Source organism: Xenopus laevis, chromosome 3S, assembly GCF_017654675.1.
Source record: "Xenopus laevis strain J_2021 chromosome 3S, Xenopus_laevis_v10.1, whole genome shotgun sequence".
Lineage (NCBI taxonomy): Eukaryota > Metazoa > Chordata > Amphibia > Anura > Pipidae > Xenopus > Xenopus laevis.
In genome coordinates this window covers 7823881-8112238 of record NC_054376.1, presented here as the reverse complement: position 1 = coordinate 8112238, position 288358 = coordinate 7823881, and the positions used below count along the sequence as shown (strand labels likewise).

The 288358-nt window shown below is 40.5% G+C and overlaps 4 protein-coding genes and 1 long non-coding RNA gene across 12 annotated transcripts; 2 read left to right on the top strand and 3 right to left on the bottom strand.

Moving 5' to 3' along the window:
- The first annotated feature begins 46702 nt into the window (after positions 1–46702).
- LOC443642 (non-muscle caldesmon) lies at positions 46703–133915 on the top strand. Of its 5 annotated transcripts, XM_041587975.1 has the most exons (16): positions 46703–47151; positions 77015–77282; positions 78724–78825; positions 108136–108267; positions 109239–110400; positions 112513–112596; positions 116797–116942; positions 119703–119958; positions 122735–122875; positions 124256–124299; positions 126239–126314; positions 127064–127201; positions 127555–127650; positions 129611–129688; positions 131644–131677; positions 132910–133915. In XM_041587975.1, exons 3-16 carry the CDS (start codon positions 78755–78757, stop codon positions 132933–132935), a joined length of 2484 nt encoding a protein of 827 aa, XP_041443909.1. In that variant the 5' UTR covers positions 46703–47151; positions 77015–77282; positions 78724–78754; the 3' UTR covers positions 132936–133915. The 5 variants fall into 5 exon arrangements, with proteins under 5 accessions (XP_041443909.1, XP_018110356.1, XP_041443907.1 ...); XM_018254867.2 differs by lacking the exon at positions 77015–77282 and having other exon boundaries at positions 46704–47151; XM_041587973.1 differs by lacking the exons at positions 46703–47151; positions 77015–77282; positions 78724–78825; positions 131644–131677 and adding an exon at positions 97745–97956.
- Positions 129046–190168, bottom strand: LOC121402099. 2 transcript variants are annotated; one of them, XR_005966540.1, is made up of 4 exons: positions 189844–190168; positions 180351–180406; positions 179953–180065; positions 129046–129446 (listed from the first exon to the last, which is right to left on the bottom strand). It is a non-coding gene; the product is annotated as an uncharacterized LOC121402099 (long non-coding RNA). The 2 variants fall into 2 exon arrangements; XR_005966541.1 differs by lacking the exon at positions 179953–180065 and having other exon boundaries at positions 189844–190166.
- On the top strand, positions 151116–187692 carry LOC108712262 (hepatitis A virus cellular receptor 1 homolog). Of its 3 annotated transcripts, none has more exons than XM_041587977.1 (9): positions 151116–151359; positions 163638–163982; positions 166468–166617; positions 174040–174207; positions 176456–176614; positions 179649–179692; positions 179979–180072; positions 187396–187435; positions 187517–187692. In XM_041587977.1, the coding sequence occupies exons 1-9, from the start codon at positions 151302–151304 to the stop codon at positions 187533–187535; spliced, it is 1077 nt and encodes a 358-aa protein (XP_041443911.1). In that variant the 5' UTR covers positions 151116–151301; the 3' UTR covers positions 187536–187692. The 3 variants fall into 3 exon arrangements, with proteins under 3 accessions (XP_041443911.1, XP_041443910.1, XP_041443912.1); XM_041587976.1 differs by having other exon boundaries at positions 187512–187692; XM_041587978.1 differs by lacking the exon at positions 174040–174207 and having other exon boundaries at positions 187512–187692.
- An 8493-nt stretch (positions 190169–198661) lies between the features above and the next one.
- Positions 198662–231143, bottom strand: sgcd.S (sarcoglycan delta S homeolog). Its single transcript, XM_041587971.1, has 6 exons — positions 231016–231143; positions 221172–221259; positions 218887–219006; positions 206386–206458; positions 202464–202587; positions 198662–199407 (listed from the first exon to the last, which is right to left on the bottom strand). Exons 1-6 carry the CDS (start codon positions 231109–231111, stop codon positions 199234–199236), a joined length of 675 nt encoding a protein of 224 aa, XP_041443905.1. The 5' UTR covers positions 231112–231143; the 3' UTR covers positions 198662–199233.
- Positions 231144–242205: 11062 nt separating this feature from the next.
- LOC121402098 lies at positions 242206–246062 on the bottom strand. The gene is made up of 3 exons (XM_041587972.1): positions 245177–246062; positions 242835–242865; positions 242206–242603 (listed from the first exon to the last, which is right to left on the bottom strand). The coding sequence occupies exons 1-2, from the start codon at positions 245779–245781 to the stop codon at positions 242859–242861; spliced, it is 612 nt and encodes a 203-aa protein (XP_041443906.1). The 5' UTR covers positions 245782–246062; the 3' UTR covers positions 242206–242603; positions 242835–242858.
- Positions 246063–288358: the final 42296 nt, after the last annotated feature.

Sequence of the window (288358 nt, the reverse complement as noted above, 5' to 3'; positions counted from 1 at the left end):
TGTTCTTAGATCTACCAGGGAGCTGTTATCTTGTGTTAAGGCCCCCATACACGGGCCGATATACGGGCCGATATAAGCTGCCGACAGACAGAGTCGCCAGTTTTTTGACCCGTGTATGGGGCCATCCGATGGGCGTCCCCGATCGATATCTGCCCGAAAGTTTGCCAGATGCTGATTGAGCAGGTTAAAAAATCAAATCACGGCCGCATCTTTTCATTGATGCGTTCCCACGATCCGACCACCAGTTTGGTCTCTATTCTGATCCAATCGTTGGGACCCACTTCAATGTGGGCATATCGGGGAGAGATCCGCTCATTTGGCAACGTCATCAAACGAACTGATCTCCCAGTGTATGGCCACCTTTAGGGTAAGGTCACACTGGGAGATTCTGGGATATTTAGTCGCCCATCGACTAATCGCCTCTTCTTTGGGGCGACTAATCACGCAGCGAGTGCCATGCTGCAGGAGATTTTTCATTCTAGCAGGCAGAAGATGGGAGTAAGCAGATCGGGGAGATTAGTCGCCCCAAATTAGAGGTCGATTAGTCGCCAACTAAATTTCCCCAAATCTCCCAGTGTGACCTTACCCTTAGGGAGCTGTTATCTGGTTACCTTCCCATTGTTCTGTTGTTAGGCTGCTGGGAGGGGGAGGGAGGGGGTGATATCATTCCAACTTGCAGTACAGCATTAAGTGATTGAAGTTTATTAGAGCACATGACTGGGGACACCTGGGAAACTGACAATATGTCTAGCCCCATGTCAGATTTCAAAGTTAAATATAAAAAAAATCTGTTTGCTCTTTTGAGAAACGGATTTCAGTGCAGAATTCTGCTGGAGCAGCACTATTAACTGATTCATTTTGAAAAAAAATAATATTTTTCCCATGACAGTATCCATTTAATGATAGCCACATTGTAATCCCAGCGGTCCTCTCTGTCACTTCCTAAACATATGTCTCTCTTAATTTTAGCCACTCCTTAATACACTGTATTTCCCAGTGCCCTGTATTGGAGAAAGGATTGTGGAGTTCATTAGGGAGGTGTCAGTAATAGGACTATGTTTTAAACCTTTAAAGCCTATTTTTATGTTGCTTTACATATATGGCTCCATATATTAGTCTCCAGCCTGAGCTCCCATTCAGAGAAACAAGTTCCGCAATGTTCGGGTTTGGAGTGAGACGCTCAAGTCGCAATTTCTCAGCTAACGTGGGATTTTAAAAGTGGAAAATGAGTAATTGAAACATTTTATTCGACTTGGATTGGAACTGACTCATTTTGCTGTAAACGTGAGGTCATTCTATTTCATTTTACTGGTAGCTGGAAAAAAACAGACACAGTCATTAAACAATATACATATGGCATGAGGGGATAATACAAGCTGACGAATCAAATCTTATTTCTTACACAGAGCTGTGTAACAGGGATACCATTTAATATGTTTTATAATTAGGGTGGGCCCTAGGAGGCCCCGTCCGATGCTGGTCAGTCCCAAGATCTGGAAATAATCATATTGGGGTACCAAAACAAAGTGCAAACAACAGGAGCACCTTGTCAGGTTCCAAAGCTCAGTACAAAATGTTGCACCTCTCTCATTGTGTAATGTTCCTTGAGTCTGGTAGCAATGAATTCTTGAGGGACATCAATTAGACTGGACAACTTTGCATGCGTAGGGACTCATGGCATGGACACATTGCAGCTCTGTATTTATTGCCTGCCCAATGCAGTGCATGTGCTAAAATGGATTGGATTCGGCCAAATCCCTGACTCCTTTGTGATTTGGCCGAATACCAAACTGAATCCAAATTCTAATTTTCATATGCAAATGGATCCTGTCTGAACACCCAAGATTGCACCCAAATTAACATATGCAAATTAGGGCCAGGAAAGGAAACAGTGGGGATTTTATTTTTACTTCCTTGTTTTGGGACGGAAAATCACCGGATTTCCCTTCCTGCCCCTAATTTGTATACGCAAATTAGGATTTGGATTCGGTGTGGCCAGGCGCAAGGATTTGGCTGAATCCGAATCCTGTTGAAAAAGCCAGAATCCTGAATTGAATTCTGGAGAGTATGGGGTCTAAGAGGGACAACTTTACCACCCCTTGGTACTTCAGCTCTTGTTCCCTATAGTCAGGGTCGGACTGGGCCGGTGGGACACCGGGAGAAAACCTGGTGGTCCCTGGCCCTCTTGGGCCCCTGCCAGCCCAGACCTGCTCCCCCAGAAAACATTTGTTCTTAATGGTGCGGAGCATCTTCTTCATGTGCATGCGCGTCTTCTATGTACAAACACCGCGTTCACGGAGGCAGGCAGGGGGCTGGAGGTGAGGAGGCCTCATGGGGCGGGCCATACCTGCTCCCCCAGAAAACAAAGTTAATGCTGCGGAGCATCTTCTTCACGTGAATGCGCATTGCGTCTTCTTCGCACGCATTTGCGTTTTCTGCGTGCACACAGCCCGTTCGTGGAGGCAGGCAGGGGTCTGGAGGTCAGGAGGGGCTTCAGAGACTGTTGGGAGGGGGGCCCTGTGACAGCAGCCCTGGGGGCCCCGGGCCCCCCAGTCCGACCCTGCCCATAATATCCATACCACCCAACATTTTGTAAATAAAAAGAGAGACAAAAAGAGTTGCCGTGAATAGAGAGGCGATTTTTGTGACCATGCCCATTTTGTGGCCACACCCCCTTAATACCATGTTCATTTTACAAAATTTGGCAGGTTATGAAAGTTTGAACACATTTCTGTGTTTTTTTTTCCGGTTATTACAGTTTTGCTAATGAAGGTGAATTGCCCTGTAAGCTGTGAGTCTTAGTTCTCCCAAGAGAACTTGGGAGAACGTGACTACTTGGTTGTCAGGAGAAAGAAAGGCTTGTCTGATGTTCTTCTGCTTAGGAAAGATTTGAGAAAGGTTTCTAATTGTTTTCCTAAGCAGAAGAACATCAGAGCAGCCTCTTTCTTTCTACTGACAACTTCCTTGACTACTTGGTGGTCAGACTGGTGGGAAACTGACCAGCAGGTGGCGCTGTTGGAACAAAATTCATTCATATTAACAGCACATGTATCCCTTAATATCTTGGAATAAAAAGAAAATAAATAATGAATGTAAATGACAAAAGTGCTTAGAATAACACTCTCATTAATTTTATATTCACTTATTTTAAAGGTTTACTTATCCTTCAACTATAAATACCCATCAATAAAATATAATATGATTGTAGTTCCCACCCGTTGTTAACCCTGTCAACCCTCCTTATTAAATGTCATCGTCCTGAAATACATTTGTGACAGATTTAGAAAAGAAAATGTATAGGATAAAATCTTCATTCCAGTATAAGCGAGGGGGTTTGTTTTTGCAGCGATGGCCGCCTTCAGTTCATGGTTAAGGAAAGCTTTATTTGTTTAGGTCTGTGAGAAGGCGATGCTATGGAAAGTCCCAGGGCTTAGCATTCAGCTTCATCTCTCCCACTGGTAGCGATGGGCTGGTAAAGTTCAGTCCGACAGTATGAAACGTCTCACTCTGGATGCGGTGCATGGAGCCCAGCCAACTTCCCATCATTATTTCTCTTTGAATTTGAGTCATACGGAACAACATTTAAGACTTTAAAAGCACCAGACTGAGGCTCCTTTTATAACCCATTTTAGAAAAAGGTCAGGGCAGTGGTGTCAAACTTGTAGAAGAAAACACGCGAATTTCAGGCATTTTGCCTTTCGCTTTTTTTTTAGAAGTCTGAAATCACCCCTGCCCCCTACCATTGGGTTAAATGACAATTGCCTGAAAGCGCAGGAGCACTAGAGCGTTTGTTGGAGACATCAGGTAGACAAACATCAGTGCTGGCCCTTGCAGACATTTAAATGTATAGGAGGAAAAGGGGAAATTTCAGGCATATTTCCACGTGCCGAGAAACAAAATGGACATGTAAAATAAACAGGCCAATCACTGATCGCCAAATCATAGCCCCGCCCCTGATGTCATGGCCCACCCCGCCATGTCATGGACCCGCCCCCATTACATTGCAGCTCCACCCCATTATGTCATGGCTCTGCCCCCTGCCATGTTCCATTGGACAGGAGGCGGCAGCCCTAGTTTCAAAGTAATAAAAATATAATGTAGTGTTGCCCTGCACTGGTAAAACTGTTGTGTTTGCTTCAGAATCTCTACTATAGTTTATATAAATAAGCTGCTGTGTAGCAATGGCAGCCACTCAAAGGAGAAAAGGCTCAGGTTACACAGCAGATAGCAGATAAGTTCTGTAGGACATAATGGTGTTATCTGTTATCTACTATTTAACCTGTGCCATATAGACTTTTTTGAACTTCCGCCATGGCTACACAGCAGCTTGTTTATATAAACTATAGTAGTACTTATCTGTTATCTACTATGTATCCTGTGCTTGAATGGCTGCCCCATGGCTACACAGCAGCTTGTTTATATAAACTATAGTAGTACTTATCTGTTATCTACTGTGTATTCTGTGCTTGAATGGCTGCCCCCATGGCTACAAAGCAGCTTGTTTATATAAACTATAGTAGTATTTATCTGTTATCTACTGTGTATCCTGTGCTTGAATGGCTGCCCCCATGGCTACACAGCAGCTTGTTTATATAAACTATAGTAGTACTTATCTGTTATCTACTGTGTATCCTGTGCTTGAATGGCTGCCCCCATGGCTACACAGCAGCTTGTTTATATAAACTATAGTAGTACTTATCTGTTATCTACTGTGTATCCTGTGCTTGAATGGCTGCCCCCATGGCTACACAGCAGCTTGTTTATATAAACTATAGTAGTACTTATCTGTTATCTACTGTGTATCCTGTGCTTGAATGGCTGCCCTCATGGCTACACAGCAGCTTGTTTATATAAACTATAGTAGTACTTATCTGTTATCTACTGTGTATCCTGTGCTTGAATGGCTGCCACCATGGCTACACAGCAGCTTGTTTATATAAACTATAGTAGTGTTTCTAAAGCAAACACATCAGTTTAACCAGTACAGGGCACAAGTACCATGATATTTTTATTACTTTAAAACACTTTCATTTTTTGTTGTTATTGTTCCTTTAAGTGAATGCCTTTTTTATGCAAGACAGTACTTTATTTAATAAAGCCACTGATGGATACTGCCTAGTGTTGCACAGTCCATAAAAAAATCTCCAAATCCTTCTCAGTTAAAGAGGTTGGTCACACTACAGTAACAGTCATATTTGCTATTGCTACACTTTATTAGAAGGGCCTTTAGATTTAGATTACAAATTGGGCTCTTAAACGCCTTCACTACAACCCATTATAAAAATTCCCATACAAAGACTCTATGGGACAGATTTATTAAGGGTCCAATTGAAAATTTGAATTAGAATTTTGGAATTTTGGTCAAATTCAACTAGGTAATTATCCAAACTCGATTCGAGTTTCTTTAAAAATTCGTTTTTTGAGATTTATCATACTCCGGCCCTTAAAGAATTTGAATTTGACTCTTCACCACCTAAAAACTGCCGATTTGCTGTTTAAGTCAATGGGAAAGGTCCAGGGATCAATTTGGAATTGTTTGCAGCCTTCCTGACATTCGAATCGAATTTGAATCAAAATCGATTCGAGTTTTCTGGTCGTTTAAATTCGTTCGAGTTTTAATAATTTGATTTTATTAATACATTTTGTCATTTTGAGTTTAGAATTTATTTGAATATCGACCTTTGATAAATGTGCCTCCCCATGTCAACTTCTATCCCATCTCCATTACATATTTGCTACAGTATTTCTATACTTTATTAAAAGGGACTTTAGTTTTAGATTATAAATTGGGCTCTTAAACGTCTTCGCTACAACCCAATATAAAGTTCCCATACAAAGATTTTATGGGGCAGATATATTAAGGGTCGGAATCAAAATTTTTGATCTTTTTTTATGGTCAAAACTGTCAAATTCGGTTAGGGAATTATCCAAACTCACTTCTAGTTTTTTTAAAAAATTATAATTCGTTTTTCGAGATTTATCGTACTCTGGCCCTTAAAGAATTTGAATTTGACTATTCGCCACCTAAAAACTGCAAAATTGCTGTTTAAGTCTATGGGAGAGGTCCATGGATTAACTTGGAGATGTTTGCAGCCTTCCTGACATTCGTATAAAACCGAGTTTGATCAAATTTGAATCGAATTCAAGTTTAAAGGGTCGTTTAAATTTGTTCGAGTTTTAATAATTTGATTTTATCAATACATTTCGTCAGGTTGAATTTTGAATTTATTTGAATTTCGACCCTTGATAAATGTGCCTCCCCGTGTCACCTTCTATCCCATCTCCATTACATTTTCCCTTCATAATAACATTGGCATCAAGCGTCATTTTCAAATTCTTGAAATTCCATCTTTAATCACTTACCTGCAACAGAACACGTAATCTGTACTGCTCGTGTCAAAGACCTGACTGTCACCCTCGGTAGATTCCTCATTTCTTCATTCCATTATACTTGTTTTAACTAAATACATGTTTTAACTAAATACACATGTTTGCAGATCATTTATGTTTTCAGCCCTAGAATAACCAACATTAAAGAAAATAAATCAATCATGAAATGTAACAACCTACCCTGGTGGTCTAGTGGGAGGGGGTCGGCAGGGACGGCCGATTGTTAGGGCGCGCACGGCGCGTCTTCTCTGGTTTTATTGGCGCCAGCGCGCAATGGTGCGAACTTTGAAATATTTAAACGCCCATCATACAGGTTTTCATTGCCCGTTTAAGGTTTTGTTCCTGGTGCCGTTAGCTTTTGCTATTCTGATTTTGAGCTTGATTCTGACTACCTGTTGTGACACCTGCCTGTTCCTGACAATTCTGACCTCTGTATCCTGATCCATTGCCTGAATTTCGACTATCTCTTCTGCTTAATCCTTCTGATTGATCTCCCGGTTTTGACCCTTGCCTGCATGACCACGCATCGAACTCTGCCTGCCCAGACCTGGCCTGATTTGTTTACTTTTTCACTTTTCACTTCCTGTCGAACACCTTGCACCACAACCTTCTGCCCAAAGACTTTGCTAACAGTCTTGCCCCTCTGTCTATCCAGAACCTCTTGCCTTGCACCTCTCGTGTAAGTCCTGGTGGCATCCAAGTAGCTGAAGCTCCTCCCGAGGCCAAAGGCGGTTACACTACATGTGAAGCACGAGCCGAGACCAGGGTGCTTGGCATTTGTTCTGGTGTTGGGTGCCAACCGTGACATGAAATATGTAAGAAATATGTACCAGCCTAGACTGTCTCTCGAACAAGAATTCAGCAATGTTTTGTATTAAGACCTTCATCTAAACATCCCACCCTCTATTTAATCTGCTATTGAATTGCATTAAAATAAAAAAAATTTTTTTTGCTTTTTGTTTATTTATACTATTGTTTCATTTCAGTTGGGCGGCCGTCTAGACCTGACGGAATATATTTTGTTCTTCCAATGATTAATTTGTTTCTTATGGAGAAACCACACGACACAGTGATCAAAGAGCATTAGTTCCAACCTTGCTTTACTTTCTAGGTTTGATTTACTAAAAGATAAAAAAAAAATCACCTGGGGAATTAATAAAGGAGGTCTATGATCTACTGATGTGTGTAAATGTTGTTTTACCATATCAATGTTTACATCTAACTAAATGCATTTAACTAAAACCTCAAGTTTGCATCTGTGTGTATTTATTTTATGCATTTCTGTTTCATACGGGGGCCTCCATGACACCAGGAGATGCCTAAACAATTCAGTAAGTGGGCAGGCACTCTGCATTCAGTCAAAAATTAACAAAATCTTACAAATATTCTCATATATATATATATTGTATTATGCTCTAGGAAAGCACATAGTGTAGAAATAAATCTAAGATCAAAGGAAACATGGGAAGCAGTGAAACACATAGTAAAAACTTATTTAACTTCAGCTTCCAGCATCCAGAAATCTTGATAATATGTTGGAGAATGCTGTCCACTACCATTTGGATAACCAGGGGGAGGAGCATAAGGTTTTGGGATGCCAGTGATAGCAGGGCCAGGAATATGAGTAGGAAGTAGAGGCACATGCCTAGTGGGGATGCCAAGCACATACCTCTTATTTTGCTTACCCCAGGTCCAGATCCTGTCGGTGCGAATTCACTGCGTCGTGTCAGAAAAGTTGCTCGCATCAAAACCGTTGCGCGTCAACACTATTCGGACGCCCATTGACTTTAACGCAGGCGTCAAAATTGACGCATTTTCACGAATTTTGAGGGAAATTCATACATTTTTCGGTGAATCGAAATGGGACAAATTCGCCCGTCGCTATTTCTGGGCTGTCTGAGTTACCACTGCTTTAGCAGACAACTATGACCCTGGTTCACTCCCATTGCTATACTAGTAATTGCAACTAGGCATGGCTTAGTTCGCCAGTTATCAATCTGGCCCCAGGTGATCAGGGTAGGCAATTAGGCTGCCTATAAAGACCCCTGCTCTGTACTGAATCATTGCCCAATATAGGTCTATGTTCCATAGTTCCTGAGTGTCATAATCCTATCTGTTTTTGGCTTTGACCATTACTACATTACTGTAGTGACCCTAGCCTGTTCTTGACCACTCTACGGATCCTGATTGTGTACCACATTCCTGTTTGGTTTTGACCCCGGCCTGTGACTTCAACTAAGCTTCTGCTCCTGATTTGGTACCGTATTGTCTGTTTGGTATTGACCCGGCCTGTCCCTTGTACACTCTCCTTGTTCCCCGTCCTTCCTGTATACATTACAGTTCCCTTGCCTGCCCAGAACTTTTCCCATGGTCCTGTCACGTTAAGTCATGTTGGCATCTGAGTAGCGGAGGGCTCCTCCCGAAGCCAAAGGCGGCTGCTATAGGCAGAAGTATGAGCCTAGACCTGGACCTTGGGGTTTACTCTGGGTTTTGGAATACCATACGTTACACTGCCAGTTGTTAGATCGTTAAGCTCCCCTGCTTTAGTCTCAACTGCTGAAGTGCCTGATCCCCTTGCATTGGTTCATCTTAGATCCTAATAACCGACCTCTGCTTGCCACCTTGCCCAACCTCTTCTATATGCTTGATTCCTCCATTGCCTGCTGCTTGCTCTGACATCTTTAATGCTTACTAGACTTAGCCTCCATGTGTATTCATTTATCGTAAAGGATTTCTGCCCTCTACATTTTCAACAGACAGACATGGTCCCATTTATTGGTGTTATCCAGCATATGGGCTCCAACCTGTGTAGATAATGAAGACACACACCGGCACACGAGACTTGTATTTGCAGGGCAAAGCCCTTGCAAAAGTTTTTTACTGCGGAAGTGCAACGTTTCGGGGCTCTGCCCCTTTGTCAAGCATGCTTGCCCTTCGCTTGCCCTGCAAATACAAGTCTCGTGTGCCGGTGTGTTTCTTCATTATCTGTATCGGGAGGTTGCCTTATCCTCTAATCACTGGGCACCGAGCTAATCTTACTATCTACATAACGGGTGTGCGAGTGTCTTTTCTAATAGAAGCTCCAACCGGTGTATACACAGCTTATAGTTCCTGACTTTCTACTTATAAATAACAATTGGTCTCTTATTAGGAGGGATAATCCACCTTAAATCTTGAGTATTTTCCACCTATGAAAGAAAACCATGACCGAAAAATACTGCATTGGGTGTTACTTTTAAAGAGATGCCAAAAAAGGCCACAACAATGAAGTGATAGTTAACTTGCATCTTTTCATTCGTTATTATTGCTGCAGTAATTCATTACTCCAAATAAAATGCTCTAAAGATAAGATAGCCTAGAAAAAAATATTGTAAACTCTTTAAATGAACTAAAAGACCAGACTATATTTTGTTTTGTTTCTAGGCACTGTTTTAGTAAATCAATGCTCTATGCAGCTTACAGAAAGCCAAGAATAGAACCCATAATTACTTGAGACTCTTTTTATCAAAAAGCTTTAGGGCAGAGACATACAGTATACGCTCAGATTTGGGGAGATTAGTTGCCCAGCGACAGAACTTCTCTTCTTTGAGGCGACTAATCTCCCTGAACTGCCTCCTGCCAACTAGAATATAAATCGCCAGCGGGATGGCAATCTGCGCGCTTTGTTTTCTGAAGTCGCCCGAAATTGCCTCATGAGGAAACTTCGGGCAACTTCAGAAAATGAAGCGCTCCAAGTGCCATCCCTCCGGCGATTTAGATTCTAGCCAGCGATAGGCAGTTCGGGAAGATTAGTCACCGAGCTACTAAATCTCCCCAAATCTGAGTGTGTCTCTGCCCTTTGTGGTACTCTCTAAATCTCTCCAAGGCCTAAATTCTATAACATTTATATTTATAATGTGATTAAAAGTTCCCCAATGCATTTTAACCTTGTGTGGGATGATATGTCATCAACGTACCCCATACAGCAGGTAAGAGAGTAAAGTTTTTAGAATGACACATTTACAAACCAAGGAGACCATCAATTGAAACCTAAACAGTTTAACTCATGTTTAAACTGAATTGACTAAAGGAATATTTTGTAGCCATATTTGTCAGGTCTGATGAAGGGGCGTGCGACTGAAATCTTACTTTTCACTAAATAAATCACCCAGGGGTTCCACCCACAGTCACACTCCCTTCCCAGAGACTATTATCCACTGTTACTATAGACACCATCTCTCCCTACTATACCTGCTATCCCACAGTCACACTCCCTTCCCAGAGACTATTATCCCACTGTTACTATAGGCACCATCTCTCCCTACTATACCTGCTATCCCACAGTCACACTCCCTTCCCAGAGACTATTATCCCACTGTTACTATAGGCACCATCTCTCTCTACTATACCTGCTATCCCACAGTCACACTCCCTTCCCAGAGACTATTATCCCACTGTTACTATAGACACCATCTCTCCCTACTATACCTGTTATCCCACAGTCACACTCCCTTCCCAGAGACTATTATCCACTGTTACTATAGGCACCATCTCTCCCTACTATATCTGCTATCCCACAGTCACACTCCCTTCCCAGAGACTATTATCCACTGTTACTATAGGCACCATCTCTCCCTACTATACCTGCTATCCCACAGTCACACTCCCTTCCCAGAGACTATTATCCACTGTTACTATAGGCACCATCTCTCCCTACTATACCTGCTATCCCACAGTCACACTCCCTTCCCAGAGACTATTATCCACTGTTACTATAGACACCATCTCTCCCTACTATACCTGCTATCCCACAGTCACACTCCCTTCCCAGAGACTATTATCCCACTGTTACTATAGACACCATCTCTCCCTACTATACCTGCTATCCCACAGTCACACTCCCTTCCCAGAGACTATTATCCACTGTTACTATAGACACCATCTCTCCCTACTATACCTGCTATCCCACAGTCACACTCCCTTCCCAGAGACTATTATTCATACTGTTACTATAGGTTTTTCTATGTGTGCTATCCCACAACAAGAGCTGCTGAACACCACATATAAAAACCACAAAGTTGAATTGGAGATGATAGTGAATCCGTGTCTGTGTGTGTGTCTATATTAATCATAAAATTACATTTGTTGCCCCCATTGTATAAATCACAAAATAAATGCGTCAAACCTTTTGGAACAAGATCACAATTATTTTAGGATTTGCTTTTCATGCATTAAACAGTCTTTTTAGTCCAAGCTGTTCCATTTATAAAAAGCAGAGCTAAAATGCCATTTCAATTCTAATGTATCTCATTTCTAACCAAAGTCCAGAGTGGTTTGTCAATCCCTAACCTCTAATATTTTCCAGATCTGCTCTGCCAGGCTTGTGGTATTGGCTTAATGGGGATGAGGAAAGACATGAATTTTGTATATTTAGAACATTTTTAGTGTTTGCCGTTTTTCATGTTTTTTCACGTCTATTTAAATGGCAGAAATGCTTTGGACGCACTATATAACACAACTGCCACATCAGCATTAATGTGACCATTTGCACTGGAGCACTTATCTGACATTCGGCAATGTTATTACCATATGCTACCATGGAGAAGGTCCATCTTTGTCTGAATGCAATAGCTGCAGAAAATAAATAATACACTTCTCAATATTGTACAGTAAAAAGTATTTTGCCTAAAATTTTATATTACTTGTTTGCCATCAAGTCTTGAAAGGTGGAGCTTTTTAAGGGGACTGAAGCCCCACATACATTTAGAGGTTAATATAAAATGGATATAATTTTTGCTCCAGGTCTAGTAACCCACAGCAACCAACCAGGTGATTCCTTTCATATAACAAACCAGGAACTGACTAATATGTTGCACCCTAGCCATCCAGATTCTGTATCAATTGACAGGTCCAACGGCCTTACAGCATTAAAGAAATTGTTTTCTGAATTTTGGCATCAGTCGCCCTTTGAGAACTACTTCTATGCCAAAAATCTGCCTTCCCACAGCTGTGTAAAATGGGCCAGAGAGATGTAGGGAGCATTAGATGAAGAGTTTATAGTTGATTTATTGATAAATAAGGTAAATATGTTGATGGGAGCTTGGTCAAGTGGTTTTTATTAAATAATGACATATTTTCAGAGTAGTATTATTGTAGTATTTCTTATTTCTGCTTGATACAAGAGTCTCCACCTGTTCAGCACCAGTAGTCAACTGAGCTTTGTGTGAATAGTGTTGGACTGGGCTGGCGGGACACCACTCAAGTTAAAAACCATAGTACCTTCCCAGAGGCTATTATTACCACTGTTACTATAGGCACCATCTCTCCCTACTATACCTGCTATCCCACAGTCACACTCCCTTCCCAGAGACTCTTATCCACTGTTACTATAGGCACCATCTCTCCCTACTATACCTGCTATCCCACAGTCACACTCCCTTCCCAGAGACTATTATCCTACTGTTACTATAGACACCATCTCTCCCTACTATACCTGCTATCCCACCGTCACACTCCCTTCCCAGAGACTATTATCCACTGTTACTATAGGCACCATCTCTCCCTACTATACCTGCTATCCCACAGTCACACTCCCTTCCCAGAAACTATTATCCACTGTTACTATAGACACCATCTCTCCCTACTATACCTGCTATCCCACAGTCACACTCCCTTCCCAGAGACTATTATCCACTGTTGCTATAGACACCATCTCTCCCTACTATACCTGCTATCACACAGTCACACTCCCTTCCCAGAGACTATTATCCACTGTTGCTATAGACACCTCTCTCCTACTATACCTGCTATCCACAAGTCACACTCCTTCCCAGAGACTATTATCCATGTTATATAGGCACCATCTCTCCCTACTATACCTGCTATCCACAGTCACACTCCCTTCCCAGAGACTATCCACTGTTATCTCTCCCTACTATACCTGCTAGAGACTATTATCCACTGTTACTATAGAACCCTGCAGTCACCTCCCTTCCCAGAGACTATTATCCACTGTTACTATAGGCACCATCTCTCCCCTACTCTATCCACAGTCACATCTATCCCACTCGTTCCCATCCACTGTTAGACACCATCTCTCCCTATATACTGCTATCCCACAGTCACACTCCCTTTATTACTGTTACTATAGCACCGAATCTCTCCTATTACCTGCTATCCACAGTCACACTCCTTCCCAGAGACTATTAATCCACTGTTACTATAGCAACCATCTTCCTACATACTGCCTATCCCAAGTCACACTCCCTTCAGAGACTCTTATCCACTGTTATATAGGCACCATCTCTCCCTCTATACCTGCATCCCACAGTCAACACTCCTTCCCAGAGACTATTATCACTGTTACTATAAGGCACCATCTCTCCCTACTATACCTGCTATCCCACAGTCACACTCCCTTTCCCAGAGACTCTTATCCACTGTTACTATAGGCACCATCTCTCCCTACCTATAGCCTTCTATCCACAGTCACACCCCTTCCAGAGACTATTATCCCTACTGTTTACTATAGACACCATCTCTCCCTACTAATTATCTGCCTATCCCACCGTCACACTCCCTTCCGGAGACATATCCACTGTTCTATAGGCATCCACCATCTCTCCTACTAATACCTGCTATCCGCACAGTCACCACTCCTTCCCAGAAACTATTATCACTGTTACTATAGACACCAAATCTCTCCCTACTATATCCTGCTATCCCACAGTCACACTCCCTTCCCAGAGACTATTATCCCACTGTTACTTATAGGCACCATCTCTCCTACTATAGCCTGCTATCCCACAGTCACACCTTCCTTCCCAGAGACTATTAATCCCACTGTTACTATAGGCACCATCTCTCCTACATACCTGCTATCCCACAGTCACACTCCCTTCCCAGAGACTATTATCCACTGTTTACTATAGGCAGCCATCTCTCCTACTATACCTGCTATCCCGCACAGTCACACTCCCTTCCCAGAGACTATTATCCACTGGTACTATAGGCACCATCTCTCCCTACTATAGCCTGCTATCCACAGTCACACTCCCTTCCCAGAGACTATTATCCCACTGTTACTATAGGCACCATCTCTCCCTACTATACCTGCTATCCCACAGTCACACTCCCTTCCCAGAGACTATTTATCCACTGGTACTATAGGCAACCATCTCTCCTACTATACCTGCTATCCCACAGTCACACTCCTTCCCAGAGACTATTATCCCACTGTTACTATAGGCACCATCTCTCCCTACTATACCTGCTATCCCACAGTCACACTTCCTTCCCAGAGACTATTATCCACTGTTACTATAGACACCATCTCTCCCTACTATACCTGCTATCCCACAGTCACACTCCCTTCCCAGAGACTATTATCCACTGTTGCTATAGACACCATCTCTCCCTACTATACCTGCTATCACACAGTCACACTCCCTTCCCAGAGACTATTATCCACTGTTGCTATAGACACCATCTCTCCCTACTATACCTGCTATCCCACAGTCACACTCCCTTCCCAGAGACTATTATCCACTGTTACTATAGGCACCATCTCTCCCTACTATACCTGCTATCCCACAGTCACACTCCCTTCCCAGAGACTATTATCCCACTGTTACTATAGGCACCATCTCTCCCTACTATACCTGCTATCCCACAGTCACACTCCCTTCCCAGAGACTATTATCCCACTGTTACTATAGGCACCATCTCTCCTACTATACCTGCTATCCCACAGTCACACTCCCTTCCCAGAGACTATTATCCACTGTTACTATAGGCACCATCTCTCCCTACTATACCTGCTATCCCACAGTCACACTCCCTTCCCAGAGACTATTATCCACTGGTACTATAGGCACCATCTCTCCCTACTATACCTGCTATCCCACAGTCACACTCCCTTCCCAGAGACTATTATCCCACTGTTACTATAGGCACCATCTCTCCCTACTATACCTGCTATCCCACAGTCACACTTCCTTCCCAGAGACTATTATCCACTGTTACTATAGACACCATCTCTCCCTACTATACCTGCTATCCCACAGTCACACTCCCTTCCCAGAGACTATTATCCACTGTTGCTATAGACACCATCTCTCCCTACTATACCTGCTATCCCACAGTCACACTCCCTTCCCAGAGACTATTATCCACTGTTACTATAGGCACCATCTCTCCCTACTATACCTGCTATCCCACAGTCACACTCCCTTCCCAGAGACTATTATCCCACTGTTACTATAGGCACCATCTCTCCCTACTATACCTGCTATCCCACAGTCACACTCCCTTCCCAGAGACTATTATCCCACTGTTACTATAGGCACCATCTCTCCCTACTATACCTGCTATCCCACAGTCACACTCCCTTCCCAGAGACTATTATCCACTGTTACTATAGGCACCATCTCTCCCTACTATACCTGCTATCCCACAGCCATAGTTACAAATCTTTCATGATTTATGAAACCCTGATGCTGTTGAAAGTCTGAATAAAAAAGTACTCCATCTCCGAGGTCATGTAGAAGTCAATGGCAAATGTCCATATCATGATCTGCCCTGGGTTTTGTTCAATAATCCGATTCATTTGTGCCTTTTTTGGGCGATCATCAGAGTTTTCGAGGGTCAAATCCAAAAAAATCGTAAGCCTTTTTTCTTTTCCTGCACCAGAAGTTTTTTTTTCGAGTTGATTTAATTGATAAATAAGGTAAAAAATGTTGATGGGAGTTTGGTCGAAGTGTTTTTTTATTAAATAACAAATATTTTCAGATTTTAATAAATAACCCCCTTAAGGTTTAGTATTTCTGATTTCTTCTTGGTGCAAGAGTCTCCACCAGTTTAGCACCAGTAGTCAACTGAGCTTTGTGTGAACAGTGTCGGGTTAAGCTGGCGGGACACCGGGAAAAAACCTGGTGGGCACCGGACTTTTGGGCACCCTCAAGTTAAAAGACCTTTCCTTCTCCTTTAGGTATGGATCAATCCGCGTGGAATTTAAAATCTAACATTTCTGAAATTAGTTTCACCTCCGAAGTAAAATTATCCATCTTGTTTTCTCTTTGTATCCCAACATTTTTCAAATTTGCTTAATGCTCTAGATGTCTCAACCAACCAAAAAGTCAGATTTGGTTCTAGCTAGCAGAAACATTTGACCAAAAATATTTCCTATGTCCAAAAAAACAAAAAAGAATATTTGTAAAAGCTGAAATTAATAAATATGATTGAGCGAGCCTAGAAAGGAAAACAGTTACAGTAGTTCCTTGGTGCGTACAAGACCCATTTTTGGCCAGACATCACTAGTTTTACTTATTTTTCACATCTGTTTCGAAATTCTTCTTCTGACCAGCAACATTCTTTGATATCAAGCCCCAGATTATACTTTAGAATGTCTGATATTCTGCACTCTGGGGATACGTCGCAGCTCTGTTAGATGTGGGATTTTGGTTCATACCAGCTATTAGATACACTACCTTAGGTAACCAATATGTAGACTTAAAGGATAAGCCTGCTTTGTCTTGCATTTGACAGTAAAGTTTTGAGATTTTTAATTTATGCTGTTAAAAAGTAGGAAACAGCAATCTATAACATTCCTGAAGGGATTCCAACTCCTGGCCTCAATTTAAACAATTTTTTATCTCAAGTTGCATTGTATTAGAAATAGCTCATGGTAGTGAAATGTGTAAATGTTCAGCAATGAATTGAAAAGAAAATATTTTTCAAGAGAAAATAAAAATATGCCATTTGTTAAAAAAAAAAAAATCTGTTACCCTCAGCAAATAGTGAATAGGTTTAGTTCCTCTGGAACATTTATATTACATTAAGGGGCAGATTTGTCAAGGGTCGAAGTTGTTTAAAACTCCCATAAACTCGAAATTCGGCCAATCGAAACTTATTAAAAAATCAATTTCAATGGCAATTTTAAAAACCTGATTCGAGTTTTAGATGTCCAAAAAAAAAAAAAAAAAGAATATTTGCTTTGTTTGCAAAAAGCTGAAATTAATAAATTGGGCCAGTGTATGATAATTCTCGAAAATCGATATAAAATTTTTACAAAAAAAATAATTCCCTAGTCGAATTTGAAGGCCAGATTTATCAAGGGTCAAAGTCAAAATTAGAATTTTCTAATTCAAATTTCGAATTTGAATTTTCACGTTTTTTTTAAACTGTGAAATTCCGCCAGGGAATGGTTAAAATTCGAATCAAGTTTTCTTCTAATTTGATTTCCGAGATTAATCATACACTGGCACTTTAAGAACTCTAATTCAACTATTCGCCACCTTAAACCTGACAAATTGATGTTTTAGCCTATGAAAGACGTCCTGGGATCAATTTGGAGTTGTTTTCAGCCTTCCCGACATTCATATTCACCCGAGTTTCAAAAATTAAATTTATTCAACAAATTGCAATTGTTCGAATTTCAAGTTCATGGGAGTTTTAAATAATTCCCATGAACTCGAAATTCGACCCTTGATAAATCTGCCCCTGACATTTATGGCCATAAAAAAAACCTCGACAATTCAAATTTGAAAATTAGTTTTTTTTACTTTGAACCTTGATAAATCTGCCCTTAATTATTTGGGTAGGTGACTATAAACACTCAGCAATGATACAATTTAGTAACTGTATGTGTTTTGTATAGAAACAATTAAAGATAAAAATATATACACTACATGGCCAAAAGTATTAAGACACCCCTTTGTTATTTACTTCACAGCCATGATTGTCAATACAGGTGACCTCACACCTGGCTGGGACAGGGCATCAGTAGAGTTCAAGGAGGTAGAACTTAGTTGCACTCCATCGCTTTAGGGGCACCAAACATTAACATGAATTATAATTTAAACAGTGACAGTTCTGTGCCCAGTTCTATTGCTCCTGAAAGGGTTGCCATGTCTACATTAGGATGAAGACACAAAGCTACTAGTAGCAGCTACTTCTCATGGCTACAAAAATAGACGATGCTGATTTACTCATTTCCTCATAACTTTCAACTACATGTGTTTCAGCAAACGCAATTTTCAGCATTGTCTGGTGTTTTGTAGTCTCGACAAGTAGCTGCTACTAGTAGCTCCCTGTATCTTCACCCTTAAGTGACTGTTAGAGGTCAAATTATTTCAACTTTTAACATCAGAAGGCGAAGGAAAGGTTAAAACTAAGTAAACTTTATCAGAAAGGTCTATATAAATACACCAGTAAACCCTCAAAGTAATTCTGCTCTGAGTCCTCTGTCAAAAGAAACACCACATTTCTTTCCTTCTATTGTGTACTCATGGGCTTCTGTATCAGACTTCCTGTTTTCAGCTTAAACCTCCAGGGCTTGGGCTTGAGCATGCTCAGTTTGCTCCTCTCTCCCTCCCTCCTCCCCTCCCTGCTGTAATCTGAGCCCAGAGCAGGAAGAGACTCAGGCAGGAAGTGATGTCACAGCAAACTAATATGGCAGCTGCTATCCTAAACAAACAGAGAGAGCCTCTTGTGTCAAAATTGCAGTGCGTCAACACTATTTGGACACCCATTGACTTTAACGGCAGCATCAAAATTGACGCAAGCGACTTTTTGAATGCGTGTCCAAAATTGGACACGGGTGACAATTTTGATTTTCACTACTCTTTCGTGAATTTTTCACCATTTAGCGAATTATTATACTATAATGAATGTAAATGCTTAGAATAGCATTCTCATCAATTTTACATTCCTTTAAGCGGGGGTGCAATGAGGCCGTGACCACAAAATTTATATTGAAAAAACATGAGGTCCTCTGCACTCAATCCATTATCAATATGTTATGACATTGAGACATTTTGTGCCTTAAGCTACCAAATAATGCCTTTTGCTTTAAACTAAACAGGGATTGTTTGTCCATATATTGCAATATATTTAAGGCATTGAGCTCCATCTACAGTATACGCGAAGCCCCTTATTCAAAACGATTAGAAACCTTTCTCATATCTTTCCTAAGCAGAAGAACATCAGAGCAGCCTCTTTCTTTCTCCTGACAACTTCCTTGACTACTTGGTGGTCAGACTGGTCAGAAACTGACCAGCAGGTGGCGCTGTTGGAACAAAATTCATTCGTATTAACTAAATAAATAAATAAATAAATCAATAATGAATGTAAATGACAAAAGAGCTTAGAATAGCACTCTGATCAATTTTACATTCACTTATTTTAAAGGTTTACTTTTCCTTTAAAGCAGAGCATGATGAACGTCTCCAGTGGCAAAGTCTTAACTCTTACCAGCTGTGCTTCCTTTTTCATTGCTTTAGCAACACCGAGTAAATATTAAGAAAATAGCCCGTGATCATGAAAAAGCCACAGTGGGGAATCGCTATCCCATAGCCGCCAACCACGGCAGGGAATGACACATATAAGTAGCCCTCTGCTTTAGAAACACATACTCATGAAACGGGGCGCGTTGTTCCTTCTTTCTACTAGAGGAGAATTCTATTACAATGTGGCTTGGAACCCTGGCAAATTAAGGGAATTAAATGTAAATTTAGCTTTAGCTATGCCTCTCCGCAGCGAGGATTGTGCCCCTTCTCTTTGTGTGGTTTGGATTTAGATTTCGGACATTTTTGAATGTGAATCTGATGCATTTGGCCTGGTGGTTATTGGTTCTGAAATTCCAGAGGAATTCGGTTGGATTATGAAAAGGCTGGACGCCCTATGGTAGATTTACCCAATGTCTGTTTAGTAATGAAATGGTTGGGTAATTTCTAGGGTTGCGTAAATGGGCAGGGGGCGGGCCGGTGACATAGGGGGATGGGCCAGTGATGTTGGGGGTGGGACGGGTGATAATTGGAGGCAGGGCAGGTGACATCGGGAGGCCAGGTGGGTGACATCAGGGTAGGGTTGCCCCTTTATAAACAGTGGAGACTGTGTGACAGGGAGCAGGCAGTGATGTAGAGGGTTGAGGCAGTGATGTCAGTGGGCGGGACTATGCCATCAGGGGCAGGGCTATGACACAGCGATCGGCAATTGGACGATCGTTGTGTCAATCATGGGGAGTCCTGCCCGATTTAACTTATTTGGAAAACCAGGCAGGAAGTTTTGATCCAGGCAGCCCTTCAAAATACCAGGCTGTCCAGGACAAAACCGGGCAGGTGGCAACCCTACATCAGGGGCGGGACTGGTGATGTGCGATCAGCGATTGGCTGATCTCCTTGTCATTTACTTCATTGTGCTGTCCGATTTTCCTAATTTGAAAATCCGGACAAGAACTTTTCACCCGGGCAGTCCTTCCAAAAACCGCACTGTCCGGGAGAAATACGGACAGGTGGCAACCCTAGTATTTTCACATATATATAATAATAGTAATAATAATAACAGGTGTGCTATGTTATTATATATGTTAAATATAAGAGCAGGTTGGCACAACTGATAATATAACCCCAGGTGCAGAGGATTCTGGATAATAGGTCCCATACCTGTATAGCCAAATCCGTGAAGGCAAAACATACCTACATAGAAGAAACACCTAGGGGGTTATTTACTAAAACTCAACGTTTGCCCCAGAATTCTGTCCCCTCTTGAAATAGTGACCGAACATGCAGAGTGAGCGGGCGCCATCTTCTCTTCGATAATCTCTGTGTTTTCTTCCTCCCCTTCGCCAATTTCCGCCTCTTTTGGTGCACAGTTGTCGTCAGGATTGGATTTACATAGTGGGTGCCCCTAGGGCAGATTTACTAAAGGGCGAAGTGAGTAACGCTGGCGACAATTCGCCAGCATTACCGCTTTCAGGCACTTCGCTGATTTACTAACAGGTGTAACTTCACTAGCGAAAGAGACAGACGCTATCTGTCATTCACACTCTATGTGGCGAATGGACGTTATTCCGCATATTCACTAAGATGCGGATTTTACGGTACGTTACCTCTTTCGCCAGACTTGCCTTCTCCATGCTCAGACCAGGCGAAGTGCATTGGAGTGCAAAAACCGCAGGCGTCTTATCCTTATTTCAGAGTGATAGGCGGCAAAAGTCCTTAAACTTTTTTGGGGTAACCGGGTTCCCCCATACATTTTCTAACATATGGCACATAAACTATACAGTGGGCTCATGTGTAGGGCATTATAACAACTTTATTTTATTTTATTAAGGTTCCCTGGACTTGTGTAATGTAATGTATTTGCTGCAACATATACGTCCATTCAATTTTATCATTTCCTGCCGTATGCAAATTAGCCTGAGCGAAGACCTCTAACAAAGTTGCGCTAGGCTTAATTAAACGCTAGTGCATCTTCGCTTTGAGTGCCGAAGTAACGCTAGCGAAAATTCTACAGCATTTGGCACCCTGGACGCAACTTTGCATCTTAGAAAATTGAGTGAATTTTCGGCTGGTGAAGTGTTTTGCTGCTTAGTAAATTTACCCCTTGGACTTTCTATTATTCCCTCAATAAACCAACCATTCTTTTTTTACCCAATTGTGGTGTTGACAATACATGAAAATGAAATGTATTAATTCTTACAAATATCGTCTTTTGTGCTCTGTCCTCAAATGACATCAGCCGGCTCAGTTGTAGAGTTGGTGAGTCCATCTCTGACTCGGTCTTTCGACTGCTACGAGAGTTGAGAGTTGATTTTGTTTACATAGCAGGGTCAGTTATTAAAATTCACTCCTAAGGCAGAATGAAGTTATTTGATCATGTTTTCTGCACACAGAAGAAAGCAGAGCGACATAGAAGTAATCAACCATTTGCTACTAGAGATTTTGGCATATACTGACTATGCCTTGGGGACCAGGATCTGGTGATTGTGCCTCCTACTTTATGGCAACAATTTGGGGAGAACTTTTACCTATTTCAGCTGAAAAAAAAACCCCTATGCACAAAATGAGGTGCATACAGAATTGGTTTCCTGAGATGGGAGTAAGAAGAACTTGAAGTAGAACTAAACCCTCCTTTAGCCAAAAGTCCCCACTGGCACGGAAACGCCACTCTTGCGCGCATGCACTGAAATGCAGCAAAAGAGGTACTTGCCCTGCACCCCCCAATCGTTTGCATCCTAGGCAACTGCCTCTTCTGCCCACCCCTAGTTCCGGCCCTGGCTCACGGGCGCAATCTTCCGGCACTTCGGCATTCTTCGTAACTTCTTCCTTCCTTTCGCCAATTTCCATTACTTTTGGTGCATGCACAATTGTAATGAACCAAAAAAACTGGTCCGCATGCGCCAATACAACGTTCACTTCACAAAGAATACCGAATCGACAAAGATGGAGCCCGTGAGCTTCGCTGCGATGACTTTGCATGTGCGGTCAGTATTTCAAGAGGGGACAGAATTCAGGAGTAACACTGAGCAGGGGGAGGCAGGGAGGGGGTCAATGGAGGGGGGGACTTTTGCCTACAGGGGGTTTAGTTCTCCTTTAAATAGCCTGACCTCAACCCAACTGAACATCTCTGGTATGATTTGAAACATAGATGCTAGCTATGGCTGAATGGCAGACATCGTGCCTAACCTCTTACCTATGACTGGGATCCAATCCTATGAACAATGTTCCAACATCTAGTGGAAACTAGTGATGGGCGAATAAATTCGGCAGGCGTGAATTCGCAGGCGAATTTCCGAGTTTTTCCACTGGCGAATAAATTAGGGAAACTGCTGCGGAAAATTCACCGGCATAAAAATTTTTGGACGTGCGTTGGAAAAGTCGATTGCATCAAAACCATTGAGTATTTGGATGCCCATTGACTTTAATGCTGCCATCAAAATTGACGTGAGCATCAGAATTGACTGGGGCGTCAAAATTCGGGACAAATTTGCCCTTCCCAGAAGAGCAGATGCTGTTTAATCAGCAAACAGAGGACCTTCTTGTTATTAATACCTTCGTCTTTGGAATGAGATGTTGGACGGGCAGGTGTCCTCATCCTTTTGCGTATTATTGTGTATTATTGTGTATTATTGTGTATTATTGTGTATTATTGTGTATTATTGTGTATTATTGTGTATTATTGTGTATTATTGTGTATTATTGTGTATTATGATAAACTTGCACATCAGAGTTTGTATAGTGATATTGTCATTGTGGGACTATTGTATAATGATGAAATAGATTTGAAAGGCTTAAGGGAGTTCTCTCTCTATGTTGCCAGTCATTATAGGAGACATAAACCTCCCACTATAGGTTGCTCCACTCGAATATATGGAACAATGGTAATCGTCTTCAGAATCCTTATCTGTATAATTTCCCTTTAATTGACAGTGAATGTGACCTTAGGTTTCAGCTGTGCCAGAATAGCAACATTGATAACAGATACGCCCTCAGCTCACTTTCTATAAATGGTGTATTAATATTAGTGCTGATGTATTTAACCACAATAAAGAGCAAGAATTCTGCAAAGGGGAAAATGGCATCACAAAAGCAAATACACACACAGATATTCACTAGCCAAGAACCGATTAGTCCAGTGACCTTATCTCAACTGGCTGCAAGTTCCAAGCAAACTAGGAAATGGCTCACGCAACTGTATATCTGCAACATCAGGTTTGTATTCTTAAAGGGATACTGTCATGGGAATTTTTTTTTTTCCAAAATGAATCAGTTAATAGCTAAATTCTGCACTGCAATCCATTTCTCAAAAGAGCAAACAGATTTTTTTATATTCAATTTTGAAATCTGACAATTTGTCAATTCTGCTTATGAAAGATTTGAGAAAGGTTTCTAATTGTTTTCCTAAGCAGAAGAACATCAGAGCAGCCTCTTTCTTTCTCCTGACAACTTCCTTGACTACTTGGTGGTCAGACTGATCAGAAACTGACCAGCAGGTGGCGCTGTTGGAACAAAATTAATTCATATTAACAGCACATGTATCCCTTAATATCTTGGAATAAAAAGAAAATAAATAATGAATGTAAATGACAAAAGTGCTTAGAATAGCACTCTCATCAATTTTACATTTAGTTATTTTAAAGGTTTACTTATCCTTTAAGGTATGAAGATCCAATTCCATTATCCGGAAAGCCCCAGGCCCCAAGCATTATGGATAACAGGTCCCATACATGTATAATGAAGCCAAAATGACACAATAATCTCTGTAAATAAGTACAAGATGGCTGACATAATACTTGGAAACAACATTCCCAGGGCCGATTTACATAGTGGGCGCCCCTAGGCCCGCTGTCGTTCGTTAAGCCCCCACCCTTTTATTCACTCAAATTTTCATCATCGGGACCGGAGTAATGGGGATTGGTGCATGGGAAATTTAAAAAATTATTGTATCCCCAGTGTTTTTGAACAAATGTGGGTGTGGTTGGGCAGCATGCCGCCCCCTAAAATCCTTACGCCCTAAACCCGGGCCTTGGTGGCATTTCCACATATCCAGGCCTGAACATTCCGCTTCTTGCATTCATAATCAAGTTGTTGGTCAGTAGATACTCTGTAGCCATTTTTGCATTTTGCACCGTTCAGTAAATGAGGCACATGGTATCTATTTCGGACCTGCTGCCTTTTGCCTTTGAGCTGATCTTTAAAACATCTGAACATTCTGTTTCCCTATTACTTCCTCTCTCTGTGCAAAAAGGAAGAGACACACAAAATAAATAATTACAGGTCTTCATGAAGCCACTTTCATTTCCTGTGGGAGGATTGTACAGCCTTTATTTATTAGCTGCCTAACGAGTTCCTTGGGAATTAATTGTGCAACTCATGAATGCCACCATGTAACAGGATCCATTATTTTTTTATTATACATGGGTAATAAACATGTATGTATAGATACACTTGTTGGATTATTATAGCAACCGATGCAGCTCCTCCCACCCATTATTTTTTAATTAAAGTAGAACTTTTTCCCTTTATTTTGCTTCAACACAAGGAAATACATTATTTACAGTTACAGTTAATTGTGTTCATGGTATCCCCTACCATGGGGCCGTGTTCTTTTAATTGCATTATATATATATTTATATATATATATATATATATAATAGTAAATGGACCCGCACTCCAATGTTTTTGTAAAAAAACATTGGAGTGCGGGTCGATTTACTATTATGTACTAGAAACTTTGACCAACGTACCCACCTTGAAAGAAATCCGGTAAGAGTGGGCTCACCAAACTGACTTATTTAATATCTATCTATCTATCTATCTATCTATCTATCATCTATCTATCTATCTATCTATCTATCTATCTATCTATCTATCTATCTATCTATCTATCTATCTATCATCTATCTATCTATCTATCTATCTATCATCTATCTATCTATCTATCTATCTATCTATCTATCTATCTATCTATCATCTATCTATATATATATATATATATACAATGAGGCAAGTAAAAAATATGAATACATCAATACAACTATGTACAATTTCTATTACAATTAATAGACTATTTAGGAGAACTTTGGCTTTATCTTTTTTTTTAAGCTAATGATGGATTAGAATATAATACATATAATATATCCAGAACGCTCCGAATTATGGAAAGGCCGTCTCCCATAGGGGCAGATTCACTAAACGGGCGAAGTGGCCATCGCTAGCGAAAATTAGGCAGAAATCCAATCTGCAGGGACATCGCCAATTTACTAACAGTCGCTAGTGAACGGGACCATCGCTAGCGGTCATTCGAACTCTATCGCTAGGCAACTTTTCGCTCTGGCGAAAGTCAGTAAAGTGCGAATTTTACTGAACGTTACCTCTTTCGCCACAATTGACTTCACCACCTCAGACCAGGCCAACTGCTAAAATGAATCTCCATCTTCCTCAATATTATGTCATTTACCTTATCTTTTCCTGTGTGCCGGAAATGCATTAAAGTTGTAAAAACGCTGGCGACTTTTCCTTTTTTTAAGCGGGATTGCCTGCAAATGTCCTAACTTTTAAAGATTTTTGGCTTAACATTTTCCCCAGACATTTAAGGGCCATGGAATATTCATTTTAGGGTGGGCTCATGTGTTGGGCGTTAGAGGATCTCATTTGTCTTTATTTTGCTTCCTTTTGTAAAAAAAAAAGTGGCCACTTCAAACATTTGCACCAATATCTAATAAAGACGTCCATAGGACTATAATGTACTACTCAAATTCACCTAAGCATAAGATTACTAGCGAATTTTCGCTAGGCACAAACGAACGATAGCGCATTTTTTGCCATTTAATGCTTGCACTGAAGACGTATCGCTAGCGTTTGGCGCCTATAACCAGCCTAATTGGGTTTATTTAATGTTTACATGATTTTCTAGTAGACTTAAGGTATGAAGATCCAATTTACAGAAAGATCTCTTATCCGGAAAGCCCCAGGTCCTGAGCATTCTGGATAACAGTAATAGGTCGCATACCTGTACTAGGTAAAGCAATAGCGCTACCACTTGTTATAATAAGTTAGCCAAAGGAAGGCTCTGTTTAATTACAGTCTTTGGATAAGGTTCCTCGCCAGAGATAAGAGTGTTGCTTGCACCTTCAAAATTCAAATATTTAAAGGGATACTGTCATGGGAAAACGTTTTTTTTCCAAAACACATCAGTTAATAGTGCTGCTCCAGCAGAATTCTGCACTGAAATCCATTTCTCAAAAGAGCAAACAGATTTTTTTATATTCAATTTTGAAATCTGACATGGGACTAGACAAATTGTCAGTTTCCCAGCTGCCCCCAGTCATGTGACGTGTGCCAGCACTTTAGGATGGAACTACTTTCTGGCAGGCTGTTCTTTCTCCTACTCAATGTCCCGGAATCAGTTTCAGTGGGACTTGGCTTTTACTATTGAGTGTTGTTCTTAGATCTACCAGGCAGCTGTTATCTTGTGTTAAGGAGCTGTTATCTGGTTACCTTCCCATTGTTCTTTTGTTTGGCTGCTGGGGAGGGAGGGAAGGGAGGGATTGATATCACTTCAACTTGCAGTACAGCAGTAAAGAGTGACTGAAGTTTATCAGAGCACAAGTCACATGACTGGGGGCAGCTGGGAAACTGACAATATGTCTTGCCCCATGTCAGATTTCAAAATTGAATATAAAAAAATCTGTGGTCTTTAGGCCACATTCCCTGCTATTTTATTGTAACAAAGCAGTAAGGCTATTGGTGGAAATGGAAATAAGGGAGGTTGCCACCAACCAGCCAGTCAATGGCAACTTAAGGCAAGTCTGAAACTGCCAGTTAAGGGTCAGGGCACACGCTTAGATTCGGGGAGATTCATCGTTTTCCAAAGTCGCCCAAAGTTGTGAGGCAACTTCGGGCCACTCCGGAAAATGAAGTGCTCCAAGTGCCATCCCCAAATCTGAGCTTGTGCCCTAAACCAGTAACACCTTCACAGGAACTAAGGAAAATTATTAACCAATCCATTAGCCATTACAAAAGGAAAAATACAAATGGAAGATATATAGTGGCCCTTTAAAAACATACAGCAAGTTTCCTTAGAAGTTACCTCTTCATCTGGTGACTTCACTAAACTTTATTATTTGTATATACAAAGGAACTGAGGTCGTTGATGGATGGTTCCACTCCTTGCTATATATATATATATGTGTATACCTTGAGATCTATGGTGTGCGGCTGTCTAGAGAACTCTTTTTGGGTTCTTGATTTACACTGGTAGAACGGAAGCAGGGGAAGATGACACCTAACAGCCCTACAGCATCACTAAGAATTCCTCCCCCAGCTTCCATAGTAATGTGACATTTTACATACAACATGAATATTATCGGAGACAGTGTGTACATTAGGGTGTCATACTTCCAACATAACAAGAAGAAGAAACTTTTATTTAAACAGAAGGTATTTTTAACCAAGATGTTTATGGAAGGATTCATCCTCTGGTGCACAGTGAGACACATCTGTCTGACCTTTATTGGTAAAGAATAACGGAGCCATCATTTTCATCCAATTATTCCATAGCCATTTAAAGTCAAAGGTAATCATTCTCACCAGTGCCTCTTACAATCTCTACCTCACAACATTCAGGAAAATACATAGTAATAAAGTAACATAGTCATTAAGTCTTTATATAACCTGCCTAACTGCCAGTTGATCCAGAGGAAGGCAAAAAACCCCATCTGAAGTCTCTCCAATTTGCCTCAGAGGGAGAAAGAAATCCTTCCTGACTCCATAATGGCAATGGGACTAGTCCCTGGATCAACTTGTACTATGAGCTATCTCCCATATCCCTGTATTCCCTCACTTGCTAAACACCATCCAACCCCTTCTTATACCTATAAGGACTGGTTAATATGCAGGAAAGATCTATAGTACTTAGCCCTTCCTTCCCCCCTCCATTCCTTCCTTAAACACAACCAGAGGTACATACTCCAAATCATACCTTGCATTGATATGTATTTGATGTTTCAGTTTTTAGACCGGACAGATGAAAAGGGGCACAAAATCCAGGGGTAGGCAGAAACGGCACTTGCCTAGGGTGCAACTCTGGGGGGCCCAGGGAAGTACCTCTTTTGTTGCATACCCCCTAGGCAAGTCCCATGTCCCCTCAATGGTCATTGGTGTTCAGATGGGCTCCCCTGTGTGCACCTTGTTCACATGCCCATGCACTGGGAGTGGGCAATGAGGCCGGCAGGGTTGCCTAGGGCTCTTAGATAGGATTGCCACCTTTTCTGGAAAAAAATACTGGCCTTCCTATATATTTAGCTTTTTTCCCTAATAATAACATTGGGATCATATCACTGACCTTCCTATATATTTATCTTTATTCCCTATTAATAACATTGGGATCACTGGCCTTCCTATATATTTATCTTTATTCCCTATTAATAACATTGGGATCATATCAGTGGCCTTCCTATATATTTATCTTTATTCCCTATTAATAACATTGGGATCACTGACCTTCCTATATATTTATCTTTATTCCCTATTAATAACATTGGGATCACTGACCTTCCTATATATTTATCTTTATTCCCTATTAATAACATTGGGATCACTGACCTTCCTATATAATTATCTATATTCCCTATTAATAACATTGGGATCACTGGCCTTCCTATATATTTATCTTTATTCCCTATTAATAACATTGGGATCACTGACCTTCCTATATATTTATCTTTATTCCCTATTAATAACATTGGGATCACTGACCTTCCTATATATTTATCTTTATTCCCTATTAATAACATTGGGATCACTGACCTTCCTATATATTTATCTTTATTCCCTATTAATAACATTGGGATCACTGACCTTCCTATATATTTATCTTTATTCCCTATTAATAACATTGGGATCACTGGCCTTCCTATATATTTATCTTTTTTCCCTATTAATAACATTGGGATCAACCATCATTTTTACCGGCCAGGCCAGGTGGGAAGCCTACTCTTAGATGGTCTTGCCTGGCACTGGTGAAATTACTTCCATATGTCATATTTTTCACATTGTATAGTGTAGGCATGCCACAGACATACAGAATTATCTTCATCCTCACAGTTCCTTCAGCATGGTCATGGGAAATGCCTGCACAGTCAGATCCGTACGTAAATTTGCTGGTTTAAGGAGATCCCTATGAAGTAAAAGATTGGTAATCACTCCTCTTTATTCTCTTTATTTAATTTCATACAAAAAAAAACCATATATATCAATAAACATGTGTACAGCTAAAACATGTGTCACTGGTATTGGATTATTTGCTTTCAAAGTTTTAAACTTATATTGAGGTTGAATTAACCTTGGAATTCATTACGGGTACAAAGTAAAACAGATGTATTATCCGGTTGCATGATGATTTCATGGTTGAACGCCCAGGCCCATTTCCCACCAAGGACTCCATATCTTCTGAAATGTATCTGCTGTGCCTCTCACTTCATGGGTAAGCTTTATTTTGGGTATCGTTGAATCAACTAGGTTTATCCAGGAGTCCTTTGTGGGAGGGGTGGGTCCCATCCAGTGCATAATCACACACTTTTTAGCATAGAATAATAACGCTCTAAACCTTAATCTTGCACAGACCCAGGAGACACACTGTGGTGGAGAGTATACGTGGGAACTCTAGGGTTCTAGATCATGTGTAGAAAGTTGGCTTTTGGCGTCCCACATCTGGGGCAGATATCGTTGTCCTTCTTACCCATTGCCTTTAGTTTAAGTGGGGTGGTGTAGAGGACCCACTTAAGGGGAGCATTGGGGGGGAGGTCATGGGGGGGTCCTGGTTATCTATGGGTAAAAGGATGGATTTATCCGTTTATTTTGAGGCCAGAGAAATCTCCGAATTGCTCCACTACTTTAAGTAGTGCTGCTAGTGAGTTCTGGGTGTCTGCCAAGTAGATCAAAAGATCATCTGCGTACAGGGAGATTTTTTAAGTAAGCGGGCCAATTGTGAGGCCTACAATTTGTTCAGATTCGCGTATGGCTATGGCTAGAGGCTCTATGGCTAGGACAAAAAGATATCGGGCATCCCTGTGGCGTACCTCTACCCAGTTGGAATGGATCTGATATTATGTCGTTGACCCTGACGCCTTGGTCACCTAAGTTAAATCTACAGAGAGTCTCCCAGAGGTAGGGCCATTCTATTGAGTCAAAGGCCTTTGCTGAGTCAAGGGAGGCTACCGTTCTAGTCCCCACATTGTCACTTTATTTAATTTCTTATTAGCATTAAGGCAGCCATACAACATACACAGGTCGGGTACACTCTCATACTGATTATCCCATGACGGGGGACACACTGTATGGCTACCTCGTCTCTATTGTCCAATTGTGCAAAGACCACAAACCATTGGGACAGGAGGAAGTGAAGAGAATCTGCTTTTTCTCTTCATTTCCTCTTCATTTCCTCTTCTGCTGATGTGTCACGTTCGGTATCCCACAACCCAGAGTTAACCCCTATGTCCCGGGCTCGGCTCACGCTTCAGCCTCAAACCGCCGCCTTTCACTTCGGGATGAGCCCTCCGCTACTCGGATGCCGCCAGGTCTTAAAGTGAGGGGACTAAGAGGACTACAACTCTGAGCGAGCAAGGGAACCTTACGTAAACGTATATCAAAGTCCAGAAACAGGCCAAGTCAAAAACCAATCGGAACAAGGTACAGAATCGGTAAGAAGCAGAGTAGTCGAGGTCACAGGCCGGGTCAGTAACAATCTTGGTCGAAGTACAAAATCGGGATCCAGAAAGCGTAGTCAGAGGATAAGCCAAAGGGTCAGGGCAGGCAGAGATCAATTACAGGAGTCAGGACTAGCCGGAAGGACAGGAATAATCAAGCAGAATCGCACCCAGGAACAGAAAAACTAGAACCTACGTTGGGCAATGCACACACTGTGCATTGCCTTTTTATTTTAAATTTTGGCGCCATTGCGTCCGTCGCAATGACGCCAGCGCGTCTGCGCCGTGACGTCAGCGCGCCTGCGCGAACGCGCCTGCGCCTTAAGACCGGCGCATGCGCGCCGCGCGTTCCCTAAGGAGCCGGCGCCTGAGGCCTAGAAGCGGCGGCTGCCGCTCGGCGCGGCGGGCCTCCCCGCCGTGGGGGCAGTAAGTTTGTTACATTACCCCCCCCTCCAGAGGGGGCCACTGGACCCCTAGGTTTGTTGGGAAACCTAGAGTGGAACTGCCTCACCAAGCGATCAGCCCTAACATCCGAGGCAGGAACCCAAGACCTTTCCTTGGGACCATAACCCTTCCAGTGAACCAGATATTGTAGTTTACCTCTAGAGATACGAGAATCAACCAACTTGTGAACTAAATATTCAGATTGCCCCTCAACAGAAACAGGAGGAGGAGGAGAAGTCTGACGTACCACTCTAGCAGGTTTTAAAAGGGAGACATGAAAGGAATTAAAAATCTTGAGTTCGGGAGGAAGATTTAACCTGAAAGTACAAGGGTTAATAATCTTAGATACAGAAAATGGACCAATAAATTTGGGACCCAGTTTGGCCGAAGGGACTTTCAAAGAAATATTCTTAGAGGACAGCCAAACTTGATCACCAACCTGATATTCGGGAGACTCTCTTCGCTGTTTATCAGAAGCCCTCTTCTGAGCAGTAGGGATGTAGCGAACGTCGGAAAAAAAGTTCGCGAACATATTCGCGAACTTGCGCAAAAACGCGAGCGGTTCGCGAACGGTTCGCGAACCCCATAGACTTCAATGGGAAGGCGAACTTTAACATCTAGAAAAGACATTTCTGGCCAGAAAAATGATTTTAAAGTTGTTTAAAGGGTGCAACGACCTGGACAGTGGCATGCCAGAGGGGGATCAAGGGCAAAAATGTATCTGAAAAATCTGCCTGTGTGTGCTTGGAAGAGATAGTGTAGGGGGAGAGCTGTTAGTGATTTCAGGGACAGATGATAGTAAGTTTGCTGGCTAGTAATCTGCTTGATACTGCTCTGTATTGGAGGGACAGAAGTCTGCAGGGATTTGAGGGACATTTTAGCTTAGGTAGCTTTGCTGGCTAGTAATCTACTGTTCTCTTTAAACAACTGCCATACGTTGACCTTGTAGGCATTGTTTGCCCAGTTTTTTTGGACGCAGCCACTGAAGCACAGTTGCCAGAAAAAATATGCCATATAAATGCTGAAAATAGTCATTTTTCGCCATTACGTAAAATATATTATGGCTGCTTGAAAAAAGTGACTCCGGTGTTTTTTCTGGAGACGGTAATATTATGGATATTTAGACAGAATGGGAACAAGGTCACACAGCTCGATGGCGGGTTGAAGAAAACAGTGTGCAAATAATGCCTACAAGGCCAACGTATACACTACTACAGCGGTGGATACGGATTACGTAAAATATATGAATGCTGCTTGAAAAAAGTGACTCCGGTGTTTTTTCTGGAGACGGTAATATTATGGATATTTAGACAGAATGGGAACAAGGTCACACAGCTCGATGGCGGGTTGAAGAAAACAGTGTGCAAATAATGCCTACAAGGCCAACGTATACACTACTACAGCGGTGGATACGGATTACGTAAAATATATTATGGCTGCTTGAAAAAAGTGACTCCGGTGTTTTTTCTGGAGACGGTAATATTATGGATATTTAGACAGAATGTGAACAAGGTCACACAGCTCGATGGCGGGTTGAAGAAAACAGTGTGCAAATAATGCCTACAGGGCAAATAATGCCTAAAAGGTCAACTTATACACTACTACAGCGGTAGTAAAATAAAAAAAAGTAAAATAAAAAAAAAATGAATATTAAAAAAAAAAAATTAAAGTTGGTGCTGCTGAACTACTAGGAGCAGCAGATTAGCACACCAGTCCCACTCCCCAACACTGCTAGACTAATAGCACTGGGCTCTTATAGTAGTAGTAGTAGTAGTAGTAGTAAAACAACAAAAAAATAAATAAAAGCAGTCCTTACAAGGACTACTGTTATTGCAGCAGTCAGCAGATGAGATCAGAAGCAGGACAGCTGCCCACTGCAGCTACATACAGAGCACTGCAGTAGAAGGTAGATTACTAGCCAGCAAAGCTACCTAAGCTTAAATGTCCCTCAAACCCCTGCAGACTTCTGTCCCTCCAATAACAGAGCAGTATCAAAACGATTACTAGCCAGCAAACTTTCAACTGTCCCTGAAATCACTAACAGGCAGCAGCTCTCTCCCTACACTATCTCTTCAGCACACACAGGCAGAGTGAAAAAACGCTGCAGGGCTTCGGTTTTTATAGGGAAGGGGAGTGGTCCAGGGGAGAGCTTCCTGATTGGCTGCCATGTACCTGCTGGTCTGGGGTGAGAGGGCAAAAAAAGCGCCAACAATGGCGAACCCAAAATGGCGAACGTCGCGCGACGTTCGCGAACTTCCGGCGAGCGCGAACACCCGATGTTCGCGCGAACAAGTTCGCCGGCGAACAGTTCGCGACATCTCTACTGAGCAGCTACTGCAGAAGATAAAGACTTCTGAACCTCCTGCCAAACCTTAGAAAAGTCCTCAGTAATAGAATTGACGGCAGGAAGGTCACAAGAATCAGAAAACGAAAAAACCCTGGGATGGAGACCAAAAACAGTGAAAAAAGGAGACCTGCCAGTGGAGGAGTGAATGGCATTATTATAGGCAAATTCGGCCCACGGAAGAAAATTAACCCAAAGTGACTGATTGCAGGAGACGTAACATCTCAGATACTGTTCCAGGGTCTGATTTGTCCTCTCAGTCTGACCGTTAGTCTGTGGATGGTATGCGGAAGAGAAAGACAAATCAGTACCCATTAAAGAACAAAAGGCCCGCCAGAATTTGGACACAAATTGAACCCCCCTATCAGACACAATATTAAGAGGAGCCCCGTGAAACTTGAAAATATGGACAATGAAAAGTTCAGCAAGGGTCTTGGCAGATGGAAGGGTGGGGAGAGGGATAAAATGGGACATTTTACTAAAACGATCCACTACTACCCAGATGACCGTATGACCCTTAGAAGAAGTAATTCCACAATGAAATCCATGGATATATGAGTCCAAGGTTTCTCGGGAATAGGAAGTGACTGCAGCAAACCCTGAGGTAAAGATCTAGAAGGCTTAGAACGTTGGCAAATTGGACATGAATCAATATATTTGGCAACGTCTTGTCTTAGGGTCGGCCACCAGAGAGTACGAGACAATAATTCACAAGTCTTCGCACAACCCAGATGACCAGCCACTTTGGAATCATGGGACTCGTGAAAGACAGCTTCACGTAAATTACTCGGAACAAATAACTTGCCCACAGGAATATTAGGAGGAGAATCTACCTGAGCATTAGACAAAGAAGTAAAGAGATCCGGACTCAGGGCTGCCACAATCACCTCCTTCGGAACAATAGGGACTGGCCCCAAATCCTCCCTAGGTTTGGAGACAAAACTTCTAGAAAGGGCATCTGCTTTTACATTCTTATCTGCTGGCCTGTAGGAGATGAGAAAATTAAACCGTGAGAAAAATAATGACCACCTGGCTTGCCGAGGATTTAACCGTCTAGCAGATTCAATGTATAATAGGTTTTTATGGTCAGTGAACACAGAAACAGTATGTTTGGCACCCTCAAGGAGATGTCTCCATTCCTCGAACGCTAATTTAATGGCCAATAATTCCCTGTTGCCAATATCATAATTGACCTCTGCTGAAGAGAATTTCTTAGAAAAAAAAGCACAAGGATGCATCTTACCGGAGACAGGATGTCGCTGAGACAACACAGCACCAGCACCAATCTCGGATGCATCAACCTCAACAATAAAAGGTAAGGAAGAGTCAGGGTGCCGGAGAACTGGGGCAGAAATAAAGGCTTCTTTCAAAAGATGAAAAGCCTCAACCGCTTCAGCAGGCCAAATACTTGGGTCAACCCCTTTCTTAGTTAAGGCAGTAATCGGAGCCACCAACTTAGAAAAATTTAAAATAAATTGTCTGTAGTAATTAGCGAATCCTAAAAACCTCTGGACTGCTTTCAATGAAAGAGGTTGTGCCCACTGCTGAATTGCTTGGACCTTAGCGGGCTCCATCTCAAGACCTGTTTGAGAAATAATGTATCCAAGGAAAGGTACAGCAGAAACCTCAAATAAACATTTTTCAAGTTTTGCATACAAATGATTTTGCCTTAACCTAGATAAAACCTCACGAACATGGGCCCGATGAGAAAATAAATTTGAAGAAAAAATGAGAATGTCGTCTAGATATACCACGACAAAACGGCCCAAAAGATCACGGAAGATATCATTGACTAGTTCTTGAAAGACAGCGGGGGCATTGCATAAGCCAAAGGGCATAACCAGGTATTCATAATGCCCATCCCGGGTATTAAAAGCTGTCTTCCACTCATCCCCCTCCCTTATCCTGATTAGATTATAGGCGCCCCTTAAATCTAACTTGGAAAAAATAACAGCTCCCTTTACTCGATCAAACAGTTCGGAGATTAAAGGGAGGGGATAACGATTCTTGACCGTGATCTTGTTTAACCCTCTATAATCGATACAGGGTCTAAGGCTCCCATCCTTCTTTTTGACAAAGAAAAAACCCGCCCCCGCAGGAGAGGAAGAAGGTCTAATGAACCCCCGCTCCAAATTCTCTTTAATATATTCCTCCATGGCCAAGGACTCGGGAAGAGAAAGTGGATATGTCCTACCCTTGGGGGGAGAAGACCCAGACAATAATTCAATGGCACAGTCGTAAGGTCTATGGGGGGGTAGAGACTCAGCTGCTTTTTTACAAAAAACATCAGAAAAGGCAGCATAACAGGAAGGGAGACCTTTTAAAGAAGTTGCAGCCAGAGTTTGACCAAGCTTAATACAAGAATGTTCACAAGCAGGGCTCCAATTCAAAATTTTACCAGAGGGCCAATCAACCTGGGGATTGTGACTTTGTAACCAGGGAAGGCCTAAAATGATTGGAGTCTGAGGGCACTCGGTAACGAAAAAAGAAAGGGATTCGAAATGATCAGACATGGACATACGGATGACCTTAGATTTGGTAGAAACTAACCCAGAACCCAAAGATCTACCATCAATGGCAGACAACCTGAATGATGGAACCTGTGGTTCGCAAGGGACACCATGTTCTTTAATAAACCCAAGATCCAAAAAATTACCCGCAGCCCCCGAATCCAAAAAAGCAGAGCTCTGCACACAACCACTGTCCCAATTCAAACGGACCGGAATTAAAATTTGAGAAGATTGGGGAGTAGAAACGACATCACCCAAGCAAGACTCCCCAGACCTGCTTAGGCTCTGTCGTTTCCCGGCCTTTTGGGACAGGTGTTGCGAAAATGCCCTTTATCCCCACAATACAGACATAACCCATTACTCCTCCTACGGGCCCTCTCAGCAGAAGAAAGACGAGTAGAACCAATCTGCATAGGTTCTTCAAAGGGTTGAGGAAAAACTTGCGGGATATTGGAAACATTTACAGAAAGAGGTGAGATATTGGCAACCTGTTCCTCCTGAAGTCTCTCTCTATGCCTACGATCAATCTGAACAGCCAAATGCATAAGAGAATCCAGGGAGGACTGTGTAGGAAAATTGACAAGACTATCTTTGATAGCTGCGGCCAGACCAACCCTAAATTGGCTCATGAGAGCAGTATCATTCCAGCCCGTCTCTATAGCCCACCGCCGAAACTCAGTACAATAATCCTCTGCCCGCCTCTTGCCTTGTTTAAGAGCACGTATGGCTGCGTCGGCAGAGGCGGCACGATCAGGATCATCGTAAATTACGGCCATGGCTTTAAAGAAAGCTTCAAGAGAGTGACGGGCTGGATCCCTCTGGGACAGACTAAATGCCCAAAGCTGAGCATCGCCCTGTAACAAGGTAACTACAAAATTTACCCTTGATTCCTCGGTGGGGAAAGAATAAGGTAAAAAACTGAAATGTAGCTTACAGGCTTCTTGAAACGTAAAAAACTTAGTACGATCCCCGGTAAACTTCTCAGGAAAAGGAACCTTGGGCTCATGGAAGGAACTACCTGTAGGTGAAGGTAGAGAAGAGCTTGCCTGAGGAGTTGCAGTACTCGGACCAGGAACAGGCTGTTGCTGCATCATATCAAGCCTGGAAGAAAGACCGTGAAGACATTGGACAATATAATCTTGCTTGTCTTCTTGTTCTCCAAGCCTCTGCAGAAGATTTGCCAGGATTGCGTCCGAAGGAGTGGTGGAAGCAGTAACGTCAGCTGGCTCCATCTTCTTAGTTCTTTTTTAGTGCCCAACGTAATGTCACGTTCGGTATCTCACAACCCAGAGTTAACCCCTATGTCCCGGGCTCGGCTCACGCTTCAGCCTCAAACCGCCGCCTTTCACTTCGGGATGAGCCCTCCGCTACTCGGATGCCGCCAGGTCTTAAAGTGAGGGGACTAAGAGGACTACAACTCTGAGCGAGCAAGGGAACCTTACGTAAACGTATATCAAAGTCCAGAAACAGGCCAAGTCAAAAACCAATCGGAACAAGGTACAGAATCGGTAAGAAGCAGAGTAGTCGAGGTCACAGGCCGGGTCAGTAACAATCTTGGTCGAAGTACAAAATCGGGATCCAGAAAGCGTAGTCAGAGGATAAGCCAAAGGGTCAGGGCAGGCAGAGATCAATTACAGGAGTCAGGACTAGCCGGAAGGACAGGAATAATCAAGCAGAATCGCACCCAGGAACAGAAAAACTAGAACCTACGTTGGGCAATGCACACACTGTGCATTGCCTTTTTATTTTAAATTTTGGCGCCATTGCGTCCGTCGCAATGACGCCAGCGCGTCTGCGCCGTGACGTCAGCGCGCCTGCGCGAACGCGCCTGCGCCTTAAGACCGGCGCATGCGCGCCGCGCGTTCCCTAAGGAGCCGGCGCCTGAGGCCTAGAAGCGGCGGCTGCCGCTCGGCGCGGCGGGCCTCCCCGCCGTGGGGGCAGTAAGTTTGTTACATGATGCCCCATTCTCTTGGCAGATTACATTTTTAAACCTGCCCAATTCGTCAACCAACCAATATGCAGAGTTCATAGATATTGGTCAGGATTTGTGAGCTATCATAGGCATACCAATTAGGGTAGAGGCACACGATGCTATTTGGGGGAGATTAGTCGCCCAGCGACAAATCGCTTCTTCTTCGGGTGACTAATCTCCCTGCAGTGGCTTCCTGATGGCTAGAATCTAAATCGCCGGCTGGATGGCACTCGGAGCGCTTCATTTTCCACAAATTTTTCTTGTGAGGCAACTTCGGAAAACAAAACGCTCCAAGTGCCATCCCACCGGCGATTTAGATTCTAGCCAGCGGGAAGGCAGTTAGGGGAGAAGAAGAAGAGTTGATTTGTCGCCGGGCGACTAATCTCCCCGTATCTCCACGTGTGTCTCTGCCCTTAGGGTTAAGACAATATAGAAGCTGACTGGGTATGGTCTCCAACTGATTAGAATTCTTAGCCACTTTTTTCTAATAAATACATTTATAAATATAACTTGTGGCTTTTGGGCTAGAATGCAACTGTTGGTTTAGCAAGAATGTGTGTGTGTCCATTTACCATAGCCACTAAGTGTGCCTCGGGAGTAGAGGTATCATGGAATTACCTTTACTAATCTGGATCTTCAATAGGTTATGGTTGGTGTATTTTATCTGAGTTTGTATGATTAATTGTCTTTTCTTTTTCATTGCCTTTTATGTAAACAGGCTTCTGTATTTTATATTCAAAGATCTATGGAAAGTCACTAACAGTTTGTTCTTCCACTAATCCATGCCATTTGTTACACACACTAATATTCTTCTCAGACTTGCACCATAAATTAATCCATGACCAATGTTCCCTTTAACCTGGGAGCTTGTGGATGTTTAGGCAAGTTATGACTCCAGCTCACATAAGAAATTGTTGAGTGCTCATAAAATTATTTAAACATGCATGTTATACAATACATGAGCTACCCGAGCTGTGGGCACATAGTGGGCACAAAAGATCATTTTCATGCATGAGGCCTACAAAAAACATAGCAGATGTAAGTGCCCATTTGCATGACCACAACTGTTTCTCAAAGCAGAAGACAACTTCCTTGACTACTTGGTGATCAGACTGGGCATAAACTGACCAGCAGATGGCGGTGTTGTAAGCACTTTTGTAATTTACATTTATTATTTTATTTTATTAAAAGATATTAAGGGATACATATGCTGTTAATATGAATGAATTTTGTTCCAACAGCGCCACCTGCTGGTCAGTTTCTGACCAGTCTGACCACCAAGTAGTCAAGGAAGTTGTCCGGAGAAAGAAAGAGGCTGCTCTGATGTTATTCTGCTTAGGAAAACAAATTAGAAACCTTTCTCAAATCTTTCCTAAGCAGAAGAACATCAGAGCAGCCTCTTTCTTTCTCCTGACAACTTCCTTGACTACTTGGTGGTCAGACTGGTCAGAAACTTACCAGCAGGTGGCGCTGTTGGAACAAAATTCATTCATAGTAACAGTACATGTATCTCTTAATATCTTTGAATAAAAAGATAATAAATAATAAATGTAAATTACAAAAGTGCTTAGAATAGCACTCTGGCCAATTCTACATTCAATTATTTTAAAGGTTTACTCATCCTTTAAGAAAGCCATTAAATTAATTAACATATGTCCCAATCCTTTTTTGAGAACTGCTTGAAACAATGTTTTGCATCCCATAAAATTCAGGATTGTGCATACATCGAAACTGTTACACAGGGGAGCGAAGGAAAACCTGTGGCCAATGGATGGGTAGTGGTGTAGGATAAGGGCCAAGGGGCCTTAACAGCTGTTCATTAAACTCTTAAATAGTCATGCAACTCAAAGGCTCAGGGGGAGAATGTGCACCTGGATGGAATCTTATGTAACCGTTCTTACATAATTCATTTAAGAATCATTGCCGGCCTGCACCTGTATTCATAAATTCAAAAGCACACGCTCTGGTTACATTAATTCTACAAGAAAGTCAAGTCAAAACAGTTACTGAAGGCTATCTCTGCTCATTCATGAAAGGCTTTCTTTGCTTTGATTTTCCTTTTGCTCTGGTAAAATACAAATGGGCCAAAGAAGAAGCTACAAGTGACAAAGCAATACATGATCCATAGCTTTATAGTATCTGAGGTTGAAAATACACACGTGTCCAGTAAGTTGATCTCCCTATTGCCCCTGAATGGATAACGATTCCTTCCTGACTCACAGACAGCAGCCAGACCTTGGGAACTAAATCCCACAAAGGGTTGTTGCAGGTGGACAATAGTAATGTTGACTTTGTTACTTGCAGTTGCAGTACAGGTATGGATCCAGTATCCGGAAACCCATTATCCAGAAAGTTCTGAATTACGGAAAGGCCGTCTCCCAACGACTCCGTTTTATCGGAATAATCCAATTTTTTTTTAAATTATATCCTTTTTATCTGTAATAATAAGAGCTGTTTACTCAGGTATGGTAAAGCATTCTGTAGAATAAATATAGTGTTATAGCTTGCACTATTGTGGCTAATCTATTGGCAATAAACTGCTTCGGTAGCTTTCCTTCTCCTTTAAATTCCTTTTTAAACTATATGCACAAGTGTCACTGAGAGATGCTTAAAGGGATCCTGTCATCAGAAAACATGTTTTTTCAAAACACATCAGTTAATAGTGCTACTCCAGCAGAATTCTGCACTGAAATCCATTTCTCAAAAGAGCAAACAGATTTTTTTATATTCAATTTTGAAATCTGACATGGGGCTAGACATTTTGTCAATTTCCCAGCTGCCCCTGGTCATGTGACTTGTGCCTGCACTTCAGGAGAGAAATGCTTTCTGGCAGGCTGCTGTTTTTCCTTCTCAATGTAACTGAATGTGTCTCAGTGGGACATGGGTTTTTACTATTGAGTGTTGTTCTTAGATCTACCAGGCAGCTGTTATCTTGTGTTAGGGAGCTGCTATCTGGTTACCTTCCCATTGTTCTTTTGTTTGGCTGCTGGGGGGGAAAGGGAGGGGGTGATATCACTCCAACTTGCAGTACAGCAGTAAAGAGTGATTGAAGTTTATCAGAACACAAGTCACATGACTTGGGGCAGCTGGGAAATTGACAATATGTCTAGCCCCATGTCAGATTTCAAAAGTGAATATAAAAAAATCTGTTTGCTCTTTTGAGAAATGGATTTCAGTGCAGAATTCTGCTGAAGCAGCACTATTAACTGATTCATTTTGAAAATTTTTTTTTTCCCATGACAGTATCCCTTTAAGCTCAAGTCTATGGGGCAGATTTATCAGTGAATTCGAGGGAATTTCCGAAGTAAAAAAATTTGAAATTTAAAGTCATTTTTTGGATTCTTCGACCATCAAATAGGATACTACGGCTTCGAATTTTCTACGACTTCGATTCGAAGTAAAATAGTTCGAATATTCGACCATTCGATAATCGAATGTAATCGTATGATTTTACTTTGATCGTTCGATTGCCAAATTCTGTGAAAAATCCTTCTGTAATGGGAGGCACCCTAAATCTAGAACCGATGCCAAGCACCCTGGTCTCGGCTTGTGCTTCTGCCTGTAGCAGCCGCCTTTGGCCTCGGGAGGAGCTCTCAGCTACTCAGATGCCGCCAGGTCTTAAAACAAGAGGTGCAAGGCGAGGGGTTCTAGACAAACAGAGGGGCACAACTGCAAAGCCAAGTTTTTGGGAAAAGGTCGTAGTACAAGGCGTTAGGCAATAGAGTAGTCAGATCAGGCCGGGTCGGGGCAGGCAGAGAATAAACGTAGTCAGGCAGGCAGGGGTCAAACCAATAAGTCAATCAGAGGGGTTAAGCAGAATCAAAGTCGGTAATCAGGCAAGGGTCAGGATTCAAAGTCAGGATCGTCAAATAGCCAGGCAGGGGTCACAACAGGAATCAAGCAGGTTCAAACAGAGTAGCACAAAGCTCAAAATAGCACCAGGAACAAACTCCTAAAACGGGCAATGCAAAACGAATGAAGTCCCTTTAAATACTCTTTGAATTTCGCGCCATTTAGCGTCATCAACCCAGCGCGTCTGCGTCCATAAAGGGGATGAGACGTGGGCACGCGCACCCTAAGGAATAATCATGGCGCAAGAAGAAGAGCAGCACAGCGGGCGTCCCCGCCGCAATACTAGACCAATACTAGACCACCAGGGTAAGCTGACTTTGTTACACCTTTGATATTCGAAGTCGATGTATTTTAATTCAATGGTTGAATTTCGAAGTATTTTTTACTTTGAAATTGGACCCTTGATAAATCTGCCCCTATGTATGACTTCCCTACAGCAGTGCAGAAGTGCCGGGAGATGTATTACAATATCTACGGGACTATAAAGTGACGACCCCCAAAATCTTAATTACAATAAGCGAGATATTCCAGCCAGCTGCCATCACTACAAACTAAAGTGTGTTTTTGACTAAAAGCTATAAAGAATCTATCATCAGTCTAAAGCTGCAGACAAAACAAATGGTATCTGCGGGGAACCAGTTTAGCATTTGCCAATTAATTAATAAGCCGGATTGTACTTATCTGACCTCAGGCAAATTCTTCCCTGCGCTGAAGTTCCCCCCCTGACAAAATCCTGTTTCGTACAAGTTGTTAAAAACTCTCCAAACCCGGGAAGCAAATGTTTTTTGCCGTCCAATGCATTCCTTACATACAGACCCCATGCGTTCAACCCAGGGTCGGACTGGGGGGACCGGGGCCCACCGGGACTGTTGCCGAGGCCCCCCTCCGGCCACCCGTCCTCCCACTGTGACGCGCCGGGGACGAGCAAGGAAGCCGCTCGGTGCGCATGCGCAACAGCGCCGCTTGGCGCGCATGCGCAGGCGGCGCTGCTCAGCGCCGATAATTTTTTTTTTTTTTTAAATATAAATATTTAGAGAGGGGTTCTGGCCCGGCGGGGGCCCATGAGGGTCGGGGCCCACCGGGTATTTTCCCGGTGTCCCGCCGGGCCAGTCCGACACTGGTTCAACCGTTGATAAAATGACAGTTTGAGAGATAAAAGGCCTGTTTCCTGTTTATTGACAAATTCCTGTAAGAGGTGTCTATGAAAAGACATTGATTTTGTGTGTATTGCACCAGTATTAGCCTGTGTATTTCTGCTGCAAGCAAGGCTGTAGTTGTGTTCCAGCTGCGGAAAAGCGGGATAGTGGGTCCCTGGAGTAAATGGAAGCGAGCAGGGTGGGCTTCCATTCCTTGCTCCATTAAAGTGGAAGTAAAGTCTGAAATAGAATAAGGCTAGAAATGCTGTATTTTGTATGCTAAACATAAACATGAACTTACTGCACCACAAGCCTAATCAAACAAATGATTTATACTTTCAAAGTTGGCCACAGGGAGTCACCATCTTGTAACTTTGTTATACATCTTTGCAAGACTAAGACTGTGCACATGCTCAGTGTGGTCTGGGCTGCTTAGGGATCGTCATAAATGATCAAAACAGCACAAGTCAAATAATATCTGCCAGAAGCCGATACAGCAAGACTGATTAATAATCAGAATATACAGACTGCACTGGTGTAAGGCCCAAAGGCTTCAGGAGTAGTGAGGACCAGAGGAGGAGGTAGCAATGTCCAAGTTCGCAGTACAGATTAGGATGAGACGAGAGAATGGTCAAACAGGCAACAAGATCAGTCCAGGCAGAAGAGGTTCAAGGTCGAGGAATTCAGGCAAAAGGTCGGTACACAATAGCAAAGTTTCACAAGATCACACCCAGGAGTAGCAAGCTAAAACCTATAATTGGGCACTGATGAATCTCCAGAGCTCCTTAATGTAGGCCTAGATTTGGCGCCAATTTTGGACGCATCGGCGTCATGACGTGTGCGCGGACACGCGACCGACGCGCTGGCATCAGCAACCGACGCCGGCGCACATTATTGACGCCGACGTCCGTTCCGTCGCCGGCGACCAATCAGAGTGCGAGAAGAGGCAGGCATCATCCGGCTGCGTCCGTGAGGAACCAGGGAGCCACCATCTTGGACGCCATCTTGGCCACCATTTTGGGAACTAATCTCGGATTCCATTACAACTGGGTCCATGTAATCTAATGTGGATTTTATAGTTTTTGTATTGTTTAATACTAACTTTCTCCAACTCTGCAGAACCAGTGGCTGCGGCAAAATAATCCTCCAAATAGAATCCCAGTTTATCTGTTTAAATCTGGCTCCATGATCTTTGTCCCTGCAGCTGGAGTTGGAAACAGTAAAGGGGATGTAAAGGCAAAAATAAAATCCAATACAAATCTCTACACAGTCGCCTGCTGCTCTACAGGGAAACAAACAAAGCTGCTTGAGTTCTTCTTAAACATCTTTGCAAGACTAAGACTGTGCACATGCTCAGTGTGGTCTGGGCTGCTTAGGGATCGTCATAAATGATCAAAACAGCACAAGTCAAATAATATCTGCCAGAAGCCGATACAGCCGACTGCACTGGGTCCTGTGTTGTTCACTTTCCAAACACTTGTTTTAGTTCAGTTGTTTTCAGATTGTTCCCAGAAATCACTTGCCATTGTTTATTTTTTTTTACTGTTTTTCCAAAATCTAAGTTTAAAATTGAATATTCCTTTCTCTGATAGCTCAGTAATTCAGGTGCAGATTCTGAACTGTTAAGGTGGCCATAGACGCACAAATCCTCGATTCATAGGATTTTCGGATCTTGTGTGGTGAGTGGCGACATCTTTCGACCGGCGGAGATCGGTCGTTTGGTCGATCGGACAGGTTTGATTTTGACCCGAATTTTGCAACATTGAGTTGATCCATTTCTCAGCAGCATCTCTGGAGTATCAGCAACTATTGTATCAAGTCTAACAGCTGCCTGTAATGAAACCCAGGGATTCTGCTCAGCAGGGACAAAGATAAGAAATGTATCAACTAAATGTATCAATTTAAAACAGTTTACAGGGTCGGTGACCCCCCTTTCCAAAGCTGCTTAAGGGCGGGGGGGGGGGTTCCTGCCGCAGGGGAGCGCAGGAGTAGACCCACTCAATTATTGTGAAGGGGCAGTACTCACACAGACGCATGTAAGCGGCAAACGCAGGGTGGGACGCAGCTGTTACATTTCACCTGCCTTCGGCGCATACGTGCGTCTGTGTGAGTACAGCCCCCTTCAGAATAATTGAGTGCGTCTACTCCTGCGCTCCCCTGCGGCTGAATGGAAGAAAGTGAAACGCAGGGGAGTGCAGGTAAAACCTAAATGTATAGCCTAATGGTCAGGGAACACGCTCAGATTCAGATGCTCAAATTGCCGGCGGGATGGCACTTGGAGCACTCATTTTCCGAAGTTGCCTCACGAGGAAACTTCGGGCGACTTCCAAGCGACATTCCACCAGCGATTTACATTCTAGCCGGCGGGAGGCAATCGGGGAGATTAGTCGCCGAATCTGAGCGTGTGCCCTGACCCTTACAGAGCATTTGTTTTAGATGGGGGTCAGTGACCCTAATTTAAAAACTGGAAAGAGTCAGAAGAAGAAGAAGGCAAATAATTCAAAAACAATAAAAAATGAAGACCAATTAAAAAGTTGCTTCGAATTTGCCATTCTATTACATACTAAAAGTTAGCTTAAAGGTGAACCACCCCTTTTGTTAGCTGGCTTTACTTTTCTGTGACCAGTTTTGGCTAAGGATCCTGGGATTTGTAGTCCAGCAGCCGCAGGATCGTGCCTTCGATAAACACTGAAAAAGGCACCTACATTCTTGATGGGATTCAGTCCAAAGAATGTTATTTACACTGGAACTACATCTCCCAGCATGCCCCAACAGCCTAGGGCTCTAAATTCCATTCCTACTGCAGGGCTGTGCAATGGAGGGGGGTGAGCGACTACCCAGTCTCACATTATTCCTTCCAGCAGCAGCAGCAGTGGAGGAAGTGGATCCCTTTACAGCGAACATTTGGTTTTACTTTAAAACAGGACTTCACCAAACCCAGAATATTTTTCCCTCTTTATTTATTTTTTGATATTTTTACAGGTTTTCTATTGTTTTAACTTCCTCATTTATATATATATTTGGAAGAAGAAGAAAAAGCAAAAAAGTCAAATGTTCCCTTAAGTGTCTACCAAGACTCTCCCCTCCTCTTCCTTAAGATGAACAATTCTTCTGATCATTCCTGACAGAGGATTTGCTTACAGGGGCCCTGCAGAGGATAACCTAAAAAGGACATACAGCTAGATTTGGCAGGGAGCATGAATTTGGGTTTTTTTTTTAATGAGAAGCCTTCTGAGCATGCCTGAGGAATGACCGGCATTTCTGCAACTTGGATAAACCCACCAGCTCGCTCCGAGCCCACTCATTGGCTGCCTGGGAAAATAACTGAGGGACAATGGTTGCCAATTGTAAACATAGGCGATAAGTATTCATTTGGCTTAGGTGGCCGGGGAGTGGCTAAGTACAGACTGGAGCTGGATTCAGTAGTGCTGGGCTAGTTGCACACTGCTTGTGGCTTCACTTTGGTGTTGAACTTACTCAGCCGCCCCTTATTCATTGCGCTGCTTCTTCATTCTGCAGTCTCCTCCAGCTCAAAGGTAAGCATGATATTTATAAGGATTTCAGATTGTGATCGGGAATGGGACCTGTTATCCAGAAACCGGAGGTTTTCCAGATAACGGATCTTTCCCTAATTTGGATCTTCATACCGTCAGTCATGTAAATATTAAATAAACCCAATAGGCTGGTTTTGCTTCCAATAAGGATTAATTATATCTTAGTTGGGATCAAGTACAAGCGACTGTTTTATTATTAAAGGTATTGGACCTTTTATCCAGAATGCTCGTGACCTGGGGCTTTCTGGATAACGTATCTTTCCGTAATTTGGATCTTCATACCTTGAGTCTACTAGAAAATCATGTAAACATTAAATAAACCCAATAGGCTGGTTTTGCTTGAAATAAGGATTGAGTTAGTTTGGATCAAGTACAAGCGTTTTATTTTCACAAAGAAAATCATCTTTAAAAATATGGATTATTTGGATAAAATAGGCTTTATGGGAGACGGCCGTTTCTGGATAATGGGTTTCCGGAAAACGGATCCCATAGTGCCGCTAGGGAAAACATGTATCGCTTTATACAACTTTTTAAATTCCAGATAATGAATTTGTTGCGCGTTAATATTCTTATATTCATGGTCTGCTATAGAAATATTCTATATGTGCGTCTACGTATATACACACATAGATTTTCTTTCTATAGTGCTATTTGTAGTGCTGTGCATTTACATTTGTGAGTAGATGTTACATTAAGATCAGAGACAGACGAGAAGATTCGGGGAGATTCATCTCTTTTTCGGGCGACTAATCGACGACAGGATGGCACTCGGAGCAATTCGGATTCCAAAGTCGCTCGAAGTTTCCTTGTCTTCACGGAAAACTGCCTCTTCTTCGGGCGACTAATCTCCCCAAAAAGTGTTCCCACCGGCTAGAATGTAAATCGCTGGCGGGATGGCACTTGGAGCGATTGAGATTCCGAAGTCGCCTGAAGTTTCTTCATCTTCGGAAAATGAAGTGCCATCCCGCTGGCGATTTAAATTCTAGCCGGGGTCGGGAAGGCTTTTCGGGGAGATTAGTTGCCGGGCAACTAATCGTCTCTTCTTAGGCGACTAATCTCCCCAAAAAGTGTTCCAGTCGGCTAGAATCTAAATCGCCGGTGGGATGGCACTCTGAGGTTTTCCAAAGTCGCCCGATGTTTCCTCGTCTTCGGAAAACGAAGCGCTCTGAATGCCATTCCGGCGGCAATTTACATTCTAGCGGACATGGGAAGGCTTTTTGGGGAGATTAGTCACCCTCGTCTCTCTTCTTAGGCAACTAATCTCTCCGAAAAGTGTTCCCACCGGCTAGAATCTAAATCGCCGGTGGGATGGCACTCTGAGGGATTCCAAAGTCCCCCGAAGTTTCCTCGTCTTCAGAAAACGAAGCGCTCCGAATGCCATTCCGGCGGCAATTTACATTCTAGCTGACATGGGGAAGGCTTTTTGGAGAGATTAGGCACTCGCGACTAATCGCCTCTTCTTCGGACGACTAATCTCCCCGAAAAGTGTTCCCGCCGGCGGGATGGCACTCTGAGCGCTTTGGTTTCCGAAGTTGCCTGAAGTTTCCTCGACTTTGGAAAACGAAGGCTCCATGTGCCATCTAGCCGGCATCGGGAAGGCTTTTCGGGGAAGAGGCGATTAGTCACCGGGCGACTAAAACTCCCCGAATCTTCGCGTCTGTCTCTGCTCTAAAGGGTCTAGTTGGTCATATTCTTCCAGGGAATTTCTATACCCCATTCAGACTGTAAGCCTTGAGGGTTTTGTTTGGATATTTACACCACCCTACTTTATTGTAATGGATGCCAGACAGTTCACTGCAATCTGATCTGATCTGAGGTCCCATATCTGCACCTATTGCAAAAATTCCATTCTGAGCTGAATTCATTCTGAAAGCCTCCAAATCAAACAGACCCGGTTATTATTTATCTTGTTGTGTCTTTTGTGTGATGTTTTGTTTGCACGGCTGTCTGAACTCCATTCAAGGCTGCAACAATGCAAGATAAAGAAAATAACTGGTTTGCATTCTTTTTTGCCAGAAAGCGGAATATTCGGGTGGGTCGGAGCTTGTGAATGTGACTCTCCTTACAGTATGTCATGCAGACAAATATGCCGGAGACAGGAAGCTATAGGGACGTGCTGGGGCAGCCCATACTGAAATGGTTACGAGAGATAATGTTTTGGCTTGGAATTCCTAAGAAACTCTTATTCTGGACAGATTTTAAGGTTTTAAACTGAATAGCAGATTAAAGGGGAAGCAAACACATCAATTTTACCAGTGCAGGGCAGCAATACATGATATTTTCATTACTTTTAAAACACTTTAATTTTTTGGTGTTACTGTTCCTTTAAAGAGGGATATTCTGAGACAATTTGCAATTGGTTTTCATGTTTTATTATTTGGGGCTTTGCAGTCATTTAGCTTTTTACTCAGCAGCTCTCCAGTTTTCAATTTCAGCAATGTGGTTGCTAGGGTCCAAATTACCCTAGCAACCATGCATTCATTTGAATAAGAGATTGGAATATGAGGGGGGGTCATTGACCCACATTTGAAAGCAGGAAAGAATCAGGAGAAGAAGGCAAATATTTAAAAAACGATAGAAAATAAATAATGAAGACCAATGGAAACGTTTCTTAGAATTATAATATACTAAGGGGCAGATTTACCAAAGGGCCAAAGTGAAAATTCAAATGAAAGAAATTTGGATTTCGAGCTATTTTTTGTGTAATTCGACTACATAATAGTCCACATTAGATTTGAATTTGTACTCTCTCTTTAAAAATTCAGCTTCGACCATTCGTCATTTAAAACCTGCCGAATTGCTGTTTTAGCCTATGGTGGACCTCCTAGAACCTATTGGAATTCAATTGGTGGACTTTGAAAAATCGACTTTTTTTTTTTTTTTTATTTTTTTTTTTTAGAAAAAACTTCTAATCGAATACAATGTTACTTTGATTCGTACGATTCGAATTTGAAGGAAAACGGCCTATTCATCCGGAAAAAAAAAACTTCGATTTTTTTTAAAAAATACATTTCGGTTGTTAACTGTTAACGTAATGGTGAACCACCCCTTTAAAATAAACTTGCAATATAACGTAAAATATTCTATCAAATGGCTTTCGTTGTTATGGGCATAGAACGCAGCTTTGGTATTTAAACTATCTCTTGGACGATTGTGTGGTTATCTGGTTGCTAGGGTCCAATATCTGGTTATCTGGTTGCTAGGGTCCAATATCTAGTTGCTAGGGTCCAATATCTGCTTATCTGGTTACTAGGGTCCAAATCATGTAAACATTAGTGATGGGCGAATAAATTCACCAGGCAGGAATGCGCAGTGAATTTTCATGTTTCCCCGCCAGCGAATAAATTTGTGAAACTGCGGCGAAAATTCGCCAACTAAAAATACATTGCAACAAAAAAAAACTTGTCACACATCAGAATAGTCGCGCACATAAGATTGTCGTGCGTCAAAATTATTCGGACGCCCATAGACTTTATTGCATTTGGACAAAATAGTCGCGAGTATAAAAATTGTCAAAATTGTCTGACGCCCATTGTCTTCAATGCATTTCACAAATTTTTGGCACGCCCGTGGCGCTGCATCTGCATCCGACAATGCATTCACTTACCTTATTTGTTGCATGCATTTTTGCGAATCGCTTCGGATCGCACAGAAAACGCTCATGTAGTCCTACCCTAATGCATTTGGAGAAAAAAATCACCATAAGAAAAAACACCCATTGACTGTAAGGATGGTGGCAGATGGGGAGATTAGTCGCCCGGCGACAAATCTCCTCTACTGCAGGCAACTAATCTCCCGTACTGCCTTCCCGTCGGCAAGAAAACAAATCGCCAGTGGGATTGCTTTGGATTTCCGAAGTCGCCCAAAGTTGCTTCGCTGGCCTACTAATCTTCCCATCTGCCACCACCCTAATGCCATAGGACAAAAAAGTCGCCGTAAGAAAAATTGCATTTGGAGTGAGAAATTGTTTCGTGTGTAAAAATGTCCATTGACTTCTATTCGTTTCGTGAAACTTTTGCTGCTTCAAGAAATTCGCAGTTTTGCTAATTTTTCGGTGAAGTGAAATGGGACAGATTCGCTCATCACTACTTCCAATAAGGATTAATTGTATTTTAGTTGGGATCAAGTACAAGTTACTGTTGTATTATTACACAGAAAATGGAATTTTTTTTAAAATTTTGGATTATTTGGATAAAATTGAGTCTATTTGGCAAATTTACTAAAGGGCGAAGTGACTAAATGACGTCATTTCGGTACTTCGCAGATTTACTAAAGGCTGCTGGTGTAACTTCGCTAGCGAAGGAGATAGACTCTAACGGTACTTCGCTCCATATGCCTGGTGAATTTGCGCTCTGGCGAATGGACGTAACTACGCAAATTCACTAAGATGCGGATTTTACTGAACGTTACCTCTTGCGCCAGACTTGCCTTCTCCACCTCAAACCAGGCGAAGTGCAATAGAGTAGACTACTTTGCTGATCTGTCTGACTACTGTTACTTTGTATCAACAACCATCTGTCCTCAGCCTGCATCCTCCAAACCCTACAATTCCCTGCACATGTGATTTCAATAAGGAACGGAACATCATAGTGCAATGCATTGTGGGTTATGTAGTTCCTGCATGCTGTCTGTAAGTTGTGGAGTAGTTGTTACAATTTGTAACATCAGTGTTTAGTCCCTCCTTCCCTGCCAGGATTTCAAATGATGCAGAAAGAGAAGAACTGTTAAACAGCTGAATTTCAGCATAGAAAATGGCATTTATTCATACTTTTTGAAGAAACAGGTAACTGTGATGGGCATATTAGTGATTTCTGTGTTATGTGGCCTCTTTATCAAAAAGCCAGAGTTCACCTTCAAACAACTAGTTATTTTAAGATTGATCACCGGTGATAACAACTTTTTTTTCCAATTACTTTCTATTTTCTATGTGTGACCATTTTTCTAATTTTGAAGTGTAAAGTGTCATTTTTCTCCTTCTGCAGCAGCAGCTCTGGGAGGGGGGGTCACCGACCCTGTAAACTGTTCTAAATGGATACATTTAGATTTATCAAAGGTCAAAGATTTTCGAATTCAAAAAATTACAATTTCGAGCTATATTAGGGGATAATCTAATCTGATATTCAAATTAGAATTTGAATATCGAAATTTATCATGCACTTTAAAAATTCAACTTCGACCATTTGCCATTAGGGATTTGACCCGTTTCCAGGGCGATCCTGGCCCCTCCGCCGCCTGAGGCAGCAGCAGTTGCTGCTGCCCCCTCCTCCCCCAGAAATTCGCTCTTAAAGTACCAGGAGCCGCATTTTTGCTGCCCCTGGTACCTAGTGGGGCGCTGCCGCCTGAGGCGACGGTCTCAACTTGCTTCCTTGGCAAGCAACCCTGCCCGTTTCGTTTCGCCAAAAATCACCGCCAGTGAAATGTCACCGACGCCCATTAAAGTCTATGGGCGTCAAAATTTTGTTTGTTGCACGTCTCTCTCTTTTTTTTTTTTAACGCACACCGCCATACAAGTCTATGGGCGTCATTTCCGTGGCGAAAAAATTCACCCATCCCTATTTGCCATCTAAAATTGCTGTTTAAGCCTATGGGGGACCTCCTAGAACCTATTTGAAGTCAATTGGTGGACTTTGAAAAAAAATCCAAGTCTTTTTGGGGGAAAAACTTTGATTTAAATTCGATCGAATGTGCTATTACTTCGATTCCAATTTGGCCAAATATGGACCTATTCGATCAAAAACTGACCTATTGGGCCAAAAAAACCTTTTTTTTGCTGATCTGTTGTGCTCTTTGGAAATGCTATGCCTTCTAGCAAAACAGGCAAGTGATGAAGGCACTGCAAGTATTTTCCAAGTTTCAGGTTCAGTCTGTAAGATGTAGGACTCCTGAAGCCCATGATAAACCCGGACTTCGCACAAACACAATTCACTGACATGTCAGTATTGATAAACAAATAACTGTACAAGTATTTCACTGCAAATAATTCACCCTACAATATAAAATGTCATTCTGAACCAACAAGTGTATTTAGTTGTAATATTGGTGTGTAGGTGCATCTCAGGTCATTTTGCCTGGTCATGTGCTTTCAGAAAGAGCCAGCACTTTAGGATGCAACTGCTTTCTGGCAGGCTGTTGTTTCTACTACTCAATGTAACTGAATGTGTCTCAGTGGGACCTGGATTTTACTATTGAGTGTTGTTCTTAGATCTACCAGGCAGCTGTTATCTTGTGTTAGGGAGCTGCTATCTGGTTACCTTCCCATTGTTCTGTTGTTAGGCTGCTGGGGGGAAAGGGAGGGGGGTGATATCACTCCAACTTGCAGTACAGCGTAAAGAGTGACTGAAGTTTATCAGAGTACAAGTCACATGACTAGGGGCAGCTGTGAAACTGACAATATGTCTAGCCCCATGTCAGATTTCAAAATTAAATATAAACAAATCTGTTTGCTCTTTTGAAAAATTGAATTCTGCTGGAGCAGCACTATTAACTGATGCGTTTTTTCCCATGACCGTATCCCTATAAGTCAGTATCAGATTGGTGTCTGAGGCCCACTGGGGGTGCTGCGCCAGGGGCCCCCCACATCCTCTATCAGTGCAGGAGCCCATTTAGGCCCCAGGCCCTCCAGTCCAACTTGTGTCAGTGGGGCCACTAAAAATGGAAAATGAATAGGTAAAATGAGAAAAACTAAAGTTTGAGTTTCAATTGCCTTTAATTATAACTATTGATAGGTGAATAAATTCGCCTGGCACAAATTTGTGGCAAATTTCCGCGTTTCACCGCCAGCGAATAAATTCGTGAAAATTTGCCAGCCTCAATTTCCGATTTTACTGATTTTGTGTGAAAATGTCCGATCTTCGCGATTTTTTCGTGAAAATGATAGATTCTCATGATTTTTTCTTGAAAATGTTCGAATTTCACAAATCTTTAGTGAACTTTTTGATTTCACGATTTTTCCTCTAATTTTTCACAATTTCACGAATTTCGTGAATTTTTCGGCGAAACGGGAGAAATTCCCCTATCAGTAATTATAACTTCACAGGAAGAACATAGTCATGTGACAACCAGGAAATCAAATTCAGCTTTTCTCTAATTCTAGTGATGGGCGAATTTGGGCTGTTTAGATTCGCCGCAAAATTTGCACAAAAAAAAAAAAGACGTCTCGTTTTTGGACGCAGGTGCACAGTCACCAGCGAAAATGCGCAGGCGTCCATTTATTTTTGCAAATTTATTCGCTGCTGGCGAATCGTGGGAATTCACTGCGAATTCGCGCCTGCCGAATAAATTCGCCCATCACTATCCAATTCTTCTTCTCCTTTACACTGCATTTCGTTTTGTTTTCAGCCACCTCCTTCTAGTAATTCTCAAGTTGATGACAGCGCCCCAAACATTATTCTAACCATTTCATCGGCTCCAGTTTCCAAATGCCCTTAGCGAAGTCCCGAAAATAACAGTTACCGTTTTATTCTCCCTCCCCATCGGAGCTCATCGAGACAGCAGCTGTGTATAGGAGATCTATCCAATCTAAAACAATAGCTGCGCTAAACATTTTTTACCATAGAGAACCTTTCTGAAAGCTTAACTTAAAACAAAAGCCATATGTTTTTGGTTTCGCCCGTGCAGCGAGACGAGGTCCTTAAATACACTGGTGATATTGTCTGCGCTTTATGGAAACTTACTTTAGGTATTTGTTTTCCTAAAGGGGAGTGAAGGCTTTAACGGGACAAAAAAAATGATGATAAAAAGGCACTGAAAGAATGTTCTGCTCACGTTATTCTGCCAGATTTCTCTCTAGTATCCCGCCAATAAATCATTTCATGGACTAGAATCATTTACAGGGAATCAAGGGGAAGCAAAGAACCTGGTCATCTGAGACTTTAATCTTAAATGTAAATTTATTGACCGCTTTCACAGCTCAATAAAACAAGGGTTCTCCTGTTCTGCAAGATGTTTAGTTATAAAGCACATCACCTGTTTTTTCCCTGCCCCATTGGAGCAACCGTAGGGCTCTACCAGGAGCCAGTATTATCAGGAGACGCTTACTTTTAGGGTTTTGGGAGAGGACCTCAGAGTAACCCACACAAGCATGGGGAGAACATAAATTTTTTTTTGAAAATAATGCCCTGGCTGGTATTGAACTTAGTATATGAAAGACCACAGGAATAAAATATTTTAGTTAAAAGATATATCTTAATTAGCCAAATTTAAAAAAGTGTTCTTGCATCTCCATCTGCCCTACGCGTTTCGCACCCACAAGGGCACTTAATCCTGATAGCACATGATTAAGTGCCCTTGTGGGTGCATGAGGCAAAGGGCAGATGGAGATGCAAATATATATAAAGATATATATTTTTTAACTAAAATATTTTGGTCCTGTGGATCCGTTTGAGTGCCGGACAGCCCTGCTCTTCTTTCGAATACTCTGGTTTGCCGCTCCCTAAAGCTGGGGGTCTGGGACTGGTGCGCCCGGACCACATCTACTACTTGATGAGCTATCTACTTTATTTTCTGGGGCACCTTGTTTCTCCTACCATTGTGATTGAACTTACTAAGTTAGGAAGTTGTCAGGAGAAAGTAAGAGGCTGCTCTGATGTTCTTCTGCTTAGGAAAACAATTAGAAACCTTCTCAAATTTTTCCTAAGCAGAAGAACATCAGAGCAGCCTCTTTCTCCTGACAACTTCCTTGACTACTTGGTGGTCAGACTGGTCAGAAACTGCTTAGGAAAGATGTGAGAAAGGTTTCTTATTGTTTTCCTAAGCAGAAGAACATCCGAGCTGCCTCTTTCTTTCTCCTGACAACTTCCTTGACTACTTGGTGGTCAGACTGGTCAGAAACTGAGAAACTGACCATCAGGTGGCGCTGTTGGAACAAAATGCATTCATATTAACAGCACATGTATCCCTTAATTTCTTGGGGGGGGGGAAATAAAATAAATAGTGAATGTAAATTACAAAAGAGCTTAGAATAGCACCCTCATCAATTTTACATTCACTTATTTTAAAGGTTTACTTATCCTTTAATTCCGTGACTCTGCGGCCACCGTTTCAAGGCAGCCTTAGGTGAATAATTGATTTTACCCCCAGACAGATTAGAACCCGAAGGGAGTTTATTGGAGACGGCAAGGTTCTGCTCACTAAATTGCTCTATCCTGTTACCCATGAAGAAGTATTTATAACGTACATAAAGGAATTTCTCCAGAGAAGCAGAAAGAACAGATTTATGAACCAGATGTTCCCTCACATTTATACAGGTGTGGCTGACTCCACAAGAAGGAACCTTCCTTTATTTATGCAATTTTAAGTTACCTTATTTGGCTTTTTCTGTTCCACGTGTGGCGTAAAACATAGGATTTGGAAAAAAGTTTTTATAGTGCTTATAAAAAAGTTTTTTTTTTTAAATGTTGTGTAAAAGCAGTGAATATAATGAGGCTATTCAGTCCTTACCTCCCAACATTCAGGAAACGGAGAGTGGGACAAAAAAAATGACGCGCAGTGATTTTTTGACCACGCCCTTTTTGTGGCCACACCCCCTAATTACCATGTCCATTTTATAAAATTTGCCAGGTTATGAAAGTTTGAACACATTTCTGTAGTTTTGATGTTTTATTACACTTTTACTAATGAAGGTAAATTGCCCTTAATGCTGTGAGTCTTACTTCTCCCATAGGACAAAACTGTTACAAATGTAACTTAAGTTTCTATTCTGGGCTCTCTGCCAAGAGCCAATTAAGTTAGAAACATTAGATCTTTTTTGGCTGTTTGGTGCAAAGAAATCGGGACTTTCCAGTACAAACGAGGGACTGTGGGTTGAGCTGTCAAAATGCTACAAAGCGAATAACTTTCTTTAAAGGAGAACTAAAGCCTAAGATTCAAAGCTGTACAGGTATTGGATCCATTATTCGGAAACCCATAATCCAGAAAGATCAGAATTACAGAAAGGCTGGCTCCATTATAATCAAACTTTTACAAATGATTTCCCCTTTCTGTGTAATAATAAAACAGTCGCTTGTACTTGATCCCAACTAAGATCTAATTAATCCTTATTCAAGGCACAAGGATATGTATACTTGTATGTGCCCTTATGTGCAGAGGTGACTGGTTGGTTATCTCAATCATTTCTATGAAATTGTAATTTTATGTTACTCCCCTTCTGTAGATTTTGGCAGATTTTTATTCCCACCCTCCTTTGGCATTTCACAACTCTCCAATATTTATACTATTGGACGAAGCTTATTATTTTTGGAGGGATGACCAGGAACATAAAGTACACAGCACTTGCACCTTGGATTTGAGAAGTAGGAAATACAGGTATGGAATACGTTACCCAGAATGCTCAGGGCCTGGGGTAGAGTACTGCAGTGGGTCCGGTACCCGTGGGTTACCCGCAGAAACTTGCGGTACCCTGCGGGTTGTGGATAGATGTTCCGGATTTGGGTATAGACGCAGGTTGGTGGTTTTGCGGGTCGGGCCGCGGGTCTTCTCAATAGCGATATTTACTTCTTTTTTCTGGTCACGTCTACTTCCGATTAGGGATGCACCGAATCCACTTTTTTGGATTCGGCCGAACCCCCGAATCCTTTGCAAAAGATTCGGCCGAATACCGAACCGAATCCAAACCCTAATTTGCATATGCAAATTAGGGGTGGGAAGGGGAAAACATTTTTTACTTCCTTGTCACGTGATTTCCCTCCACGCCCCTAATTTACATATGCAAATTAGGATTTGGTTCGGCCAGGCAGAAGGATTCTGCCGAATCCGAATCCTGCTTAAAAAGGTAGAATCCTGGATCTGGTGCATCCCTACTTCCGATGACGTCACTTCCGGTTTACAATGACAGCACTTCCTAATTCTTGATGGTCAGCGGGTCGCGGGTCCGGGTTGCGGATAAGGTACTTGCGGGTTGGGTAGCGAGTCCAACCGGGTAAGAATGCGGGTTGCGGGTCCGGGTTGCGGATTGCAGGTTGCGGGTACAGGTCCTAAAAAATGGACCCGCGCAGGACTCTAGCCTGGGGTTTTCCGGATAATGGATGTTTCCGTAATTTAGATCTTGTTACCTTAAAGGTGGCCATAGACACACAGATCCTATCGTACGAATTGAGGATTTGTACGATTTTCGGAACGTGTGTGGCGTGTGCCGACATCTTTCGTCCGGCGGAGATCGGTCGTTTGGTCGATCTAACGGGTTTGATTTTGACCCGACCGATCCCACTGGAGCCCATTGCGCATCGTAATCTGATTGTTCGGCCATACGGCCAAACGTTCAGATTGCCCCCGATATAGCCATGTTTGTTAATGGCATATCGGGGGAAAGATCCGCTTGTTTGGCGATGTTGCCAAATGAGCGGATCTTTGCGTCTATGGCCACCTTAAGTCTACCAGAAAATCATGGTATGAAGATCCAAATTACGGAAAGATCCATTATCTGGAAAACCCCAGGTCCCGAGTGTTCTGGATAATAGGTCTGTATTAGTAAATGTGTGTGTATACATTAATGCATGTGATTATTAAATGCTAAGGCTCCGAAGATTGTTCTTGAAATGGTTTTGAAACTCGCCGTACTAAAAGGAGATATTTTTAAAAGCGGAATATGACTTAATATACAATGGAGGCAAAGCGGTTTTCTTTTGTTCAAGTCCAACATTAACTTAATCTCATAGTCACACACTTCCTGGGGAGAAGGAGTTTCCTCTGCTCCAGAGAAAAAGGGAGCGCCGCAAAGGCAGTTCGGGGAGAATTTCGCCCAGAAGAAGAGGCGATTTAGTCGCCAGGCGACAAAATCTCCCCCCGAATCCCCTAAATCTCTTTCATTAGACTCCTCAGCTCTCCAAAAATCCCCAGGCCAAGCTTCACTTCAAGCATATTTCCCATACAACTTTGCATTGCAGGATGTACAGCAACTGACAGCTGGATAAACTGACAGATAGACATATGTAAAATGACATCATTGCTTTTCAGCTTCCCGGAGGATACGCGTTACATAATACACAGTAGTTTCCGTACCCTGACATAATACCTTGTAGCTGAATGGTTACAAGATGATCTTAGAGATAATTGCCAGGTTTATGCTGTAACATCTGACATTGGTTTAGAAGCAGCATGTTTTAGGGGGCATATTTATCAAGGGTCGAATTTCGAATTGAAAAAACTTCCGAATTCGAATTCAAAAAGACCAACCGAAATTAAGTCTATGTTTTTTTTTTTTGGTCGAATAGGTCCGTATTCGGCCGACTGCGAATCGAATTAATATCGCATTCAACCAAATTCGATTCGAAATTTTCCCCCAAAAAAAAGAAGTCATTATTCAAAGTCCACCAATTGACTCCAAGTAGGTTCTAGGAGGTCCCCATAGGCTTAAACAGCAATTCGGCAGGTTTTAGATGGCGAATGGTCGAATTCTAATTTTTAAAGAGACCGTACATAATAAATTTCAGAATTCTAATTTTTGAATTCAAATCGAATTTGGAATATGCCCTAGTTGAGGTACACTAAAAAAAAAATTCACCTCGACCTTTGATAAGTTTGCCCCTAAATGTTTTTTAACTTAACAGAAACAATTAAATATTGGATAATGTGGTTTACTATGAACAATACCATTGAATTTCTCCCATTTCACTTTGCCATAAAATTAGCGAAATGGCGAAAAATTCACAAAACGCGAAGACAAGACAATTCTGACCAGCATTAAAGTCAATAGGCGCCTATTAATTGTCGCCGGTGTCAGACTTGTCACCGTAGAATTTTCGCGGGAATTTCCCAAATTTTTTGCCCACGGCGAAATGCAGAGATTCAGCGCGAATTCACCCATCAATACACAATACACTTGAAATACTAATCCTGTCCGTCATAAGGACTAGAGCCCGTCAACCCTATATTTAAAGTGGCGGTAAAGGAACAGTAACAACAAGAAATTAAAGTGTTTTAAAGGAATGACAATGTAATGTACTGCTGTGCTGCACTGGGAAAACTAATGTATTTGCATCAGAAACACTACTATAGTTTATATAAACAAGTTGCTGTGTAGCCATGGGGGCAGCCATTCAAGCACAGGATACACAGTAGAGAACAGATAAGTACTACTATAGTTTATATAAACAAGCTGCTGTGTAGCCATGGGGGCAGCCATTCAAGCACAGGATACACAGTAGATAACAGATAAGTACTACTATAGTTTATATAAACAAGCTGCTGTGTAGCCATGGGGGCAGCCATTCAAGCACAGGATACACAGTAGATAACAGATAAGTACTACTATAGTTTATATAAACAAGCTGCTGTGTAGCAATGGGGGCAGCCATTCAAGCGCAGGATACACAGTAGATAACAGATAAGTACTACTATAGTTTATATAAACAAGCTGCTGTGTAGCTATGGGGTCAGCCATTCAAGCACAGGATACACAGTAGATAACAGATAAGTACTACTATAGTTTATATAAACAAGCTTCTGTGTAGCCATGGGGGCAACCATTCAAGCACAGGATACACAGTAGATAACAGATAAGTACTACTATAGTTTATATAAACAAGCTGCTGTGTAGCCGTGGGGGCAACCATTCAAGCACAGGATACACAGTAGATAACAGATAAGTACTACTATAGTTTATATAAACAAGCTGCTGTGTAGCTATGGGGTCAGCCATTCAAGCACAGGATACACAGTAGATAACAGATAAGTACTACTATAGTTTATATAAATAAGCTGCTGTGTAGCCATGGGGGCAGCCATTCAAGCACAGGATACACAGTAGATAACAGATAAGTACTACTATAGTTTATATAAACAAGCTGCTGTGTAGCCGTGGGGGCAGCCATTCAAGCACAGGATACACAGTAGATAACAGATAAGTACTACTATAGTTTATATAAACAAGCTGCTGTGTAGCTATGGGGTCAGCCATTCAAGCACAGGATACACAGTAGATAACAGATAAGTACTACTATAGTTTATATAAACAAGCTTCTGTGTAGCCATGGGGGCAACCATTCAAGCACAGGATACACAGTAGATAACAGATAAGTACTACTATAGTTTATATAAACAAGCTGCTGTGTAGCCGTGGGGGCAGCCATTCAAGCACAGGATACACAGTAGATAACAGATACGTACTACTATAGTTTATATATATATACTGTATACAGTTTTATATCCCCTTATAGCTTTAGTTTCAGAACCACCCCTTTGCTGTGAGACATATGGTATAGAAACATTAATCCTGGAGTGGGGGCAAATGATTGCTTCATACATAAACTTTATATACTTTATGATTTAATCTGTACCTCCCTTTGTTTCCACTGTGAACGTTTCTTCATTCCACTTAGCGCCATTGGATCCCTACTTTAGCTCAGTAGCAGAGTTTATCTTTCTAATCCCAAATCTTTTCAAGCTACTGACTGGAATTTCATCCTGGCCCATAACTCAGTGTTACATTAAACCGATGGAATTTTAAATATGCATTTAATTGGGTGTTTTAAAGCTACGGCACCCGTTCAACTCGATTGCCACTCTTTAAAGGCTCTCAGGCTGATAACGCTGTGAAATGGTTTTTAGGCATTTTTCTCTATAAACCCTGAGGATCCAGAGAAGCAACATTCAGAAAGGCAATTTTGGCCACTTCTCATGGGCAAACAAACTGAACCTGAATCATGTTTTAGAGAGGAATCTTTCGTGCCTTGATAATGTGCCGATGTCTGATACGCATGGATGTTTATCAATGGTTCTGTGGAAGCAATTTTCCTTTTCCCTTCTTGTTTGATGGGCTCTCACAATAGTGTTTTGTTTTACTGGAGCCTTGCAATAAGTGTTAGGGCAGAGACACACGTGGAGATTTGCGGAAATTATTCACCAGGCGTAGAGTCCTGCAGCGGGTCGGGTTACCCGCAAAAACCTGCGGGACCCTGCTGGTTACGGGTAGAAGTTGCGGGTGTGGGTATAGACGCGGGTCGGCGGGTTTGTGGGTTTTCTCAATATCAATTTTTACTCCTTTTTTCTGATCACGTCTACTTCCGATGATGTCACTTCCGGTTTACAATGACCGCACTTCCTGATTCTTGATGGTCGCGGGTCCGGGTTGCAGATAAGGTACTTGCGGGTCGGGTAGCGGGTCCAAGCGGGTAAGAATACAGTTTGCGCATTGCAGCTTGCGGGTACGGGTTCCAAAAAATGGACCAGTGCAGGTCTCTAACCTGGTGACAAATCGCCTCTTCTTGGGGCGACTAATCTCCCCGAACTGCCGTCCCGCTGGCTAGAATCTAAGTCGTGTCGTCAGGGGCGTAACTATAGAGGAAGCAGACCCTGCGGTTGCAGGGGGGCCCAGGAGTGTAGGGGGCCCAGTGAGACCCTAATTAATGAGCAATTTTAATATATAAAATAGGCCAACTTATAAATATTTTGGGGCCCTAAATTGAATTTGCTATGGGGCCCAGTAACAACTAGTTATGCCACTGCGTATCGTATTTGCTTCCAGGTGTGTTTTCCTTTCTGTTTTGGGAAAATTATTCACCGTGACACCATTAATTCAGAAGCACAACATATTTCAACACCCGGCAGACCCTCCATTGAAAGGACTGTCTAACGTGCAGTTAATGGGGGTCTCTCTGCAGATGAAAAAACATGTTTAACCTTCTCGCTGTCAAAAGAACAGGCTCTGAAAATCATTACGGGCCCTCGGGGGACAAGTGAGACATCCGCTCTCTTATTTGAGTATCATTTGTCTTAATCAAACAGCTCTGTGTATAAGAAATGTGCCGTACAAAGACACAATGGATGTATTATCAGTGGCCCTTTACACTTTTGCTTAAGAGACGCAAAGAAAGAATAATACTTTTCCTGCAATTATTTTGCAATTACAGTAGATTCCGACACTAAGCAAAAGTATAGAATATCTGTGTAAGTACTTGTTTGCGTAAAGGATAAGTAAACCTTTAAAATAAGTGGATGTAAAATTGATGAGAGTGCTATTCTAAGCACTTTTGCCATTTACATTCATTATTTGTTTTCTTTTTATTCCAAGATATTAAGGGATACATGTGCTGTTAATATGAATGAATTTTGTTCCAACAGCACCACCTGCTGGTCAGTTTCTGACCAGTCTGACCACCAAGTAGTCAAGGAAGTTGTCAGGAGAAAGAAAGAGGCTGCTCTGATGTTCTTCTGCTTAGGAAAGATTTGAGAAAGGTTTCTAATTGTTTTTCTACTAATAATATTATCAAATAAACCACTGCCTCACCTTTTTGACCTGCTTGAACCTACCTCTTTCTCTCCAAACCATACAACCAACTTACAAAAGGAAATAATCCTTCCATATCAAGGTTATTCCACCTAAATATTGGTGGACTACCAAGACCAGATTTACATAGCAGGTGCCCTTCATCGCCCCTGTCCCCGCCCCTTTTTTATCATTGTGACCAGAGCAATGGGGATTGGCGCACGAGAAATTTAAAAATAATTGTATTTCCCGTGCATATCCGGTGTCTTTTAACCAATGTGGGTGTGGTTGGGCAGCAAGCTGCCCCATAAAACTGTCCCATCCTAGCCTTGGTGGCCTTTCCACAAATCTGGGCGTGTGGACTACAACTTCCACCATATTATTAATTTTAAAAGCACAATAGGAGGCAATACAGGTGGTGGTTAGTACTTAGTGCTCTGCCTCTTTCTTTCTCCTGACAACTTTCTTGACTACTTGGTGGTCAGACTGGTAAGAAAATGACCAGCAGGTGGCGCTGTTGGAACAAAATTCATTCATATTAACAGCACATGTATCCCATAATATCTTGGAATAAAAGGAAAATAAATAATGAATGTAAATGACAAAAGTGCTTAGAATAGCACTCGCATTCATTTTACATTCACTTATTTTAAAGGTTTACTTATCCTTTAATGGAAAGGCTAAAACTAAGTAAGCTTAATCAGATTGGTCTAAATAAATACAACAGTAAACCCTCAAAGTAATGCTGCTCTGAGTCCTCTGTCAAAAGAAACACCACATTTCTTTCCTTCTATTGTGTACTCATGGGCTTCTGTATCAGACTTCCTGTTTTCAGCTTAAACCTCCAGGGCTAGGGCTTGAGCATGCTCAGTTTGCTCCTCTCCCCCTCCCTCCTCCCCTCCCTGCTGTAATCTGAGCCCAGAGCTATGAGTGAGCAGGGAGAGACTCAGGCAGGAAGTGTTGTCACACTAAGCTAATATGGCAGCTGCTATCCTAAACAAACAGAGAGAGCTTCCACAGCTGTTATAGTAATAGTAGTTGACCAATGGGTTTCGGGACAAATTCGCCCAATACTAGGAACTACAGTGTTAAATAAAGCCAATATGCTGGTTTTGCTTCCATAAGGATTAATTATGTCTTAGTTTGGATCAATTACAAGGTTCTGTTGTATTATTACTGAGAAAAAGGAAATCATTTTTAAAAATTTGGATTATTTGGATAAAATGGTCCCTATGGGAGACGACCTTTCCTTAATTTGGAGCTTTCTGGATAACTGGGTTCCAGATAATGGATCCCATACCCGTATCTGATTTTTTTTTTTCGGACCCAAGACTACCCGTGAAAATTATGGTTTACTAGGGTTACTAGACCTTTTAATCTGTCTCCCCCTTAGAGTGCAAAGTAAGACAGAGGTTGCCAGTAACATACACCGGTGCCTAAAATAAGTTAAATTTACACGAGGGCCTGTATTCTGTTAAGAGGGGAAAAGTCCAGCTATGCACTGCTTAATGTAAACTATCTGACATTTAAATTATTCTAAACAGTATCCCGTGGCACCAAACTCAATGAACGGATACACTGGGCATAAATATACTTTACCATATTAGGCTACAGGGACAAGAGCCAAAACTCCATGGATGGAGCTACTGGGCCACTCGTGTTGCTTTCCAAGAAAAAAACACTGCGCCCGTTTGGTTGCTAATGATACATTACTAAATAAGCACAAGGGCCATCTGCAGGTGGATCTCTTGTTCTCATGAAATGTTTGTTATGCTATATGCAGACTTACAATTAATTATTTGGGTTGGCCTTGCCTATGTCTCTGACATGAGACTAAAACTGGAATTTTTCATGTGACATTGGTGTATGTATCATAGGGAAGCCAAGGCTGCCTAAGCACAAAGCATCATTTTTACCCATTTAATTGAATCCAATAGCTGCTACCTGCAAAATTTGTCCACGGCAGCTTGTATTCAGTCCTCCAAAAGGGGAGCAAATTAGGGCTTTTTGTGCAGGTTGCATTGCGTGGTGGCAACGGCATCACTTCCACACTAGCCCTCAACAATGGCATTAGCATGAGATTTGCAGCAAATCAATTGTCCCATAAGAGGAAACCTGGAATTATCCGTAGGCCTAGACTCTCAGTAATACATAGTAACATAGAAGTTAGGTTGAAAAATGAAACACACCCATCAAGTTATATACCTTATATACCTTATATATAAACTGCCTAACTGCCAGTTGATCCAGAGAAAGGTGAAAAACCACAAGCCTCTCCAATTTGCCTCAGAGGGAGAAAAAAATCCTTCCTGACTATAAGATGCAATGGGACCATCCACCCCATTTCTAGAGTTGAAAAAAGACAAAGTCCATCAAGTTCAACCCCTCTAAATGAACCCCAGCAATACACACACCCCTCAATACCTCTTTCTCTTCCCTAATCTATCCAGAATCTGCGAATGGTTGGCCCATTATGTCACCACCCTGCCCTTTTACACTGAGCATAAGTTGTAGTAACAGAGTACTTACCTGTACTTACCTCCGTGCCCTCCGTGCCCTATAGCAGGCAATAAGTCAAGGGTTGCTTTTCTATTGACAGCTTTGCAATTTGTACCCTGAGTAGGATTTTTTTATACAGGACAAGGTGCAGACCTCCGATTCATGTGCATTTTGAATAGGCATTAAGGGGCACACTTTTGCACTCTTTCACTTTGCGTATATTGTCCCTGTTCATATCCTATTGGGTATTAGATCAACAGCAGCACTGGGCACTAACACCCAATCCCTAATATAAATAACGTTCATAGTCGACATTCATTTCCTATTGGGTATTCGATCAACTGCAGCACTGGGCACTAACACCCAATCCCTAATATAAATAACTTTCATGGTCCCCATTCTTTTCCTATTGGGTATTTGATCAACAGCAGCACAGGGCACTAACACCCAATCCCAATATAAATAACGTTCATAGCCAACATTCATTTCCTATTGGGTATTCGATCAACTGCAGCACTGGGCACTAACACCAAATCCCTAATATAAATAACGTTCATGGTCCCCATTCATTTCCTATTGGGTATTCGATCAACAGCAGCACTGGGCACTAACACCCAATTCCTAATATAAATAACATTCATGGTCCCCATTCATTTCCTATTGGGTATTCCATCAACAGCAGCACAGGGCACTAACACCCAATTCCTAATATAAATAACGCTCATGGTCCCCATTCATTTCCTTTTGGGTATTAGAGCAACAGCAGCACAGGGCACTAACACCCAATCCCAATATAAATAACGTTCATGGTCCCCATTAATTTCCTATTGGGTATTCGATTAAATCCAAGACTCCCTGTACCACCTGTAAAAGGATAATGGGAGTTAATAAGTCCGACTCAAAGCAGTTCGGAGAATCAAGAACGCAGATACTCTTTATAAAGACAGGCTGCAAATGGCTGGAGGGCATCTTCTTTCATTGTAAAAAGGAATCTCAAAGTGCTTCGATGTGATTTATGTGTGCAGGAAAAAAAAATTATAATCTACTGAACATATATCATAACGCTGACAGCTGAGATTGATTTACTTTCCATATTGGCGAAGGCATTTGCTTAAAGTGTTTGTAGAGGAAAGAAGGGAAGACAATTTAGTACATTGCACACATGCATGGGAAAAAATAAGAAGTAATAATTTGTTGCAATATCTTTATGAAGCTAATATTATAGGGGGTTTCCTTCCATACTCCAAAAACTTTGCAGACCGTTGCTCCTGACCCTGGTGGTTGCATCAGTATGATGCAAAGATTTTTTTTTTTTTGCCAAACCCAATAACTTCTGTCTGGGACCCTCCATAGAAACGTTCTCTGTCTGTAAGTCATTCCGGCAGAGCTTCCAGGAATAATGTTTATACACGCACATTCATTACAGACATGCTTACTTTGTAAATGAGGCTTCAGTCACAGAAACGCAACTTTTGAAACCTGCCCAAAAAAAAATGAAAATGATGTCTAAAGGTTGCCATACACCGGGTCTCTCCCCGATATGCCCACATTGAGGTGGTCGATATCGGGCTGATCTGATCGTGGGTCCTAGTGCCCAATGATCAGATCAGAATGGAGGCCAAATGGATGGTTGGATCGCGTGACCGCATCAACAAAAAGATGTGTCCGCAATCCGACGGGATGTGTCTCCTCACTCAACCTCTATTCTCCTAGTCTCTTTTCTTTACATACTATAATCTATTATTCCATCTATTTAGTCTCTTTGTTCTCAAAGAAATAGGTAATGACCATGAAATAGGCCAAATGTTTAGCAGCATGAGGGGCCACTGACACCTGGGCCCACTGGGAGTTTTCCTGGTATCCCAGTGGGCCAGTCCGACACTTTTTCCTTTTTTCAGAGTGATAGGCTGCAAAAAATTTTTTTTTTTGGGGTAACCGGGTTCCCCCATACATTTTCTAATATATGGAACATAAACTATACAGTGGGCTCATGTGTAGGGCATTATAACAACTCTATTGTCTTTATTAAGGTTCCCTGGACTTGTGTAATGTAATGTATTTGCTGCAACATATACGTCCATTCAACTTTAAATTTCCCGGCGTATGCAAATTAGCCTGAGCGAAGACCTCTAACAAAGTTGCGCTAGGCAGAAATGAATGCTAGCGCATCTTCACTTTGATTTGCTTGCATTGCCCAAGAACGCTAGCGAAAATTCGCCAGCGCTTGGCGCCCTGGATGTTTAGTAAATTAGCGTTGTCTGAGCGAATTTTCACTCAGGCTGTGAAGCCGTCACTGGTGAATTTTCACCGCTTAGTAAATTTACCCCTTGGAGTTTTCGCCTTTCTCTGGATCAACTGGCAGGTTAAAATAGAGCAAAAGGTTGAACTTGATGGACGTGTGTCTTTTTTTTAAGCTAACTTACTATGTAAGGTAGGTGGTATATCCAGACTAAGTAACCACAGATGTACCTGTACCCACAGTGGGAAAGATGGGTGGAATAAAAAGCAGGTGGAACACACGAAAAGTGTAACATCTGATTCTTTGCCTAAGCAGATTAGGTGGGAGAAATTGTTTAAAAACATAGCTCATACCATTTGGATTCTACCATTAATAACCTTTTACTTTATTAACAAGAAAATAACTAAAAGGTGAAAAATGATTCAATAGAATATTTGTCTTTGAGGATAAGTAAACCTTTAAAATAAGTAAATTTAAAATTGCTATTCTAAGTCCTTTTTGTGATTTACATTCATTATTTATTTTCTTTTTATTCCAAGATATTAAGGGATACATGTGCTGTTAATATGAATTAATTTTGTTCCAACAGCGCCACCTGCTGGTCAGTTTCTGACCAGTCTGACCACCAAGTAGTCAAGGAAGTTGTCAGGAGAAAGAAAGAGGCTGCTCTGATGTTCTTCTGCTTAGGAAAGATTTGAGAAAGGTTTCTAATTGTTTTCCTAAGCAGAAGAACATCAGAGCAGCCTCTTTCTTTCTCCTGACAACTTCCTTGACTACTTGGTGATCAGACTGGTCAGAAACTGACCAGCAGGTGGCGCTGTTGGAACAAAATTAATTCATATTAACAGCACATATGTCCCTTAATATCTTGGGATAAAAACAAAACAAATAATGAATGTAAATGACAAAAGTGATTCGAATAGCACTCTCATCAATTTTACATTCACTTATTTTTAAGGTTTACTTATCCTTTAATAAAGAATCCTATGCCTGGGCAGGGATTATATCCATTCTATAGTTTGGCCCAGTATTTGCAAGGCTGGCAGCTAGTGACAATATAATATGAATTATCGTTGACTGTTATCAAACATCTGCTCTTGTGTGACATAACCTTTCACTAACTGCAACGGAACATCTTATTTTATTTTACCAATCCCTACAGGGTATACAATTTTTAATCTCAAGTGCTTATCTTGGAAAACCGCACATGGCTCATTCATTGTTCATTGCTGTTGTGCTAAAATAGTAATAGATCTAGTCTCAAAATGTTAAGTCATCTGGATAGTGTTCATGTTCTGTTAACTCAACAAATGTAACACCATTCATCCTTCCAAGAAATCCAACAGGGTCAAACTGAGTTTCTGGTCTGTTTTTTATTTGGGATAAAAAAAAATTAAAAAATGTTCCTTTTTTTAGGAACCAAACCTGGAAAACAAGATCAAAATTTGCCAAAAAATACACAAACGTGTTTGCTGGATGTGCCTGTTTGTTGAAAAATTATAACATTTTTCCCAGAGTCTATACTAAGGGTAAAATTTAGCCTCTTAAAGAACAAAATAAAACACTTTTTACAGTGCTGCAATATTAGGTTTTCAGACACAATAGAATTGTTTGGTCATAGTAACTCTTCTATCTAATGCCTCATATAAAAACCAAGAAGCCAAGCTGGCATGAGAGAGACAACTAAAACAAATTTTATTGAAAACCAGTTGCCTCAAGCTAAAGTCCTGCAGCAGGTCGGGTAACCGCGGGTTATCGGCAAAAAAAAGCGGGCACCCTGCTTTTAATATCGTCTATATTTAACTACTTTTTACAAAACTTGTTTCTTTCTCCGCTCACTTTTGATGAGATCATTTGGTTGGTGTAATGTTAAATATGATGAGAGTGCTATTCTAAGCACTTTTGTAATTTACATTCATAATTTATTTTCTTTTTATCCCAAGATATTAAGGGATACATGTGCCATTAATATGAATGAATTTTATTCCTACAGCGCCACCTGCTGGTCAGTTTCTGACCAGTCTGACCACCAAGTAGTCAAGGAAGTTGTCAGGACAAAGAAAGAAGCTGCTCTGATGTTCTTCTGCTTAGGAAAACAATTAGAAACCTTTCTCAAATCTTTCCTAAACAGAAGAACATCAGAGCAGCCTCTTTCTTTCTCCTGACAACTTCCTTGACTACTTGGTGGTCAGACTGGTCAGAAAATGACCAGCAGGTGGCGCTGTTGGAACAAAATTCATTCATATTAACAGCACATGTATCCCTTAATTTTTTTGGAATAAAAAGTAAAAAATAAATAATACATTTTAATGACAAAAGTGCTTAGAATAGCACTCTCATCAATTTTACATTCACTTATTTTAAAGGTTTACTCATCCTTTAATAAAGCATCCTATGCCTGGGCAGGGATTATATCCATTCTATAGCCAACTTTTTAGTACAAATTTTATTGAAAACCAGTTGCCTCAAGCTAGAATCCTGCAGTGGGGCGGGTACCCACGGGTTACCCACAAAAAAAGTGGGCATCCTGTGGAATGAGGGGAGGATTTTCAGGTGCGGGTATAGCCGTGGGTCTGCTGGTTGCGGGTCTCATCTAAATTTCTTATCTTATGTAATTTTGTCTATATTTTACGCCCTTAAAAATTTTTACAAAACTTGTTTCTGTCCCCGCCCACTTTTGATGACGTTTGATGGAGGTCGGCGGGTTGCGGATAAGGCAGTTGCTGGTTCAGGTCGGGTAGCAGATCATAGTGGGTAAATATGCGGGTTACGGTTCGTGTCGTGGGTTTGGGTCGGGTCCGGGTCTTAGAAATTGGTTCCACGCAAGCGATATAATGCAGAGATTTAACTTTGGCCTTTACAAGTGAATGCTTTTCTGTTGCTATAAGAATTGATGATACAAGTCCACAGCTTCAATCAAAGTCCATCCTTTTTGGTCAGAATGAGGATATTTCAAAGCAGAATACTTTATCCCATCCCCAGTCTGTTTATGAACCACACCTGGATGTATTTACAGCTCGGTACAGAAGTTCTAACACAGGGACAGGCAATGTTCGTTCTTCCAGCTGTCCTTGCATCTGGGACTTGTAGCTCTTCAACAGTGACCAGTTTCCGTTTTCAGACCTGTGTCGATGAATCTTAGAGAATGCACCGAACCAACATCTTGACATTAATGGTTACTGCTCCCCGGTGTTTGGAGCTTCTTCTGAGGAAGCTTCTTCCACCTGTCAGGTTTTCTCCCTGAACAACTGGGCTTCTGGGATCTGGTTGGGATTTTCATGTTCTCTGGTTCTAGGAAAACCAGAAGCCGTCCAGATGCAGCATTTCCTGAATCTTGGGCCCAACAATGTCCAAGTCCATTTAATTAGAAAATGTTTGCTAGGGTCAACCATAGGTTCCATGCAGGATGCTGCCACTTTGCACAGTGATTTGTCTAAGTTGGGAAACTGGGCAGCAAACTGGAAAATGAGGTTCAATGTTGATAAATGCAGGTTATGCACTTTGGCAAAAATAATATAAATGCAAGTTATACACGAAATGGCAATGTGTTGGGAGTTTCCTTAAATGAGAAGGATCTGGGGTCTTTGTAGATAACAAGTTGTCTAATTCTGGGCAGTGTCATTCTGTGGCTACTAAAGCAAATAAAGTTCTGTCTTGTATAAAAAAGGGCATTAACTCAAGGGATGAAAACATAATTTTGCCTCTTTATAGGTCCCTGGTGAGGCCTCATCTGGAGTATGGGGGCAGTTTTGGACTCCAGTCCTTAAGAGGGATATAAATGAGCTGGAGAGAGTGCAGAGACTAAGTGCAACTAAACTGGTTAGAGGGAGGGAAGAGTTAAATTATGAGGGGAGACTGACAAGGTTGGGGTTGTTTTCTCTGGAAAAAAGGTGCTTGCGAGGGGACATGATTAGACTTTACAAGTACATTAGAGGACATTATAGACAAATAGCAGGGGACCTTTTTACCCATAAAGTGGATCACCGTACCAGAGGCCACCCCTTCAGACTAGAATAAAAGAAGTTTCATTTAAAGGAACAGAGTAAGGGGGTTCTTCACAGTGAGGACAGTGAGGTTGGGGAATGCACTGCCGGGTGATGTTGTGATGCTGATTCAGTTAATGACTATAAGAGGGACTTGGATGATTTCTTGGACAGACATAAAATCAAAGGCTATTGTGATACTAAACTCTATAGTTAGTATAGATATGGGTATATAGAATTTATGTGAAAGTAGGGAGGGGTGTGTGTATGGATGCTGGGTTTTCATTTGGAGGGGTTGAACTTGATGGACTTTTTCTTTTTTCAACTCAATTTAACTATGTAACTATGTAACTACGTTGCAGTACAGCAATAAAGAATGACTGAAGTTTATCAGAGCACAAGTCACATGACTGGGGGCAGCTGGGAAACTGTCAATATGTCTAGCCCCCATGTCAGATTTCAAAATTAAATTTAAAAAAATCTGTTTGCTGTTTTGAGAAACAGATTACAGTGCAGAATTCTGGTGGAGCAGCACTAATAACTGATGTGTTTTGAATTTTTTTCCCATGACAGTATCCCTTTAAGAACACAAGATAAAAAACATTCCTGATAATATAGCTCATGCTTGTACTCGTTGCCCTTTCATCATATCACTGCTTTTGGAAATGCGCTGTGAATAACCCAAGGCATGGTGTCCCAAAGGTTGGAATTGCTGCCTTGCAATGGTGGGATCGCTTGCATCAAAACCGTTGCGCGTCAAAACCGTTGTGCGTCAACATTATTCGGACGTCCAATGACTTTAACGCCGGCATCAAAATTGACGTGAGCATCATAATTTACATGAATTGACGCGAGTGTCAAAATTTGAGTTTCGCAAATTTTGCGGTAAATTCGCAAATTTCGCGGCGAAGCAAAATGGGAGAAATTCGCCCATCACTAGCAGCCAGTGCACCATCTGCAAGGAGTTTTCTATGTCCCCTGTGGTTTCTTCTCACTCCTCAAAAACACACAGGCAACTAAATAGGCGACCGAAAAAACAAGTGTGTGTGAATGTGATGGGGACTTGTAAGCACCACTGGGGCAGGATCATATGTGAAATGTGTAAAATCTCTGTAAAGAACTATATAAATAAAGAAGAAGAATAAAAGCTTCTCTTATAGATAATTAAGATGATCCTAATAATTTGGAGAATCTGTATCCAGAATGCTCAGGACCTGGGGGGTTTCCAGATAGCGGATCTCTACGTAATTTGGATCTTCATACCTTAAGTCTACTAGAAAATCATGTAAACATTAAATAGACCTAATAACCTGGTTTTGCTTCCAATAAGGATTAGTTAAATCTTAGTTGGGATTCCGCTCCAAATTACAAAAAAGGTTGTCTCCCATAGACTGCATTATAATCAAATTATTTTTAAAATTGGTTTCCTTTTTCTCTGTAATAATAAAACAGTAGCGTGTACTTGATCCCAACTAAGATTTAATTATTTGAGACAAAACCATCTATTTAATGTTTATATGATTTTCTAGTAGACTTAAGGTATGAAGATCCAAATTATGGAAAGATCCGTTATCCGGAAAACCCCAGGTTTGGAACATTCTGGATAACAGGTCCCATACCTGTAGTTTTTAATTATTACAGAGAAAAAAGGAAATCTTTTTTTAAAAATGTGGATTATTTAATTATAATGGAGTGTATGGGAGATGACCTTTCTGGATAATGGATCCCAAACCTGTATAATGTTTTGCTATAACATATAGGATCAGATTTATCATGAGTCGAAGTGAAAATTCGAAGTAAAAAAATTTCGAGCTATTTCTGTGTACTTCGATTATTGAATTGGCCAGAATTTGACTATTCGAATATCGAAATCTATCATGTACTGTCTCTTTAAAACGTTGACTTTGACTGTTCGCCATCTAAAACCTGCCGAATTGCTGTTTTAGCCTATGGGGGACCTCCTAGAACCTGTTTGGAGTCAATTGGTGGACTTTGAAAAATCCAAGTTTTTTTGGGGAAAATCCTTCCATTCGAATTTGATCGAATGCGCTAAAACTTCGATTCGAGGGATTCGAATACAGCCTATTCACCCAAAGTTAAAAACTTCGATTTTTTTTAAAATAAATTTCGATTGGTCTTTTTTTTATTCAAATTTCGAAGTTATGGGACTTCAAAAAAACTCCCATTATTTTGAAATTCGACCTTTGATAAATCTGCCCCATAGTATTTAGTATACTATTTATACAGCCGGCATATAGTGATGGGCGAATTTATTCGCAAATTTGCCGGTGGCAATGTTTTTTAGGCTCTGCCAACAATTTTGATGCCAGCGTCAATTAAACAGACACCCATAGACTGTAATGTGCGTCAAATGTCGCCAGCGTCGTTACTGTCGCCGGCGTAAGTTTTGACGCTCACAAATTGATGCAGGTGTTAGAAATCGGGTTTTGCTAATTTTTTGCCCGTTTTGGGAATTTTGCAGGAAATTCAGGAATTTCGCCCATCACTACCAGCATGTATTTGTCATACATTCATATTCAAAGACCAATGGGATTGTCAGTGTCACTGTAATAAAAATATGGAGTTCAGCAGAAAAATAATAAAAGCCTATTGTATCAGACATTTCCCAACCGCCAGCAAAGAGCTAATATAAAGCATGATTTTATGTTCACATGAGCTAATATGTTTGTTTTATCCCAAGTCTCCACTTCTCCAATGAGACATTCTCAGAGGAACAGAGTTGTTGGATAAATATAAAATATTGGCTGTGTACAAGGGTTTTTTTTTTATTTTTTTCACACTGAAACAAGTAGACTTTACCAAGTTCGCTAAAACGACGACAGATGTGGTTACATGAAAACAATCAGTAAGATGCAATATTTACAGCATATATTCTAATGTAAAAAAAGCATCTAAAGTCTCTATAAACCATACACTTAGGGGCAGATTTATCAAAGGTCGAAGCGAAAATTCGAATTTAAAAAATTTGAATTTCCAGCTAATTTTTGTGTACTTCGACCAGGGAATAGTCAAAAAAATTTGACTTCGACCATTCGCCATCTAAAACCTGCCGAATTGCGGTTTTAGCCTATGGGGGACCCCCAAGAACCGGTTTGGAGCCAATTGGTGGACTTTGAAGTATTTTTAAAAAAACTTTGAATCGAATTCAATCGAATGCGCTGTTACTTCGATTCATACACACCTATTCGTTCGAAAACTGACCTATTTGGCCAAAAAAAAACCTTCAATCTCATTTTGGTTGGTCTTTTTGAATTAGAATTTCGAAGTTTTTCAAATGTTTTGTACAGAAAAAGAACTTTGTAATAAATTATTCCCTACTTGTGGGGCATGAGTACATCTGCTAGAGACGGCAATCCTATCCTGTGTACGTAATTTCATTGTCGGAATATGATACTGAGACTCTGCAACGTTCATCCTTTATCTTTGCCAGGTTTCAGTGGCATAAATGTACTTGCATTTTAATGTTTAAAGGATAAGTAAACCTTTAAAATTAGTGAATTTGAATTGATGAGAGAGCTATTCTAAGCACTTTTGTAACATTTATTATTTATTTTCTTTTTATTCCAAGATATTAAGGGATACATGAGCTGTTAATATGAATGAATTTTATTCCAACAGCGCCACCTGCTGGTCAGTTTCTGACCAGTCTGACCACCAAGTAGTCAAGGAAGTTGTCAGGAGAAAGAAAGAGGCTGCTCTGATGTTCTTCTGCTTAGGAAAACAATTAGAAACCTTTCTCAAATCTTTCCTAAGCAGAAGAACATCAGAGCAGCCTCTTTCTTTCTCCTGACAACTTCCTTGACTACTTGGTGGTCAGACTGGTCAGAAACTGACCAGCAGGTGGCGCTGTTGGAACAAAATTAATTCGACTAGGTGACAACTTTGCCTTGGCGTCTTCTTTGTCGCAAAAAAATTTGCAGGTGGTGAAGTGTGGAATTTCACTGCGAATCCATTCCTGACGAAAAAAATCATCACTACTTTTTACTAGTTACTAGTTTCACTTTGCTGAAAAATACACGATTTTCCTCACGAATAGGCGAAAAATTCACAAAAAATTCCTGAAACTCCTGAAATTCCTGCCCGAAAAGTCGCTTGCATCAATTTTGATGCCGGCGTTAAAGTCAATGGGTGTCTGAATAGTGTTGACGAGCTGCGGTTTTGACGCAATCGACTTTTCGAAAAACACGTGTCCGAAGTTTTTGGATGCCGACGAAATTTAGTGGGAGTCTCACGGAAATTCGCCGCAAAATCGCGCCAGCCGAATTTATTCGCCCATCACTACTTGTTACCATAACCATAACTTGTTTGCATCAAGTACAAGTGACTGTTTTATTATTGCAGAGAAAAGGGAAATCATTTGTCATAATTTGGATTATTTGATCGTTATGGGAGTCTATGGGAGACGGCCTTTACTTGTGATTACTTTATATTTTTTATATATTATATATATTAAATTATATATTCTTCTGTATTTCAAAATACAGAAGAGACGGCCATACAGAATGGGAGACGGCCATTACTTGTGATTACTTTATATTTTTTATATATTATATATATTAAATTATATATTCTTCTGTATTTCAAAAGATTTCTTTTCTTTCAATCCAAAATAAATACATTTCTTTTATTCCTTAGGACATATGTATTCTTTTTTTTTTTTTTTTACCCTATTCCCTATGTCTATACATGTTTCAGATTAAAATAATAATGGTACTTGAATACTATTTTTATTATTATACCAGTACTGTGATTGGACAGGGGGGAAATGCTGTCCTGGGAGATCATCTTTCAGCCTTTTGTATGGCCTTTTTGTTATCGTTATAACGCCAAGTATTCCTGGAATGCACTGCAGCCTTCTCTTGCAGCAAAGGGTTAAGCCTGGCAATATTTTTTTTGGAATTTCAGGCCAAGGAAGCAGAGGCTGGAGACTCAGCACAGGAAATAAAATTAAATGCAGCCAATGCATTCAACATCCCAGCTTTAAAGGAACCACTGACAGGACAGTTTAAACTAAACACTGGCAGGACACAAACGCTTTCCCTTTTGTGGTAGCGACTTCCATTTGGATTTTGGAGAAGTTGCGTGACTCTCCTTTTTTTTCTGGATGAAGAACAGATTTTAGGTTAATGCAGAGTGATTGGTTAAAAAAGGAATCGACAGATTAACATCACAGGTAGGACTGGAGAAATCTACCAGAATTCCAGAATATTCGCATAGAAAAAGAGGGTTTTAGAGGATTGTTTTAATTTACTGTTTGGACTTGGATTGCAGCAGCCGTGGTGTAGATGGTATAAAGCTACCGTGGAAGCATTTTGGGAATCCTACATATGAATCCCCACCGTGGGTCTTTGTTAGGAAGGCGCAAATTGGTTTCATGCGTCGGAGTTAGGGTTGCCGGTAAAAATAATGCTTGATGCCAATGTTATTAATAGGAAAAAAAGGCAAGAATATAGGAAGGCCGGTATTTTTTTCCAGAAAAGGTGGTAACCTTAGTCGGAGGACCTTATATTTCTGCTGTGTTTTTGTTTGAGAGCTTCTGTATCTGTAGTCTTACAGAGAGGCTGATATTCATTGCAGATTGTTTCTTTTTTTTTTTTTTTTATATATAAGATTATTTGCTTTGGCATTTAAGGGTTTCTCCACCTAAAAATGGCTCTTGCCGATCGAAGCAACTTTTAAAAATACATTTCAGTGGTTTTGACGTTATCTGTAAATGTCATTACAATTGGAAAGGATTATTGGGCTGACTGCTACTAGTCTCTGCACTCTTGGTTCTAATTCCTGAATCATTGTAGCAGAAGCAAACAGGGTCCGACTGGGCCATCGGGACACTGGGGAAAAACCCGGTGGGCCCCACAGGCCCAGACTTGATCATTGCCAGCTCTCCCCCAGGCTGTAGATCTCCCTCCCCTGATGCACTAATGGTACTTTAAATTTACATGTGCTCAGGCAAGGGGTGGGGCGGGTGCCGGCAGCCCTATAGGGGTGTGCGGGCGGCAAGGCGGGGTCCCCATGGGAGATGCGGGAGGCACAGCAGGGGCCCCATGGGGGATGTAGAGAATCATTTTAAAAATTTGGATTATTAGGGTAAAATAGAGGCTATGAGAGATGGCCATTCCGTAATTCAGAGCTTTCTGGATAATGGGTTTTAGTTAACCACACTTCAAGTATACTAGCTGCATTGTCATTGCACCCAGTCCACCAGGGTCAGATTGGAGCCTTGTGGGCCCCCAGGCAGTCGTCGGGGGCCCCCTTCTGACCTCCAAAGTCTAGCCCTGGCAGGCATGCATGATCTTAGCTGCAGCGCAGGTGTGGGTGTTTATGGGGCAGCCAGGGGAGCAAGTCTGGGCCAGCAGGGGCCCATTAGGGCTAGGGTTGCCACCTTTTAGTTCTGGCCCTACCGGTAGAGATACCTCCCTACTACTTCTAGTTGGCCTGTAGGATGTAGATATAGAAATATTACATAGAGAAAGGATTAGGTATATTAAAGTTTTTAGCTATAGCACTTGTCTTGGATACCCTGAATTGTTGCACTTAGCTGACTTTAAATAGCCAACTTTCATTTCTGGTTATAGTAAAGCATAGATCTAATGATCTGCAAATCTTCATTTCAGACCCAACTGTTGAAACACTCTATCATTTAACATGGATGATTTTGAGCGTCGCCGGGAGCTCAGGAGACAGAAGCGGGAGGAAATGCGTCAGGAAACGGAGAGGTAAAATGATGGATGACTTGGGGAAGGGTTGTCATGACTGAATAATTCCACGGCTGTTTCATTTGGAGGATTCCCATGTTTGGGAGCCAGGTCTTGCTATCTTCATTATCACACTCTGATGTTTTCAGCCATGTTGTATTTCCAAAAAAGGTTATAAATAATAGTTAGCTCTGGCTTTTGTATGTTGGTCCAAATAAGGCATGTAAAGAATGCAGCCAGGGCGAAAGAGAAAATACTATTTATAAACTGGTTGGTCCTAGTACGGCCACTTTCCTTCATATTTTCCTCGGAGGGAACAAAAAAAGGTGTTTGGAGTTTATATTTCTTTTTATATCACCGCAAATAAACTAGAGGTTGAGTGCTTAGGCCAATAATGTGTTTTTGATTTGCATTTTATAATTATGTGAATATAACAAAGGTGTCAATCCTGGAAGTGGAATTAAAGGAGGCGCAGGGAACACGTATTGGAAGATTAAATGTGTGTGAGCTCTGCAAAGCCATCACGTCCTAGGTGTGTTGCAGTTAACTCTTTGTATATGTGCTGGGGCCAATATAAAACTGTGTTCACTCGGGCACTCATTTTGTGATGATCTGGGTGTGACTTCCTGATCACCTGACAGGAAATAATGCTGTTCTGTAACAGGAAGCAGTGTGGGAGAAAAGTCATGCCTGTGTACATTTGTTGTGGGGGTGACCCCTGCACGTTTATTACGTCAGATATAACGTTTCAGGGGCGTGCCCCTTCATCTGACGAAGGGGCATGCCCCCGAAAAATTACATCTGACGTAATAAACGTGCAGGGGTCACCCCCGCTACACTTGCTATCGTGTGTCTCGTATCTTCCATGGATCTTCAAGTAGGAGAGGCGCCGACCTCAACTGGCTTAAGCTAAAGGAGAGGTGGGGAAAAGAGTACCAGTGGGAATTGTGTCCATTTGTTGGCTTACTGAACCTATCATATATGGGTGCCCTTGGTTTGTGTAAGAAAGATAAATATATAGGAAGGTTTTGACCCAGACAGCCCAGTATTTTAAAGGGCTGCCCGGGTCAAAACTTCCTGCCGGTTTTCCAAATAAGGAAACCGGGCAGGAATCCCCATGATTGGCACGGCGATTGGACAATCGATGATCACTGAATCATAGCCCCGCCCCTGTCATCATGTCCACTCCCATCTATGCCACGGCCCCGCCCCTCCATGTCACGGCTCTGCTCTGCCTGGTCTCCACCAGTTGGAAAGGTGGCAACCCTGAGGAAGGCTGGAATTTTCTTTCTAGAAAAGGTGTCAATCCTTACCTGAGGGACAAACTTTAGTTCTTAAAAGAGAACCATGTATTCAATACATTAAAGGAGAAGGAAGGGCTAAAAATAAGTAAGCTTTATCAGAAACCTCTGTCAAAATAAACACCACATTTCTTTCCTCCTATTGTGTATTTATGGGCTTCTGTATCAGACTTCCTGTTTTCAGCTTAAACCTCCAGGGCTAGGGCTTGAGCATGCTCAGTTTGCTCCTCTCTCCCTCTCCCCCTCCTTGCTCCCTTCTCTGCTGTAATCTGAGCCCAGAGCTATGATTGAGCAGGGAGAGACTCAGGCAGGAAGTGATGTCACACCAAGCTAAAATGGTAGCTGCTATCCTATTCAAACAGAGAAAGTTTCTAGAGCTGTTTACTCAGGTATGGTAAAGCATTTTGCAGAATAAATATAGTCTTATCGCTAGCACTATTGTGGCAAATTTATTGACAATAAACTGCTTTGGTAGCTTTCCTTCTCCTTTAAACGAGACATTTTGTGTTAAAACCAGGAAAGTTCCAGTGTATTTTAAATATAGAAGGAAAGTGCTTAAAAAAGTAATGTTTCAGGCTAATTTATTGAAAATTTCTGTAAAACCCTTACTAGTCCCACCCATCTGTTCCATTTCCCACTGCCTCCTTTCCCAGGCCGTGCAGTAGAGCTGGAGGCACTCGGGATGAACCAATCAGCAGCTAGGCTGATCTGATAGGGAACTGAAGCCTGTCTTTGCTTGTGTGACTGGAAGGCTATGATTGGCTGTCCCCCTCCTACTGTGCTTCTGGCAGGGACCGTTAGGACACGCCCACCTCTCATTTGAAACAGGGACTAGAGAACATCGAGCTCCAATAAAGGGGCTATTTTTAAAGATATTAATTTGTAGCACAATGTGAGACCAACACCAGATATTCTTCATAATTGCCTAAATTAGACTTTTTGTGTTTATCCTATATGTCTCCTTTAACAAAAACTAAACAGACATAAAATTTATGTCCTAATAACAGGCCTTTTCGGGGGAATTTGATCAAATTGGCATAAACTGTAATAGGCGTAAAGTAATTATTGCTCTTTTACATCTGTGTGAGTAAAATGCCCAGCCCTGTCCTATTGTCTGATGTAAACGATCAAGTAGAAGTGCCCTTAGTGTGTGCCTCATAAAGGATAAGTAAACCTTTAAAATAAGTGAATGTAAAATTGATGAGCGTGCTATTCTAAGCACTTTTGTCATTTACATTCATTATTTATTTTCTTTTGATTCCAAGATATTAAGGGATACATGTGCTGTTATTATGAATGAATTTTGTTCCAACAGCGCCACCTGCTGGTCAGTTTCTGACCAGTCTGACCACTAAATAGTCAAGGAATTTGTCAGGAGAAAGAAAGGGGCTGCTCTGATGTTCTTCTAATTAGGAAAACAATTAGAAACCTTTCTCAAATCTTTACTAAGCAGAAGAACATCAGCGCAGCCTCTTTCTTTCTCCTGACAACTTCCTTGACTACTTGGTGGTCAGACTGGTCAGAAACTGACCAGCAGGTGGCGCTGTTGCAACAAAATTCATTCATAATTACAGCACATGTATCCCTTAATATCTTGGAATAAAAAGAAAATAAATAATGAATGTAAATGACAAAAGTGCTTAGAATAGCACTCTCATCAATTTTACATTTATTTATTTTAAAGGTTTACTTATCCTATAAGAGCCAGAGGGTGGACTTTTTCAGTTTCCAGTACTAGGAAAATGACCCTCCAGTCTGATCTGTAAATCCACAAATCCCACTTAAAAACGTTCCTGGCATGTGCGTTGTGTTCTTCTGCATAGCCATCCAAATTCCTTTGCAGCTGTGGACAGAAATGCTTTTGTAAAAAAAATTCATTCTCTCTTTGGGGACATATTAAATAGAGCTCCGTGAAACCATTTGCAACATATGGACTGGAAGCTCAATGGCTGTTAACGTGCGTGCACTCTCGGTTTATGCTGAAAACGCATGTTCTTGGATGACGATGTTGATCGCATAAATCATTTTTATTTTAGGGCGAATAAAGCAGAAGCAGGGCAGTAGGCAGCCTATGGTAAACTCATGCATTTGTTAAAGAGAACAGAGATGTAAGCCAATGATAAGGCTTCAGAGGAAGCTGGATTGTTAAAAGGGAATTTTCACCTTTAAAGGATAAGTGAATGTAAAATTGATGAGAGTGCTATTCTAAGCACTTTTGAAGTTTACATTCATTATTTATTTTCTTTTTATTCCAAGATATTAAGGGATACATGTGCTGTTGATATAAATGAATTTTGTTCCAACAGCGCCACCTGCTGGTCAGTTTCTGAACAGTCTGACCACCAAGTAGTCAAGGAAGTTGTCAGGAGAAAGAAAGAGGCTGCTCTGATGTTCTTCTGTTTAGGAAAACAATTAGAAACCTTTCTCAAATCTTTCCTAAGCAGAAGAACATCAGAGCAGCCTCTTTCTTTCTCCTGACAACTTCCTTGACTACTTGGTGGTCAGACTGGTCAGAAACTGACCAGCAGGTGGCGCTATTGTGATTGTAAATTACAAAAGTGCTTAAGCTGGCCATAGATGCAAAGATCCGGTCATACGAATCATCTCCCGACCCGCCACTAACCATTCAGATCAAAGTGTTACCAGTCAGATTAGTTAAAGAACAGATCAGCCGATGTTCTACCCCTGACAGCAATCGTACGATATCTATATCCAACCAAAGCTAGTGACAGTCTCCCACTGAAAATCGTCCGATCGGCAATACACGCAGAGATATTATCGGCAGCCGACAGAAATTTTCTACCCTGTCCGATCGACCAAAGACTGATCTCCGTCGGACGAAAAATGCCGGGACTCTCCACACACGGTCCGTAAATCATACGAATCCTCGATTCATACGATCAGATCTTTGCGTCTATGGCCAGCTTTAGAAAAGCACTCTCATCAATTTTACATTCACTAATTTTAAAGCTTTATTTATCCTTTAAAAGGGTAATTTACCTTTTTAAAGCAACTTGCCCTTTTCTAAACCATATTCAAATGGGGTTTCCTTTTCATAATTTTAATTCATTGTTTTCTTCCTCTGCCTTTTTTTCACTTTTCAAATGAGACTTGCTGACCCCTCTGTGATTTTTTTTTTTTATTACTTGGAGTGATAATTTGGAGCATGTCAATGTCAGGTTAAGGAGCCTGTGCCATAGAACATCCCTTTGTAATCCTAACAAGCTATTACTCATATGTCTTAATAAGGAACTCCAGCGTTTGGTATCTGCTGTAAACATTAAGTATACAAGTTTCCCTTATATGGTTAAGCATGCAAGCTTGGGTTTCCTTTGTAGGCCACTCGTGCAGACAACAGACTCTTTCCCCTCAGCCTTTAAAATAAATGTTTGCCCATAAAACTGATGCTGGCTGCCTTTATTATGCCACAGAATTGCTTTAAGCGCTCTTCTGGATCTGCGTTACATAACAGATAAAAATAGGGCCCGGATAGGATGACTTTAGTTGGACGGCTCACTGGGATCAAGCTTGTCAGCAAAGCTCCCAACGGCACTTCATTCACTCTGTATCCCTAGAAATGATTGGGCTGGGAGACAAAGGATTTGCTTATATCATCTTGCACTGAACTGCTCATCTTTCTGCTGATATATTCTCTTAGTGAGCTGGAGGCACTAGAACTTGCCTGGAGTTGAACCAGGGACTTGCTGTTACTGTGCTTTCTGCGTTACTGTTACTCTATGCGAGCGGTTGCCAATCTGGCCACAGGGGATTTGTGTAAACCATTAGTCTGGCTATAAAACCCCATACTCTGCTCTTACTCATTGCCCAAGATAGGTCTATGTTCCATAGTTCCTTGGTGCTTTATCTTGTCTGATCCTGTTCATTGACCACTGCCTGAACTTGACTCTTGCTGTTCTGCTGCCTGTACCGACCTCTGCCTGTTCGTCGGCTATTCTATTGGATCTTGTTACTGTACCGCAAATCTTTTTGGTTTGATCTTGGCCTGTGACCTTGACTACGCTTCAGCTTCCTGATTTTGTCTGTCTGATATTGACCCGGCCCTTGACCATGCTCCTTGTTCCCCGTCCTTCCTATATACGTGGTGTTTCCCTTGCCTGCCCAGAGCTTCCCCCATGGTCCTCTCTAGGGATGGGCGAATTTGACCTGTTTCGTTTTGCCAAAAATTTGCCATCGGCGAAATGACGCCAAGCCCATTAAAGTCTATGGATTTTTTTCAATGTCATTTTTTTGCCATACAAGTCTATGGGTGTCATTTCCACGGCGAAACAAAGCGAAAAAATTTGCCCATCCCTACTCCTCGCACGTTAGGTCATGTTGGCATCTGAGTAGTGGAAGGCTCCTCCTGAAGCCAAAGGCGGCTGCTATAGGCAAGGGTTTGCTCTGGGTTTTAGGATACCATACGTTACAAGAATCCTACTTTAGTATCATCACATAAAGGCAGATTCTGAAATATGTTTTGTTTTCTAGTGTAAGCATTGTATTCTTAAAGGACAAGGAAAGTCTAAAATAGAATAAGGCTAGAAATGCTGTATTTTGTATACTAAACATAAACATGAACTTACTGCACCACAAGCCTAATCAAACAAATAATTTATGCTTTCAAAGTTGGCCACAGGGGGCTGTCATCTTGTAACTTTGTTAAACATCTTTGCCTGACCCTGACCCTGCACATGCTCAGTGTGGTCTGGGCTGCTTAGGGATTGTCATAAACAAAGCTGCTTGAGTTCTGCATGGCTGGTAAGTAAGGCAGGGGCTCCCCCTGCTGTTCATAAGTATGATTGTTTCCCTGCTCAGCAGTTAGGGACCGTCTGACAATTCCTATCCACAGCAGTAAAAGAAGGGAGAATATCACTGCATCAGTCAGTTTTCTTATAAAAACAGTACGCATTTTTTAATTAAATTATATTGGAAATAGGTTTCTTTTTCATTAAAGAAAGTAAAAATGGGTTTTTATTTTTTTGCCTTTCCTTGTCCTTTAAGGTAGTTGCATGGCAGTTGGTCCTATATCACTGAAGTGTGAGCCCAATGCTTTCCAATCTTACCTTCTGGAATCCGACTGTAAAGCAATGTCTTCATGGAGGAGCTTCTGGGTTTAGGAGGCCATTTGGTTTTTTCAGCCCTTTTTTTTGGGGGGGGAGGGGTTTCAAGTCCCAGCACTGTGGTTGAATATTTATCATAGAAAGATATAACACTGGCTATCAGTTGTCTTGCTAAGGTTCAAGCTACAGCAGAGATAATATTTACCCCGACTGGTCTTGACGTTGGGCACTAAGAAATTTTGTCGCGTGTCGAAATTTTTTTGACGCACGTCTTTTTTTTTTTTGACGCACACCGCCATACAAGTCTATGGGCGTCATTTCCGCGGCGAAACAAGGTGAAAAAATTTGCCCATCCCTAATAACTATTGGTACTGTATGAATAATTTTGCTCTAATCTTCAGAATGGGGCCCCTAACAGCTTATCTGACCTCCCTGGGGGGCAACGTTTGGGCACCCTTACTCTATTTCTATTGAAATAACATTAAATTGGCACTTTATCTGCAAGCAAATCCCTGATGATGCATTTGTATTAATCCTTCGTAGAGGGCTACATTTTGCTTGGAGCAGTACTGCTGTGCTGACCCAGTTTGTTTGACAACAGTCTCTTGGGGTCTGGATGTGTAGAAGGGTAAATGTTTTTACATGAAGAGCTTACTCTACATTAGGGTTAGTTCACACTAGGACTAGGCCTAAATCATAGTTGGGAGACAGAGCTATTTCTCTTTCCAGTTTATAATGCCCTGACAGTTTTGCAATTGGTCAGGGGTGTCAGATATGTGTAGTCACTATGTGCTCTTTCTCTTTGGATTCCACTTGCTGGAGGGGTTTTGGTACTGGAAAACCCAAAATGGAGTTAGGCCTCAGTAGGTGTAGAAAGCACAAGGACAGTCTAGGAGTGAGTGTCGGGTTATGGGTAATTAGCAAAGCATCCAGAGGCTCCAAAGAGGAGACCAGCATGAATAGTACCCTGCTAGTAGTAAGGCTAAGGGATCCAGCAAATTATTAGAACCATGGGCTCCCAAATTATCAAGAGGCCAAGCAGTGGCCAATTTTGTAAATAGCATTACAAGTGCAATGTCACACGCTTATGGATTGTACTGGGTATCAATATGAATATAGCTTTTTTCAGTTCTTTATATGCCCTTTAATATAAACATTTTTTATTTTGAGTTAACACTCCTATGTTAGAGATGACTGCCAGCTTTCCTTACCTGATCAACTCTGAAATGACACAGACCTTACCTTATCCAAATACAGATTTAAGTTTATTATAGGGATTAAAAAGAAAACAGTTATTTGATTTATCCAGGGTGACATATTGACATTTTTATGACATCATAATACTCCCATATGCCATCGAGCGCAGACACGGCCCGGTTGATTCAGGTTGGAATTTAGGAACTGTTCATATACCATTCGTTAAAGCCTTTTAGCGAACAATCCCCAGTGCCATTTACATTGTATCCATGAGCATTTCATCTCTTATTTAAATAGATTTTCTTATGGAGCGCAGTAGTCGCTGCATTTTTGGCCCGATTTCCTTCAATACTGTTATAGTTGGCTTCTGTGAAATAAAAGCATCATCGGCTTGTCTCCGCACGTATTTTAAAATCACCGCCTGGCTACAAATCAAAGCTAGCCTTGGGTGTTTATAGACAGGCAAAAGTACAGCATGTGCATTATCTTCTTTACTGGCCGCCACAATAGGCGATAATGAGCGTAACCCTTCCATTCTGGGCTGGAGGAGTGTGTTATTCTCTTCTCTCTTCTTTCTCTGCAGGGGCACAACTATAGAGGAAGCAGACCCTACGGCTGCAGGGGGGCCCCATAAAGCTCTACTTAAAGGATAAGTAAACCTTTAAAATAAGTGAATGCAAAATTGATGAGTGCTATTCTAAGCACTTTTGTCATTTGCATTTATTTTTTACTTTTTATTCCAAGATATTAAGGGATACATGTGCTGTAAATATGAATGAATTTTGTTCCAACAGCGCCACCTGCTGGTCAGTTTCTGACCAGTCTGACCACCAAGTAGTCAAGGAAGTTGTCAGGAGAAAGAAAGAGGCTGCTCTGATGTTCTTCTGCTTAGGAAAGATTTGAGAAAGGTCTCTAATTGTTTTCCTAAGCAGAAGAACATCAGAGCAGCCTCTTTCTTTCTCCTGACAACTTCCTTGACTACTTGGTGGTCAGACTGGTCAGAAACTGACCAGCAGGTGGCGCTGTTGGAACAAAATTAATTTATATGAACAGTAAATGTATCCCTTAATATCTTGGAATAAAAAGAAAATAAATAATAAATGTAAATTACAAAAGGGCTTACAATAACAGTCTCATCAATTCTACATTCACTTATTTTAATGGTTTACTCATCCTTTAATAATGTAGTATAATTACTGAATATCTCACTTTTTATATAATGTGTACAATTGAACACCATTGTCTTAGTACTTGCTCTCCTTTTTTTGCAGCCCACAGTCCTATTTTGACTACAATGCCACCCAAAACCCCTTGAAACTGTTCATCCCCTGTGTAAATGGAATTATATCATGGTTGACAACTCTGTACAGGAAATATACCGGTTGGAACATAAAATGGCCAGGGAGACTAAAATAAAGGGGCAGATTAGTGACCAGGGATAGAGACTGGACAGACCTGGGTGAAGACATGTTAAACTTGTGTTCAAGGGATTTGGGTGGGTTTGGTGAGAAACTGGATAGACCCTGGGAAATAACAAATATATTGGGCAAATGTTGCCATCCCTGGCATTAGTTGCTGCATTCAGATAGGTCACGCACAGACCAGACCAATAGGTAAAATATTAAAAAAATGTATTTAGATAAACATCTCATGTCTAACGCGTTTCGTGTTACTAGGACACTTAGTCATAGGCTTCCATAGGCATAAGCAGCCTATGACTAAGTGTCCTAGTGACACGAAATGTGTTAGGCGTGAGATGTTTATCTAAATAAAAAAATTTAATATTTTTACCTATTGGTCTGATCTTTGCGTGACCTATCCGAGTGTCTTGCTCCAACTTTGTTTACTTGTTCACCGTGACTTTGGTGAGTTGCTCCATTGGTGAAGCTTTACGCTTATACATGTATATTAGTGGCTGCATTACTGGCCAGGTGGCAGCCCTCGGTTATATGCTAATTAGCAGTCGAACGACTAATTTTATATCTGAATTACAACCGTAGGCACTGGAATTAAAAATTAGGTTACATTACGGAGATGTAAACCCTCAAAACAGATCAATGTACAATTGCTCGGAGCTCTCTTCTGAGCTCATAATTTTTTTTTCTAGTTTTCAAGATATTCGCTGTCTTTTCACCCTGCTGATATCATGAATTTCAAACAACAGCGCCACCTGCTGTTCATATCGACCAAATGGACTTAATCACAGTGCCACTAACCTAAAAGATTCAAAAGTCCCTAATTATACCCAGTGAAGTTGTTTCATTGTCTTTGTGGGTTTTTTCAATGACTCTTTCACTTTGAAACAAAGTAAATATTAGATTAAAATGGAATCCAGTTAAAGAGCGAAAACTTTTTTTTTTTTTTTTTTTAATACTCAGTCTATGATATACATAACATGATTTTGCGTGAGTACAGATTGGATATCTGGCCACAATCAGGCAATGAATAGCTGCTTTATGTGAAGGTACTGTGCCCTTTACAATAACAGTGGCCAAATTATTCTGCGCTCCCAGTGGAAACTTCATCGCCGATATTTAACTGTTTTTCTTGGGCAAAATCCTTCACAAAATGTGTTTAAAAAAAATGTTCCTAAGAGTGATTAGCTGTCACAAAATGTGAATTAATTGAAATTATGTGCAGTTTTGGAATCGGTTTAATTCCCAGCCTTTCTCTGTACACAATGAACACCATTGTCTTAGCACTTGCTGTCCTGTACCCCCTATTGTAATATATTAGGATTTAATAAATACCAAGGAGTTCCGGCCGAGTGCTTTTATACAGGTCGTGGAACTCTGAGGTTACTTCTAATATCTTCATATTTTCCAACAAGGAGTACTTTATTTATTATAATACACAAGTTTTAGTAAATCACTTAGAGCCATTTATAAGGATATCATTTACAGGATATATATATATATATATATCTAATAAATATAGATGTATAGATATATAGTTTTTAGCCAGTGGGGTCAGCTGTGTGGGGGATTTATTAACCTTTAAGTTCTCCACAGTTTAGCTCAGATTTAGTGTGAGCTGTGGAGTATAATATCTCATTTTTCTCCTTAAAGGGATACTGTCATGGGAAAACATGTTTTTTTCCCCAAAACGCATCATTTAACAGTGTTGCTCCAACAGACTTTTGCACTGAAATCTGCTTCTCAAAAGAGCAAACTTTTTATATATTTCATTTTGAAATGTGACATGGGGCTAGACATATTGTCAGTTGCCAGCTGCCCCCAGTCATGTGACTTGTGTTTTTGTAAACATCAGTCACTCTTTACTGCTGTACTGCAAGAGTGATATCACCCCCCAGCAGCCCATCAGCAGAACAATGTGAAGGTAACCAGACGACAACTCCCTGGTAGATATAAGAACAGCACTCAATATTAAAAATCCAGGTCCCACTGAGACACATTCAGTTACATTGAGTAGGAGAAACAACGGCCTGTCAGAAAGCAGTTCCATCCTAAAGTGCTGGCTCTTTCTGAAATCACATGACCAGGCAAAATTACCTGAGATGCACCTACACACCAATATTACATCTAAAAAAATACACTTGTTTTATATTGTAGAATTAATTATATGCAGTGTAAACAGTATAATAAAAATGAAGAATAAAATGTTATTTTTGGGTTTGCATGCCCTTTAAAGGGATCCTGTCATCGGAAAACATGTTTTTTTCAAAACGCATCAGTTAAAAGTTCAAAATGAATCAGTTAATAGTGCTGCTCCAGCAGAATTCTGCACTGAAATCCATTTCTCAAAAGAGCAAACAGATTTTTTTATATTCAATTTTGAAATCTGACATGGGGCTAGACATATTGTCAGTTTCCCAGCTGCCCCTGGTCATGTGACTTGTGCCTGCACTTTAGGATGGAACTGCTTTCTGGCAGGCTGCTGTTTTTCCTTCTCAATGTAACTGAATGTGTCTCAGTGGGACATGGGTCTTTACTATTGAGTGTTGTTCTTAGATCTACCAGGCAGCTGTTATCTTGTGTTAGGGAGCTGCTATCTGGTTACCTTCCCATTGTTCTTTTGGGGGGGAAAAGGGAGGGGGGTGATATCACTCCAACTTGCAGTACAGCAGTAAAGAGTGATTGAAGTTTATCAGAGCACAAGTCACATGACTTGGGGCAGCTGGGAAATTGACAATATGTCTAGCCCCATGTCAGATTTCAAAATTGAATATAAAAAAGTCTGTTTGCTCTTTTGAGAAACAGATTTCAGTGCAGAATTCTGCTGGAACAGCACTATTAACTGATTCATTTTGAAACAAAATTTTTTTTCCATGACAGTATCCCTTTAAGGAGCAGTGTTTATATCTCCTTTAAGGAGCATGACCTCGTTATCCATTTCATTCATTGTTCCAATAATGTTTTATGTCTCTTAGACAAGCATACATGCAGCTGTTTTTCATTTGTCTTTTTTTTCTTTATTGGTCTCCTCTCGTGCTCCCCTGCAGGGATTTGATGAGAATTTTATTGTTCAGATTTATAAAAATTAAAAATTGGTCCCTTGTCGTAAAAAAACCCGAGAATAATGGCAAAATATGTACAGCGTGCTTCAAAGAACATATGTCAGTTTCTGGAAAGTTGAGTTAAAAATGGCAAATTATGTTTTAAAGAATTTCTGTATGAGGTACGCTAGAAAGGTCAGACAACAGGCAGTTCAAGCTGGAGTTGACTGTGGGATTCTGTGCTTTGAGGAAACTTCCCAGGGTCCCTGGCCTTCACTCTTGACCATATTGATCGGATGCTTGAGTTGGAATCACAGGGACATCAGTTGAGTCCTGCCCTGGACAGATATTCCTGTATTTGAGACAAAATGAAAACAACCACCCAACCCACCAACACCATTGTTCTGAAGCTGAGATAGAGCAGTAGGGTCCACCCCAAGTCCTGCCACCAACCACACTCAGCGTTTCTGATGCCTGTTTTAGACTGTCAGGGACAATATTGTGACCTACTGTCTGTCACTTTCAACCATTCTGATGCCTGAGATGGAATGACCAGGACCATCCCAAGCATTTGCCTGAGACAGAATGGCAGGGACCACCATGAGTCCTGTTAATCACGGTTACTCTGATAAGATGATAGCTTCAGGGAAGCAAGGTTAAAATACATTCACCAATGTACAGTCTATAAGTCTGACATATTCTGCAACATTTTCCAGAAATTATACATTACATCAGCCAGTGGTGGGCAATGCCAACCGAGCGCCCCAGGCAACCCCAACGTCGCGTTCCACCCCTTGCGCACAAATGAGAACACCTATGCGCTAACAAGGACACATGTGCACAAATGAGCATGGACTGGCCATTTTGATCTCAGAGAGCAGCACCCGCTTAACCTTTTTTAGTGGCGGACTAGGGGTTGGTTGCTTAAGAGGTACATGCCTGGCACCCCCCCCCCAAGCTTTGCCCCCTAGGAACGTGCCTTTTCTGCCTATCCCTAGTTTCAGCCCTGACATCAGCCCCTGCCCAGTTGGAGCTTACAATCTAACTAAGATCCAAAAAATCCCATCCGCGACATTGCCAATTTACTAACAGATGTAGAAGACAATTTGCTAGCGAAAGAGACCGTAACTAGTGCAGGCGAATTTTCGCTCAGATGAATGATCGTCACTAAAGCGCAAATTTTACAGAACGTTCCCTCTTTCGCCAGAGTTTCCTTCACCACCTTAGACCTGGTGAACTGATAAGATGAAGCTACATCCTCCTCAATCTTGTGTCAGTGACATCATATCCTGTATGCCGGAAAGTCATAAAAGTTCTAAAAAAACACTGGTGCTTCTTAAAGCGAGATTGACTTCAAAAGTTCTGAATATTAAAGATTTTTGTGTTAAAAATTTTTTCAGAATCATTTGAGGGGCATGGCACATTTGTTTTAGGGTGGGCTCATGTCTAGGGCATTAGAGGATCTCTTTTTGTCTTTATTTTCCTTGGACATGTGTAATAATAAGTGGCCACTTCAAGCATTTGCACCAACATCTCTAATAAAGACGTCTATGTGACCTATATGTACTTGCCCTATACTAATTGACCTAAGCGTAAGAGTACTAACGAAGTTTTGCTAGGCAGAATTGAATGCTAGCAAATGTTCGCTAAGAAATGTTCATGTTCATTAGTGAATTAGTGTAGTGGTAACGAAGTGACGCAAAGTGTGGCGATGCGTTTGCTGTCGAAAATTCGCCCTTTAGTGAATTTGCCTCTATGTTTGATCAGGAACCCATTTACCTTCCTGAATGTTATGGGAATATCCAAGCCAAAGACATTCAAGCACAGGGAGAAATAATAATTCCCTGCAGATAGTGTTGTGGCTGGAAAGGAACCTAGCACAAAAATACACACAGACACACAATTTACCACTTGTGCATAACCAACCACCCATGTGTTTATACAGCTTTTGAATAGGTCACACATAATATAATTTACATACTATACCACCCAATGTTTGAGCCATACTCTGTTGCCAAATAAAAACCATACACACCCCATATCCACCTGAAACTCTACTAATTTTCTGGTTAGCCTAATTCTTTTTGGATTAAACCCACTTATTCCCAAACAGAATTTTTTTTATTTTCAACAATTTATTATTATTTTTTTTTACATTCAACAAATCTCTCTCGGAACCCTCAGCGATTGTACAGTCTCCTGGTAATACATTGCTTCTTCACACTCCGCAACAGTTCCGACTTCCTACTATATAGTGTTACATCTTCACATGAACGCTGTGTTCTTGGCCGGCACAAAGATGTTTAACCGCTCTACGCCAAGAGGTGGAGTCATTGCGGCTGCTGCGAGAGAAGGAAAACACCACTTATCTCGATTACTCACACAGCTTATTATTTGGTTCGGGTTTCTGTCAATGGGATTGTTTAATGGTTTTTTCCATTTTGTAGATGAGAAGGGTACTGTGACATTTTCAGCTCCTGTTGCATAAAAACCAGTGGAGCCTCTGAGACCTGGAGCTGAAAATGACACTATAAAAGGCAACAAAAATGAGCACGCACTCCTGAAGCCAACCGGTCTGGATAAAACTTGATTTTACTCCATATAGCTAAAACAACGTGTCCTGCCGCGTTTCTAGATGCCTATGATTACGTATCTCTAGATATGAAAAGCTTCAAGACACGTTGTTTCAGCTATATGGAGTAAAATCAAGTTTTATCCAGACCGGTTGGCTTCAGGAGTGGGTGCTCATTTTTGATGCTGTCTGTACCTCACCTTAAGCTACAGATTTGGGGCGCTGCACCCGAGCCACCGGAGTATATGTCTTACATATTCACTGCTGATGTATGTAGGTTGATAGGATGTGATAGACCTAGTGTTGCCACCCGGCCGGTAAAACACCAGCCAAGGCCGGGGCCGGTATTACAAATTTATCGGCAATGTAGCTGCCGGTAAATTTGAAATACACTTAAAGAAAGCCCGTGGCCTGCCCCCAGCCTGCTCCAAACTCACCTTTTTTCCTGGGCTTCTTGCCAAATGCGCGTGTTTGGCTCCACCCCCTTTGACGGCACAACCCGGCCAACCAATAGAGTGTCACGTCCCCACCCCCTTTAGCGTCACGGCCCGCCCTTTTAACCCCACCCCCTCCACCTGCCGGTGAAGATTATTTTAAAAGGTGGCAACCCTAGATAGACCTTGAGTTTTTACACCCCGGTCATTTTCTCACATCGGGTGAGCCTCATTTTGAAAATTTAGCCTTACGATTGGGATTGAGCCGCATTTCCAATTTTCTTGTATATAGTATAAAAGGGCCAATATCAATGCTCGTGCCCTGGTCTGGACTGAGAATCAAAATATGCTCTGACTTTTCAAGAACACAGAGGCCCAAACAGCCCACATAGAGGCCCAAAAAGCCTTCCACCAGCCCAATAAATAGTGACTGCCTATGGCATCTTACAGCAGCCGCTCTGGCATTTGCCAGAACCCACAGATTGCCAGTCCGGGTCTGCTCGTGCCTCCTCACCAATCCATCCCCCCAAAAAACAAAGTGTGATTACCCTATAAGGGAATGTTTTAGTGTTGCAATCAGGCAATCAAAATTTAAACTTACCCTGACCCTACAAGATTGCAATCATCTCCATTTACCTTTCCAAAGTGGTGTAGGCACATTATACTTGCAAACAGCCACTCTAATTTCAGAGCATAAGCACAAAGAGGAATAAATGATATAAAAGCACAGTTAGTTCAAATTATTCTTCCTAAGTTTTGAAATTAGCATAAAAATGCCACTTTGGCACATATAATACTAATTTGAATTGTATGTTTTGGCATGGCTAACCGTAGAAAGCTTTCCAATGGAGAACTAGTTGTTGGTCTGTATTTGAGGATGCTATGCCTTCCTAAATTTTAATTTTTCATTTATTGTTGTTTTTTACTTGCCTGCACTATAACTTCATCATTAAACAAGGTGCACAGGGTGCGGAGTGGTACAAGGGCTTTATGTACAAAACCCACCCATTAATTTATGTTTAGGCATCTGCTCAAGAGCAATAGGGAGAAAGCTTTGAAACAGCTTTGTCATATTATTGATTGTTTTGCAGTTTCATGTGACTTAAATAGCCCTTTGTTCTAAATGTCCTCAAAGCCTGGCACAGTGTTGGTTTTGTCATACTCAGCCTGAGGGGATCTATTAGAAAATAATGTTTTTAGAAGCCCAGAGTGTTGGCACTCAAACACAAGGCTGCTAAATGTTACCTGCAGAGAGGTTGCCTTGTTTTACCTGTAGCAAAGTCCCCTATATTGCTAAATTCCAGTGTGAAAAAATGTCAAGGCTAAAGGTGGCCATACGCAGGGAGATCTCTCCCCGATCTGCCCATATTGAGGTGGGCGACATTGGGCTGATCCTATCGTGGGCCCAACGATCAGATCAGAATGGAGACAATATGTGTGGTAGGATTGCTGGACCGCATCAATGAACAGATGCGTCCGCGATCCGACGGGATTTTTTACCCTGCCCGATCAACATCTGGCCCACTTTCAGCTAGATATCGATCGTGGAAGCCCGTCAGATGACTTGGTCTGTCTTCAGTTTTATCGCCCTGTGTATAGGGGCCTTTATGGCCACAGAGTACTCCATACTGTAGGTCGTCTTTCTCCACCATTCCTTCCTCAACACACTGCCTTGTTTATCACTGTCTACTCTAGTAAAGTAATATCTGGGGCGTTTGGCCTCATCACCTCCACAAACTACCTAAAGTCAGTGTCGGACTGGCCCGGTGGGCCCCGACCCTCGTGGGCCCCCGCCGGGCCAGACCACCTCAACCGCCGCATGCGCATGGCGGCGGTTGAGCGGCCGAACTCGGTGCGGCGCAGTAGGGGGGCGGGGGGCCCTGGACCAGCAGTCCCGGTGGGCCCCGGGCCCCCCAGTCCGACCCTGCCTAAAGTGAAGTTCAGAAATGACCACCCAACATCAACAACTCTGGACTGGGTAACCCATTGGAGAACCTGACCCCAAGTATATACCACACCAACCACAGCCGACCTGACCCACACCCTCTGGTGTGATATGCTTCACACAATTATAACCTAGAGGGATTGTTATGATTTTTATGGTGTAGTTTTTATTTCTAAATGACACTGTTTACACTGCAAATAAGTCACTCTACAATATAAAAATTCATTCCTGAACCAACAAGTGTATTTTTTTAGTTGTAATATTGGTGTGTAGGTGCATCTCAGGTCATTTTGCCTGGTCATGTGCTTTCAGAAAGAGCCAGCACTTTAGGATGGAACTGCTTTCTGGCAGGCTGTTGTTTCTCCTACTCAATGTAACTGAATGTGTCGCAGTGGGACCTGGATTTTACTATTGAGTGTTGTTCTTAGATCTACCAGGCAGCTGTTATCTTGTGTTAGGGAACTGCTATCTGGTTACCTTCCCATTGTTCTGTTGTTAGGCTGCTGGGGGGAAAGGGATGGGGGTGAGATCACTCCATCGTCCAGTACAGCAGTAAAGAGTGACCGAAGTTTATCAGAGCACAAGTCACATGACTTGGGGCAGCTGGAAAACTGACAATATATCTAGCCCCATGTCAGATTTCAAAATGAAATATAAAAATATCCGTTTGCTGTTTCAAGAAACGGATTTCAGTGCAGCATTCTGCTTGAGCAGCACTATTAACTGATGCATTGATGCAAAATAGTTTTTTCCCATAGCATTATCCCTTTAACTTGCATAGAAGCAGCCAGCAGCAATGGGATTAGACTAATCTCAGGCAACTAATCTCCCCGAATCTTTGCATGTGTCTCTGCCCTTAACATATGAAGATCCAAATTACCGAAAGATCCATTATCCAGAAAACCCCAGGTCCTGAGATTCTGGATAACAGGTCCCATACCTGTATATACTGAACAAAAACTATTATTGATTGGAAATACAAGCAGTTACAAAGAACTGGGCAAGGCTCTGTAGCAAGAGGACCACCAATTTATCATTTTAATATAATACACAAAAGCCATGAATATCTTGTAAATTATATCCTTATAAACGGTGAGTAGTGATGTCATCAGTTATAAACGGTGAGTAGTGATGTCATCAGTTATAAACGGTGAGTAGTGATGTCATTTCTGTCACATGACTCCCTGAAACTTGTGTATTATAATAAATAAAGTACCCCCTGTTGCAAAATATGAGGCTATTTGAAGTTACCTTGGAGTTCCATGACCTGTATAAAAGCTCTCGGCCTTTGGCCTCGTGTTTTCATATGGTCATGAAACTCCTCTGTAACTTATAAAATCCTTATATTTTACAAGAGGTGGTACTTTATTCACTATATAATACACAAAAGCCATGAATATCCTGTAAATTATATCCTTATAAATGGTGAGTTCTGATGTCATCAGTTATCAATGGTGAGTTCTGAAGTCATCAGTTATAAACGGTGAGTAGTGATGTCATCATTTATAAATGGTGAGTAGTGATGTCATTTCTGTCACATGACTCACTGAAACTTGTGTATTATAATAAATAAAGTCCCCCTTGTTGCAAATTATGAGAATATTAGAAGAGTTCCTTCGGCCTCGTGTTTTTATATGGCCATGAAACAATTATATCCTTATAATTTACAAGAGGGGGTACTTTATTCTCTATATATTTTTAGAAGTCCTAATGGTTCAATTCTCACATGCTGTGATATAAATAGCCCTGAGAACTTTTTTTTTTTTAAAAGATAATAGAACCTCCACTATCTGACTCAATAATTCACAGCTGAAGTCAGCTTAGAGTACACACATTCCTGCAATAGGAGGGCATTTCATGGAGCTTTTCTGAGACAAAGAACAAAGAGGCCTCTACTCCAGTGATTACGGTAAAGAGGGGAGACAAAAAAAAAAAAAACACACGCTTGAGATCATGTGATAAAAAGTGGTGGGTCATTTTGACAGGCAGTAGTTTGGGGCAGTCGTCATGGCTGATGGTCAGCTGCATGTATAGTTGTGTGGAGTATCATGCACCATTTTTAGGTTCCTACAAGGATTATGTCTCATTCCCTTCTTCTCCTCTGAGCCGAACACTTGGCAAGAGAATCACATACACAGAAGCAGCAGACATGCTCAGCAGATCTCAATACCTCGTCAACCTTTCCAAGTGAGTTTTTCTTTACTGCTGGAAGCTGTAGGCTTGGCTCTATAGAGTCTGTCTATACTAAGGGGGATTATAGAGGGTTAGTCTAGAGTGATGGTTATTCAGCAGCTTGATTAGTCCGTAAATATCCGCGATTTTAGCTGTATGCCGTGTGTTTTTATGTTTGCAGAGGGCATACCTCCAGCTACACCTAGGAGTAAAGCTTCTATATGTCTATAAATGTATCAGTCCATAACTATATACACATTTAACTACTGTCTTACTTACTGGAGAGAAATTTGGGTTATCACGGAGGAGTGGTGAAAAGGCAGTACATGTCCCAGAATGCTCGGGACCTGGGGTTTTCCGAATAACGGATCTTTCCGTAATTTGGATCGTCAAAAAAAAAAAAAATCATGTAAAACTTTAAATAAAGCCAATAGGCTGGTTTTGCTTCCAATAAGGATTAATTATATCTTAGTTGGGATCTAGTACAAGCGACTGTTTTATTATTACAGAGAAAAAGGAAATACTTTTTGTATTAAAAAAAAAAAATTGGATTGTTTGATTATAATGGAATCTATGGGAGACTTTCCGTAATTCGGAGCTTTCTGGATAACGGGTTTCCGGATAACGGATCCCAAATTTTTAAACCTACTGTTTTCTAGATGCACAAAGAGTTGGGGGATATTTTGGGTTGCTTGAAAGTTATGGGGGGAGCCATGGGTAAATACTATGAGTCTGAAATGGGTTGTAGTAGGCATTATATGTTAAAGGAGAACTAAACCATAAAGTTGAATATGAGTAAAAATGGCATATTTTATATAGTGAACTTATTGCACGAGGCTAAAGTTTGAGCTTGTCAATAGGAGCAATGATCCAGGACTTCAAACTTGTCACAGGGGGTCACCATCTTGGAAAGTGTCTGTGACACTCACATGCTCAGTGGGCTCTGATTGGCTGTTGAGAAGCTAAGCTTAGGGCTCGTCACTAATTATCCAGCAGAAAATGATCTTCCCTGGCTGTAATATAAGCTGATGCTACAGGTTTGCTGATTATTCAATTCTGATGCTAATTGCACTGGTTTCTGTGCTGCCATGTAGTAATTATGTGTATTAATTACTAATCAGCCTTATATTGTGACATTTCTATTCTATGTGTACTGTATATTGTGAGTGGGTCCCTAAGCTCAGTAAGTGACAGCAGCACAGAGCATGTGCAGTGAATCAGCAGAAAAGAAGATGGGGAGCTACTGGGGCATCTTTGGAGACACAGATCTTTACTGCTAAAGGGCTGTGGTTGCCTTGGGCTGGTACAGAAGCACAAAACATCATGTACAACATTTTTAGCTACTTCTTTAGTTAGGGTTTAGTTCTCCTTAAGAGCATGCCATGGGCTACCAATGGAGAATATCACTGGCTGTGACATGTGGGATTAGGCTTTAGGTCAGTAATTTGGTGCCCATGCCCCACTTCATAGCCAACACTTTTTCAAGGCCACCCTTAGCAAGGTTACAGATATATGAAATTCACACTGATCATCCCAAGAAAATTTACAAGAGCAAAGAACAGTCCTGCAGTTTGTCAACCTCTGTCTTAGGCTGTGACAATAGAATGCTCTGTTCCAGCTGGGGCGTTAACATCGGTTTATAGTGAGATTCTGCCAAAAATGGCAGACGTGTAAAGCGCAGTGCCATTGTCCCATATCTGTTCCATTGTTGGGATCATGACATCACTTAAGCTGTTATGACATCACCACGGTTATTAAGCAGCTGTAGTTGGTGCAGGTCTTCTATACGCAGCTGCGCTTCCATGCTGCTACAATTGCTACCCTTTCTATGTGCTTTCTCCTTGCCCTCTGTATTTGTGATTTACTTATCAGATACTGTTTAATTATTAGCCCGTGTGTGAGGCCACAGCGAGATAGCTGAGGTCAGAGCTAACATACCGTTCATTTGCTCACACTCTGGATTCCTCTCCTTTACAGATTGAGCCTTCTGTTTGCTGGCGCTAAGGCAGAAAGGAATTCTAAAACATAAAAAGAATTAATGTTGAAAACTAGGGAGGCACCGAATCCACTTTTTTGGATTCGGCCGAACCCCCGAATCCTTGGCGAAAGATTCGGCCGAATACGGAACCGATTCCTAATTTGCATATGCAAATTAGGGGTGGGAAGGGGAAAACATTTTTTACTTCCTTGTTTTGAGACAAAAAGTAACACAATTTACCTCCTCGCCCCTAATTTGCATATGCAAATTAGGATTCGGATTCTGTTCGGCCGAATCCTGCTGAAAAAGGCTGAATCCCGAACCGAATCCTTGATTTCGTGCATCCCTATTGAAAACAGGGCTGTAGGTATGGGAACTGTTATCCTGATTGCTTGGGACCTGGGTTTTTTTTTTTTTTTGGATAAGGGGTCTTTCTGTAATTGGGATCTCCATACTTTTAAGTCTTCTAAAAACAATATAATCATTAAATAAACCGAATAGGATTGTTTTGCTTTCAATATGGATCAAGTACAAGGTGCTGTTTTATTATTACAGAGAAAATAGCAATCATTTTTAAAATTCTGGATTATTTGATTATAATGGAGTCTATGGGAGACGGCCTTCCCGTAATTTGGAGCTTTCTGGATAATGGGTTTCTGGTAGGGATGCACCGAATCCAAGATTCGGTTAGGGATTCAGCCAGGATTTAGCCTTTTTCAGCAGGATTTGGATTCGGTTCATCCCTACCGGAAGTAACTTTATACAGGCATGGGATCCATTATCCGGAAACTAGGGATGTACTGAATCTATTATTTTGGATTCAGCCCAACCCCCGAATCCTTTGCGAGAGATTCGCCCAAATTCCGAACCGGTTCCTAATTTGAATATGCAAATTATGGGCGGAGGGAAATCGTGTGACTTTTTGTCACAAAACAAGGAACAAGTTTTCCCTTTCCCACCCCTAATTTGCATATGCAAATTAGGATTTGGTTCTGTATTTGGGCGGATCTCTCGCGAAGGATTCGGGGGTTGGGCCGAATCCAAAATAATTGATTCGGTGCATCCCTAGTTTCCGGATAATGGATCCCATGCCTGTATAAAGTTACTTCCGGTAGGGACAATAGAAATAATCTGGATTATTTGATTATAATGGAGTCTATGGGAGATTTCTGGATAATGGGTTTCCGGTAGGGATGCACCGAATCTGGGATTCGGTTTGGGATTCAGGCAGGATTTGGCCTTTTTCAGCAGGATTCGGCCGAATCCTTCCACCGGGCCGAACCAAATCTGAATTTGCATATGAAAATTATGGGTGGGAGGAAAATCACGTGACTTTTTGTCACAAAACAAGGAAGTAAAAAAAGTTTTCACCCTTCCCACCCCTAATTTGCATATGCAAATTAGGGTTAGTAATTTCCATTAGAAAACCACTCCTTATATACAAGTATGGGACCTGTTATCTGGACCTGCCTAAGGTTGTACATACGTCAATGGGAGAAGTCCCAAAGATATCCTGATCTGCGATGGATTTCGTGCAATAATCTGAAGATTTTGTGGTTTTCAGGCAAAAATCCAAAAAAATTGGCGTTTTCCAAAAATCTGTACGATCTGAATATTTCACAAGTTTTTTCCAGAAATTTTCTGCATAATGTATTGATAAATAAGGAGAAACAACAGGTGCGGATATGGTCGGAGTATATTTCAGAAAATAATGAGATCAGTTCGGATTTTGATAAATAACCCCGCCCTTAGTGCTTTTGCATTTGTGTTTAGGGCTGTAATAAATGAGCCATACATAGTAGTTAAGGGAAATGAGTGGATAGAATGTTTGGGATTAAATCATAGAAGACACCTGGCAGCAAAAAGGAGTAGTTGAACTTGGCACCTCTCTCACTGAACAGCTCTAAAACAGGAAAGCTCCAGTGAGCTTTGCCTCCTGTCCCAAGGCGAGGGTCAGAGATTGATGCCACTTTTCTAACCATTAGGGCAGAGACACACGGTCAGACTAATCTCCCCGAATTGCTGGCGGGATGGCAATCAGAGAGCTTAGTTTTACGAAGTCGCCCCAAGTTTCAGGAAATTCGCTGCGACACTATGCCTGCCATATTTATTCGCCCATCGCTAATTATTTTATATTGAAAGAAGATGTTTGTATCAGAGGACATGGGTGCAGTGGAGGCCCTGTTGATTAATATCACTTTAATGCCATATATAATATGACCACCAAATCCTTACAAAACTGTCAGTAGGAGTCACATTCTTAGCTGAAATCCATTGTGCTGTAGTTCTCTCTGCCACAGGGTTACCATCACTCAAATAATTGTGATAGCAATTTTACTACCATTCTCTTTATTCTCCTAAAAAGGAAATAAATTTGCTCGTCTGGTGATGTCCGTCGAATTGACCTTGGACAGTAGATAGGGTTGTTGATTGAAGAGGAGAAGGTGTGGTTTGGCAGGTAGCGCGCTGGTTTGCCTTTCTATTCCTATAACCATGACTGTTTTATGAGGAGAAAAACAAGAGATTTAAGAGGGCTGTTTATTAAAAGAGTGTTGCACAGTCAAGGGAGCTCAGCTGAATGAAAACATTTTATTCCCACAGGGTGCAATTTTATGGAATGCTGTAATTTCCAGTGGAACAAAGTGACTTGCAGTGGAAGAACTCTAGTTCTATTTAGAAAAGCAGCTCTCGCTCTCTCACTTCTCTCTCTTCTCTCTCTCTCTCCACTCAGCCTCTTTCTTTCTCCTGACAACTTCCTTGACTACTTGATGGTCAGACTGATCAGAAACTGACCAGCAGGTGGCGCTGTTGGAACAAAATTCATTCATATTAACAGCACATGTATCCCTTAATATCTTGGGATAAAAAGAAAATAAATAATGAATGTAAATTACAAAAGGGCTGAGACTAACACTCTCATCAGTTTTATATTCACTTATTTTACTTATCCTTTATAGCCAGTGATACCCAACTAATGTCTCATGAGTAACATGTTGCTCGCCAACCCCCTTGGATGTTGCTCTCAGTGGTCTTAAAGCAGGTGCTTATTTTTTAATTCCAGGCTTGGAGGTTGCCTAAATACCAGATATACTGCCAAACAGAGTCTCCTGTAGGCTGCTAGTCCATATAGGGGCTACCAAAAACCAATCATAGCTCTTATTTGGCACCCCAGGAAATTTTTCATGTATGTGTGACTCCCCAACATTTGAAAGTGGCTCACGGGTAAAAAAAAGGTTGGGGACCCCTGCTTAAAGCAATATTGCTCACAAAAATTTTGCAGGTGGTGAAGGATGGTAATTTTGCCGTGAATCCATGCCTGGCGAACTAATTGGCTCATTACTAGTTACAAGAGGCGGCTTTTTGCTTTTTGCGGCTAGCTTCTCACCGTGCCTCATGGCAGGAGCCGCACTGTTTTTGTAAAAAAATCTGTGATCCTTTCTACACAAAATGCTCCTGGAATACCTTCTAAATAAGATGTGTTATTGGTTAAGCTGAAAATTCCGGACGCTGGACTTTAATGCGCGTCAAATGTTGCCGGCATCAGAATTGTGGCCAGTGTAGTGAAGTTTTCCGTTTTACCAGTCAATGGGTGTCCGTTTACTTGTCGCTGGTGTTGGAATTGTAGCTGGCGTCAAAATTTAGGTTTCACGAATTTTCCGCCCGTTTTGCAAATTTCTCGGGAAATTCGCAAATGGGACAAATTCGCCCATCACTATTGGCCAAGTAACACATTCTTTTATAGCTATGTACACTTGAAACCTGCTACTTACATGACGCATTGGTGTTTGGCCCCCATATTTTTCCAGAGCAAAAAAAAAAAACTTTTTTTTTTCTGCTGAAATAATTCCAATAATGCCATTGGCGTTTCTTTCAGTGTTTTTGTCCCTAAGTTTTCACCTGTGCAAACAAACAAACAAACAATCAAAAAAAAAAAGAAAGGCAAAATTCTAGTGTGACATAGGGGAAATCAGTGGCGTAACTAAATATTAAAGGGATTCTGTCATAATTTTTATGATGTAGTTTTATTTGTAAATGACACTGTTTACTCTGCAAATAATTCATTCTACAATATAAAATTTCATTCCTGAACCAGCAAGTGTATTTAGTGGTAACATTGGTGTGTAGGTGCATCTCAGGTCATTTTGCCTGGTCATGTGATTTCAGAAAGAGCCAGCACTTTAGGATAGAACTGCTTTCTGGCAGGCTGTTGTTTCTCCTACTCAATGTAACTGAATGTGTCTCAGTGGGACCTGGATTTTACTATTGAGTGTTGTTCTTAGATCTACCAGGCAGCTGTTATTTTGTGTTAGGGAGCTGCTATCTGGTTACCTTCCCATTGTTCTGCTGGGGGGGAAAGGGAGGGGTTGATATCACTCCAACTTGCAGTACAGCAGTAAAGAATGACTGAAGTTTATCAGAGCACAAGCATACCTCCCAACATTTTGGAAGTAAAAAGAGGGACAAAAAAATTTTTTCCGCACATAGCGCAGCAATTTTTTTGACCACATCCCTTTCTGTGGCCACACCCCCTAATTACCATGTATGTTTTACAAAATTTGGCAGGTTATGAAAGTTTGAAAATATTTCTCCTTATCTAATCCGTGTTTTGGTGTCTCAAAATTGTTACAAAGTATCTTATTTGCACCTGTTACCTGTTCTGGGCTCTCTGCTAAAAGCCAATTAAGTGAGAAACTTTGTTTCTTTTTCTGGCTGTTCAGTGCAGAGAAAAGAGGGACGTTCCAGTACAAATGAGGAACTGCGGGTTGAGCTGTCAAAAGAGGGACTGTCCCTCCGAAAAAGGGACAGTTGGGAGGTATGCACAAGTCACATGACTGGGGGCACCTGGGAAACTGACAATATGTCTAGCCCCATGTCTGATTTCAAAATTAAAGTGGACCTGTCACCCAGACACACAAATCTGTATAATAAAAGTCCTTTTCAAATTAAACATGAAATCCAATTTCTATTTTTTATTAAAGCATTTGTGGCTGTTGTAAGCTCATTTAAAAATCTCAGCTGTCAATCAAATATTGTCTGCCCCGCCTCTATGCCTTAGGCATAGAAGCAGGGCAGACGGTTACTTTCACTTTCCATTCAGCACTTCCTAGATGTCACTGCTCTCCCCACATTCCCCCGTTCTCTTCACCATTTAATTGTGTAGCCAGTACAATCGGGTCCCCCATTCTGGTGCACAAACACGATTCTGAGATGATACAAGGCTTGCCTTAATAACAGTGTCCTCAAAATGGCTGCTGCCTGCTTGTTATAATTATGAATTCCCAGACGGAAGGAAACAAGATTCAAATAATTTATATAGTGTAATTAAAGTTCATTTTGCTTGACTAATGTGATAAAATAGGATTTTGAATAATTTTTTTGGGTGACGAGTCCCCTTTAAATCTGTTTGCTCTTTTGAGAACTGGATTTCAGTGCAGAATTCTGCTGGAGCAGCACTATTAACTGATGCGTTTTCAAATAAAAACATTTTTCCCATAACAGTATCCCTTTAATGGACCCCACAGCAAATAATTTTTCAGGCCGCCAAAATGAACAGTTTTACCAATATTTATTTAAATTCTATACGAATTGGGGCCTCGTGGTGCCCCTATACCACCTGGGCCCCCCTGATTGAAATATTTTGAATTTGCACCAGGCAATTAGCTCATCCCTAGTGCTAACTTATTTTTACATGAGTCTGTTGTACACATGACGGTGTATACAGTATCAGCCCCATGCAGTGACTTTGTTATCATCAGTGGGACACCACAGATTTAAATTGTTTACAAAAGCAATAAATTCACTTAAAGCCATTGTCAGGTTAATAATATTTATAAAAAAACTGACATTTATGACTAAATATTTATTACAGAGCCACTCAGGCACCAATAATGACTACAGCTGCTATTTTTAGTAGTTCATGATCTATTTAAAGTACAAGCTCCTATGGAATTTTTAGCGTTTATACTGTGGAAAAGCCACCCAAAGGGATGTCCCTGCTATCTCCTTGCACCTCTGTGTATATTTAATGCTACAGATTATAAAGCAGTGCATATAAACCATATGCATTTATTTGAGCAACGGCAGCAATGAGCAGGGAAAGAAATGGATTACAGGTTAGTTTGTTGATTGTGGGGTGCAGAATCCTGTCTTGCAGGATGTTTGGGTCAAGGAAAAATAACTCGCATGGGAGCGCAATGTGTTATTTCCTCTGTTTATAGAGGCGAGAGATAATCTGCATTCCAGTGATGGATCTGCTGCTCCAGTGTGCTAATTGGCACATTTACTCTTTAAAGGAGAAGGAAAGGCTAAAATTAAATAAACTTCATCAGAGAGGTCTATATAAAGACACCAGTAAACCCTCTGCTGCTCTGAGTCCTCTGTCAAAAAGAAACACCACATTTCTTTCCTTCTATTGTGTACTCATGGGATTCTGTATCAGATTTCCTGTTTTCATCTTAAACCTCCAGGGCTTGGGCTTGAGCATGCTCAGTTTGCTCCTCTCCCTATCCCCCAACTCCTCACCTCCCTGCTGTAATCCCAGAGCTATAAGTGAGCAGGGAGAGACTCAGGCAGGAAGTGATGTCACACCAAGCTAATATGGCAGCTGCTATCCTAAACAAACGGAGAGCTTCTAGAGCTGTTTATTCAGGTATGGCAAAGCATTCTGCAGAATAAATATAGTGATATAGCTTGCACTATTGTGGCTGATCTATTGACAATGAACTGCTTCGGTAGCTTTCCTTCTCCTTTAATAAAGCAAAATGCTTATTTAAATGAATTATGATGATGGATTTGGAAAACCTTTTTTTTCCTTCAGGCAAAATGATGTACAAATTATAATTCTGTCTGGGGTTAAAGGATTATAAAATTGCCCATAATGACTCGCCTCCTCCCTTTCATATGTCCTTTGTATTATATAATAATTAGCAAGCCTATTTAAACAACATAAAGGGTAAAACGTAAATAAATACTTTCATATTTTATAAAATAAAAACTTTCACTTTCCTTTTTTTTGATAAATACCACTGGGGACATAACTTTTCTATCTCTGTGCGTGGAAACTGCCTTATTGCTTGCTATCGCTGGAGAATTCTCTTTAACGATCTACAGACTAGCACCGCCAAGTAGAGTCCTGCGCGGGTCCATTTTTTGGGACCCGACCCGTACCCGCAAGCTTCAATCCGCAACTCGGACCCACAACCCGCATTCTTACCCGCTACCCGACCCTACCCGCAAGTACCTTATCCGCAACCCGGACCCGCAAACTGCTGACCATCAAGAATCAGGAAGTGCTGTAAACCGGAAGTGACGTCATCTGAAGTAGACTTGATCAGAAAAAAAGGAGTAAAACAGGAAGTGCTGTCATTGTAAACCGGAAGTGACGTCATCGGAAGTAGACATGACCAGAAGAAAGGAGTGAATATCGATATTGAGAAGACCCGCGGCCCGACCCGCAACCCGCAGAACCGCGGGTTTACCCGCACCTAGAACTTCTAAACACAACCTGCAGGGTACCGCAGGTTTTTGCGGGTAACCCGCGGGTACCCGACCCGCTGCAGGACTCTACCTCCAAGTAACTATATGAAATGTTCCTATTTCATCTGTATATCCACTAGTGATGTGCGGGCCGGCCCGATACCGCACATCACTAATATCCACCCCTTTTCTTCCTAAACTGTGGGACTGCCCACCCTAGGAGGAGTAGGGATGGGTGGGGGTCTAGAGCTGTGGTAGGGGCAGGCAGCTCAAACTGAAGGCTATGTAGGGTGAAATTTAGGGAGAATGGCAAATAGTTTTTCAAGAGACTCCTGAAAGCACTGCTTAAAGATTAGCTGGGGTGATATTTGGGGTGAAAATGTATTTGCTGTCCTAGATATTCTTGGACACTTGACTGAAATGCCTATATCTAGGGATGGGCAAATTTGGCCGTTTCGCCAAGAAATTCGCATCCGGTGAAATGTCGCAGACGCCCATTAAAGTCTATGGGCGTCAAAATAATTTTTGGACGAAACGAGGCCCATCCCTACCTATATCTGTCCCCTTGTTATGAGCTAATGGTGGTTTTAATGTCAAATGATGGACCTCCAAAAGGAGCTTCAGTTTATTCAGAGTCTGGCACTGGTTTATTTTGTAGACCTGTTCTTTTATCCTTTGAATGGCTTTCTGCCCCTCTCTATATTAATATATTAAAAACTTTAAAACTTTTCGTCAACCAGGTTGACCTATCAGAGAAACGATGACGATGATGAAGAAGCTGCAAGGGAACGCCGTCGCCGTGCTCGCCAAGAGAGACAAAGCTTGCAAAAGGATTATGTCGGAGATGGGACAGAAGTCAACTCTCAAAATAGGTATCAACCCCTAGCCGTATTCACTTATTTGACTGCAGAAAATAGGTAACTGTCGGGTTTTTGGAAGGGCAAAACTGTGTTTCTAAACTAGAATTTCCAGAAAGCTCAAAGCATGCCAGAAATTGTAGTCCATTAAGGAAAGCTTCTCAAAGCCACATGGGAAAAAAAATATGCAATTGTTTAGTTCTTCTACAGATAAGACATAGTGTGTTTATTGTTGTTTCCAAGACAATATGTTTTTTTTTTTTTTCAAATGTTTTGACGTGAACAAAAACAAGTTCCAGATATCGTGTTTGAGAGATTGTGTGTTTACTGGAGTAGAAAGCACTGGACACGCTTATTCCAAACATGCTTAGATATTTCCCTAAAGAACTTAAGTATTGCAACGATGGCTTCTGGCCAATGTCACACCTAGGGAAATTCTGTTTATAAGTTGAAGTATGTAAGAGACAAAGCAAATTTAAAGAAATTGCATATTTGTGTAATGCCCGGACAGGATCCAAAGAGCAATTATGGTGCATGAGACATTTTGGTCATCTTTACTGGAATCCCCATCATAGATCCAACTGTATTTCAAGAAGATGTTGAAATTAGGCATGATTGAATGACTTCTTGGCAAATGACCTGTATACCTTCATTGTTTGACCACACAGGACAATCAGTTCAAACAAATGGAGGTTTGCTCTTATAGACAACTTAAGTCAATGGGTGAACAAAATGTATTTGCATTTCTTGTTTTTCTTATATCAATATTGGTGTATTTTGGAATGAACATTGCCAAACAACCACAGGGGCTATCAAATAAATTATAGTTGCCCAGTAGAATTTAGTATTATAGCACAAAAATTACCATGATATAGTTCTTCCTTCTTTTTTGTCTACCGTCTTAATATTTCTATATTTTATTACATGGAAACAGCTTGAAGGCACTCGTGCACTAACATTATCTGAAATTGCTACTCTCTCAACAGTGTCACAACTGAGACCACTAGGACATCAACAAATACAAGCACTGATATTTCATTGGACGATGAAGCCGCTCTCTTGGAAAGACTGGCAAAGAGAGAAGAGAGGCGCCAGCAACGCCTGAAAGAAGCCTTGGAACGGCAGAAAGAGTTTGATCCAACAATAACAGATGAAACATTGTCCTCATCAAAGTACAACAGAAATGGACAACATGAAGTGGAGGAAAACCACATCTCCGCAAAAGAGGACGACTCTGTAACCCATCGATCCCAGTATGAAGTTGAGGAAACTGAAATAGTGACAACGTCCTACCAAAAGAATGACAGCAGGAAGGAAGTACAAGAGGAAGTGCAAACTGAAAAAACGGAGGAAAAGGAAGAAGAGCCAGTCGAGACACAACAAGAAAATCTCATTAAGAACAATCAGGTAGAAGTTACTTTTGAACTGAAAAGTTCAGACCATGAAGCTAGAGTAATAAATTTAGAAATAAGTGTGGACAGAGGTGAGTCAGAACTTAGGGAAGATGATGAGAGGAAAGCTGAAGAGAAAAGGATTGAGGAAGAAGCTAGAAGAGAAGCAGTGGAAAGGGAAAGGGCTGAGGCAGAGAGAAAATCAGCAGAAGAAAGGGAAAGGCTTGAGGCAGAGAGGTTAGCTACTGAGGAAAAGGAAAGACTTGAAGCAGAGAGAAAAGCTGCAGAAGAAGAAAGAGAAAGGTGTGAAGCAGAGGCAAAACGGGAAGCAGAACAAAGAGAAAAAGAGCAAGCTGAAGCAGAAGAGAGGGAAAGGCAGAGGCAGCAGGAAGAGAGTAAATTAGCAGAGGAAAGTGCAGAAGCTGAGAGGAAAGCACAAGAAGAAAGGGAAAGGGTATTGGCAGAGAAGAAAAAAGCAGAGGAAGAAAAATTAAGGCTGGAGGCAGAGCAAAGCAAAGCAGCAGAGGAGAAGAAAAAGGCAGAGGAGAAAAGGTTAGAGGAAGCAAGGGAAAGAAAAAAGGCAGAGGAGAAAAAGGCAGCAGAAGAAAGGGAACGGAAAAAGGCAGAGGAGAAAAAAGCTGCAGAGGAGAAAGACAGGAAAAAGGCAGAAGAAGAGAAGGCAAGGTTAGAGGCCAAAAAGAAAGAGGAAAAGCAAGACAAGAAGGACAAGACCCAACCTGCCTTCTTAAGGAAACAGGTACATTTTTACTGCACGCATCGCACCTGTGTTTTTGGGAAATGGAATGCAAGACAAAGTTTGCACATCACTTGGTTTTGTGTCTTGGTCTATCCCTGCTTCCTTCTTTTCATTCGATTATATATATATATTGGTTTCTGCTTGCAGGCTAAATTCACTGCTAACACTACACTCTGATTTCTATCTTCTAACTAGCCCTTGTAAATTAAAACTCTATCTGTATAATAGTGATGAGCGAATCTGTCCCGTTTCGTTTTGCTGAAAAATCTGAGAAACACGTTGAAGTCAATAGGTGGCAACATTTTATTACGCGCAAACAATTTTTTACGTGCGCAACCATTTTTCTCCCACTCCAAAAGCATTAAAATCAATGGGCGTTTTTGTTGTGGTGACTGTTTTGTCTCTGTGACTTTTTTGTGTAGGCGACAATTTTTTTTTTTGTCTTTTCGCGAAAAAAATTTGCAGATGAAAAATGTTGCCGCAAATCCATGCGTCCCAAAACATTCACTCATCACTACTGTATAGTAATAGTTGGAGTCAATCCTATAAGGAGCTTCCATGTTTTATAATGGAGGGATTATGCTACACTTGAATTGCTCCACCACCACTTTTGTACACTGCAGCCTATTCAGTGATTTCATTTAGTAGTAGCTGCCATATTTACTGCTTTATCAGAAGTTTCCATAATGCTATTAAGAAACATTTTTATTTAGATGTCAAGCGAAGTAATTATTCTATGGATCGTTAAGGGAAAACAAGGGGCACAATTTAGCAGCCAGCACTCATCAGTGTTGATGGAATGATCCTTGGCCAGTGCACTTACACTTTATGGGGCAAATTTACTTATGGTCGAATATCGAGGGTTAATTAACCCTCAATATTCGACTGCCGAATTGAAATCCTTCGAATATCGAAGTCGAAGGATTTAGCGCTATTCCTACGATCAAAGGAATAGTCGTTCGATCAAACGATTAAATCCTTCGAATTGAACGATTCGAAGGATTTTAATCCATCGATCAAAGGATTTTCCTTCGATCAGAAAATTATTAGGAAGCCTATGGGGACCTTCCCTAACATTGGTATCGGTAGGTTTTAGGTGGCGAACTAGGGGGTCGATGTATTTTTTAAAGAGACAGTACTTCGACTATCGAATAGTCGAACGATTTTTAGTTGGAATCGTTCGAATCGAAGGTCGAAGTAGCCCATTCGATGGCCGAAGTAGCCAGAAAAGTTTTTTTCCTCTATTCCTTCACTCGAGCTAAGTAAATGGACCCCTTTATATTTAAGAATGAAGAATTAAGAAATAACCTTTAATTTTAAAATATTTTCCTTAAAAATTGTAACCCCTTGAGCTGCCAAGAACAAATCGTTCTTAGTGTAGTCAGGGTCAGACTGGTGGGCCCGGGGCATACGCTCCCATATGTTCGTCAGTGGTCGCGGCAGGAAGAAAACCAGGCTGCCGATCTGGGCCGGCAGGGGGCACCGGGTTTTTTCCCGGTGTCCCGCCACCCCAGTCCGACCCGCGGTATAGCACTGGGTCTCCTAGAACCCAACAGAGTACTTGAAATTCATAGGCTTACTCTCAAAGCAATGAGATATAGACAGCGCCAATATTCTTTTATAGGCCCACTTTGGAGATATGGATAGACTGATAAGAATTCCCCTAGACTGGGATCCACTAGGTCCTTTGCCCACCTGTAGATCGTTTAGTATTTTGGTAGTCCAGTCCAACCCTTGTTCAACTTCTATTAATGTTCAACCCCTTAATGGCAATGGTATACTGAGTTTGTATGTTTTGCACCTAAGCATTTAGCAGCTTCACTAGCGGGAAAGAAGAACCACTTCCCACACTTGCCATTCAAAAATGCTGACCACTGCAAAAGAAAAGATGACTGAAGGCTTGCTGCTATGGCCTGCATTATATATTGGCAAACATAAGGCTTTGTTGTATTTGCTGTGTAGCATTGTGTGTAACAAATGGCACCCGTGAATGTGCTCATGTTCACTGTAAGGTGGGAGCTGCTGTGTGGTTGATCACATGATCACATACGTGTTGCACGCTTCCCTGTAGCCCGTCTACTAGAATCACATTTCAGCTTTAAACATGGAAAGGGAGAAGACAAAGAAGCAAAAGTGGATTCTAAAATGGACAAAATCACAGATGAGAAACCACGAGCAGGCTTCCGAAAAGAGGAGGTAAATGGAATGGAAGAGAGAGACGTAGATATATATATACCCAACAGTCATGCCATGTATGTGGATTCTGTGTCACTGAATCATTCATTGAGGCTTGTTCCAAATAATAGCAGTGTTCCTCATAATAATAGCTTGTTCCAAATAATAGCAGTGTTCCACATAATAATAGCTTGTTCCAAATAATAGCAGTGTTCCACATAATAATAGCTTGTTCCAAATAATAGCAGTGTTCCACATAATAATAGCTTGTTCCAAATAATAGCAGTGTTCCCCATAATAATAGCTTGTTCCAAATAATAGCAGTGTTCCACATAATAATAGCTTGTTCCAAATAATAGCAGTGTTCCCCATAATAATAGCTTGTTCCAAATAATAGCAGTGTTCCACATAATAATAGCTTGTTCCACATAATAGCAGTGTTCCCCATAATAATAGCTTGTTCCAAATAATAGCAGTGTTCCACATAATAATAGCTTGTTCCAAATAATAGCAGTGTTCCTCATAATAATAGCTTGTTCCAAATAATAGCAGTGTTCCCCATAATAATAGCTTGTTCCAAATAATAGCAGTGTTCCATATAATAATAGCTTGTTCCAAATAATAGCAGTGTTCCACATAATAATAGCTTGTTCCAAATAATAGCAGTGTTCCACATAATAATAGCTTGTTCCAAATAATAGCAGTGTTCCACATAATAATAGCTTGTTCCACATAATAGCAGTGTTCCCCATAATAATAGCTTGTTCCAAATAATAGCAGTGTTCCACATAATAATAGCTTGTTCCAAATAATAGCAGTGTTCCACATAATAATAGCTTGTTCCAAATAATAGCAGTGTTCCACATAATAATAGCTTGTTCCAAATAATAGCAGTGTTCCCCATAATAATAGCTTGTTCCTAATAATAGCAGTGTTCCATATAATAATAGCTTGTTCCAAATAATAGCAGTGTTCCACATAATAATAGCTTGTTCCAAATAATAGCAGTGTTCCACATAATAATAGCTTGTTCCAAATAATAGCAGTGTTCCACATAATAATAGCTTGTTCCAAATAATAGCAGTGTTCCACATAATAATAGCTTGTTCCAAATAATAGCAGTGTTCCTCATAATAATAGCTTGTTCCAAATAATAGCAGTGTTCCCCATAATACTATGCGAATTTCCAGCGAAACGGCGAAAAATTCACGAAACGGCACCGGCGTCTCTTTTTTGACGCCGCCGTCTGTTTTTTACACCAGCGTCGGTTTTTTTGGACGCCGGCGTAAATTCAAATTATTGGGGCGGTTTTGCAAATTTATTCGCCAGCAGCAAATCGTGCGAATTCGCAAGTGGTGAATAAATTCACCCATCACTATTAGTTTAATGATTCAAAGGAAAGCAAACATTTTTTTTTGCGTTTATACAGTGAATGTTTGAGCTTGTAAAGAATGCAGGGACTGCTATTTTTTGGAACAGCATAATATTCCCTTTTCTTCACTTTCTGTAAAGGAATAACACAAATGTTTTGATTTGGAAAAGAATGATTTGTAGCTTTATTCGCTTTTTTAAACACACCAATATTATTCTGAACACAGCTGAAGAGTCTGAAGAGCAGCGCACTCACCCCTAGAAAAAGGCAGAAAAGCCCAGGTTCTGCCACAAGAAGTAATATCAGCATAAAGAACACAGAGCACTCATCGGACTTAATTTATGCAGGGCCGGATTTACAAAACGGGCACCCCTAGGCCTGCTGTCAATCATCAGCCCGTCACCTCCCTTTTATTCGCTCAAATTTTCATCATTGGTACTGGAGCTATGAGGATTGGCGCACAGTTAATTTAAAAAACTATCGTATCTCCCGCGCATCCCCAGTATTTCTGAACCAATGTGGGTGTGGTTGGGCATCATGCCAATCCCTGAAATCCTGCTGCCCTAGGCCTGGGCCTTGGTGGCCTCTCCACAAATCCGGGCCTGAATTTATGTGCAAAACTTTTAAAGTCGACTTGCACCATTAACATTTTTCCACATAAATGAAGTCCCATGAGTGCTCTGTGTTCTTTGTGCTGATGCTTGATATATAATGTTTGCATGGAAAGGTGAAATTATTAACCAGAAAGCCTAAAACTTTGTTTATTTCTGAGAAGAGGGTTATTCAATAATATGGAGTATCGTAGCTTAAGTTCTTGCCTCTTAACATTTTAGTCCCAAAAACAGGATAAATTCTAACACATCCCAATCTGGCCATAACTCCACCCTTTTTCTGGACGAACCCCCATTCCTTTTATGATAAGTAAACCTTTAAAATAAGTGAATGTAAAATTGATGAGAGTGCTATTCTAAGAACTTTTGTAATGTACATTTATTATTTATTTTCTATTTATTCCAGGATATTAAGGGATACATGTGCTGTTAATATGAATGAATTTTGTTCCAACAGCGCCACCTGCTGGTCAGTTTCTGACCAGTCTGACCACCAAGTAGTCAAGGAAGTTGTCAGGAGAAAGAAAGAGGCTGCTCTGATGTTCTTCTGCTTATGAAAGATGAGAGAAACCTTTCTAATTGTTTGTTGGAACAAAATTCATTCATATTAACAGCACATATATCCCATAATATCTTGGAATAAAAAGAAAATAAATAATGAATGTAAATGACAAACGTGCTTAGAATAGCACTCTCATCACTTTTACATTCACTTATTTAATAGCTTACGTCTCATGAAAAAGGGGGCCGTAGAACTCCTTTGCCTTCATTTATGCTATTTTAGTTACCATGACCCAAAAAGATTGTGTCTTCTCTGTGGGCATTTCTGTCTGTTGTGAAACAACCTCCATTTCCAGCAGGCTTCTTTTGTGATGGTGGGGTAACATGGTGAAGAACAGTAAAGTAGCTCATATTACCAAAATGTTTATTGCATTTTATTAGGGATACACTGAATCCAGGTTTCCGTTCGGGATTCTGATTTTTCAGCAGGATTCAGGCAAATCTTTTTGCCCGGCCGAACCAAATCCAAATTCTAATTTGCATATGTAAATTAGGGGCAGGGAGGGAAATCACGTGGCTTTTTGTCACAAAACAAGGAATTAAAAAATGTTTTCCCCCTTCCCACCTTCGGGGGTTTGGCCGAATCCAAAATAGTGGATCCCTACATTTTATTATGTATAATTTAATAATAGTTCCTTGGTTAGTAATTATCTCTATATTCTAACTTTCTAATTACTCTCTTCCCCTTGCAATTGCTAACTTACATTTCAGTCCCTCCGATTCAATACTCTGTATTAACCAGAGATGTCCTGTAGAAATCATCTGCCTTAAAATCAACTTCCAACTAACATTATTGTTCTTTTCATACCAATAAACCTTAATATCTCTAGATACAAATTTTATCCATGTCTGCATTACATTTTATTAGAAACACAGAAAATGCTGCAATTGAGGTCTTATTTTAAGGGTAAGTATTCATCCTGGCAGAGCTTTTTTGACACTTGAAAAATAAATTCTCCAGCACTTGTACTGTTCGGTAGGAACATTAGTTTCTTAGCGTAGAGCACTGTGCTTAGTTCCTAGGCTGGCATACATAGCTGATATAAAAAGTATGTCGGTGGAGGGCACTCCAATGCAGTTGGTCAAAATGTAGTATTAATATATACAAAGTGCACAAACGGCCCAAAAGTATGCCCACGCAGAGTATCAAAATAGATACTATTTCGATATGCTGGGCTTGCATACTCAAAGAAAATAAAATATTCAAACACAAGGTTTGTGTCGTAAGCTTGGAATGCCCTTTGGAAAGTTAGACAGGTCCTAGGCCATTGGGCTGGAGATGGCCCTCCAAGCACTAAGACTTTTCCACAACTCTCTCTTGACCGTGTTCCTTTAAATGCAAGATAATGCTCCAGTATATACATGTATACTATATAGTTTTGTTAGATAATAGCACGATGACTAATGTAGCATCAGTAGGGATTATTCTCATCAGACAACCCTCTTGCATCTCTGATATGTTTCCTCTGCCATAATAACTATTCGTAGAAATGGCCACATAGTAAAATCTCAACAAGGAGGGTTATTTGGAGAAACATAGATCTCCACGACCAGCAAACAGGGATTTTTTTTTTGGCTGTCCCATCTCAGTCCCAACTACAATAATAGTTGGTAGCAATCTTCCTTCCCATTCTGTAGGTGACTTAGTGTCTTGTGTTTTTCCTAAAACTCTTGTAGGTTAAGGAAGAGAAAGCCAAAGGTCAAAAGGAAGATCTGAAGGCAAGCTGGGAACGGAAGAAAGACATTCCAGAGACCAAGGCACACAATGGAGAAAGTGGACATGAGCGTGCTCCCCAGAAGCTTAAACAGCTTGAGAAATTTGGGTAATAGACAATTATACAGCCAGGAAGATAAAAGGGTGCAGAACATAAAGCCTGTAGGACAGGGGTTTTCAGACTTTCCCAGCTCAAGCCTCTATTAGGTGTCCAAAATGTGGACATGACAAGGTTGCACATATGCTGTATGTAAATGTTTGGCACACCAGAGCAACCATAGTTTCAAAAATATTTAAGCCCAGGCCCGGATTTGTGGAAAGGCCACCTAGGCCGGCAGGATTTTAGGGGGGCGGCATGCTGCCCAACCACACCCACATTGGTTCAAAAACACTGGGTATCGTTTTTTACATTTCTGTTGCGCCAATCCCCATTGCTCCAGTCCAGATGATAAAAATTTGCACTAATAAAGGGGAGGGGACAGGGGCGTCGAACGGCAGTGGGCCTAGGGGTGCCCAATATGTAAATCCGGCCCTGTTTAAGCCACTAAATGTTCACCCAGGAACTTAGTCTATTTAAGTTTCTATTCCCTCTAATTCTAACCATAGGGGGGGCCTCTGCTCTAAGCCCCAGAGTTTGAGAACCTCTGCAGTAGGGAGTACCAGCATGGCTAAGGCTGTTCTGTGACTTATTCAACATAAAGTATTCACAATGGTTTACACTAGGTATACAGTATACTCTACATACAGGGAAATGACCATCCATAGCAAGACCCAGCTGGGGTAAAATGTGAAAAAGGAGAACTGACCTGACTCACATTGCTTTACATACAAGAAGAAATAACAGGTACAATACCCTTACATAAATTGCACCTAGTCATGTCATCCCAGCTATTTAACAGTAGACCCTGTGGCTGTTGGATCTAAGTGTATAGACGGCAAAGTAGTAGTCTTGACCAGTGCTCAGCTTCAGTAGATGTATGCCAAAGAAATAATCTTTCATGTGACATAGAGGCCCTATAAATATTAGGCATTTTTTACCTAGAGGCCAATGGGTACTGGTTCTAGATTTTCATGGAGGATTTCCTAATCTACCTCCCTTTATCCACCAATGTCTCTCTACCTCTGCAAGTGGCATTGTGAGATGCTCCCTCCTATTTTGTGGTGATTTGGCATTTTTTTGGCCATGATGGTTCCCATAAAAACCCAGTTGCACTTTCCAATTTCTGTAGTTACACCCTTGGCTCAGCCTTACATCTATTAATGTCTAGCTTAGCCACTTGCAAGTCAGTATAGTCATTACTATTGATTCTCAGTCCGACTCCCCACAGCTCTTCTAAAGATTTAGTCTACTGACTTCATCCTTCTCATTGGATCTGCCATATTTCATAATAAAAATAGAGTAAAAAAATAGTGGAACTTTTAATGCCACATTTAGTTTTGAAAGTTAAGCAAAGCAGCTGTTTGGTGAATATCTATCCTTAGAATTGAAGAAGAGTCTGGAAGTAACTTGTCATCTTTGACCCAAGAAAAGCTTGGGAAAAAATGTTTTCCTGTTTAGTCAGTAGGACATCCATTCTCTTGTCCGTAGAGCTTTTTTTCAGTCATTTTAAAGAATCCACTTGTTCCCATGTCATAAATATCCTAAATCTAATATCAGTTTACTTGATTGTTGCCAGCAGTCTCTGGTTTGAAAGTAGAAGTAGGCTATTTCTCACTTATTGATTGAAGGTTGGATATAGCGCTCTTCAAAATGTTGAACTGAGGCAGCGGAGTGACCTAAAGCAAACCTACTGTAGTTGTAAAGTAGGGAGAAGGGAAGAAATGGAAAATTGTTACTGAAAAACACATATATTGAGATTATTTTAAAGAAATCTGATGCTGATATTTCTAAACCAATGGCAGCATAACAATGGAGACCTACACAAATCCTGAGTAAGGTTACCAGATGCTGAAGGTGAAATCCAGTGACCGTGAAAGAGGTTTGCATGGCAGCGGAAAATTGGGTTTCAAACCACTCCCTCATTGGCCACTCCCTCTTCGGCCACACCCATGCACTGTCTCAGCCACAGGCCTTATTCCACGGTTATCTTTAAATATGTTATTTCCAAAAATGCTGCGATGTAATGTAATACAATGTTATAAATAGTAACCCACATGAAACAGTAATACAATGCAATTTAAGCAATATTTCCAAGGTTTGTTTCATCGTAACCACTAATTAAAAAATGTTCCACTGAAGCTTTTTGTGGAGCATTTTTTTTTTTTAAAAAAAGCAAATCTTAAAGGATATGTAAACCTTTAAAATAAGTGAATGTAAAATTGATGAAGGCGCTAATTCCTAAGCACTTTTGCAATGTACATTCATTATATATTTTTTCTTTTTATTCCAACATATTAAGGGATACGTGTGTTTTTAATATGAATGAATTTTGTTCCAACAGCACCACCTGCTGGTCAGTTTCTGATCAGTCTGACCAGCAAGTAGGAAAGATTTGTTAAAGGTTTCTAATTGTTTTCCTAAGCAGAAGAACATCAGAGCAGCCTCTTTCTTTCTCCTGACAACTTCCTTGACTACTTGGTGGTCAGACTGGTCAGAAACTGACCAGCAGGTGGCGCTGTTGGAACAAAATTCATTCATATTAACAGCACATGTATCCCTTAATATCTTGGAATAAAAAGAAAATTAAATTATGAATGTAATTACAAAAGAGTTAAGAATAGGACTTTCATCAATTTTATATTCACTTATTTTAAATGTTTACTGATCCTTTAATGCAAAAGCAATGAAACACTACTCAATAATAAGATCTATAAGCTGCAAATTGAACATAATTTCAATTCATGAAGATTCTCTGACTATTATCCTTAGTGGCACAAAATCTCATCCAACTCCTGACGAAACTGATTCAGTATCCAAAATTGAAGCGGATAAGAGACTGGATGATCTTCGTCGGCGCCGGGGGGAAACCGAGAGTGGAGAGTTTGATAAATTAAAACAGAAGCAACAGGAAGCCGCGGTGGAACTAGAAGAGTTGAAAAAAAAGCGTGAGGAACGCCGGAAGATAATGGAGGAAGAGGAGCAGAGAAAGAAACAGGAAGAGGCAGAGAGAAAAACTAAGGAAGAGGTATGTTTGCAAATGGGGTATAAAAAGATGTTTATTGGTTATTGATGGGTATCCTGAAGAACTTGCATTCTAAATGTACGGTGCTATTGATAAACTGCAGGGGAATACATTATTTTGGCTATGAAATGGGTCAAATGGTCAAGGTTCTCCCCATGGGGAGGTGGTATCAGTTTGGGAAGTTTACCAAATACCAAAGAATGCATGTGAGATTGCAGATCCAGAATTAGGAGGATCTGCTGCAAAGTTATCAGAATCTAACTATACTGCTGGTTATAGCAATTAGCGGAGGATATTGTATATGTGTGCTCGGGATGTTGAAGTTTTCACATCTTCTGTACAATGTCTTGGTGTTTGGCAGGCATCAGTCAAGAAGTTAAAGTTGGAAACAATCACAATCTGGCTTTTGACAGGGTTACAGAAACATTGTACTGCGTTCTGATATTCTTTGAAGATCAGGGTTCATTTTGTCCAACTTTGTTGAAATGTTGCTCAGATATGAATGACTTTGTAGCTAGACCCAACTGTCTGCAGTCTATAGGATGTTGGCAGATGCCACTCAACACTCTTCAGACAAAAATAGTGAATATATATTAATATACAATATAATATGCACATATAGAAGCTGTCCCTTTATTGAGGACATATGTGAAGCTGGAGGTCCAAGGAAATGTCCTGCATGACACCAAAATTCCCTAAAAATATAATCTTATAATATATAAGAAAATATGAGGGGCAATACATCTATTTAAAATACAAGGGAATGTGTGTATGATAATCAATAATGTATCTCCTGTTGTAAAAAATGATATTGCAAGTCACCTTGGAGTTCCATGACCTGTATTAAAGCTCTTGGTCGTCTGCCTTTTGCTTTTATATGGTTATGGAACTTCTCATGGACTTAAAATATCTTTATACACATATGGGACCTGTTATCCAGAATGCTTGGGACCTGGGGTTTCTGGATAATGAATATTTCTGTAATCAGGTTTCCAAATAACGGATCCCATACTTCATAATATATTTCAGTGTTCATTAATTCACTTTCCAGGTACCTTTTCTGCATGTACCCTACTGACACATACAGGGTCCTGAAAAAAATTTATGTTTTGGACCCCCAGATGCATGTCCCCCCCCCATTAGTACAAGATTTGTTGCATTTCTCTGTAAAATGAGCACTAAAGTGCATGGTTTTTGCATTGGGGTTAACATAAATAATCCTGTACTTTTCCCCCCATCATAGAGTCCTGCAGCGGGTTGGCTACCTGTAGGTTACCTGCAAAAAAAGTGGGTACCCTGCGGAATAGGGATGCACCGAATCCAGGATTCGGTTCGGGATTCGGCCTTTTTCAGTAGGATTCGGATTCGGCCGAATCCTTCTGCCCGGCCGATCCGAACCCTAATTTGCATATGCAAATTAGGGGCGGGGAGGGAAATTAAAACGTGACTTTTTGTCAGAAAACAAGGAAGTAAATGTTTTTCCCCTTCCCCAGGGCCGGCCAAGATGACGGGGTGCCCTAGGCACCCAGCCAGCTACCCCCGCCCTCCCCCATGCGAGCGTGTGAGCTTGTTACCGCACGCATGCACAAGTGCACATTCGCTATAGGGGGAGACACATGCGCGAGTGCGCATGCGATATGCGGGGAGATTAAAGAAAGGAAAGGGCAGGTTAGTGACAGAGGGAGGAGCGTGACAGAGGGGCGTGACGGACAGAGGGAGGGAAGTGACGATGACAGAGGGAGTAAGGGGAGCGACGGAGAGAAAAAGGAAGGGGAGTGACAAACAGAGAGAGGGGAGGAGGAAATCGAGCAGGGGAGCAAACAAGCCGGACTAGGGGTAAGCAGAAAACTTTTGAACAGGTACCTGCCCAGCGCCCCCACATCTTTGCGCCCTAGGCAGATGCCTCTTCTGCCTACCCCTAGTTCCGGCCCTGCCCTTCCTAACCCTAATTTGCATATGCAAATTAGGGTTTCCGATTCGGTATTCGGCTGAATCTTTCACAAAGGATTCGGGGGATCGGCCGAATCCAAAATAGTGGATTCGGTGCATCCCTACTGCGGAACGAGGGTAGGCTTTTCAGGTTCGGGTATAGATGCGGGACGTGAGTCGGGTTGCGGGTCCTGCTGCAACTCTCTTCCTGCAGCTTTCCCTAGACTCATCTCCCCCTCCCATCTGACTTCTGGCACAGCTCTCTTACATCACATGGCGAGCTTCTGTCCTTCTCCCTCGCGGCTATCGGGCACGTTTGATGATGCCACTTCCGGTTTGCGGAAACATCACTTCCGGTTTGATGGTGGTCGGCGGGTTGCGGATAAGGCAGTTGCGGGTCCGGTAGCGGTTCAAAGTGGGATAAATATGAGGGTCAGGTCCGGGTCTTAGAAATTGGTTCCGCGCAGGATTCTATCCCAGCTAATGTCCTGCGCGGGTCAATTTTTTGGAACCCGCAATCGGCAACCTGGACCCGCTTGGACCTGCTACCGGACCCGCAAGTACCTTATCCGCAACCCGGATAAGTTCTGTCATTGTAAACTGGAAGTTTTAAAAAAAAGGAGTAAAACAGGAAGTGCTGTAATTATAAACTGGAAGTGACATCATCAGAAGTAGGCATGATCCGAAAAAAGGAGTAAAACTCGCTATTGAGAAGGCCCTACCGGTGACCCGCAAACCCGCACCCGGAACTTCTACCTGCAATCCACAGGGTACCGCAGGTAGATAATGTCTGGTTCAGGAATTCCTTGGGGACTTGGATTATAAATAGCCCTAACCTCCCTTTTTTCAGGAAGAAAAGAAGAGATTGAAAGAAGAGATTGAAAAGAGAAGAGCTGAGGCTGCTGAGAAACGAAAAAATATGCCGGAAGATGGTTTATCAGAGGAGAAGAAACCCTTTAAGTGCTTCACACCAAAGGGTTCATCTTTTAAGGTAACTGTTTCTCTGTCATTGCTTTTCTGGAAATGTAATTATACAGTAGCTTCTGTATACCCAGGGTGCACGTATGACATTGCACTGGTTGTCGTTTAAAAGAAGATTTGGGCTAAAATACACTTTTTTTCTTTTTCTTTGTTATAGATTAGAGATTAGTGTAGAACTTGAAACACTTCTGTTCTGCAGAGCAGCGTCCTTCCAGCTTCCTAATTGCACCACATATATATCAACAATATGCACTAACACAGCTGATAAACAATATCAGAATGTAATCGATTGTAGAATTGATGAGAGTGCTATTCTAAGCACTTTTGTAATTTACATTCATTATTTATTTTCTTTTTATTCCAAGATATTAAGGGATACATGTGCTGTTAATATGAATAAATTTTGTTCCAACAGCGCCACCTGCTGGTCAGTTTCTGATCAGTCTGACCACCAAGTAGTCAAGGAAGTTGTCAGGAGAAAGAAAGAGGCTGCTCTGATGTTCTTCTGCTTAGGAAAGATTTGAGAAAGTTTCTAATTTTTGTATTTTCAAATAATATATCTCACACCAGGATTATTCTAGTTAAATGGATTCTGTCACAGGAAAACATGTTTTTTCCCCAAAACACATCAGTTAATAGTGCTGCTTGGTCTACAAAAGAACAAACAGATTTTTTTTAATATTTAATTTTGGAATCTGACATGGGGCAGTTTCCCAGGCTCCCTGAATCATGTGACTTGTGCTATGATAAACGTAGTCACTCTTTACTGCAAATTGGAGTCATATGAACCTTCTCCCTTTCAACCCCACCAGCCTAGATAGAACAATGGAGAAATAACCAGATAACTGCCTGACCCAAGCTCCTTGGTAGATATTATTAACAGCACTCAATAGTAAAAATTCAAGGATAATCCTGGTGTGAGATATATTTTCTGAAAATACGAAAATTAGAAACTTTCTCAAATATTTCCTAAGCAGAAGAACATCAGAGCAGCCAACTTCCTTGACTACTTGGTGGTCAGACTGATCAGAAACTGACCAGCAGGTGGAGCTGTTGGAACAAAATTCATTCATATTAACAGCACATGTATCCCTTAATATCTTGGAATAAAAGGAAAATAAATAATGAATGTAAATTACAAAAAGGCTTAGAATAGCACTCTCATCAATTCTACATTCACTTGTTTTAAAGGTTTATTTATCCTTTAAAGGTTTACTTATCCCTTTAAGGCAAATGTGTAATTTGTGGGTTGAAAAAAATGAACTGTGGTGGAGCATGTTTTGCTGATGGACTTTTTATTTTTGCATGTGAGAGATTTGTTGCATAAGACCAATCTGGATGTATTTCTCCACTTTACTGAAATTGTTTTTCAATCATGGCTTTGTTCTAGATTGAAGAACGAGCAGAGTTCCTCAACAAGTCTGCACAAAAAAGGTAAGAGTTCAAACCTTATCTACATTGTTTGGTGATAGAGGAAGTAGGAACTTTGTACACTACGCTGCTGCTTATTGTAGGGCTGAGTTATTAGAATTCAGCATTACTATAGGACAGAGACAGGAGCAGGATATTGACAAGTGGAGCCTTTTGACCTAAATGCTTAAATTCTGGCTAGAGCTGCCATCTTTTTTTTAGAGAAAATGCTGGCCCAGGTGAAAAGAGGGTGAAGATGTGATATAAATGGAAGGACAGACTGTCAAACGACTCTTTTGTGCCCCCTAGATCCCCAAAGCTGGCATCCTATACTTAAAGGGATTCTGTCATGATTTTTAATGACTCTGTTTACACTGCAAATAATTCACTCTACAATATAAAATTTAATTTTCTGAACCAGCAAGTGTATTTAGTTGTGATATTGGTGTGTAGGTGCATCTCAGGTCATTTTGTCTGGTCATGTGCTTTCAGAAAGAGCCAGCACTTTAGGATTGAACTGCTTTCTGGCAGGCTGTTGTTTCTTCTACTCAATGTAACTGAATGTGTCTCAGTGGGACCTGGATTTTACTATTGAGTGCTGTTCTTAGATCTACCAGGGAGCTGTTATCTAGTGTTAGGGAGCTGCTCAGGACTGGACTGGGATTCAAAATAGGCCCTGCCATTCCTAGTACACAGAGGCCCAAACAGCCTACACCAGCCCACTTAGTAGTCACTTTCTAAGGCATCTTACAGCAGCCCCTCTGTACAGCAGTAAAGAGTCACTGAAGTTAATCAGAGAACAAGTCACATGACTGGGGGCTCCTGGGAAACTGACAATATGTCTACCCCATGTCAGATTTCAAAATTTAATATAAAAATATCAGTTTGCTCTTTTGAAAATTTGGATTTCAGTGCAGAATTCTGCTGGAGCAGCACTACTGTTTTCAAATGACAGCATCCCTTTAATTACAGATGCAAAAGGGACTCTTCAATGACAACCATCCATACAGGTGCTATCTTAGTCATCTTGCTATGTTATACATTACGACTACCCTTCAATTTATTTTAGCTTGCCAATAATATATTGTAAGAAGTGAGAATATATTGCAGTTTGTGTCATTTTCAAAGATCTCCTTGCATTTATCTCCTTGCATGTGTCAGTGGCCCTTGAGAAGTTTTACTGGGCCAAACTGTTTAAATAATCGGTTTCTGTGGTTCCTGGACCACAACTCACCAACTACTCCATTAAAAAAATGTATTGTAAGGGATAATGTACCCCCTACTATAAATGATAAGGATATTAGAAGTCACTGAGGGGTTGTTCTGTGACCATATAAAGACACAAGGCTGCAGGCTGAGTTATACAGGGAACTCTGAGTATCACTCATGTATTATAAGGGATAATGTACCCCCTACTATAAATGATAAGGATATTAGAAGTCACTTAGGGGTTGTTCTGTCACCATATAAAGGCACAAGGCTGCAGGCTGAGTTATACAGGGAACTCTGAGTATCACTCATGTATTATAAGGGATAATGTACCCCCTACTGTAAATGATAAGGATATTAGAAGTCACTGAGGGGTTGTTCTGTGACCATATAAAGGCACAAGGCTGCAGGCTGAGTTATACAGGGAACTCTGAGTATCACTCATGTATTATAAGGGATAATGTACCCCCTACTGTAAATGATAAGGATATTAGAAGTCACTGAGGGATTGTTCTGTGACCATATAAAGACACAAGGCTGCAGTCTGAGTTATACAGGGAACTCTGAGTATCACTCATGTATTATAAGGGATAATGTACCCCCTACTGTAAATGATAAGGATATTAGAAGTCACTAAGGGTTCTGGTACATGTGTACAGATATATTTGTAACCTTTGTATAGAATTTTTGTATAATTTGTAAATAATATAAAACTATATTAACAACTTAACGGTTTTTTTTTTGTCTATCGTAGTTCCAAATCAACGCAGTCCGCAGCAGCTGTATCTAAGATTGACAGCAGACTTGAGCAATACACCAGTGCAATTGGGGTACGTGTAATATTGCTTTATGGATTCAGTACATATCTGCAGTGACTTGGTTTTAAAATAATCCCTATGCCCAGTGGGTAACCTGATAAACTACTTGAATATTGGGTGCTGTGATAGGGCAGCTAATCAGTCACTGGTGCCAAATACAACACCCCTATGGCTGGTGTAAAACATACTACAGGTATGGAATCCGTTATCCAGAAAGCTCCAAATTATGGATAGGCCATCTCCCATAGACTCCACTTTATCCAAATAATTCAAATTTTTAAAAATGATTTATTTTTTTCTGTGTAATAATAAAACAGTAGCTTGTACTTGATCCCAACTAAGATATAATTAATCCTTATTGGAAGCAAAACCAGCCCATTGGGTTTATTTAATGTTTCAATGATTTTCTAATAGACTTAAGGCATGAAGACCCAAATTACGGAAAGATCCTTTATCCAGAAGACCCAGGTCCCGAGCATTCTGGATAGTAGGTCCCATAACTGTATCACCTTTCCAGACCTGTGAAAGCCTTAGACGTAAAGGTTCACCTCCTTCATAAATGAACCGCTCCCTCATGTAACAGCAAGTCTTTTTATTAAGTTAAATATGGTTCTTAATTATCATATTTATTATAATATATTTACTGCATTTGCTTTTAAAAGAGGACTAGTATATCTGTAACAAAGGACAAGGGGTATTTTGCGTCTAGATGTTGGGGAGAAATGTATTTCAGAGCAAGTGATTGGAGGTTTTGCTTACAGAGTAACAAGAGTGCCAAGCCTTCCAAAACTGCGCCCTCTGACCTGCCCTTGCCAGCGGATGGTATTCGTAATATAAAGAGCATGTGGGAGAAAGGGAATGTCTTCTCATCGCCAAGTGGAGCTTTGTCGCCAAACAAGGTAACCGTGCTTTCTAGGGGAGATTAAACAGTTTCTGGGTAGTGATGGGCCGAATAATTAGCGAATTTCCCGCAAAATGGCGATAAATTTGCGAAACGGAGCTGGCATCAAGTTTCTTGTGGACGCCGGCAAATTTTTGCCGGTTTCGGGAATTTATTCGCCGACGGCGGATCGCGGGGATTTGCAGCGAATTTGCGACTAACTAATAAATTTGCCCATCGCTATTTCTAGGATATATTCAATTTGCATAAGGGCATACATTTCCTAATCGTGTATATGCTGTCTGACTATTATTATATTCCCCCCCCCAATGTGTAACGTGTGTGCTAATACATGGATATTTCTGTTTGTAGGAAACGGCAAACATAAAAGTTGGTGTTTCAAGTCGCATTAATGAGTGGCTCACAAAAACACCGGAGACCAACAAGGCAACCCCCTCTAAACCTTCCGTAAGTTTCATACGCTGCCCAGCACTACTACATACAGTACAATATATATATATAATTTTTAAATAAGGATATTATAAGGGATAATGTACCCCCTAATGTAAATGATAAGGATATTAGAAGTCACTGAGGGGTCTGTGACCATATAAAGGCACAAGGCTGCAGGCTGAGTTATACAGGGAACTCTGAGTATCACTCATGTATTATAAGGGCTAGTGTACCCCCTACTGTAAATGATAAGGATATTAGAAGTCACTGAGGGGTTGTTCTGTGACCATATAAAGACACAAGGCTGCAGGCTGAGTTATACAGGGAACTCTGAGTATCACTCATGTATTATAAGGGATAATGTACCCCCTACTATAAATGATAAGGATATTAGAAGTCACTTAGGGGTTGTTCTGTCACCATATAAAGGCACAAGGCTGCAGGCTGAGTTATACAGGGAACTCTGAGTATCACTCATGTATTATAAGGGCTAGTGTACCCCCTACTGTAAATGATAAGGATATTAGAAGTCACTGAGGGGTTGTTCTGTGACCATATAAAGGCACAAGGCTGCAGGCTGAGTTATACAGGGAACTCAGAGTATCACTCATGTATTATAAGGGCTAGTGTACCCCCTACTGTAAATAAGGATATTAGAAGTCACTGAGGGGGTTCTGTGATTAGAGGGAACTTTATGTATCTGGTATATGTTATAATGGATAAACCGTATGTCCTCACAAACTGCCCAAAACACCTTCAGTTAAACATTTACATTAGGCAGAAAAGAAACTGTGACTGTAGCACCATCTTGTGTTTGTGTGAAGAACAACCAGATTGGGAAAGGACTTATCAAATGGTTCCTGATATAACTTACCCAAGAAGTATTTGGACCTGTGATTGCAAGCTCCATGTACAATCACTCTTAAACTGGACCCGTCACTCAGACACAAAAATCTGTATAATAAAAGTCCTTTTCAAATTAAACATGAAATCCAATTTCTATTTTTTATTAAAGCATTCATAGCTGTTGTAAACTCATATAAAAATCTCAGCTGTCAATCAAATATTGTCTGCCCCGCCTCTATGCCTAGGCATAGAGGCGGGGCAGACAATTCCTTTCACTTTCCATTCAGCACTTCCTACATGTCACTGCTCTCCCCACATTCCCCCAGTTCTCTTAACTATTTAATTGTGTAACCAGGACATGGGGATGGACATCAGGTCCCCCATTCTGGTGCACAAACAAGATTCTGAGATGATACAAGACTTGTCTTAATAACAGTGGCCACAAAATGGCTGCTGCATGCTTGCTATCATTTTGAATTCCCAGACTGAAGGAAACAAGATTAAAATAATTTATATAGTGTAATTAAATTTCATTTTGCTTGACTAATGTGATAAAATAGGATTTGGATAATTTTTTTGGGTGATGGGTCCACTTTAAGTACAGAAAGGATGGGTAGTGCACAGATGTTGGAGATAACAAATTCTTTATTATATAACAGTGATTAAAATTGTATTTAATATTGTAATGATGGTACACTTGTGCTTTTTGTTATACAAATGTAAATTATTTTCTTGAGGGGGGGCAGCTTTCATATTGCACAAAATAATATAGCCCCCCCCCTAATATTTTCCTTCTATATGACTTTACACCTGTCACTATTTTAGATCTTTATCCTTCTACGTTTCTGCTTTTGCTGAATCTCTTCCTTCCTTTTTCTGATCTTCTGTTCATCTGCTCCTGAAGAATCCTCCTCTTAGACGCTTGGCTCTCCTAACTCTCTCCCTCTGGGGATAGGAGATTTTCACTAGTCAAAGGTAATAAATAAAAACATAAATAATTAAAAAAAACACAGGGTAAAGATAAGAGAATATTCTGGTCCAATCAGTCAGACCTTCTCTTGCTGGAATATATTATTTTAAACCCATGATACTGAGCATGTTTTTATTATCTTATTCTTCCCTTATGTAGGATCTAAAACCTGGAGATGTATCTGGAAAACGCAATATTTGGGAGAAACCAGAGGAGAAACCTGGATCTCCAACTAAGGTAAGAGCATCTCTGCTGATTGGCTTTTGTTGGCCAATAAATTGAATGCAAGTCTTCTATAATGCTGGTAAGAGAACTGACAGCTAGTGCCTTCATGAGTATGGGATGTCCCAAATATATTCCGTATACAGTACACAGAATGAATGTCTCTCAGGGTATATACTGTAAAGATTCGTGACCAAATACACTGGAAAAAATAAACAAAATACCTATTTCTATTAAAGGATAAGTGAACCTTTAAAATAAGTGAATGTAAAATTGATGAGAGTGCTATTCTAAGCACTTTTGTAATTTACATTCATTATTGTACAGTATATTAAGGGATATTAAGGGATTTCTGACCAGTCTGACCACCAAGTAGTCAAGGAAGTTGGCTGCTCTGATGTTCATCTGCTTAGAAAAGATTTGAGAAAGGTTTCTAATTGTTTTCCTAAGCAGAAGAACATCAGAGCAGCCTCTCTTTTTCTGGACAACTTCCTTGACTACTTGGTGGTCAGACTGATCAGAAACTGACCAGCAGGCGGCGCTGTTGGAACAAAATTCATTCATATTAACAGCACATGTATCCCTTATTTTCTTTTTATTCCAAGATATTAAGGGATACATGTGCTGTTAATATGAATGAATTTGTTCCAACAGCATCACCTGCTGGTCAGTTTCTGACCAGTCTGACCACCAAGTAGTCAAGGAAGTTGTCAGGAGAAAGAAAGAGGCTGCTCTGATGTTCTTCTGCTTAGGAAAGGTTTCTAATTGTTTTCCTAAGCAGAAGAACATCAGAGCAGCCTCTTTCTTTCTCCTGACAACTTCCTTGACTACTTGGTGGTCAGACTGATCAGAAACTGACCAGCAGGTGGTGCTGTTGGAACAAAATTCATTCATATTAACAGCACATGTATCCCTTATTTTCTTTTTATTCCAAGATATTAAGGGATACATGTGCTGCTAATATGAATGAATTTGTTCCAACAGCGTCACCTGCTGGTCAGTTTCTGACCAGTCTGACCACCAAGTAGTCAAGGAAGTTGTCAGGAGAAAGAAAGAGGCTGCTCTGATGTGCTTCTGCTGAATCCTTTTGCGTCACTAATGACGTTTGGGCTAGATCATGTGTAGAGTTGGGAGAATAATGTCTTAGGTGATTACACTGATTTTCGGTGCTCGTCTATCCGTTCTGACGCGAGGAAGCGCAGGCGTCATGTTGGATGCACCGAATCTAATGTAAATAATACAAATATCGCATGTACAAGCGGATTTCATCCGTCATGACACGACACGTCAGATGTGAACGCGGCATGTTGCATCTTCATCTGACAGTCGTGTCGGATGCAATCAGCTTGTACGTGCGACATTTGTATTACTTACATTCGATTCGGCACATCTGATGTGACGCCTGCAGTTCCTCTCGTCGCCTCAGAACGGATGGTAGCACACCAAAAATACGCGCCCTTATAGAAAGTTTGTATTTCCTTTAAGAAAATGTATACCTTTCCCATAATTTACACAATATTCTTCGGTTTGTTGCTTTATGTAAAACAGCCTGTTTAGGTATTACTTACTTTCAGAAAAAAGGAATTATTTTTAAGATACAGGTATAGGATCCGTTATCCGGAAACCCGTTATCCAGATTATGGAAAGGCCGTCTCCCATAAACTCCATTTTATCCAAATAATTCAAAATTTCTAAATTTTTCTGTGTAATAATAAAACAGTAGCTTGTACTTGATCCCAACTAAGATATAATTAATCCTTATTGGAAGCAAAACCAGCCTATTGGGTTTATTTAATGTTTATATGATTTTATAGTAGATTTAAGGTATGAAGATCCAAATTATGGAAAGATCAGTTATTTGAAAAACTCCAGGTCCCGAGCATTCTGGATAACAGGTCACATACCTGTACTATACCCTGTATGTGATATGTGGAGCACAGAGAAATATCTAATAAATTTTATACTTGCAGGTGACAGTTGGAGGAAAGAAACCTGATAGAAACGGTATGTAAATGCTGCATTGGCCCTTGAATTCGATGGGTTATTTTCAATAATAAGATACTTATTCCGAAACAAATTTGCCCTAAATAGAAGAATAAAATGAAAGGAATAACAAATGTACAGGATAAAGCATTAGCACGGTTAAATTTAAACCTATTGTGCGTTTGTCTTATGCTAAGCAGAGCTCTCTTCCTAGAGTCAGAAATGAACCCCAATGCCGTGTCTTAAGAGTTCCACCGACAGACAGATTTTTTGGTGGCAGATTGAATTAAGGGAGTAATGTACAACTATAGGCAAGAGTTGTCTAATAACTGCTTTTATTTATAACTTTGCACATTTATTATAACTAAAACCCTATTTTTTAATTTATAAATTGCTCAGCGATCTTTTCTTTATAATTCTCGCTTCCAATTCTTTTCTTTTTTTTGGAATTGGCGGAGTTATTTTAAAGATCGATAAAAACAGGGTTGGATTGGACATTGGGGGGCCCAGTGGGTTCCAAACCCCTGGGGGCCCCCGCGCACATACAAGCACATCCAGGCCTCCCACACACATGCGATAATGGCGGCACGCATGTAAAGAGAACCAGCACGCATGCGCAAAGCCTGCTAAGCAGAGGTACTGTATGGCACAATGATGTTGCTTTTCTCAGAAATTAAATTTTCCGCTGTCTGGTTACAGTCCAGATTTAGGGAAATTAGTCACCCGGCGACAAATCTCCTCTTCGTAGGGTCAACAAATCTCCCTAAACTACCTTCCTGCTGGCTACAATGTAAATCGCCGGCAGGATGGCACTCGGAACGCTTCGTTTTCTGAAGTTGCCTCACTGGGAAACTTTGGGCGACTTTTGGAAAACCCCATCCCTCCGGCGATTTACATTCTATACGGGGGGAAGGCAGTTCGGGGAGATTAGTTGACCCTGCGAAGAGGAGATTTGTAGCCGGGTGACTAATCTCCCTAAATCTGGACTGTAACCAGACAGCGGAAAATTTAATTTCTGAGAAAAGCAACATCATTGGGACATACCTCTGCTTAGAAAATGTAGTTAGTGAGCAGAAAAGTGTCACCTTGATCATTTTGAAGCAGATCTCAAGATGTTCCTCTCCTCACTAAATTAATTTTTTGTAGACGGTAGCGAAAATAACCATCGGGTGGACTTGTGTTTCAAATTTAAGGCAGAAAAAAAATGATGGCGCCAGAAAACTAATGACCATATTCTTTTTTTATCCCTGCAGGTCTGAGATTTGAAAAAGAGCCATAGGAGCATAAACCCGCTGATCCAACAATGTGCTAATTCGTCTTTTTTTGTTTTCTGTATTTATGTTTACTTACCAAAAATGTGTTTTTGTCATTATACCGAACGAAACCATGTATATTAGCACCGTATTTAATAGCCCTCCCCCAAACGAGACGATCCGAGACAATTACTGCATTTGCACAAGACCCGCATTTCTTCTGAGGATCAGGCTGTGAAACGAAAATATTTCTACTGATGTATTAAATGTTTTGTTGTGGAGTCGCGAATGCTGCAAATTTAAGGCGAGAAGTAAGGGCAGGTCGGCATTGCGTCAAGAGAAATATACTGCACTTTAGAGAACATTTAATCCAACATAAACATTAGCACCATCAATTCATTTTATAATTTAAGAAAAAAAATGTTGATCCTTCTTTGACTTGCCCAAATTCTCTTTAACCAACGTGGTACTATGTGGGTTTTCTTAAAACGGAAATAAACCTGCACTGACCCATAGGTTGCCTTACTACGACTCTCAACATTTCCCCGCATTAGTCATGGGCGAATTTGTCCCGTGGAAAATTCACGGAAGGCATTGAAGTCAATTGGCGTCAAAATTATCTTGACGCACTTCAATTTCGACGCCCGCGACAATTGTTATATGTGCGCCTATTTTGGCCAAATGCATTAAAGTCAACGGGTGTCCGAATAAATTTTGTCTATTCCCAAATTTTTTTCGTTGCAACAGATTTTTCGGCTCTGAATTTTCACTGCAGTTTTGTGAATTTGTTCACCAGCGGCGAAATGTGTAAATTCCCCGCAAATTTGCGTCTGTTGAATTTATTCGCCCATCACTACCCAGCATTTTATTAAAGGTCAAATCATGGTGGAAACGGTCGTCCATTAACAAAAGGGGTAGATTCTTAAAGCAACACTGCACAACTTAGCCCTCCCTAATCAATGCAAAAAGGTTCTCCAATAAGAATTCTACCTGCTCTGTTTACACTTGACTCTGTTTTTAGTTTAAAGGAAAACTATACCCCCAAACAGTGTAGGTCTCTATAAAAAGATATTAAAACAGCTCATATGTAAAACTCTGCTTCATGTAAATAAAACATTTTCATAATTATATACTTTTCTAGTAGTATGTGCCATTGGGTAATCATAAATAGAAAATTGCCATTTTAAAAAATAAGGGCCGCCCCCTGGAATCGTATGATTCACTGTGCACACCAACACACCAAACAAACCATACATGTTCGGTCACGAGCCAATTAACAGACCGAGTTGCGTCTTTAGCTTCCACACTTCTTCCTGTTCCGGTTAGAGCTGCAGTATTTCTGGTCAGGTGATCTCTTCCTGTTACAGTTAGAGCTGCAGTATTTCTGGTCAGGTGATCTCTTCCTGATACATTTAGAGCTGCAGTATTTCTGGTCAGGTGATCTCTTCCTGTTACAGTTAGAGCTGCAGTATTTCTGGTCAGATGATCTCTTCCTGTTACAGTTAGAGCTGCAGTATTTCTGGTCAGGTGATCTCTTCCTGTTACAGTTAGAGCTGCAGTATTTCTGGTCAGGTGATCTCTTCCTGATACATTTAGAGCTGCAGTATTTCTGGTCAGGTGATCTCTTCCTGTTACAGTTAGAGCTGCAGTATTTCTGGTCAGGTGATCTCTGAGGCAGCACACAGACCATCACAAAATGGTGGTTCAAGGCAAGAGATGTAAAAAGGCAATATTTATTTAAATATATATTCCAGTTTGGTAAGATTCTTTAATATGCCACTTAATATGATGTAAACTGTTGATTAAGTATTCATTTTGGGGGTATAGTTTTCCTTTAATAGGATTTATCTGTTTTGTAGCTCTCATCTGTCCATCTGAAGTTTGATAACAGTGTAATTTTGGCAGGCAAACAATTGCATTGTAATCTCCCTATGTTATATAAGGGCAGAGACACACAAGAAGATTCAGGGAGATTAGTTGCCTGGGGACAAATCGCCTTTTCTTCGGGCGACTAATCTCCCTGAACTGCCTTCCTGCCGGCTAGAATCTAAATCGTCGATGGAATGGCACTCGGAGCTCTTCTTTTTCTGAAGTTTCCTTTTGAAGCAAATTCGGGCGACTTTGGAAAGCAAAGCGCTCCGAGTGCCATGCCGCTGGCAATTTAGATTCTAGCCGGCGGGGAGGCAGTTCGGGCGACTAAATCTCCCCGAATCTTCTCGTCTGTCTCTGCACTGAAGAGATGACTGATGTATCACTGGTAGGGATGATTCTAATTGGTTAATCTTCTTGCATCCGTAATTACGTTTTAGAAGTCTACTTGGAGCTCAAGGGGAGCAAAATAAAAGTCAGTTTTAGGAAAAGTCTGCATCCCCCTGTTCAACAATTGAGGTTTATACACAGGTCGCTTTACCGCATTTATTTCTAAGGCACGATTAAATGCAGAATGCTCTTCTATGTGCTGGAATGTATGTAGATTTTTTTTTTTACCGTAAGAGCAAATATCACGGTTAATTTTTTTTTTTAAAGTTTTAACAGTTTCTCATTACTTGTTACATAATATAGTTATTCAAAATTTAAGCCCAAGGGGAAAAAAATAAATATATATAGTAAAAATAATGAGGCTTTCTTAATTGGTAATTAATTTATAAACAGAAATGTATTTTCTCCACGGAATCACTAATTCTAAAAGTAGATATTGTTCATTATATTGTCAGCGACAAGTGAATGTGACAGTAACTGGTGGCACCTTCAGCCGAATGTAACGTAGGGACAAATAAATATCTGCCAGTCACTGTCGCATCTTCTTGTAGTTCCAATTAATTGTGTTTTATTGAATGCACCCCCCTGGCACATGCGCCTGACACTAGTGATGGGCGAATTTGTCCTGTTTCGCTTTGCCGAAAAATTTGCGACTTTCCCTCAAAATGATAAAAAACGTGAATTCTGATTTCAATTTTGACGCCGGTGTTAGTCAATAGGCGTTTGAATGTTGACGTGTGATGGTTTTGACGCAAGCAACTTTTCCGACGCGCGTCGGAATTTTCGCCAGCATATTTTTGCGCCAGTTTCGCAAATTAATTTCAAAACATGGAAATTCACCACAAATTTGCGCCTGGTGATTTTATTCGCCCATCACTACCCGACACTTGTTTCTTTAAACACTGCTTTACTTACAAGCGGCAAATGCACCCAAACGTGTAGTTTTTCCACCTATGCGAGATACGCTTTGTTCTGTCTGTTCTGTGACCACTTTGAACGTTTCAAATGCATTGAAAAAATTGTTTCAAAATGACGTATTATGAAACTGCAACCACAATAAACGAAAAAGGAAATCTCCTGTTTGTCTTTATTTCTAACATATAGTATAAATGGGATTGTTACTCGGGTAATACAAAGTAACATAGTAAGTTAGGCTGAAAAAAGACACACGTCCATCAAGTTCAACCTTTTAACTCTATTTTATCCTGCCTAACTGCCAGTTGATCCAGAGGAAGGCAAAAAAAACCATTTGAAGCCTCTCCAATTTGCCTCAGGGGGGAAAAAATTCCTTCCTGACTCCAAAATAACAATGGGACCAGTCCCTGGATGAACTTGTACTATGAGCTATCTCCCATATCCCTGTATTCCCTCACTTGCTAAACACCATCCAACCCCTTCTTATACCTATCTAATGTATCAGCCTGTACCACTGATTCAGGGAGACAATTCCACATCTTCACAGCTCTCACTGTAACAAACCCCTTCCCAATATTTAGCCGGAACCTCAGGGGCCCACCAAAAAACAGACCAGGTCCCACCGAAACCTTAGACCAGAGGCCCACCAAAAAACCTTAGACCAGATGCCCACCAAAAAAACCTTAGACCAGGTGACCATCCAAAAACCTTAGACACGGGGCCCACCCAAAAACCTTAGACACGGGGCCCACCCAAAAACAGACCAGAGGCCCACCAAAAAAACTTTAGACCAGGGTCCACCAAAAAACAGACCAGGTCCCACCCAAAAACCTAAGACCAGGGGCCCATTCAAAAAAACATAGATCAGGGGCCCCTTCTATTATGCTTCTCCTGAATCAACCTGTAATCTGTTTTCTCTTTTCTTTACATACTATAATGTATTATTCCATCTATTTAGACTCTTTATTCTCATAGAAATAGGGAATGGCCATGAAATAGGCCAAATGAGGGCCCACTGACACCTGGTATCCCGGTGGGCCAGTCCGATAGCCTATAGCTATCCCTTTCACTAGTTACAGAAGCAATAATGCAGAAGACTCCAGTTCCCAAAATGCCTTGCATACCTCTCTTCTTCTTCTTCAAGAGATACTGACACCAGATAACCCTTTTTTTATATCTATCATAACATTGTCTTTGCATACTATTTATAATTTTGCCATAAAAATATTTGCCAGATGCTTTTAGATTACCCATCTGACCCCCCCCCCCATGTTCCTCTATGAGGAGGCGGTTCTGCTTAGGAAACCTTTCTCAAATCTTTCCTAAGCAGAAGAACATCAGAGCAGCCTCTTTCTTTCTCCTGACAACTTCCTTGACTACTTGGTGGTCAGACTGATCAGAAACTGACCAGCAGGTGGCGCTGTTGGAACAAAATTCATTCATATTAACAGCACATGTATCCCTTAATATCTTGGAATAAAAAGAAAATAAATAATAAATGTAAATGACTTAGAAGAGCACTCTCATCAATTCTACATTCACTTATTTTAAAGGCTTACTTATCCTTTAAGGAACTTCAAGTAGGAGTTACTTACACAAGCAGCACTATCCGTTAAAAACGATCAACATGACCTATAGGTAACCTTTAATGTAGATTAATATTTTGAAAATAAAATTTTTAGTGTCCGTATCACTTTAATCAGAGAACATGCAAGGCATTGTGGGATCTGGAGTCTTTGCCGCAGGTGAATTGACTACTCTAACAATGTTGCAATGTTTCCAGAGGGGGGAGGAGGGAATTTTTATTTATATATACCTTTTTTTTTTATATATAGCAATTACATTTTACAGACAACTGTAATATCATTGAAAAAATGTGAACTGGTGAATGTTGGAAAGTTGCTTAGCATTATTATTTTTTTATATTATGTACATCCTCTTTGGCGTAAGGACCGTTTTATGAGGATGATAATTTCCAGTAGTGCCTCACGGTGACCAGCAGATGGAGCCACCACGCCTAATGAAAAATGAAGCCAATTGCTTGTTCTAGAGAATAGCAGAGACTGGACCTGAAACAACGAAGTCAGAGCAACTAGCACAGGGATCCCCAACTTTTTTTTTTTACCCGTGAGCTACATTAAAATTAATGAAAATAAAAAAGAAATGGGGAGTTAACGCAAACAATGAAAAAATCCCTGAGGATGCCAAATAAGGCCTGTGATTGGCTATTAGTAGCCTCTATGTGGACTCGCAGCCTACAGGAGACTCTGTTTGGCAGCACAACTGGTTTTTATTCAACCAAAACTTGTCTCCGAGCCAAAAATTCAAAAATAAGCTCCTGCTTTGAAGCCAATGGGAGCAACATCCACGGTGAGTAACATGTTGCTCAGGAGCCACTGCCCTAATTAATGTGCCATTTCAGTATATATTGGTAAAACAAGAAACCTAGATATTTAGGGGGTGTGAAATGTGCCAAAAAATGTCACTAATATTGTTTATATAAACAAGCTGCTGTGTAGCCATGGGGGCAGCCATTCAAGCACAGGATACACAGTAGATAACAGATAAGTACTACTATAGTTTATATAAACAAGCTGCTGTGTAGCCATGGGGGCAGCCATTCAAGCCCAGGATACACAGTAGATAACAGATAAGTACTACTATAGTTTATATAAACAAGCTGCTGTGTAGCCATGGGGGCTGCCATTCAAGCACAGGATACACAGTAGATAACAGATAAGTACTACTATAGTTTACATAAACAAGCTGCTGTGTAGCCATGGGGGCAGCCATTCAAGCACAGGATACACAGTAGATAACAGATAAGTACTACTATAGTTTATATAAACAAGCTGCTGTGTAGCCATGGGGGCAGCCATTCAAGCACAGGATACACAGTAGATAACAGATAAGTACTACTATAGTTTACATAAACAAGCTGCTGTGTAGCCATGTTGGCAGCCATTCAAGCACAGGATACACAGTAGATAACAGATAAGTACTACTATAGTTTATATAAACTAGCTGCTGTGTAGCCATGGGGGCAGCCATTCAAGCACAAGAAACACAGTAGATAACAGATAAGTACTACTATAGTTTATATAAACAAGCTGCTGTGTAGCCATGGGGGCAGCCATTCAAGCACAGGATACACAGTAGATAACAGATAAGTACTACTATAGTTTATATAAACTAGCTGCTGTGTAGCCATGGGGCAGCCATTCAAGCACAGGATACACAGTAGATAACAGATAAGTACTACTATAGTTTATATAAACAAGCTGCTGTGTAGCCATGGGGGCAGCCATTCAAGCACAAGAAACACAGTAGATAACAGATAAGTACTACTATAGTTTATATAAACAAGCTGCTGTGTAGCCATGGAGGCAGCCATTCAAGCACAGGATACACAGTAGATAACAGATAAGTACTACTATAGTTTATATAAACTAGCTGCTGTGTAGCCATGGGGCAGCCATTCAAGCACAGGATACACAGTAGATAACAGATAAGTACTACTATAGTTTATATAAACAAGCTGCTGTGTAGCCATGGGGGCTGCCATTCAAGCACAGGATACACAGTAGATAACAGATAAGTACTACTATAGTTTATATAAACAAGCTGCTGTGTAGCCATGGAGGCAGCCATTCAAGCACAGGGTACACAGTAGATAACAGATAAGTACTACTATAGTTTATATAAACAAGCTGCTGTGTAGCCATGGGGGCTGCCATTCAAGCACAGGATACACAGTAGATAACAGATAAGTACTACTATAGTTTATATAAACAAGCTGCTGTGTAGCCATGGGGGCAGCCATTCAAGCACAGGATACACAGTAGATAACAGATAAGTACTACTATAGTTTATATAAACTAGCTGCTGTGTAGCCATGGGGCAGCCATTCAAGCACAGGATACACAGTAGATAACAGATAAGTACTACTATAGTTTATATAAACAAGCTGCTGTGTAGCCATGGGGGCAGCCATTCAAGCACAAGAAACACAGTAGATAACAGATAAGTACTACTATAGTTTATATAAACAAGCTGCTGTGTAGCCATGGAGGCAGCCATTCAAGCACAGGATACACAGTAGATAACAGATAAGTACTACTATAGTTTATATAAACTAGCTGCTGTGTAGTCATGGGGCAGCCATTCAAGCACAGGATACACAGTAGATAACAGATAAGTACTACTATAGTTTATATAAACAAGCTGCTGTGTAGCCATGGGGGCTGCCATTCAAGCACAGGATACACAGTAGATAACAGATAAGTACTACTATAGTTTATATAAACAAGCTGCTGTGTAGCCATGGAGGCAGCCATTCAAGCACAGGGTACACAGTAGATAACAGATAAGTACTACTATAGTTTATATAAACAAGCTGCTGTGTAGCCATGGGGGCAGCCATTCAAGCCCAGGATACACAGTAGATAACAGATAAGTACTACTATAGTTTATATAAACAAGCTGCTGTGTAGCCATGGAGGCAGCCATTCAAGCACAGGGTACACAGTAGATAACAGATAAGTACTATATTTATCTATATATCTATATCTATATCTATATCTATAGATAGATAGGGATGTAGCGAACTGTTCGCCGGCGAACTAGTTTGCGCGAACTTCGACTGTTCGCGTCCGCCGCAAGTTCGCGAACGTCACGCGACGTTCGCCAATAGGCGTTCGCGTCAAAATCATTCGACCATTCGATCGCTAAAATCGAACGATTTTCGTTCGATCGAACGATTAAAATCCTTCGATCGTTCGAATCGAACGATTTTCGGATGTTCGAAGTTCGCGAACAGTTCGCGAACTGTTCGCATTTTTTGCCGGTGTTCGCGAACGGCGTTCGCGAACACATACTCGGCGGTTCGCTACATCCCTATAGATAGATAGATAGATAGATAGATAGAACATTGCACCAGTCTAAAGTTTCAGCTTGTCAATAGCAGCAATGATCCAAGACTAGTGATGGGGGAATTTGTGGAGAAACAATTCAGGGACTTTCTCTTCATGTTCTTCCATAGGAGGAATTTATAACAGGTTTAGCCATGACTGACATGGTCCCAGCCCAACCCACTGATCCTTTAGATAAAGCACGAGACATGTAATTGGGATGAACCAAGGTAAACCTTTATTTTGCAGCTTCACAGGGGCAGACTGGAGTCACAACTGACTAGGAACTTACAAGTTAATGAGTTATTCACATACACTTCTCAGGAAACATATACACGTATGAGGGAATGTAAGTCGCAAAGAGCAAAACAATTAGCACAAATAAGAGTCGTTTCGCAATGTAATTCTCTTCCTCAAACTGTTATTACATTACGAATTTTAATTCTGCACGGTCCACTTTTAAGAAGAGTTAAAGATGTCGTAATCTTTTGGAGCAAACATAAAGGGGCTCATTTATAAACTTCGCACTGGGCAGATTGGTTCGCAAAGTGAATATATTTGCCCTGCACCTAGTTATATTGGATATATGTGGATCTGGCCTAACGGGGCCCACTGGGTTTTTTCCCTGTGTCCCACCGGCCCAGTCCGACACTGCCCTTGTTAAATGGCAAACAAGTGTAAAAGAGTCAAGAGAGTCAAGAGTGAGTTTATTGTCATTTCATCCATATACGTTTGTACAGTACACAGTGAAACTAAACAACGTTCCTCTAGGACCATGTTGCTACACACAACATAGATGTACCGGACAACAGACAAAAAGTGCAAGTGCAAAAATAGTGCAGGTACAGGACTCAGCAGATGTAATATGTTAAGTAAATAATGCTAAACATCAGACAGAATGGGTGTATCATTGTGACATGACAGTAGTAAGAACATGATAAAGAACATGATAAAGTGCAGATGTGCTCATAGAGAACAATTGTATCCAATGGCTATTCATCCATACAATGGCGTACAGTTGCTGTGTAACGTTGTGGTATATAGTAAGGTCAGATGGAGTGTGAGTGTGAGAGAGATCTGTCCGGTCCCTGAGTATTCAGGAGCCTTATGGCTTGGGGAAAAAAACTTTTTCACAGTCTGGTAGTGGGGCCCTAATGTTTTGGTACCTTTTTCCAGGTGGTAGAAGTGTGAACAGTGAGTGTGAAGGGTGTGTTGGATCAGCCACAATGCTGGTGGCTTTACGGATGCAGCGAGTGGTGTAAATGTCCGTGATGGAAGGAAGAGAGACACCTATGATCTTCTCTGCTGTCTTCACTGTCCTATGTAGGGTCTTGCACTCCATGACAGTGCAGTTCCCAGCCCAGACAGTGATACAGCTGCTCAGGATGGTCTCGATAGTCCCTCTGTAGAAGGTTTTGAGTATGGATGGTGGGAGATGGGATTTCCTCAACTTGCGCAGGAAGTAGAGGCGCTGTTGGGCTTTCTTGGCTAAGTAGCTGGTGTTGTGGGGCCAGGTGAGATGCTCCGCCAGGTGGACACCATGGAATTTGGTGCTTTTGACAATCTCCACATTAGAGCCGTCGATGTACAGTGGCAGGTGGTCACTCCTAGTCTTCCTAAAGTCAACAACCATCTCCTTTGTTTTGTCTACATTGAGAGACAGGTTGTTGGCTCTGCACCAGTCTGTTAACCGCTGCACCTCCTCTCTGTATTGTGACTCGTCATTATTGCTGATGAGACCCATCACGGTTGTGTCATCAGCAAACTTTATGATTTGATTTGTGCGGTGCATGGCTGCTCAGTCATGCGTCAGCAGAGGGAACAGTAGAGGACTAAGCACACAGCCTTGAGGGGCTCTGGTGCATCATTATGGTGATTCTGGAGATGATGTTTCTAATCCTGAATGACTGAGGTCTGTAGGTCAGGGTGTCCAGAACCCAACTGCAGAGGGAGGTGTTCAGTCCAAGCAGGCTCAGCTTTTCTATCAGATGCTGAGGAATGATAGTGTTGAATGCTGAACTGAAGTCTATGAACAACATTCGAACATAGGTGTCTTTTTTGTCCAGATGAGAGAGGGTCAGATGGAGGGTGGTGGCTATTGCATTGTCTGTTGAGCTATTATTGGTTAGATTTTGTAATAACAAAACCTGCCAAATTTAACTAAAAAGAGAGGAGAGAGTAGTCTATAAAATATGGAGAGGGCTTAAGAATAATGTGTTTTATTATTCCTTGGAGCCATTTGTACAGACAGGAGTATGACAACTGATCAGGTGACAAATAATTGAGGGATAAGTAATAATAAAGACTATTGTACAGGTAAATGAATGCACATTAAATCAGTACAATGGGCATTCCCTACAGTATATACCTTTACTGTAACAACAATATGACTTTACACACATCCTTCAAGATGTCAAAACCATTTAAATCCTGTAAGCTTTCAAAACACAGAAAAAAAACTGAATTAAGATGATGGGTTTTCTAATTATTTGTCCCATTTGCTATGGAAATTTATATTTTGGCCCTTGACATCAATATACAATTTATGCCATTAATTATGTATATTGGTGAGGTACAAGGTACTCAAGTTTAGAACCAGTTTCTATTCAATCGATGGTCTCCTTATTCTAACTGTAATGTTTCTTAGAAGCGTTTGCATAAAAGACGGGAAAAGCTTGTGGTAATTTTATGAAGTTCCACATTTGCGTTCCTCATTTAGGATCCAGAAAGATAAATACGTATGCTAGAGCAAACCTCACTTGTGTAAAGTGGTTAGAAGCCCACCACAAGATCCAACATACTGGTGATTATGGGCAATCAAGCAATCTATTTGTAGCCTTGAAGGAGGAACATGACATCTGGAGGATTTGAGGAAAGAGACGATCTGAGCAAGGAAAATGCCTTAAGCCTTTAATTTTAAGTGCTTTAAGGTGATTTTGATGAGACTATAAAAAATGACACATACTTCCAATTGGAATTCAAAATGCAAATTAAATACAGGAACTAAAAAAAGATCAGTCCTGTTGCGGTCAAGTCAGTGGTTCTGCAAACTGTGGAGCTGGTTCCGCTTTTTGGCACTTGGAGTTCAGTGCTTTAAGGTGATTTTGATGAGATTATAAAAATGACACGTATTTCCAATTGGAATACATACTTCAAATTAAATACAGGAACTAAGAAAAAAATCAGTCTTGTTGTGGTTCTGCAAACTTTGGAGCAGGTTCCCCTTTTTGGCACTTGGAGTCAGGAGGAATCAGTCTGAAAGATAACTTCACTAAAGATTTAGGTTGAATGATTATTTCCATTTCTAGATAAAAATGGAGGCAACTGGGACAATTAGGTGCGCCCCTAGATATTTTTTGGAACCATGACTGAATGGCAGGTGCAGCAATCGTTTTCTCTATTTGTCACCTTGTTATAAACTCAAGGTACAAAGGCTGGCCTCCTATTCTGCTCCTATACTGCAACCTGCACAGGAACTAAAAAAAAAGATCAGTTCTGTTGGGGTTCGGACAATGGTTCTCCAAACTGTGGAGCTGGTTCCCCTTATTGGCGATTGGAGTCAGGAGGGCCCAATCTGAAAGGTACGTTCACTAAAGATTTAGGGTGACTGCTTATTTGCTCTCCTGGATACACATGGAGGCAACTGGGACAATTAGGTGCTCTGCTAGAAATTTTTGGAACCATGACTGAATGGCAGGGGCAGCAACATTTTTCTATATTTGTAACCTTGTTAAGGACTCAAGGTACAAAGGCTGGCCTCCTATTCTGTTCCTGTACAGCAACCTTTAGGTTAAATCGATATGAAATCCATTTTAAAAATTAATAAAATAACATAATCTGAAACAAGCAAACAACAAAGTCAGTACTATGCTTTAATAGTAGACCTTCCATACTCTTTTTGCCATCGTTTTTACTCTACTCCCATTGAATTCCCTAGCTCCCCAAAAGTAATGAACTAGTATTTAATAGACCTAAAAGGCTGGGAGAAATAATACTGCATTGAGATTTTTTAAAATTAAAAATTTTAATTTTTTTTACCTGAACAGGTCCAGAATGCCTGTAGTCATTCCCTGTCCAATGGTATATACTGAACATGAGAATGCATGGCTTTCGCATTCTCTTTCGCGATGCACACACTGAGTGACTGAAGTTTATCAGAGCACATGACTGGGGGCACCTGGGAAACTGTCAATATGTCTAGCCCCATGTCAGATTTAAAAATTAAATAAAAAAAAATCTGTTTGCTCTTTTGAAAAATGGATTTCAGTGCAGAATTCTGCTGGAGTAGCACTATTAACTGATGCATTTTGAAATTTTTCCCTTGACAAAATTCCATTTAAGTTCTCTAATGCTTATGTATGTTGGAAGAAATGTGTATATGCATTTATATAGGTGAGCCTTTGGCTCTGGAAAAGGGTTTTTTAGAATGTCAGTAGCAACATTGCTTCAAGTAATTGGTGATGGACTTTTTTTTCCATTATTCCCAGGTTATTAGCAAATGTTGGAACAACAAAGGTAAGCTTCAGTGGGCAATAGCACCAGAATTAGCCCTGAGTTACTGATATATAAATATCTTGGGCTTAAAGCAATTGTTTACATCCCTAGAGAAGAGGCAAGCACTATTTAAAAGGTGAGTTTTCGATTAATTTCAGTTTGTCCAACAGGCCCCTGGTATTCTACTTTGACACTGCCTGTTTCTCCCAGATCTTGCAAGGTAGGTCATATTAATTCATTCATTCTTTGTTGTGACTGTTTTGTTAGCAAAAGGATTATCTACTCACTGGAAATCTACCTCCCAAGCACCAAATAACAAACACCATAGATTGTTCAAGCTTAAAACAACAAGCAAAAGGTATCTTCTGGAAAGCCCCATTCAATGCACTTTTGTTAAAGGACAAGTAAACCATTAAAATAAGTCAATGTAAAATTGATGAGAGTGCTATTCTAAGAAATTAAGCAATTTACATTCAATATTTATTACTTTTTATTCTAAGATAGTAGAATGTATTTTGTTCCATCTGGTTAGTTTCTGACCAGTCTGACCACCAAGTAGTCAAGAAAGTTATCAGGAGAAAGAAAGAGCCTACTCTGATGTTCTTCTGCTGAGGAAGACAATTAGAAACCTTTTTCACATTGCTTTCCTAAGCAGAAGAACATCAGAGCAGGCTCTTTCTTTCTCCTGACAACTTCCTTGACTACTTGGTGGTCAGACTGGTCAGGAACTGACCAGCAGGTGGCGCTGTTGGAACAAAATTCATTCATATGAATAGCACATGTATCCCTTAATATCTTGGAATAAAAAAATAAATAATTAATGAATGTAAATGACAAGAGCTTAGAAAAGCACTCTCATCAATTTTACATTCACTTATTTTAAAGGTTTACTTATCCTTTAAACCAGAAGACTCGTGCCCCTTTAATTTGTAGGAGGAGGGAAATTTTACTGCCCCGAGCAGCAAGTTTATATACATTATGTCATTTTAAAATCATTTCTGCTTTGGAGTTATTTAAAGAATTTCAGTACGACTGATTTGCTGTATTTGGTTACACGGATCTACGAGGAGCAAATTGTGGATAAAATAATGTCGGTTTGAGAGCTCGGAGAGAGAGTGCACTTGAATTCCATTAACAGCCACATTCCTGCTGTAGTTAAACATGTATTCAAGGAACGTAATGATGTTAAATTGTTTTGCCCATTCCCACTCTAAATAAAATAACCCATTTTACTTATCGACGCAAGACGAGCATGCAGAACACGAGAGACAGTTTTATGTGCGTTTTGAATTGAATGTAAGATGTGATTGACATAATGTATACATTTCTGGAAAAAACTACAGTATCCTGCTTCAGTTTGGGAAAGAAAAGCAGTGCTGGGTCAGATTAGAAGAGTGTCCAAGGTCAGTGTCGGACTGGGACACCGGGGGCCCACCCACCTCAGACCAGGGGCCCACCAAAAAAAACCTGAGACCAGGGGTCCACCCAAAAACCATAGACCAGAGGCCTACGAATAAACCTTAGACCAGTTGCCCACTGTCAGTACTATTATTCCGCCTCTCCTCACTCAACCTCTATTCTCCTAGTCTCTTTTCTTTACATACTATAATCTATTATTCCATCTATTTAGCCTCTTTGTTCTCATAGAAATAGGGAATGACCATGAAATAGGGAATGACCATGAAATAGGCCAAATGTTGAGTAATTGTAGTTGAGCTGTGCAGTGCAGCAGTGTTTAGTTTCCCTTTAATTACATCTACAAACCCTCCTTGTAATCCATCATATTGCCCTTTTCTCTCTTTCAGGTATCAGTAGTAAAATGACAGTATGTTTTCTTTGTATTGAAATACAAGTATGGGACCCGTTATCTAGAATGCTCGGGACCTGGCGTTTAGGGATGTAGCGAACTGTTCGCTGGCTTCGATCCGAACGAAAATCCTTCGATCGAACGATTTCAATCCTTCGATCGTTCGAATCGAACGATTTTCGGATGTTCGAAGTTCGCGAACAGTTCGCGAACTGTTCGCAAATTTTGCCGGTGTTCGCGAACGGCGTTCGCGAACACATCGGCGGCGGTTCGCTACATCCCTACTGGCGTTTTCCAGATCTTCATACCTTAAGTCTACTAGAAAATCATGTAAACATTAAATAAACCCAATAGGCTGGTTCTGCTTCCAATAAGGATTAATTATATCTTATTGTGGCCATACACAGGCCGATAAAAGCTGCCGACAGACCGAGTTTATGGGGTCCTCTGACGGGCTTCCCCGATCTATATCTGGCTGGAAGTTGGCCACATGTTGATCGGACAAGACTAAAAATCCAGTCGGATCGCAGCTGCATCTGTTCGTTGATGCAGTCCCGTGATCCGACTCCCCGTTAGCCTTCGTTATGATCCGATCGTTGGGCCCTAGGGACCATGATCGGATCAGCCCGATATCGCCCACCTCAAGGTGGGATCAAGAACATGGTACTGTTTTATTATTACAGAGAAAAAGGAAATCATTTTTAAAAATTTGGATTATTTGAATAAAATTAAATCAATGGGAGACAGTTTTTCCGCAATTTGGAGCTTTTCGGATAACGGCTTTCCGGATAATGGATCCCATACCTGTATTAGACTTAACACAACAATTCGAGACATCGATTCCCCTTTAAATTCCTTACTTGTTTGGTTCTTATCATTCTTGGCCAAGGGACGCTTATCTGATGGCTGTAACTGATTTGCACTTATAGATGGGACTGTACAAAGCAATGTCTGCACAACCTGATTTCAGTTATCTGAAACCAAAAGGTAAACATTTCATTTTTTAAGGGAAAAATACACCCGTTTAATGCTCAAACTACAGATATGGGACCTGCTATCCAAAATGATTGGGACCTGGGCTTTTCCAGATAATGGATCTTTCTGTAATTTGGATCTTCATACCTTAAGACTACTAGAATATCATGTAAACATTAAATAAACCCAATAGGCTGGTTTTGCTTCCAATAAGGATTAATTATATTTTAGTTTGGATCAAGTTCAAGGTATTGTTTTATTATTACAGAGAAAAAGGAAATTTTTTTGAAAAATTTGGATTATTTGGATAAAATGGAGTCTATGGGAGCCCATTGACTTTAATGGTCACCAACGACAAAATCTGCGTTTCGCGAATTATTTGCGAATTTCATGGCAAAGCGAAACGGGACAAATTTGCCCATCACTGTCACTGAATCTTACAGCTTTGCCTAGTCAGTTGTCATATTCCAAGCTCGGAATAAGAATCCGCTCCTATGATTTTGGATGTGCCTGCACCGAGATACGTTGTGATGGCCCGGGTGCCGGAAAATGCAGCAAATATCTGCCCAAATTCGCCCAAGCCTATATTCGAGTTATGAGGTCATTCGAGGTAAAAAAAAAAACTCTAACATTCGACCTCTGATAAATCATCCCTATAATGTAACTTTCCCAAGCTCTCCAGGGTCGGCAGCGGTATTAAAATGCTAAAGATTCCTCCTATGAGAATTCCATTGATCTGTGTAAATCTGGCTCCATGTTCTTTATTCCTGCATTTGCACTTGGAAGTTTTCAGCCCAGTTTCCTAGTCTGTCCTTCCTCCCCAAGTTTGATTCCAGTGTAATATCATGATGCCAAAAATATTACAAAATTCTCTGTAACATAAGAGCAAGATGGCCGACAGTCATAATCAGCATTCTGATTTAGCCAATTCTCATGCGTCTAAAATTATGTTTTTGGGGAGAAGGATTCTCATTGGTACATTGTTTTCTGTCTGTACAGTAATTCATTGTCAGCTATAGGCACAGTGGGAGAGCTTTACGGTTAGGTTTATTGTCCTTTTAAGAAGTCATATGATGTGATGGGCAAATCTTTCCGCCTGCCATGGATTAGTGGCGAAATTCTGTATTTTGGCATCTGCAAATTTTTTTTTTGCTGCAGAAAAATTTGCAGCAACAAAAAAGTTGCAGAGAGAAACACCCATAAGAAAAACGCCCATTGACTTTAAGGGTAAGGGCACACGCTAAGATTCGGGGAGATTTAGTCGCCCAGCGACAAATCGCCTCTTATTTGGTGACTTATATCCCTGAAATGCCTTTCCGCCGGCTAGAATCGAAATTGCCGGCGTGATGGCACACGGAGCTCTTCATTTTCCAAAGTCACCTGAAGCTGCCTCATGGGGAAACTTTAGGCGACTTTGGAAAAAGAAACGCTCTAGCCATCAGGGAGGCATTGCGGGGAGATTAGTCGCCCAATGAAAAAGCGATTTGTAGCTGGGCGACTAATCTCCTCCAAATAGCATCATGTGCCACTATCCTAATGCAGTTGGACAAAAAAGTCGCCATAAGAAAAAATGCCCATTGACTTTACTGCAGTTGGACAAAAAGTCGCAATCAGGAAAAAATGCCCATTGATTTTAATGCATTAGGACAAAAAAGTCGCCATAAGAAAAAACGGCCATTGACTTTACTGCAGTTGGACAAAAAGTCGCCATCGGAAAAAAATGGCCATTGACTTTAATGCCATTTGCCGTAAATTTGCAAATGTATTCGCCGGCGGCGAAACAGGCACATTCGCCTTGAGAATAAATTCGCCCATCACTACCAAAAGGTAATTTAATATAATATTTAAAAATGATTTGTTATCTCCGCACTGTTTGTAATTGGAATACTTTTAATGGCTGCCTTCTACTGAACAACTATTTGGCTGCGACTTTATCCTTATCCAGGGACTGGTCCGATTGCATCTTGGAGTCAGGAAGGAATTATTTCCCTCTCTGAGGCAAAATGGAGAGGCTTCAGATGGAGTTTTTCACCTTCCTCTGGATCAACTGGCAGTTAGGCAGGTTATATATAGACTTAAAAGGTTGAACTTGATGGATGTGTGTCTTTTTTCCACCTAACTTACTATATTACTATGTTATTACAAAATTTTGCTGAAATTTAGATAAATTCATTGGATTTCAACATATTTCTTTTTCATGGAGAAAAAACAGCATGGCAAAATTCTAATAATGTAGATGATTTTTCCTTCATTTTTTCCCCCAGTTCAAAATAGAGGGAGAGAGGAGCAAACTGAGCATGCTCAAGCCCTAGCGCTGGAGGTTTAAGCTGAAAACAGGAAGTCTGATACAGAAGCCCATGAGTACACAATAGAAGGAAAGAAATGTGCTGTTTCTTTTGACAGAGGACTCAGAGCAGCATTACTTTGAGGGTTTACTGGTGTATTTATATAGACCTTTCTGATAAAGCTTACTTAGTTTAAGCCTTTCCTTCTCCTTTAAAAAAATCCTGTGATCACTGAATAGACAGAATTCTCACTGGACAATTGGGCTGCTGGTTCCGGAGAGCTTGCGGGGAAAGTTTAATCAGGGTCAATATTTATTAAAAGCGGAACTTCACTGAAATACTTTAAAGGAAAAGGAAAGTCGTTTTGCATTTGGGGGTGCCAAATTTTAGGCTGCCCCACTGATGCCGGAGTCGGAACCAACAGTGCAGAGGCAGATATTGCTCGAAACAGTAATGACATAAAAATAAAAACTTTAAAACTACTGAAAATGCATGTTAAAAAGTTAGTTTTTTTTTAGAATTACACTTTCTTTTATTATGTTTTTGGATTGTTCCTTTAAGTAGTAATGTCTCTGTGCAAGTATATCTTATACTAACTGTGCTAATAACGTGTGTATGTCCTCTGAGTGTGTGTGTGTGTGAGAGTGTGTGTGTGTGTGTGTGGGAGTGACTAAATAAGTCATGCATTTAGAAACAATAAATGTCTCCTGGTGTTGCTCACTCTCTGCATGACATTTCTCCGGCACAATGTTGCACAGCGCAGCCACCAAGCAACTCATCACTGCAGTTCTGCTGCTCTGCTCAGGTCAGATTCCCTCTCGATCATCTCTTCTCCTTCTGATTCTGCATTTATTTGGTCCCTGGATTCTCTAACCAGAAAGATTCTATTCATCAGCCACGGTGCCACAATGAACCCCTTTCCTCCGCTTTTTTCTTTCTCCGTAGTTATATTTTTGTGCTTTTACCATATTTGTTTTTATTTTCAGTGAAATTCAAAATCCTATTTTTTTTTTAGTTTATTCTTTTAAGGGGTGTTCACTTTTAGTATGTTATAGAATGGCCAATTCTAAGCAACTTTTCAATTGATCTTCATTATTTATTTTTTTAAAGTTTATGAATTATTTGCCTTCTGCTTCTGACTCTTTCCGGCTTTCAAAAGGGGGTCACTGACCGCATCTAAAAAGAAATGCTCTGCAAAGCTACAAATTTATTGTTATTGCTACTTTTCATTACTCATCTTTCTGTTTCGGCCCTCCCCTATAGCGATGGGCAAATTTCTCCCGAATTTCTTACCAATTTCATGATTTTCCCGAAATTTTTTCGCTGTTTCGTGAATTTTGCAGGAAATTCGCAAATTTTTCGGCAAAGCGGCAAAAATTTGTGGGAAAATCATGAAATTGGAAAGTTCACAAAAAAATCTTGAAATTTTAACATTTTCACGCAAAAATCTTGAAATTTGGACATTTTCACAAAAAAATCGTGAAAACCGGGCATTTTCAGGATAAATCATGAAAATCGGAAATTGACACTAGTGTCCAAGCAGACGCCAGTGTTAAAGTCAATGGGCGTCTGAATAGTGTTGACGCACGACGATTTAGATGCAAGCGACTTTTCGGACGCGCGTCCAAAAAAATTTGACCCTGGCGAAATTTTGCCTGACTAATTTATTCGCCCATCACTACTCCCCTATTAATATTTCATATTCTCATTCAAATCAATGCCTGGTTGTTAGGGTAATTTGGACCTTAGCAACCAGAGTGCTGACACTGCAAACTGGAGAGCTGCTGAATAAAAAGCTAAATAACTTATAAACAACAAATAATAAAAAATGAAAACAAATTGCAAATTGTCTCAGAATATCGCTCCCTACATCATTCTAACACTTTACTTAAAGGTGAACAACCCCTTTAAAAGAAAATAATTCATTCAGTTTCTGAAAAGCATGGAGTTTGATTTAAGGGGCAGTTGAATTTTCGAATGAATAAAATTCGAATTTCAAGCTACTTTTTGTGTACTTCAACTAGGGAATAGTACAAATTCAATTCGAATTTGAAAAAAAATGTAAAAAAATGTGAATATCTCTTTAAAAATTCAACTTCGACCATTCGCCATCTAAAACCTGCCGAATTGCTGTTTTAGCCTATGGGGGACCTCCTAGAACCTATATGGAGTCAATTGGTGGACTTGGAAAAATCTACATTTTTTTGGGAAAAACTTCAAATCAAATCCGATCGAATGCGCTATTCCTTTGATTAGTATTCGGCCGAAGACGGACCTATTTGATCGAAAACGGACCTATCCGACCAAAAAAAAAAAAAACGACTTAATTACGGTTGGTCTTTTTGAATTCGAATTTCGAAATTTTTTTCAATTCCAAATTCGACCCTTGATAAATATGCCCCTAAATGTTGCTTTGTAGATTTTATAATCAGAGTATTTTATTATAGAATGGATCTATTACTGGAATGATTCTAGACAAGTGTACCCAGTCCTAGAACTATAATAACGCTTTGGCCAATCACATAAGCAAATCAAGATCCTAATACCTTCCGCTAAAATTTTCAGACTGCCGGCTGAAACATTTCAAGGATTATGGGATATTTTGGGATGATGGAAACCTTCCTAAACTACATTTCTGCCCCAATGTCCCAAGACATATCCCTGTAACTCCATGCTGTGATTTATCTTATCCAGATGCAGGCGGCTGTTGTCTGTCCTTTTTGTGAAGCTGCTCTTGTTTAAAGGGATACTGTCATGGGAAAAAAATTTTTTTTCAAAATGAATCAGTTAATAGTGCTGCTCCAGCAGAATTCTGCACTGGAATCCATTTCTCAAAAGAGCAAACAGATTTTTTTATATTCAATTTTGAAATCTGACATGGGCCTAGACATATTGTCAATTTCCCAGCTGCCGCAAGTCATGTGACTTGTGCTCTGATAAACTTCAATCACTCTTTACTGCAAGTTGGAGTGATATCACCCCCCTCCCTTCCCCCCCCCCCCAGCAGCCAAACAAAAGAACAATGGGAAGGTAACCAGATAGCAGCTCCCTAACACAAGATAACAGCTGCCTGGTAGAAGATCTAAGAACAACACTCAATATTAAAAACCCATGAATGTGTCATGAGACACATTCAGTTACATTGAGAAGGAAAAACAGCAGCCTACCAGAAAGCATTTCTCTCCTAAAGTGCAGGCACAAGTCACATGACCAGGGGCAGCTGGGAAATTGACAAAATGTCTAGCCCCATGTCAATTTCAAAATTGAATATAAAAAAATCTGTTTGCTCTTTTGAGAAATGGATTTCAGTGCAGAATTCTGCTGGAGTAGCACAATTAACTGATGCGTTTTGAAAAAAACATGTTTTCCGATGACAGGATCCCTTTAACTTGCCACGGAGCCTGTAAGTCTGACACTGCAGCTCCCTATGGGAGTTTCCTGGATCCCATAGGCTATAAAGTCATGTTAGGGGGCTGCCTGTCTGGGGAAATGTAATAACAGCATTCATATAACATGCACATAGCAATGCATGGGAGTGAGCCAGCTCCAATCATCATCAAAGAGAAGGGTTTAAACCAAACCAAACAATTCCATATTTAACTGTCCAAACAAGCAAAAAATATTCACTCTGGGGCCCTCCAGCTCTTGCTCTATTTCACCTCCCAGCATCTAAACCCTGCTTAGAGCTCAGGGGCATCACTACCCCCCTAGGCCTCAGCTATTTATAATCAAACATGCCAGTGGTGACCTGTTGGTAAACTACAACTCCCTACACCAGTACACAGCAGTTATAAAATACTACACTGGCTTGAGGACGTTCTTGGGAGCCCAAAGTTCGTGTTCTGTAGATTCAGGGGGAAGAAATACCGGTTTTCAAATAATGACTGCATTTTGGAAGATTATGAAACTACATTATGGGCCTGATTTATTTAAAGGATAAGTAAACCATTAAAATAAGTGAATATAAAATCGATGAGGGTGTTATTCTATGCCATTTTCATCCATTATTTATTTTCTTTTTACTCCAAGATAAGGGATACATGTGCTGTTAATATGAATGAAATTTGTTCCAACAGTGCCACCTGCTGGCCAGTTTCTGACCAGTCTGACCACCAAGTAGTCAAGGAAGTTGTCAGGAGAAAGAAAGAGGCTGCTCTGATGTTCTTCTGCTTAGGAAAACAATTAGAAACCTTTCTCAAATCTTTCCTAAGCAGAAGAACATTCACTGATGAAACCCATCCCACTCACTGCAATGGTACCTAATGGAAAGTCCCAATGATGATGACAATCTTCTTGGGCCTAAGTGCAGTTCCCCTACCCTGTAATAATAGCATTATACCTTTTTATTCAGAATTATTATATAAAAGGAAATAACAGCATAAAGAGCCTAACTGAAGAGAATACAACTGTACATTGGCAAATTAAACTTGTACTTATTGCTGAAAAGAACAATTAGAGTGCAAAAAGTTTAGTCCGATCAATATACATTATATTTCTTGAGAAATAAATGTAATATTGAAAAATTTCAATTAAGAGGATCCATTATGTGAAAATGCCTGTTCTCTTTTTACAAGAGCCACTTAACTCCGAGTGGTGTTTTTTCAAATCTCATAGACATTTTATTGGAAAGTCACAATTGGTACTGAAAAAAAATTATTTTTCAATATGTTCTTAATAAATTGTGTAAATATGATGTTTTTGGACATAGGCACTTTTTTTAAAATTGTGCTTTGTGACAGTGGCGTAACTAAATATTACTGAACCCTGCGGCAATTATTTTTCAGGCCACCAAATTGAAAATTGTACAATGAAATTGTTTGGGAATTAGGGCCTCATTGGCCCCTCCTAAGTAGTTACGCCCCTGCTTTGTGAGGTTCTGGACATACCATAACTGTATGGTACTTGTCTCTCCAGACCTGGAGCAAACTTAGGAACCGAGGGGTTGGTCTCTGGCCTTTGTCAAAAACAATGGGAGGAAGGTCTGGAACAATGGCTTTTTATTTCAACGTTGAATCGGCAGGTTACTAAGAGACACGTTAGGAAAAGTCTGCTTTGGGTGATATGGATTGTATGAATCTGGATACTATGCGGTAGATTCTATGTAATTTCATTCTGGATGCTTGGTTATGTGGACTGTATATCACTGGGTGGACTATATTGGTGGGCTATATATATATCATTAAAGGAGAAGGAAAAGATGAATTTACTTGGGGGGTGCCAAAAGTTAGGCAGCCCCAAGTGATTGCATATACTTACCTAACCTAACTTTTGGCACCCCCAAGTAAATAGGCCTTTCCTTCTCCTTTAATGGATCGGTTACATCAAATTGTCTTTTTTAAAAATTCATTTGTATATAACAAAAAAAGACAGCAAGACATATGTAACGTTAAAAACAGGAAAGGCGACAGGGCGACAATCCATTGTGTGGCGCTCTAATTCTCCTCCCTGGCTATCTCCTATAAAAGGCAGGGAGAAGAAATTGAGCGCCGCACGATGGATTGTCGCCCTGTCGCCTTTTCTGTTTTTAAAGTTAAATATGTCTTGCTGTCTTTTTTTGTTATATACAAACGAATTTTTAAAAAAAGACAATTTGATGTAACTGATCCATTAAAGGAGAAGGAAAGGCCTATTTACTTGGGGGTGCCAAAAGTTAGGTTAGGTAAGTATATGCAATCACTTGGAGTTCCAGGAGTTCCAGTAAGTTATTTCTTAATAAAGACTTTGCAACTTTAAAAAGTTGAATATGTCTTGGTGTTTTTTTTGATGTTACTGGTCCTTTAAGGTGGATTTCTAGTTTGGTTTTGTTTGATTTTCTCTTATCCACGAAAGAAGCCAAAGCACAACATGTAAAAAAGGAAATAAATGCACCGATCTGCTAAATTCCGTCTCATAGAAAGTCAAAGAAAGTAGAAGTGAAGTAAGGAAAGTAAAAGGCACCAACTTTCTGCAATCACTATGTTTTTATTTTCGTTTCCTGTTTATTGCTAAATGCCATTGAGTAACAGCAATGACTATCTCTTATTTCTGCTGTGCCAATAAGCTTATAGTCTCTCTATTAATAATACCAGGGTTCCTTTATCAATGCTACAGCTATGAAAGCTGGAGAGGCAAGAGATGTCCATGGAGGGAGGTCTTGCAGTCATGACATTTGTCAAAGTAATCTGCTCCTTGCACCATTTTAAAAAGGTGATGCAGGGGGATGCAGAGGAGCACAACAGTAGCCACCGGACCCATTCATAATTCCATGGTTCCCTGCATTTGTTAAGTGAGTATGCCTCATCAGATGCAACTCTATGGGGCAGATTTATCAAGGGTCGAATTTCGATGTAAAAAATACTTTGAAATTCGACCATCGAATTGAAATACTTCAAATTCGAATAACGAAGTCAAAGTATTTTTCACCGACTTCGGCCATGGAACGATCGAAGTAAAATCATTCGATCGAACGATTAAATTGTTCGAATCGAACGATTTTAGCGTACGATCGAACGATTTTACTTCGATGTGTGAAGACTTAGAAAAATGGTCTAGAAGGTCCCCATAGGCTAACATAGCAATTCGGCAGGTTTAATTTGGCAAAGTATTGAAGTCGAAGTTTTTTAAAAAGACAGTACTTCGATTATCGAATATTCGAATATTCGAACGATTTTACATCGAATTCGAAGTAAATTCAAAGTTGTAGTATCCTATTCGATGGTCGAAGTATCCAAAAAATTACTTCGAATTTTTTTACTTAGAAAATTCCCTCTAATTCACTTCGACCCTTGATAAATCTGCCCCTATGTCTACTCCATAGCTACATAGTAAAATTGGGTTGAAAAAAGACCTGGAGGCAGATTTACTAAAGGACGAATTGTCGCCAGCGACCGCTTTGCACACATCGCACCACTTCGCCAATCGCAAATTCGCTACCACTACGCTAATTCACTGACATGCGAAGTTGCGCCCTGGGCGCCGAACGCTGGGGACTTTTCACTATCATTACTTCTGCAGTGCGAGCACTTTATAGCGAAGATGCGCAAGCGTTCGTTTAGGCCTAGCGAAAATTCGGTAGTGATCTTGCACTTAGGTCAATTTGCATACGGCGGGTAATTTAAAGTTGTATGGACGTCTTTATTATGTTTTATTTATGTTGATGCAAATGCTTGAAGTTACCACTTTTTATTACACATGTCCAGGGAACCTTAATAAAGACAAGAGAGTTAATATAATGCCCTACACATGAGCCCACTGTAAAATTAATGTTCCATATGTTTGAAAATGTATAGGGAAAACCGGTTACCCATAAAAAGTTTGTCAGCCAAAAAAAGTCAGGACTTTTGCAGGCTCTTCCGCTTCAAAAAAGGAAAAGCGTATTTTGAACTTTGATGCATTTTCGGCTCACAGGATATGACCGAAGATTTAGGAAGATTGAGCGGCTTTATAGCACTTCACCTGGTCTGAGGTTCAGTAAAATCTGCATTTCAGTGAATTTGCGGAGTAACGTCCATTCCCCAGAGTGAAAAGTCGCCTGACGATAGAGTGCGAATGACCGCTAGCGATGGTCCCGTTCGCTAGCGAATTGGCGCCTGCGTCTGATAGTGAATTGTAGATGTCCCTGCAGGTGGCAATGCTGGCGAAAAGTCGCTAGCGTTAGCCACTTCGTTCTTTAGTAAATCTGCCCCATGTGTTTTTGGTTGTCAGGTTTGGTGACCCTGGAAACCAAATAACTTTTTAAGATGCAGCCTGGAAATAGTCAGACCAGGGCTGCACATCATTCAAAAAAAACATACTAAATAAGCAATAAAACCAGCTGAAACACTGCTCGTATAAGGGTTAGTTTTTAGGTGAACTTCTCTTTTTACATTTTTGTTGATGTTGTTAATATTCCCAATTCCGACTATTTGCTTCCTGTGGATATATTAAGATATACATGTGCTATTTATAGTTCCACAGCCAGAGCTAAACACTGACTTGTTATTCCAAATTGAAACCAATAGTCCTATTACTGTAGTTGGAGTAATTCATCCCTTTCTTTGATGATAGTGAGAGTCAATAACACTTATACAGAGCTACCTATTTCCTGCCTTATCGGGTTTAAGTCTAATTAGCAGTATTTACAATCTTCATGCAATCAGTCTTATCAATTCTCCTCCCTCGCTCCTACAAAGCATTGCCACATGGGATGCTCTTTGATCAAAGAAACTGCCCACGTTTCACAAATGGGTTCAATTTATTAGCAACATCATTGCTCGCTCTGTGCTAAGAGCAGAGACACACGGTCAGATTGGGGGAGATTAGTCGCCTGGCTACAAATCTCCTCTTCTTCGGGGCGACTAAGCTCCCGAACTGCCTTCCCGCCGGCTAGAATGAAAATTGCAGGCAGGATGGCACTTGGAGCGATTTGTTTTCCGAAGTTGCCCAAAGTTCCCTTGTGAAGCAACTTCAGAAAACGAAGCTCTCCGAGTGCCATCCCACCTTCGATTTTCATTCTAGCCGGCGGGAAGGCAGTTCGGGAGCTTAGTCGCCCCGAAGAAGAGGAGATTTGTAGCCTGGCAACTAATCTCCCTGAATCTGACCGTGTGTCTCTGCCATTAAGGTATTTTGTTTAGAAAATTATTAAATACATTATAGCCTTCATATCTATCTATATTGCTCTCTATTTTTTAATATTAAGATAAGTAGAACCCATTTTAATTTACTGTATATGAGGCATGCTTTGATTGAGTGTTTGTTCATTATAGATCTATATATATAGGTTCAGTTGTTCTGTTTCTTGTGCCATAATTATGCCAAGTAAGTTAATCTCACATAACAACTTTTTCGTTAATGTAGATGTTGTCAGTGGTGTAACTAGAGGGGCCCAGCGCACTATGATCCCCATCCTCCCACCCACTTCCTGCCTCCACCCACTTCCCTCCCGGACTTTGCCCACTCCCCTACCCAGACTCCGCCCATTCAATACCCAGACTCTGCCCACTCCCTGTCCTGTGCCAACAAGCTCTGCTTCCCCACCGCAGGTAAGACAGCAGCTGGGGAAGGGGGGAGTTCTTGTTGGCTATAGAAGAAGCAGACCCAACAGTCTGGGCACCCCTTTTCCCCAGGCTCCCCTGCCACTGGATATTGTCCTTCTCTCCAATCACATTTAAAAACAGATCTCCAAGATAGATTAGGAACAAGGCTACCTATGTATCTGCATCGGTCCCACCAGTACTTGGAGTCCCACTCACAGGAAAAGTAGACATGCTCCTGGTTGGTAATTACCGCCATAGAGCAAAAGCCCAGAAGTCAAGTGGTCAGTCATGGTGGTTATTTGACTGGATTTCCTTTCTGTGGTTAGGGAGACGTAAGGGGGACCTCATATAACCCAGTTCTGTCTCAAAATACATTTCTTCACACTCTCAATGCTCTTGATCAACACCTGTCTGCTTCTTTCATAAACTCACCCCTTACTAACTCCAAGCTTTTTCTCAAGCGTTGGCCTATCTCTGGAATTTCCAAAATAGACAGCAGCACTCCCATATCACAGTAAAACCGCCTTTATTTCAGAATTACATCTGGCACAGCAACGTTTCGGACCACCTGTTTTTTTTCAAGCTGACAATCAAAATGCTATCTCTGGAATTACCTAGTACAATGTCTAGCTCTCGTCACTCAAACCCTTCAAACACTCCCTAAAAACCCACCTATTGGTGGAAACCTATATCGTATCATAAAAAGTATCATTGATTCTTTCCAACAATCTTTTGTAAAGTGTTCCACATCCCTTTAGACCAGTGATCCCCAACCAGTGGCTCACGGGCAACATGTTGCTCATCAACCCCTTGGATGTTGCTCTCAGTGACCTCAATGCAGGTGATTATTTTTGATTTCCTGGCTTGGAGGCAAGTTTTAATTGCATAAAAACCAGGTATACTGCCAAACAGAGCCTTGTGTAGGCTGCCAGTTCACAATAGGCAATTATTAGCTCTTATTTAGCACCCAGGAACTTTTTTATGCTTTTTCATGCTTGCATTGTTCCCAAACTCTTTTTACATCTGAATGTGGCTCATGGGTAAAAAAGGTTGGGGACCCCTGCTTTAGACTGTAAGCTTTTGCTTTCAATCTTCTTCATTCTATAACCCTTGTTTCATAATTTGCATTATTTATTGTCAGTGGCTTGCTATAATATTATTGTAAAGTGCAAATGCAACTAGTTGGCACGTTGTACATAAATAAACAAAGATGAATCTTAATTCTGGAATGACTGACTATAACCAATGGCATCACATGACTTTGGCTGAGGTCCCAACACGTGGACCAATCGTCAGTTGCGGTGTATGGTATATCCTGATCAGATTGTGGTATGAATGTCAAGCTACGAGGCAAGAAGAAGAATTGGCAGACGAGCTAGATAAAAACAGGCACACTCATATTTCAGATAAAGACCAATTGTAAAGTTAGTGGAAATAACCACAGACGTCTTTCACTTCTGAGGATCTCCTATAAAAGTGGTCTTCAAATTTTAATTAATTCAAACAAACATCCATTGATGAAAAAAATGTTTACATCTGTATAACACATACACAAGACGCATTGTATGAACCTTTCAAAGAAACAAAGGAAGACTTAACCTAGATCCAAAAAAAAAATTTGGCTAGGGCAATGGGATCATTATTACTGGCCAGCCATCCACTATATTTATAAAAATGTCCTGCGTTTTATATTTAATTGCCAGTAAAAATAAATAGATGCAAGTAGCTATTACAGATAGAGAAAGTATGTGGCATTTATTCAACCTGAACTTCCCCCCCTTTTTTTTAAATGTCTCATTAAAAAGTCGATTTCCCTATAAGGATAAGGATTCCCATTGGCTTTTCCAGGAGGGGGTTTATTTAGGCATCATACATGGCTCAGTAGAATGAAAGTAGAGTAAAGTCAGCAAATATCTTTTAGCTTTTAATTTAATAAAGTGTAGCATATTTTCTACTATATAAAGTCAAGTATACAATGCTGATACAGATGTGATATCAATGAGGGTGTATTCAGCCATCAGAGAGGACAATGTGTGACATTCATAAATCTGACACAAGATGGAGCTGTGGAAAAGAAAATGAATGAATATATTTAAAGCCGTCCCTTATTTCACCATGACAACGTAGTCTACATATTACCTTTTTTTTTAGCTATTTGTATTCTATATTCTTTAAAGTGATACTGTCATCAGAAAACATGTTTTTTTCAAAACGCATCAGTTAATAGGGCTACTCCAGCAGAATTCTGCACTGAAATCCATTTCTCAAAAGAGCAAACAGATTTTTTTATATTCAATTTTGAAATCTGACATGGGGATAGATATTTTGTCAATTTCCCAGCTGCCCCAAGTCATGTGACTTGTGCCTGCACTTTAGGAGAGAAATGCTTTCTGGCAGGCAGCTGTTTTTCTTTCTCAATATAACTGAAGGAGTCTCAGTGGGACATGGGTTTTTACTATTGAGTATTGTTCTTATATCTACCAGGGAGCTGTTATCGTGTGTTAGGGAGCTGTTATCTGGTTACCTTGTTCTGTTGTTAGGCTGCTGGGGTGGGGGGTGATATCACTCCAACTTGCAGTACAGCAATAAAGAGTGATTTAAGTTTATCAGAGCACAAGTCATATGACTTGGGGCAGCTGGGAAATTAACAATATGTCTAGCCCCATGTCAGATTTCAAAATTGAATATAAAAAAATCTGCTTGCTCTTTTGAGAAATGGATTTCAGCGCAGAATTCTGCTGGAGCAGCACTATTAACTGATTCTTTTTGGAACATTTTTTTTCCCATGACAGTATCCCTTTAAGGTTTTAAAATGTAACATGTTGTAAATGTCCCCTGAAGATACCCAACAGCAACCAAGGAAGAAGAATTATCTTTTTTCCCCATGAGCCACATTATAAATATAAAAAGGAGTTGGGGAGCATATGAAAAATAAGGGATATGATTGGCTAGTGGTGGCCCCTATGTAGACTGGCAGCCTACAGGATCCTCTGTTTGGTAGTACACCTGGTTTTTCTGCAACCAAAACATGCCTCAAAGCCAAAAACTAAAAAATAACCTCCTGTTTTTAGGTCAATGGGAGCAACATCCAAGGGGTTGATTGAGCGACATGTTGCTCATGATTCACTGGTTGGGGATCACTGGTTTAACATTGTTCAGCAGCTTCAGTCCCAACTGAGCTTGCTCCACGCTAATATATCCGATTGTAACAGTTTAGAATTGAAGATAAATGAGTTTAAATGAGGAGGAAAATGAAAGTAAACATACATTTTTTTAAAACATACATTTTTAGAAAATGAACCAATATATAATAATATATAATATTTCCAGTCTGTAGGTGCCGCTGATTTGTTCAGCTAAGGAGAAGAGCAAACATTTTATGCGCCTCACTAAGTCTAAAACATACTTCAGTTGTAATAGTTCTCTCCTTATGTTAACGTGGTTCAGAATGCAGACTATAATAGACATATGTGTAGTATAATATGTATACACTATATAGGCATCGGTACATCTGCCGTCTAACATCACAATACAATCTAAATGTAAACAGTTTATCCTGTCTTTGCTGCAGAAACCACCCTTGACTTCTACACTTCTGGCAAGTAGTTATGGGCGAATTGGGGGTGTTTTGCTTCGCTGAAAAATTTGCAAATTTCCCGCAAAATTCGTGAAACTGAGGAAAAATCGCGAAACGGTGCCGGCGTCTCGTTTTTGACGCCAGCCTCTGTTTTTGTAGCCGGCGTCCGTTTTTTTGGACCCTGGCGCACATTCGCTGGCAAAAATGCGCCGGTGTCCATTTTTTTGGACGCCGGCGAATTTTCACAGTGGTTACGCGAATTTATTCGCCAGCGGAAATTTTTCCTCTGTTGCTTAGTACAGGTGGAATTATGGTGTTTAAAGAGGAAAGTGCCTTTTCCCAAACTGTTGCCACAAAGTAGGATGCACTGAAAATGGAAACGTCACAAACTAAAATAACTAGGGGAGGTGTTAATGAGCAACACAAGAGTTCAGGGCTGAACAAGTAAGTTGTCTGCTTCAATGTAATATCTTACAATTAACTGTAAAATAACCTTATATTTATGTTTTACAGTCACTCTCACATGTGGAGACGAAGTGTTCGGAACGGAAGGTCAACCCGTTATTTTGCCATGTACCTACAAAGTGAGCAGCACAAGTGATATCACTACCATGTGCTGGGGCAAGAATACCTGTCCTAGCTCAAAGTGCAATCAACCTCTCGTTTGGACTGATGGATATAAAGTGACTTTTACATCGTCTAATCGCTATGAGCTAAATGGTCCCATTCCAAAAGGAACAGTGTCTCTTACCATTAAGAGCGTAACCCTCGAAGATCAAGGGACTTACTGCTGTCGCGTGGAGCATCATGGCTGGTTTAATGACATGAAACTCAACATCAGACTAGTGGTGAAAAAAGGTGAGAAAAATATTAATGATCAGTTCGCCCAGTTTACCCGTTAGTAGTATGGTAGTAGTATCTATATTCATGCTGTTTAGAAAATAAAATGTATTGTATCATATTAAATTATATGACCCTACATGGAGCCTAACGCGTTTCATGCTTACTTGGCACAATCATAGGCAAATTCCAAAAAAAACAAAACACATGTCCACATACACATATATATATATATATATATATATATATATATATATATATATATATATATATATATATATATATATATATATATATATATATATATATATATATACACACTTTCAAATAAACCCTCCCATTAGTAAAACCAATCACAATCGGGCGAGGTCATTCTTGTATCAACAGCTCATTAAGGTATCCCAGACCTGCCCTTCAGCTATAAGATCATTATACCTATTTAATTTGAAAAATCCATGTTCAAGGGTAAAACTGGAGCAATATAAAACCATGACAATAATAAATATCAAGTACAAATATATTCATAATACAAAACAAGTCACATGGAATATAAAATTCATTCTCTAAATCAAAAAATCCAGTATAAAGTAAAAGTATCTCCTCCTCTAATACCAGTTCAATCGCCTGGACTGGAAAGTATTTTAAAGGATAAGTAGACCTTTAAAATAAGTGAATGTAAAATTGATGAGAGTGCTATTCTAAGTATTTTTCTAATTGACATTCATTATTTATTTTCTTTTTATTCCAAGATATTAAGGGATACATGTGCTGTTAATATGAATTAATTTTGTTCCAACGGCGCCACCTGCTGGTCAGTTTCTGACCAGTCTGACCACCAAGTAGTCAAGGAAGAAAGAGGCTTAGAATAACACGCTCATCAATTACATTACATTTACTTATTTTAAAGGTTTACTTATCCTTTAAGTCTCTATTATTAAATTCCATGGCGTGCCTGGTGACATTGGTCTTGTTGCAGTGCTTAATATTATTAATTTGGTTTATATGTTCTCTAATTCGTTCTTTCAAAGACCGCATATTTGACAGGTTACAAATGAAAGACAAATTTTTGACTCACGTTAATTTTTCAGGGTGAAACTTGGCGAAAAATTTCACTCATTACTACCCATTAATTTACCCATGATCACGTCCTCATCCATAACCCTGAGACACTGTAGCACTGTGGGCAATGGATGCCCCAATTATAAAGTGGTCATTATCGCTCCATAAACCATATTGGGAAAGAGGTGTTTAGATGTTGAAGTTATAGTATGATTCCGGTTATTCTCAGGACATGGGAATTTCCTATGAAAATTGAGAATAGGTTTGCTCTTAAATTGACCCATAATTTTTGACCGCAAGATCATTGATCCTTCTCTTACCCGTCTCTACAACCCTTCCACATTATTGGCCATGATGTAAGTTATCCAGTAGTGATAAGTCTAAAACAACATGATTTGTTGAGCCAATCTGAAAACCTTTCAGGGTAAAGTCGCACCTGGAGATTCGGGGGACATTCAGTCGCCTGGAGACTAATCGCCTCTTCTTTGGGGTGACTAATCTCCCCGAAAAGCTTCCCCCTGTCTTCCGCCTGCTAGAATAAGAAAACACCTGCGGCATGGCACTCGCGGCGATTCATTTTCCGAAGTCGCCCTAAGTTTCCTTGTAAAAACAAAGCGCCGCGAGTGCCATGCCGCAGGTGATTTCTCAGAAGAGATCTCCCCGAATCTACAGGTGTGACCTTACCCTTTAGAGGTCATCCTAGTGGCTTCTTTGGATGAGCAGTAAAACATTTTCAAGATAACAACAAGTTGAATTACTTTACACTTATCACCAGGATCGCCATCAGAAATCGCAGGGCCCCATACGAAAAAATTTCCTGGGCCCCTGGGCTGCGTCCACCGCAAGCCCCACCTACATTTCCGCCCTCCCCACCCCACAGGTCTGCCCCCACCACACAGTAAAAAAACAAAAAAAAATATTGGTGGCTATGGTTCCCACATGTTAATAAAAAATAAAAAGATATTGGTGGTCAGGGCCCCCCATAAACAAACATTTGTGCCCAGGGACCCCCATTAAAAAAAATTGGTGACCAAAATTGGTGGCCAGCCCCCCCCCCCCCCATTATAAGAAAATTGGTGGCCAGGACACCTTAAACATACATGCCTTCCCGAAGTCAGCAGCTCTCACAAAGATGGGGGGCCCGGCTAATCAAGTAAGTGTGGCGTGGCAGGGCCCCCATTACCCTCAGGGCCCCCTACAACTCTCCCTCCTGTCCCCCCCCTGATGGCGGCCCTGCTTATCACCACCAGATACCTTATATCATGACCTAAATCAATGAAAGTGGGTGAGGCCAAGGCAATGAAAAGGATTTAGAGCTTGGTGAGGATGGAAACCTGCATAGACTCAAAAAATTCTTGTATATTGTTTTTAAAGTGTTTAACAACAAAAACGCTCATGCACGTTGCCAATTTCAGAGACTGATGACTTTCTTTTTCAACATTAGCTCCTGTAACTACTAAATCAACAATAACTACATTAAGGACCACTACTGAAACCATAAAGCCATCAGCTAAGCCAACAACGATACCAACTACCACATATGTTCCAACCACTGGTAATTTCATAACTGAACATGAAGATCATCACACCACAGGTAATATTTACTCTCAAATGGAGACTACATATAAAACTGACTAACGATTAGAAGTACGATCGTACGAAATCCTTTGACTTCGAATGTCGGACTACCGTGTTCGATGGTCGAATTTCTAAATTGTTTTCACTTTGAAATTCGACCCTTGATAAATCTGCCCCTACATTATATTTTTATTACTTTAATACCCTTTTATTTTTTGGTGCTACTGTTCCTATAATAAACAAGTTGAAAAGCAAATGACTAAGTACAGAGCTACTCCACTTATGGCCTTGTTGTTTTTAGATTACAGATACAGTATTTCCCATCAAGACCCAGAGGAGAATATTTATTTCTAAACATACCAATGACGGCTTTCTCTTGCAAATTAATCATGGCAACATTTAATTACCCAAATGGCAATAATAAGCAGATGCTTTGCTAAAAGCTTGCTTTTACATTTTTTTCTTGAAGGGTCTTTTAATATACTTTTTTTTGTATTTGTGTTTGATCTTCTACTTTATCACAAGGTGTTGAGCAGAGAACAGATTCCAGCACTTACACTTCCCCTGGCATTGCTCTGCTTACCACTTTATCTGCTCTTGCCAGCCAAATCACTGGCCTTGAGTACAGAGCTTAAGTCAACTACCTCATTGAGTTCAGGTAATATATTGGCTATTTCTTCTACCGCCTGCGTGCGATGATTCGGTTTTTATCAGTGTCGGACTGGATTCCAGGATACCAGAAAAACTCCCTGTGGGCCAGATGTCAGTGGCCCCTCTTGCTTCTAACCATTTAGTCTATTTCATGGTCATTCCCTATTTCTTTATGGGAAAAAATAATAATGGAATAATATAGTAAGTAGATATAAAGGACTATGAGAATAAAGAGGTTGAATGAGGAGAGGAGGGATAATAGTTTGGAAAGTGGGCCCATGGTCTAAAGTTTTCTGGTGGGTCCATGGTCTAAGGGTTTCTGGTGAGCCTAATGTTTTCTGGTGGGCCCATGGTCTAAGGGTTTCTGGTGGGCCTAAGGGTTTCTGGTGGGCCTAAGGGTTTCTGGGGGCCCACAGTCTAAGGTTTGCTGGTGGGCCTAAGGTTTTCAGTTGGGTCTAAGGTTTTCTGGTGGGCCTAAGGTTTTCTGGTGGGCCTAAGGTTTTCTGGTGGGCCCATGTCTAAGGTTTTCTGGTGGGCCTAAGGTTTTCTGGTGGGCCTAAGGTTTTCTGGTGGGCCTAAGGTTTTCTGGTGGGCCCACGGTCTAAGGTTTTATGGTGGGCCTAAGGTTTTCTGGTGAGCCCATGGTCTAAAGGTTTTCTGGTGGGCCCTTGACACTGGTTTTAATGATAGTAAAGGATATTGCTTTATTATCAGGTGGGCCTAAGGTTTTCTGGTGGGCCCACTGTCTAAGGTTTTCTGGGGGGCCCACGGTCTAAGGTTTTATGGTGGGCCTAAGGTTTTCTGGTGGGCCCATGGTCTAAGGTTTTCTGGTGGGCCTAAGGTTTTCTGGTGGGCCCTAAGGTTTTCTGGTGGGCCCTAAGGTTTTCTGGTGGGCCCATAGTCTAAGGTTTTCTGGTGGGCCCATAGTCTAAGGTTTTCTGGTGGGCCCACAGTCTAAGGTTTTCTGGTGGGCCCAAGGTTTTCTGGTGGGCCTAAGGTTTTATGGTGGGCCTAAGGTTTTCTGGTGGACCCACGGTCTAAGGTTTTATGGTGGGCTTAAGGTTTTCTGGTGAGCCCACGATCTAAAGGTTTTCTGGTGGGCTCTTGACACTGGTTTTAATGATAGTAAAGGATATTGCTTTATTATCCTTACTTTCAGGATTCACAGTTAGCCATTAGATATTGCCACTAGTTACACAGTACAGAGTAGCACAATGGAAGGTTTATTTCCTTGTTCATTTTCATCTTATACCTCATCTGAACCAATGTTTTCCTATCACATATAATACCTTTTCCAAGAACTGTCCATTAGCCAATATGAAATGTTATGAAATTACTTACCCTTTATGAGAATATTTCTATTTTCGTTATTCTGCCCAAAATATTAGGCTGCAAACTAGTATGGTACTAATAAATGCTCCTATCGAGTGATGTTACATACTTTATAGATAATGGATCTTTCCATTATTTGGATCTTAATACCTTAAGTCTACAAGAGAATCATTTAAAAATTAAATAAACCCAATAGGCTGGTTTTACTTCCAATGAGGATTAATTATATATCTTAGTTGAGATCAAGTACAATGTATTGTTTTATTATTACAGAGAAAAAGGGAAATCATTTTTAACAATTTGCATTATTTGGATAAAAAGGAGTGTATGGGAGACAGGTATTCTGTAATTCGGAGCTTTCTGGATAATGGGTTTCCGAATAACGTATCTGGAAAAAAAATTGGAAACAACAGCACCACCTGCTTTTTTCTATGGTCATTGGTTGAAAATGAAGTTGGCGAAAAGTCTTGTGATGGTGCTCTGCTTGATGGACGTGTGTCTTTTTCAACCAAACTTACTCATGTCACTATGTAGAAAATGTTATGATCAGCGTGTCATCTGACATTTCTCTGATCAGTGTGAAAACTGATAATATCTTAAAAACCTAGAAAAAACATAATTCATGTAAATTGTACAAGAAGAGCACTCTGGCCAATGGTACATTAATCAAGGTTTCCTTTAACTACTTTGTGTAATAAAAACTCACCCTGGTGGTCTAGTGGGGGGATGGCAGGGAACGCGGCATGCCTCCTTGTGATTTAAAGGCGCAGGCGACCTGACGTATGATGTCGGCGCACAATGGCACGAAATTTAAAAGTATTTAAAGGTACATTTTCTTTTTACACACTGCTTGTTATAGGTTTTCGTTACTTCGTTGTGTTTGAAGCTCTGTGCTTCTTGTATCCTGATCTGAATCCTGTTTTTGACCCCTGCCTGGATATTGACTATCCTGAATTCTGTAACCTGACCCTTGCCTGTTATCTGACTCAGATTCTGCTAAATCCCTTCTGATTGATTACCCGGTTTGACCCTTGCCTGCCTGACTTCTTTTGCACTCTGCCTGCCTTGACCCAGCCTGATTTGACTACGACTGTCTTACGTTTTGTACCGTGACCTTCTGCCCAAAGACTTTGCACACCGTTGTGCCCCTTTTGCCTGGTCAGATCCTTTCGCCTTGCACCTCTCTTTATAAGAGCTGATGGCATCTGAGTAGCTGAGGGCTCCTCCCGAGGCCAAAGGCGGCTGCTACAGGCGGAAGCACGAGCCAAGACCAGGGTGCTTGGCATCTGTTCTAACTTTAGGGTGCCAACCGTTACATTTTGTCTATTAGGGTGTTCTGCTAATGTCCCAATGGCCCTGCTCCGAAATTAACAATAACAAAAAGGAGTTATAAAAGGCCTATAAAGGAGTCATTCAGAAACCAGACAATTAGACATTGTAGTGAAATGTTACAGTACAAACATTACGACGTGTATCTTGGATTGGATTAATGAACAAGCATTGCACCATTGAAACAATGAGTTATACCAAACATCTACCCTTTGTAACAACAGCTAAAAAGGTCTAAGACCTTGAGTAAACATTGCAACAGAGAGCAAACAGTTAAATGAATCATTTAGAACATGTGGCAATTTAACTCCCCCTGGATGGTTAATAGGGGACTAGGAGCCTCTTCGTCATCAAGGGTCCTTACTTAGGGAAGACATTTATACTTAACGGCATTTAGTACAAGTAATACTATAATTGCTTTACACAATCTAGTTCATATGTGAATCAAGTGAGGGCTGAAATTCACAACTAGGGAAGTCTGGATTTATACAAAAGGTTTAGGTCCTCGCACACCCTGCCTTCTTGGCTAAACAAAGATGCCTGATGCTCACCGGTGGAGCTCCGGCCACCTCCCAATAGTACTGCAAACGAAAAAATTCCAGTGGCACACGGGACTTATGCAACACCTTAAGTGTTTACTGCGGAGTGCGTTGCAACGTTTCGGACGGACCCCTTTGTCAAGCGTACAGAACATACATGCGGTGCATATAAATAGATAAATAGTGATTAGTTCATTAAACAACACATATTTCATTCTCCAACCCGTGAAAAGCAGAGGGTCACATGGGAAGCATCCCCAGTTGTAGTGCTTAATTAGTCAATAAAAAAGTCCTTATGATGGACTTTTTTTATTGACTTTTAATTCAATTAAGCACTACAACTGGGGATGCTTCCCATATGACCCTCTGCTTTTCACGGGTTGGAGAATGAAATATGGGTTGTTTAATTAACTAATCACTATTTATCTATTTATATGCACCACAAGTCTGGCTTCATGCCATTGCCCATTGGAATGCGATAAATAAAGTGTTTCCCTGGTACTGGGGCACAGACTTGTTCTCCTAGGCCTTGTGCCATATACACCATTATTGGCACCACGTGGCTAGAGTGCAGCACCCATAGGCACAAGACAACCAGTTCCCACAGGAATACATTGGACTTTTCTCATTGTTTTGAAGGGGTTTGCGAGAGAACACACAATTCCTAACTATGTTCCAGCCCTTCTGTTGAGCATGTTGGCAAACATAAGCAATGGTCATACAAACACTAGCAAAACTTGTGGTCCATTTTGGACAGACAATCGTTTGTGCAAAGAGCATTGGCAGATGACATGTTAAAACTTGTTCAATTCCCTAACTGAATGATATAGTACAAGGTTATCAGTTGGGACTCATCACGTTGGCCATCACGTCTTAAGGTGGCCATATACGGAGAGACAAAGAGCGGATCTCTCTCCGATATGCCCACCTTGAGGTGGGCAATATCAGGCTGATCCTAACGAATGGGAACGGGCGGATCGCGGGACCGCATCAACAAACAGATGTGGTCGCGATTCAATGGGATTTTTAGTCCCATCCGATCGAGAACTGGCCGACTTTCGGCCAGATCTCGATCAGGGAAGCCCTTCGGGGGGCCCCATACACTGGCCAATAAGCTGCCGACTCGGTCTGTTGGCAGCTTTTATCGGCCCATGTATGGCCAACCTTTAGAGCTGAGCAAACATGGGTCAATGTTGTATGATTTTTCATTCTCGGCTTGAACTTGCAGCTGAATTGTCCTTATATGTTGCCAAAAATGGGATACCAGGAAAACTCCAGTTGGGCCCAGGTGTCAGTGGTCCCTCTTTCTTCTAACCATTTAGCCTATTTTATGGTCAATACCTATTTCTTTATGGAAACAAAGAGGCTTAATAATGGAATAATAGAGTATATTATGTAGAGAAAAGAGACTAGGAGAATAAAGAGGTTGAGTCAGGAGAGGAGGAATAATAGTTTGGTAACTGGGCCCATGGTCTAAGGTCTTCTGGTGGGCCCCTGGCATCCCAGTCCGACCCTGACTGAATCAGAAATGATAGAATAAATACAGAATAATTCTATTTTATATCTGACAGAGGTATAAATGGTAAGAGAAATAAAGGAGGGAGATAGATGGAGACTTTCTACAGAGTGGGTGAGGTATCACCAAAAAGCTGTCAACGTTCTTTGATTGATCAGCAGAAACATGGCCTGCTGCTTCTTTTGTTTTATCGAATTTTGCATTAAACATTCTTTCTTAAAGGAGAAGGAAAGCTACCAAGGCAGTTTATTGCCAATAGATTAGCCACAACAGTGCAAGCTAGAACACCATTTTTATTCTTTAGAATGCTTTTCCATGCTTAAGTAAATAGCTCTATACACTTTCTCTGTTTGTTTAGGATAGCAGCTGCCATATTAGCTTGATGTGACATCACTTTCTGCCTTAGTCTCTCCCTGCTCATTCATAGCTCTGGGCTCAGATTACATCAGGGAGCAAAGGGAGGGAGAGAGGAGCAAACTGAGCATGCTCAAGCCCTAGCCCTGGAGGTTTAAGCTGAAAACAGGAAGTCTGATACAGAATGATGATTACACAATAGAAGGAACGAAATGTGGTGTTTCTTTTGACAGAGGACTCAGAGCAACATTACTTTGAGGGTTTACTGGTGTATTTATATAGACCTTTCTGATAAAGCTTACTTAGTTTTAACCTTTCCTTCTCCTTTAAAAGGTAATTGCATTGCGAATTTTAATTGCACACTTGTAAGAAGTGCTTGAAGGTGTCGTAATCTTTTGGAGCAAACATTCACCGCGCACTGGCGCAAACGACAACATTCGCAAACCTTCGTCCACTTCGTTGGAAATGGTCTCTAAAGTTTCCTGCTTTGCAAAAGCGATCTTAAAGTCACTCAATGGAAAATGTGTTAGCTCAAAGGAATAACTTTTTGCATTGCGAATATTTAAATTACGTTTTTTTAATTGATGCAACAACTGGGGGCAGATTTCTCAAAATGTGAGATCAGAACTCACCACATTTCTATGGGATTTTAAAAAGCATATTTATGAAATGGTGAACTCCATTGAAAAATCCCATAGGAATGAATAAAACATGGATGAGTTTTTCTGTGTTCTAAGGGCAGATTTATAAAAGGTTGAATTATAAGGTTTTTTTTTTTACCTGAAATTAACTCGAATGGCTTTGAAACTCGAACAGTATCTTATTTAAGAAAAAACTCGAACGTCTAAAACTCGAAAGAATATTACCGACCCGAGAATTAGAATCGAATTTAACTAAACATGATTCAAGATTTTTCTCAGAAGAAACTTGTATTTCAGGAAGGCTATTAACATCTTCAAATGGGTCACTGGACCTCTACATGAACTCGGCAGGTTTTAGGTGGCGTACTATAGAATTCGAGTTGTTCCCAGGGTCAAGGTTAATGATAAATCTCGAATTTCAGTTTGGATTTTCCCCAATTCGAATTTGTGAGTTTTGACCAAAAATCCAATTCGAACCTTAGAAACTCTGCCCCTTAATCTCACATTTTGATAAATCTGCCCCTTGATGTAATTTTGCTCAAACTGTGATGTTTTGCCTAATTTGATTAGGGATTGGGTAAAATTTTACTATTCTTAACATTTGGTACTAGACCAAAGCCACGTTAAAGAATCACATTAATAAAGTTTAGACTTTTTATAGCTATAATCTGCACTTATTTTTAGTGATGAGCGAACAAATTCGCCTGTCACGAATTTGCGGCGAATTTCCAAATAAATTCACAAATGTCCAGCGAAAATTCACCGGCGAAAATTCTCCTGCATCAAAAAATTTTGGACGCATCTGAAGAGTCGCTCACGTCAAAATCTTCGTGCATCCGCACTATTGACTTTAATTCAAGCGTCAAAACTGATGCGAAACACTTTTCGGAGGCACATCCAAAACTGGGCAATTTCGATTTTCACTATTTTTTTTGCTAATTTTTCGCCTTTTCACGAATTTTGCGGGAAATTCGCAAATTTTTCATTGAAGCAAAATGGGAGAAATTCGCCCATCTCTGCTTATTTTTCTTGTTATTTGGTATCATTTATCTTTCACATGTATTTCTTTTTTTAAGAGTCTCCTCCCTCCTCCCCTACCTGGGTTCCACATTGTAATGAGGCCACTCTACCTACACAGTCCACTGAGCCAAAAACTGCCAATGAGATGAGCACCAAGACTTATGGAGAGTTTAGCACAGAGGCTCCAACTTACATTCCAGAAGAGAGTCATTTGCCGACCACAGGTACAATTATAAACAGGGTTAAAGGGGAAGTTCACCTTTAAAGGAGAAGGAAAGCTACCGAAGCAGTTTATTGCCAAAAGATTAGCTACAATAATGCAAGCTACAACCCTATATTTATTCTGCAAAATTCTTTACCATACCTGAGTAAACAGCTCTAGAATCTCTCTGTTTGTTTAGGATAGCAGCTGCCATATTATCATGGTGTGACATCGCTTTCTGCCCGAGTCTCTCTCTGCTCACTCATAGCTCTGGGCTCAGATTACAGCAGGGAGGGGAGGATGAAGGAGGAGAGGAACAAACTGAGCATGCTCAAGCCCTAGCCCTGGAAGTTTAAGCTGAAAACAGGAAGTCTGATACAGAAGCCCATGAGTACACAATAGAAGGAAATAAATATGGTGTTTCTTTTGACACAGGACTCAGAGCAGCATTACTTTGAGGGTTTACTGGTATATTTATATAGACCTTTCTGATAAAGCTTACTTAATTTAATCCTTTCCTTCTCCTTTAAATTAACCTAGCATATTATAGATTGTCTTTTTCTTAGCCACTTTTTGACTGGTCTTTATTTTTAATGTCTTCTTATTTTCCTTCCTATTCTGTCTCTTTCCAGAAATGGAAATGGTAAAACCCCTGTGCCTCTGTAAGGTTAATTACGGATGTCACTTATTCCTTACGTTTCTATCATTTTCAATCTGACTTTGAAGTGACAGCCTAGTAACCAGACGGCCACTCCACTGATAATACAAACTAGGCAACAGTAGAACAAAAAACGGAGTAATTGAAAAACAAAATGATGACCCACTGCAAATTATCTTTGAATATGTTTTATAATATAATTAATACATTTTATGGTAAACAAACCCTTTAAAGGATAAGTAAACTTTAAAAAAAAAAGGGGCAGATTTATCAAGGGTCGAATTTCGAAGTTAAAAATACTTTGAAATTTGACCATCGAATTGAAATACTTCGACTATCGAAGTTGAAGTTTTTTTCAGCGAATTTGGGTACCTGCGGTTGAAGTAAAATCGTTCGATTCAAAGGATTTCAGCGATCGATTTAACGAAAGAAAGAGGCTGCTCTGATGTTCTTCTGCTTAGGAAAGATTTGAGAAAGGTTTCTAATTGTTTTCCTAAGCAGAAGAACATCAGAGCAGCCTCTCTACTGACAACTTCCTTGACTACTTGGTGGTCAGACTGGTCAGAAACTGACCAGCAGGTGGCGCTGTTGGAACAAAATTCATTCATATTAACAGCACATGTATCCCTTAATATCTTGGAATAAAAAGAAAATAAATAATGAATGCAAATGACAAAAGTGCTTGGAATAGCACTCTCATCAATTTTACGTTCACTTATTTTCTAGGTTTACTTATCCTTAAAAGGATCTGGCCAGCAAGGTCAAGTTTCTGCTCATGTAAAATCTAGTAGTAGAAGATATCTGTAGTAGCTACAATTAGTCTCAGTATGCAGACCAATTGCAGTGTGGACGGCCCTTCCACCCCCCATATTGGCAAATGATGCAGAGGGGAAGAAGAATGTATTTGAATTATTATATACCATATAATGAAACACATACACTACATTATCTTCCAGTGCCCAAAAACCTCAGCTGTCCATCTCTGTTGTAAACTTATAAATTTCCAGCGAAATTCGCGAAAGGCGAAAAATTCACGAAACTGCATTTTTGATGCCGGCGTCCATCTCTTCGTCGCCGGCGACATTTTTTTTTACGCCGGCGAATCTTCGTGGCGTTTTGTGAATTTATTCACCGACAGCGAATCGCACAACTTCGATGTGAATTCGCGCCTGGCGAATAAATTCGCCCATCACTAATCCCTACAGCAGCAGAATTGTATAACGATACTCTCCAATCAACCTGCCGGGTATTTTTTGGATTGTGGGACAAAAGCCATGCAAGAAAATGTAGAACATGATCACCACTTGCTCTGGAATCCAGTCCAAGACCCACAAACGGCTAACCTATGTGCAATCATGCAGCCTGATTTAAAATCTAAATCTAAAGTCTAGTCCTGCATGTTGGAAAACAAATGTATAGTCCCATTCATTTATATAGATCATATATTCAAAAAAAATACTTCTAGAAAATCTAGAAAACCTTATCAGAGGGCTGCAGTATGGCTCTTAAATTCATATTTGCTTTTTCAGGGTTTATGTTTGTAAAGCATCTACGGTGTAAAACTCAAGCTGTGTCATCCATTGTGATCTGTGTATTATTCTTAATTATACAGAATTTACCACCTCATTTGGAAATGAGAACAGAAGTCCAAGAGAAACTACACAAGTCAATCCCATCCCTACAACAGAATCATCATCATCCTCTCCCTCTGCAACAACACAGGTAGATGAGATACACCCAGAGCAGGGACCCCTGGACAACTCACAACCAGGTACTATCATCTATCTACTGGATCCATCCGGCTTATGGTAAACTTGTGTATTGTATGTGAATAAGGAGTATATGTATGTGCATTATAGGTGTGGTGCACTCATCGTTATAACACAGAATCCGGCGCCTCAAATGAATAATATTCTTAATCAAGTCAAGTGCCACTGTGAGGCTTGAAGAGCCACTTGTCATACAATTACTTATTACTTTGTACTTAACTAACACTTGGTGTAAACTCAGTACAGTAGCAGTGTCCCTTCCTTGGCCAAGCAATTCTCTATATGGAAAGTTCTTCCACTCTATGAGGACTTGTTTCTGTAGAGTGCAAGCCCTACTGAGTTCATTATCTCTTAATGACCCTATCAGCACATAACGGGTTTCAGTCTGATCTATCACAGATGGCTTTATAATGCTATATTAGCACACATTAGCAGTGTATACAAGAACAGCTATAAAGGAAATTGGGATATAATGATGCATTTTCTACTTGTGACAATTCCTATCAATATTTCATCTGAAAATGGATTAATCTAACTTAAACTGGTGGATGAGACGGAGCCTGAGACTCGCCTTAATAACACAGGGCTGGATGTATGATCTGCCCGATACTGTAATTAGATGCTGTGGTGCATTTTAATGGACTCATATTTTATCAATATGGAAAAGGATAGTTAAGAATCTTTTACTGAGAATTGCCAGTATATTGTTTTCTTTTCATTTGAAAATGGCTCATGCCAATGAGTTGTGTACACTCAACTCACATCATATAATATAAAATTTATACTTACATACATACGGATGTGTATTAAATCATAAAACCACTAGTGCCAGTGGCATAACTTGCCAGGCCTGCAATTATTTTTTCTGAGCCCCAAACTTGAGGGTTACGGGTGACACTGACTCCGCTTGTAGAGAGAGCAGACCAGGACCCCACCAAGCTGCTTCCTCTATGCCACTGACTAGTGCTTGTTTTAGGGTAGGACACAGATGGGCTCATTTATGAACAAAAGTGCTAGGGTATTAGCACATGTCACACTTAGGGGCATATTTATCAAGGATCAAAGTGAAAATTTGAATTTTAAATTCGAATTTTGAAATTTAGATTTTTTGGGGTTTTTTTTAGTGAAATTCGACTAGGGAAAATTTGATTCAAGTTTTTCAAAAAATGTGAATTTGATTTTCGATATTTTTCATGTACTGGCCCTTCAAGAACTCAAATTCGACTATTCACCACCTTAAACCTGCTGAATTGTTGTTTTAGCCTATGGGAGACGTCCTGGGATCAATTTGGAGTTGTTTGCATCCCTCGTGAAAATCAAAGTTTTTTTGGAGAAAATTTTGATTCCTGAAAATCAAGATTCGATTCTAATTTGATTCGACTTTGCAGGTCGATCCACTCACATGAGTTTGAAAAATTAAAATGTTTTCATAAATTGTAGTTGGTCGAGTTTTGGTTGAATTTCGGGTTCATGGGAGTTTATGAGAGTTTAAAAAACTCTAAATTCGAACCCTTGATAAATCTGCTTCTTAGTTTCCAATCAGTGACGAGCAAAATGTTTCATTAGGCATGGATACTGGGCAAAATTGCAGGTTTTACCATCTGCATTTGTTTTTTCATGAAGCCACGGCAACATTTTGCTTGCCAAACTTTTTGCAGTGGAAATCCAACGGCACCCAATAGTTCAATGTATTTTGTGTGAAAAAAAAATATAGTTTCGCCCATTGATTCCAATGTATTTTGCACAAAAAAGGCCATGCATTAACTGCGATGCATTTTTCAAATTTTTGGGACAAATTCACGCATCATTCTTTCTCATTCCTATAGTGGGTATTCAAAGACAATGAAAATATTGGTGAGCTTATTCTTACTATTGCAAACCAGTGCATTATCTTTATAAAGTAGAAATATATTATATTTCAAAACTTCAAATTTTACCCAACAATGTACATTGGATTTGTCAGTTATAGATGTTTACACTTAAAGGGATACTGTCATGGGAAAAAAAAACATTTTTTCAAAATGAATCAGTTAATAGTGCTGCTCCAGTAGAATTCTGCACTGAAATCCATTTCTCAAAAGAGCAAACAGATTTTTTTATATTCAATTTTGAATTCTGACATGGGGCTAGACATTTTGTCAATTTCCCAGCTGTCCCAAGTCATGTGACTTGTGCTCTGATAAACTTCAATCATTCTTTACTGCTGTACTGCAAGTTGGAGTGATATCACCCCCTTCCTCCCCCCCCCCCAGCAGCCAAACAAAGGAACAATGGGAAGGTAACCAGATAGCAGCTCCCTAACACAAGATAACAGCTGCCTGGTAGATCTAAGAACAACACTCAATAGTAAAAACCCATGTCCCACTGAGACACATTCAGTTACATTGAGAAGGAAAAACAGCAGCCTGCCAGAAAGCATTTCTCTCCTAAAGTGCAGGCACAGGTCACATGACCAGGGGCAGCTGGGATATTGACAAAATGTCTAGCCCCATGTCAGATTTCAAAATTGAATATAAAAAAATCTGTTTGCTCTTTTGAGAAATGGATTTCAGTGCAGAATTCTGCCGGAATAGCACTATTAACTGATGCCTTTTGAAAAAAAACATGTTTTCTGATGACAGGATCCCTTTAAAATAAATCAATCAAGTCAAGTCACAAGAATATGGCTCAGTAGTCTTCCTCTAATTTCTACACAGATATAAAAGTCCTGCGTTTTGTGGGGTTTTATTTATTCCAAACCATATTTTCTCCTTCCTTTGATACAAATGCTTTTCAAAAACAGTTTCCTTAATTCTAGTATATATTCAAATAAGAGGCTTTTGTTTTACGTCAGAACTTAATTTATAGGTAGATCTTATAGTCAAAATATAAATTATGTTCTAAATTATGTTATAAAAAAGACTTCTACAGGAATGTTCCATTTTAGATTAATATTAATAATGTTATTTTTTTTAGATAAATATTAATTTTAGATTTTTAGATTAATAGCTTCAGTACTAACTGTCCATTTATTCTTTTGATTTGTTTGATTTGAAGGATCCTCGCCATTTTCCGGGAACGTCACCATAGTTGAGACACAGGTAAGATGTTCTGCATTCCATATGTTGTCACTAAAACACTCCCATAGGCTACTTTGCTTTCTCATCTCATCTCCAAAATATATAAAGATTGACATACACACAGAAGAACATTCTTTGGGTTGTTTGTTAACTATACCGCACTGAAGGTCTCCCTTGAAGAAACCCAACTGACTCCATGGCTCAAAGCAGTGGAAATGTGGAATGGGCCTATTTTGAACTAACTTGATCAGCTTACATTCAAGCGATGTGAGTACATATACCTTCATTTTCCTTTCCTCTGTTCCAGAAAGCAGGAATTCCTCTGTATGTTCTCATCACCGTTATCAGTGTCTCAGTCATACTCATAACTATGGTCACACTCCTGGTGTTGAAACTGAGAGGTGAGTGACTTAAGTCAATATAGAAATGGCTAAGGAGATGATTATTGTACAAAATGGAACTATTTTAATAAGGTAAACATCAAGGGAATGATAGAAAAACACAAACAAATAGGTGAACAGGTTGATATATAGATATATAAGTAGATACTCAGTGATCGAAGGGCAGATAAAACGATCAACAGATGAATAGATAAATGAAAAACTGATGTGTTTCTTACCCTTACTGGTGCGTACTTCGAAACCTGATAAGAACAGAAGAAATATCTTGATTCTCTTACCTCTTCACAAACAACAGAACGTGGAGCACCAGTCTCTTCTTCGTTTTACTGAAACCCTAGGCGTTGGATAGATAGATTTAGAATAATACATTTACATATATAAATTGATAGGAATTTTTACTTTATTAAAATAAAAACAAAAGCAGAAAACTTCCAAAATTTCAAGGCAACAATCACCTTATCAATGAACAATTATAATATAAAGCAAATTAGAGGACATCGAAAGAATTGACCCATGCAAAATCAACCCCCTCCACAACATCATATTCCCTTTATTAATACCAAGTTCTTTAAATCTTATAAAACCATCCACAAATAATACCTACCGACTGAAATTATAATAAAAAAGGGTCTCTTTCTCAATCGGATGCATCCTACTTGCTATACCATAAGCCTATTCTTCATCAGAACCTCTGCAGAACCTATCAATGCCCAACGTCTGTATAAATAGAACCCCTGGCACTCCAGTGAGTCTGTTTGAATCAGGCTGCTGACAGGTTTAAAGCAACTTAAAGCAAACAAATCATCTGAAAAGGATAAGTATTTCTTAACTGCTTTTTTATATTAAGGTTTATATTTAACTACTGTGGTTTAATTTTTTTTTTAAAAGGTTTTTTTTTTCTGTCTTGGGTGCTAAACAGCAAAGTTTGGTGTGCTAGTGTGCTTACAGCAAGTTTGTCACAACCTGCTTTACTTTGCAGTTTTCCCTCCGTTTGAGGGGGTGGGGTTTGATTAGTTGCACCTGAACAGACTGTATAAATAGAACCCCTGGGACTCCAGTGGAGCTTGCTCTAGTGTTAGCTTCTCTTAAGTGTTTGCTCGTTAAGTGGGGGTTCTGTAAGTGGAGTTACAAACACCGGAGTTCTGTAAGTGGAGTTACAAACACCGGAGTTCTGTAAGTGGAGTTACAAACACCGGAGTTCTGTAAGTGGAGTTACAAACACCGGAGTTCTGTAAGTGGAGTTACAAACACCGGAGTTCTGTAAGTGGAGTTACAAACACCGGAGTTGAAAACTAAAGGAGGTTCAAACTAGGTCAAAAGTTTTGTTCTAAACCCTCATTTTTATTTTATATATTTATTTATATTTTTTCCTGTTTTGATCTGTAACTGGGATAATGAGTGCTAGCAAGATTGAAGGTCTGACTCAGTGCACAGTCTGCCATATGTATGCAGATTTGGAACAAGAGATCCAAAATGCTTACCTCTGTGGTGGTTGTGAGCAAATTGCCACTTTGGAGGCTCAAGTTAGAGCACTAGAGCAACAAATTGCAACACTGCGGTCGATTGACAATCTTGAAAGGAGTCTTTTGCTCACTGAGCGGGGTCAGATAGTTTGGGGGGAACAGAACAGCAGCAGGATGTTGAGGCAGCTAGCTGGGTGACAGTTAGAAAATCTAAGGTGGGCAAAAGGAAAATGGAGGCTGATCCGGAGATTATACATCGCAACAAATTTGCCAGATTGTGTGAAGATGATGGGAGTATGAACTCTGGATTGGCAATTCTAGATGGGGCTGATCTCTCTAACAGCCGGGAGACCAGTTTCTCTAGTAGTGGTGGGGGGGAGAGTAGAGTCAGGCCTAAGCAGATTGTGGTTGTAGGGGACTCAATTATTAGGAAAGTGGATAGGGTAATTTGTCGTCCGGATCGCTACAACCGAACAGTTTGCTGTCTACCTGGTGCCAGGGTTCGGCATGTGGTTGATCGGATAGACAAATTATTGGGTGGGGCTGGGCACGACCCAGCTGTCTTAGTGCATATCGGTACTAATGACAAAATAAATGGTAGATGGAAGACCTTAAAGAATGATTTCAGGGATCTAGGCTCTAAGATCAAGGAAAGGTCTTCCAATGTAATCTTTTCTGAAATTTTGCCTGTGCCACGTGCAAGTTTAGGAAAACAGCGGGAGCTTAGGGAGCTTAATGCGTGGCTAAAGTCTTGGTGCAGGAAGGAAGGGTTTGGGTTCCTAGAGCACTGGGCTGACTTTTCGTTGGGGTACAACTTATACAGCCGTGACGGTTTGCACCTCAATGGAAGGGGGTCCGCGGTGCTAGGGGAAAGAATGGCTAAGAGGTTGGAGGAGTGTTTAAACTAGGCAAGGGGGGGGTGGGTGAGAGAAAGGATTATGGGGAAGCTAGTGTAGACGGGGCAGTGGGGTTAGTAAGGGGTCATGGGGGAGGAGTGAGGGGGGCATACAGTTTACCAGCTAAGGAGGTCCCTCTGTTACAAGGAAAACAGAATAATACTAACTTAACGTATAATTCTTTACCAAGTAATGCACATTTCAAAAGTAAAAGTAATAACCTCCGCTGTATGCTGGCAAATGCACGGAGTTTGTCAGGTAAAATGGGAGACCTAGAATTAATTGCATGCTCTAAAAATTATGATATAATTGGTATCACTGAGACCTGGTGGGATGAAACATGTGACTGGATTGTGAATTTAAATGGTTACACCCTTTTTAGGAGGGACAGAGGGATTAAAAAGGGTGGAGGAGTGGGTTTGTATGTAAAGCCTGAATTAAAGCCATGCGCTAAAGAAATAAAAATAGCTGGCACTGGTGAGGGTGTAGAATCACTCTGGGTAGAGATTTCGACTGGGCAAAAGGTATCAAAAAGAATTATCATTGGTGTATGCTATAAACCACCTCGTATAAGTGTCGAGTATGAAGCCCAGCTACTCTTGCAGATACAAGCGGCTTCACAGCTGGGTCAAGTTGTTGCTATGGGTGACTTCAATTATCCAGACATTGACTGGGGTAATGGGGTTGCTAAGACAGAAAAAGCTAGTAGGTTTGTAAATATGCTGAATGACAACTTTTTATTCCAGCTCGTTCAAGAACCTACTAGGAATAACTCTCTTTTGGACCTTGTAATAACTAACAATACTGAACTCATCTCTAACATTTGTGTGGGTGAGCATTTAGGGAATAGTGATCATAACATGGTCTCCTTTGAGATTCTGTTGCAGAAGCAATTCTATAAGGGAGTAACTAAAACACTAAATTTCAGACGTGCAAACTTTGACAGTATAAGGGCATCTCTGCAACATATTAAGTGGGAAATGCTTTTCACAGGGTTAAACACAGAACAAAAATGGGAAGTCTTTAAAATGCTGCTTAATAAATATACTTGTCAGTATATTCCACTTGTAAGCAAGGAACGTCGTTGCAAAGCAAAACCTTTTTGGTTCAATAGAAGCGTTGGTGTTGAGGTGGGTAAGAAAAGACGTGCTTTTAAGGCTTTCAAGTTAGCTGGTACAGCCGAAACATTTATAAGGTACAAGGAGGCCAATAAATCATGCAAAGAAGCTATAAGGCAAGCTAAAATTGCTATAGAAAAGGATATTGCAGCAAGCAGTAAAAAAAATCCAAAATTATTTTTTAAATATGTCAATAGTAAAAAAATGAAGCAGGAAGGGGTGGGACCCTTACTATCAGAGGGGGGTCAGCTGGTTGATGAAAACAAAATAAAAGCGCAGATTCTGAACTCGTATTTTTCATCTGTGTACACAAATGAAGAACCAGTAAGTGAAGGTTTCCTTCTTAACACTCCCAATTCTAGTAATACAACTAATGATGCATGGTTCACACATGAAGAAATTCAAAAGAGACTTGAACATGTTAAGATTAACAAAGGTCCAGGGCCAGATGGTATTCATCCCAGGGTAATTAGCGAGCTTAGCTCTGTGATTGCCAAACCTCTTTACTTAATTTTTCAGGATTCATTGAGAGCTGGCATTGTGCCGAGAGACTGGCGAATTGCTAATGTGGTGCCTCTATTCAAAAAAGGATCCCGTTCTCAGCCTCAAAACTATAGGCCAGTTAGTCTGACGTCAGTATTAGGAAAGCTTTTCGAAGGGTTAATAAAGGATAAGATACTGGACTTCATAGCAAATCATAATACTATGAGTTTGTGCCAGCATGGTTTTATGCGTAATAGATCTTGCCAGACTAACTTAATTTCTTTTTACGAGAATGTAAGTAGAGACCTCGATTCTGGGATGGCAGTGGATGTGATTTACTTAGACTTTGCTAAAGCATTTGATACAGTGCCACACAAAAGGTTACTGGTTAAATTAAGGAATGTTGGCCTGGAACATAGTATTTGTACCTGGATAGAGAACTGGCTAAAAGATAGACTACAAAGAGTGGTGGTAAATGGAACATTTTCTAATTGGACCAGTGTTGTTAGTGGAGTACTGCAGGGCTCTGTACTAGGTCCCTTGCTTTTCAACTTGTTTATTAATGACCTGGAGGTGGGCATTGAAAGTACTGTTTCTATTTTTGCAGATGATACTAAATTGTGCAGAACTATAGGTTCCATGCAGGATGCTGCCACTATGCAAAGTGATCTGTCTAAACTGGAAAACTGGGCAGCAAACTGGAAAATGAGGTTCAATGTTGATAAATGCAAGGTTATGCACTTTGGCAAAAATAATATAAATGCAAGTTATACACTAAATGGCAGTGTGTTGGGAGTTTCCTTAAATGAAAAGGATCTAGGGGTCTTTGTAGATAACACGTTGTCTAATTCTGGGCAGTGTCATTCTGTGACTACTAAAGCAAATAAAGTTCTGTCTTGCATAAAAAAGGGCATTAACTCAAGGGATGAAAACATAATTATGCCTCTTTATAGGTCCTTGGTGAGGCCTCATCTGGAGTATGCAGTTCAGTTTTGGACTCCAGTCCTTAAGAGGGATATAAATGAGCTGGAGAGAGTGCAGAGACGTGCAACTAAATTGGTTAGAGGGACGGAAGACTTAAATTATGAGGGTAGACTGTCAAGGTTGGGGTTGTTTTCTCTGGAAAAAAGGCGCTTGCGAGGGGACATGATTACACTTTACAAGTACATTAGAGGACATTATAGACAAATGGCAGGGGACCTTTTTACCCATAAAGTGGATCACCGTACCAGAGGCCACCCCTTTAGACTAGAAGAAAAGAACTTTCATTTGAAGCAACGTAGGGGGTTCTTCACAGTCAGGACAGTGAGGTTGTGGAATGCACTGCCGGGTGATGTTGTGATGGCTGATTCAGTTAATGCCTTTAAGAATGGCTTGGATGATTTTTTGGACAGACATAATATCCAAGGCTATTGTGATACTAAACTCTATAGTTAGTATAGGTATGGGTATATAGAATTTTAATTAAAAGTAGGGAGGGGTGTGTGTATGGATGATGGGTTTTCATTTGGAGGGGTTGAACTTGATGGACTTTGTCTTTTTTCAACCCAATTTAACTATGTAACTATGTAACTATGTAACGTCGACAAAACATAAATAGTCCATTGTTTCTTCTTCCCCGCAAACCCAAGGACATGATCTATTTACAATAAACAAATAACTCACATCTCCCCTTATAAAAAGTTTTCCCAGCCGCGCATTGTCAAAGAATTCCACTGGGAGCGTTAGGGCATTCAAAACTTATATACAGTCCCTCATATTCATCATAGGACAATCCCTTAGACTTGATACAGAAATAAAAAATACAAGTACCAATCCATACAACTATGTGTTGGCTAGATTTACAATTTCCCTAATACTCAAATTCCACTTCCTTTTAAACCAAAACAAATGTTCTGCAGAAAGCCATCTGTCCCAATCCAGACAATCACTCTACCACTCTCCACCATCTCCGATAAAGGTGAAACCCAGGACCTGACAGTTTTCAAACAAAAACATGCTTTTTGACCCAGATTCCCAAAATTAAGCTTCAAGAAAATGGTGCCAAAGCAGGTGCTTGGATAAACCATCCCTACACCACACTCTTTCCTCTACAGGAATGCTCCCCAGCATCTGGAAGAACAGATTATAGACCCGAGAGACTCTGGCAAGGGAAACACATAAGCAACAAAAAGAAACAGTGGGATCAGATAGGTCTTGATCAAATGTATCCCCTTCTCTATAGATCAGCTTCCAAGATTTACAGCACTGAACTTTTCCAAACCCGATTTAACAGAACCAGGGTTGGGCCAAAGCTCCAGTGCACCCAAGGCAAACTGCTCCAAGTGCTAGAAGCTAAATCGCATGGCTTTTCGGGGAGAGTAGAGCCTGAAGAAGAGGCAATTTGTCGATGGGCGACTAAATCTCCCCGAATCTTAGCATGTGCCCTTACCCTTAAGAAGGGGCTCCGCCTTCATTATAATTGTTTCACAGATGAGGACATTTTATTACTAATATTAGACTGTAAAGAACCCAACTGTTTATGACTAATACCATTGACCATTGATACTTTATTGACTTATAATATAATAATAGCTATATATTATAATAATATAATAGCCAGCTTTTTTTAATTAAAACTAAAGAACCTCAAGGTATTACATTGAAATATGAATACAAGTATGGAACCGGTTATCTAGAATGCTTGGGACCTGGACCCCCATACCGTAATCTTTTAAAAAATCATTTATCAACATGAATTAAATCCAAGAGGATTGTTTTGCCTCCAATAAGGATTATTTAGATCTTAATAAAGTATAATAAACTGTTTTATTATAAGAGAAAAAGAAACTGATGTTTTTTAAAATTATTTTATTAAAATGGAGTCCATGGGAGATGGCCTTCCCATGACTTAGAAGTGTCTGGGTAATGGATTTCCAGATAACGTATCCCATACTGTATAATGATCAATAGTGATTGGCGAATAAATTCACCTAGAGCAAATATGTGGTGAATTTCAGTGTTTTGCCGCTGGCGAATACAATCGCGAAACTCTATCAAAAATTCACAGGTGGTCAAAAATCTTTGGACGTGCGTCCAAAAAGTTGCTCACGTCAACACTATTCGGACGCCCATTGACTTTAACACCGGCGTCAAAATTAATGTGGGCGTAAATTTTTGAGTTTCGGCGAATCGGGAGAAATTCGCCCATCACTAATGATCAATACTAATCTTTACTAATGCTTGACTTGACCTCCTGTCCTACAGTTGAAGGAAGTTGTTTAATCTTTTCAAAGCCGGGCAGATCTTTGCAGAGCTAATGGTAGATTCTAAAATGATGTTCTCATCAGTCTTATATTATTTTCTCCCCTCCTGCACTGCTAGGAAAGGGAAGCGGAGCTTATTTTTTCCATCAAAATCCCAGGTAAGGCATATTGTCCATTAATACTGGCTCAATATTTGAATTCCTTTTTGCTTATTAACCCTGCTCATTGTCCCAGTTTAGAGCTTGTTACGCACGCTGATTACCTGGCTGAGGGTGCACAAACAGGAGAACCAGAACTACACAAAGCAGACTGGCAAGTCAAAGCTGAAACAAATACAGATAAAGAGAATAATAAGCCATAACTCATTGCATTTGATGTTTCACATGTAATTTCCCATTTAGAATGACACATTTTTTTGTTTTTAAAATGGCTTCTGAAATTTGGGTGTCATTTTGCTGTAAATAATATGTTTTTTGACTACTATGCCAGTATAAAAATGATGTATTATATGCACTTATTTCATTCTTTGTAAAGCTGCAGCCGTGGGATGAAAGGTCTGTGGCTTCATAGGAGCTACCAACTTATGACTTCAATGTTCTACTTCAGGTTCTACGAGTGGAGGCTCAATGTCAGGATAAAATATTTTTTTTTATGAGTTGTGGAAAGAACTGCCGGTGTGTTGCTTTAAACACAAGTTTATAGAACAAAGTAATTTTCCTTTTGCATTGTCTATGATTTCATTAAAGAATAAGTAAACCTTTAAAATAAGTGAATGTAAAATTGATGAGAGTGCTATTCTAAGCACTTTTGTCATTTCCATTCATTATTTATTTTCTTTTTATTCCAAGATATTAAGGGATACATGTGCTGTTAATATGAATGAATTTTGTTCCAACAGCGCCACCTGCTGGTCAGTTTCCAACCAGTCTGACCACCAAGTAGTCAAGGAAGTTGTCAGGAGAAAGAAAGAGGCTGCTCTGATGTTCTTCTGCTTAGGAAAACAATTAGAAACCTTTCTCAAATCTTTCCTAAGCAGAAGAACATCAGATCAGCCTCTTTCTTTCTCCTGACAACTTCCTTGACTACTTGCTGGTCAGACTGGTCAGAAACTGACCAGCAGGTGGTGCTTTTGGAACAAAATTCATTCATATTAACAGTACCTGTTTCTCTAAATATCTTGGAATTAAAAGAAAATAAATAATGAATGTAAATGACAAAAGGGCTTAGAATAACACTCTCATCCATTTGACATTCACTTATTTTAAAAGTTTACTTATCCTTTAATATCTTGGAATAAAAAGAAAATAAATAATGAATGTTTTTACATTGACTTATTTTAAAGATTTACTTGTCCTTTAAAGGAGGGCAACTTCTAATAAACAGTTAAAAACAGAACATACTTCCCAAGCCTCTGATGCTATACATACACATAAATATATATATATATATATATAAATATAAATCCCCTCTAGTGGATTACATTCAGCATAAGCTGCTCAGGTGTGCTCCAATAAGCCTAGAAGTTTACTACTACAGTCTCCATGTTGCATAATAAATCTGTACAGCCAGGTACATGAACAATTTCAAGCCTTAGGGCTCTTACACACGTGTGTTTTTTCCTGCGCTCCCCTGCGTTGCGCTTTCTTCCGTTCAGCCACAGGGGAGCGCAGGAGTAGATGCAATCAATTATTGTGAATGGGGCTGTACTCACACAGACGCATGTATGCACCAAACGCAGCATGTTGCATTTCACCTGCGTTCAGCGCATACATGCGTCTGCGTGAGTACAGCGCCATTCACAATAATTGATTGCGTCTACTCCTGCGCTCCCCTGCGGCTAAACGGAAGAGAGTGCAACACAGGGGATTGCAGAAATAAACGGTTGCATGTAAGAGCAATTATGCAGCAAATACACTCAGGCTGCAATAGCCTTGACCCTATAGTGGTGCCATTCCATGAGATCACCAGGTAGAAAGTATACGCATATGTAATGATGTACACATTCATTTATTCACTGAGCTGCTCAGGTATGCATCACATTAGCCAGGTTACTCTATCACTCTGCACTAACTGCTATAGATAGTTTGTATAACAAGTGTAAGGATCGAGTGCATTACCCAGAGTAGCAGCCAGAACGCAGGACTGGAGCAAGTCTCTGGAAAGCTCAGGTAAAGTGGAGCTGATCACATGATTCCATTCAGCTGCTCAGGCGTGTGCATCAGTTCATCATGCCAAGCCCAAAGTTTAAAGATTGTTTTCAATATAACTTAATATACAACCTTAGGAAAGACTTTGTGAGGGAAGCAGCTGGCCAATTCTGCCTCCATTCATATAATAATAATATGACTCAGGCCACTAACTAAGTACTGTGGACTATTAACTTCCACCTCCCTCACCCATCACAAAAATGCAAAGGGTGCAGGGCCACACTCCAATGCCAGGAGGGCGCTTTTAGGCAGGTCAGGATCCGGCACACAGATGGGGGACAAGCACTCACCTTTGGATGCCATTAAGACACCCCAAGAAGGTACATGGGATGAAGCAAACAGTAACAGCACTGACTTACCTTTTCCAGCTGAACGGCATGGACAATCCTGGTTTATAAGGTAAGATACAGGGGGAAAATTCTTGTGATCCAAAAAACCCAAGTACCTAGAAGCCATGTCCAGCCATTCCCGCATTCTTTTGGAAGAGCAGGGCTGGGAGAATTTTTTTTTTCCCCAAGGTTAAAAGGCAAAACTATTGCTTTCAATGGAGCAAGGAAAGCAGGACAAAAAAAGATGCCATATTGGGGGTGGGGGGAGACTTTAAAAAGTTTGGGGAGGGTCCTTCTAATCGGGCATGGGGTGAGTACTGATGTGGACTATGTGCTGGGAAAATGGCGTTTTCTAAGCAACATCAAATTACCTTTTTTTCAGCAATAGTAGTCACATTTATTATACAGGTATGGGATCCGTTATGCAGAATGCTCTGAATTATGGAAAAGCCATCTCCCATAGGCTTCATTTTAATCAAATAATTAAAAAAAAATTATTTTTCTTTGAAAAAATAAAGCCATAGCTTGTACTTGATACCACCTGGCTATAATTAATCCTTATTGGAAGCAAAACAATCCTACTGGATTTAATCCGTGTTTAAAGATTTTTTTAGTAGACTGAAGGAATGGAGATCCAAATTAAGAAAATACCCATTATCCAGGAAAAACCCTAGATTCCAAGCATTCTGGATAACCTGTCCGAAACCTGTATTAGCACTTAAAAAATACTGCTACTTTCAGCTAATATCATGAAACTAGTGGGAAAAAGTACAGCTATGGGACCGGTTATCCAGAATGCTCTGGACCTGGGGTTTTCTGGACAATGGATCTTTCTGTAATTTGGATCTTCATACCTTAAGTCTCCTAGAAAATCATGTAAACATGAGCAGTTTAACATTTATTTGTGCTGACACTTTAAATGATTTAAATGTGTAAAGGCTTACCCTGATGGTCTAGTGGGGGGGGACGCCCACTGCGTCCTCTCTCTGTCACGGCGCCGGATAATTAAGGGCGCGCCTCTTCTGCTTTATGCACATGCGCGCTGACGTGATGACGTTAGCGCGCAACGGCACGGAAATTCAAATATTTAAAGGGCCATTCCACTAGTTCTCATAGCTCTCTTTTGCTATATAATAGTTCCATTTAGACATTATTATTATTATTATTCAGAGATTCCACCAACCAGGAGCCTTTATTATTTTCCTGCTCTGAAGTCTACCCAAAACATGTTCATTTATGTTAGTGCCGCAAAAGGGATTAAAGGATAAGTAAACCTTTAAAATAAGTGAATGTAAAATTGATGAGAGTGCTGTTCTAAACAATTTTGTAATTTACATTCATTACTTTTTTTTTTTATTCCAAGATATTAAGGGATAAATGTTCCGTTAATATGAATGAATTTTGTTTCAACAGCACCACCTGCTGATCAGTTTCCCACCAGTCTGACCACCAAGTAGTCAAGGAAGTTGTCAGGAGAAAGGAAGAGGCTGCTCTGATGTTCTTCTGCTTAGGAAAGATTTGAGAAAGGTTTCTAATAGTTTTCCTAAGCAGAAGAACATCAGAGCAGCCTCTTTCTTTCTCCTGACAACTTCCTTGACTACTTGGTGGTCAGACTGGTCTGAAACTGACCAGCAGGTGGCGCTGTTGTAACAAAATTGATTCATATTAAGAGCACATGTATCCCTTAATATTTTAGAATAAAAAGAAAATAAATAATGAATGTCAACTAAAAAAATACTTAGAATAGCACTTTCATAAATTTTGCATTCACTTATTTTAAAGGTTTAGTTATCCTTTAAATTGCCAGTAAATATTTAACTCTTGGCCACGTATTAGGCAGTATTTTTCTAGTACTGGCCAAGGGGAAACCCTATGTGTAGTGTTATGTGCCACAGGTCTGCACAGGCTTATAATTACATTGCCCCTTCCCTGGGCTCCTTCATATAATTTTACTTGCTCTATATTTTTCTACATGCTTCAATTGTCCTTATTCTTGCCTGCCCAAATGTACCGTAAGCCCCTTCTTTCCATATGGGCTGCCCTGTACGGTTCTGTGTTGTTTCCGGGATACGCTACTGCTAAACAAAATATAGTCAATACAGACAACACATTCATATTAATGATTATTTTATTAAGAGTTCTTACAAGATTGCTGTTGAAATCATTTAAATACAAATCACTTTTTTTTTTTTAAATTCTTGTACAGAAAGTGTAATAAAGTTAAAAGATCTGCTTATTATACTGAGCATTATTGCAAATGCTTACAAAATTTTTTGCATAGAGTGAGCATTGACTCACGTAGTACCCCAATATAAAACAAACCCCAAAAAGCTGTATATATCTTCCCAGTCATACCTAAGCACATACATACACACACACACACAGACTCTCATGTACACAATCAGTGGTATCAGTTTTGAGACCCAGAGCTGTTTTTTGTGCGGTGCAAACAAAGGATACTGCTCTAGAACCCATGCATAGTGGGGCAGCGCAGAGCAGCAGTTGTAGGTAGGAAGAGAAGGACATGGCAGAGCAAGATGGCTACGGTAGGACACAATGGAGACACTAGGACGAGATGGAAAAAGTTTATTAATGTTGTCCTATGTTTGGCCCTTCAGTTGTTAAAGTACAAAATCGTCTGCTTTTACGATGTAGGGATTTGAGTTCAAGAACCATAGTTTGAATGGTCCTACTGTATGTAAATAATGTTGCCTTGGACATGCCCCACCGCTAAAGACAGCCCCGATGAAATCAGAAACTTTCATTAAATTTAGTCTTCTCTTTAATGGACTGACTCCATTAAAGAGAAACCCCCCCCCTCCAGTTCTCATTTCTAGTACTTTTTTACTTTAATCCACAGATAAGTAATGCATCAGAGCTGGCAGCACATTCAGGGAACAGTTGTTCCACAATCATGAAGGTGGAGTTAAAAAAGTAATATTAGATATGGGAAATAGCAGGTGGCCATGAACTGCTTTTAGGATGTAGGGATTTGAGTTTAAGAATAGCTCAAGAACCATAATTTGAATGGTCCTTAGTGATGGGCAAATCTGTAGCACTTTGCCAGAAAACGTGCGAATTTACCCCAAAATCTGTGAAACTGTGAAAAGTTTGCGAAACGCATTGAAGTCAAAATAATTTTGACGCACAACAATTTTTCACACAAGCGACAGTCTTTATCCGCGTGACTATTTTGTCCAAATGCATTAAAGTAGATGGGCGTCCAAATAATTCTGACGCACGACAATTTCTTTTTTGTTGCGGTGGATTTTTTTGCCCGCGAACTTCTGCCACAGTTTCACAAATCCACAATTAGGCAGTATTTTTATGTATTAGAATGGTCCTACATCAGAGGTAAGAGGGAGGTAGTCCAGTAATGTGAAATGAATGGGACTCCCAAAATGCTTGCAGGGGGGCCTCGGAAAGTGAAGTGAAGTGACCCAAACATTTCCTGGTTCTATATGGCACTGGTAACCTTAGCTTCTCCAGTTACCAGAAAAGTAGAGGCAACATAAAAGAGGTTTCAAATGCCCAATGTGTGAGCCAATAGAAATGTATGAAATAGTTTTGTCACATGAAATTATTAGCATGTTCACACTCCACTCTATGCAGCTCTATGAAATTCAGTGGGACCTAAAAGTAGTCAAGGAAGTTGTCAGGAGAAAGAAAGAGGCTGCTCTGATGTTCTTCTGCTTAGGAAAGATTTGAGAAAGGTTTCTAATTGTTTTCCTAAGCAGAAGAACATCAGAGCAGCCTCTTTCTTTCTCCTGACAACTTCCTTGACTACTTGGTGGTCAGACTGGTCAGAAACTGACCAGCAGGTGGCGCTGTTGGAACAAAATCCATTCATATTAACAGCACATGTATCCCTTAATATCTTGGAATAAAAAGAAAATAATGAATGTAAATTACAAAAGTGTTTGGAATAGCACTCTCGTCAATTTTAACACTTATTTTAAAGGTTTACTTATCCTTTAAAGGTAAACCATTATAATATTTACAGCTTAATTTTGCAAGAAAGCTAAACGGTTGCAAAATAAAATTGAAAAATGAAGTCGCTCGCTATAAACGATGACTGGGAGTCCAATCTCAGAGCATAAGGATTAAATCACATATCAGATAATAGTGATTGCATACCTCAGCCAGATACATGAACATTATCAATCATTTATAGACACAACAATATTCGCTCCCTAATTTTTTCATGTATCTCAGTACGATGTTCTTCAACATGTTGGCCTTTATAAATAAATTGTAATGTAATAAATACGATATGACCATAACAAGTATGGGGTGCCACACAAGTACACACAGTAAATTACTCTGGTTATAAAGATAGTCAGTAGGTTGAAAAGGAATCGTTTGGCCCTTAATCTATAAAGCTGCATCGTACTTGTGACGTTTTTGAAATGACTGGATAGCCCTCTGTTATATGGCAGAGAAGAAATGGTAGAGTTCAATGGACCTTTATTTTTGACTGTGTTTTTCCTAATGGAAATATAAGACGTTGACTGTATAATAAGTTACTCAATCTTTTAGAAAGTTGTGCTGGTTGGCTTGCAAACCTTAGATTTGTCTAAAACCATATTCTACTTCTCAGACCGTCTACCACCTTTTCCATAGCCCTCCTTGTAGAGTTATACCCAACATATATGAAGTCAAGTAAGAGTTTTGTTCATGAGACATGAGTTGTCAAAGCACAATTCAGCAGAAATTGTTTGGGTTATAGTAGCCCTTTAACTGCTTGTCTTTGTTGAATAGGGATCCCCAACTTTTTTTTACCTATGAGCAACATTCAGATGTAAAAGAAGTTGAAGAGCAACATACGCAAGCAGAAAGTTCCTGGGGTTGCCAAATATGGGCTGTGATTGGCTAATGGTAGCCTGGCAGCCTACAGGAGACTCTGTTTGACAGTACACATGGTTTTTTATGCAACCAAAACTTGCCTCCAAACCAGTAATTCAAAAATAAGCACCTGCTTTGAGGCCACTGAGAGCAACATCCAAGGGGTTGGTGAGCAACATGTTGCTCATGAGCCACTGGTTGAGAATCACTGGTATATAACATGAGGGTCCCAGTTTTCAGGGGCCTGACAACAAATTTATGTTTCTGGGTTACACTTTATTCTATAGCACTCTGTGTGTTACTGGCAACCCTAGCAGACCTTATCCTGAGTAACCACTCAATGTTTATTGGTCCCTCCTTGCCTTCTCCTAAATCCTTCTGGATACTTGCAGTCATAATTTATAACCTTCTCCAAAAAATGCACGTGGTTTAGCAGGAAATCATTAAGGATAGTTTCAGGAGAGAAGGGAACAGTGAAGGCCCTTCCACTTACTTTACTTGTAGCGATATAGAGGCTGATATACTTATATAAAGGTCATATAAAGGTTAATATACGTATTCCCCTATACACCTCTGAAGTTGTCTATCTAGAGATCTACAAGCCAGAGTAACTACAAAATGGTTAATAAACCCATCTGGTATATAGCCAGTAGTCTCCATGGATAAGTTTAGGATTAATTGTCTACCAACACCATAGTCATGGAAAAATGACCCAGCTAGCCATGCACCCAATGATGCTATATCAAAAACCACTGACTTCCAGACTGTGTCCCGTTCTGGCATCTGTTAGTGAATCAATGGCTATTTAGGCAAGACTAAATCTGCAAGTTAAGCCTGTAACACTTTCAAAGCTCTGAATGAGTAAAGCAACAAGAAAATGACCGTATATTCAGCCCTTAGTATTTCCACCAGGCAAAGCAATTTGGAATATTAACATGTATATTTACCCTTTACAGATTATATCTTGAGTAAGGTTTCTGACAAATGGGTTACTTTCTTAAAAGCTGCATCCTTGGCAATCTTTGGTTTGAGATACAGTCACATAAAGAACATTAAACACAAATAACAAAACAAACAATCCCGTAGGACAAGAAAAAAGCCAAACACAAGCAATGATCATGGACAACTTTGACTTGGTTTGGTGCATGGTACCAAACTCAACTTTGTAGGTAGCCTGCACACTGGTATTCAGCAATATGCTGGCAATTCTCAAGGAAAATAAAACTCAATTCACCTTGGAGGGGTGTGGCTTAAATGCAAATATCTCAAACTACTGTACTGTAACTGTAAGGTCATTGTAAATTGGATTAAGGGCAAGCAAAAATACAATGTATGTTCTTCTGCTTAGGAAAGAATTGAGGTGTCTAATTATTTTCCTAAGCAGAAGAACATCAGAGCAGCCTCTTTCTTTCTCCTGACAACTTCCTTGACTACTTGGTGATCAGACTGGTCAGAAACTGACCAGCAGGTGGCGCTGTTGGAACAAAATTCATTCATATTAACAGCACATGTATCGCTTAATATCCTGGAATAAAAAGAAAATAAATAATGAATGTAAATGACAAAGGGCTTATCGTTATTTCATGATAAGATGGCAACCTTACTCTAGCATCCCTGACAAATATAGAATCCTTGGCAACTTGAACAACATGTATAACTGATTTAACCCAGAGATATTTAATGGCTACTCATCCCATAGACTTCAGTCATGCTTGTATTTGCAATTATTTATACTGTAACACCACTCTCCAATGCCTTGTCCCCAGGGTAGTGACATTGTAGCGGCATATTCAACGAATATCCTTTAAAACGTGATAGATTAAATGAAAATATTTTTGCCACTTGTAAATAAAACTTGTATTGGGTCCACTCACATATAATTCAACCTCTCACACATCTTCCCTCATACACGCAACCCTCTTAAATCAACTAAGGAAAAAATAAAGTCCAACCAAAAAAAATAAACAGCAAACAGTAAAATCGAACACTTCCCAGCTGTGCTTTTCCTTGCAGAGTGCATTGTCTTAAGGCATAGGCACATGTCTCTTTATCAACAGAGATGTTTCAGCCCAGAGTCCCAACAGACAACTGCTAAGGGTGACCATGTGCATTCTGGACTTGGATGAGGAATCTATAGAGTGAATAGGACATGAGAAAATAATCATTATTCATTATCCAACTGCTTCTTACCTGTAGAAGCTGTACTGGCAGATGAACTAGACAGAGTTAAGAAAGGGATAGATGCCTTCATTTGCAAGTGAGAAAATACAAGGCTAGTGATGATAATCCTATAGTATAAGGTAATTCAGGGACTATGGAAATGGGATTTAGTGATGCTCCAGTTGTCTTATTTCTACCCACACCAACTGTAACCTGCTCTCAACCAATCTAGGCATGAACCCCCTACCTTTACCTAACCCAAGCACGACCTGTAGGGGGGTAGAGTGGGTGATGTATGTTATGGTGAGTGAAAATTACTGTGGGCACATTGCTGGTTGAAACTGTGTGATATGTAAAAGTGAGTTCATTTATGTTTGAGTGTGTTTGCAATACGAAGTGTTATGTGTAACTTGATAAATCGGCCACTAGGTAGTGCAAGAAGGTAATAGAAGTGTGGATGCAATATACGCTCACTGTCACTAGAGGGAGATGGTGAGTCTAGAGGTATAAAAAGGGGACCACACCCTGGTTTTATGGCCTTAGTCTGGAGGGAACGGCAGACTGGAAGAAAAGAGGTCTGAAGTAGCTATAGCAGGCTGAGAGTACGTAAGAGGGAGTATAGTAGGCACTAGGCGTCTGAGCTAGGATAGTGAGCATGGGCCGCCTACTGCCCCAACAAGGAGGGTAGTGGGGATAGTGCCCCGGTGGATAGGGACCCAAGAGGAAAGGGTTTAGGTCAGTAGTATGGTTTGATGGGCTTTGGGCCAGTGGTCTTCCTGTAGGAAAACCTGGTTGGAATAGTAAAAGGGCACCGGGGGGAGTGTCAGACTACTGAGACAGGTGGGGAACAGGAATTCCCGGTGACTCGAGACAAAGTGTGAGTACCCAACCTAGCCATCCCAAGTATAAATCCTCTGGATAAAGGGTTACACTTTAACAAGCCAGTGTGAATATTATGAAGTTTGAAAGTATGCTTCTGTGTAATGTTGGATGCATGTGGTTATGGTGAAGATGGTTGATATAATAAAGCTCCTGGTTATCTGCTCGCTTGGAGTTCGTGTCCTATGTGGGGGAAGAGTGTCCAACAAATGGTTACCTTCCTTAAAAAAAAAAAGCCACCCTGCCACAATGATTTATACAAATCATAACATGGTTTAGGTACAGGGTTAGGAAGGATGGAAGGATCACCACCCTTGACTTCCCCCTCCACTCATCATTTAACCAATGATGGCATCTTGCAACCCACGCACCATATTTTACTTGACAAAGTGCAACAAATTCCTCTCGCTCACCTGTTTGTTGCGCTGATGAAGTTGTAGATAGGCTGTAACTAGGGGTAAGAAGGCAGAAGAGATATATGTGTAGTGCCCCTTCCTCCACTGTTGCACCCTAGGTTCAATTTGTTGGAACCTGTTTTTTATGTAACCAAAACTTTCCTCCAAGCCTGGAATTCAAAAATAAGCTCCTGCTCTGAGGCCAATGAGAGCAACATCCAATGGGTTTGTGAGCAACATGTTACTCACGAGTTACTGGTTGGGGTTCCCTGACCTAGAACATGCAAAGAACACATTTTTGTAGGCAGATATGAGTGCCAGGAGCACCTTACATAATCTAAAACCTAATTATCACCATGAATGAAAACAGCAGATATAGAATCTAGTGATGTGTGGGTCTTTCCCGAAACGCACCCGCTCTCGCTCCACCAGAGCCCGACTTCTGGCTTCCCTTTAAAAACTTGCCGATTACATCACAAAAGGGGTGGAGCAAGCAGGCGTGCGGCTATAAAGCCGGAAGCTGGCAGTTGAAGGTGGCAAGGAGAGCAGGAGGATGAGCTGGACCCGCCTGCCACCCGCAAAGGGGGGAGCGAGGTCGGCCTGTACCTGACCGACCCACAGGACCCGCGGATATCGGGCCAACACATACATCACTAATAGAGTCCACCTTCCAAACCACACCTAGATCTACTTAAGCCATTGTGGATAGTTCCAGGAAAAACAGAACGGTTGTCCTGTATCTCTTACTTGTTTCTATGATGCAGGTAATATAAAAAGTGTATCAAACACAGTAATTAATGGATTGAAAAAGTCACCCTTTGGAATTTAAAGACATATAAAACATGAGGAGTATGTAACTTTTTCAGTATTTAGGTTTCATTGGTGGTGCTATGCTGTTGGGAGTATGAGGACAACTTGAGTGAAGAACTGGTGGGAGCATGTATCAGTTCAGTAGACTGTGGGAAGACACATGAGGTTCACCCTGAGCTTCTGGTCATGAAACATCTCTTGTTTAGGAGATGAATAGATTTACAGATATATATAAGTATATATATTGACACACGCACATATAGCTTCTGAGGCTTCCTGTGTCAGGTAATGGTGGTGCTCCTGCATCTCTCTGAGCAAGGTCTCCAGTCTTTTATAGACACACACTCGTGTTTATCTGGCAGGTAGATCCACTCCCGGCTTGAGAAAGGAACAGTCTCCCGTTAGGACACGCACAGAGCTCATACACCTTTTGACGAGAACCAGAGGAGGAGTAGGAGCCACGTGGTAGCTGTGGAAGCTTAACATTCGGAGCTTGCAGAAGGATCTAGATAAACAAAAAATATGGCTTTGATGGGGCTAAATAAAGGGTATACAGAGCCATGTTAATATATGGATTTCTTTCATAACTAGTGATGGGCGAATAAATGCGCCAGGTGTGAATTAGCTGCAGATTTTCCACATTTCGCCAGAGAATAAATTCGCGAAAATTCACATTTTTTTTCGGGTTTTTTTTTGCCATTTCGCAGCAAATTCACAAATTTTCCGCCGACGCGAAACGGGACAAATTCGCCCATCACTATTCATGACCATTTAGATACATTTATGAAAACAACAACCTATATTTAAGGGTAATGACACACTGAGTGATCTCCAGATATTTACTCCCCCCCCCCCCCATTGAAGGTGAATGGGAATAGCTTACGTGTGAAGTCCATAGACCCAGCGTATAGCCACGATTCCTATTCATTGTGATTTCTAGTTTGTTGTACTCCTGCGAGTGACAAAAATTCTCAGTTGCCCGGTGGATCATTACCCAAAGCAAGAGGTGGCATACTCCCAAAACTTTCTGCCACTGTCCAATCAATAAACGGGTCTAAGCTCAAATATTGAATAATATTCAAGCCACACTGATCCTAACCTGTTCTTCCCCAACCTGGCACAACATAGTTCTATTTACCTTGACCTGCTCATCTCCAATATCAATGGAGGGAGTTATAGCCCTTTAAAAATACAAGTGGCTAAAGAAGTTTTGCCTGTGCCGAAAAAGAAGCTGCAACAGGATGAAGATGGATGAAGGGACTGGGCTGGCACACGATCAGGCCACCCACCTTATGACAGCTGAAGGAGCAACTGGTTGGCCCATATGCACCCATGGGGGCAGATTTACTAAAAGGCGAAGTGACTGTTTGTGAAAATTCGACAGCGTGACGTCATTTCGTTACTTCGCTGATTTATTAGCGGGCGCAGGCGTAACTTCTCTAGCGAAGGAGATAGACTCTAGATGTACTTCGCTCGCTTACGCCTGGCGAAGTTGTGCTCTGGCGAAGGGACGTAACTACGCAAATTCACTACGATTCGGATTTTACTAAACGTTACCTCTTGCGCCAGACTTGCCTTCGCCACCTCAGACCAAGCGAAGTGCAATAGAGTAGATAGGACTTCCTCAAAAAATAGTTACAAAAAAAGCTGGCGACTTTTCATTTTTCAGGGTGAAAGACTGCAAAAGAGCGTAGATTTTTTTCTGGGGTACCCGGCTTCCCCCCTACATTTCCTAACATATGGCACATAAACTATACAGTGGGCACATGTGTAGGGCAATATAACAACTTTATTTTATTTTATTAAGGTTCCCTGGACTTGCGTAATGTAATGTATTTGCTGCAACATATACGTCCATTGTACTTTAACTTCCCGCCGTATGCAAATTACCCATCGCTAGCGCAACTTCGCTTCGCTTTCTACAGTAACGATAGCGCTACTTCGCCAGCGTTTGGCGCCCTGGACACAACTTCGGATTTTAGTGAATTAGCGTTGTCCTGGTGAATCTATGCCTGATGAAGTGTTGCGATGTGAGCGAAGCGGACGCTAGTGCAAATTCTGCGCTTCGTGAATCTGCCCCATGGTTTCAGGTCAACCCCACATCACTACCCCACGCCCTTGTTAACCATAAGGTTACAACCACAATGTTGAATGAGAAATATTCTTCTGAAATATTTTCCTCGCATGTTAATTTGCTAATCATTTGTAAAGCATTATGGCCGATGCATTAAAGAATTTAGCATCAATAACAGCAATTCTGCCACTCAGCAAAAAGTTTCCCTGTTTTGATGGTTTTGCTTAATTAGATCCTGATAGAGCGAAATGATTTGCTAATCGTGTAACGACGCCCTAACATGGCACGAATGATACTGAAATGAGGGTAATTTATTTTTATATGGAAGTTTAAAGCTGTATTAATAGTTATGTTACAGCCATAAAATGCTTTCATTAAAAAAAAGGCAAATTAAGACTTGAATTATTATGGGGCTCTGAATATCTTAAAGGGATAGTATACCCTAATGATGAAAAGTGATAATCTACACTTTATTTTTTGTTTAATTAGTGAAATGTTAATGCCTCTTAAGGGAAAATAAAAATAACTACAACTTTTAATAAGCAGCATTGAAATTTGAATTTAATTCATTTAAATTCATTATTAAATTATTTTAATTCATTTTATTAAATATGGATGTGAACATATTACTTGCATGGGAACAGGCATTTTCCAACAATATCAGTAGCCCCAATTATTTATGATCAAAAAGGGTACAGGTCTAACTGTATCTTTAAAAAATACTTTAACCAAACCAAATGATATGGTGGACCCCTTGTGCGTAAAAGGCAACCGTAGAAAAGGGGAAAAAAACGTTTATTTTTGTGGACAGTAAGGTTTTATTGTGCATTAATAGCTAGGGAAAAGTGTATTGATAATAATTATAAGGTTGTAAGGTGACCTTGTAAATGGAATATAATAGGGATGCACCGAATCCACTATTTGGGGTGGGCTGAACCCCTGAATCCTTCGAGAAACATTCGGCAGAATACTGAAGCGAATCCGCTTATGCAAATTAGTGGTGGAAGGGGGATAACATTTTTACTTCCTTGTTTCGCAACAAAAAGTCACGCGATTTCCCTACCCCTAATTGATTCAGATTTGATTCGGCTGCAGTGGCGATCCTAGAGGGGGGCGGACCCTGGTGCGTGACGCGCAGCCGGGCCCCGCCCCCCTCTGTACGGCCACATATGCCGGCATTCTCAGCGGCGAACGGACTGCCGGGGGGGCCTGAGGGGGTGCGGGCCCTGGCCCGCTCGCACCCCCTGCACCCCCGGTAGTTCCGCCACTGTTCGGCTGACTCCTAATCCTGCTGAAAAAACCTGAATCCTGACAGAATCCTAAACCGAATCCTGGATTCGGTGCATCCCTAGAATATAAACACAAGTGCACAACGACAGGTTGTTCAAACGTTGCTAAATGCTCCCAACGTATCTATAATTATAAAAAAATTATTGATTATTGATAAGGATCTATATTATACAAGAAAAGAAAGTTGCCTTCCCTACCTCCCCGTCTTTTGACTCAAGGCGTAAATCTGTTCTACAAGAAGCTTCCAAGCTCCCGGCCTCAGCATTGATCTCTACTCCTTTGGGTGCCTCCATAATCAAGGTCCTTGTTGGAGATTCCAGTCTATAAAAAAAAAAAACAAGAGGAATAGGTGTTAACCGGAACATAGTGTTCATTTTGTTTTTCTTCAGATGACCCATATTAGTCAACTAAATTAAGATTTGAGAAAGGTTTTTTTATTGTTTTCCTAAGCCGAAGAACATCAGAGCAGCCTCTTTCTTTCTCCTGACAACTTCCTTGACTAATTGGTGATCAGACTGGTCAGAAACTGACCAGCAGGTGGCACTGTTGGAACAAAATTCGTTCATATTAACAGCACATGTATCCTTTAATATCTTGGAATAAAAAGAAAATAAATAATGAATGTCAATTAGAAAAGTGTTTGAATAGCACTCTCATCCAATTTTACATTCACTTATTTTAAAGGTTTACTTATCCTTTAAACAGCAGAACTGATATATTGTGGGAGTAATCACCTGAGCATGAGCAATGGGCTGATAATGTGTCCTAGCCCATGAGTTCAGTTGCTCGTTCCACTCTGCTGCTCCATTGTACGAGCAACTACTGCATTTGCATCTCCGTCAATTTCCCAAGGATGAGGCCAGACAGTGACACTCTAATCATTAGAGTTATTTATGAGGTGCAAGGTATCATTGGCTTCTATTAGGAAACACAACCTTCCAATGAGTCTTCATCAAGTCGGCTTAATGAACCCTTCTCCTCACACCAGCCCATTTATTTCATTTTCCTATCAAGGTTTCCAGTTATCTGTCTTTCTCAAGCATGATCCCTGCAAACGGACTCTCACAGAACACACCCTTTAAACGGCGAAGAAATGCATTGAACGTAACCAAATAAAAGACCAGCGATGTATATAAAATATCATGTTCAGGAAAGATAAACACATGGGCCTCTTCTCCAATAATAAGGCCTCATTTGCATAGAAAATATCTACTTTTCAAGATATTTTAAAACTGCGTATACAGGTATAGAACCTCTTATCCAGAATGTTTGAGATTTGGGGTTTTCCGGATAACAGATCTCTCTGTAGTTTGTAAACATTAAATAAACCCAATAGGCTGGTTTTGCTTCCAATAAGGATTAATTATATCTTAGTTGGGATCAAGTACAAGATACTGTTTTATTATTACACAGAAAAGGGAAATACATATTAAAAACTTGGGTTATTTGAATAAAATGGGAGTCTAACGGAATAAAACAAAAGTACCACCTGCCGTTCCATTTCTTCAGAAATTAATTTTCAGCCGACTGTAGAGAAGGAACATGTTGTGATGTTGCTCTGTTTAGAAAATACAGTTGATGAGCAGCAGCATCTAAAGGTTGTATAAGTAAACCTTTAAAATAAGTGAATGTAAAATTGATGAGAGTGCTATTCTAAGTATTTTTCTAATTGACATTCATTATTTATTTCCTTTTTATTCCAAGATATTAAGTGATAGGTGTGCTGTTAATATGAATGAATTTTGTTCCAACAGCGCCACCTGCTGGTCAGTTTCTGACCAGTCTGACCACCAAGTAGTCAAGGAAGTTGTCAGGAGAAAGAAAGAGGCTGCTCTGATGTTCTTCTGCTTAGGAAAACAATTAGAAACCTTTCTCAAAACTTTCCTAAGCAGAAAAGCACTCTCATCAATTTTACATTCTAAAGGTTTACTTATCCTTTAAATAAGTAGAATCGGCCTCATATTAAAGGAGAACTCCGGCTTCAAAACAAAAATTTGATAAAGAGGCCCACATAACACAGAAACCCCAAATATACCCATCACAGTTACCTGTTTCTTCAAAAAGTATAAATTAATGCCATTTTCCAGGGAAGGAGGGACCAATCACTGATGTTACAATTGTAACAACTTCTCCACAGCTTACAGACAACATGCAGGAACTACATAACCCACAATGCATTGTATTGTGATGTCCCTTTCCTTATTGAAATCATGTGTGCAGGGAATTGTGGGGTTTGGAGGATGCAAGATGAGGACAGCTGGCAGTTGATACAAAGTAAAAGTAGTCAGTCAGCTCAGAAAAGTAGTCAGACAGATCAGCAGGAGAGCAGGGGGCTAGGCTTAGGGAACTGTCAGAAACCATTAAAAATCATGAAAAGTCTGCATATTTTCTTGTTGATGTATATTGCAAAGTTGCTTGAAATTATGTTCACTTTTCAAAAAGCTTAAGTTATGTTTTTGTGGAGTTCCCCTTTAACATAGTAAGTTAGGTTGAAAAAAGTAGGGATGCACGGAATAGCGAATTTCGGATTAGGCCGAACCCTTCATAAAGATTCGGCCGAATACCGAACCGAATCCGAATCCTAATTAGGATTCGGTTAGGCCTGGCAAAAGGATTCGGCCAAATGCAAACCCTGCTAAAAAAGGCCGAATCCTGGATTCGTTGCATCCTTAGAAAAAAGACACACGTCCATCAAGTTCAACCTTAAGTCTATATATAACCTGCCTAACTGCCAGTTGATCCAGAGGAAGGCAAAAAAAAAAAAGCCTCTCCAATTTGCCTCATCGAGGAAAAAATTCCTTCCTGACTCCAAAATGGCAATGGGACCAGTCCCTGGATCAACTTGTACTATGAACTATCTCCCATCAACAAAAACAAAAAAATTAGAAATTGGAACTGATCCATGCTGAAATTCCATCCACATTCCACTCCCACCCTCCTTTGTTGCCCACAAATCCCACTTGGATTGCAGTTTTCCTTTCTGTATTTTTCCAGTCTGATCAACCCATTACTAGTGATGGGTGAATAAATTTGCCAGGCGCGAATTAGCGGCGAATCTCCACGTTTTGCCGCAGGCAAATAAATTTGCGGAAATTCACCTGTGGAAATTGGCTGGCGTCAAAAAAAACTTTGATGAGCGTCGGAAAAGTCGCTCGCGTCAAAACCGTTGCGTGTCCACACGCCCATTGGCATGTTTATCAAGGGTCGAATTTCGAATTAAAAAAACTTCGAAATTCTAATTACGGCCTTTCTGTAATTCAGAGCTTTCTGGATAATGGATCCCGTACCTGTTTTCCTCTCTAGAAAAATAAAAACAGGTATAGGATCTGTTATCCGGAAACCCGTTATCCATAAAGCTCCAAAATATGAAAGGGCCGTCTCCCATAGACTCCATTATAATCAAATGATCCAATTTTTATAAAATGATTTCCTTTTTCTCTGCAATAATAAAACAATCACTTGTTCTTGATCCCAACTAAGATATAATTAATCCTTATTGGAAGCAGAGCCAGCCTATTGGGTTTATTACATGATTTTCTAGTAGACTTAAGGTATGAAGATCCACATTAGGAATGATCCATTGTCCATAAAACCCTAAGCATTCTGTATAACAGGTTTTATTTAATGTTTAAATTATTTCCTAGTAGGCTTAATGTAAGAATATCCAAATTACAGAAAGATCTGTTATCCAGAAAACCCGAAGTCCTGAGCATTCTGTTAAACAGATCCCATACAGCTATGGGATGCGTTCTCCGGGAACCCCATTATCCAGGAAGCTGTCTCCCATTTACCACTTTATCCAGATATTCCAAGTTTTTAAAAATGATTTCCTTTTTCTGTGTAATAATAAAACAGTAGCTTGTACTTGATCCCAACTAAGATATAATTAATCCTTATTGGAAGCAAAACCAGCCTATTGGGTTTATTACATGATTTTCTAGTAGACTTAAGGTATGAAGATCCACATTAGGAATGATCCATTGTCCATAAAACCCTAAGCATTCTGTATAACAGGTCCCATACCTGTATTCCCAAAAATAAGGACACGAGCAAAATTTAATTGTGGCTGTTCAGCAATTTAGTTCTTTTTATGAGAGCAACTTTACTTTTAATACTTACCTCAAAGGGTGAAAGGGTTCGGCCTTGACATATGGCGTTTCAATGGATTTAGGAAAAACCGCGCCTTCGGCACCTAAAATAGAAAATGTGTAATTATTACTTGTGTCAATAATTAAATGAGGACTTGTTCTTATTCCCTTCACCTTTCCTGTTCATTTTTGGCTAAGGTATTTCATGAGAACTAGGGATGGGCGAATTTTATCCGTTTAGTTTCGCCGCCAGCGAAATGTCGTCAACGCCCATTAAAGTCTATTGGCGTCAAAAAAAATTTTTCGACACACACCCCCATACAAGTCTATGGGCGTCATTTTTGCGGCGAAACAAGGCGAAAAAATTCACCCATCCTTAATGAGAAGTCTAAACCATTTAAGTCACATTTTTAGTTGCGTAAAGGAGATGATTTGATCTCAATATACAGGACCGCGACCGAGGAGCTTGTTGAGGACACCTTTTCTTGATATTAATACTTCCCTCATTCATAATATTTGTTTTTCTTTTTAAAAGAAATGTAAAGCCTCAAACCTTCTCACTTTTGCAATTCATATGCATTTTTTCTGGTTTTCAAGACTATAGCAGTTTATATTTGTTAGCCCTTTGATGTTTGCAGGTCAGTTCTAAGCAGAGCAATACCAATATCTTTAATAAGTTCATTTTAACGCAGCCATCCTAAATGACCAGCAGGTGACACTATTGTTTCAAATTCAATACATTAGTAGTTTACAGACTCCTAGGGGGTTATTTATCAAGCTCCGAATATCGGAACCTTGAATAATTTGTATTTTTTGGAGCAAAAAAAAAAAAACGACGAATTTTTCGAGATTTATTAAAGTCCGATGGTCTAAAAACTCAGAATCTGAAACCATCTAAAAGCTCTCGAGGTCCTGTATTAGTCAATGGGGAAGGTCCCAGTGTCTGCGCTGATGTCCATACTGATATCCAATGATTTCGGGGTCTCTGTGCAAAAAACTCTGAAAACTCAGAAAAAATCTTAGTTTTTGCGGAATAGAGCATGTCTGTGCTTGCCAGTCCCCAAATAAGGAGGTGGGATGTGGGAGGCAGGTAAGTGATATTTAGAAGTGCTAGGGAGTGGCAAATGACACAGACTACAATGGGGCTTTGTCCTTCAAGGAGATGAAAAGGTTAAAAACTAAGTAAGCTTTATCAGAAAGGTCTATATAAATACACCAGTAAACCCTCAAAGTAATGCTGCTCTGAGTCCTCTGTCAAAAGAAACATCACATTTCTTTCTTTCTATTGTGTACTCATGGGCTTCTGTATCAGACTTCCTGTTTTCAGCTTAAACCTCCAGGGCTTGGGCTTGAGCATGCTCAGTTTGCTCCTCTCCCTCTCCCTCCTCCCCTCCCTGTGATGTCACACTAAACTAATATGGCAGCTGCTATCCTAAGCAAACAGAGAGCTTCTAGAGCTGTTTACTCGGGTATGCTAAAGCATTCTGCAGAATAAATATAGTGTTAGAGCTTGTACTATTGTGGTTAATCTATTGGCAATAAACTGCTTCGTAGCTTTCCTTCTCCTTTAAAGGATAAGTAAACCTTTAAAATAATTGAATGTAGAATTGATGAGGGTGCTATTCTAAGCAGTTTTGTCATTTACATTCGTTATTTATTTTCTTTTTATTCCAAGATATTAAGGGATATATTTGCTGTAAATGTGAATTAATTTTGTTCCAACAGGGCCACCTGCTGGTCAGTTTCTGACCAGTCTGACCACCAAGTAGTCAAGGAAGTTGTCAGGAGAAAGAAAGAGGCTGTTCTGATGTTCTTCTGCTTAGGAAAGATTTGAGAAAGGTTTCAAATTGTTTTCCTAAGCAGAAGAACATCAGAGCAGCCTCTTTCTTTCTTCTGACAACTTCCTTGACTACTTGGTGGTCAGACTGGTCAGAAACTGACCAGCAGGTGGAGCTGTTGGAACAAAATTCATTCATATTAACAGCACATGTATCCCTTAATATCTTGGAATACAAAAAAAGTAATGAATGTAAATTACAAAATTGTTTAGAACAGCAATATCATCAATTTTACATTCACTTGTTTTAAAGGTTTACTTAACCTTTAAGGGAGTAAAGGATGCACTACAACCAGATCCAGATCCTACTTCTGATGCATCCTTAATATATAGAAATATATTCAATGCAGGCGCTCAGAATCCAGCGCACTGGACAGACAGGCAGAACTTGTTGTACGGTGGAACTAAAACTTTCCTCTTTCAATGACAGAATGGTCAAGTCAATGAGCAGATATCGAAAGGGTCACGCTATTGTTTGTCCTGATACATTTGTATTATCCATAGATTTGCTCCTGTAGCATGGAACTTCCTAATTTCTTATCAATAAGTGCAATCAATGGCAATGTTCTTAAGCTCATCAGTTCTGCTTAATGACGCGACACTGGTTACTGCTCAAGCAGAGCCTAATCGTGTTGAGTTGTAGGCTTTTCGGGTTAAGAGGTTGAGCGAGTAAACACGTGTACTGCAAAAATGATCAAGTCAATGCCCAAGTAAACTGCTCCAGGCTATTTGCATTCTCCTATGGTTAAAACAAATGATCCAAATTGTGACTTTTTAAGCCAACAATAATGAGTGAATAGATTTTGCAGCTTCCCATATAATGCAACATTTGTCTTTGCGTTCTAGGAGATCAATCGGCTTGGCCACAGTAGACCAGGTCAGAAAGATATTTCACTGGAATGCCGGTAATTGTCGATATTTAAATACATAAGAGCTGTAAATTATATAGTTATAAATGGTGCTTAGTGGTTTCATACCTTTATTATACAATATAATGTACCCAATTGTTGGATAACATGGCAGTTTCTTGCCTATTTCCAATACAGCCAGGTCTGTATTTGTGGGGTAACGCCTCAAAGGCCTGGGTCTATTGCTGCAAATTATTAAAGAATAAGTAAACGTTTAAAATAAGTGAATGTAAATTTGATGAGAGTGTTATTCTAAGCCCTTTTGTCATTCACATTAATTTTTTATTTTCTTTTTATGCCAAGATATTAAGGGAACGAAGAATTGAGGAAACAGCACACAGAATAGAATGCAAAAGGGGATATACCCATATGGATTTATTGTGTCAAACAGCACAACGTTTCGGGGGCAGGCCCTTTCGTCAGGTGATATGGCAAGCTAATTACAAACAGCCCTTAAATAGCCTAACGGCCCTCCCACCAACAGAAAAAAAGGTCAAAAAACTTTACTCAAAAAAACATTTTTTAGTTCTTACAAAAAAGAAAAATTAAAACAAAAAAGTGAAACGAACGTATTTCGTTTTGTCCTCTTTAGGGATGTAGCGAACTGTTCGCCGGCGAACTAGTTCGCGCGAACTTCGACTGTTCGCGTCCGCCGAATGTTCGCGAACGTCGCGCGACGTTCGCCAATAGGCGTTCGCGTCAAAAATCATTCGACCATTCGATTCCTTCAATCGCTAAAATCGAAGGATTTTCGTTCGAATCGAACGATCGAAGCCATTGGATTGAATGAAATCATTCGATCGAATGGCTTCGATCGTTCGATTCGAACGAAAATCCTTCGATCGAACAATTAAAATCCTTCGATCGTTCGAATTGAACGATTTTCGGATGTTCGAAGTTCGCATTTTTTGCCGGTGTTCGCGAACGGCGTTCGCGAACACATAAACGGCAGTTTGCTACATCCCTAGTCCTCTTATTAATTTACCAATTTTGGATTATCATTGTGATTGGACTTATTTATCTCAATGGACAATTGTTTCAAATAATGTTTTTTGAGCCATAATTTTTCTTTTTTGTAAGAACTAAAAAATGTTTTTTTGAGTAAAGTTTTTTGACCTTTTTTTCTGTTGGTGGGAGGGCCGTTAGGCTATTTAAGGGCTGTTTGTAATTAGCTTGCCATATCACCTGACGAAGGGGCCTGCCCCCGAAACGTTGTGCTGTTTGACACAATAAATCCATAGGGGTATATCCCCTTTTGCATTCAATTCTGTGTGCCGTTTCCTCAATTCTTCGTTTCCTGTGAACCCAGGGGAGTGCCGTCTCCCTAGAGGACTGAGCACCAGATTATTGTACACAAGAAGGCCTGGGAGTGCATACAATTTCTACTTTAAGATATTAAGGGATACATGTGCTGTTAATATGAATGAATTTTGGTCCAACAGCGCCACCTGCTGGTCAGTTTCTGACCAGTCTGACCACCAAGTAGTCAAGGAAGTTGTCAGGAGAAAGAAAGAGGCTGCTCTGATGTTCTTCTGCTTAGGAAAGATTTGAGAAAGGTTTCTAATTGTTTTCCTTTGTTGATTCATTGCTCCCCCTGTTACTCTACTTTCCTGCAGATGACTCCCTCTCCAATTCTATTTGAGGCATGTCGAGCAGTTTAAAAAATCCAAAAAACCCCAAAGCTCTGAGAAGGTGACTTGTCTCACAAATATAGTTGGAAACTTCACATTCTTCAAGCCCCCTCAACAGCCGCAGGGACTGCTTTCCCCTGTTGTTATGCCATTGCTATGTATGTAACCTTAGGCATTTTGAATATACTAGGATATATGTGGGTTTCCCAAGGGTGCAGCTGTGGGGCTTCATAAGTCACTACAGAGAAGAAGACTGAGGAGTTCCATCAATCATTTGGGTGGGCTATACTTCCAGGCAAGCTATGTGTTTGCACATTCATCTCTGGCTTCTGCAAAAGCAGAGTTTTTTGTTAAGGGAAAAGATAAATGCTTCACCTCAGGTGGAAGAAACTAAACTCTTCAGTAGAAAGCACTCCCACAGAGTCCATTTAGCTTTTAGAGCCAAACTAGTAGATATTTGCAGAGCAGGAGTCTGAGAGCTCAAGCAGAAAAGGGAAGGATGGTTCAGTGTAACTTTGGTTGTGGTTGGCCCATCATGTACGGTACAGTTTGGGAAGAAGATGGAAACCATCCACTCCGTCAGTCAGGGCTGCAATGGAGGGGGAACCAAGGGGTACTGCCGTCAGGGGGCCCAATTATAAAAAGGGGCCAGAGATGGTAGAGGACAATTTGGAGATTGTGAAAGGTGTGTGGGGTTTAAGTTGATCATAATTTTATTAGGACTAGAGATGCGCTGAATCAAGGATTCAGTTTGGGATTTGGCCTTTTCCAACAGGGTTCAGATTAGTCCGAATCCAAGTGCCTGTCTGAACTGAATCCTAAAAATCATGTGACTTTTTGCCACACAAACAAGGACGTTGAAAACGTACCCTAATTTACATCCAAACATGCATTCAATTCGATATTCGGCCCGATCGTTCATGAAGTATAAAGATCCAAATTACAGAAAGATCCCTTATCTGGAAAACCCCAGGTCCCATTCTTTCATCCTATTAGAGACCTGGATACGATCTGCTTGGTTTATATACGTGAGCACCATATCCCCCCGCCTCTCCAACATTATCGATTTTTCCCTCAGCAACCCCTCCGCTATAAAGTATTGCAATGGAGTGTGAGAAATGAATTGATCTGGAACTCCCTGCTAGAGAGACTCCTATCCATAGAACTAGCGGATTCATCCCAATCGCTCCCGGTTGGAATAGTAGCCGAGAATTTAGCCAGGAGTCGTTCCTAAAAATACAGAATCTGTGCTACAATGAAAAGGTATTTTACAGTCCTCAAAGGGGCTCCTGCTGAATTACAATTTGAAATGCATAAGATCGCAGCGGTATAAAACTCATGGATGAAATCTACTCTCATCACTGGGATACCCTGTAGTATAAATGCCTTTGCATGGAATTGCAGATACAAGTTGACCACCTCTCTGCTTCATATACACAATGCATGAGATTATTGCTGAGCCGTGAGATATGCGCTGAGGCTCACAGCTCCTCGGATTTAATTCATAGCAGCCTATCTGGGTAGAAGGTTTGAGGGGGGAAAGCAAGAAGAAGGAGAGGAAAACAGTCTATTGAAAATGCTGAAATTGAGATTTTTATTGGCCCTTTAATAACTCACAATGTGTGTGTATGTGTGTGTTTGACTGCTACTGACTGAGCTCATTATTCCCTTTGCTGCACTGCTGGGAGACAGGTTATCACTTTTTCAGCTTCTATTGCAAAACAGATAACGGCACTATTAGAGTATAGAAATATAAAACTAAGCAACTTTCCCATATACATTCATTAAAAATCGGTGGGTTTCCAGGTTACTGGCAAATTCACTGAAAGCAGCAACAGTCTGGCGGTTTATATTCTGGTCACTGCTAATTCTGACTTCTGAAACAATGTGCAGAGGCAGCAAGACCTGCAAGAGGAACTGGCTTCTGCTGCACAGTCAGAACCAGAGAGCACAACGGTTCCGTTTCCTTGGTGCATTAGGGGAAAATAATTTAAAAAAAAAAAACTATTAAAAAATAAATAATGAAGACCAGTTGAAAAGTTGCTTAAAATTGATTAAGTGAGCGGCTTCCTTCTTCTTCGTTCTTTAAATTTTCCAGGGCAGACGCATGCGCAGTAGAACAAAATAGGCGACTTCTTCGTTAAAGTTCAGCTTTTTTTGTTACTGAGAATGCGACCTGCACGAAGAAAGAAAGGGAAAAAAGCGGATCATTCTGTGGTGCTCGCTGGAAGAATCCCCGGACCGGTGCAGTTTTCTGCTGATAGGAGCTCCGGTGTCAGGTAAGCAGGGTCAGACTGGGCCGGCGGGACACCGGGAAAAAACCCGGTGGCAGTAGCGTCACTTGAGGGGGGCGGGCCCTGGTGCATAACGCGCAGCTGGGCCCCGCCCCCCTCCGTTCGGCCGCATTTGGCCATTTTTGTCAGTGGAGCGCGAGCTGCCTGGGGGCCCTGAGGGGGTGCGGGCCCTGGCCCGCTCGCACCCCCTGCTCCCCGGTAGTTCCGCCACTGCCCGGTGGGCCCCGGCTCTTGTGGGCCCTGCCAGCCCAGATCCGTTCCCATATCGCGATATGAAGGCTTGTTAACACTTCTCGCGTTCGCACATGCGCACAAACATGGCGGTGCATTTGCTCAAGTGTGTAAATGTGGAATTAGATACTAAGCAGCAACGATTCTGGGCCCTGAAGAGGCCTTCCTAATGCATCTTAAAGGGGAAACTGAAATTTCAACACTTAAAGTTACCGGGAGCAGCTTTTTGCAAGTGTTTCAGTAACGCAGAGACTGATTTATAATCTCTTTAAAGTGCTGTGGAATTTAATTTTATTTTTCTATAGAAAGCCATGACTTATGCTATGTACCGATTTGCAATATAGCCCTACTTCATCAGTGCTTGTCCCTCTTGCACAGGTCTAGTTTGGTAGACCCATGCCCAACCCTGACCCACTGCCCCACTTGTTGTCTTCTCCTCGCTTGGTCAGGACCAAATCCCGACTCGTTTGTGGATATTCTGAAGCCAACTGTGGGTACCCAACCCAATTCGAGACACTACCCATGGCTGCCTATTAGCTATGAAGTAAATGCAGTTTATAAACCTGCCAATTCAAACTAAGTTCCCCTTGATAAAACAGCTGGATCTTTGCTTGATCAGGCTGATTATCCAAAATAATCCTATATCCCCCTCCTTCAGGGTATGCTTCCCACTAGAGTCCTGCATTAGGTCTGGTACCTGCCGAATACCCACAAAGTGGTTCGGTTTTGGTCAAAAAGTCCCGGATTCCTAAGCCATGCGGGCAGTCCACGGGTGACCCTGCTGGGTACCCAACAAAGGTGCAGTCTTGATCCTGATCCCTCCCACCCACCCGTTGTGGTTCTTTTTGGGAAGATTCAGCACCGGAGTGACGTCACTTCTGGTTTTGCGTGTCCCACGGGTCAGAAGGTTAGTTGGCCTATTGGCGGGTCGGGTTTGGTAGTGGGAACATGCGGGTCAAATTGAATGGGTCGGGACCTGCGCAGGACTCTACTTCCTACCATTCTTGTTAAAAATTCTGCTTTTGATAGGGGAGGGAGGAAATACGTTGAGGGACAGAAGGAATGATGTAAAAGGGCAGTTATTGGCAGATATTTTATTAAATAGGCCAGTCGAATAACTGGGAGGTAGAAACCATAATTGGGCGAGGACCACATCAATGAAATGTGGCAACCCTAGAATAGAGACACTGAGGAAGCCAAACTGGCAAACTAAATCTGCCCATCTGTGCCTTTATAATGCAGGCTAGCCGTGCATTACAATTAAATACATTCATTCTTTCTTTCATTGTTTTGTTGTTGAGTTCCAGGGAACGGATCATTAGTGTCTGATCGCAGAGCGCCAGTTGCGTAGGTTACTCAAGCTGATTTCTCACAACGCCCAAAAGAATGATCCCTTTACGTGACGTACCAGGAACGTTTTTAAAGGCCCCTAAAATAATCAGCGGCTTTGTTTCATTCACTGCATGTTGGTGTCAGTTGTCGTAGAGAAAAGAGTTAATCGGCCCTTAATAAGCATCGCCAGCCTAATGCTTTAATTAAAAACGGCCGTTGAACTGAGATGAGATGCAAATGATGGTAATTAAGATCAAGTGGTATCTAGAGGGCTATTTTATTATTAATCTAAAAAATACCTCCGGCTTATTAACGGGGAGAAAATCAGCTCACAGAGAGCGGCGTATCTCCGTACCACCTCAGTAAATGCATGGTATTAAAGGAGAACTAAAGCCTAACTAAAGGTAGAAATGTTGTACATGATGTTTTGTGCTTCTGTACCAGCCCAAGGCAACGACAGCCCTTTAGCAGTAAAGATCTGTGTCTCCAAAGATGCCCCAGTAGCTCCCCATCTTCTTTTCTGCTGATTCACTGCACATGCTCTGTGCTGCTGTCACTTACTGAGCTTAGGGACCCACTCACAATATACAGTACACATAGAATAGAAATGTCACAATATAAGGCTGATTAGTAATTAATACACATAATTACTACATGGCAGCACAGAAACCAGTGCAATTAGCATCAGAATTTAATAATCAGCAAACCTGTAGCATCAGCTTATATTGCAGCCAGGGAAGCTCATTTTCTGCTGGATAATTAGTGACGAGCCCTAAGCTTAGCTTCTCAACAGCCAATCAGAGCCCACTGAGCATGTGAGTGTCACAGACACTTTCCAAGATGGTGACCCCCTGTGACAAGTTTGAAGTCCTGGATCATTGCTGCTATTGACAAGCTCAAACTTTAGCCTCGTGCAATAAGTCCACTATATAAAATATGGTATTTTTAGCCATATTCATTTTTAGGGTTTAGTTCTCCTTTAAAGCATGTCAGTGGGACACAATTCATTAGGCAGGACTCAACACGAGTCGATCATTATGGACACCTGGAAAGAAATTAAATTAACTAAATGGCATCAGATTTAGGGAAATATTTATTTTGTAATGTTCAACATAACTAGAACATGGTTTTAACCCATTAACTGCTACTATTGTAGAATCTACATTTGTACTAAAAAAAAGTACCTCCTGTATAACCAAATATAATCAATAATTGAGCATGGCAGTCCATCAACATCCGGGCTGATTCTTAAAGTTTGAGGATTTCCTATAACAATCCTAACTGTTCGGTGTACAATAAGCTCCATCTTGATCCATGACGTTTATTTTTTGCTCTGAAAATCTAAATAGCCCTATATTGGTCTGTCTGTTGTTTGCTTTCTAGGTTTTATATCAAGTCACAATCACATCTCCTGTAAACAAGATCATAGATGGCTGACAGCACTGGTACGTTTTATATTATATATATATTGGAGAGCTGAAGAACAAACAAAAGTCTTTAAAGGAGAAGAAAAGGCCTATTTAATTTGGCGTGCCAAATCGAATGGATAAATCTAATAAATAGTGATGGGCGAATACATTTGCCAGGTGCGAATTCACAATGAGTTTCCGTGTTTCGCGAATAAATTAGCAGAAATTCGGAAAAATTTGTGCGCATGTCGGAAGAGTCACTCGGGTCAAAACTGTCGTGCATCAATACTATTCGGATGCCCATTGACTTTAACACCGGCGTCAAAATTGACGTGAATTGACACGGGAATCAAAATTCGAGTTTCATTAATTTTTCGCCGTTTCGCGAATATTATTTGGGAAATTCGCACGTTTTTCACCATTCGCCCGTCACTACTAATAAATCATTATCGCTCTACATATCCCCCTTTCATATAAACAACAGGTCATCAATAAAGCAGGTATAAAACACAATATTTTCCTTATATTGAACAATTTCAAATTGTGTTTTTCACCAGTGAAGGGCAGCTGCAATCAAGAAACCTAATACCAATTGAAGATTTCAAGGGGTTGTTCACCTTTGAATTAACTTTTAGTATGATGTAGAGAGGGATATTCTGAGACAATATGCAATTGGTTTTCATTTTTTATTATTGGTGGTTTTTGAGTTATTTAACTTTTTATTCAGTAGCTCTCCAGTTTGCAATTCAAACAACGTGTTTGCTAGGGTCCAAAGTACCCTAGCAACCATGCATTGGTCTGAATAAAAGACTGGATTATAAAAAGGAGAGGCCTGAATAGAAAAATAGGTAATTTAAAAGTAACAATAACAATACATTTGTAGTTTTACAGTTCTTGTTTTTTTTTAGATGGGGTCAGTGACCCCTATTTGAAAGCTGGAAAGAGTCAGGCCAAAAAGGTCTCTCTAGAATATTGGTGGCAATAAAGGTGAGGCGTATGGAAAGACTTGGGACAGAAGGTGCTATTCTACAGTATTGGAAAGGGAGGGGTTGATTTTGTTTAATGGATGAGGAAGATTTTTTGGAAAATATGGAGACAACATCCCCTTTGGATATAAAAAGTCAACTTTCTTTGAACCCTGGGGACCACTTGTTGCCACAAAGTGCTGTAGATCTTAAAACTCTTAAAAATACACAGGACTTGCAAATGCAAAAAATCAGCACCCTGGACAGTGGAGCCTTATTTATTAGAATTTATTACAACAGTTCACTGCCCTAGTAAAGAAGGCTCCACTGTCCAGGGTGCTGAATCTTTGGAATTGGGGTTATCATCTGTCTTCTGAATCCTTACACCTAAGCCAAAGGGCACTGGCACACAGGGCTACTCTAAAATGCAGCGCCTGAAGCAACTCCCTCCGGCCATAGACTTTATAGTAGATCACCTAACAATTGTGTTATAGAAAATACAATCTAAAAAAAAGTACGCTTGTGGGATTTCAGGCTACTATCCCCTGGTGATTGCAGGCACAATATTGGCTTCATCATTAAAGGAGAAGGAAAGCTACCAAAGCAGTTTATTGCTAATAGATTAGCTGCATAGTGCATGCTATAACACTATATTTATTCTGCAGAATGCTTTACCATACCTTAGTAAGCAGCTCTAGAAGCTCTCTATTTGTTTAGGATAGCAGCTGCCATATTAGCTTGCTGTGACATCACTTCCTGTCTGAGTCTCTCCCTGCTCACTCATAGCTCTGGGCTCAGATTACAGCAGGGAGGGGAGAGGGAGAGAGTAGCAAACTGAGCATGCTCAAGCCCTAGCCCTGGAGGTTTAAGCTGAAAACAGGAAGTCTGATACAGAAGCCCATGAGTACACAATAGAAGGAAAGAAATGTGGGGTTTCTTTTGACAGAGGACTCAGAGCAGCATTACTTTGAGGGGTTACTGATGTATTTATATCTGATAAAGCTTACTTAACTTTAGACTTCTCTTCTCCTTTAAAGTCTAAGGAAGGGCTACATTAGGCTTTTGTGTGGTGCGTTTTCAGGCTACCAGAATACAGTACTCTCAGTTTAGAGCACATGAAGCAGTCCCGTTGCGCTTAGGGGAAATGGACAGTGGAGCTTTCTGCATCTTATTCCAAATCAAGGCCTGCCAATCATTTTGTATCCAAGAGTAGCACTACAGTTGGGTATTGAACAGACCCATAACTGTGCTGTGCCATACTGATGCCAACATCTGGTTTTTTTTGGTCACTGAATGTTGTAATTTGAAACTAACTAAGAATATAAGAATATATAGGACTCAGAGCCCAGCCTAAAAAAAGGCACATTGCAAGAAAGGGTTAATGTTGCAATTAATAGAGAATCCCTGGGTATATAATTGCTCCCATTAGAATCCAATACAGATGCACAGCCCTTGTACCCAGTTGAGCTGCACGTTATGCCTCCAATATAGCATTAGGTCGGTGCCCAAGGGAACCCTTTACTAGTGATGGGCGAATTTATTCGCCAGGCGCGAATAAATTGCGGCGAATAAATGGCAGCAAAAATTCGATGGCGAAAATTCCCCGGCGTAAAAAAAATGGACGCCAGCGTCCGCTTTTTGGATGCCGGCGTCCGTTTTTGGACGCAGACGCATTTTCACCCAAATTTTTTTTTGCAAATTTGTTGCAGTTTTGCGAATTTTGCTCTAAATTCACTGATTTTTCGGCGAAACGGCGCAAATTCGCCCATCACTACTCTTTACATGTCTTACAGTGGCACCCCCCGAAAGCACCCAGGGGGAAAAAATCATGTCCGGTACCCGCCCATCCAGTAATTAAATCAACTGCACATTGGTTTCACCAATCAACAGTGGAACAATTGTGAATCTGTTTATCGTATTTTTACCTAGTACCCGCAATCTATCGGCGCCAACAACCACTTCGTCATTATCGGCAGAAAACAGTAGTTTCCCAGTATTGGACTTAACTTCCAAACGTTTCCCGTAGGCTTCTATAGCCTCTGATCCTGTGAGAAAAGGCAATAATGATTATTATTCGCATTTTAAGTTCTATTGTGTGAGGCATTGGCATTGTCTGCTACAAAGTCACATCTCCACTTAAATGATCAGAATAATCAATACATTGCAGCAAAATGATTATCAAATCTATATTGCATCATATCTGCTCCCTAATGTGCCTCTCATAAATAAGAAGTACATAAGGCTATGGGAAATATTGCAATTTCCGGGGTACTTAAAGGATAAGTAAACCTTTAAAATAAGTCAGTCAATGTAAAAGTGCTATTCTAAGCACTTTTGTCATTTACATTCATTATTTATTTTCTTTTTATTCCAAGATATTAAGGGATACATGTGCTGTTAATATGAATGAATTTTGTTACAACAGCGTCACCTGCTGGTCAGTTTCTGACCAGTCTGACCACCAAGTAGTCAAGGAAGTTGTCAGGAGAAAGAAAGAGGCTGCTCTGATGTTCTTCTGCTTAGGAAAGATTTGAGAAAGGTTTCTAATTGTTTTCCTAAGCAGAAGAACATCAGCCTCTTTCTTTCTCCTGACAACTTCCTTGACTACTTGGTGGTCAGACTGGTCAGAAACTGACCAGCAGGTGGCGCTGTTGGAACAAAATTCATTCATATTAACAGCACATGTATCCCTTAATATCTTGGAATAAAAAGAAAATAAATAATGAATGTAAATGACAAAAGTGCTTAGAATAGCACTTTTACATTGACTGACTTATTTTAAAGGTTTAGTAATCCTTTAAGCATACAGAAAGCTTTAGTCCAGCAACATCAGAGTTGAATTATCAAGAAATATTGTTCAACAGAACTTTTTTTTCGTAGCTCTTCAGGGATCATGACCCTATGACTGATTGCAGAAGCCTCACTAGTTAATAGAAGTGGAATACATATCGTATAGCAGGCCGCCTGACAGTAGAGAGAGGAGTGCTTGAAAGACATGATGGGACTCATTTATAAACACTGGGCAGATTTGCCCATGGGCAGTGACCCATAGCAACCATTCAGAGGTCTGCTTTTATTGCTCAACCTGCAGCTGCTTGAGAAAAACCCTTACTGATTGGTTAATATGGGTTACTGCTCATGTGCTAATAGGTTCCTGGTGCACAAATGTTTTGCCAATGGTGAATATTCTTGAATGTGTTTGATTAATATATTTAATAGATTTTCAATATAGTTAGGCAAGAATGTAATCTATAAAGGCTGGATTGAGCGGATGTCTAACACTTCTTCTTGCTTTGCAGCTCTCTTGATTTTCACTGATTGGTTACCAGGCAGTAACCAATCAGTAAATTGAGGGAGGGCCATATGGGTCATAACCATTTGCATTTTGCTGAGGATCAAAACAAACTCTCTGAACAGTTATGTCCCATGTGGGCCTCCTTCAAGTCACTGACTCAGAGCTGCAAAGCTGGAAGTTGAGTCCTGGCTATTTTGTTAGACATCCAGTCATTTCAGCATTTATACATTACATTCTTGGCTAATTAACTATATTAGAAACATTTTTTTATTTTGCACAGAATACAGTATCTATTTTACACTGAACTGTTCCTTTAATTTTTAATGTTCTTCTGATGAAGATCATACACAGTGTTATATTAATTCAATTATTTTTTCATGAATCCCGATGAGTGCTGCAGTTTGTTTGCCAAATACATATATATATATTTATGTATATCTGTCCATCAGCTGCACTCATGCAAAATAAAAAACGAAGTGCACCTCCAAAAGTAATACGCATGAAAAATAATTTCAGAACCAGCGTTTGCTATATAATATGTTTCTATATTTTTAACACATTGTTCAAATTTAACCTTAAACTATAGTAAACTCAGGAGCAGAGCACACAAGTTTAATACATGTTTTTTCCCCTATAATGAGCTTGGGAGACTATTTGCAATACTTGCCTTATATCTAGTGATGGGCGAATTTATTCGCCAGGCAGGAATTTGCAGCGAATTTGCAGGATTCGCCGCCGTCGAATAAATCCGCAAAACGGCCGTGAAAATTTGCCGTTTTGCAAATATTTTTCGCCATTTTGTGGGAAATTCGCACATTTTTCGGCAAAGCGAAACGGTGCAAATTCGCCCATCACTACTTATATCTATACTTCCCCACCTTTTTAGAATACATGTGTAAATTCCTTCATTCTTACCTGTGACGAGCTGTGTGACGGCTTTCATATCTCCATTCAGAATATTTACAGTCACGTTTCGATCTGATTGGACATACAGGGAGTTACCCTATAAGAGAAGAGGGAGAGCCTAATTCACATTTATGCTCACTCACATAGGCCAAAAAACGATATCATTAAAGAAGCCACGGGTAAGTAAAGACGCAAAACATATGAAAATAACTTCAGCTTTATCCAGCGCTGAGGTTTAAATGTTCTTTCATGGCAACCTAATGGGAAGTTAAGCTGGAGAGGTTTATTAAAGTTTACATCAAATGATGGGCGAATTTATCTGCGACGAATTCCCGCAAATCGCCGCCGGTGAATACATTTCGCTGTCGTAAAAAAAAAACGGACACCGGCATCAAAAACGAGATGCCGGCACCGTTTCGCAAATTTTTCACCGTATCACGAATTTCGCCGAAAATACACAAATTTTTCCGCGAAGCGTAATGCCATAAATTCGTCCATCACTATTTACATCCCCTTTAACCCATTTTACCTACAACTTGGATTCCATTTACACTTTACATGAATGATTTCAAAGGGTTTAAACAGTCTTTATGGGAACAGGTAGAGCCCATCTGGAATGTAAATTACATGGCAAAACTCTAAGGTACTGAATGCGCTAATAATGGCCGGGTCTGGATTTACACGTTTACACGTTACCGTTAATTGGAAATATTTTTTAAAAAGTAATTGTGACCTTTAAATGTTCTCATTCACCGCTAATTGAAAGTTCTAGTAAGATGACTATAGCTGGGGGAACAGCAAATCAATAGAAAATTTCCTTTTTTTAACTATAAAAGATTAGTGTTTTATACAGGTCGGGCAAGATCACAGTGAGAAGAACAAAGACCTATGCAGCGGCATAGAAACGCCTAAAGGCATATATATCCGGGGGTTTATGGGCCGTGGGTGATTTGCTAAATATAAGGTTTATTGGATGAGCTGCAGAAAAGAAATAGAAAGATACATGGAGAAAGTTGAAGAAAGAGTTTGGAAAATGTCATGGGGATAAGTAGTGAAATACAACAAAGGGGGGTAGGAGAGGAATGAAAAGGTCAGAAAGCGTAAAAATGATTGAAAAACAGAAAGTACTTAGGTGGATGTGAGTGGCACAGAGGTGGGAGCCCATTCCGTAAGGACAGACGAGAAGATTCAGGGAGATTTAGTTGCCTGGCAACAAACCGCTTCTTCTTCGGGCGACTAATCTCCCCAAACTGCCTCCCCGCTGGCTAGAATCTAAATCGCAGGCGGGATGGCACTTGGATCGCTTTGTTTTCCGTAGTTGCCCAAAGTTGCCTCGCAAGGAAACTTTGGGCGACTCTGGAAAACTAATCGCTTCGAGTGCCATCTCTCCGGCAATTTAGATTCTAGCTAGCAGGGAGAAGAAGAAGCGATTTGACACTGGGCGACTAATCTCTCTGAATCTTCTCGTCTGTCTCTGCCCTAAAGGTTAGATTTGGGAGTGATTTACATTGAAACAGGAGACAGATTAGTAGGTCTACACAAGTGAAGATGGAAACAGAGAAGAATTAGGTTAGTGGAGGGGCTGGTAAAGGTTTTAGTGCAAGAAGAGGGGTGTAGAAAACAGGTCATGGCAGAAGGTACTGGAGAAAAATGAAACTGTAGGAAACCTGAAAAGAGTTTTACAAGTGACGGGCGAATTTGGGCCGTTTCGCTTCGCCGAAAAATTTGTGCATTTCCAGCGAAATTCGCGAAATGTTGAAAAATTGGCGAAACGACGCTGGCATTTTGTTTTTTGGACGCTAGGGGTCCAAAAAACAGATGCCGGCATCCAAAAAACGAAACAACGGTGCAGTTTCGCAAATTTTTCTTCCATTTTTTTAAATTGAATTTTGGCGGCGGTTTTGTGAATATATTCACCGGTGGCGAATCGCAGGGATTCGCCGCAAATTTGCGCCTGGCAAATAAATTCGCCCATCACTAACTCTCACCAAATAAAAAATGTAGGTCCAAATATCTGAAAAGACACATAGCTGACTTAGTATTCTTCTTCATGGTTCTTAGTAGTGATGGGCGAAACTGTGCTGCAAAATGGTGAAAAATTCGCAAAATGCATTGAAGTCAATGGGCGTCCGAACAATTTTGCGTTCCAATTTATTTTTTTACACTGCAGATTTTTCGTTGCTGAATTGTTGCCACAGTTTTGTGAATTAATTCACTTGCGGCGGAACGCCAAATTCGCCACAAATTTGTGTCTGGTGAATTGATTCACCCATCACTAGTTCTCAGTATAGTTAACCCAAAATTTTCATAATGCCGGTATGGGATCCGTTATCTGAAAAACCCATTATCCAGAATGCTCTGAGTTAAGGAAAGGCCGTCTCCCATAGACTCCATTTTACCCAAATAATCCAAATGTTTTTTTAATCATTTCCATTTTCTCTGTATTAATAAAATAGTACCATATACTTGATGCAAACTAAGATATAAATAATCCTAATTGGAAGTAGATCCAGCCTATTGGTTTTATTTAATGTTTATATGATTTTCTAGTAGACTTATAGTATAAAGATCCAAATTATGGATAATTCCCTTATCTGGAAAGCTCCAGGTCCTGAGCATTCTGGATAACAGGTCCCATTCCCATGGTTAAGGCAGCTGGTTCTCTCCGTAATTCTTATTCAAGGTTGGTAATAAGACTTGCCTACAACGATACCAAGAAAACTCCCAGTTGTCCAAGATGTCAGTGGGCTCTCCTACTCACTCAACTATTTGCTTTGTACTCCTATAAAATTTATATTTGTATATAATAAAAACAGGAAAAGTGATGGTATGCAAGTAGAGTAGATGCAATTTAGAGTAAAGAAATGTGAGAGATGTTAAAATAGTTGGGAAGTGGGCCCACATTCTAAGGTTTTCTGGTGGGCCCATCGCATACCATCCCTGTTGGATACTCAAGACAATATTTTTGGAATTATACAGTAGAAATTAGGTTGTATCAAGCTAAAGTGGTTCTGCTACACTGTTGTGAAAATCTCCAAATGCCACTAAGGAACTTGCATTTACAAAGAGGTAGAACATGTCTGTTTATCTTTCCTAAGAGTGACAAAGTTGGTCAAAGAACTAAGAAATGCACCACAGTAGGTCCCTCAAAAGGGGTTGTGTGTTTCTGCTTCCCTTCATATTTCAGTCCAGTGCGTGTTTTATTAGCATTCTTTTGCAGAACCACACATTCCAGCCGATTTCATTCTCCTGTTGATCTAATCCAACCCAACACAAACCGCAAGGTTAAAGAAAACATCATGTTCTTGGACTCATCATTAGAGCGGCAGGACATATCAGATTGGAGGTTGAGCCAAGGGATGCAAGGATATTAAGAGTAAATTGAAACAGGCAATTGAAAAAATATCCAGCAGTAAAACCATGATGGGAATATCTGTAGAGCTTTTCCATTGTAGGCTTTTGTACTCTACTAATACATTTACAGAGAAGTGTGTAAGAAACAGATAGGGCACTGGTCTTATTTTAAAATGTTTACTATCACGGAAACTGCCCATATCCTTGATCAGTGAGAAGTTTGACTAGATCTATAATGACAACTAGATCAAAAAGGACACTCTTTGATGTCATCATGCATGTATAGAATTTGCACATGTATGAACAATGATTTGGGGAGAGAAGCTAATATCTTCAAGCTGTTGACCTGTCAGGAGCACTCAGCGACGCTCCTGGTGCCTTCTGCACTTCATCTAAGATGTCGGCACCCTTGGACGCTAAGTGGGTTGCGGTGCTGGCGTCATGGTTCAATGAATGATTATAGGTCCCAAATGTTGGTGTTCCTCGGTATTCCTAAATTCTTTATTAATTATTCTCTGGACTTTTTGATCTTTGCTATTGTCTTTGACCTTGATCCTGTGCTGCCTGCCTTTGAACTTTTGTCTGAACTTGACCATGTTTATTCCTAACCCCTTTGGCTACTACAAATCGGATTTTAAGCCTGGGGTATCCTCCTTGGTCCGGATTCCTCCGCTATTGGAGCCCAAAGGCCACTGATATGACCAAACCCAATAAATATTCTCCAATGAGAATCTCCCGTGCTTACTTCAATCATCTCATTGATATGTAAAGCAAATTTTATCTGGATAAACATTAATTGAGCTGACCCTAGAGAGTTACATTTTAAAAGCAGAACTGCTCAAAAACAACCTTCCCCAGATCTTCAGGGTCATCTGGTCAACTGAGGCAAAAGGATCCTCAATGCTGAATCCTGCAAATTCTGTTTTCAGGATTTTTTCATCCCTAGGTAGCGGCTGCTTCAGCATCTGGTAGTCTTTAATAGTCAACTGAAAACAGTTCAGTTCTGTATTGGAGAAATTTTGAAGCTTGATAAGAATCGATATGGCATATGTTTGGAGCTGTTGTCAAGTGACACTGCTTTAGATAGTTTATATTCCCTTCAAATATATATTTTCTAGAACCAAATACCAAAACTGAACTATTTACACCCTTCTAAAGGTTGATTAGTGTATTATCATCAAGTCAGTTGTAGAGATTTACCGCCTTATGATAGATAAAAGCAAGTTGACTGATTATGTTCCCAAATGGAAAATCCCTATGGATTTCTAATTAGGCTTGGACCTTCAACGTTGGATCGCCAGGGTATACAATGTGAGGATACTTATCGATGGTGTATATTGGTCGATATTTAATTTTTATTTCATGATTTGTAGAGCCCCTGTCTTTTTATGTTGCACTGAGCTCACTCTTGTTTAAATATATTATCGAATCTCAGGGAAATAGCATATGTGACCAATGACCAATCCCAGACACAAAATCTTCTCTGTTTAGTGATTTTATATTTATGTGTGGCTTATGTATATCTGCTGTGTGGGTGATAAACCGAAAACACCCCTAAGGGAACACTTGGTCTACATGAAATACAGAAAATTGAAAAGTTGTTTTCAATAGGGAGTTTGGAGTGACCGCAAACCAAACCTGGAGACTGCAGCCATGGAGATAATTCAGTCAACAAAAGGTTTCTGATCTATAGGATAGCAATAGGACATTATTCACAAATTCTTTGTTCCTAGATTATGTCCCCATACATTAGATAACTGACTAAGGTTACCCAAAGTCATAGAAACAAGGGTTGGGACCATACCCTGTCCCTAGATCTAAGGGAACCTTCTTCCCCGTTCGCTGCAGTTTGATAGGGTCAATGCCGAGAGAAACATGCATCTGTTGGGAGATGATGGTTTATAGGTGGTAGAAAATTAAAAAATGGGGGCCCTGCACCAAATTTTGAGTGACCATCGATGTCTTTTTGTAACCATTGCAACAGGGAGCTTGGATTTACAGTTTAAAGTCTAGGGATCTTTATTGGTATTGCACCAAAATACATATTTTTTATTTTGCTCCTGTGTTACTGAGCTCATTTAAAGCATATGTAGGTGAACCCACCAGTAATGACACACAGTATTGGACTGAATGTCCTAGGGCCGACCATAGAACCTGATATTAAGGGCCCGCTCTCCCAACAATTAGATGTACACAAGGCTAGTGATAGGTGACATTGAGGAAATGATGATCTGGTTGGGGCTAACTAGGCATTGGGCCTACAGGGAGATCCTCTGGTATTCTGGAAAGCCAGTCTAACTTTGCAGGTGCACCTTGGAGTGCCATTTATGAATGGCCTAAAGATTCACACTGCAAATGGATATGGGAGCAGACTATAAAGCATGGGAGGTGGAGGAACCTTCACTTATTGCTTGGAAAACCTTCCTATGGTCCCACTAGATTACAGTCAGACTGTCCAGGACATAAATCCTGGATTGCCAATGTCTTTTATTAGAGGTATAATTTGACCCAAAACCAACACAGGGGTTTGTCAGGGGTCAACCCTGACATACTGGTAGGGTAACGATAAAACTAAAGCAAAGATCAGTCTACCCTTTATGAAATACAGCTCCCTAGGCATGGGCGAATATTTTGGCCTTGTTTCACTGCAAAAATGACGCCCATAGACTTTTATGGCGTTGTGCGTCAAAAAAAAAGACAGGTGTCCAAAAAAATTTTGCCGCCCGTCAAAAAATTTAGACTTTAATGGGCGTCAGCGACATTTCGCAGGCGGCAATTTTTTGGCGAAGCGAAACGGGTCAAATTTGCCCATCCCACTGCCTGGTAATGATGTATGTGATTTACACTTTGTAGCAGAATATGCATAAACTCTGAGAACAAGGCTTCCTGTAGCGGAGATTCACAGTCACATTTTGTCTTGGAGACAGAGACTCCAGGCAGAGAGAGATGTCTGTGCTGTGGATACTCGTTTATTAGTCAGAGGAGCAGGCTGGATTTGTGGGAAGGCCACCTAGGCCCGGGCCTAGGGTGGCAGGATTTTAGGGGGGTGGCATTCTGCCCAACCACACCCACATTGGTTCAAAAATACTGGGGATGCACAGGAGATACAATCTCCATGAAATAAAGGGGAGGGGACAGGGGCGACAAAAGGGCAGTGGGCCTAGGGGCGTCCGCTATGTAAATCCGGCCCTGCAGAGGAGACGGTGATCTTGGTGACCTACTCTGTCTGTGTAAATATGGATCATTAACCTGCCAGCCAGGAAGCAGCAAAGACTCATTCATACGTTTTTCCATCTTTCGTTTTTTTTTTCCTGACTCAATCTGTTCAAAGGACCCTGGCATTTAACATGTTAACAGCTTCTCTCCTAACCTATTCTTGGGGACTTAAAAAACGCACTCATTTGCATGCCGCACTCGCAAAGTGATTAAGAAAACACGGTAAAGCATCCTTAAAACGTTTGAGACCCATTAGCAAATCTAATTATTTTACTTGCCTCATGGAAGCGATGCAAATTACGGTATTAAAGAAAACAAATACCAAAAAGTGGCTGTTCTGTGCCAAATCTCCCAATGGTCAGAAAATTGTATTCCATACCTCCCAACATTTTGGAAAACGTGGCAAAAAGTGTTGCTGTGCGTTGCGCGGTGAAATTTTTTGACCATGCCTGTTTTTATGACCACAAACCCCAATTACCATGTTCATTTTACAAAATTTGGCAGGTTATGAAAGTCTGAACACATTTCTCTAGTTTTTGTGTGTTATTACAGTTTTGCTAATGAAGATGAATTGCTGTGAATATATGTGATGACTTCTATTTCTATTTTGTGTTCTATTGTCATCACAGATTTGACACTTCATGCTCAATGTGCTTTCTGCTCTGTAGTGTGTGGGAGAGTAAGGAGTTAGGATCTGTGCTCAGCTCTTACTGGTGCAATTTCATTTCTGTGATGGGACTTTTGTGTTCTCGGATGTGAAGGATAATAGTGGATTTCCTACATATCCATGAATCAGTAGCAGAGGGATGGAAGGTGTATTCTAGGTTGTACTGTAGCTAATTAAAGGGATACTGTCATGGGAAAACATGTTTTTTTTCCCCAAAATTAATCGGTTAATAGTGCTGCTCCAGCAGAATTCTGCACTGAAATCCATTTCTCAAAAGAGCAAACAGATTTTTTTTAGATTTGATTTTGAAATCTACATGGTGCTAGACATATTGTTGATTTCCCAGCTGCCCCCAGTCATGTGACTTGTGCTCTAATAAACTTCAATCACTCTTTACTGCTGTACTACAAGTTGTGTACATGTTGAGTGATCTCACCTTCTCCCTTCCCCCCAGCGCCGTTTCTGTATGCATTGCCGCCTGAGGCGGCTCCAGTAATGCCGCCCCCCAGCCCGATTCGATTTCCGGGGGGAAGGCAGCAACGCTAGTGCGGAGAGCGTAATTGCGCTCTCTCGCCCTAGTAAAGCCGAATTTCCGGTTCAAAAACCAGAAATTCGGCTCTTAAAGGCACCAGGAGCGGCTTTTTGCCGCCCCTGAAAACCTAGCTGGTGATGCCGCCTGAGGCGAGCGCCTCAGCTCGCCTCATTGGCGGATCGCCCCTTCTTCCCCCCCCCCCCCAGCAGCCTAACAACAGAACAATGGGAAGGTAACGTTATAGCAACTCCCTAGCATAAGATAACAGCTCTAAAAACAGATCTAAAGATCTAAAAACAGCACTTAACAGTAAAAGCCAAGTCCCACTCAGACTGATTCAGTTACATTAAAGGAGAAGGAAAGGTTAAAACTAAGTAAGCCTTATCAGAAAGGTCCACCTAAATATACCAGTAAACCCTCAAAGTAATGCTGCTCTGAGTCCCCTGTCAAAAGAAACAGCACATTTCTTTACTTCTATTGTGTACTCATGGGCTTCTGTATCAGACTTCCTGTTTTCAGCTTAAACCTCATTGCCCTGGACAAGAGCATGCTCAGTTTGCGCCTCTTCCCCACCCCCCTCCCTTCTCTACTGTAATCTGAGCCCAGAGCAGGGAGAGACTCAGGCAGGAAGTGATGTCACACCATGTTAATACTGCAGCTCCTATCCTAAACAAACAGAGAGTTTCTAGAGCTTTTTACTCAGATATGGTAAAGCATTCTACAGAATAAATATAGCATTCTAGCTTGCACTATTGCAGCTAATCTATTGGCAATAAAATGCCTCCGTAGCTTTCCTTCTCCTTTAAGTAGGAGAAATAACAGCCTGCCAGAAAGTAGTTCCATCCTAAAGTGCAGGCACAAGTCATATGACTGGGAGCAGCTGGGAAACTGACAAAATGTCTAGCCCCATGTCAGATTTCAAAATTGAATATAAAAAAATCTGTTTGCTCTTTTGAGAAATGGATTTCAGTGCAGAATTCTGCTGGAGCAGCACTATTAACTGATGTGTTTTGGAAAAAAACATGTTTTTCCATGACAGTATCCCTTAATAGTTATCAGTGATGTGCGGGTCGGGTAAAACCTGACCTGCACCCGACCTGGACCCGCTCTCGCAGAACCCACCCACGCACGCAAGCGACTTCCGGTTTCCTTTTATAGATCAGGCCTACCTCGCCGATGACATCACAAAGGGGGCGGGGAGCACGGCTATAAAGCTGGAAGTCGGCATTTGAATGTTTCGGGTCGGTGGAGAGCAGAGGAACGGAAGAGCTCAACCTGCACGGACCACCCGCGGAGAGGGGTGGCAGGTCTAGGTTGGGTGGGTCCCGCAGGTATTGGGCCAGTCCGCACATCACTAATGCTTATGCTCCCTTATAGGGATCCAAATACAGTAGCAAAGAAAGGGCCAAAATTAGAGAAACTATCCTCGTCCTTTCACCTTTTTAACATTTGGATAAGCAGCTACCTTCTAACTGGTAAAGGCAACGGTTCATTTCATTTTGTTTTCTAAGAATTAGAAAAACTGTCTAGAATTACCTCGAAACAGAGAACACAAAGAAGAGAAAATGACGCTGGTGGGTGTGATATTAGATTAATTCAATTCCCAATCAATAAAAAGAAATGTTCATCAAAAAACTCAAAAGTATAAGATATTGAAAAAGCCTTTTCCCCTGCCTGGTAGATTGTATTTAATTAAAATAAATAATACTCTCTTGCGGCTACCTGACTACAAGGATGCAATTGTTATTTTAAATGCCTGGCGTGATTCTCATTCCCCCAGGGCAAATTTAAACAGAAACCCTGTTGTTAATATCTTCAGGCAATAATCCGTTACACAGGAACAACGCCATACAAGGAATAGAGATTGGCAGGATAAAGGAATAGCATTTTGTTTCCTAAAATCTCATGAGGAATAAGGTGTAACTCATTTTCAAAAGCATTGCCTTTACCAATGAGCCACCAGAGAGGCAACCAATGAAGGCCCTGCAATGATTGATATTGTTTGTAAATGAATATACACAAGCTGCCTTCTGATTTTATATTTTCAAAAAAAAAATATATATATATTCTTGCAGGAGACTTACCGGCCTAGAGCGGATTTCTTTGGCATACAAAGGTTTCAAAAATTCAGAATCGCCCTCTAGCCGTAAACCCTTTTCTGTGATCCTTAGGTTGCCCATTCCATCCTGAAACAAAAAAGAATGAGCACAGATGAAAGGCCCTTTCCCAAAGAATAAAATTCAAGGGACATTGTAACAATGCAATATTTATAAGCTTAAAGGGATACTGTCATGGGGAAAAAAACAATTTTTCAAAATGAATCAGTTAATAGTGCTGCTCCAGCAGAATTCAGCTCTGAAATCCATTTCTCAAAAGAGCAAACAGATTTTTTTTATATTCAACTTTGAAATCTGACATAGGGCTAGACATATTGTCAATTTCCCAGCTGCCCCAAGTCATGTGACTTGTGCTCTGATAAACTTCAATCACTCTTTACTGCTGTACTGCAAGTTGGAGTAATATCACCCACTCCCTCCCCCCCCAGCAGCCAAACAACAGAACAATGGGAAGGTAACCAGATAGCAGCTCCCTAACACAAGATGACAGCTGCCTGGTAGATCTAAGAACAACACTCAATAGTAAAATCCAGATCCCACTGAGACACATTCAGTTACATTGAGAAGGAAAAACAGCAGCCTGCCAGAAAGCATTTCTCTCCTAAAGTGCAGGCACAAGTCACATGACCAGGGGAAGCTGGGAAACTGACAATATATAATAGGAGGTGTGCAGGTTAAAGGATAAGTAAACCTTTAAAATAAGTGAATGTCAAATTGATGAGAGTGCTTTTCTAAGCACTTTTGTCATTTACATTCATTATTTATTTTCTTTTTATTCCAAGATATTAAGGGATACATGTGCTGTTAATATGAATGAATTTTGTTCCAACAGCGCCACCTGCTGGTCAGTTTCTGACCAGTCTGACCACCAAGTAGTCAAGGAAGTTGTCAGGAGAAAGAAAGAGGCTGCTCTGATGTTCTTCTGCTTAGGAAAAACAATTAGAAACCTTTCTCAAATCTTTCCTAAGCAGCTAAGAATTGCTGGTCTTATGGTTTCTAGTTTCAAGACGATTATGCCTATATCCATGCCACTCAAACCATTCAACCTCCAGTTCCATGAATATTAAAATTGTTCTTTTTAGAGCACAGGGCATCAATTCATCAATTAAATAATGAATCCTGATGCAAAGACCAAGTACAACGTTCCAAGTGTCCCTGAAACATGAGTGGACTTGCTCTGGAGCAGTTGTTGCCCTTGAATCATGTCCAGGAATCACTTTCTTCAGAGGGAATTGAAAAAATAAAGTAGCGAGGAGGTTTATTAAATAGTGATGGGCGAATTTATTCGCCAGGCGCGAATTTGTGGCGAATTTGCGCGATTCGCAGCCAGCGAATAAATTCGCGAGCCGTTTCGCGAATTTTTCGCCGTTTCGTGAATTTTTCGCCGTTTCGTGATGGGCGCAAATTCGCCCATCACTATTATTAAACAATCAAAGGATTATTTGAACCCTCTGCTGTTTTTGACAATGAGATAAGCAGCAGTCGGCTTGCTGAAAAACTAGGAGTATTGTTTAATGAGAACTACAGTATCCGGATACCAGGGACTGGTCTTGGTACAATTTGGGGTTCGAAAGTATTTTTATCCTCTTCAGGATGGATTATTTATTTATTTATAGATATTACAGCTCCTCATGAGGATTGGATTATAAATGAAAAATGGAAGAACCTTCAGTGAAATCATGCATGTTTCAGTTAAAATATATGTATCATCATTGATTCATCTCCTTCTTTATTAAAGGCAATCTAAACCATTTTTTTTTTATAAAATGACATTCCCTCTACATTTATCTAATGAACGCATCAAGATCACAATATATTATCATATTATTTTATTCATTTTAGTCTGCAAAAGTCCAAAGGTGTCTACAAATGTGTAAGCCACCAGAGGATTTCCCCATATTCACTTCCCTAATACAGGTATGGGATCCCGTTATCCAGAAAGCTCCGGATTCCGGGAAAAGGCGGTCTCCCATAGGTTCCATTTTATCCAAATAATCAAATTTTTTTAAAATGATTTCCTTTTTCTCTGTAATAATAAAACAGTACATTGTACTTGATCCCAACTAAGATCTAATTAATCCTTATTGGAAACAAAACCAGCCTATTGGGTTTATTTAATGTTTACATGATTTTCTATTAGACTTAAGGTATGGAGATACAAATTACAGAACGATTTGTTATCTGGAAAACATTCTGGATAACAGGTCCCATACCTGCAGTGCAAAGAGATGAAAAATCCACTCCTAATTTTGGAATCTATACATGGATGTGCCAGTGACGTATCCTATTTCAACAGCTAATGGGTGAATAGCGGTATATTTAATATTAGTTGAATTGGCTCGGTGGCATGGAAGAATTGGAACCCTGAGTATTAGTGATGGTCCAATTTGCGCGGTTTCGCTTCGCCGAGAAATTCGCGAATTTCGCGCGAAATGGCGAAAAATTTGCGAAACTGCGCCGGCGTCTCGTTTTTGACACCGGCGCCCGTTTTTTCGACGCCGGCGCCCGTTTTTTATGCCGGCACCCATGTTTTTGAAAAAATTTTGCCGGCGAATTTTTTGCCGCGAATTTTCGCGGGCGTTTCGCGAATTTATCGCCCCAATCCTTTAAGTCAGTGCTTAGCCTCACTCAAGCTATTATGGTTGAATGGAAGCAAATTCCACCAACAATGTTCCAAAAAAGCCTTCCTAGAATAGTAAAGTCCATTATAGCACAAAGGGAAGACCGGCTACATATTAAAACCTTTAGTTTGGAACTTACGTGTTGAGTAGGCAGATAGATGTCTAGATCCTTTTGGTCATACATTTTATTAAAAATATATATATCACAACAGAAAAATGCCTAGTTTGTGTATAATAGGGATGCACTAATCCACTATTTGGGATTCGGCCTAATCACCGAAACCTTGGTGAAAGGTTAGTTTAAATACCGAACCAAATCCTAATTCGTATATGCAAATTAGAGGCAGGAAAGGAAAAAGTGGGAAAAAAAATCTTCTTTTGTGACGAAAAGTCACATGAGGTCCCTACCCGCCCCTAATTTACATATGCAAATTAGGATTCGGGTTCGGCCAGGCACAAGGATTTGGCCGAATTCCTAACCGAATCCTGGATTCGGTGCATCCCTGGTGTATAAAACTAAAAAATAAAAAGCAAGATTGTGTGGACAACAATATATACATGAAACTGACTTCTACAAACAAACCCGACCAGCGTACACAAACAAACACTATTTGGCATAGTTAGGGCAGATGACATTACAGAGCTTCTTCCCCAGATGCTGCGAAACATCTGACAGCCCATAATAGCAAACAAAATACCTGCCATTATTTTCTATTAGATTCGGAGGCAGCGCTTTATCTGTCTAGACAGCTGGAGAGGAGATACAATCCCAAACGTGGAAGAATTTGGATTAGAAGCTCTCGTCTTGCAGGTATGTGTTTCTGTATTGTCAGTATGTTGGTAGGTTGGCAATCAATACAGAAATCTCAATGTAAAAGCTAAACTTCCCCAATAAAGCGTTCAAAAAGTCAATATGGTCAAAGCAAGTAATAGAGACTTTTTGATTTACTTTCCCTTAATTTGTAGTTAATTTTTTGGCAAAGGTATGAAAAGCAAACCTGTCAATTTAACGGTTCCTTACACTCCAAAATATTATACCATTATATTATATATACAGGTGTGGGATCCGGAAACCCGTTATCCAGAATGATCCTAATTACGGAAAGGCCATCTCCCATAGACTCCAATTTATTAAAACAATGCAACATTTTTAAAAAGTATATCCTTTTTCTCTGTATTAATAAAATAATACTATATACTTGATGCAAACTAACATATAAATAATCCTTATTGGAAGTTGAAGGTTTTATTTCATGTTTACATGATTTTCTAGTAGACTTAGGGGCCCATTTACTTAGTTCGAGTGAAGGAATTGAATAAAAAATACTTCGAATTTCGAATGTCTTTTTTGGCTACTTCGACCATCGAATGGGCTACTTCGACCTTCGACTATGACTATTCGACCAGTCGATAGTCGAAGTACTGTCTCTTTAAAAAAAAACTTTGACCCCCTAGTTCGCCACCTAAAACGTATCGAAGTCAATGTTAGCCTATGGGGAAGGTCCCCATAGGCTTTGCTATCTTTTTTAGGTAGAAGAAACGTCGTTCAATCGATGGATTAAAATCCTTCGAATCGAACGTTTCTAAGGATTTAATCTTTCGATCTAACGATTTTTTGAACCATTGCGGTAAATCCTTTAACTTCTATATTCGAAGTCGAAGGATTTCGATTCGGCAGTCAAATATGGAGGGTTAATTAACCCTCCATATTCGACCATAAGTAAATTTGCCCCTTATGGTATGAAGATCCAAATTATGGAAGGATCCCTTATCTGGAAAGCCCCAGGTCCCAAGAATTCTTGATAACAGGTCCTAAACCTGTATTATATTATCATATTTAGATTCACATCAAAAATCATTTACATTTGCGACTCATACTACTTTGCAGGTGTCTCCGTTGTGCTGGAGGATAAATATATGGAAGATTGCCTATGAATCTTAAGCTGGCCATAGACTCAAAGATCAGCTCATTTGGCGACATCGCAAAACGAGCGGATCTTTCCCCGATATGCCACTAACGGCATGGCTATATCGAGGGTTATTCGAACGTTCGGCCGTATGCACCAAGGGGCTCGGACGGGTCGGTTGGTTAAAAATCAAACCTTCCCGATCGATATCGTGGCCAGATATCGACCGTGAAGATCCGTCGGAAGCCCCCATGCATGGGCAGATAAGCTGTCAAATTGGTCCAAACGACCGATATCGGCAGCTTTATCTGCCCGTGTATGGCCACCATTATACTTGTTTTTTTTAACATGACTCTAGTGCTAATCATATTAACAAAGAACAGGGAACATTGTACAAAGACGGCAAACAGGATTCTCTTTGGATGTTCCTCGTGCATTAAATGGTTCACTGGCCCCGGAGAGTTGAAAAGTTTTATGGAACTTTAACAACCATCCCTGATATTACTGGAGCACAACTCACATTGTTCTTTAATGTCTGGTAAGAATTTGAAGTATGCTGGGACTTGTAGTCCAGCAGCATCATTGATACAGCTATACTTCTCAATAAAACGTGTAGTAGTCCTTTGAAGGAAAGTTCTTTTTGAAGCCCCTTCAACAAAAACCTGGTTCTAGCCTTGGGTCATCTATAGACATGTGATACCTCCAAACTTACACATGATATCCCAATAGATCTAAGAATGAATGTATCATCTTCCAGGAGACCTACTACAGGTGTGTATGCCTTGACCGTGCCCCTAACTCCTGGACTTGATTCTCCTGTTCATTTCAAGATTTTGGGGTGTTATAAGTTTATTGCATATCTTTATAGAGGAGATAGCAAAGGCCAAGGTTGGAGGTGTACACACCTTGATTTGGTTCCCTGAAGGTTGATGCTATTGGGGTTTCATGTGTAGAACAGGGGAATTAAATGCCTAGACCAAAACCTGGGTATCGTTGTTCTTTTACTTGTTACCCAAAGTATTTATCCGGGACTAACAAAATCTGTAAGGGTTGCCGGTAGTGATGGGCGAATAAACTTGGCTGCCACGAATTTGCGGCGAATTTCCCCGTTTCGCCGCCGGTGAATAAATTTGTGAATCTCCCGAAAATTGTCCGGCGTCAATTTCTGATTTTCCAGATTTTGCGTGAAAATTTCTGATTTTCCCAATTTTCTCCGTGAAAATGTCGAATTTCGCAATTTTTTCGTGAAAATGTTGAATTTCGCAATTTTTTCGTGAAAATGCCTGAATTTCACGATTTTTCCGTGAATTTTTCGCAAATTTCCTGCAAAGCCAACGGGTGAAATTCACCCATCACTACTTGCCGGTTTTGTTTATTGTAGAACTGTGTTGGGGTATAGGAAGAGATACAGCAAACTGATGGATACTCATATAGTAGAAGTATCAAAGGTCTTTATAGCATTTGAATCAAATATTGGATGACAGAAATAGGTTTCTCCTCTTTGTCCCCATCCCTGTCTACAGCTGCCAGAAAGCACGGGAAGCCAACATTGTTATTGTTACACTCAATCATTTGAATAAAAATCCACAAACCTTTATTCACCCCAGTCCCTATTATTGTTATTCTGAAAACGGAGACTCTACAGGGGACTTCAGCAGCCAATGATTGAATAATAATTTGGAAAAAAAACAAAAAACAAAAGACAAAAGAGGCAGCTTTAAAGGGATACTGTCATGGGAAAAAATTTTTTTTTCAAAATGAATCAGTTAATAGTGCTGCTCCAGCAGAATTCTGCACTGAAATCCATTTCTCAAAAGAGTAAACACATTTTTTTATATTCAATTTTGAAATCTGACATGGGGCTAGACATATTGTCAATTTCCCAGCTGCCCCAAGTCATGTGACTTGTGCTCTGATAAACTTCAATCACTCTTTACTGCTGTACTGCAAGTTGGAGTGATTATCACCCCCTCCCTTTTCCCCCCCAGCAGCCAAACAAAAGAACAATGGGAAGGTAACCAGATAGCAGCTCCCTAACACAAGATAACAGCTGCCTGGTAGATCTAAGAACAACACTCAATAGTAAAAACACATGTCCCACTGAGACGCATTCAATTACATTGAGAAGGAAAAACAGCAGCCTGCCAGAAAGCATTTCTCTCCTAAAGTGCAGGCACAAGTCACATGATCAGGGGCAGCTGGGAAATTGACAATTTGTCTAGCCCCATGTCAGATTTCAAAATTGAATATAAAAAAATCTGTTTGCTCTTTTGAGAAATGGATTTCAGTGCAGAATTCTGCTGGAGCAGCACTATTATCCGATTCATTTTGAAAAATTTTTTTTTCCCATGACAGTATCCCTTTAAGGTCCAGAATGAATATTGGAGACGGCTGTGAACGTCCTGGGTTCTTGTACCTACCCGGGCAGGGACATAAAGCCTAAGAATAACCTGCTGCCTTATTACTATATGTAAATAGATTATTCAATATCTCGGTTCTTTGATGGAAGCTAGAAATATAATAATGCAGTACCTGTGCTGGTTTCCTGATGACTAATGGACATCATTTGTCGGAGTAGCTCTGATTGCCTGCTGTGCATTAAGCATCAAATTTCTGGGTCTGAACCAGAATACAAAAAAGCAATTTCATTTTTTATGGTCTTAATGTATAGGTTTTCAAACTTTTTTGACTGAAGCTCCCCCTCCCAACGTAAAAATTAAAACATTATTTCATTTTTTTATCCAAATAATCAAAAAATTATTTCCTTTTTCTGTGTAATAATAAAACAGTAGTTTGTACTTGATCCCAACTAAGAGATAATTAATCCTTATTGGAAGTAAACCAGCCTATTGGGTTTATTTAGGGGGCTATTTACTAAACTCTGAATGTTTTCAGGCAAAAAAAAAACCCAGAAAACATTGCGAAAATCGGATGGGAAGGTGTAATAATAAATAAGCGTAAAAAACCTGAGCGGATTTGATCGGAGTTTGTAGCAGAAAATGTTGAGATAAATTCAAACTTTGATAAATAACCCCCTAAATGTTTAGACTTAAGGGATAAAGATCCAAATGACGGATAGATACGTTATCCGGAAAAACCCATTCTTTTACATGGTCTTTGATATTTTCTTCTTGTATTTCACCTCCTTTCTTTTATCATTCATCTCTTCTTTCATCCATTTTTCTTCTGCCTTCTATCCCAATTTTTCCTTCTATCCCAATTTTTCCTTCTATCCCAATTTTTCCTTCTATCCCAATTTTTCCTGATCTTTAAACATTTTCCACTCACCCCCAATCATGTCTCTTGCATGTAGTTGGGCTGGGTTCCTTTTCTCTTATCGGCATGTTCTTTCCCGTTCTGCTTTCAATTACAGGTATGGGATCCGTTATCCAGAAAGCTCCAAATTACATAAAGACTCCCATAGACTCTGTTTTATCCAAATAATAACATTTTTAAAAATGATTTCCTTTTTCTGTGTGATAATAAAACAGTAGCTTGAACTTGATCCCAACTAAGATATAATTAATCCTTATTGGAAGCAAAACCATCCTATTGGGTTTATTTAATGTTTACATGATTTTCTGGTAGAGTTAATGTATGAGGATACAAATTACAGAAAGATCCCTTATGCAGAAAGCACTAGGTACCGAACATTCTGGATAACAGGTCCCATACCTATATACCAAAGGATGGATTTCATTGTAACGCACCCCTAGGATGCTGCCTTTACAATCTTGCCACTGGGACTGATTCTGCCTTCTTTTTCCCTGTTTCCCATTGTTTTACAATTTATACCTCTTGCCCACCTTCCATATTATTTTCTTCTTGCTACTGGTGATAGAATTTGTCTCGTTTTGATTCACCATGAATTTCCAGTGAAATTCTCGAAACTGACGAAAACTTAGCGAAACATCGATTTTGATGACAATTCGCCGGAGTCAAAATGGGCGCCGGCGTCAAAGGTGACACCCATTAAAGTATCCCATTAAAGTGTCTAAATTGGCGCCGTCGTTGGAGCCATCTCCAGCACCGAAAAAACTTTGACGCCAGCGTCATAATTTTTATTTTCACCAGCAAATTTTCACGGCAAATTCGCGAATTTATTTGCTGGTGGCAAAACGGGCAAATTTGCGTCTGGCGAATAAATTCGCCCATCACTACTTGCCACTTTAACGCTCTTATCTGCCTGCTTCTTCTTCCCCATTCTTTCACCCACTTCATTGTTTATTGCATATTCGCACCATTCGATATTTTGACAGTTTTTCAAGATCAAATTCTCTTCTTCAGCTTTCTCAATAAAACGTTGTTCTATGCAGGGAGAAATATTCCAGCAGTATCTATGGGCTATTGAAGTGTATAGGCCTTACTGCAAATATTTTTGAAGTTTGGAACATTCATTTCTAAGTGGGAAAAGTTAGAGAACAGAATCAACTTGAATTTTACCAATGATTGTCCGGCAGTATAATTAGGGGCTGATTCACTAAGGGTCGAATATCGAGGGTTAATTAACCCTCGATATTCGACTGGGAATTGAAATCCTTCGACTTCGAAGGATTTAAATCCAACGATCGAAGGAATATCCTTCGATCAAAAAAAGTTAGTCAAGCCTATGGGGACCTTCCGCATATTCTAAAATAGAGTTCGGTAGCTTTTAGATGGCAAACTAGGGGGTCGAAGTTTTTTTTAAAGAGACAGTACTTCGACTATCGAACGGTCGAATAGTCGAACGATTTTTAGTTCGAATCCTTCGATTCAAAGTCGAAGTCGAAGGTCGAAGTAGCCCAAAAAATACTTCAAAATTCAAAGTTTTTTTACTTCGAATCCTTCACTCGGCCCCTAAGTGTCCGTTCCCCTGCTCATCTGCCAGACTGTTTAATGAACAAAACCCAATTATCCGTACATTTAATCAAACTAACTCTAAGAAAATCTCATCTATTTTCATGTCACAATGTCCTTCTTCTTTGAATTATTCATAAGCTGCTCAGGTTTGGAAGGATGGGATGTGCCCAATATTGCCTCTGTCAAAGTCAGAACTAGACAACTAAGCAATGAGTCGCTTAAAGGAACACTGCCCGGAAACAGTAACAATCTAGTTTCCTTATTATATGTTTAATAAAGAAGGATGAAGACCCCCTCTCTAATCTGCTTTCTATCAATATAGTAGATGGCAATGAATAATGCAGAGCCTGGAGGGATGAGTTGCTATCTCCCTTGTGGCCTAAAGTTGACGTATCTATATTACCTGTACCTGCATTTACCTCCCAAATAAATCATGTGGCTTGTTGAATGTCTGTGTGCCAATATGTGCTAGACTTATTAATTAAGTCTGATTCATCTTAAAGGAGAACTAAACCCTAAAAATAAATTTGGCTAAAAATGCCATATTTTATATAGTGAACTTATTGCACGAGGCTAAAGTTTGAACTTGTCAATAGCAGCAATGATCCAGGACTTCAAACTTGTCACAGGGGGTCACCATCTTGGAAAGTGTCTGTGACACTCACATGCTCAGTGGGCTCTGATTGGCTGTTGAGAAGCTAAGCTTAGGGCTCGTCACTAATTATCCAGCAGAAAATGAGCTTCCCTGGCTGTAATATAAGCTGATGCTACAGGTTTGCTGATTATTCAATTCTGATGCTAATTGCACTGGTTTCTGTGCTGCCATGTTGTAATTATCTGTATTAATTACTAATCAGCCTTATATTGTGACATTTCTATTCTATGTGTACTGTATATTGTGAGTGGGTCCCTAAGCTCAGTAAGTGACAGCAGCACAGAGCATGTGCAGTGAATCAGCAGAAAAGAAGATGGGGAGCTACTGGGGCATCTTTGGAGACACAGATCTTTACTGCTAAAGGGCCATAATGTGCAACATTTGTAGCTACTTTTTTAGTTAGGATTTACTTCTCCTTTAAGGCATGCCCAGTATCGAATTCCCAGTTCTGCTTCTATCCATTTAGCCTATTTCATGGTCATTCCCTATTTCTGCATGGGAACAAAAATGCTAAATAGATGGAAGAATAGATCAGAGACTAGAATAAGGAGTGAGAAGAGAAAAAAAAATGAGTTTGGAGAGTGGGTCTATAGTTTTCTGGTGAGCTTCTGACATCCCAGACCACACAGTGCCTACATTTTCTCCTCTGTTGCACATCATTCCCAACTCAAGTCCTCCTGAATCAATGCAGCTTTCCAAAAACAGCACTGTTGGGATTCATCATTAGATGCACCATAGGGACAATGAACCATCTCTAAAGCTATTGTGAAAAGCGACATTGTTAGTGCATTGAAGATGAGACCTTCTACCCAGTGGTTCGTTGTGCAGACCCAGAAACAGAAGAACCTACTTTTGGGCCAAGCTACCATAGCATTTGCATGAAGCACTTGATTCATAACTTCTATTTAGCACCCCATCACTCAGGTTGACTCTGACACATCGCACATCCCTTTTTAATAAGTAGCTACAACAAACTGGACTTGTAATCTTAATGGGATATCCCATTTCCCCGTGGAAGATCATTACTAAAACTGCTCACTTTATGTTATATCAACAGCAATATGCTGTCAGGAGCTGCCTACATGATGTCCCACGTGTAATCATTCCTACATGCAGAATGAGCTACAACAGTCCTTCACTTTGTCTTTAATACACGTGGAAAGCAGCAATGTGGCCAGTCCCGCTGTCTCACAGGTGCTCCGTCCACACACCTCAAATCTTGTAAACAATCGAAAGCGGAGAACAGAGGAACAAACTTGCAGAATAACTGCTAAAGTGCAATTTTATTATAGTCCACACAACATGTTTCGGGCCTCACAGGCCCTTTTTCAAGTGTGAAGTGCCAGTGCAAAGTACAACATTATATAACCACACCTGGGGGTGTGTCACCCCGCCCCCACCCATCATAGAGGTTTAACAATAAATATAAATATAAAAACATGTGATACATGTTAAGGTGGCAATATGTATGTGCAAGCGGTGAAAAGTGTCGACTGTGTTCTAAAAGTCCAAGATAAGAATCTCAACGTGAACCTAAAATGTAACAATAAAATGTAACAATAAAACCAACATTGTTAACACCAAAATTGGATATAATTCCATATATATAAAAGTGGATATATTTCCATATATAAAAACACTTGAAATAGTTTGTTAGAACTGCTAATAAAGCCTACTAACAGGGCAAGCAATGCTAAACATGTATTAATCATAGGCTATCGGTGCTAACTCATTAATATATATATTAAAGTATTCAGCTCTTACCCACAGTAGAAATGTAGGTTTTTCTCAAAATCTGGAATGAGAGAAATATACAGATGGCAGTTAATACAGAAATGGAGATAAGCTCCAATAATCATTCAGGCCCATAGGTGTCATAGTATTTAACTTTTTATCCAAAGTGCTTCACGCTGCAGAAGCAATTTAGAGAGGTTGCCCCCTCTTTTAGGTCTTTTTACCTGTTCGAGCACCAACCACTTTAATTGTATGAGACTGTGTCCGTGGGATGTAAAGTGTCTAGATACAGGGGTATCTGACTGTGTGCCAATTTTAAAATTCCTAATATTGCCTCTGTGTTCTTTTATACGTTCTTTCACAGACCTACTCGTTTGGCCCACATAGGCTAACCCACAAGGGCATTTTAGCATGTAGATCACATTTTTGGTCTCGCAAGTACAAAAATCCTTTAGCCGAATGATATTCCCTTTTGTCGGATGATTTACTGTGTCCCCTTTTATAATAGAGCTGCAGCATATGCAATTCAGGCAGGCATAAGTGCCTTTTTTAGGTGGTCCCCAGAACATTGTGTTTGATTTTTTCTGGGTAACATCAGAGGGACAGAGACAGTCTCTAAGGCTACGTCCTCTAGTATAGCTAAAGAGCGGAGGTTGTTTAAACAGTGAGCCATATTTCGTATCTTGTTGTAAGATCGGCCAATACTGTCTAACGATTTGTTCAATTTTTTTGCTTTGTCTACCAAATTTAGACACAAAGGGAATTCTCTGAATTTGATTAGATCTATTTTTTTCTTTCCTTTTTAAGAGTTCTTGTCTGTCCTGTTTGCTTACTAGAGTCTCTATTGCTTGAAGTTTTGGTGTATAATATCCTCGTTGTGAGAATTTTTTTGTAAGCAAATTAGCCGCTGATTTGTATTGTGTATCAGTCGATGCAATGCGGCGTGCACGTAAATATTGGCTTTTTGGTATGGCATTCATGGTATGGGGGTTATGGTAGCTAGAAGAGAGTAAAAGTGTGTTACGGTCTGTGGGTTTAGAATACATCTCAGTTATGATGCTATTACCACAGATACCTAATTTTACATCCAGAAAGTTAAGTGATGTATTCGACCATTCCCCAGTGAATTTTATCGTCGGATGGTAAGAATTGGCTTCAATAAGCAGATTTTTGAAGGTATCTTCGGTACCTTGCCAAATAATGAGTATGTCATCCACATACCGCCAATATTTCAAAATGTGCCCCTTGAACTTACCCTGCAAAAAAATGTTTTGTTCAAGATGGTGAACAAAAATGTTGGCAAACGAAGGGGCCACCGACGCACCCATCGACGTACCCTGGCGTTGCCAGTAGTACTTGTCATTGAACTTAAAGTAGTTCCTATGCAGAACTAAAGTCAGACAATCTATAAGGAAATAGATAAGGTGATGTTGGATATTCGTCTCCAGTAAGGTTTCTTCAACATAGTCAATTCCCTCGTTTTGGGGTATGGCAGTATATAGACTTTGTATGTCTATACTGCAAAGGCTTACGTCCGGGCTAGTTAGGGTCAGATCTTGTAATTGTCTGAGTAGGTCAGTCGTGTCAGTTAGACATGTAGGTATATTTTGTACTAAGGGCTGCAGATACTGATCTACAAATTTTGAAAGAGGTTCCAAAATGGAGCCTATACCCGATATAATAGGGCGCCCTGGTGGGTCAGTCAGTGTCTTGTGAATTTTTGGGAGTAGATAGAGAACAGGTGTACGGGGATAGTCGGTGATTAAAAAATCTTTTGTGGTTGAGTTTATGATCCCACTTTCCCATGCGGCTAATACCAAACTATCTACTTCCCGTTTTATAGACCAGACTGGATCGGTAGGGGTGACCTCATAGTGTTCCACTACAGACAATTGTCTGTTTGCTTCCTGCATATATTGACATGTGTCCATTATGACAATTGCACCCCCTTTATCGGCTGGCTTTATTACAATATCAGTATTGTTAGTCAATGAGTGTAGGGCCTCTTTTTCTTTTTTTGTAAGGTTAGCCAATGATCTAGTGTTACCCCTAACGTCCCATATTTTTTGGACCTCCTGTTTAATCACATTTTCAAAGGTGGTAATTGCTGCATTTTCCACTACTGGATTAAAGCTACTAGGTTTTTTAAATTGGATATAATCCAGTTGGGTACCGGTATCTAGATCTGGATAATCTTTGAAATGCATTTTTAATTTAAGGCGTCTGACAAATTTCAAAAATTCTATTTCCCATTCATACACATTATTCTCATAGTAAGGTACATATCCCAAACCCTTATTTAACAGAGAAACCTCTGTATCAGTCAGTGAATATGAGGAGATGTTGATACATAAGTCACATGAGTCAGTTACCTCGGCTTGGAGTGGAGTCTCTGTGGATATTGCTCCCTTGGTATAGGTGCTCGAGGGTTTTTGTATGAGCGCTTCGGTGGATAGCCCTTTTCCCGTGGATCCACATCTAAAAAAGGCTGGCTGGAGGTGGATGGGCTGTAATCGTCGCTGCTGCTGGACGCATATGACTCCATATGTGCAGCATTTGGAGTGGAGCGATAGTTCTGGTGCGAGTGTCCGTGTGGGGCTGGCAATCCGGTCCGGGAACTTCCTCTGGTGCGTTGCCAATACTGTCCCTCTGCTTTCCGGTACGTTCCTCTGCCGCGATACTCCCTCTGGCGGCCGCGATCTTCTCTCAGGTAGGAGCGGTCTTCCCTCTGCTGGTAACGGTCCTCCCGCCATGTATAGACCCGGTTTTGAAGATAATCGTTCGCGTCTCTTTCTAGTTTCGATGCTTTTTTAATTGCGACCTGCTCACGCAGTCTGTTGAGTGGTTCACGCTGCTGTGAGAAGATTTTAACGGCTTCTTCCTCACCTTTATCCGCAATTATTTGTGTACGGAGTTTTTCAATATCTGATCTAATTGTCTCCACTTGCGTAGAGAGATTATCGACTGATAGTAGCATCAGGTCCAGGCTACATTTATTGCATATGGCAAACCACTGTTGGTTAAAGGCAGGGTCTTCAATGCCTAGATTAGGCTTAATGTCCAGCCGCAAGCCTCTTGGGATGCGCTTTTGTTTAATATACTGGGCCAGAGTGCTAACATGCAGTGTAAGGCTGATCTCTTTCTTTTGCAGGTTCAATAACTGTTTTCCAGCGTCATATTCTGGTGAAAAGTTGGAAACCTCCAACTGAAAAGATTCAACACGCTTCAAAATACGTTCCACATCAGATTTTGAGAAAAACCTACATTTCTACTGTGGGTAAGAGCTGAATACTTTAATATATATATTAATGAGTTAGCACCGATAGCCTATGATTAATACATGTTTAGCATTGCTTGCCCTGTTAGTAGGCTTTATTAGCAGTTCTAACAAACTATTTCAAGTGTTTTTATATATGGAAATATATCCACTTTTATATATATGGAATTATATCCAATTTTGGTGTTAACAATGTTGGTTTTATTGTTACATTTTATTGTTACATTTTAGGTTCACGTTGAGATTCTTATCTTGGACTTTTAGAACACAGTCGACACTTTTCACCGCTTGCACATACATATTGCCACCTTAACATGTATCACATGTTTTTATATTTATATTTATATTTATTGTTAAACCTCTATGATGGGTGGGGGCGGGGTGACACACCCCCAGGTGTGGTTATATAATGTTGTACTTTGCACTGGCACTTCACACTTGAAAAAGGGCCTGTGAGGCCCGAAACATGTTGTGTGGACTATAATAAAATTGCACTTTAGCAGTTATTCTGCAAGTTTGTTCCTCTGTTCTGAGCTACAACCGTGTGGTGGTAATCCATGAGTTAAAGGGATACTGTCATGGGGGAAATAAAAAATTTCAAAACACATCAGTTAATAGTGCTGCTCCAGCAGAATTCTGCACTGAAATCCATTTCTCAAAAGAGCAAACAGATTTTTTTATATTCAATTTTGAAATCTGACATGGGGCTAGACATTTTGTCAATTTCCCAGCTGCCCCCAGTCATGTGACGTATGCCTGCACTTTAGGAGAGAAATGCTTTCTGGCAGGCTGCTGTTTTTCCTTCTCAATGTAACTGAATGTGTCTCAGTGAGACATGAGTTTTTACTATTAAGTGTTGTTCTTAGATCTACCAGGCAGCTGTTATGTTGTGTTAGGGAGCTGTTATCTGGTTACCTTCCCATTGTTCTTTTGTTTGGCTGCTGGGGGGGGGAAGGGAGGGGGGTGATATCACTCCAACTTGCAGTACAGCAGTAAAGAGTGATTGAAGTTTATCAGAGCACAAGTCACATGACTTGGGGCAGCTGGGAAATTGACAATATGTCTAGCCCCATGTCAGATTTCAAAATTGAATTTAAAAAAATCTGTTTGCTCTTTTGAGAAATGGATTTCAGTGCAGAATTCTGCTGGAGCAGCACTATTAACTGATTCATTTTGAAAAAAAATGTTTTTCCCATGACAGAGGTCAAGCTGTACAGCCTCATACCCACGAGTTTATTTGCGTTCAAACTTGAGCTGATTTACATAGATATAACATTATGGGAATCCATAATAAGGCTCACTGGGGCTACTGAAAGCAATTATCAGCATTTAATATTTTAATTTCTGCTATAGAGCATATGGGCTAAATCAGATGCAACGTCTTGGCCCACAGGGTGCAAACGACTAGTTTATAGTGCAAATTATTCTCAAGGACACCATATTGAACAGCTCGGAAAATCTGACGTGAGATGCCATACACAAATATACGTCTGTGCATGTGTATTATATATAAATACTGTAAAATTGTCAGCCAAGCACCATATAAAACCATTAAAAGTATCAAAATCCCTCTTTTGGCAGGATTCTCATTTAAGAGATAAGTAAACCTCTAAAATAAGTGAGTGTAAAATTGATGAGAGTGCTATTCTAAGCACTTTTGTAATTTACATTCATTATTTATTTTCTTTTTATTCCACAATATTAAGGGATAGATGTGCTGTTAATATGAATGAATTTTGTTCCAACAGCGCCACCTGCTGGTCAGTTTCTGACCAGTCTGACCACCAAGTAGTCAAGGAAGTTGTCAGGAGAAAGAAAGAGGCTGCTCTGATGTTCTTCTGCTTAGGAAAACAATTAGAAACCTTTCTTAACTCTTTCCTAAGCAGAAGAACATCAGAGCAGCCTCTTTCTTTCTCCTGACAACTTCCTTGACTACTTGGTGGTCAGACTGGTCAGAAACTGACCAGCAGGTGGCGCTGTTGGAACAAAATTCATTCATATTAACAGCACATGTATCCCTTAATATCTTGGAATAAAAATAAATTAAATAATAAATGTAAATGACAAAAGGGCTTAGAATAGCATTTGCATCAGTTGTACATTCACTTATTTTAAAGGTTTACTTATCTTTTAAATGAGAATCCTGCCAAAAAAAGGGATTTTGATACTTTTAATGGTTTTATATGGTGCTTGGCTGACAAAACAATTTTACAGTACTTGTATACAATACACATGCACAGACGTTTATTTTAAAGCTTTACTTATCCTTTAAAGGAGAAGGAAAGGTGATAATTAAGTGAGCTTTATCACAAAGGTCTATATAACTCCTAGTCTCTTCTCTTTAGACATTTCATCTATCCTTTTCTTCACTTCTCTTCTTTCTTCTCATAGGGAAATAGGAAAGGCCATGTTATAGATATACAAGGTCAATGGTTGGGTAAATAGAAAGTCCTACTGATACCCAGGACCATTGGAAAATTTCCTTGAACCCTGGTGGAACAATGATCCGAATACAATAGTTATGGCTAGGACTGGATCTTCTTTCCTATTAACTATATATTACGGCCCTTCAGGGCATACTCATTTAAGGTTCCCAAGCTCATCTGGAAGGTCACATAGTCAAAACATATATCCATATTGGCACCCACTACTGCCAGCCCTAGGGTTGTGGGTTTTCCCATTGATTATGTGCCTGCCTAGCAGTTATTTTGGATAGGATGACTCACAACATGCCAAAAGTCCTGATAGGATACTAACAACTTAATTTGTGGATGAATTTAATGTAATTTGTATATGAAAAAAAACTTTTCAATTACTTATACCTATTTGATCATAAAGCTCTCAATTAAAAACCTAAGCCACGTAAGAAATTACACTACAGTTTCTACCACAGTTTAGCAGCTCAGACATAGTCCATTGTATCGCTGTTGTCTGTCTAGCTACAGATATGAAATAGAAGAATAAAAAACGCCTACGATAAAATAATTGCTTGAAGCCTGGGCACAAAGCACACATTATTACACAAGGCTGGACTATAATTGTCAATGCATTTAGCAAGGTACAATTAAACACACTAATGCACAGAAGTTTAAGCCTCGGCACATACACAGAAGAACCTTGACTAAAAATGACACGGGGATATATAGAGCTTCCATTCCACTTTCGACTGTTACCATGGAAACCTTGGAGTCAAGGATTGGGCCTATACAGGAAAAAGACTAATGTGTAACAATGAATTCTATAGAAAAAAACAAAACGGAGGTTGTGTGCGAACGGTGAATACGCAAAACAATAAATTTGCCACAAACATTAGAGTCGTCTGAATACCGACAGTACATTTTACTCTTTGGCGACCAACTGTTTTTAATAAAGGGCTCTTGTCTGTGCAAAAGATTTTAGACATTGATCATTAAAAAAAGGAAAATATATTGGAACGTGTTCATTTTCTTTTTTTCTTTTGTTTTTTACAATGATTTTGTCCAGCAGTGTAACCATACCATAGCAGCAAATGGTCTTCCACTAGGAACTTGCTGGTTATATACGAATTTCTTGCAAGTTGACTATTTCAGTATGGGGGAGCCCGAGGCATGACAGTAATAAGAAAGCTGCAAAGCCTGAGTGAATCATAGGGCTGCTCTTGGGTTTCAAGGGCAAGCAATCAAAACACGTCTTTCCCTTTAGTCCAACAACAATCATAGCACATTTGTGCACAAACTGATAATCCGAGCATAAAAGCAGAATGAAAAAAGTGAAACAGATAAGACTATAGAGGAGGTACCAGACGCCTTATTTGGATACAATAGTTCCCTTAAAGGATAAGCAAACCTTTAAAATAAGTGAATGTAAAATTGATGAGAGTGCTATTCTAAGCACTTTTGTCATTTACATTCATTATTATTTTCTTTTTAGTCCAAGATATTAAGGGATATATGTGCTGTTAATATGAATGAATTTTGTTCCAACAGCGCCACCTGCTGTCAGTTTCTGATCAGTCTGACCACCAAGTAGTCAAGGAAGTTGTCAGGAGAAAGAAAGAGGCTGCTCTGATGTTCTTCTGCTTAGGAAAACAATTAGAAACCTTTCTCAAATCTTTCCTAAGCAGAAGAACATCAGAGCAGCCTCTTTCTTTCTCCTGACAACTTCCTTGACTACTTGGTGGTCAGACTGGTCAGAAACTGATCAGCAGGTGGCGCTGTTGGAACAAAATTCATTCATATTAACAGCACATGTATCCCTTAATATCTTGGAATAAAAAGAAAATAAATACTGAATGTAAATTACAAAAGTGCTTAAAATAACACACACATTCACTTATTTTAAACCTCACCAGTAGAAAACCAAGGATTCTCAATGTATTGGCTGGATTTGGGAGGAGATGGTGGTGGAGGTGGTTGAATGTTGATATAGGTGAGCCCTGGGCAAATATTAGTTTGCACTTACATAGTGTTTCCTCCAAAACTTTTTGTTTTAGTTGTACTGGGTGAAAGGGGGCAAAATGGCAGGCAGTAATGTTCTGATTCTCCAAACTATGTTTTTTGCAGATCAGCTTCTATTCAGATCAGGAGTTCCCAGAGGTTGATGGTTTTAAAAGGAACTGAATACATTCATTTTGTCCTTATTTTGAGTGCTACCTAACTGTTTATGCACTCCCTGAACTGAGGGATAGAATAGACTTTTGCTCAAGGACATCTGCTACCCTCATATGGAGACATTAAGGTAAACAGGCTGCTATTCTGAGGCCAAAGGGACAGAAAAGGGAATTGTATGTACTATACTATAAGCACTTAACATACCCGGCCTTTACCTTTTCATTAAATAGTTGGCACAGCTACGTCAGAGACTCAGCTTAAAAATTCTCTTTTTGTCATGTGGGAGGGTAAGCTCCCAGAAGGTACTGGACTCCCTGCTCAACATTTCCCTTTCAGGGCTGGATGAATTGCTTTTTGTATACATAGAATTTCCAAGGATTTGCACTTAGCCCTGATTCACCTGTAACCCCCCCCCCCATCAAATTGAAGAGCTCCAAATGTTTTTTTATGATTTCTTCTGGATCAACTTGCTGTGATAAGCGAAAAAACTTCCAGTGCTCAAATCCAGCCGGTGGAAATACGTTTAAATCCTTTTTATAAAAACTGAGGTGTTAATACCACATTTTTGGCACACTCACTTATAGGTTTAGGTGGGTATTATGCATTTTGCTGAGTAGTTATGTAACAAAGGTAACTACAGTATATTTTGGAACATTCGTCTATATCTTTCCATATGGAATTGTGAAAATAGTCCCTTAACTCTACAGTTTTATAGTTAGTTCCCCCCTGGGCTCAAGGCTGGTCACCTTGACTGTCAAAAGACTAGGGTGATATGGCTAAACTAGTAATATTTGTTCCAATTTATTAAGTCAAGCCCAAAGGCATGTCAAGGATCTGTCAACCATTACAGTATTAAGCTTATAAATGGTTTGATATGTCATGGTTGAATAACTCTAAGACCATCAATAGTGATGCCATATACACACACACGTGAAATTTCCATTTAGAAAGGTATAGCCCAGAGATAGCCGTCTTAAGAGGAGTTGGAAATAGGGGGTCACAGTCCTGGGGCAAGTACACAGTGGTATTACAAAACAGCAGTTGTAGATATGAAGAGTAGGAGAATAACAGGTGGAGAACAATATTGAAACACAAGACCAAGATGACTACAGTAAAGCATAATGTCAAGAATTGGGAAAGATATCTACTGCAGCAGGTACAAACTGACCTTCCAGAGCACCAGAGGTGGTGGGCAAAGATCCTAGCCTACGTCAATGCCCAGCCTAATTCAATTGCCATAAACATTTTCTTAGTTCCATATGTTATATTACACTTATTTTTGTGAATGTGGACTCTGGTTGTCAGATTCTCTAGTTGATCCCAGAAGAACCAGTCAAAGTCTGGCCTCTTTGTACTTGTATTATTCAACCTGTGAACTTCTGCTGCTACTGGAATGGAAAAGTACGAGAGTTTGGTAGGTGCTGGGTGTATTACTACAGCTAAATATCTACAGGTACAACGGTTTATAATTGGACTCTGCAAAGTAATGACATTAGTATTTTTGGGCCCCCCAAAGTTCCCGACCTGTTTTGCACATTGAAATTGCATATAAGACAAATCTAGGGTTTGCATTCCTGTACCCCCAAACCATCCAGGAATTACCCTCAACCACTAAAGATGCCTGGCGGCCACTGACTTTTGCTGCTTATATTTTACCTTTCCTTTTCAGTGCATTTTATTCTCCATTCTACCAACAGAATGTGAAGTTAACAAATGCCAGAAAGTTTGCTATACAGGGAATATATCAGATCTAACAAGTTTTAAGCCTAATCCAGCAATCTCCGCCATATGCTATTCAGGCTTTGTATAGATTTAGCAGAAAATGTCTTTAGATATTATTACATGTTCTAACAGCCCAGTGATCTAAGTCTGTCTCAGATAATCAAAATCACCTTATTCCCAAACGGTCTTTAGAATTAAAGTGCAGCTCCTCGTATTCGCTGAAAAGCCCTTAATGCGGTGAAAAGGATATAATTAAAAATGAATACTTTGGAAGGACCCAAATAATTAAAAGAAGGACCCATTGGCATTGTTAATGATTTTTCACTGACTGATGCTTTAATGAAAGGAACGCATGAGGAGAAAATAGTCCGGCTTTAAGCTCTGGGACCTGCGTGCTGGATGTGAGGCTGTGAAAATGATAATTCATTAAAAAAAACTGTCTTGGGAACACAATAGTTCAACCTAGGCTTTACAGAAAGTTGAGGAGCAAAATAGGAGCTCCCTGTGTTCTTGTAGAACAAAGTTTACTTCTGTTTTTATTATGAGAAGATACAAAGACTGGGTAGGCAAAAAGCAGAAATCAGATGCTAAGATATAGATACAGCAGGTACAGGTACTTGGGTTTTTCCAGATAATGGATCTTTCCGTAATTTGGATCTTCATACTTTAAGTCTACTAGAAAATCATGTTAACATTAAATAAACCAAATAAGCTGGTTCTGCCTTCAATAAGGATTAATAATGTCTTAGTATAGATCTTTTGGCCTCTATAGCAGAGATTTCTCTCCTAAGTCGAATGAAAAAGCTGAGTGTCATGCACTATTTGGAGGTGCAACTCTAGGTGCAAAAACAGATGTAAAATACCATATGGAAAGTGCTAGACTTGCACCTTGAGTCAAGAGGAGCCATTTATGAATGCAAAATGCCATGTTTTAATAATACAACCTTTTTCCATAGTTCCAGTATAATTGTGGCCTGTGTGTGATGTATAGAAATGTGTGCAGCTGTGCTTGTGTTTTGACTTTAATTAGGTCCAAGTTGCATCTAGCCTTTCAAACCTCCGGTGGTTTCACTTCTAAATTGTCTATTCATAACCTGGGCATAAATCCGATGCTCCTATTTATGCAATTCACTGTGAGAACCCTGAAAACAATTAGAAACCTTTCTCAAATCTTTCCTAAGCAGAAGAACATCAGAGCAGCCTCTTTCTTTCTCCTGACAACTTCCTTGACTACTTGGTGGTCAGACTGATCAGAAACTGACCAACAGGTGGCGCTGTTGGAACAAAATTCATTCATATTAACAGCACATGTATCCCTTAATATCTTGGAATAAAAATAAATTAAATAATGAATTTTATTAGACTAACACTCTCATCAATTTTACATTCACTTATTTTAAAAGTTTACTTATCCTTTAAGAGGACAAAGTAGCATGCCAGTGCCCTTTATGACCTAAACCCACAGTGCCACCAGCATACTGTGTGGTCCATTTGCCCTACAAGGTTCTGGGGTGTGGAATTCTTATACCAAGATCAGAGCACAAATTAAAAGCAATTTTCTTTGAAAATGTCAACCTCCATCAATCACCCAGGCAGTATCCCTCTACCCTTTATTCTATCACTAACAGAAACCTGCTGATTTTAGAAACTACTGGGACCCATCAGCAATTACATAAAGGATCTCTGTGGCCACATCTGATGGTTTCTAGGGAGCTTTATAGCAGACTTGATATGAGCCTGCTCCACGTATGGAAGGATTTAGGACAATGTACATATAAGTGCAGCAACTGGGTCAGAGTGTGGGATAATATGAAAAGCTTTCCTCCAAAGAAGAAACTGTAAACAATTTGGAAATATTATACAATATATCAGCACGGGGGCAATAGGTAGAGGCCAGGGATAGAAGGATGGTATGGGGCAATGGACAACATAAATCTGTTGGCAATAAACTGCCTTAGTAGCTTTCCTTCTCCTTTAAAGACCCTGTTGTACCATGTGAGCCTAAGAGCTAAAGCTTTGTGACTGCTGCACCACAACTATCCTACTGGCCAGTGGTGTAACTAGAAGATATTGGGCACCACACCGTAATCATTTTAGGATCGTTAGGAAATTGGGAATAACAGAGTTCTTGAAACGAATCAGTCAGTTTACAATGAACTCTTTATACTTCTTGTTCCACCTTGCACTTGCAGGGTCTACTTCTATAGTTCAAGCCCCTACTACCGACTGGCTACTGCTCTCCATATACACTCCAAAGTCCAAAAAGCAAGTAAACAAACAAAAAAAAATGTAGCACACGTCTCCTACCCAAAAGACTTAAAAATTCATTAAAGCGAACGGCTGCAAGAAAGAGTCTGGAAAAGGTCTCGCCGAGTTCTGCAGCTCTGTTGAGCCTATGGCAGTAGGGATGTCGCGGACTGTTCGCCGGCGAACTTGTTCGCGCGAACATCGACCGTTCGCGTCCGCCGAATGTTCGCGAACGTAACGCAACGTTCGCCAATTTGGGTTCGCCTTAGCTGGCGCTTTTTTTTTGCCATTTCTCCCCCAGACCAGCAGATACATGGCAGCCAATCAGGAAGCTCTCCCTCCTGGACCACCCCCACACCCCCTGGACCACTCCCCTTCCATATATAAACTGAAGCCCTGCAGCGTTTTTTCATTCTGCCTGTGTGTGCTTGGAAGAGCTAGTGTAGGGAGAGAGCTGTTAGTGATTTGAGGGACAGTTGATAGTAACTTTGCTGGCTAGTAATCTACTTGATACTGCTCTGTATTGTAGGGACAGAACTCTGCAGGGATTTGAGGGACATTTTAGGTTAGGTAGCTTTGCTGGTTAGTAATCTACCTTCTACTGCAGTGCTCTCTGTATGTAGCTGCTGTGGGCAGCTGTCTGTCCTGCTGCTGATCTCTCATCTGCATCTGTTCTTCAAACCACTGCCACCTAGCTGTGTGAGCTTTTTCACATTCTGTCTAAATATCAATAATAATACCGTCTCCAGAAACACCACCTGAGTGACGTAGTGTGATTTCTGCCCTTTACAGCACAAAACGCAGCGCTGTGTCAACAATGGATTTTTTAGAAACATATTTGCCCTTGATCCCCCTCTGGCATGCCACTGTCCAGGTCGTTGCACCCTTTAAACAACTTTAAAATCATTTTTCTGGCCAGAAATGTCTTTTCTAGCTTTTAAAATTCGCCTTCCCATTGAAGTCTATGGGGTTCGCAACGTTCGCGAACCGTTCGCATTTTTGTCCGGACGTTCGCGAACATGTCCGCGAACATTTTTTCCGACGTTCGCTACATCCCTATATGGCAGTTATAAAATTGTCTCTGAAACCATTCGGCACGATAACAGCAGCTTTTGCTTTGAACAAATTGCGCTGACTCCAATTAATGAGAAAAAAAAGGGTTTAGGATTAATTGCAGCTTATGCTATGTTTTTTGGAGAACAACACAAGAACGGGAAACCACACCAGATCAAATGACAGTTTTCAGCTCTGCTTAAACTTCACTAGTCATTAGTTAGAGTCAAAACATTGTAATAAGTTCATAGGCAATACCGGCAAACACATTAATCTGAAGGGAAAGAACTGGAACATCATTTTCTCTTTTAGTCTTGTTATGAATGTGCTTCAGGGTTTCAGTTTTTGTGTGTGGGGAATGTTTAGTCCAAAGTTCAGGCATCAGGTTGGTCATGCAAAGATCAATAGCAAGACCAAAAGTGACCAGAAATGAATGGGGCCAAAAAATGGGGCCATTGACTAAGGCATCAGTGGGTTTTAAAAGGTTAGAATTTCAGGACAATCAGAATGCTGACTTCATGTCCAGAACACCCTAAGAGATCCCTAGAATCTACTGGGCATACAGTATGCTACTAATCTGTATGCTGGCCCTGACCTGAGATAGCCACACCAGCTCAGTAACAACTCAGTGCCATTGATTTCATGTTGGAGGGACTTGTAGCTCAATATAATCTTGAATGCTGCTGACCATGTCTACTTCACTGAACCTACTTCTCCTGACATCAGCCAACATCGACTGCGGTTGCGTTCCTTAAGTCACCGAAATCTTTATCAACATCCTCATGTAAACAGAAGATTATTTTGTTATTTATCTACCTTTGAGAGAGGATGAAGGACAATTACCATTTTAGCCACAGTACTATAATATATAACGGAGTAGGCGCTCTTCTTGTTGAACTCTTTCATTTGTGGCCATTAGATGAAGAACCCCTTGTGTGATGGTTCCTTTGAGCTCAGCAAGGTGGCCCAAAATTCTCTAGTCAGTCGTTTTGGCTTTGGCACTCAGACAACAGAAGGGGGAACAAGGGTTTATTTTTCATTCAACTGAGCCATATACCAACTACTACATGGGGGGGGCATGTAGGCATAGCTCCTCGTTGATCCACCAATCCCCTAACTTGTGCATCATGTAGACCAGTGGTTCCCAACCAGTAGCTCGTGAGCAACATGTTGCTTTCCAACCCCTTGGATGTTGCTCCCAGTGGCCTCAAAGCAGGAGCTTATTTTTGAATTCTAGGCTTGGAGGCAAGTTTTGGTTGCATAAAATCTAAGTATACTGCCAAACAGAGTCTCAATGTAGGTTGACAATCCACATAGGGGCTAACAAATGGCCAATCACAGCCCTTATTTGGCACCCCAAGAACATTTTCATGGTAGTGTTGCTCCCCAACTCCTTTTACTTCTGAATTTCGCTCATGGGTTCAAAAGGTTGGGGATCCCTGATGTAGACATACATGTTAGGGAGAGCCAGTGGGCACAAACCGCAGTCGGGTCCTGTACTTACCTCCTGCTCTATGGCAGATGGCAGTTTTGTTTCAAAAAATAAGGGTGCCAAAGCAACCCCACTGCCCCACCTGTCAACACACCTTCCCTTGACCATGACACCCACTTTGCAGCATCAACAACATTACCCTCAGCATATGACAACTTGCATAAAAAATTCCAACCTCCTCATCTTTTTATTTAGGACCTCTTCTATTCATCTTTCAGTAAGCAGGCTGTTACCTCTAGCTAAAGCTGCAGGATAAAGTTTAAAATAGTCATTTACAATTCTGTCACATAATGCCAATTGGTTATCCTTAATTAACATAATTTAAGTTGGCCACCACTGAACATTTGTACTCGGAAAGTCTTAGTTTGTTTCCTGCATTTACCAGGCACAGATAAATCCATGATTGCAGAAAGAGAACTATTGAAGGGTACAGACGTAGTTAAAATACCCGCAGGGCTTATTGTTGTTCTAGGCAAAGACTGGAATCCCGTGATCAATCACCGGCAATGACCTATTTATCAAGGTGTCCCGGCAATTGTGGCCTCAGAGACTAATGGCGAGATGTTACTATCTCAAGGGTTTAGACCACATTTATCACACAATTCTCGCCCATTAATAACATAAGCTTGCGTCTAACTGCCGGGTACTTTTGGAGAGAGCAGACATATGCCTGTCCCCAGGATTTCTTTTATTTGCTTTAGGCTAAATCTAAAATGCAGTTCCCTGCTGTTATGTACAAGTGCATTTAATCAAATAAACTCGCCTGCCACCACTTACCAGTCACTTTAATCAGAGTGGCGTATTCAGTAATTGGTCCATAGCCTCAAATGTTACAGAGTATTGAGTCATATACACAGTTATTGAACCCCTATTTCTATTTGTCTTATGGAGATTAAGCTGTTCCCATTGCCTTCCTATTGATTTATAATCCCCTTACAAAAAGCCAGCAGAGGTCTTGGCCTGATATCACTAGGGATCTGGACAATGGACTCAGGGCCGCCATTAAAAATCACAGAGCCCCATACAACAAAATTTTCGGGGGCCCCCATGGTCCCACCTACACTAGCACCCGCCTACTCCACATCACAGTTAAAAGACCACACAGACATCAGCGCTAAAAAAGTAACCCCCGCCACACACACAAGTTATAAAAAGCCCCCTTATAAGTTAAAAAAAAAAAAAAAACATTGGCGCCAGTGCCCCCCATAAAAGTTTTTTTCAAAAAGCATTGGTGCCAGGGCCACCCTTACAAGTTATAAAAAAATTGGGGCCCCAAAGAATATTTTTTAAAAAAACATTGGCGCTAGGGCCCCCCTTACAAGTAAAAAAAAATTGGGGCCCCAAAGAATATTTTTTTAAAAAAACATTGGCACCAGGGCCCCCCTTACAAGTTAAAAAAAAATTGGGGCCCCAAAAAATATTTTTTAAAAAAAACATTGGTGGAGGGGCCTATAGAGTATTAAAATAATACATTGGTGGCCAGGGGATTAAAAAAAAAACAAATTGTTGTTCAGTAGAATTGAACTCAAGGCTTCAGGACTTCAACTTCACCTCCTTTCGTGACTTCGGGTCTTTTCTTTTTTTAGGACTTCTATTTCGGCTGTTTTTGTGATTTCGGGTCTTTTCGCCACTTCAGGACTTCGGCTGTTTTCGTGTCTTCGGATCTTTCGGCTTTTTGGCTTTTCAGCACTTCCGCATTTGGCTGTTTGGGACTACAGAAATGGTCGCATGGCTTCGGCGCTATCAAGGGGGGCCTGGCTCTTTCAAAAGTGCAGCACTGCCGGGCCCCCCTTCATGTCCAGGCCCTGGACACCACTACATCACCTGAACCTTTTATGGGGTGCAAAGCACAGAGCTCAGCAAGGCTCCAGTTGCAACGCTCTAGCATTTTGTCCAGTCCCCTTATAAACAAGGCCCTCACATTGGAGCAATCATGTTTCGGTATGAGCAAATCTGACCCTTTTTCACTTTGCTGAAAATTCATGAAAGCGTGAAAAATTGGCAAATGCATTGAAGTCAATGGGTAATTTGTCTTGCAACATGTTTCAAACCATGTGACATTTTTTCAAGCCACGCAATATTTTTTTAACTGTAAATTTGAGTCTATGGGTGTTTTTTTTCCCTAATCATGTGTACAAAACACTGCGTGGCTCTTTTATAAACACTGGGCAAATTTGCACCTGGGCAGTAACTCGTAGCAACTAATCAGTGACTGGCTTATTTCAGCTTCCTGCAGGTTGGATAATAAAAGCAAAACTTTGATTGGTTGCCATGGGTTACTGCCCAGGTACAAATTAGAAGTGTTTAGAAATGAGTCTCACTGTGTTTTGTTCAAATCCAATTAACATGTGCTTAGCTCTATTATTTTATGAATGACTTTAACTAACTAAATTCAAACTAAATTCATGTAAAATGCTTGGAGTTCACTTTTAAAGGATAAGTAAACCTTTAAAATGAGTGAATGTAAAATTGATGAGAGTGCTATTCTAAGCACTTTTTTAATTTACATTTATTATTTATTTTCATTTTATTCCGAGATATTAAAGGATACATGTGCTGTTAATATGAATGAATTTTGTTCCAACAGCGCCACCTGCTGGTCAGTTTCTGACCAGTCTGACCACCAAGTAGTCAAGGAAGTTGTCAGGAGAAAGAAAGAGGCTGCTCTGATGTTCTTCTGCTTAGGAAAGATTTGAGAAAGGTTTCTAATTGTTTTCCTAAGCAGAAGAACTTCTTCCAGAGAGTTTAATGCCAATCAGAGCTATTAGTTGCAAAGTATAAGTCATTACTTTTCAATCAGGGTACTTCAAAATAAATTTCCAGGAATTCTCCACTGAGCATAAAAACTTGAGTCCAAGTCTACATCTACACTCTTTGGTGGATCTTCTACATACTGATCCACCAACTAGCTTTCAGTTTTAAAGCAGCTTAACAATCAAACTAGCTTATTACTGGCTAGATCTCATTCTTCAGGTTCCCTTTTCATGCCTTCCACTCTATCTTCAGACCTGTCCCTAGACTCCCAGCACCTACATCTTCTTAGTGAATGGGAGTCCAACAAAACTCACATTCTTTATATACCCCTGGGGGTGGAACCACTTGACAAATTCACAGGGGCGTAACTACCGGGGGAGCAGGGGGTGCAACTGGGCCAGGGCCCACACCCCCCCCAGGGCCCCCCGGCAGATCGCACGGGCTGCAGCCAGCTGGACGAGGGTGGGGGCGGGCTCGGCTGCACGGCCCGCACCAGGGCCCGTCCCCACCTAGTTCCGTTACTGCAAACTCACACACAGTGAGGAGCTACATTTGGATGGGCTCCACCTCCACCCCTTCACATTTAACAGACCTCTCTCAATAAGGATATAAACTAAACTAAGAACTACCAACTACAGGAAAAGCTTAAATCCCTATTCCCCATGTGAAGAGGCAATCCATTTAGGTTGAAAGGTTGACCTAATTTGGGAAGAACTATTAAACACATGGCGATTTTAGACATGTTGACTCCTGCCGAAATTATCCAAAATTCCAGCTCTGGCAATTGGAATAAACCCACAAGGCAAACTGTCCTCTTTGTGCCATGGGTGCAATAGGGGAAAGGTTGAGAGAGGTAAAATAGATAGTGAATGTCTACAGAGAAAAAACTATGTGTACTGTACTGACTTATCCCAAATACTGTGGATGATAAACAACACACTTATAGCAACAGGATTATATTAAAATACAAAAGAAACCTCTACACTTAAACCACAGTCTGGAAAAACATAAGAGTGGAAGAGATAAGCGACTCTCCAATAAGGCATGAGCTGGTAATGCTACCCTGAGAAACTGCGGCAGAGTGAAAAAAGAAACCAAAAACAAAAGATGAAAATTAAATATATTTCTGTAGGTTGCCAGGCAACCAGTTTTGCTGGGTTAGAAAGGAATTTACTCCTGTGATCCTGGCTGTTGCCCTCCTGGGTTATCCTGCAGCCGCATGATAGAAAATGAGATTCTACAGAACATCGGCATTATTCTGAACTTGACTAGACAAGCGCAGGTCAGCACAACGTGGTCAGGGCAGGTCTGCAGGGAGTTGTCCATCCTGGTTCTAGACACTTTAAATCTGTAATTCAATAAGGACAATGGTTGATTGCTCTGCTTTATGTATAATGACACATATCAATCACAGTATTCCCATCTCAATCCCAGACCAGGGTATTATTATGAAGTTGGTCCTTCCATTGCTGCTAGAATAACTTCTACCCTTTTGGAAAGGTTTTTCCACTACAAGTCGGAACATTATTTGTGAGATTTGCTTTCACTGAGCCACAAGAGCATTAGTGAGGTTGGACACCAATGTTGGGGATTGGGCCTGCCTTCCATTTGAGATGTTGTGATACAGATGTTCTGTTGGGCTGAGGCCAGGGCTCTGTGCAGAGCAGTCAGGTTCTTCCACTTTAATCTTGTCCAAGCTGTCCCACAGTAGGAGGTATTGCCAAGAATGTCATTGAATAAAGGTGGCCATACACGGAGAGATCCGCTCGTTTTGCGACATCGCCAAACGAGCGGATCTCTCTCCGATATGCCCACCTTGAGGTGGGCAATATCAGGCTGATCGGATCCTAACGAATGGGAACGGGGGTCGGATCGTGGGACTGCATCAACGAACAGATGCGGCCGCAATCCGACGGGATTTTTTGTCCCATCCGATCGAGATCTGTCCGACTTTCGGCCCTTCCCAGAGACTATTATCCACTGTTACTACAGTCATTACAAACATTACAATAATTAAAAACAATACAAATTGTTTTTAAAGAACACTTAGGGGCAGATTTACTATGGGTCGAATATCGAGGGTTAATTAACCCTCGATATTCGACTAGGAACTAAAATCGTTCGACTTCGAATATCGAAGTCGAACAATTTAGCGCAAATCCTGCGATCGATCAATCGAAGGATTATTCGTTCGATCGAACGATTAAATCCTTCGAATCGAACGATTTGAAGGATTTTAATACAACGATCGAAGGAATATCCTTCGATCAAAAAATCACAGGCAAGCCTATGGGGACCTTTCCCATAGGCTAACATTGACTTCGGTAGCTTTTAGCTGCCGAAGTAGGGGGTCGAAGTTTTTCTTAAAGAGACAGTACTTCGACTATCGAATGGTCGAATAGTCGAACGATTTTTAGTTTGAATCGTTCGATTCGAAGTCGAAGGTCGAAGTAGCCCATTCGATGGTCGAAGTAGCCCAAAAAACACTTCGAAATTCGAAGTTTTTTTAATTCGAATCCTTCACTCGAGCTTAGTAAATCTGCCCCTTAATTGAAACTTTATGGTTTCTGCAACTTGTTGCAAGATACAATGGGCCCATGGTCCTTTAAAATTGAAACCATTAACCATAATTCAATACCCAGGGAAAACTAGATCCTTAAAGAGCCGGCAGTTAAGACATTTATACATTTCCAGATTCTTTTTCTTCTTCTACCCGTGTTAATTACCAATATCAAATATCCCAGAGAATCTTTATGTAACAAACGCCAAACACGAAGGGAGAATTTTTTATATTTATGCTCTCCGTGAATGCCATTAGAAAATTATTATCAGACTTTTTTATAGTACATTGGAGAATTAAACTACATTGGATTACACTGTTGATTGCACTAATGGATTTTTGTTTTTAGCATCAAACTTTCTGCTGCTGTACGTTCTGTTCCCATAGCAAGAAATGGAGCCAATATTTCCGTATGTTATTTACAAGACAAGAGCTCTGGAGACAGCGTTTTATTGCAGAAATCAGTATCAACGATGACCTATTAAATAATGTAAATTACTGACATAAATCTTTTTCCATGATCAGTAGTGATCCTGTAAGGAGGTATAAGATATCACTTGTGTAACTAGATCCCCAATGGAATTGTTTTCTTGGCAATTGATAAATATGCAGATATTTGTGTGTCTAACATGTACACAGATGCCATGTTTTCTGTGCAATCTTTACAGATGACAAGCGAAAAGCTGTTCTTTTTTTAGTCAAATTGGAGAGTGATTAACACAAAAATCACCCTGGTTTAACAGCGGTCAATTCTCAATGGTTTGATATTTTGCCTGTTTCCAGAACAACGGTCCACTAGTATCCACTGTTACTATAGGCACCATCTCTCCCTACTATACCTGCTATCTCACAGTCACACTCCCTTCCCAGAGACTATTATCCACTGTTACTATAGGCACCATCTCTCCCTACTATACCTGCTATCCCACAGTCACACTCCCTTCCCAGAGACTATTTCCCACTGTTACTATAGGCACCATCTCTCCCTACTATACCTGCTATCCCACAGTCACACTCCCTTCCCAAGAACTTTGAACTACTAGAGACTATCCACTGTTACTATCCCACTACTATATGCTATCCCACATGCACCATCTCTCCCTATGCTATCCACAGTCACACTCCCTATTATCCCACTGACACCTGTTACTATAGACCATCTCTCCCTACTATACCTGCTATCCCACAGTCACACTCCCTTCCCAGAGACTATTATCCCACTGTTACTATAGGCACCATCTCTCCCTACTATACCTGCTATCCCACAGTCACACTCCCTTCCCAGAGACTATTATCCACTGTTACTATAGGCACCATCTCTCCCTACTATACCTGCTATCCCACAGTCACACTCCCTTCCCAGAGACTATTATCCCACTGTTACTATAGGCACCATCTCCCCTACTATACCTCTATCCCACAGTCACACTCCCTTCCCAGAGACTATTATCCACTGTTACTATAGGCACCATCTCTCCCTACTATACCTGCTATCCCACAGTCACACTCCCTTCCCAGAGACTATTATCCACTGTTACTATAGGCACCATCTCTCCCTACTATACCTGCTATCCCACAGTCACACTCCCTTCCCAGAGACTATTATCCACTTTACTATAGCACCATCTCTCCCTACTATACCTGCTATCCCACAGTCACACTCCCTTCCCAGAGACTATTATCCACTGTTACTATAGGCACCATCTCTCCTACTATACCTGCTATCCCACAGTCACACTCCCTTCCCAGAGACTATTATCCACTGTTACTATAGGCACCATCTCTCCCTACTATACCTGCTATCCCACAGTCACACTCCCTTCCCAGAGACTATTATCCCACTGTTACTATAGACGCAATCTCTCCCTACTATACCCAGAGACTATTATCCACTGTTACTATAGGGACCATCTCTCCTACTATACCTGCTATCCCACAGTCACACTCCCTTCCCAGAGACTATTATCCCACTGTTACCATAGACGCAATCTCTCCTACTTATACCTGCTATCCACAGTCACACTCCCCTTCCCAGAGACTATTATCCACTGTTACTATAGGCACCATCTCTCCCTACTATACCTGCTATCCCACAGTCACACTCCCTTCCAGAGACTATTATCCCACTTTACTATAGGCACCATCTTCCTACTATACCTGCCTATCCCACAGTCACACTCCCTTCCCAGAGACTATTATCCACTGTACTATAGACACCATCTCTCCCTACTATACCTGCTATCCCACAGTCACCACTCCCAGTAGACTATTATCCACTGTTACTATAGGCACCATCTCTCCCTACTATACCTGCTATCCCACAGTCACACTCCCTTCCAGAGACTATTATCCACTGTTACTATAGACACCATCTCTCCCTACTATACCTGCTATCCCACAGTCACACTCCCTTCCCAGAGACTATATCCCACTGGTTACTATAGGCACCATCTCTCCCTACTATACCTGCTATCCCACAGTCACACTCCCTTCCCAGAGACTATTATCCACTGTTACTATAGACACCATCTCTCCCTACTATACCTGCTATCCCACAGTCACACTCCCTTCCCAGAGACTATTATCCCACTGTTACTATAGGCACCATCTCTCCCTACTATACCTGCTATCCCACAGTCACACTCCCTTCCCAGAGACTATTATCCACTGTTACTATAGACACCATCTCTCCCTACTATACCTGCTATCCCACAGTCACACTCCCTTCCCAGAGACTATTATCCCACTGTTACTATAGCACCATCTCTCCCTACTATACCTGCTATCCCACAGTCACACTCCCTTCCCAGAGACTATTATCCCACTGTTACTATAGACACATCTCTCTCCCTACTATAGCTGCTATCCCACAGTCACACTCCCTTCCCAGAGACTATTATCTCACTGTTACTATAGGCACCATCTCTCCCTACTATACCTGCTATCCCACAGCTGCTCGCATTCATTTCTTATGCTGCATTATGGATTGTAATCATGTAATGATTTACAAGTAGGATTTTTTTCTTTAATGAAAACCAAATTTATTTGTAAACTTTGAAGAATAATCGGGCTGAAGGACAGAGCAGATTCAACTGTGGAATTTTAATTATCTCAGGCGAGAAGAGAATCATAGGAACTGAGAATGTGTCTGTAATGGACTAAGAGATTCAGAGCAAGATTACCTACAGTGTCTCTTATCAGGCTTAAAGTAAACAGAAATCTGGTTTAGTCTCAAAGTGAAAATGCGCTCAAGTAATAAAGGGCAACTAAATGCTATTAACATTTTGTCTGCCTAATCAAGATCAAACTTCTCTCTTCTGTGCATGGCTTTATGAGACCATCATATTTAAAAGGTCTGGCTTCAATTGATTCTGGTTTAGTATGTCATAATGAAGAAGCATAAACAAAAAAACAGAGATGATGTGCTTCCTATTGGCATTTAAAAAATGATATAACAATATTCCCAGTCTTCTGATGTGTTCTGCAATGCCATCACTGAACTCAAAAGGCCTTGAGATTGGATCTTCTCTAACCTAGTAATGATGTTACACTAGAAGCCCAAATATAGAAATAAGGCTTTAGGATGTTCAATGCAATTGAGCCCTTGTTATATTTTGGGGTTTGATTCTCCTCTAAAAATGATTGCAGAGATCATGCTCCTGGTCAGTGATCAGCACCAGGGAGCCAGGACAGAACAACCCAATCTGTCTATTTGGATATGGTACAGGGAAACAGGACAATCAGAGAAGGTGAAGATTTTAAAGGGTCCTATAATATAAAAGGTGCTGCACTGGGGCAGCTATGGAGCTGTAGCTATTCGTTTGATTTCAGCCTCTGCTGCATCTAAATGTCCAATTTCTATAAACATTTATTCTATGAAAGTTTCAGTTCATAAAATACAAAACATTAATCTGATCATCCGCATGAATTCCTGAACAGAAGAGATTTGATGTCTCAGCTCATACTGAAAGCTTTTAGGAAATAAACATAAAACCTTTTTAAGTACACTAAATTACAGCGTGCATCAGACAACATACCTAATGTGTTTTGTTTTGACTTAAAGGGCAAGGACAGGATAAAATCAACAACGGGTCTATGGAGAAGGAAAGTTTAAAACTAAGTATGCTTTATCAGAAAGGTCTATATAAATACACCAGTAAACCCTCAAAGTAGAAACACCACATTTCTTTCCTTCTATTTTGTACTCATGGGCTTCTGTATCAGACTTCCTGTTTTCAGGAAATTCATTCATATTAACAGCACATGTATCCCTTAATATCTTGGAATAAAAAGAAAATAAATAATGAATGTAAATTACAAAAGTGCTTAGAATAGCACTCTCATCAATTTTAAATGAACTTATTTTAAAGGTTTACTTATCCTTTAAAGTGAATGAATTTTGTTCCAACAGCGCCACCTGCTGGTCAGTTTCCCCCCAGTCTGACCACCAAGTAGTCAAGGAAGTTGCCAGGAGAAAGAAAGAGGCTGCTCTGATGTTCTTCTGCTTAGGAAAACAATTAGAAACCTTTCTCACATCTTTCCTAAGCAGAAGAACATCAGAGCAGCCTCTTTCTTTCTCCTGACAACTTCCTTGACTACCTGGTGGTCAGACTGGTCAGAAACTGACCAGCAGGTGGCGCTGTTGGAACAAAATTCATTCATATTAACAGCACATGTGTCAGCGTCGGACTGGGACACCAGGGGCCCACCAAAAACCCTTAGACCAGGGGCCCACCCTAACACCTTTAGACCAGGGGCCCACTGTAAGTATTATTTTCTTCCTTTCCTTAGTCAACCTCTATTCTCCTATTCTATTTTCTTTCTATACTATAACATATTATTCCATCTATTTAGCCTCTTTATTCTCATAGAAATAGGGAATGGCCATGAAATAAGACAAATGTTTAGAAGCAGGAGGGCCCACTGACACCTTGGCCCACCTTGAGTTTTCCTGGTATCCCAGGGGGCCAGTCCGACACTGACATGTGTCCCTTAATATCCTGGAATAAAATGAAAATAAATAATAAATGTAAATTAAAAAAGTTCTTAGAATAACACGCTCATCAATTTTACATTCACTCATTTTAAAGGTTTACTTATCCTTTAAACCTCCAGGGCTTGGGCTTGAGCATGCAATGATGGCAGCCATGACTGATACGCGCATAGAAGAATTACAGATTGAAGCCGCGACAGGTACAAGCAGTAATTACAGATTTAAAGTGACTAATCTGGGAGAGGAAGGGGTGACTAATTAAATGAAAAAATCCTTTCCTTGTCCTTTACGAATATTTCAGAGCTGAGTTTCTTTTGTATTACAGCCATGGATGGGAAGATAAGGATGGGGTTTGGGAAGGAAAGAGAGAGGTGCGGATAGAGGGGAAAAAAAGAAAAAGGGTGAAGACCATAGCCAGTTAAGCAGGCCACTCACTTATAAATCTGGTCTTTTGGAGAAGTCTGCAAACAAGTGGACAGTTACCCACCACAGTTACCCAAGGACTGCGCTGAATTGGAATAATTAAGTCAAGGATCAAAGTCTCAAAACCCAGTAGAACTCTACGCTAAACCTCTTATTTGTTCTTCACCTTATGGGATTTTATAACCTTTTTGGAGATATGTTGGTTGGGCAGGCTGCCAGGAGGGCCCCATATATATATGCCAATTAGTTGCCAACCTTGTCTGGAGCGATCGAGTTGGCACCTTGTATTGGCCCATGTATGACCACTTTTACAGTATACTTACCAGATCCTGAGTTCCCAGCTGAACCACATTAGAACTGTGACTTTAAGTTATGAACAAAGGAAGGTGACCAATAATGTTTATATGATTCCATCTTGGGGCTATTTTTATATAAAAATTACAGTTCCCTTTGAGTTTTGTATTTGGATGGATCCAAATATTATGGATTTGGTTTATCTTGATTTATAAGATTTAAAAAGGTGTAAATGTCAATCTGGTAGGCTGGGTCCTCAATGGATATGTCTCTCCCAATAATGTATAATCTCTCCTAGGTAACGAATATTCCCAATTAAAATCTTCTGTTAAAAAAAAAAAAAAGAAGAGAGGGAGGGAGGGAGCTAAAATCAGTTTTCTTTGCTTTTGGATACATTTTTTTCTCTTTATTATATAGCTCAGGAAATGTCTTCTTGTAATCTATAGTGGCAGAACCAATATACAGCGTAAGGGCTGCCAAGAAATGCATTTAGCTTGAGCACTTCCAACCGGCACACTTTCAAAGACATCTAGTCTAATATAAATTGTACATCCAAATCTACGAGTTGAATATACAAAATGTATCTTTATATCATAAAGGGATATATGGTGTGCTAAAATAACCCTCCTACAGAACAGCAGAGCAAAGCCATATTTACTGCCATTTAACTTTTCTATCCGCATTTGCTTATTATGGCTCCAAAAAAAGGTATAATAGTTGCGTCAGTCTTAAAAGTAATTTGCATTCCTGACCACACCCAGGCCTGGATTTGTGGCAAGGCCTAGTAATGGTTGCCACCTTTTCTACAGAATCCCAGTGACAACAGTGGCGGGGCTGATGACGCAAAGGGGCGGGCCAGTGATGCGAAGGGGCTGGCCAGTGACATGGCACCCTGTGATTGGTCAAAATTATCAGGAAGCAGGGAATAGGCTTGCCCGGTTTTCATACTTCTTAAAATATTTTCGAATCAGACAGCAGGTGTAAAAACCTGACTGTCCAATTCAAAACCTGACAGGTGGCAACCCTAGGCCTAGGGCGGCACATTTTCAGGGGAGGCATGCAGCCCAGCTACATCTTCCGCCTAATTTCTACATGCATTGTGGATTGGGTGCCTGGCAAATTTCCTAGTTACTTACCCGCGAGTGTGCAGCCCTCCATACTGATGGAGACAGGGAAAGTGTGTGTGCATACCTGGGGGGGGTGGGGGTAGGGTTGGACCTTTTCTTAAAAATTTTACCGGCCAGTGGGGAGCAAGAACAAAAGGGCGGACTGTGATGTAAAAGTGGGCGGAGCCACATACAGTGATGCAAAAGGGGCGGAGCAACACATACGATGGCCAGAAGGCTGAAAAAAATGGTAAGTTCTGATCGAATTGGGGCGGGCCAAGGGCTTTTTTAAAGGGTATTACAAATTACCGGCAACTAGGCGGGGGACAGTGGACAGTTTTTCTTCATTCTACATGATATTGCAGTGGAGATGGCTACTCCACTAACCTGTTGATGAGCCTGATTGAAAACGAAGCTGGGAGGAACATCTGGGAATTTAAGGGTTACATGGGGGAGTGGACAGGCAGCCTTGGCAACTCGGTCGGCTAACCCCGCACCCCTCACGTTTCTACGCACAATAACAGAGGTGCAACGAAGGGGACGAAGAGGGGCAGTTTGAGGAAGGGGAGTGAGCAACGGAGGATGTAGTCGAGACCTGCAGAGGGGAGCAAATTTGGGCTAGGAGTAGGCAGAAGATTCTTGAACGGGCACCTGCCCATTGCCCCCCAGTAGAAGGCAAATGCAACTGACGAAGAGAGTGTTGTGTTTTTCTATACTGTCTATGCACCTGCACAGATGGTTCCATAGCCTTATACACACAAGTGTTGTGCATCAGAATCTAAATATTTGTAATCACTGGAGACAGAGCTGGCTATAGGGGGGGGGCAACCTAGGCCCCATTGCAAATAGTGATCTTTTAAGAATTCTATAAGATGTCAAGCATTTATTTAACCCCCCATACTGTGCACGGTCATGGCTGGATTTCTTTTTCCGGCACACTTAGGCCACCCACCAGAGCCAGAACTAGGGGGGGCAGAAGAGGAACCTGCCTACCAATAGTTGTGATTCAATGGCTGCCCCCATGGCTACAGAGCAGCTTGTTTATATAAACTATAGTAGTACTTATCTGTTATCTGTTATCTACTGTGTATCCTGTGCTTGAATGGCTGCCCCCATAGCTACACAGCAGCTTGTTTATATAAACTATAGTAGTACTTATCTATTGTCTACTGTGTATCCTGTGCTTGAATGGCTGCCCCCATGGCTACACAGCAGCTTGTTTATATAAACTATAGTAGTACTTATCTGTTATCTACTGTGTATCCTGTGCTTGAATGGCTGCCCCCGTGGCTACACAGCAGCTTGTTTTTATAAACTATAGTAGTACTTATCTGTTGTCTACTGTGTATCCTGTGCTTGAATGGCTGCCCCCATGGCTACACTGCAGCTTGTTTATATAAACTATAGTAGTACTTATCTGTTATCTACTGTGTATACTGTGCTTGAATGGCTGCCCCCATGGCTACACAGCAGCTTGTTTATATAAACTATAGTAGACTTTCTGAAGCAAACCCACCAATTTATACCATTGCAGGGCAACAGGAAATTATATAAAATATAAAATGTAGTCATCGTATTTTGGAATGGTTTTCATAATAATTTGAAAAAGAAGATACAGGTATGGGATCCGTTATCCTATAACCCATTATCCAGAAAGCTCCAAATTACAGAAAGGCCCTCTCCCATAGACTCCATTTTATCCAAATAATCCAAATTGTTATAAATGATTTCCTTTTTCTCTGTAATAATAATAAAACAGTATCTTGTACTTGATCCCAACTAAGATATAATTAATCCTTATTGGAAGCAAAACCAGCTTATTGGGTTAGTTTAACGTTGACATGATTTTCTAGTAGACTTAAGGCATGAAGATCAATATTATGGAAAGATCAGTTATCCGGAAAGCCCCAAGTTCCGAGCATTCTGGATAACGGGTCCCATACCTGTATAAACACCAGGAAACCACAAGGTGCCTCAATCTGATCACTACTGACCGACCAAAAGATAAAGACCTTTGAGTCATTACGACAAATTGCAGGGTCTATTTTCAGCTCTTTATTAAGAACGGAGCAATCACTTTAGAGATGCAGCGATAAAGTTTCCTGTTTGACATTATAATTTTCTTGCAATTTTAGGTCATGATGCCAATTGCTTTGCAACAGGAATAACCGATGTAAAGCTTTTAGCAAATTTGTTTCGACGTTTGACACAAGACTTTTAAGCCAGGGAACGTTGATGCCAGCTCAGATCTTAATTGGCAGCTTATTTAGTGCAAGAAATGAAAACAAAGGAAAACGCGGCTACAGTATGTGCTGGAATTAAAACAGAATAAAAAGGATCTGGATGGCTCCTTTGCTGCCTTTATTTCTTGTTGATACACTGGCAAAAACTGAACAAAAAATAAAACAGATATGTAGCAGATATACTCCTTATAGAACTGCTGCCAGGGGCGTTGGTTACTGGGGTGGCAAAAAATGAAGCTCACGGTAACTTTTTATTAAAGGGGACCCGTCACCCAAAAAAATTATTCAAAATCCTATTTTATCACATAAGTCAAGCAAAATGAACTTTAATTACACTATATCAATTATTTGAATCTTGCTTCCTTCAGTCTGGGATTTCAAAATTATAACAAGCAGGCAGCAGCCATTTTGTGGACACTGTTATTAAGACAAGCCTTCCATCATCTCAGAATCTTGTTTGTGCACCAGAATGGGGGACCTGATGTCCATCCCCATGTCCTGGCTACACAATTAAATGGTAAAAAGAACGGGGTGAATATATGGAGAGCAGTGACATCTAAGAAGTGCTGAATGGAAAGTGAAAGTAATTGTCTGCCCCGCCTCTATGCCACAGGCATAGAGGAGTGGCGAAAATATTTGATTGACAGCTGAGATTTTTAAATGAGTTTACAACAGCTATGAATGCTTTAATAAAAAGTAGAAATTGGATTTCATATTTAATTTGAAAAGGACTTTTATTATTCAGATTTTTGTGTCTGGGTGACAGGTCCACTTTAACCGTTTTTAACCCACTATTAAAAGAGTATTGGTCTGTCCTTTTCTATGTTTACTTTTGGTTCTGACCCATGCAACAATGGAGTAAATGGATAGGATTATTATCGGCATTGGTTATTTTTTATCTTTTCATACCAGTTGGGAAGAACCAAGCAAGACAACCCAACCTTCCATCAGTAAAGTCATATCTGTTTCCCAACAATTCATTTCCATGCAATAATAGGCAAGAAACATGCCTTCATAAAACTTATGTTTCATAAACAATCGACTTATGATCTAAGTTTATCCTCTCAGGCACGAGCCTTTTATCCTACCAAAAACCTGACATCTCTCCCCGAGGAGTGATTAACCACAAACATTTTAATACAGGAATGGGACCTGTTATCCAGAATACTCGGGACCTGGGGTTTCCCGTATAACAGATCTTTCTGTAATTTGGATCTTCATACCTTTAGTCTACTAGAAAATCATGTAAACATTCAACAAACCCAATAGGCTGGTTTTGCTTTTAATAAGGATTAATTATATCTTAGTTTGGATCAAGTACAAGTTACTGTTTTATTATTACACAGAAAAAGGAAATCATTTTTATAAATTTGGATTATTTGTCTAAAATGGAGTCTGTGGGAGGCGGCCATTCTGTAATTCCAGCTTTCTGGATAACGGGTTTCCGGATAACGCATCCCATACCTGTACCAAGCAACAACTAAGTGTCTCTGTGATATTTCTACAATAAGCTTCACCCCTCTTTTTAGTGCTTAAGATGATTAGCATTACTTTAAATTGTGCCAGTCAACATCTCAATGATATAAAGACTCTCTCACTCATTGGATAGATATTTATTTGTCAATTTAAATTCCCATTACCTGGTTAATAAAAGTTACCTTGACTCCATGGCTGGGTTGTATATTTCTCTTTCATGGCCTCAATAAACTAAACAGAAATGTTTCGTTTATACCATCTTTATAAACCCTCCAGTGCAAGACTAATACCAACTCCTAAGCACAACCCAATGCACCACGGTCAATTTCAGGATGCTGTAGATATTAACCATTAATTTGTGTTGTTGGCTTAGGGCTAAAGCCTCCAGGAAATAGAAGCAATGAATTGCTTTTTGCTACCAGGGCTACAAAATACCAAAAATGAAATGGTTTTGTTGGGACATTATCTCATCTAATGCTCCAGGCTAGAGGCTGTCAAGCAATGAGACTGATTAGGATGTTTGTATGCTTGAGGCTTACAGAATGTTTGTCTCTATACTCAGCCATCATCATAGGGATCTATGGTATCCCTAGGCAGGTACCACTCTTGGGTAAAAGAGAAGCCAGCCTTACTAACACATAGGGGCTCTTAGTATGTGATTAACACTTTATACATACAACAATTTAGAACAATCAAGAATGTATCATGCAATTCCTGGCATTTGAGAAGTATTATATCTAATACAAAGACAACACACGCCTATATGGATTAAAAAATACAATTCCTGGCATTTGAGACGTATTATATCTAATACAAAGACAACACACTCCTATATGGATGAACAAATACAATTCCTGGCATTTGAGAAGTATTATATCTAATACAAAGACAACACACACCTATATGGATGAACAAATACAATTCCTGGCATTTGAGAAGTATTATATCTAATACAAAGACAACACACACCTATATGGATGAACAAATACAATTCCTGGCATTTGAGAAGTATTATATCTAATACAAAGACAACACACACCTATATGGATGAACAAATACAATTCCTGGCATTTGAGAAGTATTATATCTAATACAAAGACAACACACTGCTATATGGATGAACAAATACAATTCCTGGCATTTGAGAAGTATTATATCTAATACAAAGACAACACACACCTATATGGATGAACAAATACAATTCCTGGCATTTGAGAAGTATTATATCTAATACAAAGACAACACACACCTATATGGATGAACAAATACAATTCCTGGCATTTGAGAAGTATTATATCTAATACAAAGACAACACACTCCTATATGGATGAACAAACACAATTCCTGGCATTTGAGAAGTATTATATCTAATACAAAGACAACACACACCTATATGGATGAACAAATACAATTCCTGGCATTTGAGAAGTATTATATCTAATACAAAGACATGAAACACCTATATGGATGAACAAATACAATACCTGGCATTTGAGAAGTATTATATCTAATACAAAGACAACACACGGCTATATGGATGCACAAATATCTCTCTTGGCTCCCAGTACACTGGCCGTCCAAGCCCTATTCCTAACCACATCCCCTCCACCATACTGTAACTTCAAAGCTGTGTTGGAGGTAACTTACCATCATCAAATTAAGTAACATATAATATCACAAGAATAAATAATATGATAATATGTAGCTATATAGATGCCGACGTCGGAAAGTCCTGCATTTAGTAGTGGCCAGCCATTCAGATATTCATATCAAAAGTTGATGGTTTGTGTTTATCTCTTCCCAATACTGTAAGCACACTACAGAAAGGAGAAGCTTTATAACATATTACATGAGCTAATGCAGCACTATTGGACAGCAATCTGAACTAATTCAAAATTGTACCCCTGCAACAATTACAGAAAGTTTAACAGGATTTGGATTCAGCGTAAATGGAGCTTTTTACATTCAGCTGGAGATGAAAGATATATTATCCAGCACAATATAACAGAACATTTGAGTAGTGATGGGCGAATTTGCGCCGTTTTGCTTAGCCGAAAAATTAGCGAATTTCGCACAAAATTCGCGAAACGGCGTCTCGTTTTTGATGCCGGCGCCCGTTTTTGACGCCGGCGCCCGTTTTTTGGACGCCGGCGCCCGTTTTTGACGCCGTCGTCCATTTTTTCGGAAAAAATTTCTTGACACCGGCGAATTTTTGCCGTGAATTTTCGCGGGCGTTTCGCGAATTTATTCGCTGGCGGCGAATCGCGCAAATTCGCCGCAAATTCGTGCCTGGCGAATAAATTCGCCCATCACTACATTTGAGCCTTACAGTAGCAATATTGGTGACACAATGAATATAATTGTCACTGTTTGCTCTTCCAACTGTATTTTAGGACCCAGTTAGGTGTCTATAATACTGAGGGACCGTCTGACAATAATACTAGGGGTTGCTATTTTACACATCCCTACAACTGATAATTAGAATGGGTCACGGGTGTCTGAATTCCAGTGTTACATTTGAGGCGACATCACATTACATGCTGAACATTGTCTTGAGGAGTAGGAAAGCTTTGCAAATATTATACCGTGTCAATGAGGAAAATTAAAATAACTTGGCAACAAGCATGGTCTAAGAAAGACTTTGCTGAATGCATAATAAACTGCCAGGAACATCAAGCGAGATCCATAGTTTCAATACATGTTTAGGGAGCAGTCTGATCTCGTAAAGGTACGGAAAGTTCCAACAAAATCCAACCAAAGTCACAGTAGGGAGAACCCAAATGCTTCATTCAAGACTCATTTGTTGGCTTGTTGTGAAGAGACCAATTAGATATCTGCTGAGAGCAAGCTCTTTGTCCACGTACGTTCACTTTGTTGTTACCCAGTGCACAGCTCGTTAATTAAATGCAAATAATCTTTAATTTCTCAAGCACTAACAGGTTGCAGCCATTTCCCACTGATGCGTCAGAGTGGGAGAAAGTAATGGCGCTCTGTGTAGGGTAATGTGAATGCAGTGTTCCTTTTCTAGTAATGCGGATGCAGAGTTCCCTTTCTAGATAAAGGAATAAATTATACATAAAATGTGTTTATTGAAACCTAAAAAGCTTTTTTTCTCACATTAATAGTAACAGGAATTCATCATCATCATTACCCACTCGTTCATTTCATATTTGCCGCTGATGAAATGTTCTTTAACTTAATTTGGTTTGTACTGTACGGCTTAAGCCCAAAACACAAACGCTTCAAAATTGCATTTTGAGCTGCTGTGATTGGTTTTGATCATATCATATGATTATATTATATTATATATATATATGGGATGCCAGGATTCGGTTCGGGATTCGGCCAGGATTCGGCCTTTTTCAGCAGGATTCGGATTCGGCCGAATCTTTCTGCCCAGTCGAACTGAATCCTAATTTGCATATGCAAATTAGGGTCGGGAGGGAAATTGCATGACTTTTTGTCAGAAAACAAGGAAGTAAAAAATGTTTTCCCCTTACCACCCCTAATTTGCATATGCAAATTAGGGTTCGGATTCGGTTCGGATTCGGGTTGCATATGCAAATTAGGGTTCGGATTCGGTTTGGTATTCGGCCGAATCTTTCACGAAGGATTCGGGGGTTCGGCCGAATCCAAAAAAGTGGATTCGGTGCATCCCTAATTTGCCTAGTTTCGGCCGAAACGTTGAAATAAATCTACCAGCTTTTTTTCACTTATCAAGACCTATGTGTGCGGAAGTTTTTTTGCTTAATAGATATATATATATTTATATAAATAAATAAATATATATATATATATATATATATATATATATAATATTATTGTAAATAGAAAATGTATAAAACTTGGCACCTTCATTGCATTATCAAGTATGGTCCCCGAGGGAGAAGAAAAAGGGTAATGGATTGTGCCCTCAGAACTCCATTAAAAGATTGCAGGGACACAAGATGGAGGGGTTCAAAGGTCTAACTGTAAAAATCTTTGCTATTGTAGTGAGGAGAAACACTTTGTGAAAACATTGCCGGATTCTCTTCATTCTTCTCCTTTTAAATAAGCCCTTGTGTAGCTTTGACTCTTTAGAATTGTGACGTTTATAGGTTACATCTATGAGAACAACACAATGTATAAAGGCCATTGGCTTCCATTATAGACAAATTAATGATGGCAGCAGAGTAACTCAAATTTATTGGCCCCACTGCATCATTTTTATAGGGTCCAGTCCCACAAATGCAACAGAAAAAACTTGGTATTTATCTTATGTTCTATGTATTTAAAGGAACAGTAACACCAAAAAATGTAAGTGTTTTAAAGTAATGAAAATATAATGTAGTGTTGCCCTGCACTGGTAAAACTGATGTGTTTGCTTCAGAAAAATCAGGCCATGTCCTAAGATGTTTTAATAAACTTTTGTATTTTTTTACTTCCTGCCTGAACACTTTTTTGGAGGGACTCACATTCTTGGTGTTGGTTCTCCATGTCATTTACCTGTGAGCCCCAAAGCCGTAACTTTGCCTTACTCAGTTTCAGGTTATTATGAGTGATAAAATCCAGCCTATACTCCCTGCAGCTCCATCTGTCATATAACCCCTCGGCTGGATTCCCTGCATCCCCTACTGTTAAAAAAAAGCATGTTCTGCTGCAGTCAGCACCATTTCTTATTGGAGAAAAGTCTTTGATTTACTTAATCAATAGCATCTTTCCTGATGTGCTCAGCCTCACCGTTGATGTGGTCGGATACATATTCAATTCAAATTCTTTGCATCTTACGAGGGGTGGGAACCAACTGACTGCTGTGAATTGCTCCTACTTTAAAGGGATACTGTCATGGGAAAAAAAAAATTTTCTGCACTGAAATCCATTTCTCACAAGAGCAAACAGATTTTTTTATATTCAATTTTGAAATCTGACATGGGGCTAGACATATTGTCAATTTCTCAGCTGCCCCAAGTCATGTTACTTGTGCTCTGATAAACTTCAATCACTGTTTGCTGCTGTACTGCAAGTAAAGGTGGCCATACACGGGCCGATAAAAGCTGCCGACAGACCAAGTCGGCAGCTTATTGGCCCGTGTATGGGGGCCCCCGACGGGCTTCCCCGATCGAGATCTGGCCGAAAGTCGGCCAGATCTCGATCGGATGGGGTTAAAAATCCCGTCGGATCGCGGCCGCATCTGTTCGTTGATGCGGTCCCGCGATCCGACCGCCCGTTTGGCGAACGCTAGGATCCGATCGTTGGGCCCTAGGGCCCACGATCGGATCAGCCCGATATTGCCCACCTCAAGGTGGGCATATCGGAGGGAGATCCGCTCGTTTGGCGACATCGCCAAACGAGCGGATCTATCCGTGTATGGCCACCTTAAGAGTGATATCGCCCCCTCCCTTTTTCCCCCCAGCAGCCAAACAAAAGAACAATGGGAAGGTAACCAGATAGCAGGTCCCTAACACAAGATAACAGCTGCCTGGTAGATCTAAGAACAGCACTCAATAGTAAAAACCCATGTCCCACTGAGACACATTCAGTTACATTGAGAAGGAAAAACAGCAGCCTGCCAGAAAGCATTTCTCTCCTAAAGTGCAGGCACAAGTCACATGACTGGGGGCAGTTGGGAAATTGACAAAATGTCTAGCCCCATGTCAGTTGAATTCAAATTGAATATAAAAATATCAGATTGCTCTTTTGAGAAATGGATTTCAGTGCAGAATTATGCTGGAGCAGCACTATTAAATGATTCATTTTGGAAAAATCTATTTTTTTTCCCATGACAGTATCCCTTCAAGATAAAACTTTGACTGGACTTTCTGCATCACTGGCTTCAACAGTGACCCCAACCAGTGGCTTGTGAGTAACATGTTGCTCTCCAACCCCTTGGATGTTGCTCCCAGTGGCCTCAAAGCAGGAGCTTATTTTTGAATTTCTGGCTTGAATGCAAGTTTTGGTTGCATAAAAAACATGTGCCAAACAGGGCTTTTTGTAGGCTGCAAGTCCACAGGGGCTAACTATAACAAATAACATTCTATATTTCACACCCCTAGGAACGTCTTGCATGATTATGTTGCTCTCCAAATTATTTTACATTTAAATGTGGCTCATGGTTAGACGCCTGGGCTACAAAATCACAGCAAACAATGCCTCCCCCCCCGTAGCCACCACTGCTGAAAAATGCCTTTTTTGATGGTACCTCCTGCCTTATACAGTCGCTCCTAAACAAAAATAACTCATAATTAGGCATCTTATTTTCCTATCAAATGTGCTCAGTTCCAAATCTGACCGCCATTCTGTCTTGTTTCCATGGTTACTTACAATAGTAAAGTTCATGACTTTGAGGATCCAGATGGTCATGGCTAGGTTCACCAGGATGAGTATCATGAGGAGCAGCACGAAAAAATACAGGCACCTCTTCCTCCAGCCGTATATTCCCACCTTGAACACGTGCGGCCCCTCGTTGCTGGAGAGCGTGCTCCTGTGAGTGGGCTGTTCCTGAGGCATCTGTGTATAGTAAAGGATAATAAAAAAAAGATTTATTCTGATTGTTGCGGGGAGAAACAAAAAGCTGAATCTTTGTACGAATGTCCCTGACATGTACACAATGCATTGCAAACAAATGGTACAAAGGATGGAATCTGCCAGGCGAATTCTAAATCAGCATCTTATTCAATAAGAAAGAAGTAATGAGCTAATTGTGAGCTCTGCAGCCAGAATAGGATTGCTCATTTCCACTCCATAGCTGGATATCTTTTAAAATGATTTGACCCTCATACATAGAATAATAGCCTCCCACACTTTTTGCACTACACTCATTACTCCAGCCTTCACCCAACATAAAGTAGCAGGCAGCCTGGCATAGCACCCTATGATCGTTATTACAGGTGGGGAGGGTGCAGATGGAGCAATTCCAAAAGTACATTTTAGTAGCAGGTTTGACCGTGTTTTTTTCCCCCTGGGAAACGGCAGCCGAATGCTGAGGAATCATTGAAACTGACAGTGGAGAGAACAAGCAGGCCGACTATTCTGCTGCACAACTCATCTCAATCATTTGGTCTCTTTAAAGGGGATGTAAAGTTTCCCATTACACAGCTGGGGATTTATTTTATTTTTTTTTTATTTAACTTTATTTTGAATTTTCACAAAGAGAAATGGGGTACAGAAAAAAAGATAGGGAACAGGAAGAAGGGGGTAAATAAGTATGTAATATTTAACAAAGAAAAGAATAAAGAAAATACAAATGGCTACTTAACAATAGGATGTGACCAACAATCACCTTAAATATCCCCTTTCGCTTATGTTCCAATTATCCGCAGGGTTTCGATATAATGCGTCTGCCCAGTCACGCTTAAAAGATTACGAGTTTAATAATTCCACAAAATTTATCCAGGGGAACCAAATTTCCCAATACTTTTATTTAATATAAGTGATTTCTTCCAATTGTTTTATATCCTCTACCGAGGAAAGCCAGTCTACTAGAGATAAACTTTGTCCTCCTCAATTGCATAATTCAGTAAGCTTTGCGTTGGATTATTAGGGGCAGATTTACTAAGCTCGAGTCATTTTCTGGATACTTCGACCATCGAATAGAATACTAAGGGGCCGATTCACTAAGGGTCGAATATCGAGGGTTAATTAACCCTCGATATTCGACTAGGAATTAAAATCCTTCGACTTGGAATATCGAAGTCGAAGGATTTAGCGCAGATAGTTCGATGAACGATCGAAGGATAATTCCTTCGGTCGAACGATAAAATCCTTCGAATCGAACGATTCAAAGGATTTTAATCCAACGATCAAAAAAAGTTAGCCAAACCTATGGGGACCTTCCCCATAGGCTAACATTGACTTCGGTAGCTTTTAGATGGCGAACTAGGGGGTCGAAGTTTTTTTTAAAGAGACAGTACTTTGAAAATCGAATGGTCGAATAGTCGAACGATTTTTACTACGAATCCTTTGATTCGAAGTCGTAGTCGAAGGTCGAAGTAGCCCATTCGATGGTCAAAGTAGCCCAAAAAAAACTTCGAAATTCGAAGTTTTTTTTACTTCAAATCCTTCACTCGAATTTAGTGAATCGGCCCCTAAGACTTCGAATTTACTTCGACTTTGGTTCGAAGTAAAAATCGTTCGATTATTCGACCATTCGATAGTCGCAGTATTATCTCTTTAAAAATCCTTCGATTTCAATACTTCGCCAAATTAAAGCTACCGAATTGCTATGTGGCCTATGGGGACCTTCCAGTGCGTTTTTTAAAGTTTTTGGCATCGAATAAAAATCCTTCGATCGATCGCTAAAAATCGTTCGATTGGAAAGATTTAATCGTTTGATCGAACGATTTTTATTCGATCGATCAAATGCTATTTTAGAGCTAAATCCTTCGAATTCGAAGGATTTCAATTCGATGGTCGAACTTCGAGGGTTTTAACCCCTCGAAATTCGCCCCTTAATAAATGTGCCCCTGATTGTCCAAACCATAATTGGTGACTCCATTAACTATATTGATTACCGATGACCAAAATTGTTTTAGGACAGGACATGTGAACCAGATGTGGGAGTGAGAACCTTCCTGGGCATTAAATCTCCAGCATAATCTGGATTTATCTCAATATCGGCTGCTATAAACTCCGATCTAACCCGCTCGGGTTTTTAACGCTTATTTATTATCACATTTTCCCGAAACTTTGCTTTGCGGGAAAAGCTCAGATTTTCACAATTTTTTCGTGAATTTTCCTCAAATTTTTCGTAGTTTTCACCCAAAAGCTCAGATAACATTGTGAAATTTCCCTAAACCCCCGACACAACCAAAAATCAGTGGGACTGTTCCCATTGACTTTTATGGAACCTCGACAGGTTTGAGATGCCGTGGTTTTATATTCGGGCTTTTTAGCCCTCGGGGTTTAATAAATTCCGAAAAATTTGTGATTTTTTTTAAAAAAAAACAATTTTATATAAAAAATTAAGAATTTTTCGGATTTCGGGGAATTTATTCCATGCAGTGGTTGAAATTTTTACATTTAGTTCTGTGTCCCAAAGTTTTAATGTTGTTTTCGTCAGAGGGTGTTGGGGATCAGCCCATATTATATAATTATTCTCTATCCATTTTCTAGAGGGAAATTAAATAACGCTTGTTCAAGGTTAATCCAATCTTTTGATTTTTTTACAGAATATCATGGGGATTTACACAAATATTCCTTGACTACAGTATTGGACTGACCCACTGGGAAACCAGGAAAACTCCCGGTTGGCCCAGGTGCCCGTGGGCCTTCTTAATTCTAAACATTTGGCTTATTTCATGATCACATTATTAATGGTTAAATGGTGACAGGACTAAATCATACAAGTTATTAGGCTGAAGTGATCATAGCCTTTTAGAGCTCATGCCCTGGACTGATGTCGATTATCTGAGCCTAGGGACTGGCTCACAATATGCAGCATAAATTTAAAATACAAGCCTCAATACCTGGCTAATATTAGTAATTAATTCACATTGACATTCCATGGCAGCTCAGAAACCAGTGAATCTGAATGTAATAATCACCCCTGAAGCATCAGCTTCCTCATTTTTCTGTTTGATGATTTCAGACGACCCCTAAGCTTAGCTTCTCAGCAGTAAGTCAGAGCACACTGAGCATGTGCAGTGCCACTGACACTCAAAGAATGACCTGACAAAATACAAGAGAGAAAGCTCCTGAGAACAAAGACCTGGTGCATTTCTGAACCTCTCAGCTGGTACAGTAAGTTCAGTATTGAAATACAACATTTATCTTTAGGCTTTGATTATTATTTAAATCATGATGGGAGCTGTAACATGTTTTTCTTTTTTTTAAATAAATGCTTTAGAGAAAACAATGTTTTAAAAGGGGGCAGTTCAGGGATGAATCCTTTGTGCAGGAGGTCTCCCCAGTCAGAAGACTTCTTTCCCTGACATGATAACTCTCAATTAGTGATGGGCGAATTTATTTGGCAGGCGTGAATTTGCGTCGAATTTCCATCTTTTGCTGCCGCAAAAAAATTCACCAGCGAAAATTCGCCTCTGATGCCAGTGACGGAATTGACGCCAGCTACAATTAAGGGCGCCCATTGACTTTAATACATTTGTGGCAAAGCGAAACGAGACAAATTCGCCCATCACTACTCTCAATTAGTGATGGGCGAATTTATTTGGCATGCGTGAATTTGCGGCGAATTTTCCATTTTGTCAAATATGTTTTACCTGCACATTTTATTCAGCAAAATATAACAGTGTTATCAGGCACAATGTGACAATTTCATTGTATCACTTCTAGTATTAAGCCTGCACATTCTGTCCCGCAAACTCCAACGGGGTTATTTATCAAGGTCCGAATTTATCTCAATGTCGGCTGCTACAAACTCCGATCTAACCCGCTCGGGTTTTCCACGCTTATTTATTATTACATTTTCCCAAAAATTACCTTTGCGGAAAAAGCTCAGAATTTCACGTTTTTTTCGAGAATTTTCCTCTGAAAGCTGAGAAAAACATTGTGAAATTGCCCGAAACCCCCGACACAACCAAAAATAAATGGCACTGTTCCTATTGACTTTTATGCAACCTCGACAGGTTTGAGATGCCGTGGTTTTATATTCGGGCTTTTTAGCCCTCGGAGGTTTAATAAATTCCGAAAAATTTGTGATTTTTTTTTTAAGCCTGTTATAACACACAAAACACATTTTTTAGATTTCAGGAATTTCGGAGCTTAGTCAATAACCCCCCAAGTGTCCCAGAATACTTTTATAATTTTAGTCTATAAACTTTGACAGTGTATCCCTCGCAGTATAACTACATACAATACAATACACATTCTATGCAGAAAATACCATATATCTGTAACCTTTCTGTATCCCTTATATTCTATAATGCTAATTCTAGGCAGGTATTTGGCACATTCTCACCATCCTATACAGAGAATTCTAACACTTTATTTTTTCCATTCCAGCCCACTCCAACTATTTCAAACAGAACTTTCTTGCTATGAATTAGGCACTATCTAGTTAATGTTTCCCAAGAAATGTCACCGATCTATCCTCCACATTCTACTCATTAAAACCTAAGCATTGCAGCCATAGCACAAGGACTTACTAACATTTCTATCTGAGATATTAGAACGTTTATATTCTAGCCAATTTTCCCCAAAACATTTAACTGTTTCAGTTGTTTCTTCTGACCCACATACTTCAATTGTGCTGTGTAATGTATATTTTGGAGCCAATATGATCATCAGGATCGTGTTAACAATACTATGGAGAGATAAATGTTATCCAGTGTATTCTACTCATGCCTGATCATTTTGTAGTCTTTCAGTGAATATGTATGTTAGAATATAATTCACTAGTATCAAAATTATAAATTAAGTTGCTGGTCCAAAGAATAGGACACGGATGATGGGAAAACTATTTTCCTATATTTCATATATTTCCCTTTATTCCTACCACTCTCTTTTACTCTTTCCCTTCCTTCTTTTTATCCGTTTCCTCTCTCCTTCTTTCCTTCATCTCTATTTTAGTCCTCCTTTTGTTTCCTAGATTAATCTAATCCCCCTTTTAATCTCCTTTTGAGATAATGAGACTTTACATCTGATGTTCTTCTCATTTTCTGGCTAGAGATGGAGTAAGAGCTATGCCATTAAGGTTACAGAGAACTTACAGTACAGCCTGAAATACTTCTTGGCTACAGCAGGACAGCCCTGAATTATTCTTCACACACAGCTTTTCTGTATAGAGTTTATTATTGCACTACTATATGAATAAATGAGCGAAAATTCGCCGGCGTAAAAAATTGGAATAGTCACTTATTTGGACGTCCATTGACTTCAATGCGGGCGTCAAAATTCATCCATAACTGAAGTGCACTTTACACGGAATCGGAGAGGTGTTTTGAAATTTATTACACCGGTGAATCGTCACGATTTCCCACAAGGCACAGCAGATTCCCGCTAAACATTACACACATCATATTACACCACACTCACAGGTCTTTGGTGGTGAACAAAACTTTAGGGGCAGATTTATCAAGCGTCGAATTTCGAAGTAAAAAATACTTCGAAATTCGACCATCGAATTAAAATACTTCAAATGTCGAATTCAAACTTTTTTCCATCAAATTTTGGTATCCTGCGGTCGAAGTAAAATCGATCGAACGTTTCGAACGATTTTAACGTACGATCGAACAGTTTTGGTTCGACTTCAAAAAGCTTTGAAAAAATGCTGTAGAAGGTCCCCATAGGCTAACATAGCACTTCGGCAGGTTTAATTTGGCGAAGTATTAAAGTCGAAGTTTTTTTAAAGAGACAGTACTTTGATTATCAAATGGTCGAATATTCGAAGTATTTTACTTCAAATTGAATTCGAAGTCGTAGTATCCTGTTCGATGGTGGAAGTCTCCCAAAAATTACTCTGAATTTCGAATTTTTTTACTTTGAAAATTCCCTCGAATTCACTTCGACCCTTGATAAAGCTGCCCCTTATTGTCTCAGAAGAGAACATTATCAAGGTTGATCAAGGTTGAACATTAGTTCAATAAATGTATTTTTTTGTTCATCACGAAAGGCCTGTGCGTGCGGAGTAATATGATGTTTTATAATCTCCAAATTCAATGTAATCTTATTAAATGGAGTGCCCACTTTTGGCTAAATATTGCCTCCTCCAAGGCCTAAATATTGCCCTCCAAGGCCTTTGAGAAAGGCCTTGGAGGAGGCTGAAACGTTAGTAATTGAAATATTTTTCCATTATTATAAGACCTGAGAGTGCGGATCTTGCTTGTTGAATATATATATCATTTCCTTCTTTATTTTTTGTAATCTCTATGTCTTTGATTTTTGTCTAGCCTTTCCTCCTAATCTATAGCCTGTTACCATTCTTATTCATCTCACCAACTCCCAGACACCCTCTACCAGGGGCCTCCCGATGAACTCATGCTCCAGGCACACAGAGACAACTCCGTCATCCACATTATTATTGTGATATTAAGATTATGCTTTTCGTATCTGCCAATCATTCCAGCTAATGTCCATGTTCCCACTGTACAGATATACAAATAAGTAATTATAGCAGAAAACGCACATAATGATACACTGTGGCTGTTTCTCTGCTCCTTTTCTGAGCCGCAAAAGCTGCACCATTACTAAGCAATTAAATGCTTCTTGTATCACTTGGGACTGAACTCCTGTTCTCTGCTCCTTATTATAAGAAAGGAATTGATTGTTGAAACAGTTGGGTGCATTAATATTATCAGCAAGTGTCCGTGTAAAGCTCATGTTGATTTCTTTTCACATGCACTAACTTTTGTCTTAAATAGTGATGGGCGAATTTATTCGCAAGGCGTGAATTCGGGGAGAATTTTTTTCAAAAAAACGGGCGCCGGCGTCAAAAACGGGCGCCGGCATCAAAAACGAGACGCCAGTGCCGTTTCGCGAATTTTTCACCGTTTCGCGAAATTCGCTAATTTTTCGACGAAGCAAAACGGCGCAAATTCGCCCATCACTACTCTTAAATCAGATTTTAGCAGCAGTTATCTGAACTTAGCAGATCCACAGCTATCCCGTAGTGATGGCCGAATTTATTCGCCAGGCGCAAATTCGGCGCCGGTGAATAAATTCGCGAAACCGCAAAAAAATTCTCAGTTTCAGGAATTTTTTGACGTTTCGGGAATTTCGCAGGAAATTCGCAAATTATTCGGCGAAGCGAAACGCTACAAATTCACCCATCACTACTATCCGGGTCTGTACCATCAGAGCAGTAACCATGGAAACAAGATGCAGGAGTTGGTCAGTTCACAGAAACATTTTCTGTATGTTCATCGTTAGAGAAGAACAATTTTCTGTGAAGATAACTGAGGCTAATGGCTACACATTTGGGGGGTTATTTACTAAGCTTCGAATACCCGAAATTTCCCGAAATCCGTAATTTTTTTATAAAATCAGACTTTTAAAAAAATTTATTAAACCCCAAGAATCCCCAAAATCCTGTATATAAAACCACGGCATCTCAAACCTGTCGAGGTTGCACAAAAGTCAATGGGAACAGTCCCATTGATTTTCGGTTGTGTCGGGGTTTAGGGAAATTTCACTATGTTTTTGGAGCTTTCGGGTGAAAACATGAAAATTCATGGAGATTTCGGGGGAAAATTCACAATAAAATCGGGAAAATCAGAGCTTTTCCAGCAAAGCAAATTTTCGGGAAAATCTAATAATAAATAAGCGTTAAAAACCCGAGTGGGTTAGATCGGAGTTTGTAGCAGCCGATATTGAGATAAATTCGGACCTTGATAAATAACCCCCTTGGTATGACTTCCACGGTGAGACACTGCCCTGTAAGATCCTATTAAGGCCCACTGCATTACAGGTTTGAGATCCATTATCCGGAAACCAGTTATCCACAAAGCAACGAATTACAGAAGGGCCATCTTATCTCCCATAGACTCCATTTTATTCAAATAATACAAATTTAAAAAAACTATTTTTTTCCCCCTATAATAAAACAGTACTTGATCGCAACTAAGATATAATTAATCCTTATTGGAAGCAAAACCAGCCTATTGGGTTTATTTAATATTTATATGATTTTCTAGTAGACTTAATGGAAAACTATACCCTCCAAACAATGTAGGTCTCTGTTAAAATATATTGCATAAAACAGCTAATGTATAAAACCCTGCTTCATGTAAAAAAAACATTCATAATAATATGCTTTTCTGCTAGTATGTGCTGTAACGCTTTCTTGGCCTAATCTGCCAATTAGAAGTTAAGGGTGACCAGCTAGGTAGTGAGCATGGGTTACATTGCGAATCTTCACCCAGGGCAGAGCCTTCGCCAAATGGAAGCTTCCCCTTTAAACTGTAGTTGAACTACGACTCACAGGCATATAAGTACAAATAGAATAATGGACGCCAGGAGGTTCTTTAAAAAGGTAAAACAGGAGCAACAGATTTATTATGCCAGAGGCAAATGACCACAGGTTTACTTACAAATATACTGAGGACACAGCAGGTGGAATCACTTTGGACAGTACAAGGTTCACAGTCAAACAGGTGCGACTCCCAAAAGATATTGCAGATAGGTGTACATCAATTCCCAGTTCAACCGACGTTGCACAGTGAGGGGATCGGGATCTATCAGGTAGGGTACAGGTAGTCCTTTGCTCACCTAGATGCCTATCAACTGAGTTCCCTGCTCTAAAGGCAAACAGGCCTTGTGGGAAGCTACTCCCTACTACAATCCTCGTTGGAGCGACAGCTGCTCTTTCTGCTACACCTCCCTGTCTTTCTCTCCTAGAGAGAACTATAACAGTATCTTACTATTTTAGCTGGTCCTCGTTCACGGGGTTACC

Excerpts from the sequence above, each read along its gene's own strand:
- sgcd.S (XM_041587971.1), bottom strand. The coding sequence starts at position 231,111 with ATGGGCAACCTAAGGATCACAGAAAAGGGTTTACGGCTAGAGGGCGAT. Across the intron at positions 219,007-221,171 it reads CGTCACACAGCTCGTCACAG|GATCAGAGGCTATAGAAGCC; the intron begins GTAAGAATGAAG and ends CTTTTCTCACAG. Across the intron at positions 202,588-206,385 it reads GAACCCTTTCACCCTTTGAG|ACTGGAATCTCCAACAAGGA; the intron begins GTAAGTATTAAA and ends TTTTTTTTATAG.
- LOC443642 (XM_041587973.1), top strand. The coding sequence starts at position 97,784 with ATGGTCAGCTGCATGTATAGTTGTGTGGAGTATCATGCACCATTTTTA. Across the intron at positions 108,268-109,238 it reads GAAGTCAACTCTCAAAATAG|TGTCACAACTGAGACCACTA; the intron begins GTATCAACCCCT and ends CTCTCTCAACAG. Across the intron at positions 112,597-116,796 it reads CAGGCTTCCGAAAAGAGGAG|GTTAAGGAAGAGAAAGCCAA; the intron begins GTAAATGGAATG and ends AAACTCTTGTAG.
- LOC108712262 (XM_041587976.1), top strand. The coding sequence starts at position 151,302 with ATGTTGCACAGCGCAGCCACCAAGCAACTCATCACTGCAGTTCTGCTG. Across the intron at positions 180,073-187,395 it reads CCTGGTGTTGAAACTGAGAG|GAAAGGGAAGCGGAGCTTAT; the intron begins GTGAGTGACTTA and ends CTGCACTGCTAG. Across the intron at positions 187,436-187,511 it reads TTTTTCCATCAAAATCCCAG|TTTAGAGCTTGTTACGCACG; the intron begins GTAAGGCATATT and ends TCATTGTCCCAG.
- LOC121402098 (XM_041587972.1), bottom strand. The coding sequence starts at position 245,781 with ATGCTACTATCAGTCGATAATCTCTCTACGCAAGTGGAGACAATTAGA.